The 245,305-nt window shown below is 45.8% G+C and overlaps 1 protein-coding gene and 1 pseudogene across 1 annotated transcript; both read left to right on the forward strand.

The window, feature by feature from the left end:
- The first annotated feature begins 21,332 nt into the window (after positions 1-21,332).
- Positions 21,333-185,490, forward strand: LOC120053884 (zinc finger protein 423). The gene is made up of 8 exons (XM_039001169.1): positions 21,333-22,191; positions 47,155-47,217; positions 61,991-62,197; positions 97,971-101,419; positions 102,139-102,223; positions 162,953-163,084; positions 166,384-166,499; positions 184,847-185,490. The coding sequence occupies exons 1-8, from the start codon at positions 22,152-22,154 to the stop codon at positions 184,874-184,876; spliced, it is 4,122 nt and encodes a 1,373-aa protein (XP_038857097.1). The 5' UTR covers positions 21,333-22,151; the 3' UTR covers positions 184,877-185,490.
- A 5,083-nt stretch (positions 185,491-190,573) lies between these two features.
- LOC120053209 lies at positions 190,574-219,386 on the forward strand (annotated as a pseudogene).
- The last annotated feature ends 25,919 nt before the right edge of the window (positions 219,387-245,305 follow it).

The following is a 245,305-nucleotide window of genomic DNA, read 5'->3' on the forward strand; positions in this document are numbered from 1 at the left end:
TTTTCAATGTTTTTGCCACAAGCCTATAATGTTGTTTTGCATGAGATTGTTTCCTTAGTAATTTCTTATTCTGTATCAGTTTAAGCGAACGAAGCACCTCACTGAATTGATTATTAAGATTAAAGGAAATAATCTTGTTACTGAAAGTGTTCTGGGACAGATAAAGGTGCCAGACTTTTTGAAAATGAAATCAATTCCTCTTGAATTCTATTTTCATCCGTTTCATATTGTGCTTCATGTCAAAGTGTACACCATTGAGTTTTCTATGTGGGCATACGCAGTAGATATCTAATAACAGTAGTGGTGGCTCTATTCAAAGTTTGAATCAACTTTATTTTCAGAGAAAAGGCTGATATCCTACAACAATGCTGAGAAAGAAACATTGTCGGCTAAGATTCAGACAGTATATGTATTTCCAGTACATTGTCGGTTGTACAATGCTTGCAAAGTGAAAATCAAATATCTATCCTGTTTGTTTTGTCATTTGGCAGTGTGTGTCTTACAGGATGCACACATCAAATCAAAGTTTATTGGTCGTGTACACAGTTTAGCAGACTTAGTAGGTGCAGCCAAATACTTATGTTATTAACTCCTAACAATGCAGTAAAATGTCAAACGGTACACAATTATAATTTTTTGGGAAATGTCGGAACAAATCCAATTAGATCATGGTTAAGTTGTGTTAGTATGTGGTTGTGTTAGGTGATTGTGACGTAGTGTTCTGTTTAGGAGTGAGTGTGGCATACAGTCACTGAGTGGGTGGACGTGTGTGGTCAGGCATGTTCTCCAGTTGTTTTTGTCTCTAACTCCTGATCACAGGCCCTCGGCTGCAGCTGTGAAGAATCCATCCACTCTCAAAGTAATGGAGAACTGTTTATGCTTCATTTCACCAGCTGAGAAATGTTGATTGGAGCTTTGTGGGAGAAGAGGAAAAACAACATCCTATAAATCAGATGAATGGCTAGACTGAAACATGGATAATCAGACAGACAGATTGTATTCAAACGGTTGATCTGTCAATCTTTTTTCACACATACCTAAAACTACTTACCCATGTCTTTGCACATGTAGCCTATGTACAGTAAGTAATCACGTTGAGAACTTAGATGCACGGCAACATCGCCCTCCCGTAAAGCCTTATACGTTTACTTTCTACTTCTGTGTTAGCTTCACAATTGGATATCAATCAAAATGTATCACTATGACTATTCCTGGCACCACTGTGTCAGAATTCACAGGATCTGATCTGCAGTTGGCTCTTAATGGGACTTGTTTCTAAATTACCTTAACCCCAAACTGTGCCTGTGTGTGCTGCTGAGAATGAGATCTTCATTAGGATCTTCCAGCTCTGACCCCCCTCCCCATCGCCACAGATGAGTGCCAGGTAAGCACTCTAACACCCAAACATGTTGATAATTAGACCTGTTATTGGAAGGTGTTATCACAACAATTAACACTCCAATGTGTGGGTATCTATGGGTGGGGTTGAGTGATTTGGGGTAGGTGGCTTTGTGTCTAGATTGAATGCCCCCTTCTCATTTAAATGTGACTAAGGGTCTATGAGAAAGCCTCTCGATTCTGATTGAGCACAGTTCTGTAGGGTACATTTTATTTAATGGTATATAATATTGAGGGGAAACGTGTGCTATAAGTGCATGTATTTGTGTATATGTGGTATGTAGTGTATGCATGATATTAGTCACCCACTCTGACACAGTAAAGAAAGATTAGAGGCTATGTATTTAGTGTTTCCATCCATTCTTCAAGACATTTCTCTTTTTCTCCACTGCATATTTGGCAAAAACACGCTCCTCTTTCTCGCTTTTTTTCTTTACGTTTTTGGTTGGCTTGGCTGTGCCGTTGTTCCTTCGTTCCTCAGCATCAGGCCCCTCTGCACAATGGGCTTTAATTGGGTTAAGTTTGTCCGCCACAGATAACATTTCTTTCTGTTGAGAATAAAACAAATTGCTGGCACTAATGGCAATGTTTAATGTAGCTCTTTTTATTATGGATGGAGGAAATTAGGAGACGACTCCCTACAGAGAGCTGATGTCGTGGGAGTGTTGCAGCTCATCAGAAAATAATTTTCGCTGGAGTGCTGTCATCCTTGCCACTGCCTCCTCTTCCCCTTTTCACTGGCTGCCTGGCCCCTGCATAAGGTAAACATACGCCAAAAACACACATAACACAGTATGGGAAGCAGAAATCCCATTGAATGTGTATTAACACAGAAGTCAAGGATTTAATTAAATATTCTAGGTGGGGGGAAAAGATGAGGAAAACAGTTATTACTTAACAAATGGATGACATAATTGATGTACAGTACATGGATGCATGACTATCCCATCAACCAGGACCCCTCCACCCCCCTCCTCCGCCAATCTCCCCTCATCATCATTACCATTATTGTGCTCTGGTCCATAGTGGCCTGCTCATGTAGAGCAGCTGAAATCACTCCTGCAAACCCTCCATACTGTGCTAGGGAACCTGAACAATGGTATAACACAAATGCCTCTATGCACATTTGGCTAGAGTTTAATACAGTCAGAGGAGAGGGATGAATCCTAATAGACCAACAACAAAAAAATAATGGTAAACAAATGTTTATTTTCCCATGCATATTTATTAAAAAGATACTAGAGGCAAAATGTTTTCTATGCTCTCACCTTTGTGCTCATCATCCACACACACCACGCTAACGAGACAAAAGAGTGTGGCTTTGCAGTATTTAAATCAGTTATGTCTAATTATTTCCTATAAAAATAGCTTATCTAGGGCATAACCAATGAGATGTAACATTGTCTGTGGAGGGGGGACGTAGCGGAGCTGGCAAGAGTTCAGCTGAACAGAACAGAGAATCCGCTGTAGGCAACATAAATATAACATGAACTCTCCAGGCTTGTGACAGTACAATGAGGGAGTCTTTAACATGGCTTTCTGGGGCTTCACTAGGCAGCTAGTCTACTACACAAAGAATATAAGGCCTGAGTGAGTGAGTGAGTGAGTGAGTGAGTGAGTGAGTGAGTGAGTGAATGCTGTTTCCATCAACTGGGTTGTCTATGATTTGTATGACATCCTAATGTGTCATCATTAAATGTGTTACCAATAATCAAACAACATTTCAAATCAAGGAACAAACACAGTGATGTCTGTATTATAAATGTGATTGAATAAAATGCACATTGAAGTCACATCTCAAATGTTGTTCTAAATCAGCAGTTCCCAAACTAAGGATCGCCTTGATACGAAAATGGGGTTGTGGGAGAATTTCCAAAATCCTGAAGGAAAGAATATATACAAAAAAAAAAAAATATATATATATATATATATATTATAATATCATCTTTGTATCTCAATAGCATTGTAATGTGGTTGGTTAACCTTAAAAATCTAAATGAAAATTAATCAAATCTAAAAGATAAAGTTCAATCAGAGAGCGCCCTTAAAATCATTCCCAAGGTGAATGGCTAGGCTGGCCAGGCTGGCTACGCTATGAAACTACACACTATTACAGAGACTTTTATAATACCGGCCGCTATTGATATGGTGAAAACAATGTATGGGGAGGCAGATGCAAAGAAACTCACATCAAAACCTTTGTAAGATAACACTGTTAAACAAAGAGTTTATGCTATTGCTAGCAATCAAAATGAAACTGTCTGAATGACTCCAAAACACCCCAGCTTATGCTCTCCAAATGGACGATAGCTGTGAGGGCCAAGATGCCCATGCATTGGCTTTTGTTCGCTATACATGTCAGGTGATGCTATTCACGGACATATTGTTCTGTCTCATGATTCCCGAGCATGAAACTGCACAGGGGATGTTCAGTGTGCTGCGTGGCTAAATTGACGAAAAACCAATTCCATGGGATCGAATGGTGGGCTTTTGCATGGATAGGCCTCTGCACTCTAGTTATGAATGTGTCTCCTTCTGCCAAATGCATTGTATGATACAACCACTGAGCTATAATGGATAAACCAAGAACAACTGGTGGCAAAAGAGCTAACCACAGAACTCGGAGATGTACTGCAGCAGGTAACTTTGATTGTAAACTACCTCATATCACATCCACTGCGCGCATGCCTGTTTGCAAAACTACTGTATGTTGAGATATGAGATCAGAGCTTGACAAAGTTCTATTTCACACTGAGGCTTGGTGGTTTTCGAGGGGGAGTGTTGGAAAGATTTTTCGCATTGAGAGAGGAACTGTTGTCATTCACAATGGATTATTTTTTTTAACTTGGTTGACTTTCTGTGTAATGAAAATAAAAAGTCTCTCCTTGCCTATGTAACAGACATAGTTGGGAAACTGAACAAACTGTAAGCAACCATGCAGGGGAAATACAACAACATTATACAGATGAGTGACCGTATCAGTGGATTCAGAGGAAATAATTCTTATTGGAGAGAGAGTCTTTCAAAAGCTAACAATGCCCACTTCCCTCAGCAGTGCATGTTTCTAACAGAAAAGAATCTCAGACTTCCGACTTCAGTGCGTTCAAGATAACTGGGAACTCTGGAAAAAATAAACTCCATCTGGGAAAAATCGTTTTGAACAGTCATCCAACTCAGAATTCCAACTCGGGAACTCTGGACTCTTTATAGAGCTCTGACTTTCCGACCTGAAGATCACTGAGGTCATGATTTGACATTGTATTTTTCAGAGTTCCCAGTTGTCTTGAAAGCACCATAAAACTGATGGTACCCTTCGCCAGCTCATATCTGTGTAAAGCTGGTGCGCACTGTTGACCATGCCCCTTGACATTGAGAAGCTCCGACGTGACATGCATCAAGCACACCCATCCCATTAGTGGTGATGAGATAAGAGACATTATGTCAGACTAATTTGCAATTGACTGTCATAGCCCCACATTAAAAGTATGTGATGGTGAGTTGAGAAGACAATCAGAAATACTGATAAAAATGTTTCAATTGACTGCCATAGCCTCAACTTAAAAAGTTAACATTTGCCGTTAATACATAATTTTTTTTTCACATGGTTGGGCTCGCGTGAATTTTCAAAAATCAAAATGGGATCGTCGAACAGAAAAGTTTGAGAACCCCTGTTCTAAATAAATGTATGCCTACATGTGTCTATATTGTAAAATTTATTAAATCAAATGCACATTGGAGTCACATCTCACATGCTGTTCTAAATAAATGTTATCCTAATATACATGAATTGTCCATGTTGAATAGATGTCTCCAAATAAGACTGTTTTTCTAACACAATATCAGTTGAACAGAACAGCACTAGGTACAGTGCCTTAGGAAAGTATTCATACCCCTTGACTTATTCCACATTTTGTTGTGTTATAGCCTTTTTTTCCCCCACCCATCTTCACACAAAAGTGAAAACATGTTTTTAAAAATGTTTGCAAATGTATTGAAATTTATATTCAGAAATATCTCATTTACATAAGTATTCACACCCCTGAGTCAATATTTTGTAGGAGCACCTTCGGCATGATTACAGATGTGAGTCTTTCGGGGTTAGCCTCTATGAGCTTTCCACACCGGGAATGTGCAACATTTGCCCATTATTATTTTCTAAATTCTTCAAGCACTGTCAAATTGGTTGTGGATCATTGCTAGACAATCATTTTCAGGTCTTGCCATAGATTTTCAGGCAGATTTAAGTCAAAACTGTAACTCGGCCACATTCACTGTCTTCTTGGTAAGCAACTCCAGTGTATATTTGGCCTTGTGTTTTAGGTCATTGTCCTGCTGAAAGGTGAATTCATCTGGCAGTGTCTGGTGGAAAGCAGACTGAACCAGGTTTTCATCTAGGATTTTGCCTGTGCTTAGCTCCATTCCACTGTATTTTTTATCCTGAAAAACTCCCCAGTCCTTAATGATGACAAATCAAAGTTTATTTGTCACGTGCGCCGAATACAACAGTGAAATGCTTACTTACAGGCTCCAACCAATAGTGCAAAAAAATTATTAGGTGAAGAATAGGTAGGTAAAGAAATAAAACAACAGTAAAAAGACAGGCTATATACAGTAGCGAGGCTATAAAAGTAGTGAGGCTACATACAGACACCGGTTAGTCAGGCTGATTGAGATAGTATGTACATGAATGTATAGTTAAAGTGACTATGCATATATGATAAACAGAGAGTAACAGCAGCGTAAAAAGAGGGGTTGGGGGGGGCACACAATGCAAATAGTCCGGGTAGCCATTTGATTACCTGTTCAGGAGTCTTATGGCTTGGGGGTAAAAACTGTTGAGAAGCCTTTTTGTCCTAGACTTGGCACTCCGGTACCGCTTGCCATGCGGTAATAGAGAGAACAGTCTATGACTGGGGTGGCTGGGGTCTTTGACAATTTTAAGGCCTTCCTCTGACATTGTCTGGTGTAGAGGTCCTGGTTGGCAGGCAGCTTAGCCCCAGTGATGTACTGGGCCGTACGCACTACCCTCTGTAGTGCCTTGCGGTCAGAGGCCGAGCAATTGCCGTACCAAGCAGTGATGCAACCAGTCAGGATGCTCTCGATGTTGCAGCTGTTGCACCTTTTAAGGATCTCAGGACCCATGCCAAATCTTTTTAGTTTCTGAGGGGTAATAGGCTTTGTCCTGCCCTCTTCATGACTGTCTTGGTGTGTTTCGACCATTCTAGTTTGTTGTTGATGTGGACACCAAGGACACCAAAGACACCAAGGAACTTGAAGCTCTCAACCTGCTCCACTACAGCCCGGTCGATGAGATTGGGGGCGTGCTCGGTCCTCCTTTTCCTGTAGTCCACCATCCACCATCATCTCCTTAGTCTTGGTTACAAGCATACACATAACATGATGCAGCTTCCACCATGCTTGAAAATATGAAGAGTGGTACTCAGTTACGTGATGTGTTTTCCCCAAACATAACACTTTGTATTCAGGACAAGAAGTTCATTGATGTGCCATATTTTTGCATTAATGCTCAAGTGCCTTGTTGTAAACAGGATGCATGTTTTCAAATATTTGTATTCTGTACAGACTTCCTTCTTTTCACTGTCATTTAGGCTAGTATTGTGGAGTAACTACAATGTTGTTGATCCATCCTCAGTTTTCTCATATCACAACTGTTAAACTCTGTATCTGTTTTAAAATCACCATTGGCCTCATGGTGAAATCCCTAAGCAGTTTCCTTCCTCTCTGGCAACTGCGTTAGGAAGGACACCTGTATCTTTGTAGTGACTGGGTGTATTGATACATCATCCAAAGTGTAATTAATGAATTCACCACGCTGAAAGGAATATTCAGCGTCTTTTTTTTTTCTTTTTTTTTACGGAAATACCAGTCGGTGCCCTTCTTTGTGAGGTATTGAAAAATCTCCCTGGTATGTGTGGTTGAATCTGTGCTTGGGGAACTTACAGATAATTGTATGTGTGAGGTACAACGATGGGGTAGTCATTCAAAAACCAAGTTCACCTCTATTATTGAACACAGAATGAGTCCATGCAACTTATTATGCGATTTGTTAAGCATATTTATACTCCTGAACTTATTTAGGCTTGCCATAACAAAGGGGTTGAATACTTATTGACTTATCACAGTTCTTTTCATTTTTTTATTAATTTCAAAACATTTCTACAAACAAAATTCCACTTTGACATTATGGGGTATTGTGTGTAGATCAGTGACACAAACTCTCAATTTAATCCATTTTAAATTCAGGCTGTAACACAAAACAATTTGGAAAAAGTAAAGGGTTGTGAATACTTTCTGAAGGCACTGTATATAACTAGCTACATTACATTTCTCTTCTATAATAATAATAATGAATAATTTTGTGGGTGCTTATATTTGCCTGATGTTCCTCCATAGCCCAGGGTAGTGGGAAATCAAAATGACAAGCAGGATATTCATATGTCCCTGCCTTGTTACGGATAGACCAGATATTGTCTTAATTAATTTCAGCCACATGTCTATTTGCCTTAATCAAAGGTGGTATATGCTCTATAAAAGCAAATCCGAACGAAGATGACAGAGGGTGTAATCGCTTGCTATGTGATTCAACAATAAGACTTTTTGAAACCATTCATGTCTCGGCTGTCCTTGACCTTAAGGAGCTTGTAATGTGGGCTATTTTCTTCCTTTGTATTTATCTGAGAATAAGGGACCACTGCGGAGAGCTTTCACCCCTGCGTGCCAGCGGCCTCTCTCTGGGACGCCACAAGCGCTTTAAAAAGCGGTCTCCAGGCGTGCGCTCATTTCAGGGGGAGTTCAGACGAGACAAGAGGGGCCCCCACCTCGATGGGGGGTCAATTTTAAAGGCCGCTCCGTCTCACGACGGGGGGTGAGGCTCAATCTGCGGGACACCCCGCTGGTCAAGACTGGGAGCCCACCAAGTTATCCATGACAACGCCCGGGCAGCTCTAGCTCGGTCAAAGAGCACTGCACAGGAGAGAAAAGAACAAAGCACCATGTGATTTAAAATATTTTTCTGTCTCTTAATGGCAACATGTCCTTTTTCTGTATGGGACAAATACACAGATTGTAGACCTAGTCTGAACTGTAAGTAGCCTTTATAGGCTACTCAAATCGAATTATGGTTAGATGAGGGTTCAGCAGCTTGCCCCAAGAAATAAATCCTGACATTATGATTTCCTTTAGTGCTGAAAACATATGGCTCTGTAATAGGACATTTCCGAGGGTTTACTGTGAGAGCCACGGGAGAATGACTGCCCCTTCTCTTATTGAAGCCACTGAGGTTCAAGGCCGACTGCGGTATTGCAGGCATTGTTAGCAGAAAATAGGATCCCCCATTATATATTTATTTTAGTGAATGGAAAAATTGCAATCTTTGTGTAAATAAAAAATGGTTTAGAAGACAATCATGTGGCGAATAATTACTTTGAATACACCAGATGTGTCCTTCAACAGATTGTTGTAAAATCGCACAAAAAATAATTTTAAGGATCATTTAGTTGCTAATGGCAGCCTGCAATACCCCGGTGGGACTTTAACTTGAGTTACTCAGTGAGAGGGAGCCGCACTGAGCTAGCCTTCAACATCACTTCCTGGAGTAGCTTGTAAGAGAACATTTTATTGTCTGAAGAGAGAGCCTTGAATTGTACACAATATGCATCTTTTCTCCCTCTATCTTGGTTCAGGCAGGTGACTGTGACCTCCTCCTCAGACCAATTGGCAGAATGCCCAGGATATGATCTGGAAGTTAAGATAGAAGACATTGCTCAGTTTCTTGGGAAACTGAGCCTGCGCGATAACAGCCAGTCAGCTGCAGGAACCAACCCTATGAATGACGCCTATGTAGCTTTTTTGCAGAGCAGTACATGAATATGCACCACAATATTGGTGTCATGGAACAGGATCAGTGATTCTACCTGTGGAGCATCCCAGTGAAGGTCTGCGAGAGAACACCGGTGGCGCATTCTGTGTGAAGGTGTAAGGGAAATTCCCTTCTGATCAAAGATGATGTGGACCTGCCCAGACCAGACTTTTACTGTGATCTGCTCAGGGGAAGTTACCTGATCTGCGAACCTCTGAGGGACACGTTTACTGAATTTCAGTCAGTCAATTTAAATGAATTTGTCTAAAAATAATAAAACCAATTAAACTAGACCATAAAAATGAAGAAAGGACCATAGTCTTAGAAGAAGGCTAGAGTGAGGGCAGGAAAAGCCCCAATGACACTTGTCTGTAGGCATTTATGAGAAGTGTCTACGTGGTCAAATTTTAAGATGATAAATTGTGGAAATGGTCAGGGTTTAGCAATAATTATGACTTTTTGACTGTGCTAAGTAGTGATGGTGACAAATACTTTACTCATTAAAACCTCTTGACGCTAGGGGTCAGATTATTATTATTTTTTTAAATGACGTTCCCAAAATAAACAGACTATTTCTCAGGTCCAGATCGTAGAATATGCATATAATTTACAGATTAGGATAGAAAACACTCCAAAGTTTCCAAAACTGTCAAAATATTGTCTGTGAGTATAACAAAACTGATTCTGCGGGCGAAAACCTGAGAAAATCTAACCCGGAAGTGATTTATTTTTATTTTTATCTGTGTTTCCTGGCCCGTCTTTCTTCCATTTTAAAGGGGTATCAACCAGATTCCTTTTCCAATGGCTTCCTCAACCTGTGACCAGGCTTTAGACATAGTTTCAGGCTTTTATTTTGAAAAATGAGCGAGATTTTTCAAAACTAGTCAGGTGTCCTCTGATTAGTTCCTGCGCGCGAGAGAGGTAGCTCTCCATTTTATTTTTCTCTCTTATTGAATAGGTTACGGTCCGGTTGAAATATTATCGATTATGTTTGTTAAAAACAACCTGAGGATTGATTATAAAAAAACATTTGACATGTTTCTACGACCATTACGGATACTTTTTGGAATTTTCGTCGAAAGGAACGAGGCTTTGGTTTTCTGAACATAACGCGCAACCCGAATGGCGTTTTTTTGTTATAAAAGTAATATTTATCGAACAAAAATAACATTTGTTGTGTAACTGGGAGTCTCGTGAGTGCAAACATCCTAAGATTATCAAAGGTAAGCGATTAAATTTATTGCTTTTCTGACTTTCGTGACCATGCTAATTTGGGGCTAGCTGTTCTAGCATTGATTGATCCCCTACAAAAGCTTGAATTGCTTTCGCTGCAAAGCATATTTTCAAAATCTGACACGATAGGTGGATTAACAACAAGCTAAGCTGTGTTTTTGTATATTTCACTTGTGATTGCATGATTATAAATATTGTTAGTAATATTTTGCGCCCTGCAATTCAGCGGTTGTTTAGGAAAATGATCCCGCTAAAGGGATCCGTAGCGCAGAGAAGTTAAGGGACAGATCGAAATGTACTGGGGGGAGGGGTGGTCCAAAATAGGGGAGGGTTGTCAACCTTTTTTTTGCATCGGGGAGTGTTGTGTGTTTATTTGGCAACGCAGGGGAGGGTAGTGCATTTTTTCACTTGTTTACATTTGCTCTTCTGCTCATATTTTCCCTATATACAATGGCTTTACTTACTTTTGATATTACCCTATTAAAGTTTATAAACGTTTGTGGTTCAAACAGTGTCTTAAAAAATCCTTCTTGCCTCGACCCTTCCCCCAACAATAAAAATAACTAAATAATACTTATCCAGTTGACCCCCGCCTGTTTTGGCGTTGTCATTATGGGGTATTGTGTGTAGATTGTTGAGGATTTTTTTATTTTATCCATTCTAGAGTAAGGCTGTAACGTAACAAAATGTGGGAAAAGTCCAGGGGTCTGAAAAAATTCAGAATGCACTGTAATATGCTACACATTGAAAGACAAGGAATAGTTTTTGTAATTTGTTATAGACACACTAAAGACTCTGGCAAGTGCGCTAGTAAAGTGTCACTTTGATCATACCTGCACATCATGGTTCACCAGTTGCCCCAAACGTCTAAAGAATAAGCTACCAGCCAAACAAGCTTGTAAGAATTGTACTCCCTCCCCGTACTCATCTGGAGGTTGAGCATTTTTTTTACTCTATCTCTGTAATGTGTCTGTATCCATGTAATTGTATATGTAAGTCCCTGACTTTAATGTGCAATCTCGGTCACAAATCTTTGTGTATATACACTACCGGTCAAAGGTTTTAGAACACCTACTCATTCAAGGGTTTTTCTTTTTTTAAACTATTTTTTACATTGTAGAATAATAGTGAAGACATCAAAACTATGAAATAACACATATGGAATCATGTAGTAACGAAAAAAGTGTTAAACAAATCTAAATATATTTTATATTTGAGATTCTTTAAATGGCCACCCTTTGCATTGATGACAGCTTTGCACACTCTTGGCATTCTCTCAACCAGCTTCATGAGGTAGTCACCTGGAATGCATTTCAATTAACAGGTGTGTCTTCTTAAAAGTTAATTTGTGGAATTTATTTCCTTCTTAATCCGTTTGAGCCAATCAGTTGTGTTGTGACAAGGTAGGGGTGGTATATAGAAGATAGCCCTATTTGTCCATATTATGGCAAGAACAGCTCAAATATGCAAAGAGAAACGACAGTCCATCATTACTTGAAGACATGAAGGTCAGTCAATACAGAACATTTCAAGAACTTTGAAAGTTTCTTCAAGTGCAGTCGCAAAAACCATCAAGCGCAATGATGAAACTGGCTCTCATGAGGACCACCATAGGAATGGAAGACCCAGAGTGACCTCTGTTGCAGAGGATACGTTCCTTAGAGTTACCAGCCTCAGAAATTGCAGCCCAAATAAAGGCTTCACAGAGTTCAAGTAACAGACACATCTCAACATCAACTGTTCAGAGGAGACTGCGTGAATCAGGCCTTCGTGGTCGAATTGCTGCAAGGAAACAACTACTAAAGGAAACCAATAGGAAGAAGAGACTTGCATGGGCCAAGAAACACAAGCAATGGACATTAGACCGGTGGAAATGTGTCCTTTGGTTTGGAGTCCAATTTCGAGATTTTTGGCTCCAACCGCCGTGTCTTTGTGAGACGTGGTGTGGGTAAACGGATGATCTCTGCATGTGTATTTCCAACCGTAAAGCATGGAGGAGCAGGTGTTATGGTGTGGGGGTGCTTTGCTGGTGACACTGTCCGTGATTTATTTAGAATTCAAGCCACACTTAACCAGCATGGCTACCACAGCATTCTGCAGCGATACGCCATGTCACGGTTGTCATAAGAACTGGACCAAGGCGCAGCGGATGTTGAGTTCCACATATTTATTTCAAAGTGAAAATAAACAAAAGTATATATATATCAATAAACGAACAACGAAACGTGACAACGTGGTGCACATGCACAAACACAAAACAATATCCCACAAACACAGGTGGGAAAAATAGCTATTTAAATATGATCCTCAATTAGAGACAACGATTACCAGCTGCCTCTAATTGGGAATCAAACAAAACACCAACATAGAAAATATGGACTAGAACACAACATAGAAATTATAAACTAGAATACCCCCTAGTCACGCCCTGACCTACTACACCATAGAGAAACAAGGGCTCTCTATGGTCAGGGCGTGACACGCCATCCTATCTGGTTTGGGCTTAGTGGGACTATCATTGTTTTTCAACAGGACAATGACCCAGCACACCTCCAGGCTGTGTAAGGGCTATTTTACCAAGAAGGAGACTGATGGAGTGCTGCATCAGATGACCTGCCCTCCACAGTCCTCTGACCTCAACCAAATTGAGATGGTTTGGGATGAGTCGGACCGCAGAGTGAAGTCAAAGCAGCCAACAAGTGCTCAGCATATGTGGGAACTCCTTCAAGACTGTTGGAAAAGCATTCCAGGTGAAGTTGGTTGAGAGAATGCCAAGAGTGTACAAAGCTGTCATCAAGGCAAAGGGTGGCTACTTTGAAGAATCTCAAATACAGTATAAAATATATTTGGATTTGTTTAACACTTTTTTGGTTACTACATGATTCCATATGTGTTATTTCATAGTTTTTATGTCTTCACTATTATTCTACAATGTAGAAAATAGTAAAAATAAAGAAAAACCCTGTAAAGAGAAGGTGTTCTAAAACTTTTGACCGGTCGTGTATGTATTTTTTTAAATGACAAATGAAATCAAACAATCCAAACTGTGCAGCTGCCAATTGATGAACGGAAAGAGAGATCTGTTACAAAACCCCAAAAGGATTAATGACATTCCGAGATTGTCTAGCCAAGCCTTCGATACTGGGTGAACCTACAAGGTCAGGAGGGGTGTATACTGAACAAAAGTATAAACTCAACATAAAGTGTCCCATGTTTCATGAGCTGAAATAAATGATCCCAGAAATGTCCCATACGCACAAGCGTATTTCTCTTAAATTTTGTGCACACATTTGATTACATCCCTGTTACATCCCTGCATTTCTCCTTTGCCAAGATAATCTATCCACCTGACAGGTGTGGCATATCAAAAAGCTGATTAAACAACATAATCATTACACAGTTTCACCTTGTGCTGGGGTCAATAAAAGGCCAATCTAAAATGTGCAGTTTTGTACACAACACAATGCCATAGATGCCTCATGTTTTGATGGGGGTGCAATTGTAATTCTGATTGCAGGAATATCCACCAGAGCTGTTGCCAGAGAATAGAATGTTAAATTCTCTACCATAAGCCGCCTCCAATGTTGTTTTAGAGAATTTGGCAATATGTCCAACCGGACTAAAAAACGCAGACCACGTGTAGCCATGCCAGCCCAGGACCTCCACATCCAGCTTCTTCTCCTGTGGGATCCTTTGAGACTAGCCACCCGGACAACTGATGAAATTGAGGAGTATTTCTGTCTGTAATAAAGCCCTTTTGTGGGGAAAAACATATTCTGATTGGCTGGGCCTGGCTCCCCAGTGGGTGGACCTGGCTTCCCAGTGGGTAGGCCTATGCCCTCCCAGGCCCACCCATGACTGCGCCCTTGCCTAGTCATGAAATCCAGAGATAAGGCTTACTTTAACTTGACATTTTTGCATGTTGCATTTATATTTTTGTTAATTCTGTTTGTCGAGATTTACATAGTGTATTTATTGTGATGTTGAAATCGCAAACCATGATATTGAAGTGCCCAAAGTCGATATGCTTTGTTTATTGGTTGTGTGGTGCATTGGCACAGAAACCTGTTGGTGGAAAATTTGTTGCATATATTTGATAGAATTATAAATATGGCATAAAAATGTAGAAAATCTGATTTCCTCCTAGCTGATCATTGTCTGCAGCCGGCTCTGATCGTACAGGCAGGGAGAGTGAGCTTGTCTGTGGTGGTCGGCGAACCCTCGCCCGTAGCCCTGCATGGCGTTGACTGTGCCAGAAAAGCATGCTGAAGTGGCAAAGTCAATATCCACGTTTATAAACACATGGTCACTACAGTTATTATTTATGGACGTAAACATTATTTTTTATTAATTCTATGGATGGAGAAGGGTGTTCAATTTATTTTACCATACAAGGAGAGGGTCATGTGAAAATATTTTTTACTTTGGGGAGGGGGGTGCATTTTAATTTTATGACACCTTGAGTTGGACCAGCCCCTCCCCACCAGTAAATTTTGATCTGTCCCTATATAATTCTTTGCTCACGCCTACTAAGGCCAACTTTGAATGGTTGATATTCCAGGCTTATATGTGCTGTGTGTGGAATAGCCTGGGGACGACGTTACACCAAGAACCACTTACCTTGATGAAAGACCCCAACCTAAAGACATTGAAATTGTCTTTTTTCTTCAGTATACGAACACGTACACAACAAAAACGAGCCATAGGGCGCGGTGCTGGTTCCAGTCAGGTGTTTGACACATTCACCCACTTCCCAGCTGAAAGATCAGCCACAAACTGTTGGCACCATTGTAACAGGTTGTAATCAAGCTCTGGTTTCCTTCATCAGATCAGAAGAGGAATACCTGGTGCGGTAGTCTCAGGTTGGACTACTCCAAATCAACTTGGTTGACACACATATACGCACGCGCACACACACACAAATGCAAGCTTTGTAGGTCCATCAACCGATTTACATACCTCTCATAGCCTACAGTAGCATGTGGATCATGAAAACCTTGAGGTGTGGAAGACTGCTCCAGCAGAACGTTAATAACATATTTATTAACACTTTATGTAGTGTCCTGTAATACTTAGTTTGAAGTGAGACACCTTCGGTCATTCATAACACATCCATGAAGACTATATCACATGATGCTGTACTTCATTTAAAGTCAGACCGCTTTGCTCATTCATAACAAATACATAAAGGCTTAATGATCTAAACACAAATGTATTAACACTTATGGTAATTATCAATAACTGCTAAAACAAATAAACATAATTTAAATCATACATTTCCTTTAATTTGTACATTTTTCAAACAATACAAATACATTAAGTTTCAAAAAGTACAGCAATACAATTACATTGAACATTACACAGGGCTGTGAATAGTGTAGCTTGTCCCTGAGCGGGTGGATGAATGGATCTTGCCTCTCTTCCCACTGGAGGTACTGCATGTTGGTTCCAATCTTAAAAGTAACATCAAAGAAAGTTAGGAAATGCCTTTGTTATACCATCTGGATAAGGGCATTTCTGTGCTGCGCCATAAAATCTAAATGGGAAAATGGTCAACATTGCTGTATGTAGGGAGATTTGTATTTAGCTGAGCCTGCATTTCGGCTAACTAGCAATTGCAGCGAAGTCACCTAAATCATTTCAGATAACGAATGAGGTAGCTACAGTGTGTAATCTAACTCAACACTTAACTACTACAGACTCATTTAAATTACAATAAATAAAGCTTAACTAGAGTTTCGCTGTCCAGTGACAGCACAAGTGGGGTATTTCATTTGCCAACTCAACACAGGATCAGGATCTCGTCAGCAACACGCAAGCAATAAAAAAAAAAAATCTAAATAAAAGTCCCCCACGTAATAGTAGAAAAGTATCAATAACCATTCATGATATGAAAAATAATTGTCTAAACATTAACAATGATTCATATTTGTTCATATTTAAGTGACATTTCCATTAAATGAGGGTTTTAGAACATGTTCCAAGGTCAAATAAATACCGTCAATGTGAATCACTGTATATGAAATACAGATTGGCTTAGAGCAAGAACTATTCTGGGTGCAGCAGTAAAAGTATTGTAGGTAATACTCAGTAGGGTCTGTGAATGTATATATAGTGTCATTTCATGGGGCTCTGAATAATAGGGAGTGTTGCTGGCCTTTTACTGCACCCATTCCATTGGCGGCCGAATCACATCATGTGTACTTCCTGCACTACAGAAAACCCGCTAACCAAACAGTGCAGGGCATGCTCACTGAATTAAAGGGCAACATCATTAAAAAGTCTAAGTTTGACTGATTTTTCCCAGACCTCAAAAGTCATCACCTAATGTAGTTTAAGCATTGTTGTGAGCACAGACATTTTTATTTTGTTTTTCCAAAATAAAGTGTGAAAAAACATTTGCATACCAGAAGAACTGGTGGAAATGCAAAACCTGTAAAAATACAACCAAGAAAACGGAATTTGGTGGAAAAAACAGAAGAAAAAAAAAAGTGCATTTTAAAAAGGCCAAGCAACCCTGTTCATGACTGCACTTTAAAGTGTGTGTCGTCCTGCAGCACTATAAGGGCACAAGGCGAGACCCAAATGCAGACACAGGAGGCAGATGGTAGAGCTCTGATATTTATTATAACAAAGGGAGTAGGCAAAGGCAGGTCGGGGACAGGTGAGAGTTCATAAACCAGGTCAGAGTCCAAACAGTACCAGGCGATAGGCAGTATCGAGGTCAGGCCAGGCAGGGGTCAGAAACCAGATCTGAGTCCAAAACAGTACAAGGGGATAGGCAGGCTGGTAGTCAGAACAGGCAGAGTGGTCAGGCAGGCGGGTTCGGAGTCAGGACAGACAAGGGTCGAAACCAGGAGGACTAGAAACAAACAGAGACTGGGGAAAAATAGGAGCAAGGAAAAACACTGGTTGACTTGGCAAACAAGACGAACTGGCACAGAGAAACAGGAAACACGAGGATATATACAGCGGGGATAATAAGCGACACCTGGAGGGGTTGGAGACAATCACAAGGACAGGTGAACCAGATCAGGGTGTGACAAGCACAGCATTTTGTGGGAAGTTGAGGACAGGTCCAATATTGACTATAGACCCAAAAGGGAAAGAGGTTGGGCCATCCGAGAAATGTTTTAGTGAAATATAATATACAGTGCCTTCGGAAAGTATTCAGAGCCCTTTTTTTTACACATTTTGTTACGTTACAGCCTAATTCTAAAGTGGATTCAATTGTTTTCCCCTCATTAATCGACACACAGTATCCCATAATGACAAAGCAAAAACAAGTTTCGAAAATGTTGCTAATTTATTTAAAAAAAACTGAAATATCACTTTTACATAAGTATTCAGACCCTTTACTCAGTACTTTGTTGAAGCACCTCTGGTAGCGATTACAGCATCGAGTCTTCTTGGGTACGACACTACAAGCTTGGCACACCTGTATTTGAGGAGTTTCTCACATTCTTCTCTGCAGATCCTCTCAAGCTCTGTCAGGTTGGATGGGGAGTGTCACTGCACAGCTATTTTCAGGTCTCTCCAGAGAAGTTCGATCAGGTTCAAGTCCAGGCTCTGGCTTGGCCACTCAAGGACATTCAGAGACTTGTCCCGAAGCCACTCCTGCGTTGTCTTGGTTGTGTGCTTAGGGTCGTTGTCCTGTTGGAAGGTGAACCTTCGTTCCAGTCTGAGGTCCTGGAGCAGGTTTTCATCAAGGATCTTTCTGTACTTTGCTCCGTTCATCTTTGCCTCGATCCTGACTAGTCTCCCAGTCCCTGTTGCTGAAAAACATCCCCACATGCTACCACCATGCTTCACCGTAGGGATGGTGCCAGGTTTCTTCCAGACGTGACGCTTGGCATTCAGGCAAAAGAGTTTAATCTTGGTTTCATCAGACCAGAGAATCTTGTTTCTCATTGAGAGTTTTTAGGTGCCTTTTGGCAAACTCCAAACAGGCTGTCATGTGTCTTTTATTGAACCTTTATTTAACTAGGTAAGTCAGTTAAGAACACATTCTTATTTACAATGATGGCCTACCCTGGCCAAACCCGGAAGACGCTGTGCGCCGCCCTATGGGACTCCCAAACACGGCCGGATGTGATGCAGCCTGGAATTGAACCAGGGACTGTAGTGACACCTCTTACACTGAGATGCAGTGTCTTAGACTGCTGCGCCACTCGGGAGCCCGTGAGACCTTTTTCGTCTGGCCACTCTACCATAAAGGCCTGATTGGTGGAGTGCTGCAGAGAGGGTTTTCCTTCTGGAACATTCTCCCATTCACGCAGAGCTCTGTCAGAGTGACCATCGGGTTGTTGGTCACCTCCCCAACTCCCCCGATTTCTCAGTTTGACCAGGCAGTCAGCTCTAGGAAGAGTCTTTGTGATTCCAAACTTCTTCAATTTAAGAATGATGGAGGCCGATGTGTTCTTGACAACCTTCAATGCTGCATAAATGTTTTGGTAACCTTCCCCAGATCTGTGCCTCGACACAATCCTGTCTCGGAGCTCTACGGACAATTTATTTGACCTCACGATTTGGTTTTTGCTCTGACATGCACTGTCAACTGTGGGACCTAATATAGACAGGTGTGTGCCTTTCCAAATCATGTCCAATCAATTGAATTTAGCACAGGTGGACTCCAATCAAGTTGTAGAAACATCTCTAGGACAATCAATGGAAACAGGATGCACCTGAGCTCAATTTCGAGTCTCATAGCAAAGGTATGAATACTGAAGGTATTTGTTTTTTATTTGTAATAAATGTGCAAAAATGTGAAAAAAAAACGTTTTCTGTTTGTTATTAAGGGGTATTGTGTGTAGATTGCAAAACATTGTTTATTTAATCCATTTTAGAATAAGGCTGTAACGTAACACAATTTGGAAAAAGTCAAGGGGTCTGAATACTTTCTGAAGACACGGTAAACATTTAGCAGACACCTTTATCCAAAGCGACTTACAGTAATTTGTCCTTTTTATTAGGATCCCCATTAGCTAACGCTGTAACACTAGCTAATCTTCCTGGGGTCCAACAATTAACAAGACATTACAAACAACCACTAACATTCAACAAGTAGACAATACAGTTAAAATACCTGACAGGAAACACATTTAACATCCAGTTGATGCTTTCTATTTCCTGTCCAGTCATATGGTCTATCGCGTTAGATGTTCTGTTATTTTTTTCTTGAAGGTGGATTTACTTTTTGCCTGAGAAATATGGATTGGTAAAGAGTCATGCATGAATATATTTCTACGTATGGGTGATCCCGGGATTCGAACCCAATATCCTGGCGTTGCAATGCTCTACCAAGATGCATGACAGGGTTATAAATGCTTTGTGAAGCCTCAATTTAATATGATTTATAAGGCCTTTATTAAGAGGTGCTTATGCCACCCTTTATAATACACAGGTGTGCCATATTTGACATAGTGGGTTATGTCACATTTGACATCGGTGGTTATGTCACACAGTTATGCCACATTTATTAACCTTTTATAAAGCATGACATAGTTATAGAGGATTTGTAACACATTTAGTGTTTATCAAGCCTTTATAAGCTGAACATCATTTAAAGTAGGACCAAGTGAATAAAGACATGTCCATCTGTGCATCCTCTGACTTCTAGGAAGATTTTAACACACTTAAACCCAACATTTCACCATCATTGTGACATTTGAGACCCCTGACTCTCTAACCAATGAATTGTACACACTGTTTCCAGTTTGTGAGTGTATGATATGGCAGTTTATTTCAACATTTACAGACAACATTTTATAAACAATAGCAGCTATGTTGACACTGCCATCTTCATCCGAGCTTTGCTGTTGGAAAACCACTACAGCAGGGGTATTCAATTCTTACCCTATGAGGTCCGGAGCCGGATGGTTTTCTACCTGATAATTAATTGCACCCACCTGGTGTTCCAGGTCTAAATGGGCTCCCGAGTGGCACAGTGGTCTAAGGCACTGCATCTCAGTGCTTGAGGCATCACTACAGACACCCAGGCTGTATCACAACCGGCTGTGATTGAGAGTTCCATAGGGTTTGGCAGGTGTAGGACGTCATTGTAAATAAGAATTTGTTCTTAACTGACTTGTCTGGTTAAATAAAATAAAAATAGCCCCTGATTAGAAGGGAACAATGAAAAAATGCAGTGGAGCTGGCTTCGAGGTCCAAAGCTGAGTTTGAAGGCACTACAGTGTCCGACTTTCTGCTGTTGCGCTGACCGACTTTCGTCTAGTCGGCCTCGTTGGGTTTACCGCTCTCACACACTCATTGATTCTTCACTTGGAATGAATTGTGTCACGTGATCGATGACTTTGCCCATTCATACAGCCATTGGTGAGGGCCCAGACCCCCTTTACAAAACAACACAGAAATACACCGCATTATTTCACATTTAAAATAATTCTGAATAATGAAATTACAGACTGTATTAAGGTTAAAAAGCCATTACGCACTGTTAGGCACGGCAAAATAATAGCCAATATTGAAAATAGGCTAATTTATAATAAATATCGAAATTATGCATGGAAAGAAACGGATGCGTTTCACGACCAGCTACTTCTAGAAAACGCATTTCAACATCACAGGCAAACATTTAAGATTTAAAGGACTAAAACCAAATCCAGTCCGTATTTTTCATGAATCTGCAGAGTTCCTCTAAACTCCGTGTTTTGGCCCCAATCTGTGCTCAAAGTTAAACTGTAGTTTCCATGGCTGACCATGGTTTGGTGCTGTTGGCTCGCTCTGTCTGCTCAACCCAGGCTGTGCAGTGCTCCCAGCGGGATCAGAGCGCTCCCCCGCCGGGACCCTACTCTCACATCCTCCTGCTGGGACACAGCTACATTTCCAGCCAAGCCTGGCTTTATTATGTGTGTCTGCGCTGCAGCCCCGCCAGTAGTCGGATCGGGAGGCGGAGGGAAGACCAGAGTCAGGACAAAGAAAAAGGGAGAAAGAGGCTAGCGACCGCAAACATTTCACTGGGTTTATGAATTCAATTAGAAAGGGAGATATTTGAACAAATCCCCAATGGAGAAAATGCTGGGTACGGTTGCATTGCCCATGTCACCTTCTGAAAAATAACGGACGGACGGAGGAGGGAGGTTCGGTGTTCGCAACATCAGGGAGAAAGACTTAGTTCCGAGAACAACCTCAAGAAGCACATGACGAAAAATAAACGTAAAGCTTGTTTGAACAGAATTCTACAATTGTGTAGTCAGGTAATCACATTATTTGGACGTAGTGGCTGGCACCTTTCTAACTGCCGATCAGGTGTTACCGCATCGCACGGCTGTCTCTTGAAACTCTACGGATAAAGTCGCGCTGTCGCCAACGAACATAAAGGAACAAAAGATACATACTGTCGCTACGGAACCAGAAAGAAAGACAAGTTGTTCCGTTAATTCTACAGGTTGAGTCCAGCTGAAGAAGTTAAATTGCTGGAGTATCCGGGCAATGCGCCTTTCCACAGCTCTTAATTGTACCTACCTCATTTTAACTGGATTATAGGCTACTATCAGAGTCTGAAGTTGCCGCATTGCAACAGGCAAAGAAGTGAAAAACGCCAGCTAAAGTATCGATCTGTATGACTGTATTCGCAAAGCATTAGAGATCTACACGAGAAGAAAATACTATCAGCCCAGAGATGTCTAGACGAAAACAGGCTAAACCGCGTTCCGTAAAAGGTAAGTGTTTTGACATTTTATTTTATGGAGAGACTGGAGACAAACTCACGAGTAGACGCATAACCAATAATAATATTTCATGGCATCATTTGGCGAATACTGTGAAATTCAAAGATTTAAATATCGTCACTGTGTTGTCTTTATTTTATATATTTTGCCAAACAAAGCCTGAGCAACTTAAAGTAAAATAAATCATAGAGAATTTACCTGGTCCAACATAGACTACTCTCTGTAGTGTTACAATAGTCACTCGGGCGTTCCCTGGTCAGCTAATTACTTAATCGATTGTAAATTGGGACCACATTCAATACCCGACTAGACTGCAACGTGTTTGTTTCATTAGCTACTGCTCACCAGTATTGTTGATGTGTGCGTAATTATTGTCACCCGTGCCACGTGACCCGTTTGCTGCCCATGCATGCCCACATCTTGCACATGTTGTTTTTCCATCACCATGATTAAAGCATGGGCACATTGGTTTGTGTTTTACTTGATAGACCATTTTCTTGGTGACCCCTATTTTCTAGTAAAAGTTAATTTGGGCATTTGGCTCGTTTTGCCTCTGGCTGCGTTTACACAGGCAGCCTAAATATGATTTTTTTTGCCCAACATTGGCAAAAGATCTGATCTGAATGGTCAATTATTGGCAAAATATCCGAATTGAGCTGTCTGTGTAAACACAGCCTATGGAAACCAGATGGGCAATGGGGTGGCCATGTGGTCCAGAATTATTAGGTTACCCCTCCCCCATTTAGTCATTTTGTTCTATCTAATTGATGGCAACAATATGCAATGGTTATGGTGGAAAGATTATAAGGCCTACATTGTTTAAATTATTATATGTTTTAATGCATGCACTCTGTAAATGTAGTGAATGGTTCACCAAGACTAATGGCAAGTTGAAGCTGTGTTGATGACCACAGTGGCTGGTCTGGCTCTGAGTCACCAGAGCTTGGTGTCATGACCTCTCAGGATGCCTGTGGTGTCTGTACTAAGGATCCACTGTTTCAAAGCATGAAAAAAAAGATAATGTAAGCTGAATGTGGGGAAAGAGATCACTTGATTACTTTAACTATTTCTTATATTTATGAAGTACAATGATTACAAGTACATATTCCACATCTGAAAATAATCCTAATTTCCCTGCAGGGTAAAGAAGGCTAGTCTTTGTACTGTTTTGTATCCTAAGTGTGTTGAGCAGCTTCAGCTTGTGGCTTTGAATAAACAAAGCTTTTGCTTAGTCAGTGATGCACAGCAGCTCTATGTGTAACTAAGATGTGTTCTGTTGCTATCACCCCACAACACCTTTCCCACGGCCTGGCATGTTCTCAAATTATGAGTGAGCAGCAGAGTGGTTCAAGGCATGCAGCAGAGTCGCACAAGGCATGCACCGGTGATTATTTGTGTTTTTCATGTCCTGTTGTCTCTCACCTGCTCGCTCACTCAACTCCAAAGAGTGCCTGTCGATGCCAAAGCAGAAACAACACATTGAGAATCATATTTATTCCTATGATAAAAAACCACCAATCCTTGTTATTATCAGTGGTTTTTGTTGGAGGGATTTTCTATCCTAATTGTAGATGGCTAATTGAGGTTGCATTAATATCTATGATTGGCTCTTTTACTAATGGGGAGGGATGGAGGAAAGAGGGGAGCGAGCGCTTCTTATCAAAATATTATTTATCCCGATTAATCCCTTTTTAATGTGTGTCTTTGCGTAGAGTGGCTGGCCGGGGCATTTCTGTTTCATATCTCCCCCATCCCCATGAGTATTTCATGCATTATGTAGTGATAATTACACATGAATAAATCCTCTTCATTTACAGGACATTAAGCGGGAATGAGTGCATATGACAGGGAGGGAGGGAGAGAGCATTTATTTATTTTCCACAATGTTGTTTACAGTCAATCAGATCAAATTGGACCTTTAACCTGTGATGTGGAAGTAAGAGATGCTGGAACAAGGCTTGTCTTGGACTAGCTGAGAGAGTAGGGATCCAAGGCTAAAGGCATCATTTCCACTCCACCTCCATTGTGCTTTTCCACCTCATTCCACATCAAATTCCATCAGTACTACTCTGTTTTCACAAGCTATCAATTCAACATTTTTCTAAGTTGCAGTGAAATATTAAAAAAATCTTAATCCATTGATAGCTTGCCTGGCCAAGACTTTTAATGGCTGTCTCCCCTGGATTCGGTAGTTTAGATATTATTTTGTGTGCCCATTTTATGTTGACATATTAGTACTTAAATGTTGCAGCTGAGTTATGTCTCAATCTCCATTATGGTCAGATTGTTAAATGACTTCTACACCTTTGTAGTAACAGTTAAATTACCTAAGTAACAACATTGTATTAACATGTGACATTGCACTTCAGTAATCACAATTAAATTGCATAGCAATAGTTGAGAGTTTATAATTATACAAGAAGAAAAAGGACTTATTTTATTGCATAGTTTGTAATAGCAAAAAAGCTAAAGTCCATTACTATGCAATGGCAAAGCAATTGACCACAATGTAACAATGATGTTGGTACTCAAATATACTGAATAAAAAAATAAACGCAACATGTAAAGTGTTGGTCCCATGTTTCATGAGCTGAAATAAAAAGATCCCAGAAATGTTCCAGGGCCTCCCAAGTGCCACAGCGGTCTAAGGCACTGCATCCCAGTGCTAGAGGCGTCACTACAGACCCGGGTTTGATCCCGGGCTGTATCACAACCAGCAGTGATCGGGAGTCCCATAGGGCGGCACACAATTGGCCCAGCGTCATCCGGGTTAGGGGTGGGTTTGGCCGGGGGGGCTTTACTTGGCTCATCGCGCTCTAGCGACTCCTTGTCGGTTTGGCGGGTCATGTTTCGGAGGACTAATGACTCGAACTTTACCTCCCGATCCCGTTGGGGAGTTGCAGCAATGAGATAAGATCAAAATTAGGGAGAAAAAGTTCCATACGCACAAAAACCTTATTTCTCAAACTTTGTGCACAAATTTGTTTACATCCTTGTTAGTGAACATTTCTCCTTTGCCAAGATTGTCCATTGACCTGACAGGTGTGGCATATCAAGAAGCTGATTAAACAGCATGATCATTACACAGGTGCACCTTGTGGTGGCATTGTCACACAACACAATGCCACAGATGTCTCAAAGTTTTGAGGGAGCGTGCAATTGGCACGCTGACTGCAGGAATGTCCACCAGAACTGTTGCCAGAGAATTTAATGTTAATTTCTCGACCATAAGTTGCCTCGATTGTCGTTTTAGAGAATTTGGTAGTACGTCCAACCTGCCTCACCACTGCAGACCATGTGTATAGCGTTGTGTGGTCGAGCAGTTTGCTGATGTCAACGTTGTGAACAGAGTACCCCATGATGGTGGGGTTATGGTATGGACAGGCATAAGCTACGGATATCGAACACAATTGCATTTTATCGATGGCAATTTGAATGCACAGAGATACCATGTTGAGATCCTGAGGCCCATTGTCGTGCCATTCATCCACCGCCATCACCTCATGTTTCAGCATGATAATGCACAGCCCCATGTCGCAAGGCTCTGTACACAATTCCTTGAAGCTGAAAATGTCCCAGTTATTCCGTGGCTTGCATACTCACCAGACATGTCACCCATTGAGCATATATGGGATGCTCTGGATCGATGTGTACGACAGCGTGTTCCAGTTCCCGCCAATATCCAGCAACTTCGCACAGCCATTGAAGAGAACTTGGACAACATTCCTCAAGCCACGATCAACAGCCTGATCAACTCTATGTGAAGGAGATGTGCCGCGCTGCATGAGGCAAATGGTGGTCACGTCAGATACTGACTGGTTTTCTGATCCATGCCCCTACCTTTATCAGTGACCAACATATGCATATCTGTATTCCCAGTCATGTGACATCCATAGATTAGGGCCTAAGTCATTTTTTAAAATTGACTGATTTCCTCATATGAATTCTCTCAGTAAAATCTTTGAAATTGTTGCATGTGTGTAAATATTTGTATTCATTATAATTACAGTGTTAATAATACACAGGTTAGCATCTTATTGCAAGTATTACTGCTGTATATTTTGTTTTGGATTGATGTCGTTTTTTTTTTTTAAGTGTGTGTGCATGAAGCGTATCCCTGACATCCCTCTACCCTCTCTCTGCCGTCCTGAGACCATATGTTTTCAACATTCAATTGCTCTTTTATTGTCACCTAGGCTTTTGGCAGCATAGCCAAAGTTTCATTGGTCAACAGGCTGTTCTAAAACAGTGAAGTGAATTACCACAGGGCTGATTGAGTGTCGAGAGCCTGCTCCCCTGTCTTTATTCTGTGTGTGTGTGCGCACGTGCGTGTGTGTGTCTGTGTGTAAGAGAGGGAATACTAGATAGAGTCTGGTCTGTCACTTTCACATTATGATATTATCATTTTATGTGTGTTCGTGTTAACTGGCAGCAGGCAAGCAGGCATGCATGTAATGTCTTTTACCATTAATTGTTGCAATTTGTAAGTATAGCAGACTGTTGACCTGTGTTATTGGTAGGTGAACCTCAAAATATATTTTTCTAAGCCTTTGTAAAATGTTCATTGACTGCACAGCATGGAGAGCAATTTTGTCTAGTACTTTGTATTTTGATATGACAAAAAAGTAATTGGTCATTGTTCAGCCACAGCGGTAGTCTATTTTTATATAGAGCCTATTAGTTTGCACAATATTATATGCATTTTGCACTTTTTCAAGAGGAGAAAGGGGATATTTTTAAAGGTACAGTGCACTCTACTTATAAGAGTCCTAGATATAGGAAATGGAATAAACCTGCTTATAGTGGTCCGATATTTACAATAAACGCTGCTTGAGAATCAATCGCTTATTATCCTTCCTTCCTTCCTCCCTGTAATGTAGTGTAGTCTTGCTCTACAGCAGACCCTACTGGTGTGGAGATGTGCGCGTGCCCAGTTAGGGTGAGCTCCCTTGTGGCCAGTGTGTCTGCCAATGACAATTCCTTATCAGCAGCCTGCCTGGTAGTGTGTATGGAAGGATCTGTCTTAATGGACGGGCTCAGTCGTAGGCTGTGCCATTGTACCGGCTTAGCATCAGGGTTTATCAGCACTCTGGACTTACTGGGCCGGAACCGCCGTCGGCTCAGGACCCTCTCCGCTCTGTGCTTCCTTTCTAAAGAGCCAGCAACGCCGGGGTGACTTCTGTTATTAATTCTGTTTGTGTGGTTGGTTCCTGCTCCTCTGCTCCCCCCCGACCCCCTCTACCCCTGGCCTGCCAACCACAGCTCCCCCACCAGTACCTCCCTGTGGAGTCTGTCCTCTCTGAGTTCCCTCGCTCTGAAACTCTGATTGTGCTGCTGCAGTGGGCGGATTAAAATGTGTTGGAACAATGCGCTCAGAAAGATTTTTTTCATTTCTTCTCCTTCCTGTGCAAATTATGTGTGCAGGACCAGGGCATCACAACGGCCAATTCTCTCTCTACCCTATAACCCAAATGTGAGATTAGATATGATTTCATATTTTGCTTAATGTCGTGAGCTGTTCTTTATTGTGCAATGTTAACCTGAGGACATTTGGAATGGCCCACCTGTTGTTTGATGTTGAACCAGGCTGATCTGTGGCAGACACCCAGAGTTAACCAGCCTAAACGGTGCAGGCTCTGTAAATGGGATATGTCAAGCGCAGCCCTTTGTGAGCCAGTGAATATGTGAGTGTAGTAATGGGTTTTGTGTGTAAATGTCAGTGCAGTGTCTCCAATGTGGAGAGAGGGCTGTGACCCAGCTCTGCTCTGACCTCAGAGAGAGAGAAGGCCAGAACCATGAACCTTCTGGAGGGTAGCTGCAAGAGCCAGATCAGCACTAGCAGAAAACTGCTGTTTGTCTGGTCCAACAGTGTAGGCAGAGGTCTTCATGTTAAGTTTTTCTTCCTATTTTGTCTCCTCCTTTCATCCATTCCCATCTTCCTCACCTTGCTTCCCCGCTGCTCTCCTCCTCTTTCCTCAGTCTGGTCTCAGAGCATGTTGTATAATTCTGCAAGTAAATCCGAGATACTCCATTTGGTATGTTTTAATTTGTGGATGTCCATCACACATTTCGTATGATATGTTACGAATTACAATTCGTATCATATGTTCCAAATTTGCAAAACGTACAATATGTTACGAAATTGCAAAAATATATTATATGTTACAAATTCTAGCTAGGTGGCTAACGTTAGCTAGCTTGCTAATGTTAGCTAGGCTAGGGGTTAGGGTTAAGTTTAGGATTTAGGTTAAAGGGTTAAGTTTATGGTTAGCGGAACGATTAGTTAAAAGGGTTAAGGTTAGGGTGAGGTGAAGGGTTATCTAACATGCTAAGTAGTTGGGCAGTAGCTAAAAAGTAGTAAGGAGTTGAAAAGTTGCTAATTAGCTAAAATGCTAAAGTTGTGCATGATTAGATTCAAACTTGCAACCTTTGGGTTGCTAGATGTTTGCGTTATACGTGCACACATCCATCCCAACCTTTAGTTTTTGCCTTAATTAACAAGCTGTCTTATGTAACCATACTAAATGGTGTTTCTCGGATTTACGTACAGAATAACATGAAATGCTCTGAGACCAGGTTGCTCTCGGGCCTCCCTGATGTCAGTGAGGCTGTGTTCATGCTGCTTTCTCTAGGCAGCTGCTCCTCGACCCCACGGTGTCTCCGTAGGCTGTACATTAAACATAAGCAAAGGGGGCAATTAAGCACCTTCACCACACCTGGCTGATGCATATATTTATTGGGCAGCCTCCCCCTCGGAAGGCTCCTCGTCCCAGCTCTGATGATTAAAGAGTGGTTGTTGGGGAGGGGGGAGGAGAGGAGGAGGCCTGATGCTGAAGTCTAATGAAGAGCTTTGGTCCTGTGTTGACCCCTGCAGCCTGCCTTGAACTCTGGCCAGGGGGAGCTAGGCCTCCTGCTGGCCAGGCCCTTGCTCCTCCATCCTGTCTGAATACGGACTGGTTCCAGGGCGTCTTCCAGGGCTAGTTTGGGTCTCAAAGAGCTGCAGGGGCAGGTATCTGGAACAGTCCTGGGTCGGAGATGGGAGACTGACTGTGCCCACGCACGCACCAGGAAAAATCCTCCAATAGCTTCCTTCGGCTCAACCTATTGATTCCACTGTGCCTGGAAACTTTCCTCTGAAAAACACATTGAGTTAAAAACATACAGAAATTACTCCAATGGATTGAGTGCCTTTGGCTGTGTGTATATATTAGCTGTGATGGGTTATTAAGTATCTCTTTGAATCATTGAACATAAAGTACATTCAGGAAGAAGACAAAACAGAACAGCATTTCATAGTCTAGTCTTTTCAATGTTTTTCAGTGGTCCAATATTTATCTTGGTCCTGCTGCTTGGACTTTTAAGACAATGCTACCTGCTTGCATCCCCCCAGCATGACAATGCTTGCTTCCACCATGCCATGGACTTTGCTATTGTATAACCTGAAGTCATGGTTAAAAGCCTGGTGAACGAGGTTTCTTTGTCTTTTGAGCTTTAATAGAATTTACAAAGGAGATTTGTGTTTTGAGAAAAGCGCTGCTCTGTGTTTTTCAGTATAGTGCTGTGATACAGCTTCTCATTAATCACAGTAAGAACCTTCTTTCTCTGTGTTTTGCAGTATAGTGCCGTGATACAGCTTCTCTTCATTCCCACTTGGAACCTCACACCACATAAAACTTTTAAGCTCAGACAGAATTATCCCTTATTGTATGGCCCTCCTGTATGCTGGCCTCTGTGAATGCCTAGTCCTTGATGTTAGTCAAGGACTTGTGTTTTTCTTATTTCTTTTCATTCAGTTCCTCTGTCAAAAGGCGAGAACCCCTTACAGAGCCCAGAATAATTCACCTTGCAAACAGCAGGGTGAGGAGCGGGAAAGAAACGAGTTGCTCTCGATTTCACAAGTCGCTCTCAATTTCACCAGTCAATTGTAAATTACATTTACATCTGATATGTTTTCATTTCCCTATTACAGTCTTGTCTATGGTGCATTTTCACTTAACACACATGCATTGTTGAATGGTGAGCTACTTATAGATGGTGTTCCCATGAGAGAAAGAGAGCGATGGTGGAAAGGTTCACTCTCTCTCTTTCCCTCCCCCACAACGACACCCTCCTTTCTCACACATTTTCTAACAGTACTGTTATATGAGAAATATTGAAAGTCAAATAAAATTATCTAAATGAAGGTCTCGAAACAGTGTGTGTGTGAATGGATGCGTTGATGGCCGGAAACAGGGAGGGCTTGAGTCCATATGTTTATGTGTGAAGATGAGGATGAGGCCTCTGCTCACAGCTCCGAGTCACAGCTCTTTGTTATTCTACCTCCAAGGCCATGAGTGACTGCAGGCCAGTTAAGGATAAGAAGTGGGTGGGAGAATGGGGTGCAGATGTGTGTGAGAGAGGTATCCAGGGGAGAGCTAGAGATGTTTGTGTTTAAGAGGGGAAGTTTAGTTGTAGTCTAATGTTGATTGAGCCAACCACGCAGCATCTGTGAAGAGATGGCTGTTTAGCACTGTGCACTGGAACCATCTATCTGAGAATGTGCCACTCTGGGGCTGTCTTTGTATTGTCAGTGTCTCAGAGGCTTTTGAGTCCATCACTCAGACTACACAAAGGTGTGTGAAGGAAGGATTCAAAAGAGGAGAACATTCTAAAATCTGTTTTTTCTTGCTTGTTTTTCTTTCCCCTAATAAATGCTTAATGTCACCATCAAACAGGGGCTAAGAGATAGAGTGAGAGTCTGCAGAAAGAGACTAGGAGATAGCCGAGTGAGAGGACTGGGCTGTGGACTGTGGGCCCTGTGTGTTGGTTGATGGATCTTTGCTTTAAAAATGTACAGTCTAGGCCTGTCTCAGCCTGCGGGTCCAGCCGTGTTGATGGGCAGTCCAGGGACCATCCTCTCCTCTTCCCAAAACATACAATACCATTCTAAAGTTTGGACACACCTACTCATTCAAGGGTTTTTCTCAATTTTTTACTATTTTCTACATTGTAGACTAATAGTGAAGACATCAGAACTATGAAATAACACATATGGAATCATGTAGTAACCAAAAAAGTGTTAAACAAATCAAAATATATTTTATTTTTGAGATTCTTCAAAGTAGCCACCCTTTGCCTTGATGACAGCTTTGCACCCTCTTGGCATTCTCTCAACCAGCTACACCTGCAATGCTTTTCCAACATTCTTGAAGGAGTTCCCACATATGCTGTGCACTTGTTGGCTGCTTTTCCTTCACTCCTTTCCTTCATTTCCAACTGCTCCCAATCCATCTCAATTGGGTTGAGGTTGGGTGATTGTGGAGGCCAGGTCCTCTGATGTAGCACTCCGTCACTCTCCTTCCTGGTCAAATAGCCCTTACACAGCCCGGAGGTGTGTTTTGGGTCATTGTCCTTTTACAAACAAATGATAGTCCAATTTATCGCAAACCAGATAGGATGGCGTATCCCTGCAGAATGCTATGGTAGCCATGCTGGTTAAGTGTGCCTTAAATTCTAAATAAATCACAGACAGTGTCACCAGTAAAGCTCTCAAACACCATCACAACTCCTCCTCCATGCTTCACGGTGAGAACCACACATGCGGAGATCATCCGTTCACCTACTCTCCAGAAATCTCAAATTTGGACTCATCAGACCAAAGGACAGATTTCCACCTGTCTAATGTCCATTGTGCATGTTTCTTGGCCCAAGCAAGTCTCTTCTTCTTATTGGTGTCCTTTAGTAGTGGTTTCTTTGCAGCAATTCGACCATGAAGGCCTGATTCACACAGTCTCCTCTGAACAGTTGATGTTGAGATGTGTCTGTTACTTGAACTCTGTGAAGCATTTATTTGGGCTGCAATCTGAGGTGCAGTTAACGTATTCTTTGCAGCAGAGGTAACTCTGGGTCTTGCTTTCCTGTGGCGGTCCTCATGAGAGCCATTTTCATCATAGCGCTTGATGTTTTTTTCGACAGAAATTTTCCGTTTTGACTGACCTTCATGTCTTAAAGTAATGATGGACTGTCATTTCTCTTTGCTTATTTGTGCTTTGTTCTTGCCATAATATGGACTTGATCTTTTACCAAATAGGGCTATCTTCTGTATACGACCCCTACTTTGTCACAACACAATTGATTGGCTCAAATGCATTAAGGAGGAAAGAAATTCCACAAATGTACTTTTAACAAGGCACACCTGTTAATTTAAATGCATTCCAGGTGGCTACCTTGTGAAGCTGGTTGAGAGAATGCTACTGAAGAGTAGTAGTTGGTAGTTATTAGGGTTTTGCATTGTTTCATGCACCTTTACTTCAACTTCACCTGTAAGCCTTTCCCTTTCTATGCATGGGCTATTTGGCTATACTTAGTGCCAGTGATTGAGGAGACTACTGTTGTTGAACGTTGAATGTGTTTGTGTTTTGGGATAAGAGGAACCTTCCCATGCCACACCAAGCATGCAGACCGGCAGCAGGCTGTGTGAGGAGTGTGAGGCTACGGGTCTCAGAAGGAGCGTGACTGCAGAGTTAATCTGTCCTCCAGTGATATGAGCGCCACAAAGCTCTTCCAGAAAGGGGCCTGCTGTAATGCCTAATCAAGTCTGTATCAAACTAAATAATGCCTTAGCGTGAAATTGGAATCTCAAGTCAAAAAGCACTCCCCAGCCTGTACTACAGGATAAGGCAATTAAGGGTCCCCATTCTGCCTCTCTCTCCCAAGCAGCCCGGGGTCCTCTGTGAGTCTGATGCCATTGTCATTGTGTGTTTCTGTGTGTGTGTATGCATCTCGGGGTCGGTGAATGTGTGTATCTCCCTAAGTGCTTGTGTCTGTCTCTCTGCATGTCTGTGTTTCTCTGTATGTCTGTGTGTCTCTGCATGTCTGTATGTCTCTGCATGTCTGTGTGTCTCTGCATGTCTGTGTGTCTCTGTGTGTCTGTTTCCCTCTACATATGTGCATATGTCTCTCTGTGTGAATGTCTCTCCCTGTCTCTGTGCATGTCTTTATGAGTGTCGTCTGTCTCTATCTGTAGGTGCGTCTGAGCAGTAGGGTACAGTATTGTTTGGTGTTGGTGTAACTCTGTGCAGCACATCTATTCCTGGAGGGTCTCATGAGGGTCTCTAATCCAGAGAGGCCTTCCTCCTCCTCCTCCTAGGTCACCAGTCAAATGCTGCCTTTTTGGATGGGGAGCTAGTGGGGGGACAGGGACAGCATTTTCTCTTTCTTTGTCTCGTCCCCTTCTAATGGCACCATAGTGTAGCATTTGGAACGTGAATACTTCGTCACTCCCCCAGTGGGTTCTGTTGTGAACCCGTGTCGCATTCAATGACAGCGGGAGGCAGCCCTTGTGATTTAATCATGTCTGCTTTTGTCTTCACACGTTTTCCTATTCCTTTTTTCTACCCCCCTCTCCCTCCCTCCTTCATTCTCTCTTCCTCTCTCTCTGGTGTTTTATGTACATGCTGGAGGTATATTGAAACCATTTCGCCCTCTGCTCTGACAGTTGAGAAAAAAAAGACATTTGAAGATCGAGAGGCCCTTTAATCTTCTCTGTTGTCTGCTCCCTAACATGACGGAGGCGTGTTTGTGTGAGTGCGTGTCAGGGTGCCTGAGTGTGTGTGTGTATAAATATAAAGTTGAGTGTGGCTCTCTCTTGGTGTTGAGAGGTGGATTTGTTGTTGGCTGATAAGCTCTTGGCGCTGTATCTAAGGAGGAGTGTGTGGATTCCTTAGCTGCCTGAGACAACTATGGAGCAGGCAGGCGCAGAAGGTACAGAATCAAAAGGAAGGGGGAGAGTTGACACTGCAACCAGGGCTTTCCTCAGGAAACGCCTGCTGACGAGAAGAGTGAGAAACACGTCACAGCATAGCCAGGAGTGTGACGTGTACAAAGGGGATGTGTGTGTGTGTGAGAGAAATAAATACACGGGACCTATCCTGTGAGTGGAAACAACAGAATGGGCCTATCTAAAGGAAACCGTCTTCCATTTCCCTTTGGCCCTTTTCTCCCTTCCACTGAGTCACCAGTATCCCAGCTCTCACATGACCGTGGTTTCAGACCCTGTACTAACAGAGCATGTTTAGTGCACTTGTGTGTTTGTCTCTGTTTAAACCAGTGAACAGAGTGATCAGAGCCTTCCCCACCTGACACCGCTCAGCTCCGCTGAGAGACCAGCCAGGTGGATCCTGTCCTGCTGTGGAACTCTGCTTTGTGGAGGAATGTAGTAGGCATTCTGCTCCTCCATTGACTCTCTCTGAGAAGAAAAGGCATAGGCCTGTATCTGGCGATTTGTGTCTGGGGTTGGTTCTGCCAGTGCTCCTCTAGTTGTAGAGCTGGGCCTAAGGCGGAGTCTTGGCGTGGGTGCTGCTGCTTGCGTGCTCCAGGCTAGAGAGAGAAAGTGAGTGAGTGATCAAGCCAGGGAGACGGCCTGCTCTTCACAGAGCTCTGCTTGGCTCCAACTAGCCAGGTTCTCCCCAGGGCATCAACCAAGACCTGCCTGAGGAAACAGAACCTAAAACCCCACAACCGCTGCTAGTAGCCATCTACCCACACTTCCATCCTCAGCTCTTCCACCCCTATCCTCACTTCCTCTCTCTCTACAGCTCTTTCCATTCTTGCTTGTCCTTCAGTCCTCCGGCATTCTCCAGCCTCTAGACCCATAAACCCTTACTCCTGTAGAGAGGGGGTGTAGGGGTACGCGAGGGGGGGCTAGTGGGGGGTAGGGGGGAGCAGCTGGACGGCTCAGCAGGATTTTGGAGCCGCAATGTCCTCTGTGAGAGAGACAGAGCTGTGGGCCCCGTCAGGATTTGTGTTCTTTCTCTGTGCTATCTAAGCTCTCTGCTGTTTTCCCCCTTTACCCATTTGTGTTTTTTTGGCCAGTGGTGATGGTTTGTGTTTTTAGGGCTGTAGAGCAGTTCCAGTACTGATAAAAGAATTTGGTTAATCAGCTTCTGTCCCTGTCCCATGGTGGTGGCTTGGAGGACAGGCCATTGAAGTTAGAGCTCCGGACGGCTTGGGCTGCAGATTGGCATCACGCTTGGTCAGTGGTGGCACAGTGCCCCACAGACCAGAGGGACACTACAGCCAGCCAATGAGAGATCCTCTCTCAGCCCGCCCTTGCGCAGGGGAGCACCCTGGGAATTGCCATCCCTGCCATTGTGCCCATTTGATGGGGGTTTGGGGAGTAAGGAGAAGGTAGGGCTGACAATGTGGCCCTGCATGCGTTCTGTTGAAGCTGTCATACTGTGTTCAACCATGTTGGATCTTGCCTAGCCATCTTGTCTCAAGAGGACCCCAATGGAAATAAGTCCCAGACTTTATTTTGTTATCCTCCATGAATTTACTCATGTGCATGTATGGCTTTTTCAAATTTTACGCATGCTAGCGAAAACAAATGGTTGAATAATAAACTAAGCCATAGACTGCTGCATACATTTATGCAGCAGTCTATGGAACCACATACAGCCATGGGCTGCCCTCTACTCTCCCATCACTTTCATTAATGACATTAGCTCTGTAAATATTAGTTTTGAATGGCATGTTTTCTCAGTTATGACTTCATTGTTGTTGTCTTTCTGTTAGTGGTGAGTTGGTTTAGTCTTTCCCTGTGGAAGTCACAACGTGCCAGTGGCTGCTGTCCTTCTAGTCAAGACTACAATGATGTTCAGCTCTCTTCACTGGCAGAGGAATCCTCTTTTATTCCAGTTGTGTGTGTTTGTGTGTCTCCGCACGATGCAGTGAGCCGCAAGAGTGAACACGGTCTAGCACCAAGCCCTAATCCCCCAACTGTGTATGTATGTTACAGGATGAGAGAGGGTGAGACAGGCAGAGTCAATAAGAGTTTCATGAGTGAATGTGTGTGTAGGAGAACGGGAGAGCATTTGTGTGTGTGTGTGTGTGTGTGTGTGTGTGTGTGTGTGTGTGTGTGTGTGTGTGTGTGTGTGTGTGTGTGTGTGTGTGTGTGTGTGTGTGTGTGTGTGTGTGTGTGTGTGTGTGTGTGTGTGTGTGTGTGTGTGTGAGATAAGGTGAGCAGGGCTGTGTGTGTGTCAGATCAGGTGAGCAGGGCTCTGAGTGTGTGTGTGTGTGTGTGTGTGTGTGTGTGTCAGATCAGGTGAGCAGGGCTGTGTGTGTGTGTGTGTGTCAGATCAGGTGAGCAGGGCTGTGTGTGTGTGTGTGTGTCAGATTAGGTGAGCAGGGCTGTGTGTGTGTGTGTGTGTGTGTCAGATCAGGTGAGCAGGGCTGTGTGTGTGTGTGTGTGTGTGTGTGTGTGTGTGTGTGTGTGTGTGTGTGTGTGTGTGTGTGTGTGTGTGTGTGTGTGTGTGTGTGTGTGTGTCAGATCAGGTGAGCAGGGCTGTGTGTGTGAGCAGATGTGTACAGTCAGTAGCATTGCTTGCTCCCTAGGGGGGTTTGGTCCATCACATGCAGACTGCACTGTGCATGTCCACATCATTCTCCCAGCTATTAAAAGCCATTAAGCCATGCAGAACAAGCCAGACTTTTATCTTTTATTAATTATCTTGAAACCCAAGCCCTGCCGTCTTTCCCTCTGCTATGTCTATGGAAAAACTATATCTATATCTCAGTGCCGTGTGTGAGGACCAGTCGTACCGGACCATTATGTTTGAGAAGACACAAGTACACCATTAGTAAAAAGGACAGTAATCAGCCACACTAAATAGTCAGGCAGCCCTTAGATGTTAGTGTTCTGTCTGTCTTGGGTTTGTTCAGGTTGCATTCTACCAGTCTGACCTGGTATGTGAGTTGAAGAGAAGTCAACACCCAAATGCTTTTAAAAGAGAACAGAGAGAACTTTCATGTTTCTGTATTATGAGGAGGATGAGGAGGGAGGCACTCTCTTTTTCTCTCTGTCTGTTTTACATATTTATAGAGATGGAGCTCCACCTTATGTGTGGAGATGAAACTGCCATCATTCAGGTACAATGGGGTGGGGATTACAAATGGTATGTGTGTGTGTGTAGCTCTGTGGACAAGAGGCCTGATTGTGTGTGGACTGCGCCATAGCTGCTTGTTGCGATGCTGTGTAGTGTGGTGGGTATGTGCTGTGGTAGGTTGGTGCAGGGCCTGGGTGGTGGGCCTGTGAATCCAGTGAGCGTCCATGTTAATGAAGGGATCTGACGGAGGCTCTAGCAGGGCTCTGCTCTGGGCCGCAACAAACTCCTGCTTCCTGTCGGGTAGGCTCCCAAGGTGTTGCGCGCAGTTTTGTTCTTAAAGAAACACGCATACACATACTCTGGTACACACACAGAACACACACACACACACACACACACACACACACACACAGGCCTGTATACTCACACACACTATCGGATGCATTGACATTCATACACTCACACATGCTCTGTACAACACACACACATCTGCAAATGGGGGGGCTGCTAATGGCTTCCAGTGGGAGAGGGGGAGAGCAGGGTTTTATCCCTTAAGTGTAGAAGACAATCAGACAGAATGGCCGGGGGCCAGCAGCAGGGCTGTGCGCCCCTCCTCTCCTGGCCAGGGGAGCAACTCCACACACATTAGGTATTCTGTGTCTACCTCTCCTGCAGACGGCTGCAGTGGAGCTGGGCCCAGGTGAGACCACTTGCGCTCTCTCTCCCTCTACCACTCTCTCTCAGTGCTCTCTTTCTCTCCATCAATCTCTCTCTCTGCTGCGCTCTCTCTCTGGTTAGGTCTGCAGCGCTCTCTCATATAGCTCCCACACTTACTGTTAGATTGTTCATTATCCGATCTGCATAATATAGCAGCCTTTTATCTCTCTCCATCCTGTCTTTCTGTCTATGTCTAGCACTATAGCACCGTACTCTGCAGTGTGCTAACAGAAGGACAAGGCTGCAGACTGAGGCTGCCTTACCTGCAGTCTCTTTGTTAATGAAAGGCCCTACCCTGGGTAGACAGGAGCACAGTTGTGTGTTTCTCTGCTAGTGTGTGTGTTTGGGGTTGTATGAACAGGCTGTGGTAGGTTCTTTGTCTGATAGGAGGGTCTGGGTGTGTGCCCTGAGGTCCCTTGCACCCTGTTTGCTTTGTGTGGAGGTGCACATGCACCATTCCTTGGAAAAATAGAAGCTCTCATTTAGAAAAAGCACATTTAGAACGCAACGCCCCCCATGGGTACATGGTCTTGTGGAGTAAATTCACGCTTGCTGTTTGTGATGTCGTCGAGAGTGACTCATTTGATCTCTACCCTCGCGCTATTCGCTGCTATGCTGATTTCTGTGTTGCCGACAGCAACGCTGCCATAGCTACATAATGTTGCAGCTTAACACTGCTTAAAAGGGCCCAGAAATGCAAATAGCAGCACGCACTCCAACCACCACAGCAGCAATTAACAGAAGAGGAATTTCAATAATATAGAAATAAATTGTATCAAGGATTGGGTTTGTGTGTTTGTGTGTGCCCCAAGGGGGATCTGTGTTTTTTTCCTCCCTCCTCTTAAATAAAAGTTTAACGAGAGCAGGAGGGAGAGGAGCCAGCCCCTGCAATGTTGCTAAACACAATGTGCTCTCTTTGGGAGCTAGGAGCTCGTTAACCCATCTGTACCTGCCTCACATACTCAGCTTAACATTCAACATACAGGTGTTTAGAGCGGGGAGGGGACTGTTGTAGTGGAACAGTCTGGAAGGAACCTGGTAGGAAGTTCTCATCAGCCTATACCAATACTGGGTACACCCAATCTAGAACTTAGGTTATGGTTTGTGGAAATGGTCCCAGTTGGTGAATGAGGGGCTAAAACACACCTCAGTGGTGAGTTTCTGGTTGTTGAGTTATAGGTATCAGTTTCCCATTTCTCTCACAGCCTCGATGTGTGTTTTGGCAAAGGCTGGTCAGTGTGCATAGGAAACCGATGGTATCCAAGGTAACCAATTGAAACATGCTGGAGTCATTAAACCACCCGTTCCTCTCACAGGGCTGTTTTACTGTAGGTTAATGATGTCACAGAGTTTCTGAGGGAATTTAAAATCAGGGGAGGGACCTACTGTATAAAGTCATCTGTATATACTTCCCCTGCCTTACATTCTCTCTCTGCCTCTGTCTAGCAGTCTCCCTCTCCACTACTCTCCCACTCTCTCTACCTGCCGCTGGCTTCAGGGTTCACATGAACAGTGCTCGGTACTAGTGATGCACCGATATGACATTTTTGGCCGATACCGATATCCAATAATTTCCTTGCCAAAAAAACGATACCGATAACCGATATTAAACATTTTAGCTGCCTTTTAAGCATTCTAGGACAGTTAAATAGTTAACACACACACACATGGATGCAGCGGTCTAAGGCACTGCATCTCAGTGCAAGAGGCGTCACCACAGTCCCTGGTTTGAATCCAGGCTGTATCACATCCGTCCGTGATTGGGAGTCCCATAGGGCGGCGCACAATTGGCCCAGTGTCGTCCGGGTTAGGGTTTGGCTGGGGTAGGCCTTCATTGTAATTAAGAATTTGTTCTTAGCTGACTTGCCTAGTTAATTAAAGCTTACACACACACACCACACTGACCAAAAAGTTATTTTGTTGGAATTTACGTATGTTCCCATTACCAGCAAAACATTATCAAAACCTTTTTATTTCACTTACTTGCTGTGCTGTTTTGTTGTTCATTTGCTCAGTCGTTTCATTCACAACCAGGATTTCTATGGAACGCTGTTTGGGTCTTTGTGTGTCAAAAAAGAAACACGTCAAACAACACTATCTGACTTGTCAAATAAGCTTGTTGACCAATCAGGACCTGAATATGACTGCACGTCACATAATAATTTAACGCGTTCATACATTTTTTACGTAGTTATTAGACATTGATTACAGTATCACTCGTATTTTATATGTCACAGCGATTCATCGATACGTATGCTATGATGCTGGTAAAGTTGTCTCGTGCACCTACAGTGCTGGCCATAAAAAAAGCTACCTAGCTCATGGATGCAAACAATGTTCTTCCCCAAAAAGATAGTAAAACGACATAATCTGTTTCAGTAGCTATAGTTAGCTAGCTAACTATATAGCTAGGTGTCATCTAAAATAACCCTAATTTATAAGACAGTTCTTATTTGATTAATGGTGGTCAGACCCATCTATGTGAAGCTAGCCACAATAAGTATTAGCCACAATAGTGGACTTTGCGGTTAGCCTTCAAAATAAAAGTATGTCATTGACAGTGATGCAAATAGTAGAATTATGCCATAATTTAATAGATCATGCTAAACGAGGTATGAATGTTATATAAAATCAATGAAAGACAATCATTTGTTAATTTGACAAAAATCTGTTGAAATCACACTGGATGTATTATACTTTAGAATTGCATTGGGGGCATACTTATTTCACTTACCTATAGATTGTGGATCAATGACATGGGGTATCAGTCTACTCCGTGACACCCAGATAACATTAGTGTCGTAGCTCTTATTGCGGGACTCTGTAACAACTGTGAATTGAGCCACATTTATTGTCAACCTATGTGTATTGAACACTATTCCCGAGGAAAACCAATAATGCAGGGATGTTTTGGAGTCTGATAACTCTGAGGACGTTGGGGAAAAAATATATTGGGTATTGAGTAGACTGATACCCCATTTCATTGATCCCCAATTCTTAGGTAAAACTGTAATAGATCAATAAGCATGTCAATACACACAATAGGCTGACTGGGGGGGGGGGGGGGGGGGGGGGGGGGGGTGATGATGTCACAGTCCTAGAACTACAACGCTAATATTTACGTAAACTCTTCACTGTTGTGTTCTGTGGGTGTCACCAAGTAGACTAATAGACCTTGTTTAACCTGGTTTAACCTTCAACCTTGTTTAACATTATCTAGTCTAAAAATGGCATTATTCCACTAATTGTAACCTTCTGCATCACTTTCAAAGAGGTACTTTTATTTTGAAGGCAAACCGCAAATTCCACTATTGTGCCTAATCCTTATTGTGGCTAGCTTCACAACACATAAGCTGGTGCCATCGAGCCTCACTAGCCAGATGAAGCTAGCTGGCTGCTTATAATGTTAGCTTTGGGCGACAGGGTTAAGTAGCTGGCTAGCTATTTATTTTCATAAACTGAAGTTCAATTTCAATAGGTGAACAACAAGTGGCTACCTAGCTCATACTTACTCACAAGGATTCCTAAATCATTGCTAAGAATAATGAAAATGACTGCAGTTTCTGCTGGTCATTGTTTTCAGGCTGGTTGTATTGGTGCTAGCTAGGTACCAAGCTAAAGCTAGCTAGCTACCCCAGAAGTTGCGGTCAAACAAATAATGCTTTATTACCAACGTGGTATTGTTGTCACGTTCTGACCTTAGTTCCTTTTTTATGTCTTTATTTTAGTTGGTCAGGGCGTGAGTTGGGGTGGGCATTCTATGTTGTTTTTCTATGTTTTGTTCTGTTGTTATATTTCTATGTGTTTGGCCTCGTATGGTTCTCAATCAGAGGCAGGTGTCAGTCGTTGTCTCTGATTGGGAGCCATATTTAGGTAGCCTGTTTTCTATTGTGTTTTGTGGGTGGTTGTTTCCTGTGTTAGTGTTTGCACCATACGGGACTGTTTCGGTTGTTTGTTTGTACTTTTGTTAAGTGTTCTGTTGATTTATTAAATATCTCATTATGGACACTTACCATGCTGCACATTGGTCCGATCCTTGCTACTCCTCCTCAGACGAAGAGGAAATTCGTTACATTTGTAAACACATCGTTCATGGTCAGTGTTTGCTTGTTTGCAGACTTTTTTGTACAGCTTTGACAGTGCTACTGATAGTAGTGGTGGCGCTTAGCTTGCACGTGCAAATTCAGAACACACAACATTCTATAATAGAACTGTGTTATTTGACGTGTCAAATTACAAGCTTATTTAACGTGTGTTAGCAGTGACGCAGTTACGCCATTACTGTGTAATTCCGGTAGGGAAACAAATAGCGCACTTGGTAGTGTGTACTGGTGCTCGACCAGTCGGCGAAAGCCAACATCACCCACGACATAGAACGGTTGGTTTTCAAGGGCAATTAATTATTTTATCTTGGCGTTAATGGATTTCGCCTTAGTTGTCTCGCTGAACTGTTCTTACTCTTTCAAATAAATGCTCAACTTGTTGACTGCTCAATCCACACAGCAGATATTGTGGGCTAGGATAGGAATGCTGTGTTGCACATGTAGCTCTACATTTTATGTGGCGTCATTACGTCATGTACCTACGTTATATAGGTATGCACGTCAGCTTGACATTGGTTTTGCACATTGGCGTTAAACTAGACATCGGGCCGATACCGATGTTGGCAATTTTAGCTAATATCGGTCGATTCCGATATGTTCACCGATATATCGTGCATCCCTACTTGGTACACATGGGACGCAGACAGGAGGAAGTCTGGAAATAAAATAAATATATCTGCTCTGCTAGTGAAGACGAGCATTTCCCCACAGTTAAATCACGAATATGCTTTTATTACAATGGTGTTTTTATCTCTTTGTAATGACTGTTTTCTTTATCTTCCCCCTTCTTTTTCTGTCTGTTTCTCTTGCTTTGTTTGGCTGCCTGGTAATCGTGGTGTGAGGTCTGTCTCTATCCTCCACTGGCTCTTTTCAGAATGTGTTTCTGGGAGTATGGGGTTGGTATCGCCCAGGACCCATCGCTCCGGGAAACGTCTGTATCACGTCCTGTGGTCCACATCTGTGGGGCCAAGCCCCAGAACTGGCCTTACCCTGCACCCCTCCCTACCACTCTCTTACCCTGCCTCTCCATAGCAACAAGACTCAGTGTATGGCTGTTTGGTTGTATGATATCTTGTGTATGACTGTTTGGTTGTATGACAAGCTTGTAAAAATATGTTGGGTATTGAGTAGACTGATACCCCATTTAGTGTGAGTATCTGCATTGCCTCTGAACTCCACCCAATGACTGATTTATGCAATCTCTGTCACGCTCGTCGTGGGTGGAAGAAGAGGAGGACCAATGCGCAGCGTGGTAAGTGTCCATATTGTTTTAATAAGAATACTGAACACTGAACAAAAACAATAAAACGACAAACGAACAGTCCTGTACGGTGAAGCAAAACACAGAACAGAAAACAATCACCCACAAAACACAATGAAAAACAGGCTACCTAAATATGGCTCCCAATCAGAGACAACGACTGACACCTGCCCCTGACCAGACTAAAATAAAGACATAAAAAAGGAACTAAGGTCAGAACGTGACAGTACCCCCCCCCCCCCCCCCCCCCCCCCAAAGGTGCGGACTCCGGCCGCAAAACCTGAACCTATAGGGGAGGGTCTGGGTGGGCATTTACCGCGGTGGCGGCTCTGGAGCGGGACGTGGACCCCACTCCACCATAGTCTCGGCCCACTTATGTGGCACCTTAGGAGTAGCGACCCTCGCCACCGACTCCGGATTGAAGACCCTACTAGAGGGCACCACTGGACTGAGGAGCGCCTCTGGACTGACGGGCGCCTCTGGACTGACGGGCGGCTCAGGTGGCTCCTGACTGAAGGGCGGCTCAGGCGGCTCCTGACTGAAGGGCGGCTCAGGCGGCTCCTGACTGAAGGGCGGCTCAGGCGGCTCCTGACTGAAGGGCGGCTCAGGCGGCTCCTGACTGACGGGCGGCTCCTGACTGACGGGCGGCTCAGGTGGCTCAGGACAGACGGGCGGCTCAGGCGGCTCAGGACAGACGGGCGGCTCAGGACAGACGGGCGGCTCAGGACAGACGGGCGGCTCAGGCGGCTCAGGACAGACGGGCGGCTCAGGACAGACGGGCGGCTCAGGACAGACGGGCGGCTCAGGACAGACGGGCGGCTCAGGACAGACGGGCGCCTCCGGACTGACGGGCGCCTCTGGACTGACGGGCGGCTCAGGCGGCTCCTGACTGAAGGGCGGCTCAGGCGGCTCCTGACTGAAGGGCGGCTCAGGCGGCTCCTGACTGAAGGGCGGCTCAGGCGGCTCCTGACTGACGGGCGGCTCCTGACTGACGGGCGGCTCAGGTGGCTCAGGACAGACGGGCGGCTCAGGCGGCTCAGGACAGACGGGCGGCTCAGGACAGACGGGCGGCTCAGGACAGACGGGCGGCTCAGGCGGCTCAGGACAGAAGGGCGGCTCAGGACAAACGGGCGGCTCTGGCTTGGAGAGAGAACCTGGAGGGAGGAGACGGAGAGACAGCCTAGTGCGTGGGGCTGCCACAGGAACTACCAGGCTGGGGAGACCTACAGGAGGCCTGGTGCTTGGAGGAGGCACCGGAAGGACCGGGCTGTGGGGGAGCACTGGAGCTCTGGTGCATACTACGTGCACCTCTCCCTTAGGCTCAATTCCCACATTTGCCCGGCACGAGCGGAGCGCAGGCATAGGACGCACTGCACCCTCCCAGTGAGACACAGCACGCAGACACAGCACTCCCCGGAGACACAGCACGCAGAGCCGGCGCAGGATACCCTGGACCGAAACGGCGTACCGGAGACCAGACACGCTGAGCCGGCACAATACGCCCTGGCTGGATGCCCACACTCGCATGACACTTACGGGGGGCTGTCCTATAGCGCATCGGGCTATGGGCGCGTACTGGCGACACCGTGCGCTTAACCGCATAACACGGTGCCTGACCAGTAACACGCTGCTTACAATAAGCATGAGGAGTGGGCTCAGGTCTCCAACCTGACTCTGCCACACTCCCCGTGTGCCCCCCCCCCCCCAAAAACATTTTGGGGGCTGCCTCTCGTGCCTGTCGTGCTGCCGTCTCATATCGCCGCCGCTCAGCTTTCGCTGCCTCCAGCTCTGCCTTGGGGCGGCGATATTCCCCAGCCTGTGCCCAGGGTCCTTTACCTTCCAAAATCTCCTCCCATGTCCAGGAGTCCAGAACTCGCTGCTGCCCGATACCACGCTGCTTGGTCCTTCTTTGGTAGGTGATTCTGTCATGCTCGTCGTGGGTGGAAGAAGAGGAGGACCAATGCGCAGCGTGGTAAGTGTCCAAATTGCTTTAATAAGAATACTGAACAAAAACAATAAAACGACAAACGAACAGTCCTGTACGGTGAAGCAAAACACAGAACAGAAAATAATCACCCACAAAACACAATGAAAAACAGGCTACCTAAATATGGCTCCCAATCAGAGACAACGACTGACACCTGCCTCTGATTGAGAACCATACTAGGCCAAACACATAGAAAATTACCTACAGAACAAAACATAGAAAAACAACATAGAATGCCCACCCCAACTCACGCCCTGACCAAACTAAAATAAAGACATAAAAAAGGAACTAAGGTCAGAACGTGACAATCTCAATAAGGTAAAAAAAACATTTAGTGAGAAATAATTCCAAGAAAGCCCAGACCGATCAATACATGTCTGTGTTATCTCCACAATCTAATTGAGGTTTTAAAGTGGTTAAGGATCCTGTCCGGTTCCCATCAGAGATGGATAGTTTTGCTGTATTACTCCCAGTACACTGTAGCTCTGTGTGGGAGGCTGGGGTCTGGTAGTGCTCCGAGCTTCACTGGTTTTAGCTTGGGAGCTGTGTGGAGAGTTGTGTACGGGATTGTTGTGTGCTGTTGCCTGCAGGTTAACTGAGCACAGTAGTACTGGGTAGTTGTGTTTCTATAAAGCACCATCCCACCTTCTCTCCTCTACCCTGCTTTGCTCTCCTCTCTGCCTGACTACACTCCACTATTTCCCCTCTAATGAAGCGCTAAATGGAAGATGAGTGGAGCCCTGATTGGGTGTAATTTAGCGGTTTTCTTCCTCCACTGGGAAAGCAGTGTCTTCAGGAATTAACAATTCCACTGCAGGCTAGACCTATTTAAAGAAGACCTCAGGTCAACTTTCTCTAGACTTCTACAGTCGTTGGTATTGGATGGCTTGACAAATTATATACTTTCTGAAAACACCTCGAGCTCAGTACCAGTTCTCTAGGAGGATCTAAGAGCAGGGTGGTCCCATACCACAGTCCTAATGGGACCATGATCCTGATCCAGCCCATAGTTTCCCACAAACATGCCTGAAGAGTTATCTCTCCTCAGAAACACCCAGACAGGTAACTCTCTAACCTAGGATGGAAAAATAGAAACATGGCCTCTGAGTCTCCTGTACTATGGGAATACTCCATTAATGGTGAAAAGGTACTACTGAAAGACACTGTCGAGAGAGTGAGCTGCCAAATGGCAGCGCTTCAGCTTGAACAGAGTCCTGGCTACCTCAGGGAAGAGAATGAGAAGTAGAGAGGATGGGAGCGATGGAGAGAGATGTTATGGAGCAGAGTTGACCCCGGTCTTCCCGGGGTTTGGAAGCCTGCTGAGTTTTAGCTCTAGGCCATCAGCAACAAGGTCAGTCCTCTCGGAATTTGGAGTCTGGACTGGGCCTTCTGGCCTATACACTGGTCCCAGCACTGGATCTCTGGGTCGCACTCATGAAATGAACATGGGATGGTTGTAGAAAGGAAAACTGAGACTGTTGCCCTTGGCTTTGTAGGGGAGTATGAAATACAGTGTTAACTGGTCTGGTGAGGAGGTGAGGAGTCCACTCTGACCACCTCTGAGGAGGAGGGAGGGAGGGAGGGAGGGAGGGAGGGAGGGAGGGAGGGAGGGAGGAAGTCCTCATTGTGTCCTGACTACTGTCATTTCCTGTTTGTGTGCCAGCGGAGCTTCCTTCCTCTGCAGTGCCCAGGAAAACCTTCATCACACGGCCCTGTTCTGATCTGGTTGTTGTTGTTACATACAGTATATTTCACTTCTGAAATTAGTACACAAAACAAAACACAGAGAGCGCATTTACAGGCACACAGTCACCTCAGGGTAGACAGACAGGGGAGCTTTGATGTTTTCTCCCACCCAACCACCCAGCTAATGAATGATTTGAACACTTACTTTGATGTCTACCTTTGTGTTTTTAAGGCATGGTCATATGTGGAGTCAGATCAACCAAATATTAAAAGGATTTAATCCTATAGATACTGTATGTATTTCTAAGCATCCTCTCTCTCTCTCTCTCTCTCTAGCGGTGGAAGAAGGCGAGTCGTCAGAGTTTGCAGGGAACTGGGATTCATCGTCCGCCCAAACAGGTATCCTCTTTGTTATTGGAAGTGTGCAGGCAGGCAGCTGTCAGGTCCGCCACACGGATTATATTCTATACTGTATGTCACATTCCAACTCTCCCACCATACAACCCACTGAATAGGAATCTATAATATCAATTCCACATGGCCCATAATGTTCTGCTGGGAGGGAGCGCAGGGAGAGGGGAATGAAAGAGGGAGGTATGGAGCGAGGGAGAGAAAGCTTTTCACAAGACTCAGGAGGCTGATGTCCAGACCTGGCAGGCAGGGCTCTGGCGCTCCACTGGTCTCACATCCTGTTTGAGGTTTTGGTGGTAAAGTAGTTGCACTGAATCAACGTCCCTGTCCTCCCTCCTCCCAGCCTGCTCTCTACAGCTATTCACATAGGGCCTACAGCACAGCAGTAAGATGGGTTCATGATGGGCCCAAATAGCTTCATGGTGAATGCAATCAAGATCATTTTGTTCAATTTAATTTAAGGGTCCCTTTGGTTAAAGCATGGCGCCCACTTCAATGGTTTGACATGCAGTGCAGATCCACAGTAGCACCCTACATGGAGTCATTGGTATGGCTGTGTCAGGGCCTACCTTGAGATAATGCCACAGATAAATGGTTCCATTTTACAGAACACCGTATGAGGATGGTGGCTGCTTTTGGTGATGGTAACATGTTGGCCCTACTCGTGTCTGAATCAGCCTGCAGTGTAACATTATGGAGGGGAATAGTACTTGTCTTATTGTAGATGTTCTATATCTAAACGGTACTCTCTCTCTCTCTCTCTCTCTGCTCTCCCTCACTCTGTCAGTTCTTCTGGGAGGGGAAATGGAAAGTGAGGCCCTGGGGTGTGATGACGTGCCCCCCCCCAGACCCCAGCCCTATGCTAACCCCCCTCAGGGGGCAGGGGTTGTTGCTGCTGCGGGGGTGCTGACTGAAGTCCTGGGTGGCTGGAAAGTGCTGTGTGTATGAGATGCAGCAGGAAGGGGAGTCCCAGTGCTCTCACTCTAGCTCTGCTCTCTTCCTCCCTGCTACTTCTCTTCACCTCTTCCCCACACACACACGTTATCTATCTATCTGTCTGTCTGTCTGTCTGTCTGTCTGTCTGTCTGTCTGTCTGTCTGTCTCTCTGTCTCTGTCTCTGTCTCTGTCTGTCTGTCTGTCTGTCTGTCTGTCTGTCTGTCTGTCTGTCTGTCTGTCTGTCTGTCAAATTCAATTTAAGGGCTTTATTGGCATGGGAAACACATGTTTACATTGCCAAAGCAAGTGAAATAGATAATAAACCCCCAAAAATAAAGCAAAATAAACCCCCAAAAATTCACAGTAAACATTACACTCACAAAAGTTCAAAAATAATAGACATTTCAATTTCCTTTCTCTCTCTTTTCTCTATCACTTCTCTCCTGTGTGTGTTTGTGCTCCTGTGTTCAGGCTCAGGGGGGCTGCTCGCCATTTCTTATTTAAAAAGATAAAACATCTTCCTTCCCTTTATTCCCTAGGAGATGATGTCGACAAGGACACTGGCGGGCTTTTCTTGGTATTAAATTCAAATATTTTCCCCCTTCTCTGGAAAATGTCTGTTGAGTTTGGAAAGAGCAGCAGGGGGAGGCTGAGGGGGAGACCCAGGGAAGAGCCAAACAGCCCCACCCCCCTGCCTGCGTAGCCCTAAGGACATCCAAAGGTCCCTTTGGTCCGTCCCACAGGGGTATTGGCCGGAGGTGCCTGCCCCCCCTCCACATCCATCCCTCCACCCCAGCCTCCCTGAGAGAGAAAAACAACCCGTCCCTCTCTGGCCCAGAGGGGAGAAAAGCAGAACATGCAGAAAACGAGCCAGGTCTGACACTGGAGGGAGGAAGGTGGTGGAGAGGAAAGCAGGGAGAGGATGAGTGAGATGGACTGAGAGAGAGGGAGGGAAAGGGGGACAGAGGGTGAGTTTTTGGAGAGGGATACAGACGTTTGTCATTTCTGTGGGTTGAGGAGAAGGAGGAGAAGGAGGAGGGGCCGTTAGTGGTGATGTTTTTAATAAGTGCCACCGGAGCTGTGAAGTTCAGCCTTGTTTTGCAGGCTTCCTGTTGGAAAGCCAGTCCTGCCTCACTGCGTGTGCTTAGATTTCACACACACACACACACACACACACACACACACACACACACACACACACACACACACACACACACACACACACACACACACACACACACACACACACACACACACACACACACACACACAGATAGGAAACACCAGGGTTACGCACATTCTACTGGCTGTCTTCTAGGCTGAATTTAGTGAGGCAAAGGTTTCTCTACGACCTCCCCTTACATACACAATCAAACAAACACACTGCACCCTGTCCATGTGGACTGTGATTCAGGGTGGAAAAAAGGTATCTCATATCCCTGAGCATAGGGCCGATAAGGGACTGTAATGGAGCTGAATTTGATTTTATTCTCCTTCAGCCATTGGCTGGGTGTTGCATCAGCGACACCAATGAGAAGGGCTGTTTTTCCCGGCCCTGCTATTACACCACAGAGTTTCTAAACCCAGCGGCGCAACATCGTGAGGCTTCTGGGAACGCTTGCAAAACAGACCAGGCCGGGGTTTGGGATTTGGGAAGTCATTGAGAGAAGTGAAAAGTTCCTACTTAGTTTTACATTTTCAAGATATCTAAAGGCACAACCTAGATTCGTAGTTAAACATGTTATTACGCCAACCTCGTCAAAAACATATTTATATCGAAGGAGGGCCTTTGATTTGGCGGCCTGCACAGGTGCAGTTCAGCGCAAGACGACCGTTAGACCCGATAACAGGTTTCTGTGCATGAGCTCAGCTAGCCAACGTCGCCATGACATCACCTACAAGTGTGATCAGGGATTTTCTATTGGAGAAGCAGTTTTTGCCTATATTCATACTGTACTGTCTTTTGATTACACAATTGGGCTGTGGGTGTTGTCTGTGACCTCACTATTGAACCTCCACAGTATGGTGTCATCGCTACAGGAAAAGTATGTTGTCATTGCTACAGGAACAGTATGGCGTCATCGCTACAGGAAAAGTATGTTGTCATTGCTACAGGAACAGTATGGCGTCATCGCTACAGGAACAGTATGGTGTCATTGCTACAGGAACAGTATGGTGTCATCGCTACAGGAACAGTATGGTGTCATCGCTACAGGAACAGTATGGTGTCATCGCTACAGGAACATGTTGGTGTCATCGCTACAGGAACAGTATGGTGTCATCGCTACAGGAACAGTATGGTGTCATCGCTACAGGAACAGTATGGCGTCATCGCTACAGGAACAGTATGGTGTCATCGCTACAGGAACAGTATGGTGTCATCGCTACAGGAACAGTATGGCGTCATCGCTACAGGAACATGTTGGTGTCATCGCTACAGGAACAGTATGGTGTCATCGCTATAGGAACAGTATGGTGTCATCGCTATAGGAACAGTATGGTGTCATCGCTACAGGAAAAGTATGGCGTCATCGCTACAGGAACAGTATGGCGTCATCGCTACAGGAACAGTATGGCGTCATCGCTACAGGAACATGTTGGTGTCATCGCTACAGGAACAGTATGGTGTCATCGCTACAGGAACACTATGGTGTCATCGCTATAGGAACAGTATGGTGTCATCGCTACAGGAAAAGTATGGCGTCATCGCTACAGGAACAGAATGGTGTCATCGCTACAGGAACAGTATGGTGTCATCGCTATAGGAACAGTATGGTGTCATCGCTATAGGAACAGTATGGTGTCATCGCTATAGGAACAGTATGGTGTCATCGCTACAGGAATACTATGGTGTCATCGCTACAGGAGCAGTATGGCGTCATCGCTACAGGAAAAGTATGGTGTCATCGCTATAGGAACAGTATGGTGTCATCGCTACAGGAACAGTATGGTGTCATCGTGTCATCGCTATAGGAACAGTATGGTGTCATCGCTACAGGAACAGTATGGTGTCATCGTGTCATCGCTATAGGAACAGTATGGTGTCATCGCTATAGGAACAGTATGGCGTCATCGCTACAGGAACACTATGGTGTCATCGCTATAGGAACAGTATGGTGTCATCGCTATAGGAACAGTATGGTGTCATCGCTACAAGAACAGTATGGTGTCATCGCTACAGGAACAGTATGGTGTCATCGCTATAGGAACAGTATGGTGTCATCGCTACAGGAACAGTATGGTGTCATCGCTATAGGAACAGTATGGTGTCATCGCTACAGGAACACTATGGTGTCATCGCTACAGGAACACTATGGTGTCATCGCTATAGGAACAGTATGGTGTCATCGCTATAGGAACAGTATGGTGTCATCGCTACAGGAACACTATGGTGTCATCGCTACAGGAACAGTATGGTGTCATCGCTATAGGAACAGTATGGTGTCATCGCTATAGGAACAGTATGGTGTCATCGCTACAGGAAAAGTATGGTGTCATCGCTACAGGAACAGTATGGTGTCATCGTGTCATCGCTATAGGAACAGTATGGTGTCATCGCTATAGGAACAGTATGGTGTCATCGCTACAGGAACAGTATGGTGTCATCGCTACAAGAACACTATGGTGTCATCGCTATAGGAACAGTATGGCTACAGGAACAGTATGGTGTCATCGCTACAGGAACAGTATGGTGTCATCGTTACAGGAACAGTATGGTGTCATCGCTACAGGAACAGTATGGTGTCATTGCTACAGGAACAGTATGGTGTCATCGCTACAGGAACAGTATGGTGTCATCGCTACAGGAACAGTATGGTGTCATCGCTACAGGAACAGTATGGTGTCATCGCTACAGGAACAGTATGGTGTCATCGCTACAAGAACACTATGGTGTCATCGCTATAGGAACAGTATGGCTACAGGAACAGTATGGTGTCATCGCTACAGGAACAGTATGGTGTCATCGCTATAGGAACAGTATGGTGTCATCGCTACAAGAACACTATGGTGTCATCGCTATAGGAACAGTATGGTGTCATCGCTATAGGAACAGTATGGTGTCATCGCGATAGGAACAGTATGGTGTCATCGCTACAAGAACACTATGGTGTCATCGCTATAGGAACAGTATGGTGTCATCGCTACAAGAACACTATGGTGTCATCGCTATAGGAACAGTATGGTGTCATCGCTATAGGAACAGTATGGTGTCATCGCTACAAGAACACTATGGTGTCATCGCTATAGGAACAGTATGGTGTCATCGCTACAGGAACAGTATGGTGTCATTGCTACAGGAACAGTATGGTGTCATCGCTATAGGAACCGTATGGTGTCATTGCTACAGGAACCGTATGATGTCATCGCTACAGGAACCATATGATGTCATCGCTACAGGAACAGTATGGCGTCATCGCTACAGGAACATGTTGGTGTCATCGCTACAGGAACAGTATGGTGTCATCGCTATAGGAACAGTATGGTGTCATCGCTATAGGAACAGTATGGTGTCATCGCTACAGGAAAAGTATGGCGTCATCGCTACAGGAATAGTATGGCGTCATCGTTACAGGAACATGTTGGTGTCATCGCTACAGGAACAGTATGGTGTCATCGCTACAGGAACAGTATGGTGTCATCGCTACAGGAACACTATGGTGTCATCGCTATAGGAACAGTATGGTGTCATCGCTACAGGAAAAGTATGGCGTCATCGCTACAGGAACAGTATGGTGTCATCGCTACAGGAACAGTATGGCGTCATCGCTACAGGAACAGTATGGTGTCATCGCTACAGGAACAGTATGGTGTCATCGCTATAGGAACAGTATGGTGTCATCGCTATAGGAACAGTAGGGTGTCATCGCTATAGGAACAGTAGGGTGTCATCGCTACAGGAACACTATGGTGTCATCGCTACAGGAGCAGTATGGCGTCATCGCTACAGGAAAAGTATGGTGTCATCGCTATAGGAACAGTATGGTGTCATCGCTACAGGAACAGTATGGTGTCATCGTGTCATCGCTATAGGAACAGTATGGTGTCATCGCTACAGGAACAGTATGGTGTCATCGTGTCATCGCTATAGGAACAGTATGGTGTCATCGCTATAGGAACAGTATGGCGTCATCGCTACAGGAACACTATGGTGTCATCGCTATAGGAACAGTATGGTGTCATCGCTATAGGAACAGTATGGTGTCATCGCTACAGGAGCAGTATGGTGTCATCGCTATAGGAACAGTATGGTGTCATCGCTACAAGAACAGTATGGTGTCATCGCTACAGGAACAGTATGGTGTCATCGCTACAGGAACAGTATGGTGTCATCGCTATAGGAACAGTATGGTGTCATCGCTATAGGAACAGTATGGTGTCATCGCTATAGGAACAGTATGGTGTCATCGCTACAGGAACACTATGGTGTCATCGCTACAGGAACACTATGGTGTCATCGCTATAGGAACAGTATGGTGTCATCGCTATAGGAACAGTATGGTGTCATCGCTACAGGAACACTATGGTGTCATCGCTACAGGAACAGTATGGTGTCATCGCTATAGGAACAGTATGGTGTCATCGCTATAGGAACAGTATGGTGTCATCGCTACAGGAAAAGTATGGTGTCATCGCTACAGGAACAGTATGGTGTCATCGTGTCATCGCTATAGGAACAGTATGGTGTCATCGCTATAGGAACAGTATGGTGTCATCGCTACAGGAACAGTATGGTGTCATCGCTACAAGAACACTATGGTGTCATCGCTATAGGAACAGTATGGCTACAGGAACAGTATGGTGTCATCGCTACAGGAACAGTATGGTGTCATCGCTACAGGAACAGTATGGTGTCATCGCTACAGGAACAGTATGGTGTCATTGCTACAGGAACAGTATGGTGTCATCGCTACAGGAACAGTATGGTGTCATCGCTACAGGAACAGTATGGTGTCATCGCTACAGGAACACTATGGTGTCATCGCTACAGGAACAGTATGGTGTCATCGCTACAGGAACAGTATGGTGTCATCGCTACAAGAACACTATGGTGTCATCGCTATAGGAACAGTATGGCTACAGGAACAGTATGGTGTCATCGCTACAGGAACAGTATGGTGTCATCGCTACAAGAACACTATGGTGTCATTGCTACAAGAACAGTATGGTGTCATCGCTACAGGAACAGTATGGTGTCATCGCTACAAGAACACTATGGTGTCATCGCTATAGGAACAGTATGGTGTCATCGCTATAGGAACAGTATGGTGTCATCGCGATAGGAACAGTATGGTGTCATCGCTACAAGAACACTATGGTGTCATCGCTATAGGAACAGTATGGTGTCATCGCGATAGGAACAGTATGGTGTCATCGCTACAAGAACACTATGGTGTCATCGCTATAGGAACAGTATGGTGTCATCGCTATAGGAACAGTATGGTGTCATCGCTACAAGAACACTATGGTGTCATCGCTATAGGAACAGTATGGTGTCATCGCTACAGGAACAGTATGGTGTCATTGCTACAGGAACAGTATGGTGTCATCGCTATAGGAACCGTATGGTGTCATTGCTACAGGAACCGTATGATGTCATCGCTACAGGAACCGTATGATGTCATCGCTACAGGAACAGTATGGCGTCATCGCTACAGGAACATGTTGGTGTCATCGCTACAGGAGCAGTATGGCGTCATCGCTACAGGAACATGTTGGTGTCACCGCTACAGGAACCGTATGGTGTCATCGCTATAGGAACCGTATGGTGTCATTGCTACAGGAACCGTATGATGTCATCGCTGCAGGAACAGTATGGCGTCATCGCTACAGGAACAGTATGGTGTCATCGCTACAGGAACAGTATGGCGTCATCGCTACAGGAACATGTTGGTGTCATCGCTACAGGAACATGTTGGTGTCATCGCTACAGGAACAGTATGGCGTCATCGCTACAGGAACAGTATGGCGTCATCGCTACAGGAACATGTTGGTGTCACCGCTACAGGAACCGTATGGTGTCATCGCTACAGGAACCGTATGATGTCATCGCTATAGGAACAGTATGGTGTCATCGCTACAGGAACACTATGGTGTCATCGCTACAGGAACAGTACGGTGTCATCGCTACAGGAACAGTATGGTGTCATCGCTACAGGAACAGTATGTTGTCATCGCTACAGGAACAGTATGGTGTCATCGCTATAGGAACAGTATGGTGTCATCGCTACAGGAACAGTATGGTGTCATCGCTACAGGAACAGTATGGTGTCATCGCTACAGGAACAGTATGGTGTCATCGCTACAGGAACAGTATGGTGTCATCGCTACAGGAACAGTATGGTGTCATCGCTATAGGAACAGTATGGTGTCATCGCTATAGGAACAGTATGGTGTCATCGCTATAGGAACAGTATGGTGTCATCGCTACAGGAACAGTATGGTGTCATCGCTACAGGAACAGTATGGTGTCATCGCTACAGGAACAGTATGGTGTCATCGCTATAGGAACAGTATGGTGTCATCGCTATAGGAACAGTATGGTGTCATCGCTATAGGAACAGTATGGTGTCATCGCTACAGGAACAGTATGGTGTCATCGCTACAGGAACAGTATGGTGTCATCGCTACAGGAACAGTATGGTGTCATCGCTACAGGAACAGTATGGTGTCATCGCTACAGGAACAGTATGGTGTCATCGCTATAGGAACAGTATGGTGTCATCGCTATAGGAACAGTATGGTGTCATCGCTATAGGAACAGTATGGTGTCATCGCTATAGGAACAGTATGGTGTCATCGCTACAGGAACAGTATGGTGTCATCGCTACAGGAACAGTATGGTGTCATCGCTATAGGAACACTATGGTGTCATCGCTATAGGAACACTATGGTGTTATCGCTATAGGAAAAGTATGATGTAAGGCAACGACAAGAAAACAGTTTTAATGTGTGAAGTAGAGGTACGTGTGTGTGTTTGTTTGTGTGTGTGTGTGTGTGAGCGCGAAGCCACAGGCTGGAACAGGTGATGGCATTGGTGAGCAGCTGTCAGGCTGTTTGTGTGATTTAATTTGCTCTCTTCCTTCCATGACGCCTCTTGGTTTTCATCATCCTCTCTGGGTGAAGGCGATGGTGTTGGGTGCTGTGCTCCCCTGCCTCCCTACCTCTCTGGGGGGGGTGGGGGTTTGGGTAGAAACACAATCTGAGCCTAGTACACAGCCTCTGCTGGCTCCCTGGGGGGCACCCTTATTGTGAAAACACAGTTGCCAGAGGACAGTGGAGCTGTGGAGAGAGGCCTGCTTTAAATAGGTCCCCCTGTTTACTGGGAGAAGGAGAGGGCTCCCCAGAGAGACAGAGAGAGGCAATGCGGCCGCATCCAGCTGCACCTGCTCAGTGACCTTTTGTTAGTACCCATACTGTATGCACCTGACAGCGTACGTGAAGCCTATAGGCCTGTTCAGGAGGTTTACAGATCCATACAACATTGTACAAATGAACTTTTCTCACGCTGTAAAACCAGTAAACCTTCCACAACGATTAGAGGTCGCTTTTTAAAGTGCACAAGGTGTTACGTGTTTTCCTTTACGGTGAGAGTCACTTGCCTTGGGCACGCTGAATGTCCCTAACAAAAACATGTTGTTTTCACTCAGGAAATAGTCCTGACATTCTTTTTGAAAGAATTTACCAGGCAGAGTGAATACAATGGTATGCACCTCAAACTTAATTCAGAATATCCCATAATATCTATCTGTTATTGCCATCTATCCTCTGTAGCCTTCCTGACTCATGCTCTCAGTAAAGTGGAGCATTCCTACTGAATCTACTCTCAAACATACTCCAGCTAGAGCTATTTGCAGCCAATCCATGTTATACTTCGCTTGGCTGCCTCCGGTTGGTTTGAAGGTGTGTGTGTATAAGTGTGTGTGCTGTAGAGAGTTGAAAGGCAGCCTTGTACTCTAGTTGTTTTTTATAAAAACACTGGACTGGTGGAACTTGGAGCTCGTATTTTTCCAGCTCCCAGGCTGCAGGCTGGGCAGGGATGGCAGTGTGGTGGTGTTCCGGCCATGTTTGGCTGACCCAGGGCCAGGTCTCCTGCAGATTTACGCCTCTCTCAGCGCGATCGTGTCCCAAACAGGCCTCCATCTTGGCTCTCAGCAACGCTCCAACATCTAGATCTGACTCAGGAGGGTGTTCTGTGCTAAAACCGCTAGGCCCATACAGTTTCTCGCTCGCTCTGGGTCACTGAGGACTCCATTTAAGTGACTGTGTATTCCCCTTCCGTTTGCTGTTTGCCTGTGTTCGCCCTCTGTGTATTACAGTACTTCCATTGCGTGCCCACTGTACTGTGTGAGTAATAGGATACTGCCTCCAGAGGTCAGGGCAGAGCAGAAGGCTGGGGCTGGATCTAGCCAGGGGGATCGTAACAAGTTTCACTTTAAATGTCAAAAATCAAAAGGCACAGTTGGTTTTGGTTCTGAGCAGGTTGAGTGGAGGGGAGGGAGCATCTATGAAAAATTACCAACCATTAGACTTATATTCTAGTTGGTATTTTTTCCAAAGTAGTGAGAATAGATTGCTTTATGTGCCCACTAATTCACCCCCCTCATTGTAACTATAGGATGGTGATAGCTGGACTCTGGTGGTGGAGTGAAAGAGATGGGGAGAGAAAATGAAGAAGACCGAAAGACACTCTTGGTCATTGCCGTTGCCTTTGTCTTGTGGTGTCTCCCCCGTCGCATGCCTGGCGGTGTCCATTAAGCCCACATCGCTCAGCACCTAATTATTTCCCAGATCTCATGTTGGAGCTTTGCACCGTTAAAACAGGGGGACAAAAAACATATCAACCTAACGAGCGGTAATTAGCGGGTCCCAGCAAGGCGGGGCTCTCCTCGGCAACACCACTGCTCTATGGATTCTGTTAATTCACTTCTCTTCATCTAATTACCCCACACAAACATGTCTGTTAGAGGGAGAGAGAGAGAGAGATGGGCATTATCTGCAAGCATTAGACACCATCCTCCCTCTCATAAACACACACACACACAAAATATAGATTTTTTTTTCGCAAGTGTGTATTTGTGGATGTGTGTGTTTGGGTGCACGTTCTGTGAGTATCTTAATGTGTTTATAATATTACAATAATTTCATGGGTGCTTATATTTGTCCTATTTCACACATGTAGTGTGAAATGGAAATGTTTTTTGGGGTATCCCACTCTCCCTGAGACCCTCGGAGTGGGGTCACAGCCTGCGTCTGCCATTATCAACGGCTACCCTGGAAGAAGTGCCGTGCTCAAGGGCACATTGGCAGGTTTTTCACATTGTCAGCTCTGGGATTCGAACTAGAAACCATTTGGTTACTGGCCCAACGCTCTACCTGCCGTGTGTGTGTGTGTGTGTGTGTGTGTGTGTGTGTGTGTGTGTGTGTGTGTGTGTGTGTGTGTGTGTGTGTGTGTGTGTGTGTGTGTGTGTGTGTGTGTGTGTGTGTGTTTCTGACTGTGCTTGTGAGTGTATGATAGTATGTGTTTTTGTGAGGGAGTGTGCGTTTGTGTCTGTTTTGGTCGGCCTCTTGGCTTGGGGACAGTCTGTGACTCAGAGATAATGGCACTCTGCAGAGTGGGGGACCGGAGCTCCAGCTGGCACAGGGAGACGTGACGTGTGCTGCTGGGACTGTTGCTGCCTGCCACACAGATCCTGCCTGTGTCCCTAACGCTCCCCCAACGCCCCCCCCCCCCCAACCTCTGGGGGCCCCAGGCCCTCATTAAGTGTTCCTACTCTGGACGGGAGACTGGGGAGGGGGTGCAGCTAGGAGTGGACTGTAAATTAGTGTTAAAACTAACATATGCAAGCAAAAGTAGAGAGAGGGCAATAGAGAGAGGAATAGAGACCGGAATAGAGACCGGAATAGAGACCGGAATAGAGACCGGAATAGATAGAGGAGTATTGAAGAAGGTAATGGGGTCAGCTGAAACTGTCTTCATGAGACGACCAATGAGTTATCAGGTAGGTGTTTTTATTGTTTTGAACCATGTTTGGTTCCAGGTAGAACCCTTTTGGGTTCCATGTAGAACCCTCTCTGGAAAGGGTTTCTACATGGAACCCAAAAAGGTTCTACCTTGAACCAAAAAGGGTTTTACATGGAACCAGAAATGGTTTTTCAAAGGGCTATGCTATGGGGATAACCGAAGAACCCTTTTAGGTTCTAGATAGCACCTTTTTTTCTAAGAGTGTTATTGACCTCACACATGCATGCACTTTTTGTTTGCTACATGAAATCTAGGAACACTGCTGTTTATTAGTGGCAGAGGAAAACTGAACCTTAGCAGTGCTGTCGTTGCATAAAATATTGGCGGAGCGCTGTGCATATTTAGCTCTCCAACCTATCAGACAGGTAGGAAGAAAGTAGGCTTTCTGGGTGAGAAATATGGGCTCTAAGAATATACCTGGGGGCATAAAGAGGCCTTGTTCTTCTGAATGGCCCTTTAGAAATCATTCATTCCCTTGGACACCACTTCCAACGTAAGCCCTCATTTCATTTCGGTTTCCTCCCCTCAAATTGAATTATGTTTGAAAACACTCTCAAACGACTCTGCAGAGCCTTATTAGTAATGACCTCAGCACACATTACGGCACATCTAGTTCTTTGTGTGTACGTGTGTGGCTGTAAGCATGTGCATGCTGACTGTGGTTGGGTGATTTTGTAGTGTATTTTTTGTCTTTGCCTCTGAGGGCAGTGTTGCTGTATGGATGATAACGTTAGACTATAGCTGCTCTGTATATTCATGGTGCCAAAGTTTGTCTTCACGTCTGTGTTTGTAGTGTAGCTATAAACCCCTGCCATCCATTGTGACTCATATTCCAGTTGTGTGGTCTAAACCAGGTAGAGAAACCAGCTCTCTTTGTTTACGTCAACTGGTATGTCACCTCTTCTGAAAATGAATCTCCTCCAATCAGGACCATTATCCTGCAGCGACATACACACACACATATGTACATGTACACACACACACCACCACCACCAAATTCCCCCACCTGCTCCCACAAGCCTCCCTCTCGTCTTCTCTCCTCCCTCCAGATAAATAGTGTGCTCTGCGTTTATCAGGGCCACTGCTTGAGCTGCAGTGGTTACAGCTGGGGCGCGCGCCACAGCCGTATCAATCTTCCACAGTAGCAGGCACATCCAGGGAGGCCTAATGACGGAGGCAGCAGCACTGTGTAGCAGGCCTCTAAATGAAGTGTGCGCCGGACCCCCTCCTGAGACCCCCTCCTCCCTCAGAGATTGGAAACACTTACTGGAGGGGAGGGGGGATGCTGCAGAGCGGGGGTGATGGGGGGCTGGGGAGGGCGTGCTGGATGACATGGGGTGCCCCCCTACACCAAACACCCTCCCAACCGTGCCAGGCACTCTCATCCTCTCCTCTTCCTCCTGCCGAGCCCCATCCATCTCCCTGAGCCCTGTGGAGTAGAGGGAAGGAGAAGGGGCAGAGCAAGGTCCCGTCTGGCTCCTCCCTCGTTGTCATGGTAGCAGGTTGTGCTGGCATGTACTGGAGTTGACAGTAGCCATACCTCTGGCATGAGGGCACCTGGGGGAATGAGGGTTTGTGTGTGTTTGTGTTTGTGTTTTTATTGTTTGATTGTGAATTAATTTGCGTGTGTTTGACTGCTAATATGAAATATTGTTTATTTAAGGTGCATGTCAATGAACATGTGGGTATGTTTATGTCTAGATGTGTAGTCTGTGTGTAAGGCGCCTGTGTCTTTGTAACAGCTGTGTAGGACTGTGTCCGTGTAGCGTCAGTTAGGTGCTACTCTCCTCCCTGTCCAGACGGTGCTTTCACCACTGGACAGATGGCCGTAACCCTCCCTCCCCCTCCTCTCCCCCTAAACGCCCATCTATCCCTCCATCCACCCTCCACACCTCTCCCCGAGAGGACGAGTGTGGAATTGGATCCAGACCAGACCCCCACATCTCTCTCTCTCCCCAACACCACCTACCTAACACCTAGGCTGTGCTGTGGGTCTTCAGTGTGGGGCTGCAGTTGGCTGGGGCCAGGCCTAACCCACCCATGGGTCAGAGCCCATTACCAGAAGCAGAGTGGCGGGCAGAGTGCTGGGCAGTGGGCACTGCCAAATTAGAGCTGATCAGAGCTGTGGAGCGCAGGAATGGCCTCCTCCTACTCTCCTCTGATTGCACAAGTCCACCATGATTAGAGAGGATGTGGAGCCTTAGGGAGCCAGCCAGCAAAACCACACTCACTCCCTCTTTCCCTTTACCTCCCTCCTCTTCTATACTCACGTTCCCCTCTTTCTTTCTCTCAATCCCTCTCTCGCTCTCTTTCCCTCCCTCCCTCTCCCCATCCCCTTCTCCCTCCCTCCTCAGTCTTCAGTGCAGTCCTTTTGGAACAGAGCGTTTAATGTGATAATATGGTGTGAAAATGGAGCCACAATGGTGGAGGAAGGATTGCGGAGGCAGATTTTACCACTGGTTCTCCTCAGTTCTCACTGTATGCCATGAGTGGCAGTGTGGGCACATAGGCTGTCATGAGCTTTGTCCCTCCAGAGTCCTGAATCCTCGTACCTCCTTCAGATGCCACCTCACATAGACCCTCTATTAGAAAGCGCACACACAGATAATGTGAGCAAGGACATCTTTAGTATGAGATGGACCTGAAATAATGTTTGTCCGGGTCAATTCCTGGTACAAATTGACTCAATCAAAAACTAATCTGATTCTATTACCTCAGATGGTTCTGCAGTAGATCAGTAGTTCCAGCTGTCTGTGTTCTATGCTGATACTCAGTGTCTCTCTCTCTGCGTTGTTGTCCTAGATGTCCCTGCTGTAGCAGACCGAGAGGCGGAGAGGAAGGAGCGGCGTGCAGCCCTGGAGGACGGCGACCATAGTGTCACCAGCCATGACGATCGCATTGGGGACGATGACCTGGACGATGAGTCCATCTTCACCTGCGATAACTGCCAGCAGGACTTTGAGTGTCTGGCCGAGCTGACTGACCACCGCACCAACCACTGCCCCGCAGGTAAGACATTATACACACATTGAAATAAATCTACCACCCTGCAGGTAAGAGATCCACAGGGTGGGCTACATCTACAAACACAGGGTGGGCTACATCTACAAACACAGGGTGGGCTACATCTACAAACACAGGGTGGGCTACATCTACAAACACAGGGTGGGCTACATCTACAAACACAGGGTGGGCTACATCTACAAACACAGGGTGGGCTACATCTACAAACACAGGGTGGGCTACATCTATAAATACAGGGTGGGTTACATCTACAAACACAGGGTGGGCTACATCTACAAACACAGGGTGGGCTACATCTACAAACACAGGGGGGGCTACATCTACAAACACAGGGTGGGTTACATCTATAAACACAGGGTGGGCTACATCTACAAACACAGGGTGGGTTACATCTATAAACACAGGGTGGGCTACATCTACAAACACAGGGTGGGCTACATCTACAAACACAGGGTGGGCTACATCTACAAACACAGGGTGGGCTACATCTACAAACACAGGGTGGGCTACATCTACAAACACAGGGTGGGCTACATCTACAAACACAGGGTGGGCTACATCTACAAACACAGGGTGGGCTACATCTACAAACACAGGGTGGGCTACATCTACAAACACAGGGTGGGCTACATCTACAAATACAGGATGCTTATGGGACATGGAGCTCAGGTAAATACAACTTTTCAAATCAATCAATCCAATACCTTGTGCAGTATTTAAAACAGTAGAATATCAAATAACCCTTTTCCCATAGTCATTTGGTATTTTATTAGGATCCCCATTAGCTGTTACGAAAGCAGCCACTGCTCTTTCTGGGGCCCACAAAAAACATGAAACATGACATAATATAGAACAATAATAGACAAGAACAGCTCAAGAACAGAATTACAGCCAATTTTAAAAATGCACAGTTATTATATTGTTGAATGGTAGGAAATATGTACAGTAAACACTAGGTGAATTTTCTAGCTACGGAAATTAGCTTTAAAACAGCAACATTTTCTCTCAGTCTCATGGCAAAATGTGTAGAATAGTATGAGGTTAGCTATAAAACTACAATTTTGTTCTCTCTGCCCCATGGAACAATTTGTAGAATTGCTAGACGTTAGCAGTTTTCCATAAAAAATACTGACCTCATGAAACTGCAGGGGGGGAGAGACTTAACTCGGTGAGGGCTGAGGAGGAGGAGTGACAAAGTTCCAAATGTGTATTCCGTAACAGTGACTGGCACGCTGTGTCAAGGACGGTGCACAGGGAAAAGGGGATACCTAGTCAGTTCAACCTAAATGAATCTTCTGCATTTAACCCAACCCCTCTGAATCAGAGCGGTGCGGGGGCTGCCTTAATTGACATCCAAATCGTTGGCGCTTGGGGGGCAGTTTTTAGGGGTTAACTTCTTGATCAAGGGTAGAACGGCATATTTTTCCACCTTGCCGGCTCGGGCATTCATACCAGCAACATTGTGGTTCCTGGCCCAACGCTCTTAACCGCTAGGCTCGGTTTGGCTGCCAAATGTGGCACAACGAGTTAAATAACCTTTACAACAGTGTTATACCCAGACAGATTATCCAAAGTAAGTTAGGTACAAATACTATGATTTATTTTATTATATATTTATTATTATTTTATATATATTTTAATTGCAGTGGTGGCAATGATTTTGCCGTGGCGATGCACCACAGCTAAATGAATGCAGCGGAAACACTGCTCCCATCACAGGTAGCTAGACGCCTGCAGTTTTCAGAATAAGAAGATGTGTGTACATGTAAACATTACCATGGTAGATGGAATATAAATCCAACCTGTGTCTGTGTCCTGAGATGACTGTCTGACTGGGTTGAGGTTGTTTTAGTATGTATATCCAGTCTTACCTTTTGGACCCGTCTCAGTTTCATTCCATTAAAACATTTCCAGTACTCTGAAGTCTGAGACTAAACTACTGTGATATGTGACCACGTTTATATTGATTTCACTTAAAGTCCAGCCACATGATTGGTTCTAAGTGGCTAAGGGCCGCCCCCACCTCTCCGGACTCCTATTGCTGTTGGCTGTAGTCATACGCCACTAACGCCAGTGTTGTTATTGTTCCTAAGGGACAGACTTGTTTAAAGCTAACACAGGGCACACACGCACACAATAGGCGTTATTAGGAGCAGTGTAATTAATGAAAGGCTCAAAGGCGCCCTGCAGGGGCATCTGTTTCCTAGCAGATTAATCAAGGCCTGCTCCTTAACGAGTGCAAAAACGATCGACAGAGCCACTCAAGCTCCTAACACAACAGCCCTTAGCGTGTGCTTTTTGTGTGTGTGTATGTGTGTGTGTGTGTGGATGTGTTTAAGTCCCCACAAGAATAGCAAACAAACAAAAATTTGACCAACTTGGGACATTTTGTTGGTCCCAACAAGGGCAAATGCTATTTCAAGGGGATTTAAGGTTAGAATTAGGGTTAGAAATAGGTTTTAGGTTAGATTTTCAGGTTAGGTTGGGTTCGGGGTTAGGGAAAATAGGATTTTGAATGGGACGAAATTCTGTGTCCCCACAAGGTTAGTTATACAAGAGTGTGTGTGTGTGTGTGTGTGTGTGTGTGTGTGTGTGTGTGTGTGTGTGTGTGTGTGTGTGTGTGTGTGTGTGTGTGTGTGTGTGTGTGTGTGTGTGTGTGTGTTTGATGGGGGAGGGGGAGTCAGGGTGGGGGCTAGGGGCTTTCAGGCAGGGAGAGGGAGTATTGCCTGAACTGTAACACAGTGGAGAGGAGGGAAGGTGTATGACTATAAGTGACCCAAGGGTTGCCTGGACATTAGATACTGTGCATTTACATGGTGTCTACTCTAATGCTGATAGACAGAGGATGACCCAGAAGATGCGTCTCACACTGATGTTCCACTTTGACTCCCTCCCTCCCTCCCTCCCTCCCTCCCTCCCTCCCTCCCTCCCTCCCTCCCTCCCTCCAGCTCCTCGCTCCCTCCCGCTCCTTCCTCCCTCCCTCCCGCTCCTCCCTCCCTCCCTCTCCTCCCTCCATCCCTCTGCCTGTCAGATTGCGTCTCACACTGATGTTCCACTTTGACTCCCTCCCTCCCTCCCTGCCTCCCTCCCTCCCTCCCTCCCTCCCTCCCTCCCTCCCTGCCTCCCTCCCTCCCTCCCTCCCTCCCTCCAGCTCCTCGCTCCCTCCCGCTCCTTCCTCCCTCCCTCCCGCTCCTCCCTCCCTCCCTCTCCTCCCTCCATCCCTCTGCCTGTCAGATTGAAGGCTGGGAGATGTGATTTCAGCTCAGTCGAGGGAGAACTACATGTTGCTGAGCTGAGAAAGAGTGGAGGAAAAGAAACAAGTGAAATGAAATGATAAAACATACAGTCCTCAGGGAGTGAGTGGTGGAGATTGCAGAATAATCCCAGGCTTGGACTGGGGGGATGGCATTTCCCCCTGGACCTCAGCTTTATTATTATTATTGAAAAGAACAGTAAATTAAAAAACATTCACTGACGAATCCTTTTAAGTTCACTGTGGCACCCCTGGGAACCTGCCTTGTGGGGGACTGTGGCGCAGGATGCTGCCTCCCTCTATCTGTTGGGGATGAACACAGGCCACCACTGTGTGTGTGTGTGTGTGCGTGCGTGTGTGTGCGTGTGTGTGCTCCAACATGCTCACTTGATTAGGGAACAACAGAATCGGAGGCCATCTTGGTATGGGTGGTAGTCAGAGCTGGGAGGCCATCTTGGTATGGGTGGTAGTCAGAGCTGGGAGGCCATCTTGGTATGGGTGGTAGTCAGAGCTGGGAGGCCATCTTAGTATGGGTGGTAGTCAGAGCTGGGAGGCCATCTTGGTATGAGTGGTAGTCAGAGCTGGGAGGCCATCTTGTGGGGATGACAGTAGACTAGAGGATGGGTCCCAGGTGTTTAGACGAGTTACCAGATAATTCAGCCTCACAGCATCAGGCTCATAACGTGGCTCCATTCATTTGATATTACTCTGATCACATGTGGGTCTGGGAGGCCATATTGACTGCAAGGGGACTGACCACAGGCAAAATGTGATGGAGTAATTCCATTCCACAGCTGACATAAGCCAGTGTGACTGGTGAATTTCACCTGGAATCCTGGAATATCCCCCTGTGTGCTGCGTGTGGGTCTTTGCGACACAGTCCACACAGACCTGTCTGGGCATATTAGAGAGAGGCAGTAACTCTAGACTGTGTCTTTGTATCAGGGGGCTGTGCAGCTGTGTTGGTAGGGGCCTGGTGGGCCGGAGCTTTGTTTGGACAGCCTGTCGAGCCGAAGGCCTGCTCTGCTCCCTCCACCGTCCGCCCTGCCCCTGCCTCTCACCCGCCCACCCGTCCGCACCAGAACCCTGCGCCACGCGCCTCTCAACTCACCTAAAACCACTTTTCAACACGTTGTTTACCTGCCTGTCCCCTCCACCCTCTAAGCCCTAATGGGGTAATGGTCTCCTTTGCTCTGGTCCCCCTCTCACTCGCTCTCTTGCTCTCGCTCTACAGCCAGATATTTTTCTGCTAATTAAAGTCCCAACAGGCCACGTTAGATTTTGTTTTAGTTTTCACCCCTGAAATGTTTTTATGACCAATAGGCCACCCAGTGTACAGAAGCCCTGTGAGCAGCCAGACTGTGAGCTGCTCTGAGCAGACTGGCTGCCAAGCCACTCCAGTCCAGTCCTGGGCTGGGCGTTTATAGAGTACAACACACTGCAGTACCTCTTTCCTCCTGCTACTGTTGATTGTTCTGGAGTGGCCATGTTTGTTTTAGCTGAGTGGAAGCAGAAGGACAGTGTGTATATGTTTATGTGTTAGAGAGGATGTCTTTATTTCCTTGCCACAAGACATAGGCCTGTGCAATGTTTTTGGTGTTTAATGTTATCTGTAGTTGTAATTTTTTTGTTTGTTGTCTATTTCTAATTCTGTGTGTGTGTGTGTGTGTGTGTGTGTCAGGGAGACAGATAGTGTAGGAAGAGTCTGGGGAGAGTCAACAGGAGGAGAAATCTGGAGCACTGGCTCCCTGAGGAGCGGTTGAAAAAACCTTTAGATCAAATAGAGAACATTCGGTGCTCCGCTCCGCTGCCCAGCGACCGGCCAAGGTTTGGCTCTGGCTGTGAGAACCCCTCACCTCCCTCTGCGCCCCCTGCCCCTCAGCCCCCTGCCTCCCTACAGCCTGTCAGGCCTGGGCTGGAGCCGAGTGCCCGAGAGGGGGCGGTGGGGGTCAGGAGGGGCCGTGGGGTTAAGACACCATAGGCACCATCACAGAACCAGTGGACCTGTTGGAGCCAATGGGGCCATTCAGACTCCCCTCTCCCTCCGGCCAGTACCACCTCCTCCTCCGCTCTCTTCTGTGGGGCCCCATGCAGCCATCCTCCGTTTAGTTTGGCTGGTTTATATATAGCAGACTTTCCCCTCCCCTCCCCTCTCCCATCACAAACACACTCCTCTCTTCAACCCATGTGGCATAGCAGCGGGCAAGTAGGGGGAGAGAGTTGGCACATTGACACACACACACACAGAAGTGTCCAGGGTGATCTCTGGACTGCAGCTGAGCGTCATGCCTGAACTGAATGCATCAGCTCACAACCTTTTCACACCTGACCTCCATCACATTTCCATCTGCGACTGCAAAATCAATCCTGAGACAAACCGTAATGGACGTGTATCATACGTGTTCTACATAATGTAGGCTGTGTTTGAATGACTAAACTGGAGACTAAGGAAGGTTGAAGGAAGCACATTGTGAGGAATAGAGGGAGAGTGGGAGAGAATATTAGAGGGAGAGAACTGGCGAGCGAGCGAGAGTTTCGAGGCAGGCAGCGACAGGGCTGCTGATGCTGAACAGCGGTGCTCTGTGGGTGGGTGAAAGAGCTGTCAGTCAGGAGAGGGGGTGTTGCCTCGGCCTGTCAGATACAAATAGGAGGTGAGCACTAATTAACCCACCTTCAGGAGATGGAGAGGAGCTGCTAGGAGCACAGACAAGGAGGGGGGAGCGTGTGTGTATATGGGTCTGTATTTGTGTGTGAGAGGGGGGCTACAGACTCGACAGTGAGAAAAGCACTGCACTGCACACACTATCTTTCACCTCAGAAAGAGCGAGGGAGGAAGACGGAGAGGGGGAAGTGGGAGAATGACACTTTCTTTCAGCATCCTTCTAACAACACTGCAGTTGATGTATAGTTTCCTCTCACACAGATACGCATTCAGGTTCATACATACAAATGCGTAACATGCATGCATTCTACGACATAAGACTAATGAAAGTGCTAGCGCAGGCTGTATTTGTTTGTTACAGGGTGTTGGGATATTTAAGTCGAGCTCTGGCCCTGTGCCCTGTGTCTGCCTGGTACGGTCACCCATGACCCTGGTAATTAGACAGACAGACTGGAATATGACACTCACTACTGCTCACTTTATCTCTCTCTCTCTATTTGACTCTACCTCTCTCTCTCTTCCTTCTTAAGATCATATAAACATTTTCCCCCATCTCTCTCTATTTTACTCTACCTCTTTCTATCTCTCTGGGGCCAGCTGTGCTCTCTCCTCAGTACGAGGGCATAGTGTTGGAGCCCCCAGCCTACCAGGGAATCTTTCTTGAAAGAGAGGAGGGTTAGGAGAATGAAGACGCTAGTGTGTTTTTTTGAGGAGGGGCCCCTGGGTGATTGGGCATCCCTAGGGTGCCCCCCAGCCCCCCTCACCCCAGGTTCCCCAAGCCATGAATAGATTTCCATCCTCCCCCACCCCCTAGCAGCCCCCAGCAGCCCCGATCTCCTGCCTGTCGTCACGGCGGCAGCTGAATCCTGTGAGGCCAGGGCTCTTATTAAAGCCACAGATCACTTTCCTCCACTGAGAGGGGGAGAGAAAGGGAAGGCGAGAGAGAGCGAAAGAAAAGGGTAGAAAGAGAGGGAGGGAGAGCGAGTGGGTGGGAGGGAAAGATACAGAAGGAGAGGTTGAAACAGAGAGAGAATAGTGAGAGGAGGTTGGGATGAGAGTCCTGCAACCTGAGCCAGAATCGCCAGACGGCTTCTTTCTGTCTATACTGTGCGTGTTCATGTGTCTGCGTGCGTATGTGTGTACACACAAGTGTTTGTACTGTATGTGTGGGGTTTTTATGTGAGTGGTTTTGTCTATCTATTGAGTAAACGCTATTTTGAGTGTGTTTGACAGAGTAAATGCGTTGGACTGTGGGTATCTTACTGGTGTTAGCTGGGTTTGTCTGCTTTCTCTTTATCTCTCCCCCATGTCTCCTTCTCCCTCCTTCGCTCACTCCTTCCCTTCCTCTCTCTGCTCGGAGCCCGAGGGTGGCCTGAAGATTCCTCCACTAAGCCCTTGGCACAGATACAAATGCAGTCACAGCTGGTTGTAAACTCAGGTTTTCCAGGGAGAGCAAGAGATCTGCCTCCATAAGAGAGGGGAATGGAAGGGGGGCACAGCATGCAGGGGGAGGGAGAGGGCGAGAGGGAGAAGGGGGTGAGACGAAGGAGGGATGTTGTGAAGCACAGTGGAAGTCATTTTTCAGTTCTCACTCCCTCTATTCCTCCCTCTCTTTCTCTCTTCCTTGTTCCCCTCTCGCGTTCTCCCTTTGTTTTTTTCTATTCCTCTTTTCTATAGTTCTGTCCCTCTCTCGTTCTTCTTCCCTTTCTCTTTCTCTCTCTCCCCAGCCTACTTTCCTCTCCCTGTTATAAAATATGGATGGTACCAGTTTTGGGCGCGGGCGCTGAGAGCTTTTCTGGCAGAGTGCGGTGCTCTGTCTCTGAAGAGACCCGGCTTGTGCATGCACCTAAACACTTCACTGAGCAATCTGTCAACATGTCAGCAACACATGTTTTGTAAAAAAATTATATATATTCTTTTTTTTTTAAGCTTCCAGAGGGAGTAATGGCTCCCACCAGGGCTCCGAAAATGCTTTGAATTCAGCAGATTTCCATTGAGGGGGGAACTCCCCTGGAGTGCCTTTTTTACAATGCCTGCATTTCAGACATTTGAGCCAAAGACCCCTGGGGGCGTCCTTTCATAATGCCTGAAATTGTAGGGTTATATTGTGTGCAGTTCCCCATGGGGCCTTTTATTAATACCTGAATTCTGAGGGCCTGGAAATTACACAGGGGTTCAGCGGGGGCCCACGCTCGCACCAGGAAGGGAGAAAGACTGTGGGGACGTTTTCTCTTCCCTTTCCTTCTCTTCTCCTCTTCATTTTTTTGTACTTCGTGCAAGAGTAAAAAATAAGAGTTTGCCAAAAGACACAAAAGGTGTGTGTGTGTGTGAGTGTGTTGGCGCTAACCTCCTTGTATTCAGCCTGTTTGCTCTCCCTCTCTTTTCCCCTTCTCTCTCCTTGTGTGCCGTCGTGTTCAGCTTGCAGTCTGAAGAGCAGAGAGTAAATATTTGTGTTGTCTGTGTGTGCCCAGAAAAGCCAAAATCTGGTGCAATATCCACCGGTTTTTTTCAGGGTCTTAGGAGTGTGTGTATGTGGAGGGGGGGGGGGGGTAGCCTGTTTCCATACATTCATTTGTTTTCCTGTACTACAGGGTTTTAGTGTATATTTATTAAATATTTACTCATGCAGCTTATGAAAATATACATTTACAAGACATTGTAATTTACTATGTGTTTGAAGCCAATATATTGTTATGTTTCAATTCAGTGTAGTTTACTCTTTATTTGACACGCTGGTTCAATGTTCAGACTATGGAACTAGATGATTGGGTTTGTTGTCAGTAATTTACTGTAGGCTGTCATAGCGACAGGTATTCACAATAGCTGACGATTTCAGGAAGAGAATGGGTGTTTACCTCTTAAATTAGGGCCTTTATGTATATGTGTGTTTGGGGGCCTAATGTGTAAATATAGTTTGGGTCAGGTGTTTTTGTCCCCTAGTTGTGTAGATAGTAGTGTGTGTCTGGTTGGTGGTGATTAGTGTGGTTGAGGTGTTTGTGGGAGAGTTGACCCCTGTGGGCCGTGCTAACCCTGTGACCTAGAGGGGGGCAGAACGGAGCCGTCACCAGGCCCCTCACAGGGAGCCAGGATAATGAGATACAGACTGTTTCCTTGGAATCTAGTACCCCTGTCAAGAAGACCCACACCCCCTGTCTCATACACCCTGTTGAGTCTGCCCCAAAGCTGCCCCTCTCCCCCCTCTCACCCCTCTCCCAAGCACCCCGTTGAGTAAGCCCCAAAACTGCCCCTCTCTTTCCTACTCCCCCCCCCCCCCCCGCTCCTATGCACCCTATTGAGTCTGTCCCAAAACATGCCCCCCTCCCACCTCCCCTCATCTCTCCCTCCTCTCACCCTGTTGAGTCTGTCCCAAAACCTGCCCCCCTCCCGCCTCCCCTCATCTCTCCCTCCTCTCAGCCTGTTGAGTCTGCCCTAAAACCTGGCCCCCTCATCCCTCTCTCCCTCTCTTATCCGTCCTGTAGTCTGCTCCAAACATGCCCTTCTCTCTCACTTCCTGCCTAACCCCTTTCCTAACGCCACTAGCTTGTCTGATCTCTCTTGTCTGAACATTACACCTGGGCCCAGTCTAGTCCCCATGGGCTGTAGGCCTGAGATGGATCCCTGTATGGAAGCATTTTCTCCTGCCTTGCATCACTGTTCCTCCCCTGTTGGAATTGACTTGGCTGGTTTCTGTGCGTATTTTCTTTACCGAGGATCTCAAATTATAATGGCACAAACTGCAAAAAAAACTCTCAGTCATAAACAGCACACAGCCTCACACATACCTACAGTAAATACTCTTTCAAACACACCGCTGAAGACACACCAGCACATTAACACACACTCACACACACACACATACACAATCGTCCACACATATTTGCACACAAATATTTTTTTACTGCTGCTCTTTAATTACTTGTTACTTTCATCTCTTATTCTTATCCATATTTTTTGAAACTGCATTGTTGGTTAGGGGCTCGTAAGTAAGCATTTCACTGTAAGGTCTACTACACCTGTTGTATTCGGCGCATGTGACTAATACAATTTGATTTGATTTGAGATATACACACACACACCAGGGCAAAGGCCAGTGTGCCAGGAGGGAAAGCTCTTATAATAGTTTTAACCCTGTGCACAGGTGTGGCTCGCCTTTGTCAAGTGAAATGTCAAGGAAAAGCAATGCCCCTGAGAGGTCCACACGAAGAGCGACAGAGAGTTGTCTGCTCCACAGTCCTTTCAAAGACCAGAGACATGCCCCCTTCACTGCAAAACCATTAACTAGAGGCAGACACACACACACACACCATCTCACTCAATTCAATTCAAGGGGCTTTATTGGCATGGGAAACACATGTTAACATTGCCAAAGCAAGTGAAGTAGATAATAAACAAAAGTGAAATAAACAATAAAAATGAACAGTAAACAGTACACTCACAGAAGTTCCAAAAGAATAAAGACATTTCAAACGTCATATTATGTCTAAATACAGTGTTGTAACGATGTGCAAATAGTTAAAGTACAAAAGGGAAATAAATATGGGTTGTATTTACAATGGTGTTTGTTCTTCACTGGTTGCCCTTTTCTTGTGGCAACAGGTCACAAATATTTCTGCTGTGACGGCACACTGTGGTATTTAACCCAGTAGATATGGGAGTTTATCAAAATTGGGTTTGTTTTCAAATTCTTTGTGGATCTATGTAATCTCTCTCACTCTCTCTCTCTCATTCTAACACCCCCAACTAGACACACACACACATGCATGCACACACACACACGCACTCATACACTCTGCACATTATGTTGATTTATACAGCTCTCTGTCAGACAGTTTGGCCACTTTTATGTGCTTTTTAGAGTGGACTGTTGTGAATCTGTAAGTGGGCGACTTTGAGGTGTGTGTGTGTGTGTGCGCGCGTGTGTGTGCGTGTGTGTGTGTGTGTGTGTGTGTGTGTGTGTGTGTGTGTGTGTGTGTGTGTGTGTGTGTGTGTGTGTGTGTGTGTGTGTGTGTGTGTGTGTGTGTGTGTGTGTGTGCATGTGCGTGCGTGCGTGGATGGAATCTGAGGCTGCAGGTTGGCAGTAAATAGGATGTTTTAATCGTGAGACAGGCGGTTCGTGTTGGGTCAGGCTTGACCACTCAGCTGCCATAATGTTGGGGCACTGCACTAGGAAGTGGAACGACACTGAGAGAGAGGAAGGAAAAAGATCCACTGTGATATGCCGGGAGATGGCAGAGTGGACAGCGTAGTATATTTAGGAAGCAGCACTAGTAGAGACAACGGACGACACTACAGTGAGGGTGGTTAGAGCAGCCAGCTACAGAGGAGGTTGGATGGGGGTTGGGGGAGGCTCTGTTCTCCAGTTCTTCCTGTATGAAGGGCTCCCCTGGGGGCCTGGACCAGCCTCTGGCAGCCTCTCTCATACACCCACTTACCCCCACCCCACCCCCTGACGTCAGCATGTGACTGGCTGCTCCCCTGGGTGCCTGGAGCAGCCTTTGTTTCCCCTCCTCCCCCTCCCTCCCCCCAGCCCTGCTCCACACTGCTCCTCTCCCTGTCCTTTTGTCCCTGGCAATAGCCGGCCTGCTTAGTGCCTGATTGGAATTCGCTGCTCTTTGGCAGTCACTGGAGATGACGGGGTGAGGGGTGATGTTGTGGGGGTCCTTCCACACAGGGTGAAGTAGAGAGGGGTTAGCTATGGTGTGGGCTATGAGTGGAGTCTTTTTCTAGGGGAAAGAACTAAATGTTTCTAGGTGAGTGAGCATTGATTTGTCAGTGGTTGTGACATTGGAGCCTCCCCAGGGAGGTGGTACAGGGTAGGGGGTGAGGATCACTGTGGGGCCAGGCAGAGAGCTCAGAATTGGGGTTAAGGACCAAGAGAATCCTCCCTCTATTCCCCCTTCCCCACATCCCACGCACAGAGATGTTTTGAAATATTTAAATCTGCTTTTCATTTTCAAATATGATAGAAAACATACTCCTAAATAAGTAAGCAGAACCGCGGGGGATAGAATCAGACAAGCCTTCAAATACACAACAAAACACACAACATCAACCCCCCAAAAAAGCGGTCACGTTATTAGTCTTGCTGTGTCGTCGTCTTTTCAGAGGCAAGAAGTCTCTTTCCTTTCTTTCATTCTTCTTTCTCTTTCTTTTTTTCCTTCTTTTTTTTAATGAGAGCAGCTCCAGTGGAGCGCGGTGGGGACGTGGCGGGCCTGCACTCTGGCTCACTGGTGGGAGCCCCCTACTTGAGTAATGAATTCCCCCAGGACGCGGCACAGCAATGTGGGCCTGTTTCCATGTGCTGTTCCCAGGGAAGACAGGGAGGGCTGGGGTGGTGGTGCTGCTGTTGATGTGGGGGGGTGGCTTTGGAGAGAGACTTGTCCCCCCCACCCCCGCCAAACTGTGCGGCCTGTGAGTGAGCAGATAAAGTGGAGGGGGAAGCTGGTTGGAGAGGCAGGGGGGAGGGGGGGCTGACAGCTGTGAGGGGCTTGGGACTGACTGGTGAGGGGCTGATAAGGGTCGGTATGGATCGGAGGCATGGGGAGAACACTAATAATCCTCCAGCACAATGCCACTGTGTGAAAAAGTTAAGGGAAGCTAGAGGGAGTGTAGAGACCAGCGGTGTGGGGTGATGTGTGTGTTGGGTGAGGAAAGGAGGACGCCGAAGCATAGCTTGTTCAGATAGTCAAAATACTATTAGTCCAATCACATCACAGCAAACTGGAGGTTAGAGTTCAGTCACTGGTTTGTTATCTTCTTTACAGTCGGCCATCTTCCATTCTTGGGTCTCTGTATTGCTGTCCTGGTTTGGTAAGTCCACCTGGAGAGGAGAGGCCTGCTCCCCTCTTTGAAGCAGGCAGCATGAAGCAGAAAGAAGACGTCACTCCATACAAAGGCTTACTGTCTTTCATTTGGTTTAGTCTAATTCACTCACCAGTGCATACTGTCTGTGCTCCCTCTCACTGGTCATGTACAGTGGTTCGTCCTTTAAAAGTTGCAGCATACTGCAGCACAGCTTGCGTGGTGCCACAGAATTCTATGGCACGTTATTTAAGTGCCAAACACTGGTACCATTAATGCTAGTTATTTCTAGTTTGACCACCAGGGGGCTTCTTTGAGAAGCATTTGAAAGCCTTCAATTTATTTGATTTTAAGAAATGTTGCTTAATTAATTTGATTAATTGTTATGGTGTTTGTGTTTCTATTCCAAGAAAAACGAAAAGCCCTCTGGGTTTTCGTTAGGATGTGATGGAAAATAGGGCACTGTACAATGTGACGGTCGGGAGTAGGCTACAGTGCTCCACTATATAGCTAAAGAATCCCCGTGTCATGCGGGCACGCGAGAGACCAGGGTTCAATTTCCTGACGGGGAGGAAGGAGTAGGCTGTCCTTGTAAATAAGAATTTGTTCTTACCTGATTCCATGTGTTATTTCATAGTTGTGATGTATTCACTATTATTCTTATTCTGGAGAAAATAGTGAAGTAGGTGTGTCCAAACTTTTGAGTGGTACTTAATTCAGTTAATATTATGGTGTTTCTACTCCAAAACCCTCTGGGGTTTCCGTGAGGATGGAACGGAAAATATGGCGCTGTACAACGTGACAGTCGGGAGTAGGCTACAGTGCTGGCTATTTAGCTAAAGAATCCCTGTGTCATGCGGGCACGTGGGAGAGCGGGGTTCAATTCCCCGACGGGGAGGAAGGAGTAGGCTGTCTGTAACGTCTGCGTCCAACTCACACTCCCAAACACTTAGATCCCCGGAACACAGCCCACTTTCCAGATCCCAATCACCGGAATTCTAATCACCTGTTCACACACCTGCATGTCATCATCCCACACTATCTAGTTCAGTTCCTTGCACCCCATCACTGTGAGGTATTGTTTGTTTTTGAGACACACTTTTTCGGAGCTCTGTTTTTTTCCGTTCTTCTCGCCTCCCAGGTATGTATGACCTTCTGCTTGCCCCTGGACCCAGCTACCTGCCTCCTCCTAAGGTTCCTTTCATTAAACACCTTCTGCGCTCTGCACTTGAAACCAGCTCTCTGTCTTCTTCTTGTTCATTACACTGCCCTTGTCAATAAGAATTTGTTCTTAACTGATTCCATATGTGTTATTTCATAGTTGTGATGTCTTCACTATTATCCTACAATGTAGAAAATAGTAAAATAAAAATGAAAACCATGGAATGAGTAGGTGTGTCAACTTTTGACTGGTACTTGCTTAATTCATTTGATTAACTTCTTACGGCTGAGATCGGCTGAGATCCCGCTAACGGGATCGACTTGAAAGTGCAGGGCGCCAAACCTCATAATCTCATAATTAAAATTCCTCAAACATACAAGTGTTTTACACCATTTTAAAGATAAATTTGTTGTTAATCCCACCACAGTGTCCGATTTCAAAAAGGCTTTACGACGAAAGCACACCATCTGATTATGTTAGGTCAGTACCTAGTCACAGAAAAACACAGCCATTTTTCCAGCCAAAGAGAGGAGTCACAAAAAGCAGAAATAGAGATAAAATTAATCGCTAACCTTTGATGATCTTCATCAGATGACACTCATAGGACTTCATGTTACACAATACATGTATGTTTTGTCCGATAAAGTTCATATTTATATCCAAAAATCTTAGTTTACATTGGCGCGTTATGTTTAGTAATGTTTTGCCTCCAAAACATCCGGTGATTTTGCAGAGAGCCACATCAATTTACAGAAATACTCATAATAAACATTGATAAACGATACAAGTGTTATACACTGCTCAAAAAATTAAGGGAACACTAAAATAACACATCCTAGATCTGAATGAATGAAATATTCTTATTAAATACTTTTTTCTTTACATAGTTGAATGTGCTGACAACAAAATCACACAAAAATTATCAATGGAAATCAAATTTATCAACCCATGGAGGTCTGGATTTGGAGTCACACTCAAAATTAAAGTGGAAAACCACACTACAGGCTGATCCAACTTTGATGTAATGTCCTTAAAACAAGTCAAAATGAGGCTCAGTAGTGTGTGTGGCCTCCACGTGCCTGTATGACCTCCCTACAATGCCTGGGCATGCTCCTGATGAGGTGGCGGATGGTCTCCTGAGGCATCTCCTCCCAGACCTGGACTAAAGCATCCGCCAACTCCTGGACAGTCTGTGGTGCAACGTGGCGTTGGTGGATGGAGCGAGACATGATGTCCCAGATGTGCTCAATTGGATTCAGGTCTGGGGAACGGGCGGGCCAATCCATAGCATCAATGCCTTCCTCTTGCAGGAACTGCTGACACATTCCAGCCACATGAGGTCTAGCATTGTCTTGCATTAGGAGGAACCCAGTGCCAACCGCACCAGCATATGGTCTCACAAGGGGTCTGAGGATCTCATCTCGGTACCTAATGGCAGTCAGGCTACCTCTGGCGAGCACATGGAGGGCTGTGCGGCCCCCCAAAGAAATGCCACCCCACACCATGACTGACCCACCACCAAACCGGTCATGCTGGAGGATGTTGCAGGCAGCAGAACGTTCTCCACGGCGTCTCCAGACTCTGTCACGTCTGTCACGTGCTCAGTGTGAACCTGCTTTCATCTGTGAAGAGCACAGGGCGCCGGTGGCGAATTTGCCAATCTTGGTGTTCTCTGGCAAATGCCAAACGTCCTGCACGGTGTTGGGCTGTAAGCACAACCCCCACCTGTGGACGTCGGGCCCTCATACCACCCTCATGGAGTCTGTTTCTGACCGTTTGAGCAGACACATGCACATTTGTGGCCTTCTGGGGGTCATTTTGCAGGGCTCTGGTAGTGCTCCTCCTGCTCAAAGGCGGAGGTAGCGGTCCTGCTGCTGGGTTGTTGCCCTCCTACGGCCTCCTCCACGTCTCCTGATGTACTGGCCTGTCTCCTGGTAGCGCCTCCATGCTCTGGACACTACGCTGACAGACACAGCAAACCTTCTTGCCACAGCTTGCATTGATTTGCCATCCTGGATGAGCTGCACTACCTGAGCCACTTGTGTGGGTTGTAGACTCCGTCTCATGCTACCACTAGAGTGAAAGCACCGCCAGCATTCAAAAGTGACCAAAACATCAGCCAGGAAGCATAGGAACTGAGAAGTGGTCTGTGGTCACCACCTGCAGAACCACTCCTTTATTGGGGGTGTCTTGCTAATTGCCTATAATTTCCACCTGTTGTCTATTCCATTTGCACAACAGCATGTGAAATTTATTGTCAATCAGTGTTGCTTCCTAAGTGGATAGTTTGATTTCACAGAAGTGTGATTGACTTGGAGTTACATTGTGTTGTTTAAGTGTTCCCTTTATTTTTTTGAGCAATGTACATTGAACTTTAGATAAACTTCTCCTTAATGCAACCGCTGTGTCAGATTTCAAAAAAACTTTACGGAAAAAGCACACCATGCAATAATCTGAGTACGGCACTCAGACACAAAAACAAGCTATACAGGTACCCGCCATGTTGTGGAGTCAACAGAAGTCATAAATAGCATTATAAATATTCACTTACCTTTGATGATCTTCATCAGAATGCACTCCCAGGAATCCCAGTTCCACAATAAATGTTTGTTTTGTTCGATAAAGTCCATATTTTATGTCCAAATACATCCTTTTTGTTTGCGCGTTTAGTTCAAATATCCAAATTCATGACGCGCAGGCCAGACGAAAGTCAAACAATTCAATTACAGTTCGTAGAATCATGTCAAACGATGTATAGAATCAATCTTTAGGATGTTTTTAACATAAATCTTCAATAATGTTTCAACCGGAGAATTCCTTTGTCTTTAGAAATGAAAAGGAACGCAGCTACCTCTCACGGGGGCACGCCTGAGTGAGCTCATGGCACTCTGCCAGACACCTGGTTGAAACAGCTCTCATTCTCTCATCCTTCACAGTAGAAGCCTGAAACAAGGTTCTAAAGACTGTTGAAATCTAGTGGAAGCCTTAGGAAGTGCAATATGACCCCATAGACACTGTATTTTGGATAAGCAAACCTACAAATCTCAGATTTCCCACTTCCTGGTTGGATTTTTTCTCAGGTTTTTGCCTGCCATATGAGTTCTGTTATACTCACAGACATCATTCAAACAGTTTTAGAAACGTCAGAGTTCTATCCAAATCTACTAATTATATGCATATCTTAGCTTCTGGGCCTGAGTAGCAGGCAGTTTACTCTGGGCACCTTATTCATCCAAGCTACTCAATACTACCCCCAGCCATAAGAAGTTCATAATATGGTGTTTCTATTCCAAGAATAATGAAAACCCTCTGGGTTTCCATTAGGGTGGAACTTCAATATGCTCTTTAAATAAATAAGACCTACACCACTTTTAACAGCACGTTACTCAACACTAGTGAGACTCATGTCGTCTACGGTAGGTCTAAAGTATATGGACAAATATGACGTGACTCTCTGCCAATAATTACATATAGAGGATTGGAGGATTCTAAATTAAAACCAAAAGCCACCTCATGGGTCTCCCGGTGGCAGCCGGCATGGGTATCTTGGGAGGCCCCAAGTATAAAAATACAGAGAGGTGTTGGTAAAGGTATATTGTCCTGCTAATAGCCCATAATGGGCTGTTATAATACTGTACATGGTGTCCAGGTCAGGATAACCAAAAAATGTCTTTATTAAAGACTATCAGAAAGAATGTTGTTACTTATTTATTTTGACCCGGGACCTATTTATGTAGGTGCCGGGTATATGACTGTGCCATCAACTTAACCTCCAAAATATTGTTATATATTATTATTTCATGTTCAAAAAAACAAAAGTGAGCGATTGTAATCTGAATAAAGGCCCAAATAATATTTGTAAAGGCCAAAACATTTGTTTCTGTTTTTAGAGGGAGAGAAATGCTGGGCCAATTGTGCGCCGCCCTATGGGACTCCCAATCTTGGTTGGATGTGATACATAATAATAATACTTAACTTAGAACTTAACTCAGAAATACATTTGATGATAGAGTTCTCCCCCAACTCTCCATCTAGGCAAGTCTATTGTCCAGCTACCTGCTAGAACAGCGGGAACGTTTCCCTAGTCAGCTTCATTATTAGTGCAATGCCCCTTAAAGTGTTGCTCTGTGCTATCCAATGTGGCGGGGTGGGCGTCCACCCCCTCCTCCCTTCCCCATGGGCTAGGTTTGTCTTCTGTGCGCGGCTCCGTGGCCCATCCCGTGCCCCCTGCCCTCGTGCCTTGTACCTCGCACGCTTTCAGTGGATACAGCTGGAGAACTGCAAGGCAATCCCATTGTGCGTCACTCGGGAGCCATGACCAATATGACCAATATATATTGTCCTGCTAATAACAGGGTTAATAATATATCTGTGAAAATATCCAAAGGGCTTTTATATCATTCTAAATTTATAATAATAATAATCGCTTTGTTTAAAAAATATCAATATTTTGGAGAATATAACGTAAAATGAGCGAGAAAAAGGCGATTTTTGAACATGGGGTGAGACATTGTTACTAATTTGCAAATAAAACCAGTTTGTTATTTAGAATTATTCATTTCTGTTTTAGAAGAAGAGAAACCAAAAACCTACAGTCATCTCATGGGTCTCCCAGTTGAGGCCGGCACAGGTATTGTAGCAACAGAGCTTGCACTGCTATGCAGTGTCTTAGACCGTTGCGCCACTCAGACGCTGTACATTTGACCGGTCGGGAGTGGCCTACAGTACTACAGTAAGAACAAAATAAAATAATAAAAAACTTAATGTAACAACAGTTTTAGTAAGTAACACTGAAGTCGTGCACAATTATCAGTTTCTATTTAGGTTTATGTTGCCCATTCATTGTCAGTTCGAGACACAGTGGGACCCAAAAGCATAATCAGTGCTCTAACTCCCCATTGTGCTGGTCTGGAACAATGAAGTGGTGACGCAGGGTACCGTACTAAACCACAAATTACCTCTAAGTCCCGCAGCATAATCACAAAACCTTTAGTGGAGCAACCACTGTAGAAATGTCTGAACTTCAGTAGGTTTCCCTTTTGCATCTCTGTAGTAGTGATGGTGGAGGTGTCTCTGTGGGACACAGAGTTGCAGTGTGCTGTTGTGTCTAGTTCGGGTGGGCAGTAGTAGCTAGCTAGCATTATGGCTATAGTAAAACCCAACATAACATCTTACCTTCACCCCCCTTCCCCAACTCTTACCCCAGGCCAGATCCTGTAGTCCCTTCATAACTCTTACCCCAGGCCTGACCCCGTAGTCCCTTCATAACTCTTACCCCAGGCCTGACCCCGTAGTCCCTTCATAACTCTTACCCCAGGCCTGACCCCGTAGTCCCTTCATAACTCTTACCCCAGGCCTGACCCCGTAGTCCCTTCATAACTCTTACCCCAGGCCTGACCCCGTAGTCCCTTCATAACTCTTACCCCAGGCCTGACCCCGTAGTCCCTTCATAACTCTTACCCCAGGCCTGACCCCGTAGTCCCTTCATAACTCTTACCCCAGGCCTGACCCCGTAGTCCCTTCATAACTCTTACCCCAGGCCTGACCCCGTAGTCCCTTCATAACTCTTACCCCAGGCCTGACCCCGTAGTCCCTTCATAACTCGTAGGTATCAATGTCAGAGAGAGGATCAACAAGAAAACCCACATTAAATAAAGAGTTTTTTTTCTTCTAGATGTAATAATACCCACGTCTTTAATTATAGATTTTTTTGTAATACATTTTCAGTAATGGCACGAAACACTAGTAAGTAATACAACACTAGGGGGTTTGATTTAATTTAATTTTCATATTAATTTAATTTTGGGGCAGGCATGTGCTTTTAGTCTTGCCTGCCGTGGAGCTGAGTGTCAGAGAGGAGAGGTGGAGGAGAGGTGGAGGGGTGGTGGTGTGTAAAAGGAAGGATCTCTAACAGGTGGCAGTACTCTAACAGGTGTATCAGACAGACAGGTATGCATCCAGGTACATTTATATGAGTTTGGCAGCTTCTGTCTTTCCCTGTCCTTATTCTCGCTGGTGATGTTGAGTGATCATATATTAGATTAGAATCAATCAGTCAAACACTTTTAATAAAATAAGGAAATGGAATAACATTTTCCCATCCTGCCAGCCAATGGCTATAGAGTCTCTATGATTGTGAAATGGGAAAGGGAAAGGGGGATACCTAGTCAGTTGTACGACTGAATGCATTCAACTGAAATGTGTCTTCCGCATTTAACCCAAATGGAATGCAATATTACTTCATTAACCTACTGGCGCCAGTAATTCAGGTATTGTGCTGAGCCCAGGTGGTCATGTGGTACTGTAGCCCAGGTGGGTGTATTATTATTTATTATTATTATTATTATAGCTCAGGTGGGTGTGTGTTTTAGTGTGGTCTAGGTGGGTGTATCTTAGGTGGGTATATACAAGGCTTTTAAAAATGTGCTCCCAACTTAAAATGTAGGAGCACCAGAATATATCAATTTTATTTATTACAGTGCCTTCAGAAAGTATTCACAGCCCTTGACTTTTGCCACATTTTCTTGTGTTAAGGCCTGAATTCTAAATAGTTTAAATAGTTACGTTTTTTTTGTGTCACTGACCTACCACACAATACCCCATAATGTCAAAGTGGAGTTATGTTTATTTTTGTAATTTTAAATAATGAATTAGAAATGAAAAGCTGAAATATCTTAAGTCAATACAGTGGGGCAAAAAAGTATTTAGTCAGCCACCAATTGTGCAAGTTCTCCCACTTAAAAAGATGAGAGAGGCCTGTAATTTTCATCATAGGTACACTTCAACTATGACAGACAAAATGAGAAAAACAATTCCAGAAAATCACATTGTAGGATTTTTAATGAATTTATTTGCAAATTATGGTGGAAAATAAGTATTTGGTCAATAACAAAAGTTTCTCAATACTTTGTTATATACCCTTTGTTGGCAATGACAGAGGTCAAACGTTTTCGGTAAGTCTTCACAAGGTTTTCACCCACTGTTGCTGGTATTTTGGCCCATTCCTCCATGCAGATCTCCTCTAGAGCAGTGATGTTTTGGGGCTGTTGCTGGGCAACACGGACTTTCAACTCCCTCCAAAGATTTTCTATGGGGTTGAGATCTGGAGACTGGCTAGGCCACTCCAGGACCTTGAAATGCTTCTTACGAAGCCACTCCTTCGTTGCCCGGGCGGTGTGTTTGGGATCATTGTCATGCTGAAAGACCCAGCCACGTTTCATCTTCAATGCCCTTGCTGATGGAAGGAGGTTTTCACTCAAAATCTCACGATACATGGCCCCATTCATTCTTTCCTTTACACGGATCAGTCGTCCTGGTCCCTTTGCAGAAAAACAGACCCAAAGCATGATGTTTCCACCCCCATGCTTCACAGTAGGTATGGTGTTCTTTGGATGCAACTCAGCATTCTTTGTCCTCCAAACACGACGAGTTGAGTTTTTACCAAAAAGTTATATTTTGGTTTCATCTGACCATATGCCATTCTCCCAATCTTCTTCTGGATCATTCAAATGCTCTCTAGCAAACTTCAGACGGGCCTGGACATGTACTGGCTGAAGCAGGGGGACACGTCTGGCACTGCAGGATTTGAGTCCCTGGCGGCGTAGTGTGTTACTGATGGTAGGCTTTGTTACTTTGGTCCCAGCTCTCTGCAGGTCATTCACTAGGTCCCCCCGTGTGGTTCTGGGATTTTTGCTCACCGTTCTTGTGATCATTTTGACCCCACGGGGTGAGTTCTTGCGTGGAGCCCCAGATCGAGGGAGATTATCAGTGGTCTTGTATGTCTTCCATTTCCTAATAATTGCTCCCACAGTTGATTTCTTCAAACCAAGCTGCTTACCTATTGCAGATTCAGTCTTCCCAGCCTGGTGCAGGTCTACAATTTTGTTTCTGGTGTCCTTTGACAGCTCTTTGTTCTTGGCCATAGTGGAGTTTGGAGTGTGACTGTTTGAGGTTGTGGACAGGTGTCTTTTATACTGATAACAAGTTCAAACAGGTGCCATTAATAAAGTTAACGAGTGGAGAACAGAGGAGCCTCTTAAAGAAGAAGTTACAGGTCTGTGAGAGCCAGAAATCTTGCTTGTTTGTAGGTGACCAAATACTTATTTTCCACCATAATTTGCAAATAAATTCATAAAAAATCCTACAATGTGATTTTCTGGATTTCTTTTTCTCATTTTGTCTGTCATAGTTGAAGTGTACATATGATGAAAATTACAGGCCTCTCTCATCTTTTTAAGTGGGAGAACTTGCACAATTGGTGGCTGACTAAATACTTTTTGCCCCACTGTAAGTGTTCAACCCCTTTGTTATGGCAAGACTAAACAAGTTCAGGAGTAAACATGTGCTTTGTTATGGCAAGCCTAAACAAGTTCAGGAGTAAACATGTGCTCAACAAGTCACATAATAAGTTACATGGACTCACTCTGTGTGCAATAATAGTGTTTAACATGAGTTTTGAATGACTACCTCATCTCTGTACCCCACACATACAATTATCTGTAAGGTCGAGCATTGAATTTCAAACACAGATTCAACCACAAAGACCAGGGAGGTTTTGCAAAGAAGGGCACCTATTGGTAGATGAGTAAAACAGATATATATATATTTCCCTTTGAGCAGGGTGAAGTTATTAACTACACTTTGGATGGTGTATCAATACACCCAGTTGCTACAAAGAGGAAGTAAACCTCTCAGGGATTTCACTATGAGGCCAACGGTGACTTTAAAACAGATACAGAGTTTAATGGCTGTGGTAGGAGAAAACTGTACACATTCTGGCTACTATTGAAGCACATGTTGTTCTCTAGAAATGAATATTTAACCCTGTAAAGGCATTTTGTTTATTATAAAAATCAAAAATGTAGATACAAAAACCTGTCATTGAAATTATAAACTAATTTGTGGAATGTTTCGACATTGTGTAAAAGCACTAGCCATATATATTATTATAGCTCAGGTGGGTGTGTGTTTTAGTGTGGTCTAAGTGGGTGTATGTTACTGCAAGACCTGGTGAGTGTGTGGTGTCTTTGAGACGTGCTGTGGTCTACTGTACCTTGAGTCTTGACAGTCTGACGGGCGGCCGGACAGGTTAGCTGTCCTTACAATGCCAAGGGCAGGCAGCATCAGAAAGCTGGGTAGGCAGGGTGGTGAGGAGTCCATGGAAAGGCAGGAAAGCACAATGAGTCAAAAGCCGCACTGGCTTTTTTTATAACATGAACAATTTTCTGTTCTTGTGCTTTATTAAAAAAGTAGATGTGGTAAGGCGTTTGGAGTCAGGATGGTGCTGTACTTTTTGTCTGGTCCCTCTGCAATCCTTTTTTCTGCTGTGGAGTCAAACCAGCCAGGGGTCACCATTGATCTATTTCTCCCGCCATGCATCCCCAAAATCCAACTGTGTCTGTGTGCTCGCGCATTTGTGTGTATGTGCATGAACGTGTGCGTCGGTGTGTATGTGTGTGTGTGTAAGCATTATGGTTTTGTATTGATATTTTATATGTGGTTTTGTCCATGTTTTGTTGCGTGCATGTGTGTCTGTGTGCGTGCATGTGTGTTTGCATGCATGTGAAGGTCAGCTTGATTTCTCCTTCTCAGAGATCAGCCCCTGGGGCGATGCCAGAAGTTCCCAACAAAAGTTTTTTCTCTCTCTGTGGGGCAGTCACAGTGGACAGCCATCCCCCCGCAGGACAGTGGGAGGACCCCTGCGTGGATTGGGGCCTCGCTGGCGGGCAGGGGGGAAGAGGAGGGGGGCCAGGATGAGATCTGGCACTGTTTGTGGGTTTTTTTAGGAACCCCCAACCTCCCTCTCTCTCGCCCATGGTTTGGCGGATGTAGGCCGTAATTACAGGACCCCCTGGCCTCTCATTCTCCCAGCCTCTCTCTTTGATCTGTTTCATGTCGGGCAGATATTTTCTTCCCACTAGCTCTACATTTGTCTCGTCCTCTGTTTCTTTTCTCTGTGGCTCCTCCCTGTCTGTGCCCCCTTTGATGCAGACACTGTGCGTATCTGCACCGTTTAATACACAAAGATAATTCTTTTTTTCCACCCATTTTGTTTTAAAGTTGGACCCTTTTTTGTTGACGACCACATTGAACTTGATATAGATTTTTTTCTCTCAACCTTGTAGTCAAAAGGAGAAAGCTCCTCTCTTAGGTCTGCTATTGTGTGAAAATGTGAAGCGGACCCACAAAGCTAATAACCATCTCCTGGTTGGGCCGGCCCTGACTGTCAGGGTTTTCGCTGCTGGTCATTCGAGTCAAGTGCAGGAGAGCAGAGATAGGTGATCAGTCGACTTTATTTGCCAAGAGAAATAACAGACGGGCGCAAACAGCTACAACTCAAGCCAACCGGCAAAAGTGACAAGCGCAAAATACCGTCAAGAATACAACCATAAGTTTCACCAATATTTCCCCAATAGGGTACAGGCAATGCCCAGGATGAATAAAACCAGACTGGCGCAATACAATACAAGACAAAACCAATGAAAAATGGAGCGGCGATGGCTAGAATACCAGTGACGTCGACCGCCGAACGCCGCCCGAACAAGGAGAGCAGCCGACTTCGGCGGAAGTCGTGACACTGACTGACTCCCAGACACATGCCCCTCCTAGTTCTAATACCACCTTGTCCCTCCTTCAAAGGTCCCATGGTCTTTCAAAGGTCTTGTTTGAATAGTAAACAATTATGAGGCAAATGCATGATGAGTGTATGTGTGTAGGAGAGATAGCTTGGTGACTGCCAGGAACTGTCAGGTAGAAAATAATAATGCAATTCTGAAAGTGGACATGCAGTAAACACGAAACCCCACCTGTTGTCTGTTTGTAGCTCTGTCAGAGGCATGTCCTGCCAGGCATTGATCCTGCCTTGCCAGGCCTGCCCTGGCTGTGGCTGTGTGGGTGGAGGCAGGGACAGGCATTGTGCTTGTTTGTGAGGTAATGACCAAGCTACAATAATGGCCCATTGATTCACCACCCTGTGTATTTGATATAGCCATTCTGGTCAGTTAATTGCAAGTGTGTATATACACACAGTCCATAGGCAGCTCAATAACACCAGTATTGTTAGCTACTACTTGGCAGTTCTACCTTGGCATATTCAGTACACATCTCTAAACCATAATTGCAGTTGAATTGAGGTGGTGTACTAGTTCCATTGGATGGGAAATGAGACTATTGCAAGTGTATTTTGACAGGTGACTGGGCTTATTTTCTGATATGTACCGTGTGTGTGTGTGTGTGTGTGTGTGTGTGTGTGTGTGTGGGTGTGTGGGTGGGTGGGTGGGTGGGTGGGTGGGTGGAAGACACAGCTCCTGGACATGGCTTTACTCCAATCAGCTGTCCCACTACCCTCCAGGAGAGGAGATACTCTGATAAAGGCAGAAATTACAGCAACATCTCAATATTTGTGTAAGGAAATGATTGTGCTGCACAGTTCTACATCTCTCTATACAATCTATTTCTCTATTCCTCAACATCTTCCCCCCCTTTGTCCTCTGTCTGTGTGACAGGTTGAGGTGGTGTAATGACAGTGTTGAGGTGGCGCTCCTTCTCTCTTTGTCCTCTCTGTCTGTGTGACAGGTAGAGGTGGTGTAATGACAGTGTTGAGGTGGCGCTCCTTCTCTCTCTGTCCTCTCTGTCTGTGTGACAGGTAGAGGTGGTGTAATGACAGTGTTGAGGTGGCGCTCCTTCTCTCTCTGTCCTCTCTGTCTGTGTGACAGGTAGAGGTGGTGTAATGACAGTGTTGAGGTGGAGCTCTCTCTCTGTCCTCTCTGTCCTCTCTGTCTGTGTGACAGGTAGAGGTGGTGTAATGACAGTGTTGAGGTGGCGCTCCTTCTCTCGCTGTCCTCTCTGTCTGTGTGACAGGTAGAGGTGGTGTAATGACAGTGTTGAGGTGGCGCTCCTTCTCTCTCTGTCCTCTCTGTCTGTGTGACAGGTTGAGGTGGTGTGATGACAGTGTTGAGGTGGAGCTCTCTCTCTCTGTCCTCTCTGTCTGTGTGACAGGTAGAGGTGGTGTAATGACAGTGTTGAGGTGGCGCTCCTTCTCTCTCTGTCCTCTCTGTCTGTGTGACAGGTGGAGGTGGTGTAATGACAGTGTTGAGGTGGAGCTCTCTCTCTCTGTCCTCTCTGTCTGTGTGACAGGTAGAGGTGGTGTAATGACAGTGTTGAGGTGGAGCTCTCTCTCTCTGTCCTCTCTGTCTGTGTGACAGGTAGAGGTGGTGTAATGACAGTGTTGAGGTGGAGCTCTCGCTCTGTCCTTGAACCCCAGCTGGGTGCACTGGTATCACCCTGGGGAGAGAGAGATTAATACAATGGTGATTATCCTGTCCTTGTTCACCGTGCACAGTGACAGTACCAGGGCCATCCAGGTGTCTCCTTCACCTGCTCCCTCTCTCTATCGCTCGCTGTGTGTGTGTCTCTGTGTGTGCCTGTGTTTGTATCTCGCTGTGTGTACAGTAGGTGCCTGTGTGTGTCCGTGCGTCTGTGTGTGTGTATCTAGCAGTGTGTGCGTGGGTCCCGCTCACCGTCTGTGCTCTACTCCCTCAGTGTGTCACTAATGGCAGGTGCAGGTGTTCCTCTCAGTGCCGCACCTCCCCAGGGGTGCCGGGGGCTCCCATGGTGTTGCAGTGGGCAGGAGGTACCCGCCTCTCTCTGCCTGTGCCGGGGGGCCCCTGGGCCCGCGCCTCCCAGGAGCATCAGCCCTAAACCCCATTTCTCAGCTCAACCCAGGCAGCTGCCTGCCTCTCTGCCTCCGTCCCCCAATCTGAAACCACAGAACTCAGTTTACTGCTTCTGCTCAGCTCCAGCTGCCTGCAGGACTTATTTACATACCGTACTACACGAGGTTGGGGTTTGGGGGGCTACAAACATGAGGTAACCTCAGAGGAACAGAAAAACTGGCAGAATGACAACTAGCTCGGCTCCACTGGTAGAGGTACAGATGAGTGTAGCCTGCTTGTAAACTCCCACAAACATGAGGACATTTTGTTTACAAGTCTGTTTTTCGACAGCCAATATATAATAGTGTAATATCTCCCAGAATTTCCCCATTTCATTCAGTGGATATATGGGTGCATGGTTGTGGCCCTATACAGTATATGGGAGCCCTTTGGTTCCATCCACTGACCTGTATTCTACCAGACAGACTGTTGGTGGCCTTGTCGCTAGTTGTTGGGTTAGCTCTTTTTCTGAAGCAGATTTAGTTTTTTTTGTTTTTGCCAGGCCTGGACTGTCTGCAAAGGGTTGTTTGTAGCATATTCCATTAGTGTTTACTAAGGGGCCATATGTCTCTCATTAGATGACGGAGTGGACATGACTGTCATACTGCAGATAGATAGTAGGAGTGACATTACATAAGTAATGTCTCCTGGTAACTCCTCTATCCCAAGGCCCCTCTTTCTGATTACACACACTAACCCCTCCACTAAACTCCTCCTATTCTGAACCTGCCGCCGGCGATGCCAGCTATTTTTAACAATGATGTTTAGTTGATTGAGCTCCGTTGAATGATGGTGAAAGAAGAGAACAGCAGAGCTCTAAGCTAGAAAATGTTGAAAAAGCATAAACCTTAGTCACAGCACAGAGACCAACACACTGTACTTGACCGACTCCCAACCCTAAAGAACAGAACAACACCATAAGACCTGGGTCACAACCTATTGAAAAGCTCTGGAGTATAGTTAGGAGAGAGGGAAGAGGGGTACGTGCAACGAGAGGACCTGGCGAGCTGTGAGAGAATGGATGTGTTTGATCCAAGGGGATAGGTTGAGGGCTGAAGGATTGAGAAAACGCTTCAGTGGGATCTGCCTAAAGCCCAGGGAAAGAGACGGCACTCAGTGACACAGGCAAGGGAGAGAGAGCGAGAGAGAGGGGCACGGGGAGAGGGAGTAGAGGTATAGAGTGCATGATAGAGTAGAGGAAAAGCGGGAGAAAGAGGAACCAGATGCCAGCCGTCTTCCTCCACATGGCCTCTGTAGTAAGGCTTGTTTTGGTACACTTCACATGTAATTAATGTGCAGCTGTTTAACAGTGCTGGCTCCTGCAGCTCTCACAGACTGAGGTAGACTGGAGTCAAACACATCTTATCCAGCCATGGTCCCTCTCTGCTGCACGCCAACTCTCCTATTCTTTCGTTCTATCTTTCTTTCTTTCTTTTTCGTTCTTTTTCTTTCTTATTTACATTCACAATACATTCTTGCATCACTATTTGAGGTTGTGTTCTTGTTTCCTCTAGTTGTGTAGATATCCCCCTACATGCAAGGGACGATGGAGAAAGATCTGTGGCTCCAAGTTGTCTTTATAGGACCCAATGTCTCATATAGTGGTCAACCTCCCATGTTTGTCCCAGTTCCCCTCCTGTCACCTGGAAATCTCTGGAACGGAGGGGAGAGGAGAGGCCTGTCAGCTGTTGCCGCCCCATGCCCCCCTCACCCCGACGCCCCCTGCCCCTCACCTTCTGCCCTGGGAATGTGGCCGGCTGCTTGGGCACTTTTGGGCGCCAAATGCTCCATATGAGCTTTGGGCAGCGTGTGAGTGTGTCCTCCAGGACTCAGGTCCCTGACAGACTGCCTCCACTCTGACATCACCCACCCTGTGTCTGTGTGTCCTCCAGTACTCAGGACCCTGACAGACTGGCTCCCATGTGGACAGCAGTTGACTGGAGACATCTAGAGACAGACCAGGGAGTTAAGTGTGTGTGTGTGTGTGTGTGTGTGTGTGTGTGTGTGTGTGTGTGTGTGTGTGTGTGTGTGTGTGTGTGTGTGTGTGTGTGTGTGTGTGTGTGTGTGTGTGTGTGTGTGTGTGTGTTTTATTTAGAGAGTAAACAAGTTTTAACACAGCACTCATCTTGATGGTCACCAACAACACAAAATGGCTCCAGAACCCCTGAGTCTCCTCTCAGAAATCATTGTCTTGTGATGACTGCTCACTGAGGAGTAAGAAATGAGTTATAACATAGTATAACACAGGGTTTAGGTTGAGAATTTTACACCCAGAAAGAGGCGATAATTAGTAAAAGGAAAGGATGGATTGCTACTGAGAGTGAGGAAGAGTGGAGAGGAGGAGAGGTGAGAAGAAAGGACAGAGGGAACAGGAAGCTGAAAAGTGGAGAGAGGTTCTCCTCTTGAAAGCTCTATTCCCCCTGTCGGTCTGTCCGTTGCTCCAGGCTTGTCAGGCCTGCGTGCTGCGCTGCCATGTCAGAGACCTGGGTGGAAGTTGTTTTTCTGCCCCCTACGGTGCATCTCTGCTGCCTGGGGCCATGGGAAGGGGGCCAAGGGGATGGGGTTGGAAGCCAGGCAGGGGGTTTGGTGGGAAAGGTGGAAGTTTGGGCAGGGAGCCAGACTGAAAGGTGGAAATGTTAGTTAGAGAGAAGGAGGGGTGTGAGTGGAGGGCAGGAGAATGTGATGAGGTGAACATGTATAATGAACACACACATATACTGTCAACCAAGGTGTCCTGCGTTTGTTTCTGTTTTTTGTTGTTGACATAATCAACCAGCAAATCAGCTCCAAGTGATTTGAATTTGGAAATCTGTTTCAATGTATTGCCATGCCTAAGAGGGAGATATACACTGGGTGTAGAAAACACTTGACAGACTGACCAGGTGAATCCAGGTGAAGGCTATGATCCTTTATTGATGTCACTCGTTTAACTTCTTACGGCTGAAATCCCGGTAACGGGATCGATTTGACAACATCCAGTGAAAGTGCAGGGCGCAAAATTCAAACAACAGAAATCTCATAATTAAAATTCCTCAAACATAGAAGTATTATACACCATTTTAAAGATAAACTTGTTGTTAATCTCACCACAGTGTCCGATTTCAAAAAGGCTTTCACGACGAAAGCATACCATGCGATTATGTTAGGTCAGCGCCAAGTCACAGAAAAACACAGCCATTTTTCCAGCCAAAGAGAGGAGTCACAAAAAGCAGAAATATAAATAAAATGAATCACTAACCTTTGATCTTCATCAGATGACACGCATAGGACTTCATGTTACACAATACATGTATGTTTTGTTCGATAAAGTTCATATTTATATCCAAAAATCTCAGTTTACATTGGCGCGTTATGTTCAGTAATGTTTTGCTTCCAAAACATCCGGTGATTTTGCAAAGAGCCACATCAATTTACAGAAATACTCATCATAAATGTTGATGAAAATACAAGTGTTATACATGGAATGAAATATATACTTCTCTTTAATGCAACCGCTGTGTCAGATTTCAAAAAAGCTTTACGGAAAAAGCACACCATGCAATAATCTGAGTACAGCGCTCAGGCACAAAACAAGCCATACAGATACCCGCCATGTTGTGGAGTCAACAGAAGTCAGAAATAGCATTATAAATATTCACTTACCTTTGATGATCTTCATCGGAATGCACTCCCAGGAATCCCAGTTCCACAATAAATGTTTGTTTTGTTCGATAAAGTCCATCATTTATGTTCAAATACCTACTTTTTGTTCACGCGTTTGGTTCACAAATCCAAATTCACGAGGCGCAGGCACTTAGTCCAGACGAAAAGTCCAAAAGTTCCATTACAGTTCGTAGAAACATGTCAAACGATGTATAGAATCAATCTTTAGGATGTTTTTATCATAAATCTTTAATAATATTCCAACCGGACAATTCCTTTGTCTTTAGAAATGAAAAAGAACGCAGCTCGCTCTCACGACCTCACGCGTGACTGAGCTCATGGCATTCTGCCAGACCTCTTAGTCAAACAGCTCTTATTCGCTCCCCCTTCACAGTAGAAGCCTGAAACAAGGTTCTAAAGACTGTTGACATCTAGTGGAAGGAAGCCTTAGGAAGTGCAATCGGACCAAATTTACACTGTATCTTGGATAGGCAAAGTGTCATGTTCGTCGTAGTGATGAGACCAAGGCGCAGCGTGATATGAATACATTCTTCTTTATTAAACGAAGAACACTAAACAAACTAACAAAATAACAAAATGAACGTGAAGCTATATAGAACGAGTGCTGACAGGCAACTACACATAGACAAGAACCCACAAAACCAAAATGGAAAATGGCAACCTAAATAGGATCCTCAATCAGAGACAACGATAAACAGCTGCCTCTGATTGGGAACCAATTCAGGCCACCATAGACCTACAAACCTAGACTTACAAAAACCCTAGACAAGACAAAACACACATACCCACCCTCGTCACACCCTGACCTGACCAAAATAATACAGAAAACATAGATAACTAAGGTCAGGGCGTGACACAAAGACTTGAAAACCTAACAAACCTCAGATATCCCACTTCCTGGTTGGATTTTTTCTCAGGTTTTTGCCTGAGTTCTGTTATACTCACAGACATCATTCAAACAGTTTTAGAAACTTCAGAATGTTTTCTATCCAAATCTACTATAATCTAATCTATAATATGCATATCTTAGCTTCTGGGCCTGAGTAGCAGGCAGTTTATTCTGGGCACTTTATTCATCCAAGCTACTCAATACTGCCCCCAAGCCATAAGAAGTTAATCCACATTTCATCAGTGTTAATGAAGGGGACGTTACAGGTTAAGGAAGAATTTTTAAGCTTTGAGACATGGATTGTGTATGTGTGCCATTCAGAGGGTGAATGGGCAAGACAAAAGATTGAAGTGTCTTTGAACGAGGTATGGTAGGTGTTGGGAGGCGCACCAGTTTGTGTCAAGAACTGCAACGCTGCTGGGATTTTGATGCTCAACAGTTTCCCGTGTGTATCAAGAATGGTCCACCACCCAAAGCACATCCAGCCAACTTGACACAACTGTGGGAAGCATTGGGGTCAACATGTGCCAGCAACCCTGTGGAATGCTTTCGACACCTTGTAGAGTCTATGCCCCAACGAAGAATTCAGGCTGTTCTAAGGGCACGGGGGGGGGGGGCAACTCAATATTAGGAATGTGTTCTTAATGTTTTGTACACTCAGTGTATGTGATCATATACAAATGTAAGCAAGGTTTGAAATTATTATGTTTTAGTCAAATAGTATATCTGTTTGGGATTCTTGAGGTCAATTAGCAGTCTACAAATTATTTGTAATTCTGACCATCCACTCAAGAAAAAATCTACCCGCGGCCTAATCTATATAGTTGATTATCCCTGCTGTAAACTGTTCTAGAAGTTGCTCACTACTTAGCTGGACCAGCATAATCCAGTTCTGTTCCCTGACTCATTTGGTCTCACTCTCTGACCTCCTGGAGGGCTACAGCAACCAAGAGCCTTCAGTTTTACTCTTCGTTACGATTGATTAGCCATAGATAATGGTTACCCCCTTTGTTTTTGTCCTGGTCCAAAGCATATTGTGTGTTGTTGACAAGATGTAACGTGCATATAATAGAGACACCACAGTTCTCCAAGGCATGAGATCCAGACTGCTGTTTTCTCTAAACTCCTAGAAACAGACCCCTGCTTCTAATCAAGTCTTAACAGAGAGATGATGTCAACCCAGTCAAGCTGGCTGTTTGCTCTTGTTTTCCACCTAAGGGAGCACATTGACACTGCAGATTATCTCCATATGCATATGGAACAGGTTTAGTGACATTACAGTTGATAGAACAGATTATTAATGATCACATTGTTTTGGTGTCTTGAAAGCTAGTTGTAACCATTGATGGACATGAAGGAAGGAATTAGTCAGTCAGTCTGTCTGCCAGTGTTGTAGACATCATGTGGAAGCAGAGGGAGCTTATGTCATCATCAGTACTTGCCTCCTGGAGGTGTCCTGCTCTAATGAACAGCCTGGCTACTATCTGAGGCTGTGTTTCTACTCTACTTCAGAGGAGAAACCACAAAAGCAGGCACTCGGGGTTGGCATGGGGAGACCGACCTCTGTCCTCGTGTCTGATGCGGGCGAGAGACTGGGGACGCCAGGCTGGGCGCGTCTTCATTACCACATTTCCTCCACCCTCTGGCCTCTGCATGCCGGCTGGCTGGCCAGCCTATTAGAGGGGGACAGGCGTCATCGGGCCGGCCCAGCCTGGATGGAGCATGGTGGTGGGGGGTGGTGCGGCATGCGGCCTCCTCTTGAACCTCACACCAAAGTGGCCATCCATGCTCCATCCACCACCACTCTGCTCAGGCTCGGGTAGAGCTGAGTTTGGGGCTTCTTCTTTGGCCATGTGTTTTCCTCGGCCGGTTTCAATTACTGGGCCCTAGTTGGAGGTGGGATGGCCGCTCTTCCTCTAAGAGTGTCTCCATCTGCCAGGCCCTTCCCTCCTCCCTGCCAGGCCCCACCCTTCCACATGGGCCAGGCCAGCAGAGGTGAAGGCCAGCACCAGGGGCAGCCATGAATGCAGCCGGTTAATTCAGTAATGAGTCACAACATGAAAGACGTGGTGGACGGAGTGGGGAACGGACATGGAGAGTGAGATAAAGATGGAGAAACTGTCAGGGCTGCCTCGGGAACGCTGGAGCGAGGAGACATGGGAGCAGCGTGTGTTTGCGTGCCCATTCCAGTCTTTTCTCGCTTTTCTCTCGGCTTCCCCCTCGCCTTTCCCCCTTTCTTTTTGCTTTCTTTTCTAATTTAACTTTTCATAGACGTTTCTTACCCTGTTTAGTGCTCTTGCCAAGTCCCCCGGCGGACGGATGACAAAAGCCCTCTAAAAGCCATGTGATCTTCCATTTTCCGACAGCCACACTTCTGAGGATTAAGGCTATTTAATGACTATAATCTCCTTCTTTCTCAAAAGTGATTTCTCACATTCTGTCTCAGTCAGAGGGATTGCATTAGCATTAATAGATTTATAATTTGCCTGAATGACCAAATGTGCCAGGATTTTTTTCTTCTTCCCTCACCATTCTTTCTCCCTCCTCCTCCCCTACTTCTTAGTTATCTTTTTTTTCCTTCTACTTCTTCTTCATGCTCAAGCAAGTGTTCCTTTGTATGTGGTGTGCTGTGGGGCAGTACATGGCTGGGGCTCAGCAGGACGGCGTACCTGTCAGTCGTGAGCAGCTCTCCCCTCTGCTCTCTCACCTCCGCTCGGCTCACATCAGAGACCAGCCTGTCAGGGGCCACACTTTCATTGTGTAGCCAAAGAATTCACCTCAGTTAAGGCCCTTTGGGCTTTTCTTCCCCTCACTTTCTTGGGGCCGCCGAGGGCTTCTCTCTCTCCTGTGTTGCCAGGGTTTAACTTGTGACAGGATGACTCTTATTCTGACACGGACACAAAGACATTAGAGAAGGACTGGGGGGAATGGCTACAGTAGGGAGGGGCTTGTCCAGACACACCAGCTGTGGAGACAGCGGTGTACAGGCCTTAACTGTAATCGGAGAAAAAGAGTTGTTCCCCCTTCCATCACTCCGACACGCACATATAAATACATCACACACACAATGCAGGCGGCGGTACTTGGATCTCTATTCAAGCAATTCCAGTTACTACACTTCTGGGCTCAAAAATAACATTTGTGTTTAGATGTAGGTACTCAACAAAGCAGTGTGCTCCTGGTATGGGATGTAGGAAAGAAATAAACCAATTTCAGTAATTGTTAGTGTCTCCTGAACAAATCCTCTTAAAATATTTTGATTCACTATCTCTGTCCTTTCTCTTTCTTCTCGTTCATGCTCATTTCTTAATTTGTAATTTTCTAATCCTGTAATATTCTTCTCTCCTGATATTGGCTGCTGGATGGCATCTCTCTCCTGTTGCCTTGATGGTCCATGTGATATCTCTATTTTATAGTCTTTTACAGCGGAGGATTCTTTCCTTGCTCCAAGCTAAATTCATAATTCATGTTTTTATAAAAATCTTACCCACAAACCCCTGTGGAGTTTTATTTGCTCCGCACACCACCTACATTTTCAAGTGCATCGATTCATCACATGAATTTATTTTCCACCAAATATGCTGTGCACACCTTTGTATAACAGATTCTGTAGGAGGGGTGGTGGGAGGGGGACATTCTCACAGTTGCTTACAGGGAGAAGTCTATACCAAGTGCTTTCAAGGTTAGGCTATTCTCTCTCAGAATTTTTTGTTGTTGTCAATATTTAAATATTCTTTGCAGCAACGTTATGCCTTTTGTTTTGTTACATCATTACATTGAGAAGACAGTCATTTATTTGAGAGTGGTCATGCCAAAATACAAATGAGATTGAGTCACCTGCCATCCAGCTACAGACTCGTTTACAAAGGAGGGTTTTATAAGATGTAATATGTGTGGATAGGGGAAAGGGGGAGGCTGTGTACTTATTGTAAACATTTGGTTGTGTGTGATGAGGAATACCAGAGGCTTCTCTATTCATCCATTTAGAGCAAAGTGTAAAATGCAGTCAAATAAAGCAAACAAACAGGCTGAGCTGGAGAATTCTGGGTTTGTCTGAGCCACCGTGGGATCCAGGCTCGCAGCATTCCTGCTCAATAAGTCATGAGGATTTCTCCTCTCCCATCCCCTCCTCTCCTCTCCTCTCCTCTCTTCTTCTCCACTCTAGTTTAGATGCTAAATGGATGACGTGTGGGCTGTCAGGCCCCCTCAGAATGCACAAAGCAGGGCAGAATGAATATATGATCTGCTTTGTATGTATTTATATTATGTATGCATTAATAGACTTTTGTCTGAACTAAACTGGAGAAACGCATGCGTAATCCCATGTTTTATTTCATTCACGTTGTCATATAAGAATATCCTCATTATTTGAGTGTCTTCTAATAGGTTTTTGGATTTTCAATCTGGTCCCTATAATGAAAATATGATGAGGCAGATGTAATTCTAGAGGGGAGTGAGGGGTGTTTTCTAAGGGATTATAAAGAGAGAGAAAATACACTTTGTCCTTATTTCTTCAATCCTGTGGGAATACATGTCTTTAATTCTTAGCTTCTATTTAGATTTGTTTTTCTTGTCCTCTCTAACATTTGAATTCTGTCTGTGTTTTGCATTGCAGATGGTGATGATGACCCTGGGCTCTCCTGGGTAGCGTCCTCTCCCTCCAGCAAAGACGTGGCATCGCCGTCACAGATGCTGGGGGATGGCTGCTGTGATCTGGGCATGGGCACAGGGGAGGAAGAAGGGGGCGCGGGGCTGCCCTACCCCTGCCAGTTCTGCGACAAGTCCTTCAGCCGCCTCAGCTACCTGAAGCGCCACGAGCAGATCCACAGCGACAAGCTGCCCTTCAAGTGCACCTTCTGCAGCCGCCTGTTCAAGCACAAGCGCAGCCGCGACCGCCACGTCAAGCTCCACACCGGAGACAAGAAGTACAGCTGCCAGGAGTGTGAGGCGGCTTTCTCCCGCAGCGACCATCTCAAGATCCACCTGAAGACCCACAGCTCCAGCAAGCCCTTTAAGTGCAGCGTGTGCAAGAGAGGCTTCTCCTCCACATCGTCTCTACAGAGTCACATGCAGGCTCACAGGAAGAACAAGGAGCACCTTGCCCTGCGTGCTGAAAAGGAAGGGGGGAAGCGTGGCAGCAATGCAGGCAGTGGAGGGGAGATGGACCAGGACCCATACATGTGTGACTACTGTGAGGAGACATTCAGCCAGACAGACGAGCTGGAGAAGCACGTAGTGACCCGCCACCCCCAGCTGTCTGATCGCGTTGACCTGCAGTGCATCCACTGCCCTGAGATCTTCAGCGACGAGGGCCCGCTGCTCTCCCACATCGAAAGGTCCCACGCCAACCGTAAACACAAGTGCCCTGTGTGCTCGGAGCAGTTCCCCTCTGTCGAGGACGTCTATTGCCACCTGGACAGCCACCGGCAGCCCGACTCCAGTAACCACAGTGCCAGCCCTGACCCAGTGCTGGGCAGCGTGGCATCCATGAGCAGCGCCACCCCAGACTCCAGTGCCTCTCTGGAGAGGGGTTCCACCCCTGACTCCACCCTGAAGCCCACCCAGAGCCGCCGCAAGCTGGCCCCCAACTCTGACCATGACGATGGGGGTCACTGGATGGCCAAGGTGACCTACAGCTGCCCCTACTGCTCCAAGAGAGACTTCAACAGCCTGGCCGTGCTGGAGATCCATCTGAAAACAATCCATGCAGACAAGCCCCAGCAGAACCACACCTGCCAGCTGTGTCTGGACACCCTGCCCACGCTCTACAACCTCAACGAGCACGTCCGCAAAGCCCACCGAAGCAGCGGGGGCGCTGCTGCGGCCTTCCCCCTGCTCCAATTCACCAACGTGTCGGCCTTCCACTGCAACTACTGCCCAGACATGTTTGCAGACATCAACACCCTGCAAGAGCACATCCGCATGTCCCACTGCCTGCCTGGAGGAATGGTTGCAGGCTCCACCACCCTGGAGGGCAACCATGCCTTCTTCTGCAACCAGTGCTCCATGGGTTTCCTCACAGAGTCCTCTCTCACAGAGCACATCCAGCAAACCCACTGCAGCGGAGGAGGGGTTCCCAAGATGGAGTCCCCCATCCTGCAGCCCTCCCAGTCCTTCATGGAGGTCTACTCCTGTCCATACTGCACCAACTCACCCATCTTTGGCTCCCTGCTCAAGCTCACCAAGCACATCAAGGAGAACCACAAGAACATCCCACTGGCCAATAACAAGCGGCAAGCCAAGGTGGCTGACCTTAGCCCTGCCTCGTCTGATGTGGAAATCTCCTCCCCCAAACGCCATAGGCTGACTGTGGACTCTACCCTGGCAGGGTCCAATGGAGACTACCCCTGCAACCAGTGTGACCTACACTTTAGCAGCTTCGAGAGCTTCCAGGCCCATCTCAAGTCCCACCTGGAGATGCTGCTGAGGAGGCAGTCCTGCCCGCAGTGCAACAAAGAGGACTTCGACTCCCAGGAGTCTCTGCTGCAGCACCTGACAGTCCACTACACCACCACGTCCACACAGTACGTGTGTGAGAGTTGTGATAAGCAGTTCTCCTCTGTAGACGACCTGCAGAAGCACCTGCTGGACATGCACACCTTTGTGCTGTACCACTGTACGCTGTGCCAGGAGGTGTTTGACTCCAAGGTGTCCATCCAGGTCCACCTGGCTGTCAAGCACAGCAATGAGAAGAAGATGTTCCGCTGCACGGCCTGCGCCTGGGACTTCCGGAAGGAGAGTGACCTCCAGCTGCATGTCAAGCACAGCCACCTGGGACACCCCACCGGCCCTGCGGTCGCCGGCAAAGCCCGCAAGTGCATATTCTGTGGGGAGACATTCGGCACAGAGGTGGAACTGCAGTGCCACATCACCACCCACAGTAAGAAGTTCAACTGCCGCTTCTGTGGCAAGGCCTTCCATGCTATTGTGCTGCTGGAGAGGCATCTGAGGGAGAAGCACTGTGTCTTCGACGGGGGCAATGGCACTGGGAATGGGGGCAGCCAGAATGGTACACCCAACGGGGTGACCCAGAGCTCCAAGCGTGGGGGAGGAGGCGAAAGATCGACAGTGACCACGGAGCAGGCTGACCTGCAGAGCATGCTGCTGAAGAATGCCAGCCAGGACGTAGCCAACAGCCACGAGGTCAGCGGAGGCGAGGAAGAGCTGGACAATTCAGAGCCCATGTACGCCTGTGACATCTGTGGGGCGGCCTACACCATGGAGAGTCTTCTGCAGAACCACCGGCTGAGGGACCACAACATCCAGCCCGGGGACGACGACGCAGGCACCCGCAAGAAGAAGGCCGACTTCATCAAAGGCAACCACAAGTGCAACGTGTGCTCACGGACCTTTTTTTCAGAGAATGGCCTGAGGGAGCACGCCCAGACCCATCGTGGCCCAGCCAAGCACTACATGTGCCCCATCTGTGGAGAGCGCTTCCCCTCCCTGCTCACACTCACCGAACACAAGGTCACCCACAGCAAAAGCCTGGACACGGGCACCTGCCGCATCTGTAAGATGCCCCTGCAGAGCGAGGAAGACTTCATAGAGCACTGCCAGATGCACCCAGACTTGAGGAACTCTCTGACGGGCTTCCGCTGTGTGGTGTGCATGCAGACGGTCACCTCCACCCTGGAGCTCAAGATCCACGGCACCTTCCACATGCAGAAGCTCTCGTCCGGTGGGGGCAGTGGGGGCGGGGGTGGATCGGCCTCCTCCTCCCCCAACGGCCAGCTGCAGCAACACAAGCACTACAAGTGTGCCCTGTGCCTCAAGGAGTTCAAGAACAAGCAGGAGCTGGTGAAGCTGGATGTGAACGGGCTGCCCTATGGGCTGTGTGCTGGCTGTATGAGCCGGGCTACCAACGGCCAGTCTCCCAGCGGGGGCACCACGCCCCAGGAGGCCGGGGGAGAGAAGGTTGCGCCGGGGCTGCGATGCCCCGAGTGTGCTGTGAAGTTTGAGACCCTGGAGGACCTGGAGAGCCACGTTCAGGTGGACCACCCCGAGATGAACCCGGAGACCAGTGGGGCCAAGAAGGTGACGGATGCCTCGCCTGTCCCTAAAGTAAGAACACTCTCACCATATTCTCCACTATGGCTCAGCATACTGATTTATATTAAGAGCTACATACAATATGTGAAAATTCTAAGGTTAAGGTAACTGAGGTTTAATTTAGTAATTGATAAATCAATCACATAGTGAATACCCAACATTGTCCTCTGCGGTATAAAATAAATAGAACACATTACCAATTCAACAAAAAGTTAAATGGCCCTGCATTTAGAAACATCTAGTGAACTGATTAAAACTTCAAAGCGAATTCATATTATTCAGTCATTCCTAATGCTTTTTGAGTGATCTGAAATGTTGTTCCCACTTTTTAAAATCCCTGATATTTTAGCAGTATTTTCTAGCAGTGTGTCTGTTCCCAGTGGGTAGCGTGTCAGTAAGAAGTCGTGCTCAGTTAGATGTGTGAATTCATGGCTCTAGTGAATTCAGTGGGCCCTAGTGGTCCCTGCAGCTCAGCCCAGCTGAGGCATTGTACGGCCTGTTCGCTCTACTAGATATTGACAGTGAGGTCCCAGGGACGCTCAATCTTTACCTGTGCCTTTGTTTCAGCTCAATGCAACAGCAAGGAGAAACCTCAGAACCCCCCCTCTCCCCACCAGTACATTATTTTTGTATCAGGAGAGCGCGTGTGTGTGTGCACGCGCCGGCTGTGAATGAAAAAGTAATTTGATAACCTCTCTAAAATTCTTGTCTACCTGTCTGTTGCATTGCAGAAGAAGACGTACCAGTGCATCAAATGCCAAATGACCTTCGAGACAGAGCGAGAGATCCAGATCCACGTCGCCAATCACATGATCGGTGAGTCAGCTTCATTATTTCCTGTGTGTGTGTTTATCTTTGTGCCCGTCTCTTCTTTGGGTTTCCTTTCTGGCTGCACAGCCTTCTGTTTGGCCTAGCCCTCGCCCTCTCTCTCCCCGGCCTGCACAGCACACAGGTGTGAGACAGACCGGTGAAATGAACAGCTCTATTTCTGAAGCTGCCGCCGCTCTCGACAGCTGTTCCATTGTTTAACACTTGACTGCGCAGCTGAGGCCGCAGTTGCAGGTCTGATTGGGTGGCAGGTAGCCTAGCGGTTAAGGGCGTTCGGTCAGTAATTAAAAGGTTGCTGGTTCAAATCCCTGAGCCGACTAGGTGAAAAATCTATCTGAGCAAGGCACTTACCCTAATTGTTCCTGTAAGAAAATGTATTAGGTTGTGGAAAATGTGCTATGATAATAGACAGATTCCCAAAACATTAAAACTGCCCAGTTGTGCTGACATTTAGATAATGTTTTTGTTAGGTTCCACAGGAAATTCCTAAAATGTTGTAAGAATGTTGACACAACACCTAGTCTAAATTCTTTAAAGGTTCCCAGAACATTTAATTAAGTTATTGGAGTTGTTCTTTTGATATTTACATAGGTTGCACAGAACATTCCCACAATGTTCCACAATTTCCAAATTAGTCTGTTTGTATGACGTTCATAGCATATTTGTTTTAGGTTTAACACATTATTCCAATGATGTTCACGTAATATAAATTTGACCTTGTCTTGGAGGTCCTCAGAACATTTTAAGAACATTTAGAAAATGTTATATTTAAGATTGACCTAATATTACCACAACATTCTCAGCATTAGAATGTATAGCTCCATAAAGCATAATAATGCAGATTGGAGTACATCCCCATTATGTTTCTCACCAGATTTAATAGCAATTTGCATTTGAAGATGGTACAGTTGTAACGGAATTCCTCCTCCTCTTCATCCGAAGAGGAGGAGCATGGATTGAACCAAGACGCAGCGTTGTAACTTGACATTATATTTATTTCACAAGGACGAAAACGAACACGAAAATATACTTGAACAATTTACAAAATAATAAACGATGTAGACAGACCTGGACGACAAACTTACATGAAACACGAAGAACGCATGAACAGGAAAAATGACTACATAAAACGAACGAACAAACAAAACCGAAAACAGTCCCGTGTGGCGTAACATACACAGACACTGACACAGGAGACAACCACCCACAACAATCAATGTGAAAACACCTACCTTAATATGGCTCTCAATCAGAGGAAATGAAAACCACCTGCCTCTAATTGAGAGCCATATCAGGTCACCCTTTAACCAACATAGAAACACATAACATAGACTACCCACCCAAACTCACGCCCTGACCGTCAAACACATACAAAATAACAGAAAACCGGTCAGGAACGTGACATAACCCCCCCCTCAAGGTGCGTACTCCGAACGCACCACCAAAAAGTCTAGGGGAGGGTCTGGGTGGGCGTCTGACCACGGTGGTGGCTCAGGCTCTGGGCGAGGTCCCCACCCCACCATAGTCAATCCCAGCTTACGTCTCCCCCTTAGAATGACCACCCTCATCTTACACCCACTTAATTTAAATGTTAACCTTAAGATAAGGGGCAGCACCAGGACAAGGGGCAGCACCGGGATAAGGTAGCTCAGGACCGAGAGGTAGGTCAGGATAGAGAGGTAGCTCAGGATAGAGGGGCAACTCCGGACTGAAGGGCAGCTCCGGACAGAGAGACAGCTCTGGACTGAGGGACAGTTCTGGATCAATGGCAGCTCTGGGCTGAGGGGCAGCTCATGACTGGCTGACGGCTCTGGACGCTCATGGCTGGCTGACGGCTCTGGACGCTCATGGCTGGCTGACGGCTCTGGACGCTCATGGCTGGCTGACGGCTCTGGACGCTCATGGCTGGCTGACGGCTCTGGACGCTCATGGCTGGCTGACGGCTCTGGACGCTCATGGCTGGCTGACGGCTCTGGACGCTCATGGCTGGCTGACTGCTCTGGACGCTCATGGCTGGCTGACGGCTCTGGACGCTCATGGCTGGCTGACGGCTCTGGACGCTCATGGCTCGCTGGCGGCTCTGGCAGATCCTGTCTGGTTGGCGGCTCTGGCAGATCCTGTCTGGTTGGCGGCTCTGGCAGATCCTGTCTGACGAATGGCTCTAGCGGCTCCTGACTGACGAACGGCTCTGACGGCTCGGGACAGACGGGCGGCTCTAATGGCTCGGGACAGACGGATGGCTCAGACGGCACTGGGCAGACGGATGGCTCAGACGGCACTGGGGAGACGGATGGCTCAGATGGCGCTGGGGAGACGGATGGCTCAGATGGTGCTGAGGAGACGGATGGCTCAGATGGCGCTGAGGAGACGGATGGCTCAGACGGCGTTGGGCAGACTACAGACTCTAGCCGACTGAAGCGCACTGTAGGCCTGGTGCGTGGTGCCGGAACTGGAGGCACCGGACTGGAGACACGCACTTCAAGGCTAGTGCGGGGAGCAGGGACAGGGCACACTGACCTCTCGAAGCGCACTATAGGCCTGGTGCGTGGTACCGGAACTGGTGGTACCGGGCTGAGGGCACGCACATCAGGACGAGTACGGGGAGAAGGAACAGTGTGTACAGGGCTCTGGAGACGCACAGGTGGCTTAGTGCGTGGTGCCGGAACTGGAGGCACTGGGCTGGAGACACGCACCATAGGGAGAGTGCGTGGAGGAGGAACAGGGCTCTGGAAACGCACTGGAAGCCTGGTGCGTGGTGTAGGCACTGGTGGTACTGGGCTGGGGCGGGGAGGTAGCGCCGGAAATACCGGACCGTGCAGGCGTACTGGCTCCCTTGAGCATTGAGCCTGCCCAACCTTACCTGGCTGAATGCTCCCCGTCGCCCGACCAGTGCGGGGAGGTGGAATAACCCGCACCGGGCTATGTAGGCGAACCGGGGACACCATGCGTAAGGCTGGTGCCATGTAAGCCGGCCCGAGGAGACGTACTGGTGGCCAGATATGTAGGGCCGGCTTCATGACATCCGGCTCAACGCTCAATCTAGCCCTACCAGTGCGGGGAGGTGGAATAACCCGCACCGGGCTATGAACACGTACAGGAGACACCGTGCGCTCTACTGCGTAACACGGTGTCTGCCCGTACTCCCGCTCTCCACGGTTAGCCTGGGAAGTGGGCGCAGGTCTCCTACCTGCCCTTGGCCCACTACCTCTTAGCCCCCCCCCCCAAGAAATTTTTGGGGTTTCTTCTCGGGCTTCCTTGCTAGCCGCGTACCTTCATATCTCCGGTCTTGAGCTTGATTCTCCGGCTTCCAGCCACGTCTCCTTGCTGCCTCCTCATATCGCCGCCTCTCTGCTTTCGCTGCCTCCAGCTCAGCTTTGGGACGGCGATATTCTCCCGGCTGTGCCCATGGACCTTTTCCGTCCAATATTTCTTCCCATGTCCAGGATTCCTGTTTCGTAGGCCACTGCTCGAACTCACGCTGCTTGGTTCTGGTTCGGTGGGTGGTTCTGTAACGGTGTTCCTCCTCCTCTTCATCCGAAGAGGAGGAGCATGGATTGAACCAAGACGCAGCGTTGTAACTTGACATTATATTTATTTCACAAGGACGAAAACGAACACGAAAATATACTTGAACAATTTACAAAATAATAAACGATGTAGACAGACCTGGACGACAAACTTACATGAAACACGAAGAACGCACGAACAGGAAAAATGACTACATAAAACGAACGAACAAACAAAACCGAAAACAGTCCCGTGTGGCGTAACATACACAGACACTGACACAGGAGACAACCACCCACAACAATCAATGTGAAAACACCTACCTTAATATGGCTCTCAATCAGAGGAAATGAAAACCACCTGCCTCTAATTGAGAGCCATATCAGGTCACCCTTTAACCAACATAGAAACACATAACATAGACTACCCACCCAAACTCACGCCCTGGCCGTCAAACACATACAAAATAACAGAAAACCGGTCAGGAACGTGACAACAGTATAGCCACGTGCCATTTTAATTTCATTCATAGGACATTCAAACAGCATTTAATCATACACACACATCCATATTTTTTACACTTCATATGTTGACAGTCTGCACATGTGGAGTTTGGTTCCCAAGCCAGGTCTTTTATCCTCTGTGCCTCCAGCTCTCTTACATGTACTTGTTTCAGTATATAGCAATGTCGGTATGGTCAATCGGTTAAATAAAGGTTAAATAAAATTTTAAAAATGTAATCAGGAATTCCACGCTGGGTTGGGTTAAATGCGGAAGAATGACTAGGTATCCCCTTTCCTTATCCTTTTTAGCCTTCTTATACATAACTAACACAGGGAAATACAGGAACTGGGTTTTTCACCATCACTTCCCCCATCCTCTTTATATGCTGCATACTTCTAGGCCCATATTTACAACGTATCCAAGACTATGAGTGCTGATACAGGATCTTTTCAGATCATGACAAATAAGAGGGGGGACCATATCAAGGGTCTCAAAGTAGGAATTATATTGTCTGCGTTTTTAAAAGATCAACAGTCCATTTTTACACCATTTTATTTTTTATAGTTGGTCTAAATTCTGCATTTCTGACTGGATTCATAAATCTAGACAAAATGAAGACATGCTCTCTTAGTAGATTACATCTGAGCCTCAAATTAATGTATTTTTTATTTTACCAAGAGTATGTGGGATTGAACCTGCAATCTTCAGCTTTGCAGTCAGATCATTAACCCATTGTGCCACCAAGGGATAGCTGTAGTACTGAGGTATTTTCTACAGTCTAATATGGTCAATCAGGACATAAAACACTTTCTGAGTTATTAAAATGTCCCCATCCTCTTCACATGCTGTTGTACATATAACACTGTATTTTATTTTATGTTAAATCTAAAACTAATATGCTATGAATGTCATAAAAACTGACTTATTTGGAAGTTATTTAACATTATGCAACATTGTGGGAATGTTTTGTGCAACCTTTGTGAATATCATTAAGGGAATGTCCTGTGCAACCTAACTTAAACATTGTATGAATGTCATCACCACTGAGCATATTTTGTGTTTTGGAAACCTATCTCTTGTATCTTGTAATGTATCCACACTGTTCCCACAGCTGAATTAAATGTTCTGGGAACCTTTAAAGAACTCAGAAAGGGGGTTCTGTCGACATTCTTGCAACATCAAAGGAATGTTTTTTGCACCCAGATACAAGCATTAACTGAATGTCAGCACAACTGGACAGTTTTTAATTTTTTGGGAACCTATCTCTTGTCATAGGCCCACAATGTTCCCACAACATAAAGAAGCATTCTGGGAGCCTTTAAAGAACAGACACAATATGTGCTGGGAATGTTCTTGTAACATCAGGTGAATGTTTTTTGGGAGCCTATCTCTTGTCATAGGCCCACAATGTTCCCACAACATAAAGAAGCATTCTGGGAGCCTTTAAAGAACAGACACAATATGTGCTGGGAATGTTCTTGTAACATCAGGTGAATGTTTTTTGGGAACCTATCTCTTGTCATAGGCCCACAATGTTCCCACAACATAAAGAAGCATTCTGGGAGCCTTTAAAGAACAGACACAATATGTGCTGGGAATGTTCTTGTAACATCAGGTGAATGTTTTTTGCACCCTAAAAGAAACATTGAAGAATCATCCTCACAACTGGACAGTTCTTTGTGTTTTGGGAACATATCTTTTGTAATGTCCCCACACTGTTCCCACAACCTAATGAAACATTCTGAGAAACTTTTTAAAGAACAGACAAAATGTGTTCTGGGAACATTCTTGTAACATGAGGGGAACGTTTTATACAAACATTGTATAATCATCAGCATGACTGGACAGTTTTTGTGTTATGAGAACATTTGCCGCAACCTAACGAATGTTCTGGGAACTTTCACAGAACCAATTTTGGTTTGCTAGGAAAACATTACTGGTAACATTACTGATTATTACATTACCTGCAAACCTAATGAGAACTTTTGGGGAATATTCTGTGGTGGTTGTTACAGATGTTGTTCACAACATTTAGTGAATGTTAGGAGAACATTCTAAGGATATTTCATGAAACAAAGTATATATTTTTTTAATCAAAACATTCTAAGGATATTATCATCCTAATGTTAGATAAAACATTAACTAGAATTTAATGGGAATCTTAGCTAATGTTCTGAGAATGTTCCCGGTTTGCTGGGATGTGCGTTTAACTGAAAAGTTCCTCTGTAGTTTTTTACGGGCTTCCTCTGTGTTGTTATTCTGTGAAGTAATAATTGCTGCAGCAGCATACTATAGTGTAGATTAACGAGCTTGGCCTGTGAGTAATTTGGGAGAACAAACGGCAGAACGCTGGGAGCCGCAGCGACTCCCCAGCCTTCTCCAGGCCTGACAGCTGATACCAGAGTTGTGCCGGTTGATGTATTTTCAGTGCGTGGGTCCTCCTGAGTCCTGCAGTAGTTGTGTCTTGAGAGAGAGGGCTGGTACAGAACAGAACCACAGCTATAGTATACAGGCCTACTGCCTGCACCAGCCCAGAGTCTGGCTGGGAACAGAGACATTCTCCATTGGATTCATTCAGCAGCCCAGTTTTCTTTATTTATTTTTCTCTCACTTCCACTGTTGACTTAATTTCCTCCGTTCCTCCTTCCCCAGCCTCACCCTGTGTTAATTTCCTCCGTTCCTCCTTCCCCAGCCTCACCCTGTGTTAATTTCCTCCGTTCCTCCTTCCCCAGCCTCACCCTGTGTTAATTTCCTCCGTTCCTCCTTCCCCAGCCTCACCCTGTGTTAATTTCCTCCGTTCCTCCTTCCCCAGCCTCACCCTGTGTTAATTTCCTCTCCGCTCTCTGATGAGGGTTGAAGACCCATCCATGTTCCCATGCTCTCTCTCATCTCCATCTCCACCACCCCTCCACCCTAAAAATCCTCTCCTTTCAGAGTTCTCTCCCCCTAAAAGACTGTACCGTGATGGGGTGATGGGGCGACTGGAAGAGGGGCAGGGGGAGCGCTTTTAAATGCTTTGCTCTCTCTCTCTCAGCCGCCATGGAGGGAATTTTGGGTTAATTAACATCATAATTGTTAGAAAAGCTGGAGGAGATTAATTATGGAATTGAGGAAGATTATTTTAAGTACTGTTATTTTATTATTTCTTTCTAACCCCTCTTCAAAGATGGATGACGTCTTTTCAGCATTGAAAAAGAGCAATGTCTTAACCTTTATCTGGTGAGGCGTCTTTGGTGAGAAAATTGAAGAGATCACAGAGGAGGAGAGTTTTCTGCTCTCCCTGTCGCTACTCTCTTGGGCAGATTACGAAACAATCATTAAAAGCTACACTATCTGTCAGGTTTGATATATGACTGCTGAGGTTATCCCTGAGCTTTGATATTTACTCTCCCCATTTCTCCTTATAGAAACCCTTCAGAATGCACAAGTATTAGTTCTCACGCGTTTAAAGCCCCAGTGAAGTAAAAAAAGTGATTTTGCTGTGTTTTATATATATTTCCACTCTGAGCTATGTTTTATATATATTTCCACTCTGAGCTATGTTTTATATATATTTCCACTCTGAGGTTGGAATAATACTGCAACATTGTGAAAATTATGATAATGCCCCTTTAGTGTAAGAGCTGTTTGAAAAGACTGCCTGAAATGTCAGCCTGTTGTGGTAGGATGGAGTTTTGGTCTGCCTTGAGACATTAGTTAATAGACAATTAGACAATTAGTTAATAGACCAATAAGAAAGAGTTCCTAATCTCTCTGCCAATAACAAGTTTTCAGTTTTCCCCTCCCCACTTAGACCGCTACCAGACAGTCTTAGCAAAGAGCAATTTCTCAAGCAAGAGTTTTGCTAAGAAGCTATTTTTTTTTATTTTTTCAGATCATGACAAATAACAATCATGTGATTGAAAACAATCACAGTAAGGTACTTAATTGTTACCCAGAAATTATTTGATGTTGAGATAAAAACAGCTGCATTGGACCATCAATGCATTTCCAACCTCCTAAAACATGTAGGGATTTTGCCTTTTGCACCATTTTTATATTTTAAATCAGTTTGTTGACTAGAAGAGTAGCAACAGTGAACACATTCTTCATTCTAATCCATTGTTCACAGTTTGTAAGGTGATGGTTACTGTCTTTATCCCCATTGTGGCAGAGAGGCTGTTTAGGAGAGAGGGATCTAAAACAAGATGACTCCAGTCAGTGTGTTTTCTGTACGCCACATCACTAATGATAAAGCACCAGCGATGTGGCCTGCCCTTTTGTCTAACCATTTGTCAGCTGTGGTAATCATGTCCACTTGATTTCTTCCTCTCCGCTACTTCGCAGGTGTTCTGACACTCACCTTCCATTTCCATAAATGTTATTGATGTTCGTCTGCCATCACAGGTCTGTGTGTGGTAGAGGTGTGTGTGTTGTGGGTGCACTTTGGTGGGTGTCTTTTGTCATTTATGCTATCTCAGCCCCTCTCAGAGCAATGTAACCCCCTGATGTAACTGAGAAACCTGAAATAAACTAACTTGCGAACACACACACACACTTCCCCTCCCCATTGTATGTTCCCTGAGCTCTTCACATTTGCACAGTGAGGATGTGCAGAGAGACACCCCACATACCCACCCACCCGGCCCTGTTATCCACAGTGATGTTTGTGAAGGTATGATCATACCACTGCTCTCCCCCTCACAGCTTTGTCTAGGAATGATCATTAACAAGGAGGTGACACTACATCTCATTCAGTTTACATCCGGAACACTCCAACATCTGCTGAATGCTGGCTGCTCCCAGCCCCTTCCTGTGTGAGCCCACTCCACGCGTGTGTGTAGGATCTATGTTTGACTTCCCAATTGTCACTTTTCCTCTTTTCTCATACGCTTCCACCCCACAGAGTGTGTGGATGGGCAGGCACATGCACGCACGCACACACACACACACACACACACACACACACTTGCTTAGCTTTGAAGATATGCACAAACTCCCTAAATACTTCTACCTTTTAACAGTGGTGAGAGTGGGACACAGCTAGGAGAGGATGAAGTGGTACAGGTGTGTCTAGATAAACTGATGTGTATTTAGCTGAAGTTGATGATTTACTCAGATGGCTTGTTATTCATGCATCCTCTCTAGCTGCGTTTTTTTTTTTGGTGTTGCTAGCCAAGCTCGAGTGCGGATGATAATCGATGAGACTGGGAGAAGTGGAGGAGCAGGCACGTTCTGCTGGAAGAGAGCTTAATCAAGCTGGAGAGAGGGGGTGTACCAACCTGGTGTTAATTAATCAGAGTGGTGCGCCAGGCAAACGCCATGCGAGCGGTGTTCTCCAGGAGGCAGTGGGCCTGGAGGAATGTGGGTTTATTTCTCCTGCTGCCTGTTGATTGAACTGCTCTGATTATTTAATGTAGACATACCACTGCTGTGTGCCTGGGTGGAGAGGAAACTGCTTAACAACACTGCTCAGACAGTGTCACACAGTGTCACGTGTGATTACGCTAGCAGAATTATCATGATACACACACATACTTGACATACATACAGTATACACACACACACACAGATAGATAGATAAACCTGTTTACTTGCGTTACAGCCTCATTCCCACTGTTAAAGATCTTCCCTATCAGATTGGCCTGTCAGCCTGTCACTCAGTATCCAAGTAATTGACCTGTCAAGCGTCTCTCCACTGTGAGGTTAGACTGAAATGTGATTATACAGCAGCATCCTCAGGGCAGTGCCAGTGTTTTACTATGTCCTGGAGGACAGGTGATTTGAAGGGAGGCAGAGAGACTTCCAACTGTATAATCTAATCCAGTAATGTGATAGAGTCCTCCAAAGCTGCTCTAACTGCACACTGGGCAAAGTAGAGTGTAGTGTACCCATGGCCTCCTTAAACCCCTGTCAGACTACATCAGCTGTAATGGGATGAACAGATGGAAACTGACTGAGAGAGAGGGAAACTGACTGAGAGAGAGGGAAACTGACTGAGAGAGAGGGAAACTGACTGAGAGAGAGGGAAACTGCTGTCTGTTCTTAAAAACGTGTGCCTTTTCCTCTTAATCGTTTCAACATAAATATTCTAATACAATAATTCCTTAATACTGTATACCTCTACAACAGTGTATTTGATCATTCATGTAAGATATAATTTTCTTTTTAATACCATGTTTCATAATAGGACTAAATAACTTGGTGGGTTCCTTGAAAGGAAGTAATTAATTTTACAAGATCTGTTTATACTTTTTCGATAAGTATTGACATGTCCATGCTAACAACCACCAACCACTACATTTGTGTACACTCTCCACCCATTATAATTGTCTACACACTCCCATAGTTAAACAGCCAGCCACACAAAATCCCATTTCTCACACAGAGAAGAGGAGAGAGAGAAGACATTTTGGCCCGGGGTGATAACCTGCCTGTAGAGACACCCCAGTGTTCTGCTATTGTGTTGTAAAGCCCTGCGCCATGCCTGCCGTGTGGGCTGTGACTGATCCCCATGTCTGCGTGCCTGCGCAAAGATGGAAATAATCACAATAATAATAGTCCACCCCTTCCAGGGCCACATGCTGAACAATAGGAGTGGCGGACCAGAGCCTCTCATTTCCCAGGGAGAGAGAGTGTCAGAGGGCCAGATCATTTTCATTTCCTTTTCCCAGATGGAGGGATATCACAGGCTGGTCTCATAAACTAGACGTAACATAGTAAACTAAAATATGGCACTATGAAATAAGCAGGAAATGTTATGTTTGATATGGCCACATAAGACAAAAGGTTACTTAAGTCAAAAACAAAGGGGGGGGTTGTAACACAAACGTCTAGCAACCCAAAAGTTGTGTGTTTGAATCTCATTTTTACTCATTAGCAACTACTTACTGCTTTTTAGCTCATTTGCAACTACTTAGCATGTTAGCTAACCCTTCCCCTAATGTTAACCCTTTAACCTAACCTTAACCCTAACCCTTAAACCCTAACCTCTAGCCTAGCTTACTTTAGTCACCTAGCTAACGTTAGCGTTAGTCACTAAGCAACCTAGCTAACATTAGCCACAACAAATTGCAATTCGTAACATGTCGTATGAATTGTAACTCATAACATATCATACAAATTGTAATTTGTAACATATCATACGAAATGGATGATGGACATTCACAAATGAATACATACCATACCAAAAGTAACATATCATACTAATTTGAGCGTTACGGATTTTAATTTACTATGTTACATATAACCCTGAGTCCAGGTTGGATACCAAGGAGACAATACATTAGGAAGGCTGAGGTGAGTAGGGAACAATTTAAGCTAATATTTGAAAAAGTGTGTCATTAGCAATGGCTGCTTTTTCAGTGTCTCAGCGGAGTGGTATTGTGGGCATGAAGTCTAACTATTAATTAGTCTTGACAAAATTACTATTGAGATAAATTGTAAAATGCCTTATTCACATTCTTTTTGTTATGACATAAGTCTTACACTGATGTGTATGATGTGGTAAAGCCTTCACATTTGAGACAAAAGCTCTCAGCAGTGTCGACGCCATCTTGTTTTCCTCATAGTGACAGGGGAATAGGGATGGAAGGACTGTTCTAAGAAACTGGATACAGTTCAGTGGTTCTGCATCTTCCCTATTTATAGGCTAGCCGTGCCGTAGCGGGGTGTGAGGTTGGGGGGGGGGGGGTGGCCCCCACCACAGTGGGGCCACCCCCCAGGGCCCTAGGCTGGGGATCCCACCTGTGTGGTTAATCACAGTGCTCTATGCATTCAGAGCGTAATTTTAGCCCTGGTTTGGCAGGGCTCAGTGGTGCAACTGGCCCTGCACGTCAGCCTCCCCTGCTGACAGGGGTGGGAGAGTCAGGGGGGAGGGACAGAAAAGGGAGGCAGATGGAAGAGGGGGGGGGGGGGGGGCAGCCTTACCACTCACACCTGCAGGGGGCTCCTCCATGGTTTGCAGCTGCACAGTGGAAAACAATAAAGCCTGCAAAAAAAAATGCCAGTGTGGTCCTCCTGAGAGACCCCAACACACAAAGAGAGGAGAGAAGTGAGGGAGAGAGAAAAGACAGAAAAGGGAATTCTAAGCAGGCAAAGACTGCCTTAGCAACTCAACCTACAGCAATAAACAAGGTAAAGAGATACAGATTGTGGTTGTCGATACCCAACTATATTTTTAAACCTTTCTCTTCTAAAAATACTCATGGTAGCTGATACAAATATTTGTGCGGTACAACTGCTACTGGTATTTGGTCAGAATATGCAAGCACCATTTTGTGCGTGTGGATGCATGTGCTGCTCTGAGTGTGTGTGGGCTTACACACTTCAGGACAGGCTGAGATGGGAGAAATGAGGAGCTTACTCATTTCACCTCACATGCACACACATTACCTCACCCCCACCCCTTCTCTCTCTCTCTCTCTCTCTCTCTCTCTCTCTCTCTCTCTCTCTCTCTCTCTCTCTCTCTCTCTCTCTCTCTCTCTCTCTCTCTCTCTCTCTCTCTCTCTCTCTCTCTCTCTCTCTCTCTCTCTCTCTCTCTCTCTTTGAATTCAATTTCAATTCAAGGGGCTTTATTGGCATGGGAAACACATGTTAACATTGCCAAAGCAAGTGAAGTAGATAATGTACAAAAGTGAAATAAACAATAAAAATTAAGAGTAAACATTACATTCACATTACACTCTCACTCACTCACTCACTCACTCACTCACTCACTCACTCACTCACTCACTCACTCACTCACTCACACACACACACTCACTCACTCACTCACACACACACACACACACTGACTCTGCTCTCCAACACATCCTGAGGAAAAGCATGCAGACACTAATGCCTCTCTAATCACCGGCGCCCAGAACTCACAGCACGCCCACTCTCCTCTCAATCGCCCTTAATCAGCCAACACATTTCAATTAGCATATTGTGTTTAACCTCACTTTCATCTGCTTTTATTAGTAGATTGAGCTGTACTCTCTCTCCCCCCTATTCAGCCCTCTCTCTCTCGCCACCTCGCTCTCGCTCCACCTCCCACCTCTCTCTCTCTCCCCCTCCTTCCATCTCAAGGCTGGGTGTCTCTCTCTCCCCCTCCCATCTCAAGGCTGGGTGTCTCTCTCTTCCCCACTCCAGTAACTGTACCCATGGAAGAGAGCAGTGTAATAGATCTATTAAAGCATCTACTGGAGTCAGACTGTTTCTCCCCTCAGCAAGGCCTAAACTAAGTCTGGATATACAACCGCATCAGTTGAGCACGCTAGTCTTATGACTCAGTTTCTTCATTGGTATTTCCATCATATTTATTTCCTGGTGGACATGAATTGTGATTTTAATCTTGGTCTTGTGACGACAGAGTAGAGTGAGTTGGTTTGATATTGAAGGATGAGCATCAGTCCGGGTCTGGATAAAGAGAGAGTATCAGGTGCATGGTATGGTAGCTGCTGCCCCACCATAACCCCCCATGTATGAACCCCCTAACCCCCATCTAATCATGGACCTACTGACTAACTGTCACCCTGCCTTCTCTTTCCACCCACCTTGCCTGTCGGACGCCTGTAGGAGAACCTGCCCAGCTGCAAGGTTTGTCCCCCTTCTCTCTCCATACCAAGCTGTGTGAATGGAGACCTGTCGCACTGCCTGTTGAGCACTGGGAAAGAGTGGGGAGGGGGACCGGCCCATAGGGCTACAGGGCAGGACACTGCATGATGCACACAATAGATAAATTGTACAATTGTACAATACTCCAAATAAAAAATAGCAGAATGCTTAATTGGCACTGCAACCGTGTAAAGAGGAGCTGTAGCCCCACTCTCAATGCAAACCCTCTCATATTATTTGCACACCAACATAAAGGTTCACCCCCCACCCCTGATGAAGGCTGTGTATGCATGATGAACCTCTCCCTCTCAGCCAGGCCCAGGGTACAGCCAATCACCTAAATCTAAGTGCCCCCGGGGGAGCCCAGCTAATGATGCATCTCATTCATGATTCTCACTTATTCATTTCAATGAACTTAGCGAGCTAGCGCCCTGACCATGAACCCAGATGAGCAGAGTGGCGGAAAGGCATCCCGGCTGATCCCTTTAACCCAGAAGTGATCTCACAATACAGTAGTGTAGTCATGTTATTATTCCTCTCCTCCTCTGGCTCAGACCTGACCTCTCACTGGTAAATCAGCCCCTACTATCAGGTCAAGTCTCCCAACTATAGTCCTGCTGTCTTGAACTTTAAGTCATATGTTTGCCTTAATGCATGAGTGATGTTTAAGGTAGTATCTATCCTTTACAGACATCGTGAGACTAACCCTTTATACTGAGGCCAGACCTGTACTCTGTTCTCTTCCTGTGACAACCCAGCTACCTGCCTCTAGTGATATCTGTCTGTGCTGCAGTTGGGCAGTGCTTGAGCAATCTCCTAGTAGTGTGTGTGTGTCGGTGTGTGTGTGTGAGGTGAAGAGAGAGCGAGGGAGAGAGACTGGTGGGAGAGACCTGGTGTGGGCTCTGTGTCACTGAAGACTTAATGAGGCAGCACACAAGAAGCTTTAGGAGTCCATGGATGTGGATAATGTGGATGATGGCTCACTCCACTGTGTGCATGAGTGTGTGCGCCGTGTGCCAGCCTGATAGCCATAGGGCAGTGTTTTTGACAGATGAAAGCCGCTCTCTGCATTCAGTCCAGGCTCATTACACCATTGCTCATGAGTAAGGTTAAATAATTATTGTATCATCCATGATCCTCATTCAAATAGTCACAATCTCAAATATGCCTCTATATCTGCCCTTCCCTTGACTGTAGAACATGATAGTGTTAATGAGGTGTGTTGGAGGATGTTGGTTGTCTACTGGTCTCCACTGAACACACAGTAACACACTGTGGTGATGCTATGAACATGGGAACAGATGACAGGCCCCTCATGCATATCCCTCACCACCTGGAGCCAGCCAGCCAGAACACCAGAGGGGAGTGAGGGAGGGAGGATGGAGGGGAGAGAGGGTATCAGGGAGGGAGGGAGGGAGGGAGGTTATCATGGAAGAAGGGAGGGAGGGAGGGTATCATTTATTTTATTTTATTTATCCGTTATTTTACCAGGTAAGTTGACTGAGAACACGTTCTCATTTGCAGCAACGACCTGGGGAATAGTTACAGGGGAGAGGAGGGGGATGAATGAGCCAATTGTAAACTCATGGAAGAAGGGAGGGAGGGAGGGTATCATGGAAGAAGGGAGGGAGGGAGGGAGGTTATCATGGAAGAAGGGAGGGAGGGAGGGTATCATGGAAGAAGGGAGGGAGGGCGGGTATCATGGAAGGAGGGAGGGCGGGTATCATGGAAGGAGGGAGGCTATCATGGAGTGGGGGAGGATGAAGGGAGAGAGGAGGACATGTATATTTGGTATTTCTCCTTTAAGGACCTTCTTGACTGCTTCATTGTGATTGGATATGAGGGGAGTCGATTGTTTAGCAGAATGTCAGCTGACCTCATCATACAGACAACATTAAGTAATGTTGTTGCGATGTTTACATGCACACATGCACAGGAACACAGGTGTGCACATGGTCGTAGGCTGGCTGCCAGACTGAAGTGCTTATGAGTCAGAGAGCCTCCCACAGAATCTAGGTAGCAACTAACCCAATAACAGTAACTACTTTACGGCCATTGTATTCCTGTCATTCTCTCTTTCTCCCTTTCTTTCTCCCTCTCTTTCTCGCTCTCTTTCTCTGCCGCTCTCTTCTGTGTTCCTCTAGTTACCCACACTGAGAATGACATGTTTGAAAGTTTTAAAAAAGCAAGAGGAGAAATTGCTCAGATGTTGGTGAAGTGTTTGTTTGCAAGGCTGAGTGCTGCTTGATCCCCCTGAGAGCTAATTTTTCCACGTTTGCGCTTGATTTGCTTCTTATGCTGTCTATTAAAAGTAATTACAAGCTGTTTGGAGATCTATAAGAGAACTGCTCAGGGGGAGCTCCTCCAAAACGTGTGGGAACAGAATGGAAAATTGGCACACTAGTGTGTGTGTGTGTGTGTGGGGGGGGGGGGGGGGTGCATGAGAATAATGATGAGAAATGAAAAGAGGGGCTACATGTAATCCATTTTTCCGTGTGTGTTTTATACAAAGGTAAATGTAATTTGTGTCTACACCCACTAATGCCAGCCCTTGATGTCTGTGTTATATAGTAGTAGAGAGTGTATTTGCGTCTCATACCTTAAGTCGCCCTGTGCTTGTTTTAGTGATGTCAGAGGTGCACCTGCCCTTCTCTCCCCCTCGCTCCGCCCGGCTCTCACACCCGCCCAGGTGTGGCTGAGCCAGCTGCTGGGGAGAATGGGACAATTAAACTCCCTCCTCCCCCTCCCTGCCTCCTCTCCCTGCTTTGTCTGGTAATTGTTAAAAGACAAACAAGCCGCTTGCCTTTCTGCGCATGATAAACACGGGCCAGCCACAATTAGCTCCTTGCTTAATTTGTTAACTATTCTGAATTTATTTTCTCGAGTGACAGTGGCATCTGTCGCAGCTGGTGAGGAAGGTGCGGGGTACAGTGGTGAGAGGCGGTGCGGGGGGTGTGGGGAGGGTGCAGGGGAGCAGAGCATCACACACCATAATAAATCACACTGACCTGAGTGTGTGAGCTCACAGCGGAGGACAGAGTGCATAGGAGAGATGGAGGGAGGAGAGATGGAAAGATGGAGAGATGGAGGAAGGGATGAGGTAGTCATGGACGGGGAGGAGAGTAATAGAGACAAGTTAATCAACAGAGAATAAATCAGTTGATCTTTGACCTCCAGGGTTCTCCAATGGTCTCTGTTAAGGCTCCTAATGACCTGCTATCTCATAGTTCATTTAGAATGGAAGATGTGCAGATTGGGTTTTAGATCAGTCTTTCTGATGAAGTCAGATAAAATGCTAAGTTTCTAACTCCTCTGCGCTAATTAGCATCTCCTGTCTGTCAGAGGTGATTTGAGTCTGATACGTCAGCGGGGCTCCAGGTGGGAGGCATGAGAGGATGTCACAGCTCATCTCTCTCCAGATCAAGCAGAATGTCAGCTAGAGATGATTGGGGGAAAGTTTCCCGAATGCCCCCTTCCTTTTAGCTGCTGAGGGCCGGGGGTGGAGATCCCAGCGCGGCGCAGCACAGGCCCCCCGCCTGCAATTAGCTTCTCCGTATGTGCCTCTGTGTTTGTGTACGCGTGTGTGTGTTTGCACATGTTTGTGTGTGTGTATGTCTGGGTGGGAGAGGCAGGTGCTCGTCCTCTGTGTTCAAAGCCCCACTCCCAGGATGCAAAGCATGGCTCCCAGTAAGGTGACAGGCTGACCGACACATGCAGCTTTGATACAGGGTTTAGTGAGCATCACACGGTTAAATAGGAGAGGGGAGTCGGGATGTAACAGGAGGGAACATGTACAGCTGGCAACCTGATGGGATTTAAGACTCAGGCTACCATGAGTTTTCTGAGGTTTCACTTTTTAGGGAAAATATTTGTTACAAACTTTTTTATTTTACTGTATGTTATTACACCCCATGTAATATAATTACTCCCGAATTCAAATGAAGAAGGTGTGGCAACTTTGTGGTTACATTATGCTTTAATTGGTCTAACTGGAGTAAAAACAGACAGAAGCAGGGAGGATGGAAAGAGTGTGAAAGAGATTATTAGGGCAATGGAGAGATGGAGAGAGAGAAGTGGGAGTTGGCAGGAAGATAGAGGGAGAGATGGAAAGAGGGAGATGAAGAGGGATCAGTTGGACGGTGGGGAATGAAGGGAATTTGGCAGTGAGAGGGAGTGAGGGAGAAGAGGTGGAAAGTAGTGGAGGACTGCATGAGCAGTGTTTTTGATGGTGAAGAGGTGGAGGGAGGGCAGAGATGTCCACTAGGCCACTGACAGGGGGAGGCTGACCTTCCAAAGCCAGGGAGAGGTTGAGGACAGGGGGTTGATGGAGAGAGGGATAAGGGACAGACACAGGGATGGGAGGATAGAGAGAGGAGAGAGGTGGGGGTGTGAGGAGAGTGATAGCTGCCTGACAGGGGCTCTTCCGGTTTTTGGCATGCGCGGTGAGCAGCTGGACTTCATTAGGCGCTGGTGTTAATTACTGGGACCAGACTGGAGCAGTGCGAGGAAAACACTCGCCTCAATTCAGCCAGGGTCACCTTGAAATCGTTTAGCATCAGAGAGAGAGAGGGGTGGAGAGACAGGGAGAAGTGGGCGCATGTGGGAGAGTGAGGCACCCATTCTTTTGTGTGTAGTGAGTAGCGCACAGATTCATGGTTGCGATTCAGGCTGTAATAAGACACAGTGTTGGTTCATTAGTGATTAGTGATCACTGATTGCTGTTGACGGCGTTTACAAATGACCATTAAATGATGCAGCTGCTGCTGATGTGGAGGGTGGTGGAAAATGGAAGCAGATCAAATCAGGATCATGCATACAGAATACAGCTCTGGGTGGATATGGACTAGTCACACTGCATTTCACTGATCTAATGTTGCTGTGCTGTCAGTGGCAGGGTAGTAAGGCTGGTTGTAGTACACAGCGTATGAAGACATTGGATACAATCAGGCATGTTCTGTACACACACACACTGAGCGGTTTTAGCAGTGAGGTGTGCAAGGTTTATCTTGGCTGTGTTTTCCTGATTACAAAGTATGATGACAGGAAGAGACTGAAATGAAAGGAAGAGACTGAAATGAAAGGAAGAGACTGAAATGAAAGGAAGAGACTGAAATGAAAGGAAGAGACTGAAATGAAAGGAAGAGACTGAAATGACAGGAAGAGACTGAAATGAAAAGAAGAGACTGAAATGAAAGGAAGAGACTGAAATGAAAGGAAGAGACTGAAATGAAAGGAAGAGACTGAAATGACAGGAAGAGACTGAAATGAAAGGAAGAGACTGAAATGAAAGGAAGAGACTGAAATGAAAGGAAGAGACTGAAATGAAAGGAAGAGACTGAAATGACAGGAAGAGACTGAAATGAAAGGAAGAGACTGAAATGAAAAGAAGAGACTGAAATGAAAGGAAGAGACAGAAATGAAAGGAAGAGACTGAAATGACAGGAAGAGACTGAAATTAAAGGAAGAGAGGGCAGAGGAGAAATGCTGAAGCAATAGTATTCCGTTCTTATCTTCTCCCTCTCAAACAGTTGTGTAAAATGGTGTTTTCTCGATTCTGCTCCCTATAATAATAAAAAGGTCCCCTACAATCTCCTCCCTAATTCTCAACCATGACTGTTTTTCAAGGCTTTTTTGTCTTCTAATGCTTTCTTCTCCCCAGCGAAAATCAATGCATTCTGATTCAATAATTTCCCAGAGTGCATTGCTCTGGGCTCCCTGTGTTGAGAGAGGTGACAAATCTCGCCATGGCGGCGTGAACCTTTCCCCCTCTTTCCCCTTCGTCTTTCTCCGTTTCCTCCCTGCTTTTGGTTTTCTTTCATCTCTCTCTCTTTCTCTCCCAACACTGTGTTGCGACATAGCTCAAGAATTCATTGGAATTTCACAGCCTTCCATGGCTCTCGTGAAAAACACTCATTTGTGACGGTGCCAACCTGTTAATGGCGGATGGCGGGGTCTTGCCGAATCCCACCTCCGCTCCCCGGTGCTCGTTATGGTGCGCTCGGCGCCGCGTGCTGCCTCCCATACATCTGCCAAACTCAGCTGCCAGGGAGTGGCGTAATTATCCCGTCGGAGCAAGCGACGCCTCCATACCGCCACAACTGGGGTTTCATTAGAGACCTGCACCTGTGGAGATGCTATGGTGCCCCCAATGTGTGAGGGTGTGTGTGTGATGCATATTGCGGGGCATGAAGCTGTGGGTGTTAGGGCCGTCTGTGTGACTTAGTTTGAGGTTGTTTTTTCGCCTGTAACAGATTGATTTCTTACCATGGTGTTTGAGAGTTGAGTTTAGAGGCTGTCTGCGCTCAGAGCTCCATACTGGGTTAGTACAGTTATGATCTAACACAGTTGTCGTAGTTCACATCTGTTTTAGTCTCTAGACTGCATGTCGGATCAGTATTTTATTTTGTTCCCTCTCCCCTTTGCTTGCGTATCCCTGATATTGTAATTGTAGTGCCGTGTTCGGCAGGCCTAGTGCATAGTGAGGCAGGAATAGCAGTGCTGTCTGGGGCTGGGACGGCTGGGAGGGTTCGGGAGGGGAAAGGTGTCGCTGGCGGTAAGTGCAGGGTCATTAGCATCTCCTGACTGAGCTGAGACCTGAGAGCACAAATTCTGCTCCTTGCCTGGGCCGTCACACACACCAGCTGTGGCTGACTTCATTGCAGTGCATAAGGTCATGTGTAGAGACTTAGAGTAGACTGTGCCGGAAAGTCTTCCCGGTTAGTTCAAAACATGTGTTTGAGTGGTTACGCTAGGTTTACCAGCAGAACTCTTTACTGAGCGATGTGTCTTTTTACAGCTATATGTAGTTTCATGGATGTATCCTCTCCCTCCAGCTAGAAGCCCCCTGACAGCCAGTACGTATCCCAGTGAGGGCCCAGGCACAGGTAGTGCTCTGGTTTCCCCTGCACCCTCCCAAACAGGAGTATCTTCATCTATTACTGCTGCAGGAGACAGGCGAGAGGGGAATTAGGGGGTGCAGGGGATTTATGTGGGGGGTCACTATGGAGAGAACATAGAGGGCAGTTAGAAGGCAAGGGGGCATGGGAGTGTTCCTTTTTCTCTCTGTGAGTTCTTGCAGACCTCTGTTTTCAGTCAAGCTATGACGACGCCTGGTCCACAGCAAATCTGCCCACTAGCAGAAGTAAAGCCATGGCAAGGGAGTTAAATCAGTTTGTGTTACTGTGTGTTTGTGTGTTTGCGTGCATGTGCGCATACATGTGTATGTGTTGGCTCTGGGCGGTATTATTCCGATTTTCCCTAATAGGTGGACCATGGAGGAACCATAAACCCCTTCTAAAGAGCCTCATAGACCCACTGGACTCCCAGACTTCCTCTTATACATGCCAATCTAAGCACAGGGTGATTCACACATGATGGTACAACTGCAGGAAATGTGAAAATGATCTCCCTGCCCGAGACACTGTGTGTGAGGCAGAGAGCAGGCTGAACAGACATTTCATGTCTAGATCAATGATGTGAAAAGTGGTGTAATATATTGTCAGTACAACTATAGGTTTAGTCCAGTTTAGTGTGGATCAGAGTGGTGAATGGTTTTCAGACTACTCTATCCAGCCCTGATCATCTTGAACATGAGATCTCAGGGGTTAAAGACGAGGTGTCGAAGTGTCTTGCAACATTGTCTGGTTTACACATTTAATATTTATTTGCTCAACCCTCTTGAACAAATAAATATAAATTTTCTCTGCAAGACTGAGGGGATTTGGCGGGAGAGTGAGGGACTGAGTGAGGAAGGGAGGGGTCTGGCGGTTGGTCCATCAGTCACATTAAAACACGCTGACAGCCTTCGGTTTCACACTAAACTTTGGACAAAAAGCTTTCAGATCGATAGTTTCCCAACAGCAATATTTGGTATCAATGCATGTTCTTCTCATTACACCATGTGGCGGCCGTCTCCACGGGCGTGAATAATTTATCCTCCCGACGTGAACTGACTGCTAAAAGAGGGGAGGCCGCTCTCTCTATTTCTCCCTCCCTCACTCTCTCTCCCTCCCCCACTCTCTCTATCTCTCCCTTTCCCTCTCTCTCTCTCTCTCTCTCTCTCTCTATTTCTCCCTCCCTCCCTCACTCTCTCTCCCTCCCTCTCTCTCTCTCTCTCCCTTTCCCTCACTCTCTCTCCCTTTCCCTCTCTCTCTCGCTCTCTCTCTCTCTCTCTCTCTCTCTCTCTCTCTCTCTCTCTCTCTCTCTCTCTCTCTCTCTCTCTCTCTCTCTCTCTCTCTCTCTCTCTCTCAAAGCAATTCAATTCAATTGACTTTATTGACATGGCTAGTTCATTATTACTTACATTGTCAAAGTATACATATCGAAAAATAAAAATAAAATAAAACACTTAAACAACACAATGTAACTCCAAGTCAATCACACTTCTGTGAAATCAAACTGTCCACTTAGGAAGCAACACTGATTGACAATAAATTTCACATGCTGTTGTGCAAATGGAATAGACAACAGGTGGAAATTATAGGCAATTAGCAAGACACCCCCAATAAAGGAGTGGTTCTGCAGGTGGTGACCACAGACCAATTCTCAGTTCCTATGCTTCCTGGCTGATGTTTTGGTCACTTTTGAATGCTGGCGGTGCTTTCACTCTAGTGGTAGCATGAGACGGAGTCTACAACCCACACAAGTGGCTCAGGTAGTGCAGCTCATCCAGGATGGCAAATCAATGCGAGCTGTGGCAAGAAGGTTTGCTGTGTCTGTCAGCATAGTGTCCAGAGCATGGAGGCGCTACCAGGAGACAGGCCAGTACATCAGGAGACGTGGAGGAGGCCGTAGGAGGGCAACAACCCAGCAGCAGGACCGCTACCTCCGCCTTTGTGCAAGGAGGAGCACTGCCAGAGCCCTGCAAAATGACCTCCAGCAGGCCACAAATGTGCATGTGTCTGCTCAAACAGTCAGAAACAGACTCCATGAGGGTGGTATGAGGGCCCGACGTCCACAGGTGGGGGTTGTGCTTACAGCCCAACACTGTGCAGGACGTTTGGCATTTGCCAGAGAACACCAAGATTGGCAAATTCGCCACTGGCGCCCTGTGCTCTTCACAGATGAAAGCAGGTTCACACGCACATGTGACAGACGTGACAAAGTCTGGAGACGCCGTGGAGAACGTTCTGCTGCCTGCAACATCCTCCAGCATGACCGGTTTGGCGGTTGGTCAGTCATGGTGTGGGGTGGCATTTCTTTGGGGGGCCGCACAGCCCTCCATGTGCTCGCCAGAGGTAGCCTGACTGCCATTAGGTACCGAGATGAGATCCTCAGACCCCTTGTGAGACCATATGCTGGTGCGGTTGGCCCTGGGTTCCTCCTAATGCAAGACAATGCTAGACCTCATGTGGCTGGAGTGTGTCAGCAGTTCCTGCAAGAGGAAGGCATTGATGCTATGGATTGGCCCGCCCGTTCCCCAGACCTGAATCCAATTGAGCACATCTGGGACATCATGTCTCGCTCCATCCACCAATGCCACGTTGCACCACAGACTGTCCAGGAGTTGGCGGATGCTTTAGTCCAGGTCTGGGAGGAGATCCCTCAGGAGACCATCCGCCTCCTCATCAGGAGCATGCCCATGCGTTGTAGGGAAGTCATACAGGCACGTGGAGGCCACACACACTACTGAGCCTCATTTTGACTTGTTTTAAGGACATTACATCAAAGTTGGATCAGCCTGTAGTGTGGTTTTCCACTTTAATTTTGAGTGTGACTCCAAATCCAGACCTCCATGGGTTGATAAATTTGATTTCCATTGATAATTTTTGTGTGATTTTGTTGTCAGCACATTCAACTATGTAAAGAAAAAAGTATTTAATAAGAATATTTCATTCATTCAGATCTAGGATGTGTTATTTTAGTGTTCCCTTTATTTTTTTGAGCAGTGTATATAAATAAATGGTGGGACCAACAGCAATAATAATAGTAGTAGTGGACATGGGATTACCATTAACAACAACTACAACAACAATATTAATCAGAACAACAATACATTAAAGCAACAGTAGTAGACCAGTCTCAACATGACTGGGAAGACACATGACCTGGTATGAAAGACAAAACAAAACAAGATGGGAAATATTATCAACATTACTTTGCACTTTTCACTGGCTGTCCCTCAGGTTGTGGCAGGAGGACACATATTTGGCTGCCAAAACTGCGCATTTTGGCTTTTCACCCAATAAATATTAGATTTTTTCTTCATCTTTTATAGTTTCAAATTCTGTATTGAATTATAATTTTGGGAAAGAAATATTCTCTTAGGTCTGAGTATTTGTCACAGTGTAATAGGAAATGCAGCTCTGTCTCTACCTCTCCCCTAGAGCAGAGTGAGCACAGCCTGTCCTCTCTGGGCAGCCAGGTTGGTCTCTCTCTCTCTCTCTCTCTCTCTCTCTCAATTCAATTCAATTCAATTCAAGGGGCTTTATTGGCATGGGAAACATGTGTTAACATTGCCAAAGCAAGTGAGGTAGACAATACACAAAAGTGAAACAAACAAAACGAATTAACAGTAAACATTACACATACAGAAGTTTCAAAACAATAAAGACATTACAAGTGTCATATTAAATATATACAGTGTTGTAACAATGTACAAATGGTTAAAGCACACAAGTTAAAATAAGTAAGCATAAATATGGGTTGTATTTACAATGGTGTTTGTTTTTCACTGGTTGCCCTTTTCTTGTGGCAACAGGTCACAAATCTTGCTGCTGTGATGGCACACTGTGGAATTTCACCCAGTAGATATGGGAGTTTATCAAAATTGGATTTGTTTTCGAATTCTTTGTGGATCTGTGTGATCTGAGGGAAATATGTGTCTCTAATATGGTCATACATTGGGCAGGAGGTTAGGAAGTGCAGCTCGGTTTCCACCTCGTTTTGTGGGCAGTGTGCACATAGCCTGTCTTCTCTTGAGAGCCATGTCTGCCTACGGCGGCCTTTCTCAATAGCAAGGCTATGCTCACTGAGTCTGTACATAGTCAAAGCTTTCCTTAAGTTTGGGTCAGTCACAGTGGTCAGGTATTCTGCCACTGTGTACTCTCTGTTTAGGGCCAAATAGCATTCTAGTTTGCTCTGTTTTTTTGTTAATTCTTTCCAATGTGTCAAGTAATTATCTTTTTGTTTTCTCATGATTTGGTTGGGTCTAATTGTGCTGTTGTCCTGGGGCTCTGTGGGGTGTGTTTGTGTTTGTGAACAGAGCCCTAGGACCAGAGCCCTCTCTCTCTGTCTCTCTGTCTCTCTGTCTCTCTGTCTCTCTGTCTCTCTGTCTCTCTCTCTCTCTCTCTCTCTCTCTCTCTCTCTCTCTCTCTCTCTCTCTCTCTCTCTCTCTCTCTCTCTCTCTCTCTCTCTCTCTCTCTCTCTCTCTCTCTATATATATATATATATATATATATATATATATATATATATATGAAGGACCTAACAACTAAACTATTTTTCTACATTTTGAACCTACCCCCCTCCTTCTCTCTTGCTTACTCATGCAAACTCACTTCCTTCCGCTATTTATTCCCTCACTTTTCCCCCTGCAATCTGCACTCTGTAATTGTGTTGGTGTTACATGTTGGTATTTTTAGTTTGTCGCTGATATTAGTTCAGTTTGACCTGATCTGATGTTCAGGTTGTACTAATATTGACTTAAGTAATCATGACTTTTAATGAGTCTTTGTGTTTTCATTGAGTCTTAAGCTATTTCAGATAGCTCACTGCCCACTGAGGCCACAACTAAGACATTAGAGCAATTCCCTGCTTTTTCTCAGGTAGATATGGGGGGCTGGGGGTTTCACCCCCTCTTCCTGTGCCAGTAGTGTGACAGCCCTGGTGGGGTGGGCTAAGGTCAGTCCTGCCCACTGCAACGCATCAGAGCTGAGGATAATGGAGGTCCTGAGACAGACAGGGCTAATGCAAGCGAGACCTCTCTCTATGGGGCTGAGCGCTAGACCTCCTATTGCCCCCCCCAGCCCCCCTCCTCGAGCCTTCCCCCTTTGTCTTTCCGCCCCACGCGATGCTCATCGCTAAGTATTATAAATGTTAGCTTAGACCCTGCAATAATCTTCCCCATAATAATAAAGTTTTATTGCCGTGTTCCTATTAGCGAGTTAATGTTGTCTGCTGATGGCGTGTAATTGTGCTTCTTCTCTGCTTTGCGAGTCCCACATTCCCTCATGCCCAATCAGCTCCGCACGGGGAGAGGAAATAAATAGCCTAATGCTGTTTTAATTACAGAAAACATAAAGCTGGCAGCCCACTCCCTAACTTCAGCTCTCTTCTCGCACTGTATACCTGCAGATCACTACACCACCCCCCACAACCCTACAGACAACGGGGGGGGGGGGGGGGGGGGGGGGGCAAGGTCCGAAGCCTTCTAACTCATAAATGCAGGATGTCATAATACGAATACACACACAAACGTGGGCAAACAAGAACAAAGGCATCTTCTCTCACACACATACATTCTTCATATCTTACACATACCGTACACTGACTGTATACACACATATCAGCACGCATGCTCACCTAGCCTCTCACTCCCACACGGCTCCAGAGGGAACACATCGTTCAGTCCACCCTATATGGGCTAAAAAAACTAAATAAAAATACTTTCTGGACATTTCTGACTAGTTATAAATAGCTCTCTAAGGTATGCAATGACTGACATGACAAGAGGAACTGATGATGCACTACCCAATTAAAAAATTGCACCTTGTACATTCTACTATTACCCCGCGCCTCCCCTGCCGACCCGCGCACCCCACAGTTTGGAAACCAATGTTCTAGACTCTCATCCTGCCCATGTCACACAGACACGCTGTTCCAGACGCCCGCCACTGTTCTTATTTTATCCCACACTTTGGCCCCTCTGAGAGGCGACGGAGCACGCTCCCCGATAGGCCTGACACTCGACCAGATGTTAAGAGCACTCCTGCTGTAATTAATCTGATGAAAGAGAGAGAGAGAGACTGTTTCCATCTCTGGAGGGCACAGGGCTGGATTGAGTGGGCCGCTCAACAACACATTTAACAAAAACTAGGGCCCCTTAAATTGAAGGCCTGCCTCTGTCATTAGAGGTAGTGTCGACCCTGGTAGACCGTGAAGGCCTCTGAAGCTACAGGGTTAAGTGTTATTTTCTGTGTGTGAGAAGGAGGCTGCTCTTCTCTTTAGTATGTGTGTGGGGGCCCGGCTCAGAGGGCTTGTATGCAGATGAGAGAGAGAGGGATGGAGGGTTTGATTGAAGGCACTGGGGCTCATGCCCTGAGGCCTTGGTCCTGTGTGGCTGGCTAACGGGGAGCAGAGCGCCTGCCCGCCCCCACCCTCTCCCCTGGATCGATATGGCCTGCGTGTGCACTGCTCGTTAATGCATGGCAGAGGGGAGCCAGGGGCTCTCGGAGGCCCTGTCCGGGGAACACAGCAGTCCCAGCACCTGGACAGAACACGCACTGAGCAGGGCTGAGAGCACAGCACAGACAGGTAGGATCAAGACGGACACAAAGAGACAGACCAAGCTGGATCACACACTTTCTGTCCACAAAAAGGACAGACAGACAGACAGACAGACAGACAGACAGACAGACAGACAGACAGACAGACAGACAGACAGACAGACAGACAGACAGACAGACAGACAGACAGGAGAGCAAACACTGGTTCAAATGGGTCACAGGTTGAGCCAGTGACAGTGCTGTATGTGTGACATACTTGGCCAAATTGTTGTATGTTGGGTTTATTGACAGATCAGGGATTGGTATTGGCCAACTAATACCGACGCAAGATACTAAAGTAAGACAAAGAGAAAGTGACAGAGAGTTTAGGTGTGATTGTGAAGGAGTTGTTACATTTGTCACGTTAGCCTGGATGTGCTCATACACAGCCACAGTCACACATAGAAAAGCTACTAATACCAGTTGTTAGATACCAGTGTGTCCTCCTAACACATTCACCCAGGCATTAGCACCCCCAGTCACACCTGGACAGAGCTCATCTGTGGGCGCCAAAACGATACCTTACAATTGACCCTGGTGTGTGTGCGTGCATGTGTGTGTGGAAACAATGGGTGGTCTTTGGAGCAGAGCTGTTGAAGTGGAAGGGTCCATGAGTGTGGAAAGCTGTTCATCTTACAGTCAAGGACACCTCTAATTACAGCAGCAGGGGGTTGTGGGAAGGGGGTGGGGATGCGGGCCGGGATTCTTTTTAGGCTTTTTGTGTTGTGTTTATGAGCCCAATATGTTTTGGCCAGATGCATGATGATGGATGCTGTTCATTAATGTAATGTGGATGTATCTGCTGTGTCTGTCTGTGGGCAGTGGCCTGTAGGGGCAGTGCTAGAGGATGCAGGAAATGAACTAGCGGGACTAGAGTGATGCCGAGGTGATAGAGGTGTAGGGTGGTGTGGTGAGGGGCAGTGATAGCTGTGGTGAGGGGCAGCGATGTGGTGTAAAGGGGTTAGTGATGAGGGGGTGTTTTTCACATTTTGAGAGTCTGGTCTCATCACCTCTACGGAGAGCTGCTGACGAGGTGCTGAAACACTAATGGCCTCTGCTCTCCCCTCCTCCTCTCACTCGCTCGCTTCCTTCTCCTTCTCAGTTCTCCTCTCATTCTCGGCTCTAATGTGACGATTAGGACGTTTACCTGCTAATGAAGCTCATGGCTCGACATGGCCAGGATGGGTGCTGATTGGGCTGGGTGGGGGGGGGGGGGGGGGGGGGGGGGGATCTGTTCCCCTCTGATCACATCTACTTTCCACACACAGAACTGTAGAATGTCTCGCGCCTCTGCCCTCTAGTGATTTTGTGATTAGAGGTGAGCTTTAGCACATCATTAGTAAAGGATTTTGCAAAAATAACCTCTTGTCGGAGAAGAACAAGCTGAAGGACTTGATTAATGAATTTATGTTGTTGCCGCAGAAACAAGAAGATTCAGAATCCTGATCTTGCGTTGTGTGTCCTCAGCAGACCATCGTTATTAGCATAATAATAGTTTCCATTGTTTACAAGAAAGAAATGTTTCAATTGTATGCTTTGGTAGTATTACAAGCTCTGCTCTTGATTAGAGAGTAATGACTCCGGGTGAGGTGACTGTTAGGTCAATGGCCTAGGACTGTCTCAAAGCAGAGACACACAACCTCTGGTCTTTCACTCTCCCCTATCCCCACTCTTCCCCATCCCCACTATCCCCACTCTCCTGCCCTCATCCCTCAGTCCCTCCCTCTACATAGCTCCAGCACTCAGCATTGTGCACCAGGGGGCATCAGGGTTTGGCCTGCATAGACTTAACTCCCTCCTCCCATTCTGAGGGCTGAGACAGGGGTTGGAGGTTTTAGGAGTTGGCAAGCAGACTGGTGAAAAGGGGACACCCAGGGGGACCTTTGCAGAATAGGAGGTGGGTATTGAGTATGGATCTGTAAGAGAACTGGACTGTAGCTGTTTATATTTGGCAGGTGATTGGTTGCCCAACACCCCCCCCCCCCCCCCCCCCCCCCCCCCCCCCCCCTGTAGTGGATACGAGAGGTCTGTTCCATCTCTCAGGGGGTTAAAGGCAGGGTGGGGGAGGGGCGCTGAAGTTGTATTGTATTCCCAGCCTTAGAGGATGTAGTGCACTATAGTGTGCATAAACAAGAGCAAGTTAAAGGATAAGGTTTGGTCTCTATAGCCTAAACCAGTTAGCCCCGCTGACCTAATCCAATTGACCTAAACCAGGCCTGTTACCCAGATCTGCTGCTCTGGCTTGTAAAGGACTTCATTGTGTGTATTTCATATGTGAGTTGTAATATGCGTGTCCGTGAGATAGTGTATGTACGTTTGTGTGTCTGTGTTGAACCTCGTCAGTATAAAAGCTTGGTGTTGTTGCCGAGCTGTTAGTCTCTGCTGTTTATCCCTCTCACGCTGGCTTGTGAAACGCCAGATAAATGCGGATCTTCTGTCACCACGGAGCTCCCACTAATTACGGCAGCTTAAGTGCTTTAACCACTGTTATCACAAACTGTTCAATCCTGAGTCCTTGTCAAAATACCCTCACCCCCTCCCCGCCACTGTTCGTGAGTGTGCGTGCCCGTGTGCGTCTGTGTGTGTGCGTCTGTGTGTGTGTGTGTTTATGCTCAGAGACCATGAAAGACTACTTCCAGCCAGTGCAGCAGAGTGTCTCTGTGCGTTCGACAGATCCTGTGTGTGAAGAAAAGTAGAACGTGATGGCACTTGACGAGCTGTTGAACACAGATTTTACAGTGCATAATTTTAAAGTTTCCTCCTGTTATTGTTCAGTGATTTTTACCTCAGTGACTGCCCCACACACACCCGGCTGCCTGTGGTCTGCCTATCAGCAGCAGCGTTGCCGAGGCCATAACGCTTCATTTATTTAATGTGAGAGAGCCCAGAGAGGAGAAGGTTTGGGCGCACTAATGTATTTTTCTGCATCTTTTTTTTCCTTTTGTCTTGTTCTCTTTATCTCCCTCCATGCCGCTCCCTCTCCTCCCGTTTAATTAATTGGGTTCCTGGGAAGAATGAACAACACTAAGTTTCAAAAGAAAAAAGTGTCAGGAGAGAAAGGGAAAGAGTAGACGGTGTGCAGTAGCAGGCAATGCCTCAGAGTTTGGTGTCTTTTTGTCTCTGGTGGAGGGGGAAGGTGTAAACCCAGCAGGGTAACACCGAGCAAGGAGGAGGAGCTAGCTGGATCTTAATGGAGTGTCGGGCGTGTGTTTATCTGTTCCCTAGTCACTGTTTATCACCCAGTCATGTGGAACTCATTTACTAATTGAGTTTGAGGCTGGGAACGACGTGGCAAGAGGGGTCTGCCGAGGGTCCACGTGGGGCAATGTGGGCCGCCACTGCTCCCTATGCAACTGTCTGTGTGCGTATGTGTGCAGTGTGTGCAGTGCATACGTGTGTGTGCATGGTAGTGCATGTGTGTGTATATGCATGTAATGTTTAAGTGGACTGGGCAAGTGATGGACTCCCCAATCTGTGAGTGACAGCTGGGCAGTTTGGGAAGAGCCGTGGGAGTCATAAAGGGCTGAATTAAACTCTGCTGTGCCGGGCCGCTGCCAACAGACACCGCCATTTTAGGAAAGACAGAGCACAGCGTTGCCACTTCTCCCGCTCTCTCTCTACCTCTTTTTTGCTCTCTTTCTTGTTTCTCCTTGTCCCTCCCTTCTCAGTTGACCTTGTTAGTGGGTGATTTGACCTGGAATTTTAACGAGGGGTAGTGGGGTGCAGTGGTCAACATTTGGCTGTGGCCCTGGTGGGTGTCAGGAACAGGAGACGGGGAGGGGGGTGACCAGGCGGGGTCCTCTATATCTGACATTCTACCACTGATCTCTCCTGTCTGATCACATACAGGGGTCCATTCTGGTCACAGAGGAAGCAGGGAAATTACCATAATAAACCAACCGTGAAAATGTTCTGGGTTAGAATCAGCTTTGATCTTATTAGTAGCTGGCAGACTTGTGGTCTGGTGCGGTGGCCATGTTGCATTGGTGGACGTTCTGTAGGAAAATGAAAGGCAGGAACATGAATAGTAGAGGAGAAAGACAGAATGGGCACCAAGAAAAGAGAAGGAGCGGGTGAAAGAGAAGGAGCGCGTGGGGTGCAGGCAGGCAGTGCTGAAAGGGTTACTGGGAGTTGAGCGCGCGGGCAGACTCTTTTGGGCTAACTTACAGCAGCTGCAGAGCCCCGCTGTTAGATTAAAAGCGGCTCCCCGGCCCCGAATGAAGTACATCGGGGGCCGGGAGCCGGGATGGGCCCAACACAGCTGTCACACAGGCCAAACTTTCCCAGCAGCCCCGGCCCCAAAGAACCAAGCCGCCACCCCCAGATTTGGGCTTCAGAGGGGCAGGCCTGGGGGTGGAGGGTTGGAAGGGTAGTTGGTGGCTAATCGTTTGTTTATGGAGGATCATGGGGCGTATGTGAGGAGGGTGGGGTTGAATGTGTGTGTGTGGGGGCGTGTTGGGGTGCAGGTGGAATTTAGGAGAGGAGAATGTCTTGTGCTGTTGTTCTGTGTTTTACCGCATGCTTTACAATGGTAATGTGGCTTAAACCCTGGGGGAAATGGTTGATTTAGAGTTAACAGGCTCTCCACAATACCTCTCCAGTCTGTCACTAAGGTCCAGTGGTCAGTGTTGAACCCAGCCTTCGTCACAGCTCAGTGGTACAACAGTGATCCACAGAGGCCAGACTGGAGGGAGGAACAGCAGCGAGATCAGCCACATGCAACGAGTGTGACGCATAGCAAACAGATGCTGCTCACATCATATTGTCTTGTCAGATTTGGTTTTGTTTTTGTGTGTGAAATATTCTCTTGTACATTGACATACAAGCACACACACACTGACAGGCTCATGTCATGGGGGACTGGGGCTTGCTGAGGAGGCTGGAGTCAGTGGGGCTCTGTGGGCTGGGCATGGGGGACTGGGGCTTGCTGAGGAGGCTGGAGTCAGTGGGGCTCTGTGGGCTGGGCATGGGGGACTGGGGCTTGCTGAGGAGGCTGGAGTCAGTGGGGCTCTGTGGGCTGGGCATGGGGGACTGGGGCTTGCTGAGGAGGCTGGAGTCAGTGGGGCTCTGTGGGCTGGGCATGGGGGACTGGGGCTTGCTGAGGAGGCTGGAGTCAGTGGGGCTCTGTGGGCTGGGCAGGTGGGACTTCTGTCACGCACACATGCCCTCACCCATGAAAACAGAACAATGACACAGGAGCTCAGCTCATAAACAAACCATGCACATGTCTCTTGCCTATTCTAAAACTGCAGCACCACTAGAATACTAACCCTGGTGAGAGTACCCTCCTTCTGTTGATGCTGTGTGGTGTGGGGAGGTTGTGTGTAGTGTAGTGTTTTGTGTGTGTTTGTTTGTGTGTGCATGGGTGTGTTTGTGCACACTTGTGTGTCTTTGTGCGTGTGTATGGGGTGTATGATTGTATTGTGTGTGTGTGTCTGTGTATCGGCATCTCAGATCCTGATGAAAGCGTGCGGGTGGTGCCAGAGTCCTGTCCTATGGATGAATGGGGGTCGACCTGTCCGGCCACCCTGGACTCAGTTGGCCCTGCCACGCTGTGGCCCCTCCCCTCCTGGTCTCTGCACGCTGCCCGGCAGGACAGCCAGACCAATCGAAGGGCTGACAAGAGAGCCTTTTGATTTGTGGGGAAAGGCTCTGTCCAGCTGGGAGGGAGAGGGTGGGGGGGTGGGATGACACGCTGCTCACCAGTGTGGGCATACAGCCCTACTAAGGGAATGAGGGGAAGGGGAGGAGAAGAGGACATTAATTTGGCGGCACACAGACCTGGTCTCTCCATAATATGATGGATTTAAGCCATTCAACCCACATCCCTATTCTGTTGATCTCATCCACTGTGGAGGCATGCTAGAGCTTTATTCCTCTGGTTTAAGACATGCTAGAGCTTTATTCCTCTGGTTTAAGACATGCTAGAGCTTTATTCCTCTGGTTTAAGACATGCTAGAGCTTTATTCCTCTGGTTTAAGACATGCTAGAGCTTTATTCCTCTGGTTTAAGACATGCTAGAGCTTTATTCCTCTGGTTTAAGACATGCTAGAGCTTTATTCCTCTGGTTTAAGACATGCTAGAGCTTTATTCCTCTGGTTTAAGACATGCTAGAGCTTTATTCCTCTGGTTTAAGACATGCTAGAGCTTTATTCCTCTGGTTTAAGACATGCTAGAGCTTTATTCCTCTGGTTTAAGACATGCTAGAGCTTTATTCCTCTGGTTTAAGACATGCTAGAGCTTTATTCCTCTGGTTTAAGACATGCTAGAGCTTTATTCCTCTGGTTTAAGACATGCTAGAGCTTTATTCCTCTGGTTTAAGACATGCTAGATCTTTATTCCTCTGGTTTAAGACATGCTAGAGCTTTATTCCTCTGGTTTAAGACATGCTAGAGCTTTATTCCTCTGGTTTAAGACATGCTAGAGCTTTATTCCTCTGGTTTAAGACATGCTCGAGCTTTATTCCTCTGGTTTAAGACATGCTAGAGGTAAATTCCTCTGGTTTAAGACATGCTAGAGGTAAATTCCTCTGGTTTAAGACATGCTAGAGCTTTATTCCTCTGGTTGAAGACATGCTAGAGGTCAATTCCTCTGGTTTAAGACATGCTAGAGGTCAATTCCTCTGGTTTAAGACATGCTAGAGGTCAATTCATCTGGTTTAAGACATGCTAGAGGTCAATTCCTCTGGTTTAAGACATGCTAGTGGTCAATTCCTCTGGTTTAAGACATGCTAGAGCTTTATTCCTCTGGTTTAAGACATGCTAGAGGTCAATTCCTCTGGTTTAAGACATGCTATTGGTCAATTCCTCTGGTTTAAGACATGCTAGTGGTCAATTCTTCTGGTTTAAGACATGCTAGAGCTTTATTACTCTGGTTTAATACATGCTAGACCTCCATTCATCTGGTTTAATACATGCTAGAGGTCAATTCATCTAGTTTAAAACATGCTAGAGGTCAATTCCTCTGGTTTAAGACATGCTAGAGCTTTATTCCTCTGGTTTAAGACATGCTAGAGGTCAATTAATCTGGTTTAAGACATGCTAGAGGTCAAATCCTCTGGTTTAATACATACTAGAGCTTCATTCTTCTGGTTTAAGACATTCTAGAGCTCCATTCCTGTGGTTGAAAGGCCGGCACTCTAGTATGTGTGCTTGGTAACAGTGCAGACAGTTTCTGTCGATTAATTCCTGCCTCAGATAAATATTGACCTAAAGCAAGTGGTCTAACCTTCCTAAGACCCTAACCCAACCTAGAGAATGGCGAGCAGTTCATACTATCTGCCAAATATGACTCCTGTTGTCCACGGCTTCCTTCTTTTTTTTAATGGCATCCATTTTATCTCAGTCCCTTATCGCTCTCTCTCTCTCTCCCAATGCTGTTTTCGACTCCTGCCTCTCTTCTTCTCCAGCCTCCCTCCATCTCTCTACCTCCCTGGGAGAGTAAATCCCTCTCTTCGGAGGAGTGTTTGGAGGAGTGTTGGGGCTTAGATGTGACTTCCCGCTTGGTTTCTTCATGAGCCCTCCTCCTGTCCACCCCCTCCTCCTCCACCCCCGTACCCCCCAACCCTTTCTGCTTTAATCCAGAAGCAGCATAGGCTGCTTTTTGTGTTTTTGAGGGGGGAGGGTTATTAGGATTTATTTGTCTCTTTTGCTCTGTTCATTTGAACATACTCTCTCAGCTCTGGGCTGAGTCTGTATGTCTGTCTGTCTGTCTCAGGGACGTGTAGTGTGCTTGGCTATGGAGAGATGGGGGAAGAGAAGAAAGAGGAGCAGAGAGAAAGGATGAGAAGGAGAGATCTCTGTCTTTTTGTGATAGGCCTGTCTAATGTATTTGGAGTGTGTGTGTGTCTCCTGTACTGTAGTGATACTGGGTATGAGCCAGTGTAGTGTGTCAGGCCCAGTCCCAGGCCCAGGCCCTATCCACATGTCTGAGGCCTCAGACTATCAGGATATCTGTACCGCCATGGTCGGGAAGCTGTCCCAGTGTACGGCTATTACCCCAGTAACCCTGTATAACTTTGGGAAGCAGAAAAACTGTGGCAGACAGTGAAGCACAGGTCCGAGGCCTGTTCATAGAGGGGAAGGATGTCTTTGACAGTGTGGGATTATTTTCATCAGGCTCTACCTCTGTGTAGGTGTTGAATTAGGGGGGCGGAGGGCACCCTGACCCTGGAGGGCTGAAAGTGTTTGTCCCCTCCTTTCCCCCGTAGTACCAGAGCAGGTGAAAAATACCCACTCCCACTGTGAGGTACTTATGGATTAGCTCAGGTGTGACAGGCAGCGCTCCCCTGGCTGGTGCGTGGATGTGGATTTGAGATGTGTATGTGTGCATGTGTGGATGTGTGTGTAGGGCCTTATTAGCATGCTGTGGGAGGTGTGTTGTAGAGCCGGGGCTGGCAGGGATTAAAGAGACTTTACTGTCACCATCCCCAGGAGAGTGAGCAGAGAGCACACACTGACACAGGCATACAGGAGCCAGATTAGAGCTCAGCTCCCCACAAACACAGAGGGATAAACACACACACACACACACACACACACACACACACACACACACACAACCTCGCTCACATGGGCACACACACGTCCCCGCACAATCTACAGAGGCCAGATTAGAGCAGAGCCCCCCGCAATCAGAAATGGATAAACACACATGAGCACAGGCTCACACACGTATACACACAGTGTGTTCCTCCATACCCCACCCCAGCTCCCAGATGCCCCCCTGATTGGCCCATCTCCTGGAGCAGACTTTGGCATGAGGAGGAGGACGACGAGGGGGTGAGAGTGCCAGGGGAGAGGGGGTGGGAGAGAACAGAGAGAAGCTGAAAGAATGTACCCCTCACTGTGGGGAACGCCAGCCTGCTCCAGGCCCCCAGGGGCCCCCTCCCTCAACCCTCACCCCTTCCTCCCTCTTTCTCTCTCTCTCTCTCTCGCTCCCTCTCTCCCCCTGGTGTTTGGACAGCTGTGGGCAGAGATCAGGTTACGGGTGGCGCTGGTACTTCCTCTGCGCTGGCAGGCAGGCAAGCAGGCCTCTCACTGTGTTGGGCGTCTGGTTGCCATTACCGCCGTGGCTCCACAGGAAGCCAGACCAGCTCTTATCTTCCTGTGCTACATGGAGGGAGTGAGGGAGGGAGGCTCAGGCAGCGTGGCCACCGCTGCTGCGGCATGGCTGTACATCAGGGAACAGACCCTGCTGGGCGGCAAGGAAAACCCTGTCCACTCCAAACTAGGTCTCAGTCTGTCTCAGGACAATGTGCTGGCTGGGAGAGGAATTGACAGGCTTCTGGACCACTGACTGGCTCCAGTAGGGGATGATGCTAATGTATCCAATACTAAGAAATAGTTATTGTTTGTTTCATTAATATCCCCATAAAAGCAAACCATTAATGTTAGAAATCTTAACTAATCTAACATTTGTAAGGATTTGAGTTATTTGCAAGTAAGTAACACATTGGCCAGGCCTAGATATCAGACTTCTGTGGAGGGAATCAGTACTGACACACAGACACAGGTGGGTTAGTGCTGAAGAGTCTCCTCTGTTTAGTGTGTATTTATTAACACCTTCTCTGTATGCCCAAGAGCTATACCTGTTAATGAGGTCTCCCAGCACCATGTGGCCCAGTGATGATACTGAGACGGCATGGCCCCTCGCTTACTGGGACCCTTGTGTGCATGAGTGGTCTTTCAGTTTGCTCTTTTCCTCCCTCTTCCCCTTTCTCTCTCCCTCCGTGTCCTCCTTTCTCCCTGCCTTTTTCTCACACGTCCTCCTCCCTCCGCTGTCACATCTCCTCACTCCGTCTCTACTATCTGTCTCTATTTTATGAATGAATTCCCCCTCTAATGGGCTGCAGCTGGGGAGCGAGGCAGAACGTTACCCCAACGCTGATGGTGTAGGGGATATTGGTCAAGTTATTACTATAAATGATGAATGTATATATAAGGATAATTCATATGTGTTATGAATTGGGGAACCAATCCATTATTGGACAAAATAGTATTCTAGGAAGACCTTACGCATGTGTTATCTTAACAAAGACACTAGAAGACAAAAATAGTAATAATTGATTTATCTGAAGGTATACCTGATGAGCCTAATATCAGATTTGTGAACTCGTACTGTTTTCTACAGCTTGTTTTGTATCAGAGAAACACACAACAACAGGTCAAATACAAAAATGTCAATAATAAAAAAAAGTCAGATGAATCAATGGTTACAGGATGAATGATAATGGCATATGATCAATACAGTTGGAAATTATTCATTCAATAGGTTGTTTACCAGCAAATTGTTTGAGGATGATATTCTCAATTTGGATACAGCAACATGTACACATTCAAGACTATACTTAACAGATCACGCAGGTGCATACTGCCAAAAGAGTATGGTCTATGAATTGTGAATGGAGGAAGCAACTTCAAAGGTGTTCAGTTCTAATGTCAAAGTTATGCGGTTATTTAACGTCAACCTAAAAAGCTACACATTACACATCATGCCAATGCAAGAGAGAGAAAAAGGCAATTAGCTGTATAGTTCTCATCGACGGGGCTGTAGTGGAGCAGGTTGAGAGCTTCAAGTTCCTTGGTGTCCACATCACCAACAAACTAACATGGTCCAAGCACACCAAGACAGTCGTGAAGAGGGCACGACAAAACCTATTCCCCCTCAGTAGACTGAAAAGATTTGGCATGGGTCCTGAGATCCTCAAAAGGTTCTACAGCTGCACCATCGAGAGCATCCTGACTGGTTGCATCACTGGCTGGTATGGCAACTGCTCAGTCTCCAACCACAAGGCTCTACAGAGGGTAGTGCGTACAGCCCAGTACATCACTGGGGCCAAGCTTCCTGCCATCCAGGACCTCTATACCAGGCGGTGTCAGAGGAAGCCCCTAACAATTGTCAAAGACTCCAGCCACCCTAGTCATAGACTGTTCTCTCTGCTTCCGCACGGCAAGCAGTACCGGAGCACCAAGTCGAGGTCCAAGAGGCTTCTAAACAGCTTCTACCCCCAAGCCATAAGACTCCTGAATATCCAATGAAATGGCCACCCAGACTATTTGCATTCCCCCCCTCTTTTACACCGCTGCTACTCTCTGTTGTTATCATCTATGCATAGTCACTTTAATAACTCTACCTACATGTACATATTACCTCAACTAACCGGAGCCCTCGCACATTGACCCTGAACCGGTACCCCCTGTATATGGTCTCGCTATTGTTGTTTTACTGCTGCTCTTTAATTACTTGTTACTTTTATTTCTTAATCATATGATTTTTTAACTGCGTTGTTGGTTAGGGGCTCGTAAGTAAGCATTTCACTGTAAGGTCTACTACACATGTTGTATTCGGAGCATATGAATAATAACATTTGATTTTAGTTACTCTCAATAGATGGAATGGGTGTCGTTGGTCAGATGACTTTGCTGCTGCACTATCTGACGGTGAGCCGGCTTCACGCAAGCTCAGAGATCGGAGTCCTAGGAGGCTGAAGACTCTGAGATGTACGCTGACACCGGGTAGTCCTCAGCTGTGCAAGGCAGAACAGGGTTTGGCAAGGAATTTTAGCGTTCGCCATCGATGACTGAGATCTAGACGGGATCAGTCGGATGCGAGTTGGTGATCCGGAATCCTTGGCTCGGCTTCAATGGAAAAAGGACAGCTCGCAAGAGTAAGTCCTTGGGTGGTTCATCCAGAAGTCTTCTGACATCCAAAACATTCACTGGAACTGCGGTGTGAAACCTAGCTCAGTTCTTTTATTCCCTCCATCTGAGGGGAGTGTTCAAAATTTCCCGCCAAACCATCCGACACTGCAGATTTGGTTCAAGCGCGAAAAGGGGTAGAGCGTTATCCAAGCCTCTCCTCGCCTAGGGTTGGCATGTTTGTGCCAATTGGAGAAATGAGGGATTGATCCATAAGTGTCCATAACATGTTCTTCATGTACTGTACACTCACAGAAATGGTCAAATAGGGAATTAAAATAAGTTTGCAGTCTGTAAGCACCAACATGCCTTGGTTAGGTTACATGTTGTATGGCTACTTGTAATAAGCATATTATACCTTGTAATAGCATAGGCAAAACTAAATAATATCACACAGCATACTTTACACTAACCCCAACATTTGATGAGTCCTCCATGTTTGATGTGCTGTTAGGAAAGGTGTTTTAGATGACATCTCGGTCCATTGTTGAATGAGTAGGCCTATTTTCATAAAGGTGTTTTAGATGACATCTCGGTCCATTGTTGAATGAGTAGGCCTATTTTCATAAAGGTGTTTTAGATGACATCTCGGTCCATTGTTGAATGAGTAGGCCTATTTTCATAAAGGTGTTTTAGATGACATCTCGGTCCATTGTTGAATGAGTAGGCCTATTTTCATAAAGGTGTTTTAGATGACATCTCGGTCCATTGTTGAATGAGTAGGCCTATTTTCATAAAGGTGTTTTAGATGACATCTCGGTCCATTGTTGAATGAGTAGGCCTATTTTCATAAAGGTGTTTTAGATGACATCTCGGTCCATTGTTGAATGAGTAGGCCTATTTTCATAGAAAAAGGTTGACACTTTCTGTGTTCAAGAGGAGGTATGTGGATCTGGACTTTATTGCCCTGTCGTGTACTGGAGTAAAAAGCATTCCAGCTTGGACTTGTTTGGTTTGTTTAGAATACGTGATATAGCAGGCTGATTGGGGCCATATCCTGACCCTGCTGGTTAAACGTGGCACTTCAAAAGGGACTTCTTCTGGCCAGTGGGGTCAACCAGGGTTCCTGGTCTGAAGGGGGTTGATGGGCCCCTGTCCGGTAAAACTGGTTTGTGCTGATGTGACGTGAGGGTCCACTCCTACAATAGAACGTTTATACGCTTTGTAATCACCCCTGCTTTTGTCCCGGCCCGTTCATAATAAATGGAGTGAGGGGGAGAATGTGTTGTCATCGTTAAGGAAGTGCATTCCTAGCTATTCATCACACAAGGAGCATTTGAGTGATAGACTCATGTATACCACTGTCTGTATGGGTCTCTCTGTGTGATCATGTGTGTGGATTCCCATGTGGGAGTGAGTTATTGGGCTTCATTGAGTGTGGTGTGTGGTAATTGTGTCAGGTTGCTGTCAGTGGAGTCGGATTTTCAGTGGCACAAAAGATGATCAATATCAAATCAAATCAAACTTTATTTGCCCCAGCGCCGAATACAACAGGTGTAGACTTTACCGTGAAATGCTTACTTATAAGCCCTTAACCAACAGTGCAGTTCAAGAAGAAGAACATATTTACCAAGTAGGCTAAAATATAAAGTAATAATAAAAAGTAACACAACAAGAATAACAATAACAAGGCTATATACAGGGGGCACCAGTACCGAGTCAGTGTGCGGGGGTACAATATGTTTTAATAAATCGTGCTAAGATCAATATTCAGAGTTCCTCATGCACACAGACATGTTTTGCAGTCTGATTATGCACAGTAAAAAATATCATGAGACAAATGCCACAACACATCCATGCTGCAGACACAATATGTTAGACAAAACACAATGGACACTACGTACTCATGACACTCACAATATACAATTGACCATACACATACAACAGACACAATTATATAACTTACAACTACATAGCAAACACAACACATTACACAAGAGACACAACATAGCTGCCAACACACAACAGCCTGTGCAAGCTAGGCAGGGAGGGAGACAGGGAGGCAGGCGGGCGGGCCGGCGGCCCCTGGGAAGTGGGGAGAGTTGCTGTTTGATGTTGGCAGCTGATTAATGAGATGTGAGGAGTGAGCTCTTGACGGGCGCTCTCTGGGCGCCTGTTTCAGGATTCGGGTTGGGGGGTGGAACCAAGGATGGGAGAGGATGGGGGGGGACTCTGCACCCCCGCTGGATACCCTTGAGCACTCTGTGGAGGTGTTGACGCGCCCTGTGCTCTGCTGGCTCATGAGGGTGCTGTCGCAATTAAACCAGCACAGCAGAGCTCCTACAGGAGAGGAGAGCCTCCTCTCCACACGCACCCTGGCCCCACCGCCGGGAGGGAGGGAGGGAGATGCATAAAGAGGGAAGGGAAAAAGTATGGAGCTAGAGAGAGAAAGGAATACATAGAGGAATTGAGACAGAGAGAGAGATAGAGGAGAGAGAGAGAGAGAGAGAGAGAGAGAGAGAGAGAGAGAGAGAGAGGAGAGAGGGAGGAGAGAGAGAGAGAGAGAGAGAGAGAGGGAGGGAGGAGAGACAGAGAGGGAGGAGAGCGTGATTGAGAGAATAATGAATGGGGGAGTGCAGATGGAGTGAGTGAATGGGAGATTGACAGCGGGAGGCAAATGAGAGTGTAGATAGAGAGGACAGGAAGAAGCAGAGGTTACGGAGAGGTGAAGAGGAAGAGACAGTCAGTCCCTGAGGTGCCTTTGGTTTACCTACCCTGTGTTATACATTAGTCCTAAGCCTGTGTTCTGTTCTGACGCATCAGGCCTGGTTGGCAGTGAGGGCTCATACTGGGACCAGCTCTTTAATTAGATCCTGATGAGGACCTTCAGCAAAAGAACCAGGTGATTGGACTTCTTATCCAAATAATTACCTCAATTAAGTCATTAAGACCCCGGGCATAGCCTAGCCCAGAACTGCCTCCTCTGTGCCACAGCAGGTATCCATCCCTGATCTCCCTCTCTCACTCTGCAAGGGCTGCCTGCAATCTATGTTCACCAGTAGGTGTGTGTGTACTAAAGGAAGCCTATTATGCTTTTGTTTCCTGCAAGATAGTGAGATACTGAAATCTCATGCACACACACACACACACACACACACACACACACACACACACACACACACACACACACACACACACACACACACACACACACACACACACACACACACACACACACACACACACACACACACACACAGATAGGTAAGTTAATTACCTTCAGCATCTGGATGTCTGTATGTGTGCTAGCCACCTAGCTGCAGCATGGGTCTTTGTGGTTCTGAAAGTGCCTTGGTGTATCATGGGGGATTAGGCTGGGGCTGCTGTGTGTGGGGGATTGGAGAGGAGAACAGGCAAGCCAACCCTCCCTCCTCTTGAGTCCCACTTCACCTCACCCAACACTGCATAGCGAGAGAGCGAGAGAGAGAGCAAGCGAGGGAGAGATGGAAACTAAACTGCACTTCCTAATTTCCTGCCAAATGTATGACCATATTAGAGACATATTTTTCCCTCAGATTACCAAGACCGACCCACAAATAAAATTGAAAAAATATCCAATTTTGATAAACTCCCTTATATATTAGATGAAATAACAGTGTGCCATCATAGCAGCAATATTTCTGACCTGAAAAGGGCAACCAGTGAAGCACAAACACCATTGTAAACATATTATGTTTATTTATCTTCCCTTTTGTACTTCAACTATTTTCACATTGTTACAGCACTGTACCTGGCATTATAGAACATTTGAAATGTTTCTATTGTTTTATAATATTACTATTATTACTTTTGTGAGTGAAATATTACTGTTCATTTCTTAATGGTTTATTTCACTTTTGTTTTAACTATTTAACTTGCTTTGGCAATCTTAGCATATGTTTCCCAATGCCAATAAAGCCCTTTTAATTGAATTGAGAGGAAGAGATCTGTGTCCCATCAACGTCCTGCAATCAGCACACACCTTGCAGAAAACCACCACCTCACCAACCCATGCACACACACAAACACACACACACACAAACACGCACACACACAAACACACACACACACAAACACGCACACACACAAACACGCACACACACACACACAAACACACGCAACCTATTTGTTACGTTCACCGTTCATGAAATACAAAGCTCCTCTCCCATGTATTTGGTTAATTGTGTGTGTTGAGTATTTTGTTGTTGTTTTAGAGAGGGGGGGTAGTTCCCCCCTCATTGTGTCTGGCTGCTGACGGTGTCCAGGTGGGCGTTAGGCTGCAGAGCATGGAAACACACATCTGGATGAGGTTGAGCGCTCTGTACCCAGATGTGCTCTGACACACACACACACAAAGCTCCCTTTTTGGGCAGTGGAGCAGGGGGGTGACATCAGCTGCCTGTCAGGTGTCTGTATGATGCAAACAGATGTTATTTTGACGAGAGACTGAGAGGCAGGGGAGAGAGACAAAAAACAAAGCAACGACATGTTCTGAACTCAGCCGTGACAATTGTTGAACCATCCGATGGCGTTTAAAGAGTAATCATACACACTGGGATGGATGAACAGGCTCCCTCTCTGCCCTCACGGTAACTGCAGCTCCAGCTGTTGTCTGTGCATAATGTGTTTGTGGTCATGTGTGTGTAATGTATGTTAATTTGTGTCATTTGTGAAATGCACACACTGTTGGACAGACACACCAAAGACGTATTTTTATACAGGTCCTTTCTGTCACGGTTGTGTCTGTACCAATCAAGTTGTTCATCTCTTCACTTGCCAGGTCATCAGAAGGTCAAGTGAGCAGCTGCTGTAGGTACACCATGGTAACTGTAATCCAGGCATTTTTCAAGGAACTTCTGTCACTCCAGTCCAAAGTCCCAGAATCCAACAGAACAGGATGGAGGCTTTCAGATGGGATTTGGTGCCAGTGACACTGATTCCCTCAGTCACAATTAAAAGACTCCAAATCCCTTCTGCCATTTTCCAGCCCACTTACTCTCCTCTCTCCCTGTCTGCAGTCACTGTGCAGCTGTGAAGACAGACCCAGTAGAACAGAGGCAAGTAGAGGAAGGAAGTAGGAGGATGAGGAGGATAGGAACCTCTCCACCCACGGCCTCCCTACCTCTCTACCTGGCATCAGCCACAGTGTGTAGGTGATAGTCCACATTTGCCCTGACGGGAGAGCCTTTGATTTGACTGAGGGCCTCCTACCTGGGACAGATGAGCTTGCTTAGGGGGATAAACAGCCACCTCCTACTCCCTCCTTCTATGGGGAGAGAGAGGGGGGCAAAGTTAAGATGAAAAAGAGTCCTCTAAACAGGGTTGCTGACATCTCGTCCTTTGTTGTGGATGTGTGTGCATTAATATTGATTTATTTTGACTGCGGGTCTTTGAACATCTTGTTTGGTGTCAGCCCCAGGGAGAGGCCTCCCTCCACACATGCACAGTCATCTTTAATAACTCCCATCCTTCACACACTGATATTTATATTAGTGTGTTGCTTTACCCCTGCTAACCTTCAAACAGCCCTGGCATTGGATTAGGAGGCCCTGTCTGGCGACTAAGTGGTGCCGTTAGTACACAGTGCCTGGCGAGGCATGCTGGGGGGCTGGGTAGTAAGCTGTGTGTGGATCGCTGGTGCAGTCTCATTCTGTGGCCCGTGTGTGGATTCTGCAGACAGAGGTTGCAATATCTCTGCAGAGTGATGGCCTTTGTTCTGTTCTGTCCTCCCCCGCTCCACACTGAAGCTAGTTAGGCTTTAATTATCTCGCCCTGTATCAGTGGGGAATCCCAGCATCATTTGTGAATTCTCGTCACAACGAGGCCCTTTTAAAAGTCTACTGCCCTACACTTACTCACAAACAAATCTCCAAACATACTGTATGTATATTTGATTCCTGCCTCGGAATAATGAATGGGGAAGTTGTTATTTATTTGTTTGTATTTCAATGTGGTGGTAGCAGCAGGTGGTGGGGCTGGTGGGGATACAGGAGGCTGGGGGGCCCATGGCTCTTCCTCTCTGTGCAGTCTCTTTCTCTGACCCATGCCCCATCCACAGAGAGGCAACCAGGGACAGAGTGGCATAGTAGTGGCACATACAGGGACAATGAGAACTACGCTACTGTAGAAGTCAATGCGGCATTCTAGCAGAGAGAGGCCCAATGTAGAGTGAGGAATTCTGTGAGGATGAGTTCCAGAAGAGTACGAAAGATGCTTTAAGGGAAGGGCGTGGGGGCCCTTAGCACAGCCCTGAGTCTCTCTCTCCTCTCTCCTCTCTTTCTCTTGCTCTCCTCTCTCTCCTCTCTCTCTCTTGCTCTCCTCTCTCTCCTCTCTCCTCTCTCTCTCTTGCTCTCCTCTCTCTCCTCTCTCTCTCTCTCTCTTGCTCTCCTCTCTCTCCTCTCTCCTCTCTCTCTCTTGCTCTCCTCTCTCTCCTCTCTCCTCTCTCTCTCTCTTGCTCTCCTCTCTCTCCTCTCTCCTCTCTCTCTCTTGCTCTCGTCTCTCTCCTCTCTCTCCTCTCTCTCCTCTCTCCTCTCTCTCTTGCTCTCCTCTCTCTCCTCTCTCCTGTCTCCTCTCTCCTCTCTCTCTCTCTTGCTCTCGTCTATCTCCTCTCTCTCCTCTCTCTCCTCTCTCTCTCTTGCTCTCCTCTCTCTCCTCTCTCCTCTCTCTCTCTTGCTCTCCTCTCTCTCCTCTCTCTCTCTCTCTCTTGCTCTCCTCTCTCTCCTCTCTCCTCTCTCTCTCTTGCTCTCCTCTCTCTCCTCTCTCCTCTCTCTCTCTCTTGCTCTCCTCTCTCTCCTCTCTCCTCTCTCTCTCTTGCTCTCGTCTCTCTCCTCTCTCTCCTCTCTCTCCTCTCTCCTCTCTCTCTTGCTCTCCTCTCTCTCCTCTCTCCTGTCTCCTCTCTCCTCTCTCTCTCTCTTGCTCTCGTCTATCTCCTCTCTCTCCTCTCTCTCCTCTCTCTCTCTTGCTCTCCTCTCTCTCTTGCTCTCCTCTCTCTCCTCTCTCTCCTCTCTCTCTCTGTCTCTCTACATATGGGCACATTTGCAGGTTCACTTGAACAACTGGAGGTGCATTATTAGCATCCTGCTGCTTCCTCATATTTTTTTCTCCCCCTCCTTGGCGGCCGGATAATTCTCAACCAGCCGACCAAAGACTGGGTTGGTGTTTTAATGAAAAAGGACCAACACAATGGGAAGAGCAGGGCAGCAGGCACACACACGACCCTGGCTGCCGATCCCTAGCTACAAAGTAGAGTGGGATGTCTTTTGCATATCTGTATGATCGCTCAAATCTTCTGCCGCTGGGGTTGTTGTTTGTGATTATTTTCTCTCACAGCTGAGAGAGGGGGGCAGTTGGGCTGGGGGACAGGAAATGAAGTCCCAGGAATATGCCCTCTCCCTTAGGGAAGAGATGACAATGAGTAATTGTTGTGGAATGGTTCGTGGAGATTGGCTTTTTAGATGCATTTGGGAGTTCTACCGTGGATAAACCCCCCCAGTGCACCCAGGGGCGTAGGATTAGACATTCACATGCATACACACATGTATACAGATGAACAAACACACACACACAGAGATATACCACAGCAGGGTAGGATGAGATATTCACACATAAAAGACCAGACAAGCTCAAACGTGGACGCACACACCCCAGTACACACACACATACAGTGACATTGTTGGCTGTGTTGTGTGCTCTGTTGTGTTGAAGGCCCTGTCAGTACAGGGAAACATTATATCAGATCAAGCCATCCTGCCTGTCTTCAGTGTAATGATGGTCAACCACCACTGTGTTAATGATCAACGGTGTTCCAACACAGAGTCTCCTCTCACGTCCTTCCCCTGGTCTGTCTCTTTGTGCAAGTGTGTTTGCATTACTGTACTACTACTGACTATCTCTGGCAGCTAGTGAGGGTAGTGGAGCGCCCCTGTGTCTTGTGAAGGTTGATGACCAGTCTGTGAGGTTGGGTTGTGAGTCCGGCCAGGTGCCTTGCTGCTCCAGCAGCCCACAGCGCCAGGCCTAAGATTCAATAAGGCTCTATCAGACCAGGGCTGTCCAGAAACACAGGCCAGCATCAGCCAGGCAGCAGCCTAGACCTCCATTTACAACACACCTAATTACACTATCTTCATTACCTACATGATCTTCAATCACCTCAATTAGCAATCTGAGTGTGTGTGTGTGTGTGTGTGTGTGTGTGTGTGTGTGTGTGTGTGTGTGTGTGTGTGTGTGTGTGTGTGTGTGTGTGTGTGTGTGTGTGTGTGTGTGTGTGTGTGTGTGTTTGCACCTATTAAAAGTTATGTATTGGGCATGGAATAAGTGCTGTGTTTCACCTTGAGATCTGTGGGCAACCGGTTAGGTCAGCGGTTGTATGTTAGGCTGCAGTGCATTTTGCATGACCAATATCAGTGAGCAAAATAACCATACTATTTGGCTTAGTTTACTTGGTTTAGTAATTGTCTTCTTATTACAGGTTATTAGTAATGGCTTTGCAGAGTTCTGGCACAGATCTGTGCTGAAAACCTTGTCCCTCAATCTCAGAAACAGCTGTGTTTGTCAGCAAGGGCCAGAGAAAGCTCCAGTCACACAGATCCCGATCAGAAGAACCCATTATTCACACCAGCCTTGATTACAGGTTACAGTCAATTGCTGTTGCCGTGGTGATTAGCCTTAGATACAGAACAGAAGTGCTTGGTAACCTAGTTGGATGGGTGGTGGTGATGATGTATGAGTTGCTCTTGTGGGAATTACCACAGACTCACAATACCTTCCACTGGAGAGAGTGACAATAGTCGGTTAATGTCAATTAGAACATATGTTCCCACATAGAACCTTTAATTAGGCGTTTTGTAGGGCCTGTGTGTGAGTGTCTCGTAATGTGGCCTATCGGCAACCTTTATGGACAGCACAGGGCCTGCTAATGTGGGCTGTAAGACAGAGGCATATGGAAACATATGGATGGAGTCAGTGAGAGGTAGAGGAGGGAAGATGTAGAGCAACACTTGAAGTAAATGGAGGCCCTGGGAGTGACTGCCACTTATAAAGACTTATCATGTGGTGGTTTTATTGGTGCACTGATTACAGCTATTCCCACATGGGCACTTTAGAGCATTCCATTAACATTCAAAACACAAATACCATGCATACATTATACTCCCTCACACTCTCCCTCTCACAATCCATCTGGTGTGTGTGCTTGTGTCAGGGGAAGTGTTTGTGTGTGTGTGTGTGTGTGTGTGTGTGTGTGTGTGTGTGTGTGTGTGTGTGTGTGTGTGTGTGTGTGTGTGTGTGTGTGTGTGTGTGTGTGTGTGTGTGTGTGTGTGTGTGTGTGTGTGTGTGTGTGTGTGTGTTATTGTGTAAGTTTGGCGTATGAAAATAACATTTCCATATTTTTACTCTCGCTTTAACCAAGCTCCGAGATATTTATTTTTTGACCCTGAGATTTAAATGCACATATAATTTCCTTTTTGATTTCCTTTGCATATGGCTGTCATTATTATAGAGTGTATTCAAGATGCCAAAACATAAACATCTTGTTTCAATCTGCATATAGGCTGCTAGGTGTAAGCCGAGGACACGCAGCACATGCAAGCTTATGTGGTTGATTATTTCCCATTTCTCTGGTGTTGGCTGGGGGGCCCCTGCCTGTGTCTCTGTGTGCTGCCTCTTTATCTGCGTGTGTGTGGAGGAAATGAGAAGCAGCTCTCCCAGGGAGAGAGGCCTGGATGGACAGCGGGCGACCAGGGCCAGACAGGGCTGCTGGGCGGGGGCGCGGGCCTACTGCCTAACCCTGATTTGGTGGAGCCCAGGTGTTGTGGAGGAGGGAGGAAATGTGATTGGTGGAAGGTGGGGAGTTGTTGTGTGGTAGTTCAGTAGAATAGGACTAGAAGGATTACGGAGGACCTCGTCAGATATAGGGGTGGTCTTTGAGATGAGGGATTCCAGTCCCAGAGGCCTTAGTACCATCAGTGGTGTAAAGTAAAAATACTTTAAAGTACTACTTAAGTAGTTTTTTGGGGTATCTGTACTGTACTTTACTATTTATATTTTTGACAACTTTTACTTCACTACATTCCTAAAGACAATATTGTACTTTTTAGTCCATACATTTTCCCTGGCAACCAAAAGTAATTGTTACATTTTGAATACTTAGCAGGACTGGAAAATGGTGACATTCACACACTTATCAAGAGAACACGTGGTCATCCCTACTGTCTGTGGTCTGGCGGACTCACTAAACACCAATGCACATTTTGTAAATAATGTCTGAGTGTTGGAATGTGCCCCTGGCTATCCGTACATTTTTAAAATAAGAAAATGGCTTTGCTTAATATAAGGATAAAAAAAAAAAATACTTTTACTTCTACTTTTGATACTTACGTATATTTTAGCAATTACATTTACTTTTGATACTTAAGTATATTTAAATCCAAATACTTTTAGATTTTTACTCAAGTAGTATTTTACTGGGTGACTTTCACTTTTACTTGAGTGACTTTCTATTAAGGTATCTATACTTTTACTCAAGTATGACAATTACTTTTTCTACCACTGAGTACCAAGGCTTCATCATGGCTCCTGCAGTTCAGAGTGGCCAATTTAGGCCATTGACCTTGCAGTGTTTCAACAGACCCAATAAGAATGGAGAACCTTGGTAATCAAACCTGAAGAATGGTCAGTGGACACCAGTCCTTAGGTCAAAGCCCACATAAAGTACAGTTGAAGTCGGAAGTTTACATACACCTTAGCCAAATACATTTAAACGCAGTTTTTCACAATTCCTGACATTTAATCCTAATAAAAATTCCCTGTCTTAGGTCAGTTAGAATGTGAAAAGTCAGAATAATGTTAGAGAGAAGGATTTATTTCAGCTTTTATGTCTTTCATCACATTCCCAGTGGATCAGAAGTTTACATACACTCAATTAGTATTTGGTAGCATTGCCTTTAAATTGTTTAACTTGGGTCAAACATTTCGGGTAGCCTTCCACAAGCTTCCCACAATAATTTGGATGAGTTTTGGCCCATTCCTCCTGGCAGAGCCTGTGTAACTGAGTCACGTTTGTAGGCCTCTTTGCTCGCACATGTTTTTTCAGTTCTGCCCACAAATATTCTATAGGACTGAGGTCAGGGCTTTGTGATGGCCACTCAAATACCTTGACTTTGTTGTCCTTAAGCTATTTTGCCACAACTTTGGAAGTATGCTTGGGGTCATTTTTTTAAATGTATTTTATTTCACCTTTATTTAACCAGGTAGACTAGTTGAGAACAAGTTCTCATTTGCAACTGCGACCTGGCCAAGATAAAGCATAGCAGTGTGAACAGACAACAACACAGAGTTACACATGGAGTAAACAATAAACAAGTCAATAACATGGTAGAAAAAAGAGAATCTATATACAATGTGTGCAAAAGGCATGAGGAGGTAGGCAATAAATCGAATAATTACAATTTAGCAGATTAACACTGGAGTGATAAATCATCAGATGATCATGTGCAAGTAGAGATACTGGTGTGCAAAAGAGCAGAAAAGTAAATAAATAAAAGCAGTATGGGGGGTGAGGTAGGTAAATTGGGTGGGCTATATACCGATGGGCTATGTACAGCTGCAGCGATCGGTTAGCTGCTCGGATAGCAGATGTTTAAAGTTGTTGAGGGAGATAAAAGTCTCCAACTTCAGAGATTTTTGCAATTCTTTCCAGTCGCAGGCAGCAGAGAACTGGAAGGAAAGGCGTCCAAATGAGGTTTTGGCTTTAGGGATGATCAGTGAGATACACCTGCTGGAGCGCATGCTACGGGTGGGTGTAGCCATCGTGACCAGTGAACTGAGATAAGGCGGCACTTTACCTAGCATAGCCTTGTAGATGACCTGGAGCCAGTGGGTCTGACGATGAACATGTAGCGAGGGCCAGCCGACTAGGGCATACAGGTCGCAGTGGTGGGTCTTATAAGGTGCTTTAGTAACAAAACGGATGGCACTGTGATAAACTGCATCCAGTTTGCTGAGTAGAGTATTGGAAGCTATTTTGTAGATGACATCGCCGAAGTCGAGGATCGGTAGGATAGTCAGTTTTACTAGGGTAAGTTTGGCGGCGTGAGTGAAGGAGGCTTTGTTGCGAAATAGAAAGCCGACTCTAGATTTGATTTTGGATTGGAGATGTTTGATATGAGTCTGGAAGGAGAGTTTGCAGTCTAGCCAGACACCCAGGTACTTATAGATGTCCACATATTCTAGGTCGGAACCGTCCAGGGTGGTGATGCTAGTCGGGCGTGCGGGTGCAGGCAGCGAACGGTTGAAAAGCATCCATTTGGTTTTACTAGCGTTTAAGAGCAGTTGGAGGCCACGGAAGGAGTGTTGTATGGCATTGAAGCTCGTTTGGAGGTTAGATAGCACAGTGTCCAAGGAAGGGCCAGAAGTATACAGAATGGTGTCGTCTGCGTAGAGGTGGATCAGGGAATCGCCCGCAGCAAGAGCAACATCATTGATATATACAGAGAAAAGAGTCGGCCCGAGAATTGAACCCTGAGGTACCCCCATAGAGACTGCCAGAGGACTGGACAGCATGCCCTCCGATTTGACACACTGAACTCTGTCTGCAAAGTAGTTGGTGAACCAGGCAAGGCAGTCATTAGAAAAACCGAGGCTACTGAGTCTGCCGATAAGAATATGGTGATTGACAGAGTCGAAAGCCTTGGCCAGGTCGATGAAGATGGCTGCACAGTACTGTCTTTTATCGATGGCGGTTATGATATCGTTTAGTACCTTGAGCGTGGCTGAGGTGCACCCGTGACCGGCTCGGAAACCGGATTGCACAGCGGAGAAGGTACGGTGGGATTCGAGATGGTCAGTGATCTGTTTGTTGACTTGGCTTTCGAAGACCTTAGATAGGCAGGGCAGGATGGATATAGGTCTGTAACAGTTTGGGTCCAGGGTGTCTCCCCCTTTGAAGAGGGGGATGACCGCGGCAGCTTTCCAATCCTTGGGGATTTCAGATGATACGAAGGAGAGGTTGAACAGGCTGGTAATCGGGGGTGCGACAATGACGGCGGACAGTTTCAGAAATAGGGGGTCCAGATTGTCAAGCCCAGCTGATTTGTATGGGTCCAGGTTTTCCAGCTCTTTCAGAACATCTGCTATCTGGATTTGGGTAAAGGAGAAGCTGGGGAGGCTTGGGCGAGTAGCAGCGGGGGGGGGCGGGGCTGTTTGCCAAGGTTGGAGTCGCCAGGAGGAAGGCATGGCCAGCCGTTGAGAAATGCTTGTTGAAGTTTTCGATTATCACGGATTTATCGGTGGTGACCGTGTTACCTAGCCTCAGTGCAGTGGGCAGCTGGGAGGAGGTGCTCTTGTTCTCCATGGACTTTACAGTATCCCAGAACTTTTTGGAGTTAGAGCTACAGGATGCAAATTTCTGCTTGAAAAAGCTGGCCTTTGCTTTCCTGACTGACTGCGTGTATTGGTTCCTGACTTCCCTGAACAGTTGCATATCGCGGGGGCTCTTCGATGCTATTGCAGTTCGCCACAGGATGTTTTTGTGCTGGTCGAGGGCAGTCAGGTCTGGAGTGAACCAAGGGCTATATCTGTTCTTAGTTCTGCATTTTTTGAACGGAGCATGCTTGTCTAATATGGTGAGGAAGTAACTTTTAAAGAATGACCAGGCATCCTCAACTGACGGGATGAGGTCAATATCCTTCCAGGGTACCCGGGCCAGGTCGATTAGAAAGGCCTGCTCGCAGAAGTGTTTTAGGGAGCGTTTGACAGTGATGAGGGGTGGTCGTTTGACCGCGGACCCGTAGCGGATACAGGCAATGAGGCAGTGATCGCTGAGATCTTGATTGAAGACAGCAGAGGTGTATTTGGAGGGCAAGTTGGTCAGGATAATGTCTATTAGGGTGCCCATGTTTACGGATTTAGGGTTGTACCTGGTGGGTTCCTTGATGATTTGTGTGAGATTGAGGGCATCTAGCTTAGATTGTAGGACTGCCGGGGTGTTAAGCATATCCCAGTTTAGGTCACCTAACAGAACAAACTCTGAAGCTAGATGGGGAGCGATCAATTCACAGATGGTGTCCAGGGCACAGCTGGGAGCTGAGGGGGGTCGGTAGCAGGCGGCAACAGTGAGAGACTTATTTCTGGAGAGATTAATTTTTAAAATTAGAAGTTCGAACTGTTTGGGCATAGACCTGGAAAGTATGACAGAACTTTGCAGGCTATCTCTGCAGTAGATTGCAACTCCTCCCCCTTTGGCAGTTCTATCTTGACGGAAAGTGTTATAGTTGGGTATGGCAATCTCAGAATTTTTGGTGGCCTTCCTAAGCCAGGATTCAGACACGGCAAGGACAGCAGGGTTGGCAGAGTGTGCTAAAGCGGTGAGTAAGACAAACTTAGGGAGGAGGCTTCTGATGTTGACATGCATGAGGCCAAGGCTTTTTCGATCACAGAAGTCAACAAATGAGGGTGCCTGGGGACATGCAGGGCCTGGGTTTACCTCCACATCACCCGAGGAACAGAGGAGTAGTAGGATGAGGGTGCGGCTAAAGGCTATCAAAACTGGTCGCCTAGAGCGTTGGGGACAAGGAATAAAAGGAGCAGATTTATGGGCGTGGTAGAATAGATTCTGGGCATAATGTGCAGACAGGGGTATGGTGGGGCACGGGTACAGCGGAGGCAAGCCCAGGCACTGGGTGATGATAAGAGAGGTTGTATCTCTGGACATGCTGGTCTCAATGGGTGAGGTCACCGCATGTGTGGGAGGTGGGACAAAGGAGGTATCAGAGGTACGGAGAGTGGAACTACGGGGTCCATTGCAAACCAAAACAATGATAACTAGCCTGAACAACAGTATACAAGGCATATTGATATTTGAGAGAGACATACAGTAAGGCATAAAGTGATTGCAGGTCTTGATTGGGAGAGCTAGCTAAAACAACAGGTGAGATAACAGCAGCTAGTCAGCTAACACAGCAACAGCAGGTAAAAATGGCGACGACTAGGCAGAGCGGGTCGGATTAACTACACACAGAGCCTGAGTTAAAACACAGAGCCGACAGATAAAACACAAATAAACAGAATGGAGTACCGTGAATTAATGGACAGTCCGGCAGGCATCAGCTATGTAGCCAAGTGATCATAGTGTCCAGGGGGCAGCCGTAGATGGAGCAGGGAAGCCGCCACTACGCTAGCACGCGGCGTTTAAAGTTAGTAGCCCGGGGGGTGGTCTGCTCAGACGGAGGGGGTCTGCTCAGACGGAGGCCGGTTGAGGGCACAGCGGATGGGGTATTCGTCTGCAGACCAGACGTGGTCGTGTCGACAGAGAATCCAAGCCGGATGGCGATGGCGAAAGAGGTATTGTAGAATTGTGTTTGCTAGCTGGTGCTAGCTTCGTGGCATTAGCTGCAAGCTAGCTGTGAGGATCAGAAGTAGTGGCTCAGGGATTACGGCAGGAATCCGGCGTTGTTGTGGAGAGACAGTCCGATGCTGGTAAATTGGTGAGTAATAGCCAGGCTAATAACAGGGCTGGTGTCTGTGCAGAAGGTAAAAGCTGCTAGCAGCGGCTAAAAATGACTAAATAGCTTGTAGCTGATTAGCTGGTTAGCTACTGGGGGTTCTTGAATGTGTTCCAAAGTTAAAAAATAATAGCGATTCCCTATCACATTGGGTGAGGTAGGTTACCGGAAGGTATAATCGAATTAAAAATCGAAAAGAGATAGAAAAGAAAATTAAAATATATACAAGAAATACGAAAAATACAAACGTACACGAGAGGACGAAACAAACACGTCTACACTGCTACGCCATCTTGGAAACCAAGATGGCAGACCCATGGAAGACCCATTTGCGACCAAGCTTTAACTTCCTGACTGATGTCTTGAGATGTTGCTTCAATAAATCCACATAATTTCCCTCCCTCATGATTCCATCTATTTTGTGAAGTGCACCAGTCCCTCCTGCAGCAAAGCACCCCCACAACATGATGCTGCCACCCCCGTGCTTCACAGTTGGGATGGTGTTCTTCGGCTTGCAAGCCTCCTCCTTTTTCCTCCAAACATAACGATGGTCATTATGGCCAAACAGTTCTATTTTTGTTTCATCAGACCAGAGGACATTTCTCCAAAATGTGCAGTTGCAAACCGTAGTCTGGCTTTTTTATGGCGGTTTTGGAGCAGTGGCTTCTTCCTTGCTGAGCGGCCTTTCAGGTTATGTCGACTCGTTTTACTGTGGATATAGATACTTTTGTACCTGTTTCCTCCAGAATCTTCACAAGGTCCTTTGCTGTTGTTCTGGGATTGATTTGCACTTTTCGCACCAAAGTACATTCATCTCTAGGAGACAGAACGCGTCTCCTTCCTGAGCGGTATGACGGCTGCGTGGTCCCATGGTGTTTATACTTGCCTACTATTGTTTGTACAGATGAACGTGGTCCCTTCAGGCATTTAGAAATTGCTCCCCAGGATGAAGCAGACTTGTGGAGGTCTACAATTATTTTTCTGAGGTCCTAGCTGATTTCTTTTGATTTTTCCATGTCAAGCAAATAGGCACTGAGTTTGAAGGTAGGCCTTGAATTACATCCACAGGTACACCTCCAATTGACTCAAATGATGTCAATTAGCCTATCAGAAGCTTCTAAAGCCTTGACATTTTCTGGAATTGTCCAAGCTGTTTAAAGGCACAGTCAACTTAGTGTATGTAAACTTCTGACCAACTGGAATTGTGATACAGTGAATTATAAGTGAAATAATCTGTCTGTAAACAATTGTTTGAAACATTTCTTGTCATGCACAAAGTACATGTCCTAACCAACTTGGCAAAACTATAGTTTGTTAACAAGAAATTTGTTCAGTGGTTGAAAAACGAGTTTTAATGACTAACCTCAGTGTATGTCAACTTCTGACTTCAACTGTATGTCAGGAAAGAGTAGATGGGTGTTTTTTATAGAAATGACTGCGATGGAGGGAGTTGGGGAGAAGGAGGGAAATGGAGCGACGAGTGGCTAGTGTGCTTTGGAAGGACAGTTTGTTTGTGTGTTTGCATGAAGGTCGGTTTCTATGGGGTGGAGAGATCCAGCATCCTACTGTTATGTAATCTGATAGGAGATTCCAAGCTGGTCAGCTCCATATGCCGTCCACGTCTGCCAAAAATATCTGGAGCCGGAGACTCCATCACGCTTGGCCGACGGAGAGCGCGCTCCGGAAATATTTACTGCAGATAATAGGAAACGTGTGAACCAGGGCCGTGGCCAGGAGAGCGGGAGAAGGAGAGGAAAGGAAAGAGGGAGTTGAAGGGAGAGAAGGATGGTCCCAGGCAGAGTCAGTAAACTGGTGGATGAAGAGTAGTGAATAGCTATGACAGAGAAGTGGCATACAGAGAGTTTGTGTCAGAGAGAGATTGAGTGAAGGCGAGTGAAAGTCTGTGTATGTGTGGGTGTTAGGAGCTCCAGGGTTCATCTCAGCATTGCAGCTGTGTGTGTGTGTGTGTTTACGTGTTTGTTTGTGTATTTGTGTGTGTGTGTGTGTGTGTGTGTGTGTCTGAAATGGAAAGTAGAGGTGGAGAGCTCTTGGGACGCCTCCAGCTCTGCAGCAGTGTGTGTGTGTGTGTGTGTGTGTGTGTGTGTGTGTGTGTGTGTGTGTGTGTGTGTGTGTGTGTGTGTGTGTGTGTGTGTGTGTGTGTGTGTGTGTGTGTGTGTGTGTGTGTGTGTGTGTGTGTGTGTACTCTGGCCCACATTGCCGCCCCCACTACCATGGGTCAAGCTCAGCATGCCTCAATTTCTCCCTCCTCTCTCGGTGTGTTTCCATGGCAACACACCTTGAGCTAGCCCCCGAGAGGAGCCCAGCACCTCCACCCCCTTTTGCCCCCTCAACCACACAGCCCCCCCCTCCCCCACCACTCTGCTCTCCCCTTGTATCTCTCCCGCCATCCCTGCCATCAATCGCCAGGCTTTAGGCCGCAGGGCGAGGGGAGGGGGCCGGGGCCCTGGGAAAGCCCAGCTCACAACCAAGGAGCTCATTTATGTGCCAGTACACGCTGCAGGGGGTTGTGGGGGAGGGAAGCTGGAGTGGGAGGAAGGGTGCGCCTGTGTAGACAGGGCTGCCCCCGGGGAGGGCTGCGAGCGAGGGCTCCACCTGACTCCCCCTGGTCAATTAGCTGGAAGCACATTGGCTAAGCAGCAACAGAGGCAGCCGCCCCGTTGTACCGCAGCAGTGTTTGTACAGGATAAGACTCCTGTTCAGTCGGTGGAATAACAGTTTAGGAATAATACATAAATAGTTGTTTATTTCCTTCAGTTCACATATTTCCTCTCCATCACTGCAAGGCCCTCCATCTCTCCATCCACCTTAGACTGTAATCCTTTACCTGCTTTCTTTCAGTGCATCCCTCTCTTTCTTCCAGGGCTGGGAATTGCAATGGACCTCACAATACAATATCAGCACGATACCTAGATGCCAATATGATATGTATTGCGATTCTCAGATTCAATGTTCCAAACACATTGCTCACCATATGTCTGCTGCAGTGGGACAAGAGAGAGCCGTGAGAAAACGAGTTTTGATCAGTCATGGAAATAAGTGCTGAAAACAAATAGAAGATGGAGAACAACCTATGAAGGAAAAATATTGGACTTTTGGTGCAGCTACAGCCAACTAGCGCAAAAATAATATTGCGATATTGTCAAAGCGATATGATATATCATCAGAAATAATATTCTGTTATGTAATTGTACCGATTTCTTTTGTTCCGCATCACTTTCTTCTTCCTCACTCTCGCATCCCCCTGCTTTCTCTCACACTGTCTCTCTCCTCCTTGCTTTCTCTCTCTCCCTCTCTCTTTTTCCCATTAGTGTCCTGGCAAGCCCTCATCAGTAATTCTGCGTATGTTTGACGGCATCATGCTGTTTCTCAATTAAGATTGTGCATACCTTAGGAGGTGGGGAAGGTTTTCCCCTCTCAATCAGTTAAATATTCTCTTTCTCTCACTGTCTTCCTCCCTCTCTCGCTCTCTCTCCCTTTCTTTACTGTGCATACCGATCAAGCCTCTTAACAGATCAGTCTGTTTGTCCTTCTCTTTTTTCCTGTTCTCCGTGTCTGATCTGTGGTGCAGATAGCTGAAGTGAGGCCTTTAAAGGATGATATGTTGTAGCTATTTAACCTCTCTCTGCTGCCATACTAATGACTCTTCTATGGGCTGCTAGTACAAAACATCCACAGGCCAAGTCAGCAAACAGGCCAAGTCAGCAAACTCTTACTTGTGATTAATCAATCCATCATTGTAATTGTAATGGTCATGTAGTGAGAAAAGAAAAGAGGTGACACACTAATAGGGATTATGTTTATTCATGATAGTCTGCATCAGTGATTTGTATAGCAGGACAGTATGTACTCTTAATATGTCATAGCGTAATTAGTATGCTATAAACTCTGTACAAGTTGAGTACAGTTTGGCTTTCTGTGCTAGTTTAGTGAAACTCCCAGGACTCACCTTCAACAAACCTCTGCTCTCCCTCCCTGCCCCAGCGCGGGCCTCCCGGAGTAGGAGCTGTGCGGCTGTGTGGCTGCCTCACGGATCAAATGCTCTCTCAGACACAAAGCTGGCCGGCAGGACGTTCCAGGGTCCTGTCATCTCGCCATGGTTCCCCCCCACACACACAGCCCGCCCGACCCAGCCCGCTTTGTGTCTGATAGAGCTCAGCCCACCAGCCCTCCCTCTGTGCGCTGAAAGGGAGGAGAAACAGAGTGCACTCCCCACTCACTGATCAAAACAACTGTATTTGTATAGAAAATACATCACTTTCATAGGACCCACACATACAAACGCTCTAGGCCCCCTCGCTCTGCACCCTTGGCCCGGCGGACAGCCCAATTATCCCCCTGCTCTCTGTATTGAGCTCAGTTATCTCTCTCTCTCTCTCTCTCTCTCTCTCTCTCTCTCTCTCTCTCTCTCTCTCTCTCTCTCTCTCTCTCTCTCTCTCTCTCTCTCTCTCTCTCTCTCTCTCTCTCAATTCAATTCAATTTCAATTCAAGGGGCTTTATTGGCATGGGAAACATGTGTTAACATTGCCAAAGCAAGTGAGGTAGATATTATACAAAAGTGAAATAAACAATACAAATTAACAGTAAACATTACACATACAGAAGTTTCAAAACAATAAAGACATTACAAATGTTATATTATATATATACAGTGTTGTAACAATGTACAAATGGTTAAAGCACACAAGTTAAAATAAATAAGCATAAATATGGGTTGTATTTACAATGGTGTTTGTTCTTCACTGGTTGCCCTTTTCTTGTGGCAACAGGTCACAAATCTTGCTGCTGTGATGGCACACTGTGGAATTTCTCCCAGTAGATATGGGAGTTTATCAAAATTGGATTTGTTTTCAAATTCTTTGTGGATCTGTGTAATCTGAGGGAAATATGTCTCTCTAATATGGTCATACATTGGGCAGGAGGTTAGGAAGTGCAGCTCAGTTTCCACCTCATTTTGTGGGCAGTGTGCACATAGCCTGTCTTCTCTTGAGAGCCATGTCTGCCTACGGCCGCCTTTCTCAATAGCAAGGCTATGCTCACTCTCTCTCTCTCTCTCTCTCTCATAGTTTGCCAGAATTCTCCCAATGTTTAACTCATACATAACCCTCATTTCACCTTATTTTTCACTTTTGGACCTGTATGCAGTATGCTAGATCTATTGTCAGTTGATGTTTGTAGATCAGTATTCTATGGGTCGGTTGGTGCTGTTGGTCGTGTTGTGGTTATCGCTGTAGGGTTTATTCTCTCTCTGTGTGTCTCTGGGTTCATGGGAAGATTCACCTGCTGCTTCAATCTTGCCACAATTTAATATTTTAAATGGTAATCAACCACCATCTCAGTGTGGTTTGGACAGAAAGGCATCCCACCCAAACGTGATGTCTTTGAGGAAGCAGCAGCGGGGAGGGGCAGACCAAAGGAGTACCCTAGCCAATCCCCCTAAGCCCCGTCCGCACCCAGCCCCACACCCCCCTCCTTCCCCTAGCCATTCAGACAGGGATTAAGGCACCCTTGTGCAGGCCTTTGAGACGGAGAGGAGATTGGAGTCAGTGGATGTGGTTTTGGTATGGGGGGTGTTGGTGGGGTGAGGTGGGGAGGTCAGGGGGTGTTAGGGATGTTTGATTGAAGACTTTATTAACTCTGCGTGCCACTGTTGCTGAGCAGCGGGACACCTCGGGGCATGGGGGACGCTGTCTGCGGTGGGACAGCGGGGTAGACGGGGAGGTTGCCTTGAGGGGGGACAGGGACCGGCAGCGGTGGCTTCCACGGTTCGGGGCTTGGCGAGAGGGCACGATTGGGGCGCAGTGGAGGTAATCTGATGGCACGGGGACGGGCGCGGCTCAGTCCTGTGTGGCGCTCGGCCGATAAGACAGGAGCGGAGGCGCCCAGCCAGGACCCAACGCCCACCTTTCATCTGTCCCACGGCGGAGGGGGCCGCTGATGTCATTCATGCAGGCTTAAAATAGAGCGGCGAGCAGGGGGAGGGCACATAGCCCAGACCACTGGGGGTGGCAGGCAATTACCGGCCGGGAGAGAAGAGGCACTGGGAGAAGGGGGGGGGGGGGGGGGGGGGGGGGCTGGTCACACAGGCCATATCTCACACACACAGAGAGAGGAGAGAGAGAGGAGAGAGGAGAGAGGAGAGAGAGGGAGAGGGAGAGGGAGAGGGAGAGGGACCTTTCTCAGTAGGATTCAGACTGGACATATCTCCCTCTCTGGGCTCTGTGTCAGGGACACTGTGGCCAGATTATGTGTTGGAGCTTTGCTATATGCTGCAGAATGAACTGGCATATGGGAGAGAGGCAATGATTGATTTGAACCGCTATACTTTAGTACACACACACCTGTACATGAGCTGACGCTTTTAATTGTGTGTGTTTGATAATAATGTATGTGTATAATGTGTTTCACCCTCTGACCCTCCTTGTTGTGTGGTGTGTTCTTCTTTTGCAGAGGAAGGCATCAATCACGAGTGCAAGCTGTGTAACCAGATGTTTGACTCTCCGGCCAAGCTCCTGTGTCACCTGATCGAGCATAGCTTCGAGGGCATGGGCGGCACCTTCAAGTGTCCCGTCTGCTTCACAGGTGGGGAGGGGGGGCAGGTGGAGGGCAGTCAAGGTGCTTCAGCGTCTGCCCGACATTAACATACACAAACAGAGACAATTTGAACACATGGTCCACTCGAGCTGCAGGCCCCAACACATTTCTGCCCTTTCACATACATATAATAACATCCCACCCATAGAATAGCAGAGATGCTAATACACGTACCCTGTTACATTCTTCACCTTTCCACCCTCTCCTTCTCTACTCCTCCATCTCTCTGTCTATCCATACCTTCCACCCTCTACCCCCTCCTGTGGTAAAATACAGTCCTCCTCCTGTATCACCTGTATCCTCCTGTATCACAATTCCAGTGGGTCAGAAGTTTACATACACTAAGTTGACTGTGCCTTTAAACAACTTGGAAAATTCCAGAAAATGATGTCATGGCTTTAGAAGCTTCTGATAGGCAAATTGACATAATTTGAGTCAATTGGAGGTGTACCTGTGGATGTATTTCAAGGCCTATCTTCAAACTCAGTGCCTCTTTGCTTAACATCATGGGAAAATCAAAGGAAATCAGCCAAGACCTCAGAAAACATTTTGTAGATCTCCAGAAGTCTGGTTCATCCTTGGGAGCAATATCCAAATGCCTGAAGGTACCGCGTTCATCTGTACAAACATTAGTACACAAGTATAAACACCATGGGACCACGCAGCCGTCATACCGCTCAGGAAGGAGATGCGTTCTGTCTCCTAGAGATGAATGTACTTTGGTGTGCAAAGTGCAAATCAATCCCAGAACAACAGCAGAGGACCTTGTGAAGATTCCGGTACAAAGGTATCTGTATCCACAGTAAAACGAGTCCTATATCGACATAACCTGAAAGGCAAGGAAGAAGCCACTGCTCCAAAACCGCCATAAAAAAAGCCAGACTACGGTTTGCAACTGCACATGGGGACAAAGATCGTACTTTTTGGAGAAATGTCCTCTGGTCTGATGAAACAAAAATAGAACTGTTTGTCCATAATGACCATCGATATGTTTGGAGGAAAAAGAGGGGGGCTTGCAAGCCGAAGAACACCATCCCAACAGTGAAGCACGGGGGTGGCAGCATCATGTTGTGAGGGTGCTTTGCTGCAGGAGGGACTGGTGCACTTCACAAAATAGATGGAATCATGAGGCAGGAAAATTATGTGGATACAATGAAGCAACATCTCAAGACATCAGTCAGGAAGATAAAGTTTGGTCGCAAATGGGTCTTTCAAATGGACAATGACCCCAAGAATACTTCCAAAGTTGTGGCAAAATGGCTTAAGGACAACAAAGTAAAGGTATTTGAGTGGCCATCACAAAGCCCTGACCTCAATCCCATATCAAATTTGTGGGCAGAACTGAAAAAGCGTGTGCGAGCCAGGAGGCCTAAAAACCTGACTCAGTTACACCAGCTCTGTCAGGAGGAATGGGCCAAAATTCACCCAACTTATTGTGGGAAGCTTGTGGAAGGCAACTCGAAACATTTGACCAAAGTTAAACAATTTAAAGGCAATGCTACCAAATACTAATTGAGCGTATGTAAACTTCTGACCCACTGGGAATGTGATGAAATAAATAAAAGCTGAAATAAATCACTCTCTACTATTATTATGACATTTCACATTCTTAAAATAAATTTGTGATCCTAACTGACCTCAGACAGGGAATTTTTACTAGGATTAAATGTCAGGAATTGTGAAAAATCTATTTGGCTAAGGTGTATGTAAACTTCAAACTTCAACTGTAAATCCATATAGTAAAGAATTAGCCAAGATAGAAAAAAACTCACTCCACACATCAGAATCAGGGTGCGAGATAGTGAAAATATTATGACAAGTGCCCAAGCTGCAGTTGACCGAGGAGAGCCAGTCCACAGAAGTCAACTCTGTGCTTCTGAGTAGGAGAACTCCGGTCCTTCAAGAGTCCTGCCGTGTTGATGGGAACATTAATTAGAGCTGATTTACCCATGGTGCAACCTGGTGAGACGTCCCCCCTGAGTGGCTGAGACTCACACAGTCCACTCTATTCAGTCACAGGCACAGCCACAGAGTAAAGCACATGGTCAGGGCCGGCCAGGCGTAGCACAGAGACTAGCCCATCCACAATCAGCTTGATCATGGCACATGCACAGTCACAGGGCTGGACAGGTGTAACACTGAGACTAGCCGAGACTAGCAGGCCGAGCAGAATGGCTCAAGGTCCTTCAGGCTTGGCCGTGGTCCCCTGTGTCTGCTGTGCCCTAGATCAGAAAGGCCCTGAGAGGTCAGAGAATAAAGAGCAGTTTGAAAGAGGAGGGCGGCTAATCCTCTGTGGCCGTCCGGACGGTTTAGGGCCCCGCTGTACGTGTCCTCAGAGTTAAGCAGCCAGGGCTCTACAGGCAGCAGGCTGAAAGTCACATTGGACCTTCTGCTCCCCTCTAAGAATCAGAAATCATAATTTCCACTGAAATATAGATACGGTTGACCGCAGCTGAGATGTCATTTTGTGTCCGTCTTTATCCATTGTCATCTTTCTGTTTGTCTTTCTGCATTTTTTTGTCTGTTTTTAGTATTTCTCTATCTGTTTCTCTAGTAATTGGACATCCCAATCCCTCGCTGTCTGTTTAAGAATCTACCTGTTTATGTCTGTTTGTCTGTTGGTTTCTGTTTGTCTGTCTGCATCAGAAGACTTACTGTAAGCTGAGACCATGTAGCAGCCGCCCTTCTCTCTCTCTCTCTCTGTTCCTCTCAGTAGATGTGTTCCCCCCTTCCCCCACAGGTACACAGCACTCTTTTAAAGTTTAACTCTATTCCTGTGCGGGTTATGAATAAGTTAGGAGGTGCTGCTCCTTTGGGGAGGGTTAATAATTTAGACTTTCCACACACACAGCAAACTTAAGTTTACTGAAACAAAACAGAAGAAAAAAAACACAGGAGCGAAAATTAAAAAACAGGAATGGAGGATAATTTATTGATAAATATCACAAGGTTTGTAGGAGATAGTGTAGTCTGCATGCTGTCTCCCCCATCTTTCCATCTCTCCTCTCATCCCCGTAGTGGCTCTGATGGCGCTTCATCCACTAATGCTCATGTGAGAGGGTTCCTTTTCTCTTTATTTGTATTGACGCTGTTGAAGTTGTTGTTTTAGTTGAACTAGTATGACTTTGTCTCTAGCCTCAGTATTTGCAATCAGGGAGAGCGAGACTTGAAACCTTTCCCTTTTCCCTCGCAAAATTGTATTCAAAAATCTAGTTCTCTGGTTAGCATAACTTATCACCAGTCTGACCAATCATCTAACCTATCCTCCTCCTTCTCCCCTCCCCCAGCCTTTGTCCAGGCCAATAAGCTGCAGCAGCACATCTTTGCCGTCCACGGTCAGGAGGACAAGATCTACGACTGCTCCCAGTGTCCACAGAAGTTCTTCTTTCAGACTGAGCTCCAGGTCAGTACACTAACACTTCAAAACAACAGAGAGTGATGGCATCTCTCAGCACCATACAGCATCTTTTGCTGGCCAATATAATCTAAAATCATAAGATATGACTTCAATATTTATTGCTTCTAATGGACTCCTGAGTATCTTAGCAGAATTTTTGATAAACCAATATTTTGTCCACCTCAGTTTATGGTCTTCACAACCAGGATTCAATTCCAGTCTTAAACAGGCTGTTATAACAGGGTATAGTTAAATGTGTTCTGTGGTATGATTGATAATTAATAAGGAAATTATCAGCAGAGTAAATGAGTAGCTTCCTTATGGGCAGTAACGGTTAGACTCCAGTCTATTGCTAATCAATCAGCTCTCCTGCTGGGCTCTCTGGTGCACACACACACACACACACACACACACACACACACATACACATACACACACACACACACACACACACACACACACACACACACACACACACACACACACACACACACACACACACACACATACACACAAACACTTCCCCTGACACAAGCACACACACTCCTCCTCTCATTCATACATACTCTTACAGGAATCCATTTGATTATCATAGTGAGAGGCCATCCTTTAGCTGGGCTACCGCTACCACATACACGACCAAAAGTATGTGGACACCTGCTCGTCGAACATTGCATTCCAAAATCATGGGCATTAATATGGAGTTGGTCCCCCCTTTGCTGCTGTAAATCCTCCACTCTTCTGGGAAGGTTTTCCGCTGGATGCTGGAACATTGCTGCGGGGACTTGCTTCCATTCAGCCACGAGCATTAGTGAAGTTTGACACTGATGTTGGGCGTTAAGGCCTGGCTCGCAGCCGGCATTCCAATTCATCACAAAGGTGTTGGATGGGGTTGAGGTCTGTGCAGGCCAGTCAAGTTCTTCCACACCAATCTCAACAAATCATTTCTGTATGGACCTCGCTTTACGCACAGGGGCATTGTCATGCAGAAACAGTAAAGGGCCTTCCCCAAAGCACAGAATAGTCAGAATGTCACTGTATGCTGTAGCATTAAGATTTCCCTCACCTGGAACTAAGGGGCCTAGCCCAAACCATGGAAAACAGCCACATACCATTATTCCTCCTCCACCAAACTTTACATTTGGCATTATGCATTTGGGCAGGTAGCGTTCTCCTGGCATCTGCCAAACCCAGATTAGTCCGTCAGACTGCCAGGTGGTGTGGCGTGATTCATCACCCCAGAGAACACGTTTTCACTGCTCCAGAGTCCAATGGTGGTGAGCTTTACTCCACTCCAGCTGACACTTGGCATTGCACATGGTGATCTTAAGCTTGTGTGCGACTGCTCGGCCATGGAAACCCATTTCATGAATCTCCAGACGAACAGTTCTTGTGCTGACATTGCTTCTAGAGGCAGTTTGGAACTTTGTAGTGATTTTTGCAACCTAGGCGCTTCAGCACTCAGTGGTCCCGTTCTGTGAGCTTGTGTGGCTTACCACTTCACGGCGGAGCCGTTGTTGCTTCTAGACGTTTCCACTTCACAGTAACAGTTGACCGGGGCAGCTCTAGCAGGGCAGAAATTTGACAAACTGACTTGTTGGAAAGGTGTCATCCTATGATGGTGCCACGTTGAGCGTCTCTGAGCTCTTCAGTAAGACCATTCTACTGCCAATGTGTTTCTATGGAGATTGCATGGCTGTGTGCTCGATTTTATACACCTGTCAGCAAAGGGTATGGCTGAAATAGCCAAATCCATTAATTTGAAGGGGAGTCCACATACTTTTGTATATATAGTGTACTACCTGTAGTACGAACACACCTACATATACTTATACACACTGTTTTAACCACTGAAGACGCTGACACACTGTACATGTACATGCAGACGCAAAGACATGCGGATCTAGCCACCCCTCCCCTCCATCAGTTTTACTTTCTTTCCTCCATCCGTCCACTCCTCCCTCCCTCTCTCCCCCCACCCTGTCCTGGCAGGGTTCTGGCTGGGTCGGGTCATTAGGGTCCAGACAGATCGTGGAGGGCCACACTCTGTATAACTCACTCCAGAGTGGGTCCAGTGGGCAGCTGGGGTCAGTGTTATTCTGCCCTGCCCCTGGCTGGATCCATCATCCTGAGCTATCGGTCTACTACTACCAAAAACCCTCCCTCTCCCCCTCTCTTCCTCATGTGTTCTCTCTCCCTCTTGTCCTCATGTGTTCTCCCTCCCTCTCCACTCTGGTAGTTGGTAGAGGAGTGGGTGGGTATGCTAGCCTTAGGAGTGAGCTGCCTGTGAGCATAATGGACAAATAATATCCATGGCTCCATTTTGGGGGCTGTAACCTAAATCTCCTGACCAGCCCACAGAGCCCCCCCCCTCTAGCCCCGGACCCGGCCCCCCCACCCTGACGTGACAGTGATGTAGGGCTGACGGGGGTGGGCATATGGCCAGTCAGTCCATTTAACAGCAGGAGGAGCGCTGAACCCTGTCGGTCAGTGTCTGCCTCACTCCGATGCCGGGCGACCGAGAGATAAACACCAACTGATCGCACAGTGTGGCATGGCCCATCTCGCGTCGCTCCACTTTTCCACACTCCTCCATTTTTCCTCCATTCATTCCAATCTGTATGGCCACACCTCTCCCTCCTGACCGGGTCACGCTGTCTAAAAGAGGTGATGTTCCTCTCTGAGCTCGTCTAGGTAGGACCACTCGCTCCATCACCAAGCTATAGGAACGCCACACTCACATGGCCACAGCAGCATCCTCTGATGGGCTTGAGTGTGTATCATTCTTCACTTTTACTGGCCCTGTTCCATGTTTGGACATTGCCTCACCCTTCCCTCCCACAAGCTCCCCAGCCCACCCCTGTGCTTTGCCCCAGGAGGAACAGTTGGGGATATGCAGTGGTCTGAGTGCGGAGATGAACTGGGCTGAACTGGGCTGGTCGTGGAGGTTAGTGGTGGGCCTGGTTGTTTGGGTGTTTGTGTTAATGAGGTCTGAATGGATGGAGGATGGAGGAGGCTGGCTGACCTGTCTGGGCTGTGCCCTGCTCGGGCTCCCTACCCCAGCCCTCTGAGGGCCCAGGCAGGGCCACCCTCCGTTAATCTTTCAGCTGTCCCTTGGGCCTGTGGGGGGACACGTCACTGCATCATCCCTTCTCCCTCATGGCCACCTACTCCACGCTCCTCACTTTTCAAAACTCTCTCTCATGCCTCCTCTCTCTCTCTCGCTTTCTCTCTCTCCTTGTCCCATATGTACCAGCCCCCATTCATATTTTAGCCCATCTCAGCTCCTCTCGTCTCTTCTCTCCTCATCTGTGCCTCTCCCCAATGCCCCATAAATAGTGCAGACGTAAGCTGGTAAATAAGTGATGCTTCGCCCCTGATCAGCACTGTTAGACCCAGCCTGCCGGATCTGGATTCCTTTACTGGAAACTTCAGAGACTTGGCTGTTTTTTGTGTGTTGTTGTTTGTCTCCCCCAGGTGCCTCAGAGCCCCCCCCCCCCCCCCTGCCCCACACTCACCAACCCTCACCCCTCCGTGGTCTGCTGTCATTCGCTGACAGCATGGCTGATCTTTACACTATTTAATTTAACCCTCGAGGGGGGGGGCGCCCCACCCAGTGCTCCCCCTCTGTTCGCATGTGTGTACACTATTTCCTTTAGCACTAGTAAATATTTAACTCCAGTCAGCAGTTTGGAATGAGAGGAGGGGAGGGGTCTCTGTCCTCCGGCTTGTTTGTTTTTTGATTCCTCCTCCCCCCTCCCTCTACATCCAGAAAGTGTTGAATATTTGAGGGCAGCGCATTCTCATCCAAAGCTATGCTGCTATGACAGTACTGTAGGAGCTGGGGTTTGGGTCTTAGAGCAGAGATACAGAGAGCCGGGAACATGGGCTGCAGCGTTTACACAGGCAGTCCAATTCTGATCTTTTTTTATTTCACTAATTGGTCTTTTGACCAATCATATCAGATCGTTTCACATCAGATCATTTTCAGAGCTGATCTGATTGGTCAGAAGACCAATTAGTGGAAGAAAGATCCAAATTGTAAATGCAGCCACGGAGACACACCACTAACATATACAGTGTGTGATCTGTGTCTGCTGTGTTTGATTGGACAAGTAGTGCACTGAGCAGTGTCTTTGTTAGCCTCATGTACATTCACGTCAGCAAAGGTATTTCCTTAGTTAGTCCTTGTCTATGTTCTCTGCTGTAGCTATGCTACGGTGTGTGAATATTGTAGTGTGTGTCTATACTATGGATGTATTTCTGTGTGTGTGTGTGTGTGTGTGTGTGTGTGTGTGTGTGTGTGTGTGTGTGTGTGTGTGTGTGTGTGTGTGTGTGTGTGTGTGTGTGTGTGTGTGTGTGTGTGTGTGTGTGTGTGTAGGTTACTGGGGAGTTCTTAGTTTGCTCATTATGGTGTGCCACGGTGTGGAGGCAGGATTTGATCTAGGTGTCCCAGTGACAGTCTCTGGTTGTGTCTCCGCTGCCCCGCTGTGCAGAGTGGCGCTCCATGTTATTACAATGGGGACCAAGAGATCTCTCTGCAGACCTGCCCACCCCAGCCCCCCGCCCCTTCCCAAAACATTCTGCAAAATGATGCGCCAGCTCAGAGCGGTGCAGTCTGGGGACTGCATGCACCACATACAGGATGCATACAGCTGTCTGACTTGGCATACCTGGGTCTGTCTGAGCTGCACCACAGAACACTATGGTCCACTGTGGTAGCCAACACGGCTCTAGTTGTCAGGCAGCGGTGTGAAGCTGTGGTCACGGTATCAATGGTGTAGTCTTTCACAGCTAGTCTTTGTGTATAGCATAGCAAATGCATCAACTTCTGAGGAGATGGAGCATGGAACATACTGTCGTCCCTCACATCCTCAGCCCCAGTACCTGTTTAAGTTGTTTACCTGTTCTTCTGTGTTTTGTTTTCGTTCTCATCCTGCACTGCGAAAGAAACTCAGACAAATTTGAGTGTGGTGAATTCAAATGAAAAACGCTCTACATGGGGTGAGCTAATCTTCGGAGAAAATCAAGACATTCACATCCTGTCATCTTACCATGGTGTGTGTGTGCACGTTATTTCCTACAAGTCTCTGAAAGGGGCAATGACACTCTGTATAATACCCACACACACATTCCCCATAGAGATTCTGTCACAAACCTTCCCCTCGTGAAAATACCCCCCCTAAGTGACAGTATGGAATGAAGAGGAATGAAGAGAGAGGGAGGGAGGCCATGGCTGCCCTGACTCCCAGAGAGACGAGGTGTCTGGGAGAAATTGGGGGCCAGCGTGGAGGTGGGAGAGGAACGCAGGGACAAAGAGGAGGAAAGATCCACAGGGATAGAGTCAGCTCTTCTATGTCTCTGTTCTTCACTCTCCATCCTTTCCCTTTATCTGTCTGTTGCATTCCATTATATGTATACTATCAAACACAGAGAGCTGGAGAGGGAGATGGAGGGAGAGGGGAAGGAAAGAAAGAGAGAGAGAGATGGAGAGAGATGGAGGGAGAGGGGAAGGAAAGAAAGGGAGAGAGATGGAGGGAGAGGGGAAGGAAAGAAAGAGAGAGAGAGATGGAGGGAGAGGGGAAGGAAAGAAAGAGAGAGAGAGATGGAGGGAGAGGGGAAGGAAAGAAAGAGGGAGAGAGATGGAGAGATATGGAGGGAGAGGAGAAGGAAAGAAAGAGAGAGAGAGATGGAGGGAGAGGGGAAGGAAAGAAAGAGGGAGAGAGATGGAGGGAGAGGGGAAGGAAAGAAAGAGGGAGAGAGATGGAGAGAGATGGAGGGAGAGGGGAAGGAAAGAAAGAGAGAGAGAGAGAGAGATGGAGGGGAAGGAAAGAAAGAGAGAGATGGAGAGAGATGGAGGGAGAGGGGAAGGGAAGAAAGAGAGAGAGATGGAGATAGATGGAGGGAGAGGGGAAGGGAAGAAAGAGAGAGAGAGATGGAGATAGATGGAGGGAGAGGGGAAGGGAAGAAAGAGAGAGAGATGGAGAGAGATGGAGGGAGAGGGGAAGGGAAGAAAGAGAGACAGATGGAGAGAGATGGAGGGAGAGGGGAAGGGAAGCGAGAGAGAGAGAGATGGAGGGGAAGGAAAGAGAGAGAGAGAGAGATGGAGAGAGATGGAGGGGAAGGAAAGAGAGATGGAGAGAGATGGAGGGAGAGGGGAAGGGAAGAAAGAGAGAGAGATGGAGAGAGATGGAGGGAGAGGGGAAGGGAAGAAAGAGAGAAAGAGGGAGAGAGATGGAGGGAGAGGGGAAGGAAAGAAAGAGGGAGAGAGATGGAGAGAGATGGAGGGAGAGGGGAAGGAAAGAAAGAGAGAGATGGAGAGAGATGGAGGGGAAGGAAAGAGAGAGAGAGAGATGGAGAGAGATGGAGGGAGAGGGGAAGGGAAGAAAGAGAGAGAGATGGAGAGAGATGGAGGGAGAGGGGAAGGGAAGAAAGAGAGAGAGAGATGGAGAGAGATGGAGGGAGAGGGGAAGGAAAGAAAGAGAGAGAGATGGAGAGAGATGGAGAGAGATGGAGGGAGAGGGGAAGGAAAGAAAGAGAGAGAGAGATGGAGGGAGAGGGGAAGGAAAGAAAGAGGGAGAGAGATGTAGGGAGAGGGGAAGGAAAGAAAGAGGGAGAGAGATGGAGAGAGATGGAAGGAGGGGGGAAGGAAAGAAAGAGAGAGAGAGAGAGATGGAGGGGAAGGAAAGAAAGAGAGAGAGAGAGAGATGGAGAGATATGGAGGGAGAGGGGAAGGGAAGAAAGAGAGAGAGATGGAGATAGATGGAGGGAGAGGGGAAGGGAAGAAAGAGAGAGAGAGATGGAGAGAGATGGAGGGAGAGGGGAAGGGAAGAAAGAGAGAGAGATGGAGAGAGATGGAGGGAGAGGGGAAGGGAAGAAAGAGAGAGAGAGAGAGATGGAGAGAGATGGAGGGGAAGGAAGGAAAGAAAGAGAGAGAGAGAGAGATGGAGAGAGATGGAGGGGAAGGAAAGAGAGAGAGAGAGAGATGGAGAGAGATGGAGGGAGAGGGGAAGGGAAGAAAAAGAGAGAGATGGAGAGAGATGGAGGGAGAGGGGAAGGGAAGAAAGAGAGAAAGAGGGAGAGAGATGGAGGGAGAGGGGAAGGAAAGAAAGAGGGAGAGAGATGGAGGGAGAGGGGAAGGGAAGAAAGAGAGAGAGAGGTGGAGAGAGATGGAGGGAGAGGGGAAGGGAAGAAAGAGAGAGAGATGGAGGGAGAGGGGAAGGGAAGAAAGAAAGAGAGAGAGAGATGGAGGGAGAGGGGAAGGGAAGAAAGAGAGGGAGAGATGGAGGGAGAGGGGAAGGGAAGAAAGAGAGAGAGAGATGGAGAGAGATGGAGGGAGGAAAGAGAGAGAGAGGAAGGGAAGGGAGCAGTTCTCTCTTCCTGGACCCTGTCTCTGTTTCAGTGTGTCTGCCTCCACAGAGCAAAGCATCGTCCCTAGTCAGATATAACAGTTCAAAATAATCGAATGAAATTTTATTTGTCACTTGCGCCGAATACACAGGTGTAGACCTTACAATGAAATGCTTACTTACAAGCCCATAACCAACAATGCAGTTCTAAGAAAAATAAGAGTTAAAAACAATATTTACTAAATAAACTAAAGTAAAAAATAAAAGAGCAACAATAAAATAACAATAACGAGGCTTTTACATGTGGTAGTGGTACAGAGTCAATGTGCGGGGGTACAGGTTAGTAATGAAGCTATATACATGTGGTAGTGGTACAGAGTCAATGTGCGGGGGTACAGGTTAGTAATGAAGCTATATACATGTGGTAGTGGTACAGAGTCAATGTGCGGGGGTACAGGTTAGTAATGAAGCTATATACATGTGGTAGTGGTACAGAGTCAATGTGCGGGGGTACAGGTTAGTAATGAGGCTATATACATGTGGTAGTGGTACAGAGTCAATGTGCGGGGGTACAGGTTAGTAATGAAGCTATATACATGTGGTAGTGGTACAGAGTCAATGTGCGGGGGTACAGGTTAGTAATGAGGCTATATACATGTGGTAGTGGTACAGAGTCAATGTGCGGGGGTACAGGTTAGTAATGAGGCTATATACATGTGGTAGTGGTACAGAGTCAATGTGCGGGGGTACAGGTTAGTAATGAGGCTATATACATGTGGTAGTGGTACAGAGTCAATGTGCGGGGGTACAGGTTAGTAATGAGGCTATATACATGTGGTAGTGGTACAGAGTCAATGTGCGGGGTACAGGTTAATAATGAAGCTATATACATGTGGTGGTGGTACAGAGTCAATATGCGGGGGTACAGGTTAGTAATGAAGCTATATACATGTGGTGGTGGTACAGAGTCAATGTGCGGGGGTACAGGTTAGTAATGAAGCTATATACATGTGGTGGTGGTACAGAGTCAATGTGCGGGGTACAGGTTAGTAATGAAGCTATATACATGTGGTAGTGGTACAGAGTCAATGTGCGGGGGTACAGGTTAGTAATGAGGCTATATACATGTGGTAGTGGTACAGAGTCAATGTGCGGGGTACAGGTTAGTAATGAAGCTATATACATGTGGTAGTGGTACAGAGTCAATGTGCGGGGTACAGGTTAGTAATGAAGCTATATACATGTGGTAGTGGTACAGAGTCAATGTGCGGGGGTACAGGTTAGTAATGAAGCTATATACATGTGGTAGTGGTACAGAGTCAATGTGCGGGGTACAGGTTAGTAATGAAGCTATATACATGTGGTAGTGGTACAGAGTCAATGTGCGGGGGTACAGGTTAGTAATGAGGCTATATACATGTGGTAGTGGTACAGAGTCAATGTGCGGGGGTACAGGTTAGTAATGAGGCTATATACATGTGGTAGTGGTACAGAGTCAATGTGCGGGGGTACAGGTTAGTAATGAAGCTATATACATGTGGTAGTGGTACAGAGTCAATGTGCGGGGGTACAGGTTAGTAATGAGGCTATATACATGTGGTAGTGGTACAGAGTCAATGTGCGGGGGTACAGGTTAGTAATGAGGCTATATACATGTGGTAGTGGTACAGAGTCAATGTGCGGGGGTACAGGTTAGTAATGAAGCTATATACATGTGGTAGTGGTACAGAGTCAATGTGCAGGGGTACAGGTTAGTAATGAGGCTATATACATGTGGTAGTGGTACAGAGTCAATGTGCGGGGGTACAGGTTAGTAATGAGGCTATATACATGTGGTAGTGGTACAGAGTCAATGTGCGGGGGTACAGGTTAGTAATGAGGCTATATACATGTGGTAGTGGTACAGAGTCAATGTGCGGGGTACAGGTTAATAATGAAGCTATATACATGTGGTGGTGGTACAGAGTCAATATGCGGGGGTACAGGTTAGTAATGAAGCTATATACATGTGGTGGTGGTACAGAGTCAATGTGCGGGGGTACAGGTTAGTAATGAAGCTATATACATGTGGTGGTGGTACAGAGTCAATGTGCGGGGTACAGGTTAGTAATGAAGCTATATACATGTGGTAGTGGTACAGAGTCAATGTGCGGGGGTACAGGTTAGTAATGAAGCTATATACATGTGGTGGTGGTACAGAGTCAATGTGCGGGGTACAGGTTAGTAATGAAGCTATATACATGTGGTAGTGGTACAGAGTCAATGTGCGGGGGTACAGGTTAGTAATGAGGCTATATACATGTGGTAGTGGTACAGAGTCAATGTGCGGGGTACAGGTTAGTAATGAAGCTATATACATGTGGTAGTGGTACTGAGTCAATGTGCGGGGGTACAGGTTAGTAATGAAGCTATATACATGTGGTAGTGGTACAGAGTCAATGTGCGGGGGTACAGGTTAGTAATGAAGCTATATACATGTGGTAGTGGTACAGAGTCAATGTGCGGGGGTACAGGTTAGTAATGAAGCTATATACATGTGGTAGTGGTACAGAGTCAATGTGCAGGGGTACAGGTTAGTAATGAAGCTATATACATGTGGTAGTGGTACAGAGTCAATGTGCGGGGGTACAGGTTAGTAATGAAGCTATATACATGTGGTGGTGGTACAGAGTCAATGTGCGGGGGTACAGGTTAGTAATGAGGCTATATACATGTGGTAGTGGTACAGAGTCAATGTGCGGGGGTACAGGTTAGTAATGAGGCTATATACATGTGGTAGTGGTACAGAGTCAATGTGCGGGGGTACAGGTTAGTAATGAAGCTATATACATGTGGTGGTGGTACAGAGTCAATGTGCAGGGGTACAGGTTAGTAATGAAGCTATATACATGTGGTAGTGGTACAGAGTCAATGTGCAGGGGTACAGGTTAGTAATGAAGCTATATACATGTGGTGGTGGTACAGAGTCAATGTGCGGGGGTACAGGTTAGTAATGAAGCTATATACATGTGGTAGTGGTACAGAGTCAATGTGCAGGGGTACAGGTTAGTAATGAAGCTATATACATGTGGTAGTGGTACAGAGTCAATGTGCAGGGGTACAGGTTAGTAATGAAGCTATATACATGTGGTAGTGGTACAGAGTCAATGTGCGGGGGTACAGGTTAGTAATGAAGCTATATACATGTGGTGGTGGTACAGAGTCAATGTGCAGGGGTACAGGTTAGTAATGAGGCTATATACATGTGGTAGTGGTACAGAGTCAATGTGCGGGGGTACAGGTTAGTAATGAGGCTATATACATGTGGTAGTGGTACAGAGTCAATGTGCGGGGGTACAGGTTAGTAATGAAGCTATATACATGTGGTGGTGGTACAGAGTCAATGTGCAGGGGTACAGGTTAGTAATGAAGCTATATACATGTGGTGGTGGTACAGAGTCAATGTGCAGGGGTACAGGTTAGTAATGAAGCTATATACATGTGGTGGTGGTACAGAGTCAATGTGCAGGGGTACAGGTTAGTAATGAAGCTATATACATGTGGTAGTGGTACAGAGTCAATGTGCGGGGGTACAGGTTAGTAATGAAGCTATATACATGTGGTGGTGGTACAGAGTCAATGTGCAGGGGTACAGGTTAGTAATGAAGCTATATACATGTGGTAGTGGTACAGAGTCAATGTGCGGGGGTACAGGTTAGTAATGAAGCTATATACATGTGGTAGTGGTACAGAGTCAATGTGCGGGGGTACAGGTTAGTAATGAAGCTATATACATGTGGTAGTGGTACAGAGTCAATGTGCGGGGGTACAGGTTAGTAATAAGGCTATATACATGTGGTAGTGGTACAGAGTCAATGTGCGGGGGTACAGGTTAGTAATGAGGCTATATACATGTGGTAGTGGTACAGAGTCAATGTGCGGGGGTACAGGTTAGTAATGAGGCTATATACATGTGGTAGTGGTACAGAGTCAATGTGCGGGGTACAGGTTAGTAATGAGGCTATATACATGTGGTAGTGGTACAGAGTCAATGTGCGGGGGTACAGGTTAGTAATGAAGCTATATACATGTGGTAGTGGTACAGAGTCAATGTGCGGGGGTACAGGTTAGTAATGAGGCTATATACATGTGGTAGTGGTACAGAGTCAATGTGCGGGGGTACAGGTTAGTAATGAAGCTATATACATGTGGTAGTGGTACAGAGTCAATGTGCGGGGGTACAGGTTAGTAATGAAGCTATATACATGTGGTGGTGGTACAGAGTCAATGTGCGGGGGTACAGGTTAGTAATGAGGCTATATACATGTGGTGGTGGTACAGAGTCAATGTGCGGGGGTACAGGTTAGTAATGAGGCTATATACATGTGGTAGTGGTACAGAGTCAATGTGCGGGGTACAGGTTAGTAATGAAGCTATATACATGTGGTGGTGGTACAGAGTCAATGTGCGGGGGTACAGGTTAGTAATGAGGCTATATACATGTGGTAGTGGTACAGAGTCAATGTGCGGGGGTACAGGTTAGTAATGAGTCTATATACATGTGGTGGTGGTACAGAGTCAATGTGCGGGGGTACAGGTTAGTAATGAGGCTATATACATGTGGTGGTGGTACAGAGTCAATGTGCGGGGGTACAGGTTAGTAATGAAGCTATATACATGTGGTGGTGGTACAGAGTCAATGTGCGGGGGTACAGGTTAGTAATGAGGCTATATACATGTGGTAGTGGTACAGAGTCAATGTGCGGGGTACAGGTTAGTAATGAAGCTATATACATGTGGTAGTGGTACAGAGTCAATGTGCAGGGGTACAGGTTAGTAATGAAGCTATATACATGTGGTAGTGGTACAGAGTCAATGTGCAGGGGTACAGGTTAGTAATGAAGCTATATACATGTGGTGGTGGTACAGAGTCAATGTGCGGGGGTACAGGTTAGTAATGAGGCTATATACATGTGGTAGTGGTACAGAGTCAATGTGCGGGGGTACAGGTTAGTAATGAGTCTATATACATGTGGTGGTGGTACAGAGTCAATGTGCGGGGGTACAGGTTAGTAATGAGTCTATATACATGTGGTAGTGGTACAGAGTCAATGTGCGGGGGTACAGGTTAGTAATGAGTCTATATACATGTGGTGGTGGTACAGAGTCAATGTGCGGGGGTACAGGTTAGTAATGAAGCTATATACATGTGGTGGTGGTACAGAGTCAATGTGCGGGGGTACAGGTTAGTCCAGGTCATTGAGGTAATGTGTACAACTGAGATGTGTTGTTGGAGTACAGGACAAGCACTGCGTGGTGTGGTTCCACTCGTTGCCAAAACAGGACAGGAACTGTCATGGCTTTGACAGTGACGTATGAGCTGGGGTATTGTCTATGAGTGGGTTCTCCTGGCACTAAACAGTGTAGAGACGTGGTTGCACTGTGATCTGATCAACCACAGTAGAGATGTGGGCTCAATCACTAGATCAACTTCATACATCACATCACTCACCACAGTGAGGGTGTGGTAACGACATGGAGGTGATACTCTATGTGGGGTCTCTGTCTTTCTCTCTCACTCTTGGTCTGTCTGTCTCTCTCTTTTCCTCTGTCTCTCTCTCCATCATAGAGAACACACAGGACGGGGTCTTTTACACCCTGATGTTCTCCATTCAGCAGCTGGAGGCTGACACAAACACACTATAAATCACACACCACTGACAGCTCTACTAGGGAGAGGAGCTCACAGTCACACCATCAAACCTCCTCTTGAATATTCCCATCCCTTTCTCTTTCGCTCTACTCCTGTCTCTCCTGTCCCTCTCTCTTTTCCCTCTGGGTGGTCATTTTGTTGTGACACCACAAAGCGCAGCCGACTACATCAAACCCCTCCCCTCACCTCTCTCTATATGCTTTGTTCGCTGCTCTTAGCTTTTTTTGTTAATTTGTTTAGGGTTTATTGTAATCAAATAAGCGGGGTCCCCGGGGACCTGTGGGGATTGGGTGTGTTTTGACAGTGACACGGAAAGGGAATGGGAGTGTGCTCTAGTGATCAGGCTGGGCAGGCCCGGAAGAGCGAATGGGAGAGCAGCGCTGCATGTCTCTCTGTACTCTGTCACCCATGGCACAGTCCGTCTGAGGCCCCTGAGCTCATCTGGCACTCAACACTCCTCTACGCCCCATAGAGTCTGTACGGATCTCACTGCTGTGCCACAGGCCCCCTTTCTGTTCTCTCTCTGGGTGTGCACGTGCGTAGTATGTGAGTGCACATTTTTTATATCATATTGTATATAGCTAACCCCATGTTATATTCCATGGGATATACTTACACAACTTTGTGTCCCATTCTATAGTCGGAACAGGATGTCTTGGTAGGTGTGTTATTGTGTGATATAGGGAAGATGAGGGACTGAACCCCATAGCTGTAAGGCCAAGGAGGGATTCATTAGTTACACCAGCTGTATCAGGACAGGACCTGTAATACTGTATATCTACAGCCATTTCAGTGAGTGTGTGTTATGTTTAAATAAGTCTAACCAGGTTAGTGTGTTTCTGTGCAGTTGTGTGTTATGGCTAGCCAGTTCTATGGGTTTGTGTGTGTGTGAGTCTTTTGGATGTGTTAATGTCCCTGAGTCTGAGCTTGGCTTAGCAACAGGGGAGGGGAAGTCCCTCTTGGGTGAGAGGGTGGGGGCCGGCGGGATCATGGCGAAACAGTACATGGCTGGAGAACGGGCACATTTATTTGGTGGGGTTAGGGGGAGGAAGAGGAAGAGGAAATGCGGAGGGGGGGGGGGCGTGTTATTTGTAGCGCACTCCCCAGTGAGTTTCCTGTCTCTCGGAGGTGAAAACCTGGGAACATATGAAGCTTTAAGACAGCCCATCTGTTAGTCTCCGGCCCTTGGAAGACTGTCAACGGTCTAAAAATAAGCCACACTAAAGTGAACCAGGCGGCAAAGGTGATTTTTCATTTTGTGTTAAAAACAGAGCAGAGCAGAGAGGGACAGGCTAGCGCCAAAAGCAGTATTTCCTCTTCCTGTGGCTGTTTGAGATCGGGCCATATAGGCTAATCAGAGTATGCTAGACTTGCTTAGCGATGCTACTACAGTAGATCATGTCGGTATGTTATATCACCACAGACAAGATTTAACGCCCTAGCTGTTCAAGTGTTCCCAAATAGTGGACACGTCTGTTAAGGCTGCTGCATTTCTGCAAAAGCAAACAAAATTGGTGTGAAAGTTGTTGTTCTAGTACATTGATGTGCAGAGCAGAGGACTGTGTTTGTTAGAGGATTCCTGGTGAACTGACATGTTTGAGTCTCACCACCCCTGCCTGCTTCCCAGAGGACTGTTTGTTAGAGGATTCCTGGTGAACTGACATGTTTGAGTCTCACCACCCCTGCCTGCTTCCCAGGGGACTGTTTGTTAGAGGATTCCTGGTGAACTGACATGTTTGAGTCTCACCACCCCTGCCTGCTTCCCAGAGGACTGTTTGTTAGAGGATTCCTGGTGAACTGACATGTTTGAGTCTCACCACCCCTGCCTGCTCCCCAGAGGACTGTGTTTGTTAGAGGATTCCTGGTGAACTGACATGTTTGAGTCTCACCACCCCTGCCTGCTTCCCAGAGGACTGTGTTTGTTAGAGGATTCCTGGTGAACTGACACGTTTGAGTCTCACCACCCCTGCCTGCTTCCCAGGGGACTGTTTGTTAGAGGATTCCTGGTGAACTGACATGTTTGAGTCTCACCACCCCTGCCTGCTTCCCAGAGGACTGTTTGTTAGAGGATTCCTGGTGAACTGACATGTTTGAGTCTCACCACCCCTGCCTGCTCCCCAGAGGACTGTGTTTGTTAGAGGATTCCTGGTGAACTGACATGTTTGAGTCTCACCACCCCTGCCTGCTTCCCAGAGGACTGTGTTTGTTAGAGGATTCCTGGTGAACTGACATGTTTGAGTCTCACCACCCCTGCCTGCTTCCCAGAGGACTGTGTTTGTTAGAGGATTCCTGGTGAACTGACATGTTTGAGTCTCCCCACCCCTGCCTGCTTCCCAGAGGATGCCACAGAGCCTGGAGCCGTGAGGTGCCGGGGGGCCAGGGGGCCCTGCGGCGGCGCCTCAGACGCCTGATTGAAAGTGACATGATGGCAGCCCTGTCTAGGTCCTCGCGCGTTGTAACGCAGTTAATAAAGCGCGTGTGTTGGAAACGTAGATTTCATTTTCCTTTATCTTTATCTCCTGCCTCCCCTCTCTCTCCCCTTTCCCTCCTCCCTCTTCCTCCCCCCAGTGTGTGCAGCAGTCTCATAGTCTCTGCATTAGTAATGCGACTGGGCCATATTTCCCATGAGCCCACAGCTCGGCAGGATTTAGCCTCTCTTTTATAACCAGTTTAGGAAAACAATGACAGCCTAGATATTGACTGAGCAGTGAGGGGCTGTTCTGCCCACTGCACAGCCTCCCTGTGTAGAGGGGCGCTGTTCCATCCATCACACAGTGTCCCCCTGCTACACTGTGACATGCAAGCATGCTCTATCTGTTTAGTTTGATGGTACAATACAAAGGAATAACACTGTCACTGATGTTCTACCTTTGTTAGTACAGTGGTTATCTTGTCGACTTGATGTCTTTTGTCTTGGCAGTGAGGGAGTTGAAATGTGATGTTTGCTATTTAGATATTTGTAATGTGGAGTTGTTAGCCATTGATGTTGTGCAGTCTGATGGGAGGAGGAGGTTGTTTCAGGATCAACTCTTTGCTAGTTCTTCAGGTTGTAGGGGTGTAATAGTAATAGTGTTTGTCAGGTATTGGGGTGATGTGTGTGTTCTCTGTCCGATGACATGGTGTGTTTGTGGTCTCAGTCTCCGGTCTCCTCTTGCTTAAAGAGTGAGAGCAGAGCCCTCGATCTCCTCATCCTGGAGAATATATCAATTACAGCTGCATAGGACTGATGTCACACTGAGAGTCATTATCAGATTCAGAGACACACACCATTCGCACCATCGATCGCCTATGGCTTGATCAATACCCCAGCCCCTGACGACGCTCTCAAATGAAGAGAGCTGAGACTAGCATCACAGTGTGTATGACTGTCTGTGTGTGTTCACACTGATTAACACATTTAACAAGAGCTACTTTTCCATTACACCAACCCAATATTGCAGGCTCTAGTGTGTGTGTGTGTGTGTGTGTGTGTGTGTGTGTGTGTGTGTGTGTGTGTGTGTGTGTGTGTGTGTGTGTGTGTGTGTGTGTGTGTGTGTGTGTGTGTGTGTGTGTGTGTGTGTGTGTGTAGGCTCTAGTGTGTGTGTGTGTGTGTGTGTGGGGGGTGGGGGGGAAATATCCATCCTGTGGAATGTGCAGCAGTGTAGGTGAGGGTGTTTGTGCGGCTCCTTCCTCCTCTCCTCTCCTCCCCCTATCTGTGCTGTTTCCATCAGGCCGCTGCAGTGCTGGTGTAACCCAGGACCCCAGGGACTCAGGGAGTAGCCACTGCCTCTCAATCCCCTCTTTCTGCAAATCAATACACACCAACAAAACCTTGGAAACCTCGGGGAAAACATGCACGCACGCACACACACTCCCTCTCTCTCTCCCTCTCTCCCTCTCTCCCTCTCTAACACACACATACACACAAACACATTCACGCACAAAGATGGGGCAAGGCTACGTCCCAAAAATTATATTTTCTGTCACATAAGGAGACAGTAGACTCAAAGCAAGCACACATGAAACTGACATGTGCCTATACATGATGATGATGAAATCAAGATCTAATATTCTGTTTTGTGTAAAATGTTCTGCCTCTCTTCTGGCTGGAGCTGCTGTGGCCTGAGTATCAGGAGAAGCATGCAGATGGAGAGCCAATCCTGACCTCTGCTGGAGGGGTGTAGAACTGCAGGTGTCGTGGATCAGAGAGAGAGAGAAGTGGTTTTCTCTCATAATGGGGTCAGTGGCTCCCAGTGAGAGACGGCTCCTCGCTGAAGAGCCCTCTGTGTGCTCATTCCCACTCACATACGCGGGGGAGGGGTGCAGGAAAAGAGGGAGATGGAGAGAATGAGCGAGAGACAGAAAGAGGAAAAGAAAGACTGACCCTGAATGGCTGCAATCAGCCAGTCTAGAGCTTTAAGACCCGGGCGCTTGGCCTCCTCTGCTGAACTAGTGCAGCCTGGCTCTGCCAACAGTCGTGTGCAAAATATGCCCACCAAGATAAGGCCCAAAGAATAAGTATTTATCAACGGAAAACCATGTTTAATCCTTCAGATTTTTCCTTTTCCTTTTTTCATAGTGGTGCACAGAAACATGGGCCTATCTGTGAGAGAGTAATCTTGGAAAGCAGCTTTTAGCGGGAAGAGGGGGATGATTGCTGAGCTTTCCCTGGGAATTGGGTTTATGGTCCCGGGGAGAGCGCAGACGAACCAGCCAGCCTACCAGAAATCTCCCTAACACACAAGCCTCTGGGAGCCCCATATCTGTTGTGATTGATAGTTTAACTCTTCACATCTATCTGATCTGGTATGAAGTTATATACCCTCTGGTTGAGGTGTGCAGAGAAACCAGGCTCCTGCAGTTGTTGATGGTGGTGTCGTGGATGTAATTTTGATAAAGGTGTTTTGTGCGTTATTATGAATTCATGTGTTGCGCTCAAGTGCTGTTGGAATGTGGGCCTCATAAGGTATTGATATGGTGTTTTCAAATATTTATAAGAATATCAAAAGGGATGCGAGCCTCATAAATCTGAATAAACAAATCATTGTTTCATGTTGCCATGGATAAGGAAGACCGCAAAGCAAAGACACAATGAATATAATATGACGTTTGGGTTTATCTGCAGCTCGATATATGATATATAATGGGTGTGTGTGGGTAGAGCAGGTAGTCTGTGTTACAGGAGGCTAGGGTCCTCCGATGGACAGACAGACATGACTGTTGTGTATAAAGAGAGGTGTAGGGATGTGGGGTAGGTGGCTGTGGGGGCTCGGAGGTGTGGGCACGTAGCTTATTATTTCTCTCCTCATGTGTTCTCCTCTCTTCCCTTCCAGAACCACACACTGAGCCAGCACGCGCAGTGAGACTGGGCCCGGCAGGACTCCTGGCTCAGCCCAGAACCCCGACCCAGGCCCGGTGGGGGAGGACCATTTCAACATCACAGCCAATCAAAGTGTCATTTGCTACTCACATGTAAAACTCTAACGATTCCGCCACCAGGCACAGCTATTACGAGCAGTGGGGAATGAATATTAATGGGATATGCTATTAAAAAAGAAAAGGATATTAAAAAAAAAAGGAGATGGAGAGAAAAGGTATTGTACGTGCAGTATTTTTTATCGTCCCTGCTACCCGGTTGTGCGTTTTTTTTAACAAAAGAAAAAATGGTCCAAAAAAATAAACGCCCTTAGTCTCTGATTTTAGTCTCTAGAAATGCATCATTTACCTTGTCCTCTGTTGCTTCTTGTATCAAACTTCATAGGTGCCAATTCTTTTCAATTTTTTTGCATATGTTTTTACTCTTTCGTTATTGTACCTTTTTATTTCTTGCAGTAAATAGGTACTTGTGATGTGTTGTGATTGTTTGCCAGTCGTAATATTTCTGAGTTTTCCTCCTTTTTATGATTATTGTTATATATTTTCTTTTTTGTAATTACAAAATAAAAAGACAAACAAAATAAAGTTAAGAAAAACATAATGGTGTGATTGGAGTTTCCAGTCTATGGACCTAATGGTTATTGTAAAAATGAATATCATCAATTTCAGGGCAACTGGATGATGTCTGCTTTTTAAATGTGAATTAACCAGATTGCAATAACTAGTACAGTCAAAAAAAATGCTAATAAATCATGAAGAAAAGGAATGTGTGTGTGTGTGAGTCTTGTTTTTCTAATGAAAACCAGTGGCAACCAGGAGAGAATAACATACCTTCACTACAGCAGCTTTCAGCCAGGGGTTGGAACCGCTTCAGGGAACAGAACTGAAAACCATAAAATAATGAAAATATTAGAGGAACAGAATCAGAACCGGGAACAAAAGAGATCTTTACTGTTCCATTATTTTAAAAGCATGGGAACCGGTTAATAACTGACTGCTATGCAAAGCCCTCACTCTGTCACTGAGAAACATATTCCAGCGTCTGCCTGCCAGCTGGAAATCTTTGCCAGTGGGTGTGCGTGTGTGTGTAGGCTACCTTCCCCTCCCCCTCCGAAGCGTAGGTTACTGTAGCCTACTGAAGACCATACAAGCATCATTCAAAAATGGGGAGCAATTTATTATTTTTATGTTTTTATATTCGTTTTTTATTAGAGAAGAATGAATTAACTTTTTAAATGCTAGCTAAGGATATTCTAGTTCACATAGGTTTTATTTACTACATAAAGGTAAGATGTGTTTTTAATTCTAGTGCTTCTTTGGTCCAATGTTAAGTCAACTCTCAGAAGCTCAGACATTTAAAGTTCCTCCATAGAAGCAATTCCTCCGTAGGTATAATTCTGTGGGCCTAATTCAGATAATGCATGTCATAAGATGCCCAGTGCTCCAAGAGAAGCCGCCTCCACCCTTTCTCACTCTCTCCCCCCTGAAAAATGTCAGTAGCATTTTGCATCCCTTCACTTGTCTGTCCAGACATAACATGGTAAATCTAAACCACTCCAATTAGTAAGATATGTTATGTATTCATTTGTGGATGTCTGTCCATTTAATGTATGTTACAAATTAGATTTTTTTGGTAACCTTTATTTAACTAGGCAATTCTGTTAAGAACAAATTCTAATTCACAATGACGGCCTAGGAACAGTGGGTTAACTACCTTGTTCAGGGGGAGAATGACAGATTTGTACCTTTTTACCTTTTACCTTACGTCAGGGATTAATCAGCAACCTTTCGGTTACTGGCCCAACGCTCTAACCACTAGGCTACCTGCCGCCCCAGGTAGCCTAGCCAATACGTATGATATGTCACAAATTACAATTTGTAAGATATGTTATGAATTGCAATTCGTAGAATACTTTATGAATTTGCTAAAAGTGTTACAAAATCCAATTTGTTGTGGCTAATGTTTGCTAGGTGGCTAATGCTAAAGTTAGCTAGGTGGCTAATGCTAAAGTTAGCTAGGTGTCTAACATTAGCTAGGGGTTAAGGTTAGCTAACATGCTAAGTAGTTGCAGAGTAGCTCAAAAGTAGTAAGTAGTTTCAAAGTTGCTAATTAGAGAAAATGCAAAAGTTGTTCGTGATGAGATTCAAACACGCAACATTTGCACTGCTAACATGCCTACCCATCCACCCCGACCAACCACCCTACTTTTGTTTTGCCTGAATTACCACATAACATATCATCCTAATTTTAGTGTCTTGGATTTATATTTACTATGTTACGTCTAGTCTATGAGATCAGGCTGCATCAGTGACTCTTCAGGGGAGATATTTTTCTATATGAAAATTGATCATAACACATCTATGAAATGTAATATGCAAAGACATGACTTTGTTTCTCAGAACATTTAGGGAAAAGATATGTTTGGGGACATGATCATAAACTAATTGTGGATCTTGTTTATGATTTTTCCCCCCGCTTTTAGATAATTATGTAGGGCCTAATATAATTTATATAACTGCAAAAATGTATATACTATTTATAAAACATTTATAATCTGAAAGTGGAAACGAAATACCTAGTATAGCAGGATTAAAATATTTACTCCACAAATCATTCACTGATGATTGAATGGACTTATCTATAATACATGTAATATCATATTTCCCTAAATCCTACAACATTTATTGTTTATCATATCAGACAAACTTAGTTTCAATAAATTACATTGACATCTGGATTATACTAAATATAACCGAGCAAAATATACTTTCACATCATTTAAAAACAGGCATCTAAACCTCTCCTCTCTATCAATAAAGACTTGGTTTGATGACCATACGGCCTTCTGCTTGAATTGCATCCATGTGTTTAAGCAGCTGGTTCAGCCGTTGAATCTCATGGTTCTTCTGGACAGAAGGTCGGTACCGTTCCCAGAAATCAGTCATCGGAACGCATTGATATACCACAGTGCCCTGGGAGCAGTTGAACTTCTCCGTTTACGGGCGAGTCAACTTGCCATATTACTTATTTTAACTAGGCTACAAGTGCATGTGTATCTTTTAATATTGTCTAACTTTCCTTGAGAAATGAAGGGAAATGTTTTAATAATTTACTATTTTCGTTTTACAATTCAAAAGGGTATATTTTGAGCCCAAAATTAATTATAATCAAAATGTATATTTGGTCGATGTTAGAAAATATGTAGCATAAAGACAATGCAATGGTTATAGCAGGTTATAAACAATTGGCCTATGCGTAATAATATTTGATGGACTGCGTGATGGTACGGTTCATTGGGCCATGAGAGGTCAGCAGAAGACATTGGGGCTCCTGCCAGCACACACAACCGGTGCAATTGGAAACAATATTTAGGCCAGGGATGGGCAACTTTGATGGGGTGGGGGCCACAAAAAAATCGGAACTCATCATGAAGGGCTGCAGTGGCTTGTGGGTCTGTGTACCCACATCCATACGCCTAGCCTTTTGGGGGCCCTAAGCGAAAATATTGTTGGCCGCTAGACTAACTTACCAATCGAAAAGCATGTAGCTGACATGGGTTAATTGAGTGACTGTCAGTGACTGACATAACAAAAGAAAACCCGCTGATGCACAACCACATTTCAAAACATCACCTTGTGTATTATATTATTGTAACTCTCAACATTAAATTGAGTTTTTGGTGTGGGTAGGGGGAATGAGGGCCTACAAAAGGGGGTAGCGGGCCACAAGTTGCCCATCCCTGATTTAGGCCATTTTTTGTCACTTTGTCAGAATTAGCCAACAGAAAGTTATCGCTATCATGTTGTCCGTTTTGTTCATTAAACCTAAGTGAGAAATTGAGATATTGAAATTAAGGAAACAATATATAATTTGTAACATTACATTTCAACAATTCTGCATGAGAAAGCCAGATGCTGAGGAGAGGAATCATCAGTGTAATTAAGGTTACAGGAAAGAAGAATAGTCTACTAACCATCCCAACCAGCTTCGGTTTAAAAACGTGGCATAAAATTTTATTGAAAAAGCTATGTAAAGAAATAGAGAATATACAGTGTCATTTTTGAATCATTAAAGTTTCTGAAATAGCAACAGGTCTTGTTTTTGTCCTGCACTGTTGGATCTGTGCCAGCGGGCGAGAGCGCGTCAATGGCATCGCACCACAGCGTGTATCAGCTCAAACCATGGCACACTGTTGCGCCAAGACATTAGGGATCCTCAATATTTTACAGCAGCATTTTCAAAGTGTTAGAGGACAGGAAAGTGTGAGATCTAGACACTCCAAGGCGTTCGCTCTGATGCCAGGTATTTATGGCAGTGGTTTTGTCATTCTCAGAGGAAAGACATTATATTTGTTCTACCTATTTAAGTAGTTTCCATAAACGATATTAGCTATTGTTTTGTTTTAGACCTTTTTTAATATAAGAACTGTTGACTCTCCCTACGAACTGTCAAGCAAGGAGTAACCTAAAATAGCAGGAGTTAAAGAAACCCTTGAAACAAGAACCCCTACATATTGGTCTTGACGGGACGAAAAAAACACTTTGGGGGGAGGTTCTCTTCTGCACTGTTCAACCAATCCAGTAAATGTGGAGGAGGAGTTAAGATGGTGTGTCACCTTGTTAATGTCCAAAAACGGAAGTCGCATCACAGGCATCCATTTCTCCTGAAAACCGGAACATCTGGTTGTTGGGAACTTGGCAGAGGCTAAAAGACGATTTATGGTCACAATTTACTGCGATGCAACCTCTGCAGAAGTCAGGGCATTCAGGCTTCTTGCACTTTGCAGAGCAGAACAGAGCTGTTGTGAAGGAAGTTGTCAAGGAAGTGAGTTTGTGTTTATACAGGACACATCACCCCACCTACCATCAACCAATCATGTCAATGCTGAGCTATACGGAGCTGTAGAGAGAAATAGTAATGGCATCTTTTTGTAGGCGATAACTCCCTCCATTGTTCATTGGACATATCCCATGGAGAAAATAAATTGCATTTTTGTAGAGGTTTTGGATAAACGCTCAAAATATGTTCTGTGGTGAACACAGGCTTAGAACATGTTATACGTTTTGATCTATGAGATATCAGCTAACTTCACTTTTTGTGAATTTTGAAGCATGTAATAATAAAAAACACATGAAAAACATTGAGCCTTCATAATTCATAAAGGTCATATTAACTGACTGATATTATCTCATAGAACAAAACATATAAGATCTCCTAAGCCTGGGTTAACCTCAGACCTTATTTTCAGGGTTTATTCCAAAACCCTATTCATTCCCAATTCATTTTTCCCATAGGGATGGTTTAACGAACCAGATGTAACTCATTTCGATGTTTTAGGTCTACAAGCTAACGAGTTCTATAAGGAGCCCTCCACATTGTTACAACATTTGAGAGGCGCAAGGCGATGCGGTATGGAGCTTGATTTGGCCTCTGCAAGCCTTCAGAGGCTTCGCAATTGAGTCACACCCTCTGTACAGAGCCTCCGGACCACATTGCCAGATCAAGCATAAATCGGCTTTAAGAAAGGAGAGATTAAAAAAACTAGTTTTAATAATTAGCAGAACATGAAAGCGCCACTCTAAAACTCGCCAGTTGTATGATATTTACACAAACACCATGCTGTTTGTTGTCTTTGAAGAATGAAATAAACAGTTGGATCAATCTGGCGAAAGGAAATGGAAGAATGGAAGAGAGGTTTGAGTTGGAAGCAGCAGTACTACTGTCAGAGAGAGAGATCCAACATCGGTCTATGGAAGAAGAGGATCCTAACGGGATTGAGCACGGCGCGGCTGCCCGCAACATGGCGTCTCGCTAGGGATCGCAGCAAGCCCCGGGGCCCAACAACTTGCCAAATTGTACTCTCCTGGTAAGACAATGAGCTGAGTAGACACTTAACCTCACTAAGATTAGGACTGTCACCTGACCACGTGCACCTAGCTACTGATGATGCACCGAAGCTGTAATAGGCTGTGAGGGATGACATAAACACCTGTTATTGTACAGATGAAGTAGCCTAGCCATAACAATGTTTAAGTATTGGGTAAAAGGGTACATGTTTAAGTGTTGGGTAAAACCTTTTTGTCATAGAAGGAATAGACAGCCATTTTCCTGAGTGTGTTTGTCTATTGTCAGGCAATAAACAAAGTATTTTAGACATATGCTGCTGCTACTGGCAAATATTATTAATTACTGTAAAAGTGTGTATAGATGGATGGAGTGATGAGTGCATGGTTAATAAGTTAATGTAGTAATTAATGCAAGTTATTTTTAATGGGGGATTGGAGATGGCCTTGCATTTTCTTTGGGCCAGATGTGAAGCTGGTTCTCAGATTATAACTCATCTCTTACTCTGCTTAGTATAGAAATGGGAGACAGCATTACTGAGAGAGGGAAGTGGAAATCTATTAGTGTGTGATATTAGACCACACATTGGCCTGGAAGTAACAAATAACCACATCTCAGTACCCTACATCATCGCAGGTATTCACAAGAACATTGATTCCGTTCCATGATCTCCTTTAATGGTCTCTGAGAGGTTACTACTGTATCCATCTGTAGCGTTAATGGACAGGTCTCAGGGTAGACTGATGTTACTGTTACAGCACAGTGATTAAAGGGACATGATCTCCTTTAATGGTCTCTGAGAGGTTACTACTGTATCCATCTGTAGCGTTAATGGACAGGTCTCAGGGTAGACTGATGTTACTGTTACAGCACAGTGATTAAAGGGACATGATCTCCTTTAATGGTCTCTGAGAGGTTACTACTGTATCCATCTGTAGCGTTAATGGACAGGTCTCAGGGTAGACTGATGTTACTGTTACAGCACAGTGATGAAAGGGACATGATCTCCTTTAATGGTCTCTGAGAGGTTACTACTGTATCCATCTGTAGCGTTAATGGACAGGTCTCAGGGTAGACTGATGTTACTGTTACAGCACAGTGATTAAAGGGACATGATCTCCTTTAATGGTCTCTGAGAGGTTACTACTGTATCCATCTGTAGCGTTAATGGACAGGTCTCAGGGTAGACTGATGTTACTGTTACAGCACAGTGATTAAAGGGACATGATCTCCTTTAATGGTCTCTGAGAGGTTACTACTGTATCCATCTGTAGCGTTAATGGACAGGTCTCAGGGTAGACTGATGTTACTGTTACAGCACAGTGATGAAAGGGACATGATCTCCTTTAATGGTCTCTGAGAGGTTACTACTGTATCCATCTGTAGCGTTAATGGACAGGTCTCAGGGTAGACTGATGTTACTGTTACAGCACAGTGATGAAAGGGACATGATCTTGTAAAACCAGAGCTGCATGTTTGACTCTTTGAGTCCATGATTATGAATAATTATTCTGAGGATTGTCCATGCATTTAGGATCCAGAGATTTGGGCTCCAGGCTCCCAAGTGGCGCAACACTCTAAGGCACTGCATCTCAGTTCTAGAGGAGTCACTACAGACCCTGGTTCAATTCCAAGCGGTATCACAACCAGCTGTGATTGGGAGTCCCATAGGGCAGCGCACAATTGGCCTGGGTTTGGCTGGGGTAGGCCATCATTGTAAATACGAATTTGTTCTTAACTGACTTGCCTAATTAAATAAAAATAAATAATAAATAATAAATAAATTATCCAAGTCACTAAATGGTTGGGTGGGTGAGTGAGCCATATACAGTGTTCCAGAGTGAGACAGAGTGAGAGAGAGACTGGGACAGTAGTAGAAGGAGGAGAGGTATGTCAGAGGTTTGTGGTCCATGGCAGCAGACCTTGCAGATGTGTTGAGGTGTAGGCGAAGAGTGGTTGGAATGAGAGGGCTGTGTTTGTGGACATGTTGAGGCTTAGCGACAGGAAGGGACTGATGATGCTTTGGTCGGCTCAATGGAGGCTAAGGCTCATTACAGCAACCCCAGGACAGGCAAACAGCTGGATGTATCTCTCTGCCATTTGTCTGTTTGTCATGCACGGCTGACTGCTCTTTCAGCTTTTTATCCCACTTTATGGATTCTCCAGTAAGTAAACAGGATTTTTGTATAATTTCTGTTTTCCTGATGACTTTCTCCAGCCGTCTTGGTCTGGACACAAGACCACTGCCTTCAAGTGTATGTGTGTGTGTTCTCACATTATTCCTGGTCATTCCATGTAAAAGGACCAATGAGCACGAACATGTGAAATTCATAGGAACATGTCAAATTGGGGGTCTAAGCTAAGAGTCTATATATTAATGGAAATTAGGACATTTACATTTTTCACCAATCTCACATTTGTTGATTCATTATTAGGTGGTTAAAACTCGAAATTCCATCAGAAGCCACAGTTGGGTTCACATGTTTGGACAGTACAGTAAAGAGGAGTATAGTTCAGTACACTAGAGGTTTTTTGTTTATTATTTATTACTCCTTTTTCTCCTCAATTGGTAGTTACAGTCTTGTCCCATCCAGATTCAGGAGAGGCGAAGGTCAAGAGCCATGCATCCTCCGAAACACAACCCCACCAAGCCACACTGCTTCTTGACACACTGTTTGCTTAACCAGGAAGCCAGTCGCACCAATGTGTCAGAGAAAACACTGTACAACTGGCGACCGAAGCCAGTGTGCATGCGCCTGGGCACCACAAGGAGCTGCTAGAGCATGATGGGACAAGGACATCCCAGTTGGCCAAACCCTCGCCTAACCCAGACAACACTGGGCCAATTGTGCGCCACTTCATAAGTCTGCTGGTAGCAACCCGACACAGCCCGGGATCGAACCCGGATCTGTAGTGACGCCTCTAGCACCGATCACTGCTTTAGACCGCTGCGCCACTCGGGAGGCCCAGAAAAGCACACTAGAGTTGAGTCAACTATAATGTACTATATTCTACTCTGTACTGCACTATTGTGAGGGAAACATTATGTATTCACCTTATTTGTTGGATATGTAACAATTATTTACTAAACGAACAGTAAGATATTTGATAAAAAGGATAAAACATGCTGTTTTAAGGTCTCCACTCTAGCACTCTGCAGCTAGTCTGGGTGTTGATGACATGGGTTCTACTAGAGATAGTTTTAAGCTGACAATTGATTTGTGTTGGTGATAAAAACCTAAAAGCTAGCATTCTATAGACAAGATGTGGTGTGTGTGACTCGAGATAGAGAGCCTGGAAGAGTTGAGAACAATGCCTCATTGTCTCATCTTCCTGGCATCTGGGAAACTAAGCAAAAGACCATCCTGTGTAGACAACCAAGGTGGCTTATGGGAAGGTTAGAAATGACTGACTAAGCAATCTTGGTATCAGCTATAAAAAAACTGAGCATCGTCTGTAAAGGCTAGACTCTCAACCTAACAGTCAGTCAAGACTGGTGGGCTGACGGTCTCATTATTGCAATAATTAATCGATATTAAATAAAGATGATTGTTTGAAGAAAAGACGAAGTCTCTCTCAGTACTGAATTTCCACGACACTATACTCTACATTACTGTACTGAAATGTACTATACTGTACTGTACACTACTGTACTGAACTCTGCTCTACCGTACTGTACTCTACTTTACTGTACTCTGCTGTACTGTACTGAACTCTACTCTACTAAGCTCTACTGTGCTGTAATTTGATGGCCAAACCTGTGAAACATAGACGTCTATGATTGGTTCAGATTTGGTCCGGACCAAATACATTTGGTCTTGTTTGGGGGCAGAGCTCCCATAACAGTGTCAGCCCTGTCTAAGCTATTTGAAATTGTTTAAAGAAGGTCATACCAAGGATAATTTAGCTATTTGATTTTGAGTTTTAAGACCTCTTGAAGTATGAAAAAAATATATCAAAAAATATTTTGGGCCTTACTGCTATTAGCCCATACAAATGCATTGAATAACAGATTCACTACATAGAACAACAGATAGTCCCCCCAACAATCTAAAGGAATTTTGTTCAGAAGTGTCTGTCCTACACTATATATACACAAGTATGTGGACTCTTGAGCAGTAGAAACGTGTTCTCTGGAGTGATGAATCACGCTTCACCATCTGGCAGTCCGACAGACGAATCTGGGTTTGGTGGATGCCAGGAGAACACTACCTGCCTGATTGCATAATGCCAAATGTAAAGTTTGGTGGAGGAGGAATAATTGTCTGAGGCTGTTTTTCATGGTTCGGCTAGGCCCCTTTGTTCCAGTGAAGGGAAATCTTAATGCTACAGCATACAATGACATTCTAGATGATTCTGTGGTTTTAACTTCCTGGCAACAGTGTGGGGAAGTCCCGTTCCTGTTTCAGCATGACATGCACAAAGCGAGGTCCATACAGAAATGATTTGTCAAGATCAGTGTGGAAAGACTTGACTGGCCAGCACAGAGCCCTTACCTCAACCTCATCGAACACCTTTGGGATGAATTGGAATACCGACTGCGAGCCAGGCCTAATCGCCCAACATCAGTGCCTGACTAATGCTCTTGTGGCTGAACTTAAGCATGTCCCCACAGCAATGTTCCAACTTCTAATGGAAAGCCTTCCCAGACGAGTGGAGGCTGTTATAGCAGCAAAGGGGGTACCAACTCCATATTAATACCCATGATTTTGGAATGAGATGTTCAATGAGTAGGTGTCCACATACTTTTGGTCATGCAGTGTATATCTGAGTGATATAAGACAGATCAGGAGACATTTTATATTACATTTTATATTACATTTATGCTGAACAAAAATATAAACACAACATGCAACAATTTCAAAGATTTTACTGAGTTAAAGTTCATTATGGAAATCAGTAAATTGAAGTCAACTCATTAGGCCCTGTTCTATGAATTTCACATGACTGGGGATACAGATATGCATCTGTTGGTCACAGATCGCTTTTAAAAAATGGGCCTCACAATGGCCCTCAGAACCTCGTCAGGGTATTTCTGTGCATTCAAAATTGCCATCGATAAAATTGAACTGTGTTAGTTGTTAGTAGCTTATGCTTGCCCATACCATAACCCCACCGCCACCATGGGGCACTCTGTTCACAACGTTGACATCAGCAAACCGCTCGCCCATACGACTCCATACACGTGATCTGCGGTTGTTATCTGGCAACAGCTCTGGTGGACATTCCTGCAGTTAGCATGCCAATTACACACTCCCTCAAAACTTGAGACATCTGTGGCATTGTGTTGTGTGACAAAACTGATCATTTTAGAGTGGACTTTTATTATCCCCAGTACAAGGTGCACCTGTGTAATGATCATTCTGTTTATACAGATTCTTAATATGCCACAGCTGCCAGGTGGAAAGATTATCTTGGCAATGGGGAAATGCTCACTAAAAGGGATGTAAACAAATTTGTACACAAAATCTGAGAGAAATAAGCTTCTTGTGCTTATGGAAAATTTCTGAGATATTTTATTTCAGCTCATGAAACATGGGACCAACACTTTACATGTTGCGTTTATATTTTTGTTCACTATATATAACCTCTTATTTTTTGGCACTAAACAGTCTCCGTATACTTCCATACATTTCTTCAACTGGTAGCCCAAACAGAAGTTGGCAGATCGGCTGTACTGACTTCAGAAGAGTCCACATATGCGGAAATGTGATATCGCCGGATGTGGTGGATTGAGATATAAGATATCTCTAAAGATATCTCTAGCTTAAACTGACATGTTTTAAGGGCCCCTGAGTGGCGCAGTGGTGGAAGGCACTGCATTGCAATGCTACTGTAGCTGTGCCACCAGACTTTCTGGGTTCAAGTCCAGGATCTGTTGTGATAGGGAGACCCATGGGGCAGTGCACAATTGGCCCAGCATTGTGAGTGTTTGGTCGGCAGGGATGTCCCTGTCCCATTGTGCACTAACGACTTCTGTGTTGGGCTGGGCGCTGACATGGTAGCCACGTGTACAGTGTTTCCTCTGACACATTGTTGTGGCTGGCTTCCAGGGTTAAGTGGGCAGTGCGGTTGGGTTGTGTTTCGGAGGACGCATGGCTCTCGACCGTCGCCTCTCCCAGAGTCCGTACAGGTGTTGCAGCGATGAGACAACACTGTAACTACCAATTGGATACCTCATTCTTTCTGCAGACATCACTGAATCTTAATTCAGAGCAGATATTTAACAGAGTTTTTGGAAAACTTGGGGAGATTTTACTGAAATTCTGTTACCAAACCTGCGTCTGCACAATTCTTGTGTTTTTGAACAAATGTCCATGTAAATTGTTAAAAGTAGTAATTGTACATTGAGTTGTACGGTATGTTAAACTTTGAAATCAATGTTTTTTGTTTGGCATACATTTTAAGTGAAAAATCTGAGCCGTTAGCATGGAATTGCCCTCCTCAAGATCTATTTTCCCTGGCTGTAAGTGGTCTAGACTGTGATAGTAATCTTTTCCCTTGTCCACGTCTTAGGCCTGTTCCTGTGACTCACTTATTCAACTTCTTCCATTTATAGATACTAAAGGTGTGGTTACCATCAGATAGACTGACCAATTAGCCACTGCAAATAGTTCACATGGGCTCCCGAGTGGCGCAGTGGTCTAATGCACTGCATTTCAGTGCTAGAGGTGTCACTACAGACCCTGGTTCGATCCCGGGCTGTATCACACAATTGGCTCAGTGTCATCCGGGTTAGGGGAGGGGTAGGCTGTCATTGTAAATAAGAATTTGTTTTTAACTGACTTGCCTAGTTAAATAAAGGTTCAATAAAAACATGAACAAATAAAGTAGGTTAGATAGAAGGCTGCTCTGCAGTTACAAATGGATTGAGTCACGTTCACATGATTAACCCAATGAGTCCCACTGTAACAGTGGTGGGTTTTGGACTTCTAACCCCTTTGAACCATAATGTGTTTGAGCTACAGACTTCTGGGTTGTACCATTGGATTCGTCTATTCCTTCTGCATCCGTAGATTAGTCTGTGTGATTAACTGGGGCTGAGCTAGAGCGGTGTTTGTGAGACAAGGGCAAGTTTTTTATTCAAAAAGCTACAAACTATTAAAAGCTATCTATATAAAGCTGAGACGCATGTTTTGCTCTATGACGCTCACAAGCTACACAAGAGTCATTAGGTAAAGGGTTGTACTACATAGAAGATCATAGGAAACATCATAATACTGTAATAAGCTCACATAGTTGCTGTCACAAACTCAAAACTCCACACAGTTGTCACTGAGTAGTTGGATATTAATTTTGCACTGAGCTAACCATTTCTGTACTTACAGCATTCATATACATTCATTTTGATCAGGTTTGTGCTTTGGCGGACCTTCTTTTCTTTTTGACATTTGTCAATACAACTCATGAATGCAACTGTTCATGTCAACTAGTTTTGTGTTCTACTTGTATCCCTGTTTGTCCTGAAAAGACAATGGAATATCCGAACACTTCATTGTGAGGCTAAATATAAGGGATGGATAAACGAAAGCCAGATAAATGAAAAGCAGATTTTTACTGGTGTCACGGGACTGATGGGGTTAAGACTTAGGACAGCTGTTGGTCGTTCTGGGATTACTAACACAGCCCCCCTCATGAGTGGGTATCACCATGTTTTTATTGACTCATCCACTCATGTACATTGTGTATATTTAGTGCTCAATTATGGCAAACAGACACTCAATACATTGAGACAAAAGTCTTGTTTTATGTTTACCTACCTATTCTTATCCCTCACATGTTTTAGTGTAACAGACATTTAGAAGAACAGTTTGTTATATGGACACATTAAGTACAGTAACCACGTAGCTATCACTGATCTGACCTTCTGTAAAGGTGAGTAAATCTCATATCAGCTTACTGTCCTGTAGGACAGCTTGTCAGCATGCAGTTGACCTCTGGACATTGCAGGAAGATCCAGACAGTGAAGAAAAGTAGTCTTATGGTCAACAAACCATTTTCATAACAAGTCTGGTCTTGACTTTGTTACCAAAACAACATCAGAAATGTCTCTCATCAAGGATTTATGAAGGTGACCTGAGGTGACTTGGATACCATAAAGATAAAATACAAGAGCTCTTTCTACACTAGCGAAGAGCTCTATTAGAGAAGCACATGCACAGTTATTATAAACCTTTATAAAACATACTCGGACATAAGACTTATAGACAGCTGTGAGACTGAGAGAAAGATAGGTGGTGTAGTATAGAGCTGTGGAGGGTGAGGACAGAGAGTGTGTTATCCAGTGCCTCTCCACAGCTGGCACAGGGCCATGGGTTTGTGTTGCAGCTCAGGAGTCACAACTCACAGGCTGATCTACGGCATTACACCAGACACTGCCCTCCCACGTCAGTCTGACTGAACCTAACACCCTGCCAACCTGAATCACAGAAACTTACACTACCCCAACCCAGTCCAGCCCAGGAACACTGAACCTTACACTAGCCCAACCAACACAGAACCTTACACTCAAACACCGGCCCAGCCCAGAAACACAGAACTTTACACTGATCTAGCTCAGCCCAGCGACACAGAACCTTACAAAGGCCTACTGTAGCACACCTCAAAAGCAACACATAATTTAACACCGTCCTACCCCAGCCCAGTTCAGCCCACCCCAGCATCACAGAACCTTACCCAGCCCAGCCATGTGGAACCGCAGACTGAATGAGGTAGAGCCCACTAGTCCAGTGCTGCCCCCTGTCTGTGAGCAGACCTCATCCTCACCCGGAGCTCCTCCCTCCACCCCCATCACCTCCATTAGAGAGATGAACCTGCTGTACTCTGGCAGAGCTGCTGAATTATTGAAGCCCCTCACCAGACACACTCTGTCAGGCTGACCCCACCCCAGGTGTCGAATGGCTCTGGACTCCTGACCACAAGGTCATGAAAGCGGATTTCAGTGCGCTGGCCGTGACCCGAACTCTGTGTCTGACCCGGGTTGGCCTGGGCCAGCCCGGGCCTATGGCCCAACGGTTTCAGGCAGTCAGAAGAGACAGGAGACATGCATTAAACAAGACCAGGTAATTTGTTAGAGGCTGTGTGCTACTGTAAACCTGACTACACACGCCTTCCTGCATGTGCACTGGCTGCTGTAAAAGCCAAGTAGATTTGTGGTGGGAGAGATAGAGAGAGGCCGAGAGACAGGAATATATAAGCAGAGAGAGAGAGAGAGAGAGAGAGAGAGAGAGAGAGAGAGAGCAAAGAGGATAAGAAATAGGCTACCTGCCATTGCCCCTGCTGAGCTCCTCAATTATACACACACCAGGGCAGCTAAATACATTAGGCTGAATGCACAGTCACAAACCAAACACACACACACACACACACACACACACACACACACACACACACACACACACACACACACACACACACACACACACACACACACACACACACACACACACACACACACACACACACACACACACACAGTACACACACACACAGTACACACACACACAGTACACACACACACACACACACACACGCACACACACACACACACATACACACACACACAGGTTCTGCCAAATACATTAGGGCAAAGCTTGTTATTAATATTTGATAGAACTCTCCTTCGGTCCTCTGTATCGTCTGGTGACTTTGCTATAGTAAGGATGGAGGCAGTGGGAAACTGGTCTAATTACTGTTATTAAATAGAATATTTCCCTCCCCAGGAGTAACTCAATCAGTATGCAGCTGAACTTGGGAATGTTAGAATTTTTATAGCTCAGTCTACTCAGATAACTCATAGAATTGAGTTAATGTAAATGCAGTCTTAAAGACCTTCTCTATAGAGCTCATCATTCAAGTGAAGAGCATTAGAGAATTATTTTCAAATTCCTCTCATCCAGAGCCAAACGATCAGAAATTAGTATAGAGCATACTTTCCATTTAGCAATATGTATGTATGTGCGTGCATCCGTGTGTGTGCGTGTGTACTGTGTGTGTGTGTGTGTGTGTGTGTGTGTGTGTACTGTGTGTGTGTGTGTGTGTGTGTGTGTGTGTGTGTGTGTGTGTGTGTGTGTGTGTGTGTGTGTGTGTGTGTGTGTGTGTGTGTGTGTGTGTGTGTGTGTGTGTGTGTACTGTGTGTGTGTGTGTGTGTGTGTGTGTGTGTGTGTGTACTGTGTGTGTGTACTGTGTGTGTGTGTGTGTGTGTGTGTGTGTGTGTGTGTGTGTGTGTGTGTGTGTGTGTGTGTGTGTGTGTGTGTGTGTGTGTGTGTGTGTGTGTGTGTGTGTACTGTGTGTGTGTACTGTGTGTGTGTGCGTGTGTACTGTGTGTGTCTGTGTACTGTGTGTGTGTACTGTCTGTGTTTGTGTGTGTATGTGTGTGTGTATGTGTGCTACATTGTATTGTATCTCTCGGCCATCCTACTCATCTGCGGCCCTCATCAGGATCTGTCGACATCCCCCACACACCACGGGATCTGTCCATCCTCCTTTCTCTCCATGTCCACGGGGGAAAGAGGATGGAGCCTGGAGCCAGGCCTAGATACCGCTCACTTCGGCCGTGTGTATGTGTGTGTGCGTGTGCACGTGTATGTTCGTTCATTGGTGTTTGTTTCATTCATTGGTTTCGTTCCATTGTGTTGGTGTGCAGTCATTGAATCTGTCTCATTTGTCCCATTCATTTCTTTGTTGCAGTTCTGTCCATGGGGTAATGTATGTATTAAGTTTGTCTGGCAGGATTGGATTCTCTGTGTTTGGTGCTTAGTGTGTGTACGTGGTGTATGTGTGTGTGTGTGTGTGTGTGTGTGTGTGTGTGTGTGTGTGTGTGTGTGTGTGTGTGTGTGTGTGTGTGTGTGTGTGTGTGTGTGTGTGTGTGTGTGTACATGTGTGTGTGTGTACATGTGTGTGTGTGTGTGTGTGTATGTCGTGTGTTGTGTTATCGTGGTGTGTGTGTGTTTATATATATATGTGTGTGTGTGTGTGTGTGTGTGTGTGTGTGTGTGTGTGTGTGTGTGTGTGTGTGTGTGTGTGTGTGTGTGTGTGTGTGTGTGTGTGTGTGTGTGTGTGTGTGTGTGTGTGTGTGTGTGTTGTGTGTTCGTGTATGTGGTGTGTGTGTGTGTTTCGTGTCCCAGGATCAGACGTCCACTGAGAACAGATGAAAGGAACGAGGCCTGTGACTGATCTGTTGGTCCTGATCAGGGGAATTCTACCTCACTCTTTTTCTCTTTCTCTGCTTCTCTCAGTCTCTCCCACTCTAAGCATGTGACCCACTTTTACTACATCCCCCTCCACCCCTCCCAAAGTCCCATCTGAAGATAGGCCTACAGAGAACTGGCCAAGGGACAGAGACAGAGAGCAAGAAAGAATAGCAGAGAGGTGTCTATTCATAAAGAGAATTATGCATCTATCTACACTATTGTATGTCTAATGTTTTAGTAATTACTATGAATAAATGTTTGTAATTGTATTGTGAATGTGTGTGTGCGAACTTGCGTGTGTGTTTGTTTGTGTGTGTGTGCGTGTGCGTGTGCGTGTGTGTGTGTGTGTGTGTGTGTGTGTGTGTGTGTGTGTGTGTGCGTGTGCATGTTTGCGTTTGTGTCTGTGTGTGCGTGTGCATGTGTTCGTGTGTGTGTGTGTGTGTGTGTGTGTGTGTGTGTGTGTGTGTGTGTGTGTGTGTGTGTGTGTGTGTGGGAGAGATAGGGAGAGAGAGAGAATGATGCTGTCATGGTATGTTGGCACCACTGACTCTGTCTTTGTGCTGTGAAAGGCAGCCATTCTGGGTGTGTGAGTTAGTTTTTGTCTGTGACTGGAGGAGGTGAGAGGCTGTCTTTCAAAGGGACTCTGTTCTCGGAACACAAGGCCTCAGCGTTTGGGACAACACGGTCAGGCGAGCGGGAAAAAAAGATCCTTTTGTCCAGACCAGATAGAGGCAGAATACTGGGCAAGCTTTGAAGTGCTGTACAGAAAGCATGCAAATCATGAATCTATTTACACAGGACTATGACTTACACAGGATTATGACTTACACAGGACTATGACTTACACAGGACAAGCAAGATGTTGACTACTTTGATAAGTAACTCGGGCTCTGCTCAATATTCACACAACGGCATGGTACATGCTTGCAGATTCACTGAAAGCATCTGTACAGTAGACCAGGCCATGTACACGGAGGGCCTTTCCTGGAAGAGGCAGATCCCAACCACACTCAATTAGACCCACGTATCAGGAAGAATTATATCAAACCTGGTTTCCTGGTTCATGTATCTCCCAAAACATCATTGCACAGAGATCCATGTCACAAGCTACTCATAGTGCAAGATTCCTTGAGTTGAGATGCTTAGAAATCACTTCCTAGGTCTGTGTGATGCGTCACTATGGCAGGAGAGATGGGGCCCGTTCTGCTGCTGCACTGTAAAGCGGAGCGGGAGGTAAACGGGTGAGATGGAGCGAGGGAGAGAGGAGAAGGCCATTAGCATTCACAGGGTGTTGTTTGGCGCTGGCGCCGTCCCTCTGCGCCGAATCAGGCGTCGTTGATTAATTTCAGCCTATTAGCACCCCCCCTTTCCTCATCTTCCGCCCCTCCCAGGTTAATTCCATGCCAGCGTGCAGAGTCGGGGGCTGCTGGTGTGAGCGATGGTAGAGGGGTTGCCAGGGAGCGTGTTGTTGTCAGGACTGTATTAATGAGCACACCACTCTGGTCCTATGGACAGGGGGACTGTGTTTCTGGCTGCGCGCAGTTGCTCTGTCGAGGCCTGGCCTAGTTTCTCCTCTCACCAGGGAGCAGGAGGATCCAAGGACTGACGCAGATCACCTGACAGCGGCCCCACTGCGCAACCCTGTGTGTGTGTGTGTGTGTGTGTGTGTGTGTGTGTGTGTGTGTGTGTGTGTGTGTGTGTGTGTGTGTGTGTGTGTGTGTGTGTGTGTGTGTGTGTGTGTGTGTGTGTGTGTGTGTGTGTGTAGTTAGGGGGTGTGTGATTGCTTGTGTTGGTATGAAAGTGTGCTTGAGAGTGAATTTTTGTGTAGTGAATCTCTGGTGTCTGTCTCTCCTGTGTTTTGACAGAGTGGTAGAAATGGTGTCATATTTAGTGTGGAGACAACAAGACGATGGTGTAACAGTTAACCTTGCTGTAAATGCTGTGTCTAAACATAGTCTGAGGCCAACGTTTGTGTTACATAGAGTTTTCATGGGTCACTGCAATCAAAGAGGTACTCAGTGATTTATGTTCTGTATTATTAGGTTACACCCCCCCTTGATAAAAGGTAGCATCTCTTACATTTTGAATCACATTCTGCAAGAATTACAGACCTTTGAAAGGATCTTGCACACAGAGGAATTTCGTTAGCATTCCAGAGTGTGTTTGTATCAGTGGCTAGTAAGAAGTGAAGTCAGACAGTTGCTAAGTAGTAGATGCCTGTCAGTCTCTGAGGTCATTCCTCTGCAGAAGCCTCTGCTGCCCCACACCTGTCCTCCACAGCTGGCCACAGCACACCTGGCCTCGCTGCCATACAGACCGTGCACACCTGGATGCTTCCCACTTGATTAATCCATTTCATTTAAAGCAGCTCATAACAGCTAAGAGCACTCCAGTCTCCTCAATCAACACTACATGGCTAGGCTAGTACAGCGTAAACAGGTGCTGTGTGAGAGATGAGGGCGGCAGTACACAGGTGAAGGGTTGTGTGTGAACTCTCCTGTGATGATTGAGGACCAGTTCTATGTCTTATGAGAGGGAGGTGTATTGGAATGGTTGGTTAACTTGCTTTAGTTGGGCCTTAGAGACCCTATTAAAACTTTCATCAATACCCCATAACCTCCTGGCACTCCAATCTACTCCGTTGGAAAAATCTAATGTCATTAAACTTTCAGATGGCTTGACTTCACTGTGGCACATGACGCCTTGCATCTGCAGAAAGGGAGATAGAAAGAAAAAAAGAAGAAGGGAGGAGAGAAAGAGATATGGACAGAGAGACACAAAGGTTAAAAGAACGAAAAGAAATCAGAATTGTGGTAGAGTGAGAAGGAGAGGGGGAAGCAAAGGGGATCAGTCTAGTCTCAGTGGATGTGGTGATGAGGTACAGTACAGTAGTGGCTGGCTCTAACTTAAGCAGCTCCGCACCGCTCCGTAGCCTGCTGAATTATTCACTAGCCCTCTAATCGGCTCTGTGCCTGCTGGGGCAGAGTGGCGACACGGTGGTCCTCCCGCCCGGCCATGTCCGGCCCACCGTCTCTCTTTCCGCTCTCACAGCTGACCTGTGAGTTTAGAGCTGTGTCAGCGGTGCTCCGCACATGAGGGGTCACGACCCCAGTCTCGGCATACACTTGTCTTCATTGAACCGATTACCGCTTAACATTGTGGTTGATGGGACGCACACACACTGTGACGGACACCCACAGATGTGGCGGCGCCCCCAGCGTTTGACCCAATGACCCTACAGAGCTGAGAGTGGACGTTCTCCTGGTACCAGGCTGACCTCACTCTGCTCATTAACACAGAAGATCACAGGACGGGTTACTCTCTCTTCAGAATGTAGTCCTCAGCACTATTGTACAGTACAGAGGAAAGTGCAAATGTACGGTAGCTTTATTACTTTACCTGTGTCTTTGTAACTGTGTGACTCATATTGTGTGATTTGCTGTTTTCCTCAGGTAAGCGACTGCAGGAGTGGATCAGTGTGGTTCTGTGAGTCTCTCTCTTCATCATCAACCTCTCCTTCCTCCACCTCAACTTCACCACTGTGCACATCTACAAAATCATATTTGTCGTCCGTAAGTTATCCTCAAACATTTTCAGTTAAATGTTTGTAATGACCTTAAAATAGTCTTAAGTTACAGGATGTCTCCCCCAAAAAATCTGTCCGATATAATGGTAAAAGATTTGTGTCTTCTGTTTCCTCCTCTCCTCCATGCTCCCCACTCCAGTAATGGGGATGTGATGGCAGACTTTGCCTCTGGTAGGGTGCACTGGGGAGCAGACACCTGGAGCTCTGTGGACATCCCGGTCTTTGGGAAGGTATGGGACAGGGTTCAGAGTTCAAGGTCCTTTCCAGACCTCAGACTCATCCTTTGACTCTAGAGAAGTAATCCAAATGACTACATATCAGTCATATGAGGGATTGTTAGGCAAAACAGAGGCTAAACCTAAGATCATCCCATTCCCCAATGAGTTATATCAGTGAACCCACACTGTCTGTATACCTCTGCTTAGGACTGTGACGGTCTTGGAATTTTGGATGACGGTTATTTGTCTGTTATAATCATTCTAATAATATACTTTTTGTTTAATTCTTGTTTGCTACAACACCTTGCTGAAACAAGGAGCAACAAAGTTTCATCACGTTGTAAAGAGTCCATGTTACTGCGGAAACGGACTCAACCGCACATAACGTGTCATCTTTTTTGAATGCCCAGCCGTCCCGTATTTCACGACGGTCTTCATCCAAAACCACGCCAGCGCTACTCTGTGGTTTAGCAATCCACCACCCAGTACACCCAGTACACCCAGTACACCCAGTACACCTAGTACACCCAGTACACCCAGTACACCCAGTACACCCAGTACACCTAGTACACCCAGTACACCCAGTACACCCAGTACACCCAGTACACCCACCGTCCTGCTCCTGTGCTGAGCAGGCCACATCCAGCCACTCGCCCTCAGTCCTGTCCCACCTACATCCCACTTGTGTGAAGGGCGCAGCCATCCAGGGTTATTACCAATATAGTAGCACTGGGCTTTATTGGTCTGTAGTGGTTTATGCTCCCATGGCTACCCCAAGCAAAATGTCATTCTCTCCCCCTGGACATACCACTCCCTCACTGTCTGGACACCATCAGCCAGCACCACAGCCACACCAGGCCACCCCCCACACTTTGCCCACCCCTGTGGGACCTGGGTTACAGCATCTGGGCTCCATATTTATGCAGAAGCACAACTTGGTCATGCTACCCTCATCCAATTAGAGAAAAGGCCACTCTCATCCTATCCAATTAAAAGGGCAGCTGGTGGATGTGATAATCTTTGAGGTGATGAATCACTGGGTCTGTGTGTATTTCTGCTGATGATGGGCCTTATTGTTCTGTTGTCAGGGATTAGGGGTCAGGGGGAGGAGATGGTGGGGATGGGAGGGGGTCAGGTGGGATTGTGTATCAATATGTGTCATAACATCAGTGATCTTCACAATGACTTCTGTTATGCATAATACATCATCTGAAGTATGGTATCTGACTCAGTACTTGACTCAGTATCTGACTCAGTATTTGACTCAGTATCTGACTCAGTATTTGACTCAGTATCTGACTCAGTATTTGACTCAGTATCTGACTCAGTATTTGACTGAACACCTGGATCCTGGGTGTTGAAAGGGTTCACTGAAACAAAAAGGGATTGGGAAATAGCCCAAATGTTGGACAGCGGCCTACATGTTGGCTGCTGTATGTTACTGTACTGCAACACATGCCTTGTGTTCTCCTCTGTAGTATATCCATCATACATACCTGTGCCCTGGTGAGGGGCCATTCTACTGTACCAGAGCAGCGTGCCTGCCCCCTGTGGCTCCAGTCAAAGGGCCCAGGCCTGCTTCCTGCTCTTCTTTCATCAGCAGCCTGTCTGGTCGGAGCTTCAGAGCGGCCCAGACTGCCGCCCGCTGTGCAGCGGTTACTGCTCTGACTCTGCAACATGGCTGCTACTCGCTGTCAATCCTATTGCTGTCTAGGATAATTAGAATTTGCCACCTTGGGACGATCAGGCTTCAAAAAGAGCAGGGTAACTGACAGACATCTTGAAAGGAGTGTTTTAAGACCCTTAACCAGCAGATTAAAGGATACACTTAGCGGATGGATACACCATTTTGTACCGAGGTTCAAACAGAAGAAGTTCACTTGAGGGAGAATTATTATTGACAGTAATTAGAGGAGAAAACTCTAATTGAACATCTTAAACCTGTTCAGTCCGTAGTCGAGGGTGAGGGGAGAGGAAATGTCCTTTCGATGGCGGGTTTGCCAGGACGATGGTAGATGTGACTTGATTAATGAAAGGCAGACAAGGCAGGCCGTTAAACGATGTGGGATTCGTGTTGATGTGGCTTGGGGCGGCTGCAGTGTGCAGAGGAGTCCACACACCCGCTCTGTGTGCCGTCTGGGGCTTAGTGCTCCTTTAATCTAGCTGACAGACCAGGAGAAGAGAACTAGAGGAACGGAAAGGAAGATAATTGTCTAAATATATACAGATAGTTTCCCTTGCTCCAGCAGAGCATCTCCATGCGTCCTCAGATATACATGTGATTGAGTTCTTCCCACAAACACAGGATAATGACTTTTTACCGTCAGTGACACGCTATGGTAATGTAGCGCAAAACGATTCCTCTTTTTATATGGGAAATAAATTACCTTCCTTGTGTATTTTCTCTGTGTGATTATGCGATTCTCTCGCTCAGTCCCTTTCATTTGTGACACCCGCGCCGTCACAGGCAGGTGTCTGTCTCAGTGCGGGCAGGTTGTGAATGACGAGCACCGCTGTTCCAAGGTTTATTATGATGCTGGATCAGAGCCGTGGGGCTGTGCGGTTTTATAGCAGGTTATCTATCTGTTCTTTAATGTGTTGTGTGATGGAGAGATTTCTCCTCCGGCTATCATGTACGCTCCTCTATAGGGCCATGAATCATGAGTTAAACTGTGAGACCAACTCCAACCTCTAACCCTTTGGAGGTGGAACACATGTTATCATGTATGTCTTGCTGCAGGGTTGAGACCTATGTAGAAAATCCCATTCCCAACCATAGCACACCCATGACCGACTTACATAATATATGTGTGTGTGTCTTCCTGAGGGGGAAGAGGTGCTGACGTGCCCGCTTCACAACTGTGTGGGTGTGTGTGGACCATGTTAATTCCATAGGGATGTGGACACCGAGGAACTTGAAGCTCTCGATTCACTCCACTACAGCCCCATCGATGTGGATGGGGGCGTGCTCACCCCTCTGTTTCCTGTAGTCCACAGTCAGCTCTTTTGTTTTGCTGACAATGAGGGAGAGGTTGCTGTCCTGGCACCACACTGCCAGGTCTCTGACCTCCTACCTACAGGCTGCCTCATCATCGTCGGTGATCAGTCCTACCACCGTTGTGTCGTCAGCAGACTTGATGATGGTGTTGGAGTCGTGTGCGGCCACCCAGTCGTGGGAAAACATGGTCTGCGTAGCAGATGTGTTGTTGCATACCCTCACCACCTGGCGGCGGTTTGTCAGGAAGTTCAGAATCCAGTTGCAGAGATAGGTTGAAAATGTAAGTGAAGACACTTGCCAGCTGGTCAGCACCTGGTATTCCCTGGCACACGTCCTAGTATTCTGTCTGGCCCTGCGGCCTTGTGAATGTTAACCTGTTTAAAGTTCTTACTCACACCGGAACAGCTGGTGCTCTCATGCATGGTTCAGTGTTGCTTTCCTTGAAGTGAGCATAGAAGACATTTAGCTTCTCTGGTAGGCTCACGGCTGGGTTTCCCTCTGTAATCTGTGATAGCTTACAAGCTCTTCCATATCGTCGAGTGTCAGAGCCTTCGTAGTAGGATTCGGTCTTAGTCCTGTATTGATGCGTTCCTTATTTGATGGCACGTCAGAGGTTGTAGCGGGATTTTTCATAAGCTTCCAGATTAATGTCCCTATCCTTGAAAGTGGCAGCTCTACACTTTAACTCAGTGCGGATGTTGTCTGTAATCCATGGCTTCTGGTTGGGGTACTTACAGTCACAGTGGGGACGACTTTGTCAATGCACTTCATAAATAAAGCCGATGACTGATGTGGTAAATTCCTCAATGTTATTGGATGAATCCCGGAACATATTCCAGTCTGTGCTAGCGAAACAATCCTGTAGTTTAGCATCCGCTTCGTCAAACCACTTTCGTATTGAGTGTGTCACTGGTACATCCTGTTTGAGTTTTTGTTTGTAAGCATGAATCAGGAGGATAGAGTTATGGTCTGGTTTGCCAAAGGGAGGGCGAGGGAGGGACTTGTATGTGTTTCTGTGTGTGGAGTAAAGGTTGTCAAGAGTCTTGTATGGAGAGAAATGATCATTAAATTATCATCATGATATTCCTCCTCTAACTACCTCCCCTCCTCTTCTACATTGTTTTATTTTTCTCCATCCATTCATCCGTCCTTTCCGGGGACACCACATTGACCCCACAGCCATCACGCGACACAACTTCATAGAGACCAATGGGGACAACTGCATGCTCACAATACTGCCTCTGGCACATATGGCCTACAAGTTCCTGACGTACCAGCCAGGTGAGAGAGGGGATAGACACACACAAACACACACACACACACACATACACCTGTGCTTTACAATCTGAACAAGGTCTCATCCATAAATGATGTGTGTGTGACAACGCGGAGAGGAGCTGTAGACAGAGAGACACGGGCACTCTCAGGCCATGACAGGGTGATGCATTTTACCAGAGACATGATGTCAGGGCTTCAGGGTGGCTCGGAGCAAACCAGAGATCACTGACCCTGTCATGAGTCGTGTCACAGTAAGAGGAGACAGGGCAGAGAGCGATGGGCAGCGAAGCCTGGCGGGGTGCCGGTGACATCCACACCTGTCATGTCTGTTGCTCGCTGAGGGTCAAGGGTTCAGGGTGAGAGTGGAGAGGGGAACATGGAGGAACACGTAAGTGACACTAGCGTGAGAGTGGAGCCAAACAGAAACCAGACCACAGCTATCTAGGTTGTCTAGTCAATTTCACCAACACTGGTTCTCCAAAATACTGTATGCTGATAGTGCTGTACTGTTTCATACTTGCAAGTGAATACCTTAAATAGTGTAAAGTAGTTTTTTACTCACTGACGTGAAGTAAAGATGCTTCAGACATATACTGGAAAACATTGAAACTACCTTGTCATTTACAATGAAAGTCACATTTATCTCTCTGAACAACAACGGCCTGTCTTCCCTCTTTCTCTCTATGTATCTCGCGCCCTTGTTCTCTCTCTTCATCTCTCTCTCCCCCCTTCTATCTCTCCCTCGGTCTCTTTCTCTCTTCCCCTCTCCCTCTCTCGCTCTCTTTCTCTCTTCCCCTCTTTCTCTCTTCCCCTCTCCCTCTCTCGCTCTCTTTCTCTCTTCCCCTCTCTCTCTCTCGCTCTCCTTCTCTCTTCCCCTCTCTCTCTCGCTCTCTTTCTCTCTTCCCTTCTCTCTCTCTCTCGCTCTCTCGCTCGCTCCCTTGCGTTCTCTCTTCATCTCTCTCTTCATCTCTCTCTCTCTCGCTCGCTCCCTTGCGTTCTCTCTCTCTCTCTCTCTCTCTCTCTCTCTCTCTCTCTCTCTCTCTCTCTCTCTCCCTCTCTCTCTCTCTCTCTCTCTCTAAGGCCTAGCAGAGACCAACCCTTGGGAGTGCTTTGTGTTTGCGCTGGCAGTCTGTCACATTGACCAATCAGATCCATAAGTGGTCTCACTCCTACTTTGGTCTTCCCCGCTGGGTGATGCTACTGCAGGACTGTCACCTGGTGTTACCCCAGAAACACCACCGCATCCACCATGTGTTCAATCACGAGACCTACTACTGCATCACAACAGGTACTATACGCTATTGTGCTGATGTATACCACTCACTGCTATCACTTCAGGTACTATACACTACTCTATATATTACCTAAGAGGTACTATACACAACTCTGTATATAACCTAAGAGGTACCATACACTACCCTGTATATTACCTAAGAGGTATTATACACTACCCTGTATATTACCTAAGAGATACTATACACTACCCTGTATATTACCTAAGAGGTATTATACACTACCCTGTATATTACCTAAGAGGTATTATACACTACCCTGTATATTACCTAAGAGATACTATACACTACCCTGTATATTACCTAAGAGGTATTATACACTACCCTGTATATTACCTAAGAGGTACTATACACTACCCTGTATATTACCTAAGAGGTACTATACACTACCCTGTATATTACCTAAGAGGTATTATACACGACCCTGTATATTACCTAAGAGGTACTATACACTACCCTGTATATTACCTAAGAGGTACTATACACTACCCTGTATATTACCTAAGAGGTATTATACACGACCCTGTATATTACCTAAGAGGTACCATACATGATCCTGTATATTACCTAAGAGGTATTATACACTACTCTGTATATTAGCTAAGAGGTACTATACACTACTCTGTATAATGCCTAAGAAGTACCATACACTACTCTGTATATTACCCAAGAGGTACCATACACTACTCTGCATATAACCTAAGAGGTACTATACACTACTCTGTATATTACCCAAGAGGTACCATACACTACTCTGCATATAACCTAAGAGGTACTATACACTACTCTGTATATTATCCAAGAGGTATTATACACTACCCTGTATATTACCTAAGAGGTACTATACATTATCCTGTATATTACCTAAGAGGTATTATACACTACTCTGCATATTACCTAAGAGCTACCATACACTACTCTGTATATTACCCAAGAGGTATTATACACTACTCTGCATATTACCTAAGAGGTACCATACACTACTCTGTATATAACCTAAGAGGTACTATACACTACTCTGCATATAACCTAAGAGGTACTATACACTACCCTGTATATAACCTAAGAGGTATTATACACTACCCTGTATAAACCTAAGAGGTATTATACACTACTCTGCATATTACCTAAGAGGTACCATACACTACTCTGCATATAACCTAAGAGGTACCATACACTACTCTGTATATTACCTAAGAGGTATTATACACTACCCTGTATAAACCTAAGAGGTACTATACACTACTCTGTATATTACCTAAGAGGTACCATACACTTCTCTGTATATTACCTAAGAGGTACCATACACTTCTCTGTATAGTACCTAAGAGGTACTATACACTACCCTGTATATTACCTAAGAGGTACTATACACTACCCTGTATATTACCTAAGAGGTATTATACACTACCCTGTATATTACCTAAGAGGTACTATACACTACCCTGTATATAACCTAAGAGGTACTATACACTACCCTGTATATTACCTAAGAGGTACCATACACTACTCTGTATATTACCTAAGAGGTACCATACATGATCCTGTATATTACCTAAGAGGTATTATACACTACTCTGTATATTAGCTAAGAGGTACTATACACTACTCTGTATATTACCTAAGAGGTACCATACATGATCCTGTATATTACCTAAGAGGTATTATACACTACTCTGTATATTACCTAAGAGGTACCATACACTACTCTGTATATTACCTAAGAGGTACCATACATGATCCTGTATATTACCTAAGAGGTATTATACACTACTCTGTATATTAGCTAAGAGGTACTATACACTACTCTGTATATTACCTAAGAGGTACCATACATGATCCTGTATATTACCTAAGAGGTATTATACACTACTCTGCATATTACCTAAGAGATACCATACTCTACTCTGTATATTACCTAAGAGGTATTCAACACTACTCTGCATATTACCTAAGAGGTACTATACACTACCCTGTATATAACCTAAGAGGTATTATACACTACCCTGTATAAACCTAAGAGGTACTATACACAACTCTGTATATAACCTAAGAGGTACCATACGCTACTCTGTATATTACCTAAGAGGTATTATACACTACCCTGTATAAACCTAAGAGGTACTATACACTACTCTGTATATTACCTAAGAGGTACCATACACTTCTCTGTATATTACCTAAGAGGTACCATACACTTCTCTGTATATTACCTAAGATGTACTATACACTACCCTGTATATAACCTAAGAGGTATTATACACTACCCTGTATATTACCTAAGAGGTACCATACACTACTCTGTATATTGCCGAAGAGGTATTATACACTACTCTGCATATTACCTAAGAGGTACCATACACTACTCTGCATATAACCTAAGAGGTACTATACACTACCCTGTATATAACCTAAGAGGTATTATACACTACTCTGCATATTACCTAAGAGGTACCATACACTCCTCTGCATATAACCTAAGAGGTACTATACACTAACCTGTATATAACCTAAGAGGTATTATACACTACCCTGTATAAACCTAAGAGGTATTATACACTACGCTGTATAAACCTAAGAGGTACTATACACAACTCTGTATATAACCTAAGAGGTACCATACACTACTCTGTATATTACCTAAGAGGTATTATACACTACCCTGTATAAACCTAAGAGGTACTATACACTTCTCTGTATATTACCTAAGAGGTACCATACACTTCTCTGTATATTACCTAAGATGTACTATACACTACCCTGTATATAACCTAAGAGGTATTATACACTACCCTGTATATTACCTAAGAGGTACCATACACTACTCTGTATATTACCTAAGAGGTACCATACACTACCCTGTATATTACCTAAGAGGTACCATACACTTCTCTGTATATTACCTAAGATGTACTATACACTACCCTGTATATAACCTAAGAGGTATTATACACTACCCTGTATATAACCTAAGAGGTACTATACACTACTCTGTATATTACCTAAGAGGTACCATACACTACTCTGTATATTACCTAAGATGTACTATACACTACCCTGTATATAACCTAAGAGGTACCATACACTACTCTGTATATTACCCAAGAGGTACCATACACTACTCTGTATATTACCTAAGAGGTACCATACACTACTTTGTATATTACCCAAGAGGTACTATACACTACTATGTATATTACCCAAGAGGTATCATACACTACTCTGTATATTACCTAAGAGGTACCATACACTACTTTGTATATTACCCAAGAGGTACTATACACTACTCTGTATATTACCTAAGAGGTACCATACACTACTCTGTATATAACCTAAGAGGTACCATACACTACTTTGTATATTACCCAAGAGGTACTATACACTACTCTGTATATTACCCAAGATGTACTATACACTACTCTGTATATTACCCAAGAGGTACCATACACTACTCTGTATATTACCTAAGAGGTACAATACACTACTTTGTATATTACCCAAGAGGTACTATACACTACTCTGTATATTACCCAAGAGGTACCATACACTACTCTGTATATTACCCAAGAGGTACCATACACTACTCTGTATATTACCTAAGAGGTACCATACACTACTTTGTATATTACCCAAGAGGTACCATACACTACTTTGTATATTACCCAAGAGGTACTATACACTACTCTGTATATTACCCAAGAGGTACTATACACTACTCTGTATATTACCCAAGAGGTACCATACACTACTCTGTATATTACCCAAGAGGTACCATACACTACTCTGTATATTACCCAAGAGGTACTATACACTACTCTGTATATTACCCAAGAGGTACTATACACTACTCTGTATATTACCTAAGAGGTACAGTGCTGAAATAATAGATCTCAAGATGGCGGTGTACTATATGGCTGCTCTTTTGCGTGCTCTGACCCAACTTTGATATTTTGTTATTCCTTTGGCGTTTATTTGTAAATTTTTTGCACGAAATGTATATATATATTTATTACATTTGTATTAGTTAAACTATTCTAGATATTCATTACTGCACTGTTGGGTAGAGCTTGCAAATTAAGCATTTCGCTGTACTTGTGCCTGGCACAGTAAAACTTGAACTTGAACTATTACTATTGCATAGCCACAGGTAAAACAGTACTGTAATGTTCTGAACTTTACTGACATACTGCCTCACCACAGGTACTGTACAGACTTCATACGGTAACACATTACAGACATACTGCCTCACCACAGGTACTGTACAGACTTCATACGGTAACACATTACAGACATACTGCCTCACCACAGGTACTGTACAGACTTCATACGGTAACACATTACAGACATACTGCCTCACCACAGGTACTGTACAGACTTCATACGGTAACACATTACAGACATACTGCCTCACCACAGGTACTGTACAGACTTCATACGGTAACACATTATTGACATACTGCCTCACTACAGGTACTGTACAGACTTCATACGGTAACACATTACAGACATACTGCCTCACCACAGGTACTGTACAGACTTCATACGGTAACACATTATTGACATACTGCCTCACCACAGGTACTGTACAGACTTCATACGGTAACACATTACAGACATACTGCCTCACCACAGGTACTGTACAGACTTCATACGGTAACACATTATTGACATACGACCTACTGTAACCACTGCTACTAACAGTAAGCCACTGTATCTTTTGCAGATGTATTGTCACTGGTCACACATTAGTGACATATACAGTAGTGCAATGTTGAACTGCATAAAGGTCTATTGGAGGGATCCACCAACCAAGTGTACTGCAAGATCATGCACCATTTCATGATCATAGAAGCTTTTTATTTTTTTAATCTGGTAAGTTGACTGAGAACACATTCTCATTGCCAGTAACTACCTTGGGAATAGGTACAGGAGAGATGAATGAGCCAATTGTAAACTGGGGATGATTAGGTGGCCATGACAGCATAAAGGTCAGATTTGGAATATAGCCAGGACACCAGGGTTAACACCCCTACTTTTAAGATAAGTACCATGGGATCTGTAGTGACAACAGAGAGTCAGTACACCCTTTTAACGTCACCCTACACAGGGCAATGTCCCCAATCACTGCCCTGGGGAATTGGGATAGTTTTCTTTTTAGACCAGAGGAAAGAGTTCCTCCTACTGGCCCACTAACATCACGACCAGCAGCATCTGATCTCCCATCCAGGGACCGACCAAGACCAACCCTGCTGAGCTTCAGAAGCAAGCCAGCAGTGGGTTGCAGGATGGTAAGCTATCTCCCTGAGACCAACCACTATAAAAAACATAAAGGTTTATATGACAATGTACCAACCATGGCTGAGCTAACAGCCATGATTATAGAAACAGAGAAATCACATCAAGAAGAATTCAAATAGTATCTTCCATTGAAAGGTCCATCCAAGGTGGCTGATACAATATAAATAACCTGGAAAGGCAATCTATTTGTCTGTCTGTCTGTCTGTGTGTCTGTCTGTCTGTCTGTCTGTCTGTCTGTCTGTCTGTCTGTCTGTCTGTCTGTCTGTCTGTCTGTCTGTCTGTCTGTCTGTCTGTCTGTCTGTCTGTCTGTCTGTCTGTCTGTCTGTCTGTCTGTCTGTCTGTCTGTCTGTGTGTGTGTGTGTGTGTGTGTGTGTGTGTGTGTGTGTGTGTGTGTGTGTGTGTGTGTGTGTGTGTGTGTGTGTGTGTGTGTGTGTGTGTGTGTGTGTGTGCTGGCATTAGGCCCCAGTAAGAGATCGCATTGAGTATTCAGTGTTTGTCTGAGAGGGTGCACTGGAGAGAGGTTACTTGTGTGTCACCCTGTTCCCCTATGGGCACCAGATGTGCATGTGTGTGCAGACGGGAGTGTGTTTGTGTGTGTGTGCATGTGCACGTTTGTGTGAGCGTATGTGTGTGTGTGTGCACTCTTTCTGACCCTCCCTCCTTTGCCTGGTCCCTAACCTTAGTGGGGGGCTGTGGTGAGTAGAGTGGAGAAGGAAGCGGCCACAGGGGAGCGCCACAGCTCTGTCCCCCGTCCTCCACCCTCCCTGCCTGTGTCCCCGGAGCCCGCCGCCTACCTTTGTGTGTGCCAGTGGCTGGAAATATCCATGTATATTTAATGCTAACCTGCTGTCAGTGCTAACAAATAGGCCTGCATGGGGAGAGCGAGGGAGCGGGACAGAGAGCAGAAATCAAACAAACAAGCAGACCTGCTCTCCTCCTGCAGAGAGGGTGTCACCTGAGGGACAGGGGGACTGCAGACACACTGCAGTCATAACACAACACACTCTGCTCTGTGGGTGTACATACCTACGTAAACAAATGCATGCACACACTGTAAGCACTCGCAGCATGTGGATGTACAGGTAACTGCCAAAATAAAGGAAACACCAATGTAGTGTCCTAATAGGGCTTTCGGTATCTTGTTACAAAATACATTCGAGTGTATTTCAGCCCAGTGTAATACAAATGACAAAATAAGAGAAGTAATTGAAATACATAACATAAATACTGCCCATCTCTGCCCATTAGTGTTCAATTGGGTTTAGATCTGGTGGCTGAGACACACACGTTAAACCCTCTATGCTTCTTTGAGACCCCTCTTTCAAGGTCTGAGATATCTTCTAGCCATGATAGGCAAAATAATTAACTCTGGAAACTCACCTGTGTGGAAGCACCTGCTTTCAATATACTTTGTATCTGTCATTTTCTCAAGTGTTTCATTTATTTTGGCAGATACCTGTATGTATTGTATGCCTATATTTAATGTGAGTATGCACAGTGCTTATATATACTGAATTCCTTAATGTGTATGTGTATTTCTTTATAAATACTGTATAGATGTGGTTAAGTGCAATTCCTCCAATATGTCTAGTATCTTTGTGGATAGAAATAAAGTAATAATGTGTGTGTGTGTGTGTGTGTGTGTGTGTGTGTGTGTGTGTGTGTGTGTGTGTGTGTGTGTGTGTGTGTGTGTGTAAGTGTGTGTCTTTGAGTTCATACAGGGGCGAAGGTTCACCTTCCAACAGGACATCGACCCTAAGCACACAGCCAAGACAACGCAGGAGTGGAATCGGGACAAGTCTCTGAATGACCTTGAGTGGCCCAGCCAGAGCCTGGACTTGAACCCGATCTAACATCTCTGGAGAGACCTGAAAATAGCTGTACAGCAACACTCCCCATCCAACCTGACAGCGCTTGAGAGGATCTGCAGAGAAGAATGGTAGAAACTCCCCAAATACAGGTGTGTCAAGCTTGCAGCGTCATACCCAAGAAGACTCGAGGCTGTAATCGCTACCAAAGGTGCTTCAAATAAGTACTGAGTAAAGGGTCTGAATACTTAGGTAAATGTGATATTTCCGCTTGTTATTTGTAATAAAATGTGCAAAAAAATCTAAAAACCTGTTTTTTCTTTGTCATTATGGGGTATTGTGTGTAGATTGATGAGGAGTTTTTTCCTTGATTCATTTTAGAATAAGGCTGCTATGTAATTATTATTTTTTCAAGTCAAGGGGTCTGAATACCTTACGAATGCACTGTACATGTGTTTTCGTGCATGTACGACCACCTGCATTCGCTCCCTTCCTTCCTGTGTATGTGTAATACTAAAACATCTTTGATGTACAACCCTCCTAGGAGTGGGTGTCCGATTCTATAGCATGGATAAGGGTGGATGGTGAATGTGAGGTATTTGAGTTCAGCAGTCCTTGTGTGATGTATGGTGTGTGGAGATACAGTACATATTTATAACTGTAAGTGTGTGCATTACTCTGCTGCCAAAGCCAGATCTCTTTCCTCTCCCCTGGCAGCAGAGATCCTCTGAGAGCTTCTGTATCTACTACCGCTGCTACCTGGAGCACAGTGCTGTGTGTGGGATGTGTGCATGTTTCATTTGATGTCTTCCTGTTAACGTGCCTCATGTATTTCTTCCTATTTCCATTCCCCTCTCTCTCAGGGTGGTCGAACTACCCTCTGGACAAGATGAGCTTCTGGCGGAGGATGGAGAGGTTGATAGAGAGAATGACGGGTCACACGCCTCGGAGTGATGACATGGTATGGACCAAGAAAATGTAGTGAAGGGCTCTGGCAATCTTGCCATGTTCACGTGCTCGTCGCAACTAGGAAACTCAGAAAATTCTGACTTGCTAACTGGTTGTATACGGCATGTCTATAACTACAACCAGTTAGCAAGTGGGAAATTTCAGAGTTCCGACGAGCATGTGAACACAGCATCTCTCTGTATCAGCAGGACAGTGGGGTGGGGGTTTGGGGCTGGCGGACTGAGGGTGGGGTGTGTTTCTCTGCTTTTCACCCTCTTCCTCCGTCTCTCTGCCTTACCCCTTATACTATAACACGCCTACATACTTCCTCGTCAGAGCACAGCACTTCAGCAATGACACTGGTAATGTGGCCTTCTAGATATTTGCAAGATCCATCTGTTTTTTACTTTTGTGTGCTATTTGATTTTTTTAGTGTTGCAAGAGAAGCAGTCAACAGTTTTAAAGACTCTATTTGCAATAAAAGGTCCAGTGGCAGACTAGGGGTTGGCTTTTGAGATAAAAACTATGTTTTGTGTCCTATTTCTGAACCCATTACTGTCAACTGCTCATCCTTCCATCCAATGGGCTTGCATCTTCTTACGTCTCTTAACCAATTAGCTTTCATTTTATTGTGTCAGTGTAAGAGGTTTCTGGAGGATGGGCTCTCCAAGGAACAAACCATGTTTCCTTCTCAGGCATTGTCTTACATGACACAGAGAATGAGGCTGTCAGATCTGGATCCAAGTTCAGCTTGATGAAAGAAGGCCATTATATTGCTCCATACTTGGGCCGAAACAATCAAATTGCTTACCTTCTTATTGTCTTGGCCTTTAACTGATGGCTTTTGTTTGTTTGATTTAATGGAATTTGTTCATTGTCCACTGTTCTTCCCTACTCACATGTTCAGATAGGAGAAGAATGCACTGTAGAGGATCATCAAACATTTGCAGTCTATTCATATAGTAGAATATAAAGAAATACTTTATACTGTCAAAAGGTCAATATCTGCACTTTACTGACTTACCCATTACCCACTATGTTATTAAAATAATGGTCCCCCCCCCTCCACACACACACACACACACACACACACACACACACACACACACACACACACACACACACACACACACACACACACCCATACACACACACACACACACACACACACACACACACACACACACACACACACACACACACACACACACACACACACACACACACACACACACACACACACACACACACACTCACACACACACACACACACAGACACACCTGTCCATCATTGAATTGAATTTCTTGGACATAATACACCCACTTGAAATAAGTCTGGCGTTTTCATCTTTGGGTTCCCACCAGCAGCTAATGTATACTCTTTTGGTTTTCTGTCTGGTTTTATAATGTTCTCATTTTTATATTAATACATCAGTATTCAATTATTAATTTCCATCGTGCAGCTATTACTCACTGCTAGTCTACCTTAATTTTTGTATCTGCTGTATGATTTAATAAAGATTTATGTTTGACTTTATTTGTAGAAATACTGCCAGAGTTTACAGTAAAAACTTGGTCTTTAAAGGGACAATTTGCAGTTGCTACTTCCATTTAGTTTACTTTTTAAATGAATGATACAGTATGTACTTTTTGATTCTTGAGAAATATAACTTATAAAGGCTTCATGAGCTTATTTCAACTGTCGTACCCCATCAGAACCCAAAATATAAACTTGTTTTACTCCAATGTTTGTAAACGAAGTAAATGTAAACACAATATAGCCTCAAAACATGGTACAAACTATAATTTTGATGTCATGGATGGTCAGTCCTTGCATCCATAGTTCTGTCTATGAATTTGAGATTTCTCTAGCCCCATCCCTCAGCTTTTTACAGAAACAGTGTCAGGGAGTCTGTTTTGTTGTTTCAACTGCTGATTGTCGCTGGGTCATGCCAACATTTATAAAACCTCAAAATTCCAGGACGATAGGATAGAGCCTAAAGCCAGAGGGACAAAAGTGTGGTTGTAATCATTCACAATCTCTTGAGTAAACAGGTTGTAATTCCTTGAATATGCTTCATCTTCTGTGATACATGGTTCTGCACACATGTTCTCTGTCTTCTTTCGGTTGTGATTATTTCAGTAGATGAACCATCCAGACAGGTTTTGTCTAGATGCAATACAGCTTTTGTAAAAATGTACTTTTCGTAGCAGGTTAGTATAATTTATGCAGCAGGTTAGGATAATTAATGTAGTAGGTTACAGACAGACAGGTGATACTGAACCTACTCTGCTGCTTCACCAGCTCCCTCTAGTGGCCTCGTGAAAACACTGCACATTCTGATGGCATATTTTGCCATGCACTTCCAAGTTAGGTTTGACGTTTTATTTCCATGACATGACTGAATGTTTTTGTTAATTAATTTTGATACCTTTTATTTTAGACACAAAGCACACACAAAAAAAGATGTAGTTTCTAGTATTTTGTTTTTGAAGGTAAAGTACCGATCACAGTTATGAGGCTATATGTATTTATCATGTATATGTGTTTTGTGTCCGTCTGTGTCTGTGTCTGATGTCATCTCAGTGCAAGGGCATGGAGGGGGAGAGTCCTGGAATAGCTTGCTGATGTCAATAGCAGAGTCTTTCATATGAGGGTGGATGTCAATACTGATTACCTGTGTCCTTACACTGCTGGAGCAGAGTGTGGATGTTGCTCTCAGACAGACGCAGGTACTTGTACACACACACACACACACACACACACACACACACACACACACACACACACACACACACACACACACACACACACACACACACACACACACACACACACACACACACACACACACACACACACACACACACACACGCGTAACATGATGTACTGCAGCAGTCATTACAACATGCAACTGTTGCACTGTAATCAGTGCCAGTCAGCTTAAAATATATATGAACAGAGGGCTGTTGAGGGAGCAGGAGGAGCAGTCATCTTGGCTGGAATGGGATGGGGGGCAGGCGGGGAGCAGTACCCTGCTGTCATCACTAGGCCTCTGGAGGAGATGCTCAAAATCATCATACTCAGTCTCATGAACATTTAAGTCTGGACTATTCACAGTATATTACCACACGCCATATTATCTGGAATAATGTTTGGCTTCTGAAAGTAGGAGAAACGCTAGCTAGCCTCCTTAGGTACTGTTTGACCCTCCTCTCCTTCCGTAGCCAGCAGCTCTTATGGAGACTCTCCATGCTGCTGAGGGCCTGGTTCAGCTTCTTCAACTGACAGAGACACATACTGTACCAGTAAGTATATCCTCCCTCTGACACATATTGATTAACCAGTGGAGGCTGCTGAGGGTAGAATGTCTCATAATAATGTCTGGAATGGAGAGAATGGAATTGCATCAAACACATGGAAACGATGTTCTCCCCAATGAAGATGCCACATACCTCCTGTGTGAGTAACACACACCTTTACACACACTGTTACATAGGCCTATGCACTATTTGAACCATCTAGTTCTTTCAAACCTTTGACTTTATTATCTCACTCCGGGGGCGGTAGTATACTAACCCTGAAAGGGTCTTTGTGGTTGGCTACTCTGAGTAGGTGGACATGTTTGCCATTGATCCAGTCCAGGTTGACAGGGGGAGCTCTCTCTTTGGGGTGGACATTGTCATCACTGCAGTTTGGTCTGAGCACCCAAGGCTGTGGGAAGCTCATATGACAGGGATGTAGTACCAAGCAGGTTTGTTTCTCTAGCCACAGAATGTTGAGCAACACAAGGTTTCTTCAACTTTGTGATGTCAATGAGAATTCTATGGATGTTCAGCTATCTATGATGATTTGAAAGAGACGTGCCATCCTTCCTCCCACAAATAAAGAACTGTGTGAGAGTCTGGTCACTCTCTAAGTCATGGTTATTGTTGAGACCTTCATTCCTAAACTCCTTTAGTCATAACGATTCCCTCTTGGTAATTGTATCAGCTTATGAAACATCTGATTATTATATGAAGGGTGTGATGAGAGTATGATAACCTGAGTAACGATATGAAGGTGAGGTCACACTTATCAGAAGCACGCTGTCTATCTCACTCTATCTACAGTGATATATATCTGCTTCTCAGCTGAAGTGATTAAGGAAACAGAGAAAGTAAATGATTAAGGCATACAGGGAGACACCAGCAGAAAGACTGAGCGTTTCAGAGAGACAGTACAGTACTGCTGGAGTCTGTGATGGTTGGTGTTTGTGTGTTCCTCGTTGGCATATTGATGTTGGTGTGGGCAAGGGGGTCAGTGGTACACAGATACCGGTGCGGCCAGGCGTGGAGGCAGGGAGCAGGGGGTATTGGGAGACCCAGAGATTAATTGCTGACATAGGGATTTGGGGACCTGTCACATCACTCACACAACGGGAGGGACACTATGGGAATGCAAATCACACAGAGGGGGGCGTCAGTGTGTGTGTTTGGGGGAGGGGGGGGGGGATCCCAAAATTGGTGAATCCCAAACCACCGCCTCGCCCCTACCAACTTGCTCAGAGGTCCCTCTGTTGTCACATGTAGTTTACGAAACTCAGAGGGTGACTTCCAGAGAGTGGTTAGGGGATCAATAAACCCATCAACTTCAGGACACACTCATGACTTGAATGAGGCAATTTATGTTCCACTTTTAAATAATAAAACAAGCATTACATTCAAATTAACAAATCCCCCCTGTCATTTTACAAAATCTAAACCTCAGTAACAGTTCCACATTTAATTTCATCTTTTACATGTGTCAAGTCTTGACATCAGACATAAACAAACACACGTGTCATATAATTAGGCACGCCTTTCCATTATTTTGTGTGAAATTGCACAAACTCAAAAATAATGCGGTGCCTTATGGGATTCCACTTCGCAATGAAGCCGGCAATGTTGCAGGCTTAGACGAAGTGCCTACTGGAGGGGCTAATCAGCCCCTATACCCCACTTGTGCAAGTGGTGAAGGTGTACGTGAACGTGCAAATGGAGGGGTGAGCGCCGAGGGGAAGGGGGGAATTTGGGATTAAGCCAGAGTTATGCTAAAATGGCCTGACACTCCCCTCCAATCCGTTAGATGGCAGTGTTGCACCTTAACTTTGGCCCAGACTAGACAATGTATTCGAATACACTGTGGCCGTTATTTGCTCTTTGCATTGGCAGTCTGTGCTGCTGATTGGGCTGAATCTCAATCCACAGTACAGAGAGCGAGAGAGAGAGAGAGAGAGACAGAGAGACGGAGATGAAGAGAGAGACAGAGAGAAAGAGAGAGAGAGAGAGACAGAGATACGGAGATGGAGAGAGACAGAGAGACAGAGAGAGAGAGAGAGAGAGAGAGAGAGAGAGAGAGAGAGAGAGAGAGAGAGAGAGAGATTTGTCAAATGTCTACTATTTGCTGATGATCTGGTGCTTCTGTCACCAACCAAGGAGGGCCTACAGCAGCACCTAGATCTTCTGCACAGATTCTGTCAGACCTGGGCCCTGACAGTAAATCTCAGTAAGACCAAAATAATGGTGTTCCAAAAAAGGTCCAGTCGCCAGGACCACAAATTCCATCTAGACACCGTTGCCCTAGAGCACACACAAAACTATACATACCTCGGCCTAAACATCAGCGCCACAGGTAACTTCCACAAAGCTGTGAACGATCTGAGAGACAAGGCAAGAAGGGCATTCTATGCCATCAAAAGGAACATAAATTTCAACATACCAATTAGGATCTGGCTAAAAATACTTGAATCTGTCATAGAGCCCATTGCCCTTTATGGTTGTGAGGTCTGGGGTCCGCTCACCAACCAAGATTTCACAAAATGGGGCAAACACCAAATTGAGACTCTGCATGCAGAATTCTGCAAAAATATCCTCCGTGTACAACGTAGAACACCAAATAATGCATGCAGAGCAGAATTAGGCCGATACCCACTAATTATCAAAATCCAGAAAAGAGCCGTTAAATTCTACAACCACCTAAAAGGAAGCGATTCCCAAACCTTCCATAACAAAGCCATCACCTACAGAGAGATGAACCTGGAGAAGAGTCGCCTAAGCAAGCTGGTCCTAGGGCTCTGTTCACAAACACAAACACACCCCACAGAGCCCCAGGACAACAGCACAATTAGACCCAACCAAATCATGAGAAAACAAAAAGATAATTACTTGACACATTGGAAAGAATTAACAAAAAAACAGAGCAAACTAGAATGCTATTTGGCCCTAAACAGAGAGTACACAGTGGCAGAATACCTGACCACTGTGACTGACCCAAACTTAAGGAAAGCTTTGACTATGTACAGACTCAGTGAGCATAGCCTTGCTATTGAGAAAGGCCGCCGTAGGCAGACATGGCTCTCAAGAGAAGACAGGCTATGTGCTCACTGTCCACAAAATGAGGTGGAAACTGAGCTGCACTTTCTAACCTCCTGCCCAATGTATGACCATATTAGAGACACATATTTCCCTCAGATTACACAGATCCACAAAGAATTCGAAAACAAATCCAATTTTGATAAACTCCCATATCTACTGGGTGAAATTCCACAGTGTGCCATCACAGCAGCAAGATTTGTGACCTGTTGTCACAAGAAAAGGGCAACCAGTGAAGAACAAACAGCATTGTAAATACAACCCATATTTATGCCTATTTATTTTAACCTGTGTGCTTTAACCATTCATACATTGCTACAACACTGTATATATATAATATGACATTTGTAATGTCTTTATTGTTTTGAAACTTCTGTATGTGTAATGTTTACTGTTAATTTGTATTGTTTGTTTCACTTTTGTGTATTGCTACCTCACTTGCTTTGGCAATGTTAACACATGTTTCCCATGCCAATAAAGCCCCTTGAATTGAATTGAATTGAATTGAGAGAGAGAGAGAGAGAGAGAGAGAGAGAGAGAGAGAGAGAGAGAGAGAGAGAGAGAGAGAGAGAGAGAGAGAGAGAGAGAGAGAGAGAGAGAGAGAGAGAGAGAGAGAGAGAGAGAGAGAGAGAGAGAGAGAGAGAGCAAGAGAGGACAGGCTGGTGGGTGGAAGCAGTGCTCTGGGTCCCTATGTGTTTATACATCTCTGTGTGGGCATCAGCCTCTCGTATCTGTCATTCACTCTAGAACACACATTTGGTTTACCACAGCACTATGTGGTGGGTGTGTGTCTGCTGTGTGCGTGTGTGTGTGTGTGTGTGTGTGTGTGTGTGTGTGTGTGTGTGTGTGTGTGTGTGTGTGTGTGTGTGTGTGTGTGTGTGTGTGTGTGTGTGTGTGTGTGTGTGTGTGTGTGTGTGTGTGTGTGTGTGTGTGTGTGTTGTCTGACACAGAGCCTATAGAGTGTACGAGGCAGTAGGTGTGTTCTGACAGTGTGAGGTACACTCTTAGAAAAAAAAGGTGCCATCTAGAACCTAAAAGGGTTATTTGGCTGTCCTCATGGGAGAACCCTTTGGGGAACCCTCTTTGGGACCAGGTAGAGCCCTTTCCCCAGAGGGTTCTACATGGAACCCAAAAGAGTTCTATCTGGAACCAAAAAGGGTTCTACCTCAAAATCAAAAAGGGTTCTCCTATGGGGACAGCTGAAGAACCCTTTTGGAACCCTTTTTTCTAACAGTGTCACAAAAGAGTGAGTAAGAAAGTGAGTGTGTGGGATTGATTAACTCAGTCTACCCGCTGCACCTGAGCTCAAGGCCTGATTATGTGTCTAATCAAAGCATGATTAAGTTTCCTATTCAGAGGTCCAGTCGGCCAAGTTGAGACACTGGGCGACCGCACTGCCGTGCTGCTGACAGGTCTCTGGGGCTCCGAAGTGATTTGGTTTTAATTTGCTAGTCAGGGGTCGGGACACAGAGTGTGTTGGCTCAGCGCAGCCTTGTCTTAACCAGCGTGTTTGTCCTGGTATTGATCCCTGATCTGCAAACTAAGGTCAGCCTGTCCTCAGCAGCAGGGGAGTTGGAAAGGAATGGAGTTGATCTGGAGGCAATAACGCAGGTTCAGGTCTGCAGGGCCAGCTAGCAGACAATAGGAATATCAATCCAATGGACTTTAACTGCTGGCCTCTTGTTGCTAAACACATCACTCCTGATGGGAAGGGGGACTGCTGTATCGGGTGTGGACAGGGGGAGGGGAGAACGGGAAAAGAGGGAAGGGGGGTATGGTATAGATCAGAGAGTGATGTCTGTTCTCCTCTCCCAACATTGTTAGAGGCCTTTGATCAACTTCAACATTCAGTGACACTTAGTGTGACAGTCAGATGATCACACACATCCCTACAGGTGTCGGTGTCAATAGACTGCCACAGGAGGATGACCTTTCTGAGACAGACAGACAGACAACCAGCATATTGGTTTCAGCATGCAAAGCCTTTGTAAACACTTACACCACATACTTAGCACTTTGCTCGTCAATTTAGCTACCCTCACTCCCTAAAACTCACTTCCAAAAGCCACCAACCTTTGAAATTAAGTTTCAATGCTTCAAAGCTTTGAATCCAAATAAATGTTGGTATTGAATGTTTTTAGATTGATGCCAGGAATTGACCATGTGTCATAGAGCTGCTGTTTGTTGTCAGTGGTGTTAAGGGATGTGGTAAACCTCAGTCCGATTGGGTGGGTGAGCCCCCTGGCGCTGGCTCTTATCAGCTCCAACACAGGGACAGCCAGGGACAGACACACAGCAGACAGCAGCTAGCTGCAGGTCCCCTCCTTGCCTGCACTAATCCAGCTAGCCCACCGCTGGCAGCATGTTGTCTGTCTTGTCTTGTGTTCAGCTGCCTGCCTGCCTGCCTGCCTGCCTGCCTGCCTGCCTGCCTGCCTGCCTGCCTGCCTGCCTGCCTGCCTGCCTGCCTGCCTGCCTGCCTGCCTGCCTGCCTGCCTGCCTGCCTGCCTGCCTGCCGTCACGCGTGACTGAGCGAGAGGAGCTGCTGTAACTAGAGCTGCAATGTCTGAGGTTGATGATGTCGTCATGGGCATGCTCTGATGAGCTCATGGTCAGGGGCCTCTGTCATCTCCAATGTCTTAAGGGAGCCCACATCATTTCTCTCTCTTTTTCTCTGCTTTATCTGTGTTTGAACTGTGTGTGTGTGTCTTGCTGTATTCCATGCTGAGCACTAGGGAACAGTGAGAAAGGAGAAAGACAGATGACAGGCCCTGAGTAAGGTGACAGCACATTCCTCCTCTCATCAGCCCAGCACCTCTGGAGACACACAACGATGCGCTCTACCTGGGCCATCAAGGCCACATGTACTCCTCTACAATACTTCATCTTCATCTCCCTCCTCCCTTCCTCCTGTTCCTCCCTCCTCTGCTCATATTTCCTTGTTTCGTCCGGTTCATTCATCCTTATTTATTCATGTCCATATTTTCTTATTTGGAGGTACAGGCTGCTTTCAGCTCCCCAGCATCTCTCTGGGGAGCTATTTGGGAGATGCGCCTGGTCTGCATTCCTGCAGTGCCACAACACTTCAGTAGACCAGCAAATTAACTTAAATGGAGAGCATGCAGGGGGCTTGAAGACTACAAAGCAGATGTGTTTTAGTCTAGCTACCTACCACAGGCTACTACCTTTGAACTGTAAGATATAGTCATTGATTTTATGTTCCATATGTAAATGTGCTCCTGATTTAGAGGTAACTCAATAACCCGCCCAGTGCCATGGTGAGTAGATTTCAGTCAGTGAGTCCCTTATCCCCTTTTCCCTAGCAGTTAGAGGGCTGCAGTAGAGTGTCACACTGACAGTCTGTACATACTGTAGTCAGCTGAGTCACAACAAAGATCTTTGGCCCCAACCTGCAGGCTACAGTCCCTCTATATACAGGTGGACATGGCAGTTTCATATCAATCAGTGTGCACCACTTCCACAAGGTGGCAGTATATACATGACTCGCTCGAGAATGGCTTTCCCAGGGTCATTGAGTTCTATCAAGTGCATGGGACTATGGCCCATGATGTGATCGGGAAGAATCTGTGAGGGAGGAGCGCCCTTCTCAAATGGAACAGTAATCTGCGCCACCCAGTCATGATGTCAACAAGGCAGCAAGATGCATCGTTCAGAAACATACATACATCTCTTTTCCATAAAAAATGTGTTCGAATTTTCAAACTAGTTTTCATTGGAAAGGCAGATTAAGCTTTTTTTTAATCAAAAGCCATCACTTTTGCACGGGACAACACTGCATCTGGCTCATTACTCATTACTCCACATGCTTAACCTATGTCACCTTTGTCACCTGACATCGCAGTCGGCCAAAACGTGGCACCTGGCTCGGTTCCAAAACTGAGGCTGCTTGCCAAAACTAATGCAATCAACACTAACCCATTTCACCCAGGGCATGCCCGGGGCATGAACAGAACTCCCTCATTTACAAAAACCCTTGAATGAGTAGGTGTGTCCAAACTTTTGACTGGTACTGTATACTACACTGACTCTCCATCATACACACGCTCACACACACAAAACACACACACACACACTCACACATAGACACACTTTCACATTCTTTCACACTCTTCACATATACTGTTGCTACTCTGTTTATTATCTATCCCAATTGCCAAGTCACTTTTACCCCTACCATGTACAAATTACCTCAACTAACTTGTACCCCTGCATATTGACTCGCTACCGGTACTTCTTGTACTGTATATTGTTGGGAAAGGGCTCGTAAATAAGCATTTCACTGTAAACTCTACACCTGTTGTATTCGGCACAATAAAATTGGATTTGATTTGATAAAACCGGAGAGCAACATCTGTCCTGTTCAAGTCCACAAAGAAAATGTTGCATGTAACAAACAGTTACATGACCTACACTGCAAGGTAAAGTTAGTTGGCAAAGTTCATTTCTCCATCAGCTTGCTCAAGTTGTAATAACATCCTTACTAAAAAAAAATCCACTTTGACATGTTGCAGACTAACTATAGGGAGAAGCCCCCAGATTACGGATGTTAACCTGTGGTAACCCCAAGATGTGCATTAAAACAGCACACTCTAACTATTGATTCAGGACCACGGAGAGTTTAACAGCGAAAGCGGCCTCCTGCCTCCGCTATTTGCCAGCACCACCAGCTGGACAGCGCCTCTCTGGCAGAGGCAACATCTCAACGAGCACATTCACACTGACTCGTCACAATAATATATGCAACCTTGAATAAACCTGTGCAGTATAGACTGAGTATACAAAACATTAGGAACACCTGCTCTTCCATGACAGACTGACCAGGTGAATCCAGGTGAAGGCTATGATGCTATGATCCCGTATTGATGTCACTTGTTAAATCCACTTCAATCATGAAAAGGAGGAGACAGGTTAAATAATGATTTTTAAGCCTTGAGACAATTTGGACATGGATTGTGTATGTGTGCCATTTAGAGGTTAAATGAGAAAGTCAATGTATTTTGTAATACAGTCATCGTTATCTGTCAAGGGGGCCTGGGGCGTCAGCGTTGTCCCAGTGATTGAGTCAGCGCTCATAGCCATCCCTTTTCCGTCGGTCATCTTCCCTTCCAACAGTCTGGACAGTGTCACTTCTGAAAACTTTCAATGCATTCAGTGTACTATCAAGCCGTACACATGGATGTTTTAAGTCACGAAATGTCCTCTGTAGGGCCTGAAACAGTGAGTCCAAAAATGAACATAAACAGTTTCAGTTCCAGAGCCCTGCTCTGGTTGATTAATTCACTATCTCAGCCGTTCAAAAACAATGTACAATGATCTCTGGCCTTCATGTACAGAATGCACTGCTCTACTTTTGAAGTTCCAACGAGTGGGACAACCTCCCAGCACCTGAATGACATTGTCAATCTCAGTAAGCATGGCGGTCTTTTTGCATGACCAGATAAGAACATTCTGAAAACTGTAAATGGATGCAAAAAAACTGTGCGTCTTGAATCTTGCTTGTCCCCTGTGCTAAAACCAAGTTTAGTTTGTTGGCTTAACAATCAACAGGGCATATTGTCAGTGCGTTTTCATGAGCGCCTGAATCCCACCTCGCTGCCCACTCATGCAGCCCCATCGTAAGTCTGGCAGATGAGTTTGGCTGCTGGGTTGTATTTGCCGATAGTTTGCATTACAACAGCAGGGATCCCCTCTACGTTTCTCTCTGCGCTTACATCGGAAAACCCCAGAAGTTTCTCACAACACCTTTATCGTTGATATAGGGAGCTATGACTGATAACTGACATTTGCAGTATATGTATCTGTGGTACCATCCACCTGGACTGCTATGAAAGGGGCTGAACTGATCTCACTGTCAATCTCACTTTGCGACCCACTCTGCACAGACGTCAGTTCAACGTCACATTTGTATTTACATTTGGTTGAGTTGTCAACTAACTTGAATTCAACGTGAAATCAAAAAAACAAATCAACATGACATTGGATTTAGGTTAAAGGTTGGGTGAAAAAAATATGAAATTCCCTTAGGTTGATGAGTTTCTGCAAATCCAATCAGATTTCCACATTGATTCAACATCATCACATTTACTTTTTTAATATAAATAATGTGTAAACAATGTTTATTCAACCAGTTTTTTCCCAGTGGGGATGCTCTGAATGATGTCATTCTTTATGGTCTTTGACATACCAGTAAATACGGTGCATGTCCCAAGGTGTTCGTTCAGCAATGGCAGTATCGGATTCCACAAATGCATTGACAAGTTCCACAAAATGACATCTACATTTGGCATTTTAGTCATTTATCAGACGCTCTTATCCAGAGCAACTTACAGTTAGTGCATTCACCTTAAGATAGCTAAGTGGGACAACCACATATTACAGGCATAGTAAGTACAATCTTCCTCAATAAAGTAGTTATCAACAAAGCTAGAAAGGGGGGGGGTCAAGTTCAAGTGTTTTTTTTGGGTGGGGGGGGTGGGGGGGTGAGGAGGGGGATTATAAAATATACTATTTGAAGAGGTAGGGTTTCAGGTGCTTTCGGAAGATGGGAAGGGACTCTGTCCTAGCTTAAAGGGAAAGCTGGTTCCACCATTGGGTGTGTCGTGGAGAATCGTCTCAGAAATATAACACTCTTACAAGAACTTGTGAATTCAATATAGACTTTAATACAAAGTAGCAAAAATGAGCCCTTCCATGGAAGTACCCTATCACAAACGTAACAGAGCCGAGCCCCTCGATGGAAAGAGACTAACTTCTCATATTACAGAGTCCTGCCTTTATAGGACTCTGTCTTTGCATAACGTATATAGTCCCCTCCCTCTATATGAAAATAGCTTCCCTTGATCTTTCTCCATTATTTTATTTTCATCTCAGAGCTTGCTTGTTAAACCTGTTTAGGCCAGGGGTGCCGCTAGCGGCACTCCTCCCACATTCCATTGAAAAGGCAGAGCGGCAAATTCAAAAAAAAAAATCTTTGAAATATTTAACTTTCACACATTAACAAGTCCAATACAGCATTTGAAAGATAAACATCTTGTGAATCCAGCCAACATGTCCGATTTTTTAAATGTATTACAGCAAAAACACCACGTATATTTATGTTAGCTCACCACCAAATACAAAAGAGGACAGACATTTTTCACAGCACCGGTAGCATGCAGGTAGCATGCACAAAGCCAACCTAACTAACCTAGAACCAACCTAACTAACCTAGAAACAACTCCCTCAGATGACAGTCCTATAACATGTTACACAATAAATCTATGTTTTGTTCAAAAAATGTGCATATTTGAGCTATAAATCAGTTTTACATTACTGCTACCATCATAGCTACCATCATAGTTAGTCAGAAATAGCACGGGAGCAGCCAGAGTAAATAGACACCAACGTCAACTACCTAACTACACATCATAAAACATTTCAGAAAAATATATGGTGGATAGCAAATGAAAGACAAAGATCTTGTGAATATAGCTAATATTTCCGATTTTCTAAGTGTTTTACAGCGAAAACACAATATATCGTTATATTAGCTTACTACATTAGCTAGCACACAGCATCATTGATTCTAGTCGAACGGTAGCATAGCACAGTTCGACAGATATATGAAAAAGCATCCCAAATTGGGTCCTTATCTTTGTTGATCTTCCATCAGAATGTTCTCCAAGGGGTCCTTTGTTCAGAAACGTCTTTATTTCGATCCAGAACGAACGATTTCCCTCTTGAATTAGCAAGCACACTGGCAGTGCGACGCTAACCTCTCCATCTTGACAAAATTCTTGCGTCGCATCACGTCTAAAGTCCAGAATAAATTTCAATAATATAATTAAAATATATTGAAAAAACATACTTTAGGATGCTATTGTGACATGTATCGAATAAAATCGAAGCCAGAGATCATATTCATCAATAACGAACGTTTTCCAGGAGGCGATACCAGGTCCAAATTCGCGCCTCCCAAAAAAAAAAAAATGGCGGTCCTCTCAATCAAAGAGGTTGCATTCAACCCCTGAACGAGATAATCACCTCATTTCTTCTCTCACTTCCGCATGACACCCAGGGGAAGGCGTATGGCGTGTTTCTACAGTCATAAGTGACAAGCCCTTTTATAGACAAGCCTTTGAAGAGAGACCTCGATATTGGAAATCTCACTTCCGGATAGGAAATGTCCTGTAAAAATAGTTCTGTTTCACTTAGAGAAATAATTAGAACTGTTTTAGAAACTAGAGAGTGTTTTCTATCCAATATTAATAATAATATGCATATTGTACGAGCAAGAATTGAGTAGGAGGCCGTTTTAAATTTTGAACGATTTTCCCCAAAAGTGTAAACTCCACCCCTAATCCTAAAGAGGTTAACGCCCACATCTGCTTTCGGTTAGGTTATAATGGTGGCGGGACCCTTTCATGTCCTAAAATAATATATTTATTATGCCTATACTCCATCTGTTGGTCAGTTTGGCTGGCACCCTCCTTTGTGTGTCCCTCTGACTTTGGTATGTCCAGCTGTCCTATGGGCCTATGTCATTGGCCTTTGTACTTCCCTCATCAGAGCTAGCAGATGCACCAAGTGTCATCTTCTCCTCCTGTGGTCTGATGAACACATGTATGCTCTATAGTATTACATCTGTCCCTATATGTAACATTAACTCCCACAGGTGCCAGGACAGAAAATAGCTTGGACTGAGCTGAGCGTGAGGGCCAAGAGACCAGAGGTGGCAGAACAGAGTGCTCGGGTTGGGGTGTAAGGTTTGAGCATAGCCTGAACTGGAAGCCAGACTGGTAGCCAGTCTGGAAGCCAGTGGAGTGTGCAGAAGAGCGGGGTGACATGGGGAGAACTTGGGAAGGTGGAAAACCAAGCGGGCTGCAGCATTCTGGATAAGTTGCAGGGGTTTGATGGCACAAGCGGAAAGCACAGAAAACAGTGAGTTGCAGTCGTACAGACAAGAGATGACAAGTGCCTGGATTAAGACCTGTGCAGCTTCCTGTGTGAGGTAGGGTCGTACTCTACAGATGTTGTATAGCATGAACCTGCAGGAGCGAGTCACTGTTTGATGATAGCAGAGAATGACAGGGTGTTGTCCAGGGTCACGCAAAGGTTCTTTGCACTCTGGGAGGGCGACACTGTAGAGTTGTCAACCGTGATGGAGAGGTCTTTGAGCGGGGCAGGTCCTACACGGGAGGAAGAGAATCTCTGTCTTGTCTAGGTTGGTGGTGGGCCGACATCCAAGCTGAGATATCTCCCAGGCATGCAGAGTTGCGTGTCGCCACCTGAGTGTCAGAAGGGGGGAAGGAGAAAAGTAGTTGAGTGTCATCCACATAGCAATGTTTAGGCTTGTTGCTGACTCGTAGCGCCCCCTGAAGGCTTGCTCCTGTCGTCCCAGGTGCATTACTGCGATGACCAGTTTCTTCAGAATGTCTATTTTTTGGGGTGAGTACCGAAGAAGGCATATATCAATGTTCTCAGCACCTAATTCAAAGTTTATTTCTAGGACTCAGGCTGGCTGGCAATGCTAAAACAGGCTTTTGGGCACTAGAGTCCTCGATCATTCTCTATGGTAGTGACTATAGATTTCCTCCTTGCCCTCAGATTGCTGTGTGTGTGTGTGTGTGTGTGTGTGTGTGTGTGTGTGTGTGTGTGTGTGTGTGTGTGTGTGTGTGTGTGTGTGTGTGTGTGTGTGTGTGTGTGTGTGTGTGTGTGTGTGTGTGTGTGTGTGTGTGTGTGTGTGTGCATGCATGCGTGCGTGCCTGCGTGTGTGTTGTGTGTGTGAGTGTCATTCAGTCAGGCAGTCAGTGATGGCATTAAGGCCCAGGCAGGTAGTCTGTCTGTCTGTCTCTGTCTCAGTGTTCAGGGCATTGTGTTGTTCTGCCTGTCTGCTGGATGCTCTGACAGCAATGCTGAAGACCTGTCATCAGTGACCTTTCTCCAGTAGCACCATACTGCCTCTTACTGTCTGCACAGTGGGCCACCAAGACAGAGAGAGGGAGAGTGAGATGGGATTGATTTCTCTGCTCTGGAAGAGTTGTGCAGAAACCTCTAATTTCCCTGTTGTCTGTTTCCTTGCCCCCAGAAACCTCCCATTTCCCCGTTGTCTGTTTCCTTGCCCCCAGAAACCTCCCATTTCCCCGTTGTCTGTTTCCTTGCCCCCAGAAACCTCCCATTTCCCCGTTGTCTGTTTCCTTGTCCCCAGAAACCTCCCATTTCCCCGTTGTCTGTTTCCTTGCCCCCAGAAACCTCCCATTTCCCCGTTGTCTGTTTCCTTGCCCCCAGAAACCTCCCATTTCCCCGTTGTCTGTTTCCTTGCCCCCAGAAACCTCCCATTTCCCCGTTGTCTGTTTCCTTGCCCCCAGAAACCTCCCATTTCCCCGTTGTCTGTTTCCTTGCCCCCAGAAACCTCCCATTTCCCCGTTGTCTGTTTCCTTGCCCCCAGAAACCTCCCATTTCCCCGTTGTCTGTTTCCTTGCCCCCAGAAACCTCCCATTTCCCCGTTGTCTGTTTCCTTGCCCCCAGAAACCTCCCATTTCCCCGTTGTCTGTTTCCTTGCCCCCAGAAACCTCCCATTTCCCCGTTGTCTGTTTCCTTGCCCCCAGAAACCTCCCATTTCCCTGTTGTCTGTTTCCTTGCCCCCAGAAACCTCCCATTTCCCTGTTGTCTGTTTCCTTTCCCCCAGAAATCTCCCATTTCCCTGTTGTCTGTTTCCTTGCCCCCAGAAACCTCCAATTTCCCTGTTGTCTGTTTCCTTGCCCCCAGAAACCTCCCATTTCCCTGTTGTCTGTTTCCTTGCCCCCAGAAATCTCCCATTTCCCTGTTGTCTGTTTCCTTGCCCCCAGAAACCTCCCATTTCCCCGTTGTCTGTTTCCTTGCCCCCAGAAACCTCCCATTTCCCTGTTGTCTGTTTCCTTGCCCCCAGAAACCTCCCATTTCCCTGTTGTCTGTTTCCTTGCCCCCAGAAACCTCTAATTTCCCTGTTGTCTGTTTCCTTGCCCCCAGAAACCTCCCATTTCCCTGTTGTCTGTTTCCTTGCCCCCAGAAATCTCCCATTTCCCTGTTGTCTGTTTCCTTGCCCCCAGAAATCTCCCATTTCCCTGTTGTCTGTTTCCTTTCCCCCAGAAACCTCTAATTTCCCTGTTGTCTGTTTCCTTGCCCCCAGAAACCTCTAATTTCCCTGTTGTCTGTTTACTTGCCCCCAGAAACCTCCCATTTCCATGTTGTCTGTTTCCTTGCCCCCAGAAACCTCCAATTTCCCTGTTGTCTGTTTCCTTGCCCCCAGAAACCTCTAATTTCCCTGTTGTCTGTTTCCTTGCCCCCAGAAACCTCCCATTTCCCCGTTGTCTGTTTCCTTGCCCCCAGAAACCTCCCATTTCCCCGTTGTCTGTTTCCTTGCCCCCAGAAACCTCCCATTTCCCCGTTGTCTGTTTCCTTGCCCCCAGAAACCTCCCATTTCCCCGTTGTCTGTTTCCTTGCCCCCAGAAACCTCCCATTTCCCTGTTGTATGTTTCCTTGCCCCCAGAAACCTCCCATTTCCCTGTTGTCTGTTTCCTTGCCCCCAGAAACCTCCCATTTCCCTGTTGTCTGTTTCCTTGCCCCCAGAAACCTCCCATTTCCCTGTTGTCTGTTTCCTTGCCCCCAGAAATCTCCCATTTCCCTGTTGTCTGTTTCCTTGCCCCCAGAAATCTCCCATTTCCCTGTTGTCTGTTTCCTTGCCCCCAGAAACCTCTAATTTCCCTGTTGTCTGTTTCCTTGCCCCCAGAAACCTCCCATTTCCCTGTTGTCTGTTTCCTTGCCCCCAGAAACCTCCCATTTCCCCGTTGTCTGTTTCCTTGCCCCCAGAAACCTCCCATTTCCCTGTTGTCTGTTTCCTTGCCCCCAGAAACCTCCCATTTCCCTGTTGTCTGTTTCCTTGCCCCCAGAAACCTCCCATTTCCCTGTTGTCTGTTTCCTTGCCCCCAGAAACCTCCCATTTCCCTGTTGTCTGTTTCTCTGATCCTCCAGGTCTGGGTTATACAGTATGTTCATAATCCCAGGTGTTGTATCTGAGTGCTATGTGTCATGTGTGTTGTGTGTGGGGGAGGGCGAGCAGGTGTGTTCGTGCATGCATGTGTGTGAGATACAACCACACAGACCATACACATCCTCACTGAGACAGAGAAATTGTAACCAGGGCAAATGTCACGGTCCAGATGAGAGCTGTCTGTACTTTGTGAGTGTCATGACAGAGGGAGGTAAAGGTTCAAACACATGCTACTTCCTAATGTGACTGGAGGTTTCACTTCTTCCCTATCTTCTCCTTTCAGCTGATGTGTCACACAAAACTAAGGAATGGAGATAGCTAAGCCTTTTGAGGGGACAGCTACTGAGAGAGAAGTAGTTGGGAAGAATCAATCAATGTAAGGTCAGAATATGGGAATTTCTCTCTCTCTCTCTCATCTCTTCACCTGCCCCACATATCTCTCTCTCTGTTTCTCTGCTGACCTGTCCCCCTCATCTGTCCATCTGTCCAATGGTGAGTAGTGACCCGCACTGGAAAGCTAGTAGAGTTGGAGCTCTCAGTTGTGCTTTTAAATAGCTGTGATGTTTTAATTTGCCCCAAAAGTGATTTCATGGGTTGTTTCAGGTCAGCCCTGATTGCTTTATCTGTGTTGGGTTGACTTGGCTCAGTGATCGTGCTGGAATATTGAGACCTAATGATCCCTAAAGTTTAACGTTCTACCTTCATCAGATAACATGAGCTGATTCCCAATTACTAGAGCTACAGAAATAAGACAAGCACACTGACAACGGCCTAGACCAGTGGTCCATCAGAGTACAGACACCTCAGGTCAGAGGGACAGGAGGACAGTTGGATGGGGACAGAGAGAGAGGAACACCAAGAGTTTGGTTTCTAATGTCCCTCAGATTGCTTTGGCCAGTCAGTGTATGCATGCACAAACAAAGCATTTGGCATGTAATGTATGCATGTGTGCATTTTCATGTGTACTCTATGTGTACACTTGTGCATGCATCCATAGAGTCTAACTTATGTGAGCCTGTGTATCCTGGCCCACAGGGCCTGTTCAGGTGACAGTGGAGATGACAGTTGCTCGTCAGAGTGAGTGACATGGAGGTAATAGTGATGGAGGAGAGTGAGGAGACAGTGACTCACTATGGGTCTGCTATTACAGGAGAGGATTGGCCTGCCTCCCCTCACTGGGATGCCAGCTATTGATCCTCAACGTCAACACTTCACTTCTCCTCTGTTTACTGAGGATGTCCAAGACCCAGCTCGCCTCTGTACACTCACACAAGCACGCACGCACGCACACACGCACTCACGCACGCACGCACGCACGCACACACACACATGCACACACACACAGAGGCAAATACATGTGCTAATGCAAACACAATCATCATCACTCCACATGTGGTATCCGTAAATACCTATAGTTTTTCTTGGATCTCTGGAGTAAAGTGAGAATATCATGTTTTGTCACTACTGAGCACGGTGCAGTTATTCTTACTTTGCTCCAGAGATCGGAGAAAAACTATAGGTTTTTAAGGATACCACATGTGGAGTAAACTGCAGAGTAAACCACACAGCACAGAGCACAGCAGTGCACATTCACCCAGAAAAATGCATATAAACACACCCTCACTCACACACGCAGTGGATTTGTTAATTATCCCCAGACTGTGGTTGTGTTTTCCCTCTCAGACGTGTGCTTTGAGGGTGTTTGTGTGGTTAATAATTAACATCTACAGTAACTTCAAAGGAGTGCCAACAATCTGCCTCTTTTCCACTGATAAATCATGCTCCACTACAGATTAAAGCACTCCTCTCCTACTATGTACCCCTTCCACACATAATACTTACAGTATGCTATTATTGTCACGCCCTGATCTGTTTCACCTGTCCTTGTGATCGTCTCCACCCCCTCCAGGTGTCACTTATTTTCCCTGGTGTATTTATCCCTGTGTTTCCTGTCCCTCTGTGCCAGTTCATCTTGTATGTTCAAGTCAACCAGCGTGGTTTTCCCATGCCTCTACTTTTATATTCTCTTTTACTAGTCCTCCCAGTTTTGACCTTCGCCTGTTTTTCTGGACTCCATTCCCGCCTGCCTGACCATTCTGCCTGCGTTGACCTCGAGCCTGCCTGCCGGTCTGTACCTCTGGAACTCTGAACTGGTTTGGACCTTTTGCCTGTCCATGACCATTCTCTTGCCTCCCCCTTATGGATTGTTAATAAACATCTTGGGCTCTAACCATCTGCCTCCTGTGTCTGCATCTGGGTCTCGCCTTGTGGCCTTATACTTATAGAGGCTACTCTACCATTCGACGTGCTTCTGCTAGAATATGTGTTTTTATTTTCATTGTGGAATTAGTCATTTCAATTATAACAATATATAATCGGATATGGCACTGTTATCCCAGATAACAAAACAATTTCCCACAACTTTAGAGAACATTCCCTTAAGAGTCTCATTAGGTCATTAAAACCTTTTCTCAATAGGGGGTGCTGTTGGCACTTTGTAATAATTTCGTTCCCAAATTAAACTGCCTCGTACTCAATTCTTGCTCGTACAATATGCATATTATTATTACTATTGGATAGAAAACACTCTCTAGTTTCTAAAACCGTTTGAATTATATCTGTGAGTAAAACAGAACTGGAGTTAGAGCAATTTTCCTATGAGGATGTGAGAATGCTGAAATCTGCCGGCTGTTCTGAGATCCGTTTATAAATCTGCCTGTCTTCTATTGGTTGAGATGCACTGCATACGCCTTCCCCTGGATGTCAGCGAATAGTGAGAATTGAAATGGTGTTGCTAGGCAGATCTGAGAGCTTATAAATGGGCTGGGAACGTGGGGTCCGTCCTTTGTTCTCTTCGCCAGGACGCAGAAAGGACCTCTGGCTGTCATTATAGAAAGCTCCCGTTATAGCCCTTAGATATATCCGGCTCTGTTTTTATTCGATATAGGTGTTAAAGACATCATAATGTTGTTATTTTAAACCGAGTTATATCAGTTTATATCATTATATTGCGATTTTCGGATATTTATTTATGCTGCGTTTTAGTGAGTTGGACACGTCTTTGCCACATGGCTAATGTTTACTGCTAATTCCAACGTTGAAGGCGACAATCTACAACCGAGCAACGATTCTTTTGGACAAAGGACACCTTGCCCAAGATTCTGATGGAAGCTCATCAAATAGTAAGAACTATATATGATGTTAATTCGTTGTTCTGTTGAAAAATGTAAAACTCCTATTCCGCCATTAATCTCAGTGCGGTCTCGCTTTAACGCACGCTGTATGTCGTAGTAACGTTAATTTTTAAAATCTAACACAGCGATTGCATTAAGAACTAATGTATCTTTCATTTGCTGTCCAACCTGTATTTTTTAGTCAAGTTTAGGATTAGTTACTGATTAGACTAGGTGCCTCTCCCAAGATTTCTCCCGACATATTGTTGGCAGTTTGGCTACTTTTCTCATTGTATAACCACGATTTGTGCCGCTAAATATGCACATTTTCGAACAAACTCTATATGTATTGTGTAATATGATGTTATAGGACTGTCATCTGAAGAAGTTTGAGAAGGTTAGTGAAAAAATTAATATCTTTTGCTGGTTTATTCATTATCGCTATTGTTGGCCTGAATCAATGCTGTTGTGTGGTTGGCTATTGTAGTAAGCTAATATAATGCTATATTGTGTTTTCGCTGTAAAACACTTAAAAAATCTGAAATATTGGCTGGATTCACAAGATCTTTGTCTTTCATTTGCTGTACGCTGTGTATTTTTCAGAAATGTTTTATGATGAGTATTTAGGTAATACACGATGGTCTCTGTAGTTATTCTAGTTGCTTTGGTGAGAGTTGTGATGGTGGCTGCAATGGTAAACTAGGATTTATACCTGAAATATGCACATTTTTCTAACAAAACATATGCTATACAATAAATATGTTATCAGACTGTCATCTGATTAAGTTGTTTCTTGGTTAGTGGCTATTTATATCTTTATTTGGTCGAAATTGTGATAGCTACCTATGCAGGAAAAAAATGGTGGGGAAAAAAAGTTGTGTCTTTTGCTATCGTGGTTAGCTAATAGATTTACATATTGTGTCTTCCCTGTAAAACATTTTAAAAATCTGAAATGATGGCTGGATTCACAAGATGTGTATCTTTCATCTGGTGTCTTGGACTTGTGATTTAATGATATTTAGATGCTAGTATTTACTTGTGACGCTATGCTAGGCTATGCTAGTCAGCTTTTTTACTGATGGGGGTGCTCCCGGATCCGGGATTGTGATGAAGTAGAATTAACTAACGTTTTCATAGGAATGTTCCTGTGATGTGCAAGGACTGTTTCCAAGAGACCATTCCTTTAATGTCAAATAGAATTACCCAGAATGTGGTTACCAAGTTCTCAGAACTTAAGATATTAACGTTCTAGACACGTTTCATGGGAACGTTACAAGAACATTCATGTGTCCAATTTTCTGTGGGTAAGGTGAATATTCCATCAACGTCCCATGAAACATACACAGAACACGGTTGCCACGTTCTCAGAACATACAGTAAGATATTAATGTTCTAAACATGTTTCATGGGAATGTGCCAAACACATTAATGTGTCCAGTTTTCTGTGGGTTAGGAGAATATTCCATCAACGTCCCACCAAACATACACAGAACATGGTTGCAATGTTCTCAGAATATAAGACATTAATGTTTATTTTACATAAATGATTGCATTGTACATTTTCATAATAGTTATTATTCAACATGTCCTCACCTGGGATTTGAACACACAACCTATTGGTTCTCAGTACTCCGATCTTCCTGCTACTCCACCATGTCCGTGTCAGGTATCAGTTAATCTGACTATTCTCTCATCATTGATTTTATTTCCTTATTTCAGCAATTGAAGGGCGTTCTTTATAGTTGTCTAATGTTGGTGGGGCATACAGTATTAACCTGTTTTAATGTGGGAGTAGGGAAACTCCCTTAGTCTCAAACCAAGTCCACCAGTACCAATTATGAACACCCTAACCACTGTCCCAATAAGGGATATCTCTAAGCCATGTGCTTATTGGGCCAGTATAGTTAGGCCCTGTCCAGAAGAAACCCTAAACCCTAAACCTTCCTCTCTAGGCACTTGTGAAGATCTGAAACAACTTGATAGTAGTAATTCAGGAGTATCATTAAAAATGGTTATCAAATAAAAATAAATGTGCCACATGCTTTGTAAACCACAGGTGTAAACTAAACAGTGAAATGTTTACTTACGGACCCTTCCCAACAATGCAGAGAGAAAGAAAATAGAGAAATAATAGAAAACTAAAACATGCAATAATAAAAGGAGTAATAAATACACAATGAGTAACGAAAACTTGGCTAAATAGACAGGGCACCAGTACCGAGTTGTGCAGGGGTATGAGGTAATTGAGGTAGATACACTATATACACAAAAGTATGTGGACACCCCTTCAAATTAGTCGATTTGGCTATTTCAGACACACCTGTTACTGACAGGTGTATAAAATCGAGCACACAGCCATCCAATCTCCATAGACAAACATTGGCAGTAGAATGGCCTTACTGAAGAGCTCAGTGACTTTCAGCATGGCACCGTTATAGCATGCCACCTTTCCAACAAGTCAGTTCGTCAAATTTCTGCCCTGCTAGAGCAGCTCTGATCAAGTGTAAGTGCGGTTATTGTGAAGTGGAAAGGTCTAGGAGTAAAAACGGCTCAGCAGCGAAGTGGTAGGCCACACAACCTCACAGATCTGGATCGCTGAGTGCTGAAGCTCGTAGCACGTAAAAATCGCCTGTCCTCGGTTGCAACACTCACTACCGAGTTCCAAACTGCCTCTGGAAGCAACGTAAGCACAAGAACTGTTCGTAGGGAGCTGAATGAAATGGGTTTCCATGGCGGAGCAGCTGCACACAAGGCTAGGATCACCATGTGTAGTGCCAAGCGTCGGCTGGAGTGATGTAAAGCTCGCCGCCAAGTGGAAACGCATTCTCTGGAGTGATGAATCATGCTTCACCATCTGGCAGTCCAACGGACAAATCTGTGTTTGGCGGATGCCAGGAGAACGCTACCTGCCCGAATGCATAGTAAAGTTTAGTGGAGGAGGAATAATGGTCTGGAGATGTTTTTCATGGTTCGGGCTAAGCACCTTAGTTCCAGTGAAGGGAAATCTTAATTCCAGACGATTCTGTGCTTTCAACTTTGTGAAAAAAGTTTGGGGAAGGCCTTTTTTATGGCTCCCGAGTGGCGCAGTGGTCTAAGGCACTGCATCTCAGTGCTAGAGCCCTGACCTTAACCCCATCAAACATCTTTGGGATGAATTGGAAGGCCGACTGCAAGCCAGGCCTAATCGCCCAACATCAGTGCCCAATCTCACTAATGCTCTTGTGGCTGAATGGAAGCAAGTCCCTGTAGCAATATTCCAACATCAAGTGGAAATCCTTCCCAGAAGAGTGGAGGCTGATTAGGCAGCAAAGGGGGGACCAACTCCATATTAATGCCCATGATTTTGAAATGAGATGTTCGACGAGCAGGTGCCCAAGGGCGTCGTTAAGGAGGAAAAACATGAATGATTCATAGGGCCCTAGCCTGCCCTAGCTACCAAAACAAGCCATACAGATACCCGCCATGTTGTGGAGTCAACAGAAGTCAGAAATAGCATTATAAATATTCACTTACTTTTGATGATCTTCATCGGAATGCACTCCCAGGAATCCCAGTTCCACAATTAATGTTTGTTTTGTTCGATAAAGTCCATAATTTATGTCCATATACCTCCTTTTTGGTTCCGGACCATGGACCGTCGCAGGAGGTTCCGGACCGTGCACCGTCGCAGGAGGTTCCGGACCGGTGACCGTCTCAGGAGGTTCCGGACCGTGGACCGTCGTTGGAGGTTCCGGACTGGGGACCGTCGTTGGAGGTTCCGGACTGGGGACCGTCGCCGGAAGCTCTGGAATGGGAACTGTCGCCGGAAATTCTGGACTGGGAACTGTCGCCGGAAGCTCTGAACTGGGGATCATCGCAGGAAGCCTGGTGCATGGGACTGGTGACACGCACCTCAGGGCAAGCGCGAGGAGCAGGCACAGGACGAACCGGACAGGGGAGGCGCACTGGAGGCCTGATGCATGGGGCCGGTACAGGTGGCACCGGACTAGTGACACGCACTTCAGGGCGAGTGCGGGGAGGAGGCGGAAGTACTGGACTGGGGAGGTGCACTGGAGGCCTGATGCGTGGGACCGGTACAGGTGGCACCGGACTGGTGACACGCACTTCAGGGCGAGTGCGGGGAGGAGGCACAGGACGCACTGGGCTGTGGAGGCGCACTGGAGACCTGGTGCGTAGGCCCGGCACAAATTGTACCGTAACGATGACACACTTCGCATGGCGAGTGCGAGGAGCTAGCACAGGACATACTGGGCTGTGAAGGCGTACATCTGGGCGAGTGCGAGGAGCAGGCACAGGACGTACCGGACTGGGGAGGTGCACTGGAGGCCTGATGCGTGGGACCGGCACAGATTGCACCAGACT

The sequence above is a fragment of the Salvelinus namaycush genome, chromosome 9 (genome assembly GCF_016432855.1).
Source record: "Salvelinus namaycush isolate Seneca chromosome 9, SaNama_1.0, whole genome shotgun sequence".
Classification (NCBI taxonomy): domain Eukaryota; kingdom Metazoa; phylum Chordata; class Actinopteri; order Salmoniformes; family Salmonidae; genus Salvelinus; species Salvelinus namaycush.

Coding starts and splice junctions, on each gene's coding strand:
- LOC120053884 (XM_039001169.1), top strand. CDS start 22,152: ATGTCTAGACGAAAACAGGCTAAACCGCGTTCCGTAAAAG. Junction 47,218..61,990: donor TTCATCGTCCGCCCAAACAG/GTATCCTCTTTG, acceptor TTGTTGTCCTAG/ATGTCCCTGCTGTAGCAGAC. Junction 166,500..184,846: donor TCTTTCAGACTGAGCTCCAG/GTCAGTACACTA, acceptor CTTCCCTTCCAG/AACCACACACTGAGCCAGCA.